Source organism: Arvicola amphibius, chromosome 1 (genome assembly GCF_903992535.2).
Source record: "Arvicola amphibius chromosome 1, mArvAmp1.2, whole genome shotgun sequence".
Lineage (NCBI taxonomy): Eukaryota > Metazoa > Chordata > Mammalia > Rodentia > Cricetidae > Arvicola > Arvicola amphibius.
Window position 1 is genome coordinate 109,061,395 of NC_052047.1, and position 249,364 is coordinate 109,310,758.

At 42.1% G+C, this 249,364-nt stretch overlaps 1 protein-coding gene across 1 annotated transcript; it reads left to right on the forward strand.

The window, feature by feature from the left end:
* Positions 1-67,134: 67,134 nt before the first annotated feature.
* On the forward strand, positions 67,135-241,379 carry Syt9 (synaptotagmin 9). The gene is given in 9 exon segments (XM_038342902.1): positions 67,135-67,212; positions 67,214-67,249; positions 67,251-67,296; positions 116,850-117,201; positions 127,844-128,390; positions 183,818-183,938; positions 185,898-186,069; positions 188,060-188,189; positions 241,286-241,379. Coding segments are annotated over 9 exon segments (1,491 nt in total). The 3' UTR covers positions 241,295-241,379.
* The last annotated feature ends 7,985 nt before the right edge of the window (positions 241,380-249,364 follow it).

Here is a 249,364-nt window from a genome sequence, read left to right on the forward strand (position 1 = left end):
GCTTGGGAGAGTTCTGAACACACAGTGCCTTCAGACTTGAATTGCATGAGGGTTATTTGTGGTCAGCTTGACAGGTGCTAGAATCACCTATGAGGTAAACCTCAGAGCATGTCTATGAGGGAATTTTAGACTAGGTTAACTCCCTGGATATGGATGATATCATCATGTGGGCTGGGGTCCTAGACTGAATAAAATGGAGAAAATGCATCATCTTTGATCTATACATTTTCTGACTACAAATGCAACGTGATCAGCTCCCACACACTCCTGCCGCTATGACTTTGCCACCAAGATGGGCTGCTTCTTTAAACTGTGAGCCGAAACAAATCCTTTCTTTCTTAAATGCTTGTGTCAGGTACTTTGTCACACCAAAAAAGAAAAGTAATTAGTGTAATTAACAACTCCACCCTGTATCTACAGCTTACCATATCACTCAGCAAACTCTGGGCTTGCCAGTCCCCACAGCTGAAACAAGTTTCTCAAAATAAATCTCTCTTATGGTAGCATTTCTGGAAAGTCTCTGCTTAGTAGTCTCATCAGCCAGTATCTGGGAATTACTGTTCCTCCTCCCATCTCTAAACCCTGGATTTGCTGTCTTTCATTTTTGCAGTCTGATGGGTTCAGAGCCACTTATTTGAACACCATCTGGGCCCACATAAGATATGTGGCTTTAAGAAGTTTAGTGCTTTAAGAGCTACATAGTCCCCAGTTTGTGTTCATAGCATCTTTTATTTAACTACATCCTAATAACAGAGATTTGGATCATCTCAGTTTTCCATGACTATAAATAAGAATAATGAAATGGCATGGGAATGTTCTACAATACAGTGTTTCTTCAGGCTATATTCCTGGATCTGAAATTTGGGGTCCTAAACACATATTTAAAATGATGGCCAACATTTCCGAAGTGTCTAAATATGTACCAGTGCATGTTCCCACTGTGCTAAGCAATGATATACACTCTCTACCCCATTGCCAAAAAAAAGGACATATTTTGAAGATCTATCTGATTTTCATTTCATTTGCATCTCTTTATCTGCCCTGTGGAATTGATAACCTTGTACTAGTCACGTATATTTTATTTTCTGTTTGTATCTACTTTTCCTATTGAATTTGTCTCTTTCTGAATCATATGTGGCTGTTCCTTAGGCACTGCAGACATTATATTGAATAATTTATGATGTGACTACCCCTTTAGGCTTCTGTATATTTAGGAGGCGATAGAGTATGCTGCTTAAGCCAGTAGCTTTGGAACCAGAGTTCAGTTGTTTATATATATTTTGTTTTGTCACAAGAATATCACAAGATGAACCTCACTAAGAGGCTCCACCTGACCTTCAGCTCCAGGCTTCCTGTGTAGCTGAGACTACAGGAATGAGCTGTAAGTTTGGGCAACCTTGGTTTCCACAGTGGTAAGTGAAAACAACAGCAATCTTCCTCCCTGACCTGGGGAGCTGGGATGTGGATAGCTGTGAGAACTGTCACTTGTCAAACACCACCCTCTGTCTATCTGGTGGAGCCTGTTCTTACTGTTGCCATTTACCCTATAGCTTTGGTTGCTTAAGCAGTTGACTTAATCTTCTTTATGACCTCCCTGTGTTGTGCCATCCTCTAGGGTGGTAAAATAATGCTCTTTGGTCCCTCCTAGCCTTAGTATAGTTGAAGATTCTTCTTTTGGACTGCCAAGCTATATAAGATTCGTATTTTGTATGCTATAGGGACTCACCTTTATCTTCTTCAAAATAGAGAGACAAATAGGCAGAGCTACTTTGTAAGTCATTTCTTCCTGGGCTTTAAGTGTCACTGTTTTAATAGTAAAAGAATATTTGCACTTGGACCTGTTTCAGAGCGTCCTTTCTGTTCCTATTGATCTGACCTCTTTTCACACCACACATCTTATAGTTCAAAGTTGATGGAGATGTTCGCATCTGCTGGGTAAGTCTCCTATCACTTTCACTCTTTACAACAGGGTCTAATTATTGCAGATTTATGCCTCCAAATGAAATGTGGACTCAGCTGCCATAATCAACCTCCTGGGCATGACCCTTGCTTTCTTCTTGGTTTATCTTAGCTCCTTTTGATCTGTTAATCTTTCCTTGATGTTTTGATTCAAAGAATGTTTGTCCTCTAAATTTCTCTGAGGATACAGGAAGGGTTTGGTTTCAAGTTTTCCTTTTTGTAATTCCCATGCATATGATCCACGCATTCTCATTTCTAGTGCTTACAGCAGAGATGCCACATGCAGCTGCCCAGGTTGTCAACTATACAATTTTAGGGGTCACTTTTTACATAGATACAGTGCACATCTTGCAAAACTGTTATATAGCAGATCTAATCTGTTGTCCAGAATCTTCAATTTGCTGAAGAATGGTGTGCATTGACTCTTCTTGATGGCAATCCAAAGTAAACTAAAAACAGAGTGATTTGTGTCAGTTTGTAACCTATTTCTAATCATTGTGGGGAGCCAGAGGCAAGAGTCAAAGCGATCAGTAAACTGAGGCGAACATCATTCAGAAAGGTTGTGTCAAAGCACTAAGACTAAGTCTTCAAACTGTTCATCATACCTTCTCCATGATGTTCATATCTCAAAGTAGTTAGATATGGCTGTATTACAAGGGAATGTGAGCTTAATCATATGTGTCCTTTCCCAGTTAGGAAGGAAGGAATGAGAGAAGGTTCTACTTTAGAATAATGGCAATATTTGATCTCTGGACTGAGTTATTGCACATAGCTCTGGGGAGCAGTGAGATAACTCTGGGGAGTAGAGGAATTTGCCATCCAGCCTGATATCTTCGAGTTTGATCCTCAGAACTCATATGTCTGAAGGAGAGAGCCTACTGCAGCAACTTATTTCCTAAGCACCACATGCACACTGTGCCCCCACACTAATACATACATTAATATATGCATATACACATGTAAACACCACATGCACACTGTGCCCCCCGCACCAATGCATACATTAATATATGTATATACACGTGTAAACACATGCACACTGTGCCTCCCACACTGATACATACATTAATATATGCACATACACATGTAAACACATTTACACTGTGCCCCCACACTAATACATACATTAATACATTCATATATACATGTAAACACCACATGCACACTGTGCCCCCCACAGTAATACATGCATTAATATATGCATATACACATGTAAACACCACATGCACACTGTGCCCCCCACACTAATAATACATTAATATTTGCATATACACATGTAAACACCACATGCACACTGTGCCCCCCACACTAATAATACATTAATATATGCATATACACATGTAAACACCACATGCACACTGTGCCCCCCACACTAATACACACATTTTATATATATACATATATACATGTAAACACCACATTTACACTTTGCCCCCACACTAATAATACATTAATACATTCATATATACATGTAAACACCACGTGCACACTGTGCCCCCCCCCACTAATGCATGCATGTATGTAAAATCTTGACATTAACTCACTTCAGGTCCTGTCTCCTTTATAGCAATAGGGTAACCTGGATGAGAGGATGTTGCATGGATAGCTCTTGGACAAGGTGCAGTTTGACCAAGCTTAGGGGTCAGAGGTGGATCCTGTCATAGGACCTTAGAGAAGGGACAGGAGATAAGAGATTCTGCTCATCTCCAGTAGCCTATCAGTTCACCACTCATGCCAGAGGCCTCCATCAACATCCCTAAGGACAGTGTTCAGGAACCCTCTACTTGGAGAATGACATGAGAGTCACACCCCTACTCCCCACCCTGCCCTGCCCTGCATCCCTTCCTTTGTCTGTTCCTGAGTCATGAATGAGTGGCAAGCATTGAAGCCCATTGTTCCAATGAATTGGCAAACCTGAAGGAGGCATGGAAATCCCTGACTTATAGCCAGGCAGTCAGAGGTGCAGGTGACAACCCACAACTCTCACAGGGAGTCTGAAGTAGGGTCAGCTATGTTGGTTGTCCTGTGGGCTCATGCTGGGGCCTTGGAAAAGACACCACATCTACCCATTATCCACCTCAGGATGAATGCCAAAGACTATGGCCCAGAAGAAGGTGAAAAAGCACTAAGGGCCTGTGACCCAAATTATTGGTAGATAACAGTTAACTTACCAGGAATGCTTGCCTTAGATTATAATATGAGGAAAAAATGACTTTTTATAGAGTTAAGTCACATTCAGCATGAGGATTTGTGTACTATAGAATATGTTTTGAAATAAAATATAGAATTAATCAAACCAATGTGTGGCATTGATAGGCAGCTAGTAAAACGTTGGCAAGCTTTCAGGCATTGACGATGGGCTACTCATCATAGTAAGCCTTGGGTTCCACCACCTGTATCCTTGAAAACACATTAGTTTTTTAAAACAGAAAATATCACAATTGCCCCTTAGTATTTGAAATGCCACATGAAAGGAGGGATACAGCACCACAACTTGCCTTCTTAAGGTTTAAAATACTATAAGAAGCTACCTCCCCCGGAGCAGGTACTAAGGAGAGACCTCTGAGGGAGCAGGCCTGAACAGTGACCTCTGTGGGACCAGGACCAAGCCAGCAACCTCCACTGGAGCAGGAGCAGGTATGAGGGAGCAACCTCTGAGGAAGTAGGCTTGAACCAGCGACTTCTGTAGAACTGGGCCACAACCAGTGACCTCCAAAGGAACAGGCTCAAGTGAAAGACCTCTGTGGGAACAGGCCAAGCCAGCAACCTCCATAGGCCCAGGCCCAGGCCAGTGACCTCTGTACAAATATGTCTGAGCCAGGGACATCCATGGTACCAAGCCTGAGTCAGCAACCTCCATTGGAGCAGGTACCAGGGAGCAACATCCAGGGGAGCAGGGCTGAGCTAGTAACCTCTGTGAGACAGGGCCTAGGCCAGCAACCTCCCTGGGAGCAGATCCAAGCAAGTAACCTCCTCTGGAGTAGGCCGAGCCAGCGACACTCTCCAGTGCAGGCCCAAGCCAACCACGTCTGTCAGACCAGGCCCAAGTCAATAACCTATGTAGGGGCAGGCCCAAGCACTCAACCTTCATGGGAGCAGGCCCAACTGACCTCTGGGATTTCAGAGCAACCTCTAGGAGTGCCAAGCAACCTCCAGGAATGTCAAGTGACTTTTGGCTCGACTAGAACAGTGGCCACAACTCCACCATGAGGAACAAGCATCTAAGCCATGAATCCACTGGCACCTAGAAGAATGATCATTAGAGACATGACCCCAACTACACCAATTAGAGGAAATGATGGGTAGACAATGTAAAAACATTCTCAACAAACAAAGAGCAACATGACACCAACAAAAACTAGTGGCTCTAAAACAGCAAGACTTGAACACCCCAATACAGATGAAACAGAAGAAAATGACCTAAAAATTAACTTTAGGAGAATGTTTGAGGCTCTTAAAGAGGAGATAAAATGTTCTCTCTCAAAAAATAATGGAGGAAAAGACAAACTAAAAATTGGTAGAAATCAAGAAATCCCTTAAGGAAAACCAATAAAAATTAATCAAGCAGGTGAAAGAAACAAACTTGCCCAGGACAACTAAAATGCAGGAAATAATCAAATTGAGAGATGAAATCGACAAAATAGAAACAAAGAAAATAATACAGAGAATCAATGAGACCAAGAGTAGGTTTTTCAAGAAAATCAATAAAATGAACAAACCTTTATCCAAAGTAACCAAAAGGCAGAGAGAGAATAACCAAATTAACAAAATTAGAAACAAAAAGAGGGACATAACAGCAGACACAGAGGAAATACAGAGAATCATTAGGTCATATTTCAAAAACCTGTACTCCACAAAATTGGAAAACTTAAAGGAAATAGACAATTTTCTGGATAAATATCACTTACAAAAATTAACTCAAGACCAGATAAGCAAATTAAACAGAACTATAACTGTTGAAGAAATAGAAACAGTCATCAAAAGTCTCCTAACTAAAAAAAGCCACAGACCAGATGGTTTCCATGCAGAATTCTACAAGATTTTCAAAGAAGAATTGATACCAATACTCCTAAAATTGTTCCACACAATAGAAACAGAAGGAACATTGCCAAACTCTTTTTACAAGGCTACAATTGCCCTGATACCCAAACCACACAAAGACATTACTAAGAAAGAGAATTATAGACCAGTCTCGCTAGTGAACATTGATGTAAAAGTACTCAATAAAATACTGGCAAACAGAATCCAAGAACACATCAGAAAAATCATCCACTGTGACCAAGTAGGTTTCATCCCAGAGATGCAAGGATTATTTAACATATGAATATCTGTCAATGTAATCCACCATATAAACAAACTGAAAAATAAAAACCACATGATCATCTCATTAGATGCTGAAAAAGCTTTTAACAAAATACAACATCCCTTCATGAAAAAGGTCTTGGAGAGAGTAGGGATACAGGAACATGCCAAAACATAATAAAGGCAATATCAAACTAAATGGAGAAAGTCTCAGAGCAATCCCATTGAAATCAGGAACAAACAAGGTTGTTCACTCTCTCCATATCTATTCAATATAGTTCTTGAAATTCTTGTTAGAGCAATAAGACAATCAAAGGAGATCAAGTCAAACTCTCAGTATTTGTGGATGATATAATAGTTTACATTAGTGACCCCAAAAATTCTACCAAGGAACTTCTACAACTCATAAACACCTTCAATAATGTAGCAGGATACAAGATTAACTTGAAAAAATAGTAGTCCTCCTTTACATAGATGATAAATGCACTGAAAAAGAAATCAGAGAAACATCACCCTTCATAATAGCCACAAGTAACATGAAATATCTTGGAGTAACTCCAACCAAGCAAGTGGAAGACCTGTATGATAAGAACTTTAAGATCCTGAAGAAAGAAATTAAAGAAGACCACAGAAAATGGAAAAAAAAATCTCCCATGCTCATGGGTACATAGAATTAACATAGTAAAAATGGCAATCTTACCCAAAGCAATCTACAGATTCAATGCAATGCCCATCAGAATGGCAGAAAAATTTTTCACAGACCTCGAAAGAACAACACTCAACTTCAACTGGAAAAACAAAAAACCCAGGATAGTCAAAACAATCCTATATAATAAAGGAACTTATGGAGGCAAAACAACCCCTGACTTCAAACTCTACTACAGTACTGAAAACAGCTTGGCATTGGCATAAAAACGGACAGAAGGACCAATGAGGCTGAGTTGAAGACCCAGTTATCAAATCTCACATCTACGAACACCTGGTTTTTGACAAAGAAGCAAAATATATAAAATAAAAAAAGAAAGCATATTCAGCAAATGGTACTGGCATAACTGGATATCAACATGTAGAAGAATGAAAAGAGATTCATATCTATTGCTGCATAAAACTCAAATCCAAATGTATCAAAGACCTTAAAATAAAACCAACCACACTGGACCTCATAGAAGAGAAAGTGGGAAGTACACTTAAACGCAATGGTACAGGAGACCACTTCTTAAATATAACCCCAGTAACACAGGCACTGAGAGCAGCAATTAACAAATGGGACATCCTGAAACTGAGAACCTTCTGTAAAGCAAAGTACATAGTCAACAAAACAAAATGTCAGCCTACAGAATGGGAAAAGATCTTCAACAACCCTACATCAAACAGAGGGTTTATCTCCAAAATATACAAAGTACTCAAGAAACCAGTCATCTAAAGAACAAATAATCCAATAAAAAGAATGAGGTACAGACCTAAACAGAGAACTCTCAACAGACGAATCTAAAATGGCTGAAAGACACTTACGGAAATGCTCAGCATGCTTAGCCATCAGGAAAATGAAAATCAAAACATCTCTGAGATACCATCTTACACCTGTAAGAATAGCCAAGAACAAAAACACTGATGACAGCTTACACTCTAAATGCTGTGGTATAAAAGGGAACATTCCTCCATAGATATGGGAGTGCAAACTGATACAGCCGTTTTGGTAATCAGTATGGCAATATTTCAAAAATTAGGAAACAACCTACCTCAAGATCCAATAATACCACTTTTGGGTATATATACAAAGGATGCTCAATTATACCACAAGTACATGTGCTCATAGCAGCATTATTTGTCATAGTCAGAACATGGAAACAACCTAAATGTCCCTCTACCAAATAATGGATAAAGAAAATGTGGTACATTTACACAATGGAGTACTACATAGCAGAAAAAAATAATGAATCTTAAAATTTGCAGGTAAATGGATGAATCCAGAAAACATCATATTGAGTGAGGTAACCCAGACCCAGAAAGATAAATATAATATGTACTCATTCATAAGTGGCTTTTAGACATAAAGCAAATAAAACCAACCTACAATTCACAATTCAAGAACCTAGACAATAATAAGGACCATAAGAGAGACACACATGGATCTAATCTACATGGGAAGCAGAAAAAGACAAGATCTCCTAAGTAAATTAGGAAAATGGGGATTATGGGAGAGGGCAGAAGGGGAGAGAGGAGGAAAAGAAGGGAGCAGAGAAAAATATAGCTCAATAAAATAATTTTTAAAATCCTAAATAAATAAATTAAATAAATATTATAAGACAGGGAGGAAAGTGGAGGTAACATGATTCCATGAGACCCATTAAATGAAGAACATTTTGTCCTGTTAATACATGACCATTTTATTTTGGCATGGCAATCCACACATGTAGTCCCAGCACTCAGGTGGCAGAGGCAGGAAGATAATTGCAAGTTTTGGATCAGTCTGGTATTGAAAATTTAGAATATACTTAGGCTAGCTTTTCTTTCTTGAATTCTTTTCTATCTGTACTTTATCATAATATTTAGTTAAAAAGAAAATGAGATCTGAGTTGTCCCCAGCCTTGGGAAGAGACAGGACAGTCTAAGCCATTCAGAAACTGAAAGGGCATAAAGACACACTATTGCCACTTCCCTAAGAGTTAATCCAATGGGCCTATCCATCACATGGATGGGGTAGTCTTCTTAAAATGTTAGAACTTCAAGAAACATGATCCACATGAAGACATATCAAGAACATGGGAAGAATAACTAATGCCTTGTTGAGTCATGTACTTGTAGACTCCAGAAGCCCACATCAGTGCAGTGGCCAGCAGAACCCCCCACTGCTATGCCTGCCCTGTTTTTGAATTCTAAATAAGAAAACATACCTTTGTGTTCTCTGTCTCTCTACCTACCCTTTTCAGACAAGGCCCTAATCTTAAGCCTGCTTGCCCTGATACTCTGGACATGCTCTCTCACCCTCTAAAGTGCCCCCTCCTCTCTTGTCACAATATGCAGGGGCTCACAGACACCCATTGCTAAACTACTTAATTTCACTGACCTCTGACTCAGAAAGCATGAATTTCTCTCTCTTCCTCCTCCAGTGATCTCTAACTTTCCAGCCCTGTGCTTTTTTCCACTTCTAAAAAAGTTATCCTAAAGTTTCCATCTGAGCTAATTTCCAATTTTTTTTGTCTGCAAGACTAAGAATCCAGAAAAGGGACTCCAAATTTTCCAGTAGCAGCATGACCATTCCTCCTGTTGTCTCTTGAGAACAACCTTGAAGAATTTCTTCAAGGGTCATCATAATCCCCTGGCAGGGCACTCTCAGAGCCCCACCCAGCAAGCCCCCCTGTTAAAGGTTCCACACAATCTCTCTGCACTGCCACACTGAAGGCCAGCTAAACTCACAACACACAAACCTCACACAGACACATTTAACTCATTTTCAAAGCATACAAGATGGTGTTTGTGCTATCTTAATCAATATCAAAGCTCCTGTTAAATATAACGAACTGGTAACCTGAGCCATGATATTCCTTAGCATTTATGATAAATATGGCATATTTTCCAAGTCTTATCACTCAAGTTTGGTCATGATAAGACACCAGACGCACCAAAGTGGACAGAATACTGCAGAATAACTAGTCTGTCATCTTTGAAATGCTTGAATTCTGAGGCTGGTGGGGCTTTCCCAATACAAAGGAGAAAAAAAGAAGTGTGATCCCTATGTTATATTCTTGTTTTTCTACGGTTTTGTTGTAAGGGACATTACTGGGTGGCACTAGGGTAACTGTCAGGGGATAAACTCAGAAGACAAAGAGGAACTATGTTAAATTTTCTAGAAGAAGGTTAGTTTAAGTATCAGATTCATTGATAGTTTACTGAAGTTGTCTGAGCAGAGCGTTAAAAAATCTACTAAGGAAAGATCTGTGAAAGAACATTCTTTAATTGTGAGACTAAGAGCTATTCATATGGGGCCCTGGAGAATCTCCATGCTTAAAGAGGAATACTGGTATTTGTGGATATGCCATGGCCCATGGGTAGAGGTCAGAGGACAACTTGTGAGAATCGGTTCTCTTATTACACCTTGTAGATTTGGGGGATTGAGTTCAGGTCCTCGGGCTTGGTAGCAAGCACCTTTATCCACTGAGACACCTTGCCAGTTTTATCTTCATTTGAGATATGTATATTCAGATCATGTACTTGATTTTAAATTAAGTTGTTTGTTCTTTCACTTTTAAGATGTTTGAATTCCATTGATATTTTATTATCACCTGCTCCCAGTCTGTGTTTTGTCTCTGCTATGGTGTTTCTTTCCTTGGCTGGACAGAAGCACTTTCATTTGATGTAATCTTGCTTGCCTATTTTGGGGTTTGATGCCCTTGCTTTTTTGGGTCTTATCCAGGAAATCCCATTCCAATGTCCTTAAGCATCTTCAGTATGTCTGTTTGTTTCGTTTCATGGTTTCAGGTCTTACATTTATTTGAGTCTTTGATCCATTTTGGATTGATTTTTGTAACTGAGAGATTGGTGTCCCATTTCCTTGTTCTGTATAAGTATATCTAGCATTCCCAGCTGTGCTTATTTTTAAAACTCAGACTTTAGCCACTGAGATAGAGGTGGGAGAGCAGTAGGCATATCTCAGCACATCTGGTGTTCATGCTGACAGAAGTGTGAAGTCAGGTTGTCAGAGTCCTGGCAGATGTGGTAGAATTTGTATTATCTGTTTCATAGTATTACATTGGAGCTTTGTAAACATTTCTTTCATACAGACCAAAGATATTATATTATTTCATGTTATTCATAAATACTTATCCTGTGCATAGTACATATTTTATGAATTTAATTTGACAATTAAACTATCAAATATTACCAATCATTTAAAAATATTACAAATATATTTAGTCATGAGAGGTGGAAGATAAATATTGCAATGTATGGTTGTAAACACAGTGAACTCTGTGAGTAGGAAACAGAATTATCTGTTAAGGAAACAAATATGTTTCCTGCCATCTGTGTAGATAAATAAAAGAATTATAAAGTGAAATAAGTGAAACAGAAATGAAAACCAAAGATCCTTGTAGATACTGGGGAGAGAAATGTGATTTTTCAGCTGTATAAGTGCTTCCTTTAAAATGGAAAGATTTTTAAGTATGCATCCCACAATTCTGCTAAAAGTAATAGTAGCAATTTCATGTCATTTATAATATAGCTAGGGGCATGCGTTACCAGAACACAAAATAAGAAACATGTTTAGAAACTTGTTAGTTGCCTGCATGCTATAGCCCATAAACATCACAACCTCCATCCAGTTGTGTTAGCATGTTCATGCCACGACAACTTATTTAATACTAAGGTATTGTTTACATGTACCATGGTGGCCACATACATATACACACACGTGCACAAAAACATACATTCATAACAGCTCAAAGTATATCAGTAAATATGTACCACTGTACTGCATTGTCACTGGATTGCCCCATGGATCAATCTACATGCAGTGTGATGTGACCACCATTACACTGATTGCTGTTCAGCACCACGCAGGACCAGAAAGCATCAGCCTCACATACCTGACAGCCTCAGAAGACATCTATAATGACAACCATGTGTGCTAGCCCAGGATCTAGGAGCCCAGATGCTTTCTGACAACCATCTTCATGCACTGTAACTGCTCAGTCTCTGCTAAGACAGCTTTATGTGAACCAAGCAGATAGATTACTATGAACAGAGAGGCATTTCATATTACTTTGCAACCACCCAATATCCAAGTAGAAACTAAGCCTCTTAGAAGACCAGAAGGCAAAGTAAAGGCCCAGAGTATATCAGTTTGCTTGTATTTTAACAGTCTAGAACACTAAGCCATTCTGTGAGCACAATGACAACTTTGAACAGTGACTGCCCAGAATGTGGAAGCTTGCTTGTATCAGAGCAGTCAGTGTGTACATCTTACCTGTATCAAGCCTTTACTTCTAGGGATGCAGTGCAGGTGTGTGTGTGTGTGTGTGTGTGTGTGTGTGTGTGTGTGCACCTTGGTCTCAGAGGCACTTATGTCAGTGCACTGTCCCATGTTTTGGTTGCTTGCTTTCTGTCCCACTTCTTTCAAGCAGTTTTGTCTTATCACCATTCCTCGTCCTCACTGCAGAAGACTGCAACAGCCTGCTGGCCAGCTTAACTTCTCAGACTACAAACAATTGCCAGCACCAGTCATAAACTCCCTAAGATGAAATATGAATAAGTAAATAAGCAGTCACTTTAGGAAGAAACGGATTTTACAGTTTAACATCTCTTCCTCTCTTCTGACTGGGCAGTCATTGAATACACACACACACAGACAGACAGACACACACACACACACACACACACAACACACATGCATGTACACATGTACGCACAAACAAAGAAAGGAAGGAAGGGAGAGAGAGGGATGAAGGGATGGGGGGAGGAGAGAGAGAGGGAGAGAGAGAGAGAGAGAGAGAGAGAGAGAGAAGACAGACAGAGAGACAGACAGAGAGAGAGAAGACGGAGAGAGAGACAGAGAGAGACAGAGAGAGAGAGAGAGAGAGAGAGAGAGAGAGAGAGAGAGAGAGAGAGAGAGAGAAGACGGAGAGAGAGGGGGGAGAAGCCAAACCTCCTAGTAGAGAAACAGCTTAGGCTCACTGTCCTCAGCTCCCATAATGCTCTCAGATTTTCTTCCCAGCTCATTTGCATGTTACACCTTTCTGTTAATCAGTAATAAAGCCCTGAAATCCCTGTTCTCTGTTCTTTAAGAATGAGAGTTCTCATGGTTTCTATTCATTCTCGTCTTCATTGCCTCTTATGTCTGGACATCTGACAGTCAGACAAATGGCATGCTAGGAAAAAAATCTCATGTTAAACACACGGCCACATGTGAGCTGTTTTAAGAGTATGTTAGTGTAACATAATTCTTTATAATTTTGGAGAAGTATTGCAATAAAGTCTCTTGTAGCCTGGACTGGCCTCAAACATGGTAAGTTGCAAAGGCTGGCCTTGAACTACCGGTCCTCCTGCCTGGCCAGCACAGTATCTTCTGAAAGTGAAACATATCTTAACTCCCAGGTTCAAAGGGAAATTTCTTTACCCAAACCAAGCAATAGTCTAAGGATATATATGGTTTTCAGAAATTCTCACTGAACTCAGTCCTCAGCCTCCACTTCCCGAGTGCTAAGATGGCAGATATGTTTATATTATATTATTTCCCATCAGCGCTGGGAACTGAATCAACCACTGTACTTGCCAGCACTGACTGCAGTCAGTACCTCCCTAGCTGCTTTTGTTTTATTTTGTTTTTCAATTTATTTTGAGACCTAGTCTCATTGATTTGTCCAGGTTAGTCTTAAAGTCACTCTATGGCTCAGGCAGGCCTGTAATTTGCTATCTTCCTTCAGCTTCCTAAGAAATTATAATTACAGGCATGGTGCCACCATGTCCAGCTTTTATTAAATTTTAATAAGAGGAAACTGAGTAGTCATGCCTACTCCAAACCTTTCGAATCAGGTTTCTTTCTTTTCCTAACCTTTCTACCCTTTGGAAGACATTATTCACAAACATTTTGTATAGCCATCATTTTCTTAAATGTAATGAAAGAAAAACTAAATACTTTAACCAAAGTTTCATATTTTAATGAGGTTCAGATCCTATGAGGACGTTCAACTTTGTGAATTTGCAATGCATCATGTTAGCCACTTGAATGGGGGTCATAAACTACTATGGAGCCAAACATCATTCGAATTTCTGGTCTACTACCTCCACCACCTGATACTGTTGTAATTACAGGCATGCGACACTAGGTCAAATCTGAGAATTCCTGAATATCAATCAGGCAAGCCCACTGAGCTACAGCCCCAGCCTAGTTCCTAAATTTGTAACAAGAAAATTGATAGTATCCATCTCAGAGCCTTGTAAGAGTGAAGTGAGAAAACTCATTGTGCTGAATGAGTAGGGAGACCAAAGATACAATCTGAGGGTGGCTGAGCCCCAGGTCACCTGGGACTTCATTGGTCATGGAAAAGTCATAACTTTACTTGCAACCAGCTGAAACAGCACAAGCATAGAAGAGCAGAAGAGAGCATGATCTTACTTCAACTTCAGAAGATTTGTTGTCTTGGTTAGAATTACAAACGAGTAGTAGGAAGAGGCAGGTCAGGTAGCAGGGAGATCATTTAGAAAACATACAGGGAGGCAATAACAAGCTTGTCCCAGAGACTATCTCAAGTGATCGATGGCCATGTTTCCCTTCTCATTCAGTCAGATTACACTGTCTCCAGACGCTTCAGTGTTCAGGTTGACAATTACAACATTACCTCTTACAAAGAAGGAAGATAAACTTTTGTGACTGGGCCGTCTTTAGACTCATTAGTTCACTTATTTATCTAGCTAGCAAATAGTTTAATAACATTGTTAAGTACCTATCATGTAAAATAGATCAAATATATATCTAGTAAGAAATTATAATCAAAATATTTTAGTGAGCATTATAAAGGATCAGTGATTAATCCTAGTTATAAAGGACCAACGATTAATTCTAGTGAATGGAGTAGTTTAAGTACCTTTAATTTTAAAATGTTTGGGTATTTATTTGGTTGGGAAGTCTTGCTGTGTAGCCTAAGCTAGACTGAAACTTGTGATTCTTCTGCCTCAGCCCCCCAAGTGTGTAATGATGGCTACTGTCACACTCCTCTGTAAGTCATCATTTTAGACAAATATGTGCTCATTGAGGTAAATACACAAAACAAATCAATAGTCGAAGAATTTTAGAAAAACTAAATCTACAAATATATATATGAGTACACATGATTATGGATTTTAAGCCAAGAATGAGCATCACTTATTAACATGACTCCCCCCCCCCTGCAACAGTTCACTGAAACCCCAGCTCTTTCCAGTTTAAAACTAGGAACTATGTAAGAACTCTAGAAGACAAAATAAAACTTCCTAAAAACTGGTTTTTAATTTTTATCTCATTGACTTGTCTCTAGCCTTAGAAAATACTATGATTCCTTTTGGTTTTGGTGGGTTTGTTTGTTTGTTTGGTTGGTTGGTTGTCATAACTATTTGGTTCTTTTTTTTTTTACTTTCTTTTTTCTTTATTTAAATGACTTTTTTCTTTTATTTTAATTCCCCACTAGCCTCTCTTACAGTCCTCTCCCCTTTCCCATCTACACCCTCCCCATCAACTCCTCTTCCATCTCCATTCAGAAAGGGACAGGCCTCCCATAGGCTTGCACAAAGCAGGGCACATCAGGTTGAGACAGAAGCGAGTTCCTCCCCTTCAAGGTAGTGCCAGGTAATCCAGCATGGGGAACAGGTTACCAAAAGACAGCTAAGTACCAGGGAGAGAGGTCCTGTTCTCACGTTAGAAGCCTTACTAAGAGAGCAAGCTAAATGATTGTCACACGCATGCAGAGGTCCCAGGTCAGTCCCATACAGGTTCCCTGACTGTTGATCCAGCGTCCATGAGCTCCTGTGAGCTCAGGTCAGCTGTCTCTGTGAGTTCCCCCAACATGATCGCCCTTGCTGGTACAATCCCTCCTCCCTTTCATCTGCAAGATGCTCAGAGCTCAGTGATCTTTGGATCTCTGACTCTGTTTCCATCCTGGATAGAGTATCTCTGATGGCAATTAGGGAAATCATCAATCTGCTTAAAGTAGATGATCAGTTCAGGCACCCTCTCCAATCATAGTTGGGGTCACCCTTATGGATTTCTGGGGATTTCCCTGGAATCAGGTTTCTCCCTAACCCTAAAATGCCTCACATCAAGATACACACACACACACACACACACACACACACGCACACACATATTAGCTAGAACAATAAGACAACAAAAGGAGATAAAGGGGAAACAAATTGGAAAGATAGAAGTCAAACTTCTTTTGCTATTTGCAGATGAATTTCTACCTGGGAACTCCTACAGCTGATAAACACCTTCAGTAATGTGGCAGGATATAAGATTAATTTAAAATAATCAGTAGGCTTCCTATATACAAATGATAAATGAACTGAGAAAGAAATCAGAGAAACAACACCCTTTACAATAGTCATGAATAAAATAAAATATCTTGGGTTAACTTTAGTCAAACAATTGAAAGACCTGTATGATAAGAATTTTAAGTCTCTAAAGAAAGAATTTGAAGAAGATACCAGAAAATGGCCTTGTAAGAGGAGGTGTGTCATTAGGGGTGGCCATTCCCATGCTTAGCCCTCTTACTCTCTACCTGGTGCTTGTGGATCAGATGCAAGCTCTTAGCTACTGCTCTGGTGCCATGCCTGCCTGCCTGTTGCCAGGTTCCCTGGTATGATGATCATGGATGGACTTTTTCTCTGAAACTCTAAGCCCCCAATAAACTCTTTTTTTTCTGTAAGTTTTCTTGGTCATGGTGTTTGTTATAGCAATGGAAAAGTAACTAAGATAGTTATTAAGTCTCTGTTCTGAACTTTTAATTCCTTTCTCTTTCCATTGAGATTTGTTTAGATGATTTTCTTTATTGAAATCCAACAACTGTGCTGAGGAGATGACTGTTGGTAAAATGCATGCCACACTCACAACTAAGAGCCCGCACCCACACAGGAAGCTGAGCACAGCAGTGCGCATCTATAACCACAGTTCTGTGGCGGGGAGAAGAGACAACGAGATCCCTGAATTGTGTCAGCCAGCCAGCCTAGCAGATTCACAAGCCCCAGAGTTAATGAGAGCCCCTGCTTCAGTGAAAGGTGAAGAGTCATCAAGGAAGACACAGACTTGACCGCTGGCCTCTTCATGGCACCTGCATGTATACATGTATGTACATGAACACACCACATGAACACATTCGTTCACCACAAGAGAGCAAGAATTCAACAACTGTGTCTTTGCTATTAACATACAACAATGTTGAATAGAAATAAGAGTTCATATACAAAGATGTTACAGAAAACAGTGAAAGTGGAACTGATACATTTTTACTAATGAGGAGGGACATGGTTATATTCATGCAAACATATCCATTCAGTGGAATATGCTAGAGCCCAATAAGAACTTTCCAGGAAATTAGAACAGTCTGTCTTTAAGGACTGCATCTTGGTACTTACACAAATTTATATTCTCGTTTTTTGGCAAGCTGAGCAGACTTTCTCCAATTTAATTACTCCAAGAAAATGATATGCTCATGGATGCCACACACAACTCTAGTAGATTTCAGAAGCTCTGTAAACATTATCTCACTCAATTAAATTGTACATAGTCTCATAAACCTCAACTCCAACCCTTTCTTGACTGTTGCACCCTCATTTTTGTGAGTTTTATCATCTGCAGTTATCTCCAGTTCTCTTCTCACTGGATTTCAGCAACTGTGAGCCATTCCCTCAGAAACCTCTGCAGACCTTGCGTTCTCACCTGTGCTTTGTACCCACCTTCCTTTCATATGGGTGCTCCTTGTTCTACACATCTAAAGATGCCCATGCTTCTGTGCCCAGTCCTACTGTGCAGCAGTACAACATGCTGACATCACAGGCTTCCAGCATGCATTCATGAGAACAGAGGAGTCACTGTGCCCTTCCTGCAGAAGGGGATAATGGGAAATCATGTCAAAATGTGCAGCTTCACCGACAGAATAGTAACATCTCTTCACGAGGTTGACAGCTGGAGTAACGACAGGGACTGCAAGCGAGGAAGAGATGAAAGGCTGCTCTTAAGAACTACTCAGACCCCTTAGATAGGCCAACCAGAGTCTGTAGGGAGCTTCCAGACCCTTCTTGCTATGAGCTTATCTTAGGGGAATGAATGGGAAGTGGGTGGGTGGTATTCCTAGTGAGAGGGAACCCCTTTCACCTGGACAGTTAGGACTCTGGAATATAAATTACAATGAAGTTGGCAGTTCTGTGTCTGGGTAATAGTGAATACTGATAAAAATAAAAGTTTCTCTCTGGCAAAAGAAAGAAAGAAGAAGATGCCTTATATCTCAATGTCCTTTGATTTAATGTCTGGGGAGACTTGTCCCTCTTACAAACTGAGGAGAGATTTCATTCATTGTGGTTACATACATTATGTTGGTGGCTTTCCTAATCTCTGACAGAGCAACTTAAGGGACAGGAGATTTACTATGGCTCACCATTATCATTCGTCATGGCAGGGGAGCTATGGAGTTCATGCCACCAGGAGCATGAAGTGACAGCTACTCTGTGGATCATGAAGCAGAGAACTCCGATCAAAAGCAGGACTGAGATATACCCTTCAAAGACTTGGCCATGGTGACCCACCTACAAAAGTCATGCCTCTAGCCCCAAAGGTTCATCACCTCCCAAAACAGCACCCCCCTGCTCAAGGACCAGCTGTTCTCACAGAGGTCTTCGAGTGGGACACAGCTTAACTGCTAGAGAACTTGTCTAGCATGCACAAAGCACCTGGGTTCTGTCCTCAGCTCTGCATCAGCCAGGCATTGGAGTGCACACCTGAAACCCCAACACTTGGGAGGTGTTGGTAGGAGTATCTAAAGTTCAAGTCCTTCCTGGGCTACATGAGACTTTGTGTCAAAAAGAACAACAAGAAAAAAGTAAAATTATTTAAAAAATTAAACACAGTCCTTAATATTTCATGGGGATAGCATGGATATATTCCATTTATCCATGTACCCCAGAATCTAGCATAGCTTCTGGCACACAGGTGTTTAATATACATTTATTGAATATGCACAATAATGACCATTTCTTTGCCTATGGCCCATATTCTAGTTTCTTAGTGTTATTTTGACTGTAACTGTGTCTACTTCTGCACAGTATGCATCCTTTTCTAAGTAGAACACTATCCAAGCAGGGTGGTCTAATTTAGCCATCTGATTCTCCAAACATCCAGGGTATCAGACTCCTCCTATGTGCTGTGATTAGGCTTGTCTTCACCCACCTCCTCATGGCCACAACAAATCATTTAATCAGAACTCCCAGCCACACATTATCCTACTCTTCCTTCTCAAAATGCTCCCATAAAATTTAATTTCCTAAAATATGTATCTCTAGCCTCGACCTCCCTAAACTGAGTCCCACATATATCAATTTGTCTAAGAAGCACCTCAGGTTCAAAATGCTCGAAACTGAGTTTCTATCCCTCACCCAAACAGGCCTCTTGTGTTCTCCTTGTCATCTTGGTTCATTAGCTGGATTCACTGAGTTATCTTTGTTCTCTTTTTCTTTCATTGATTTCAAAGTTCTATACACTATTTTAAGTTTTCTGCTGGTTTGCTCAACTTAAATGAGTATTTGAACTTTTTTATCCCTTAGCAATAGTAAGAATTAAATATCAATTATGTTTCTGTCCTCTGAATGATATGATGATAATAATAAGAAGAAGAATAGCTTAATGGTGACAATAACCGATGATAGATCCTGCCTATTAAGTTCTTATTGCCCACTAAATACTCTTCTAAATCTTTATATATCCTGATTTATGTATTTCTCAAAACAGTCTTATGAAGCCTGTGCCATTCTTAATCTAATTATTATTGACAGGAAACCAAGGCACACGAGGTTAAATAATTTGTCTTTCATTAGAATAGCTAGGACATGATGTAAACAGCACTTCAGCATGGGAAACTGCACTCCAACTTACTCCCACATTGGACATTAACTTTTTTCTTATGTTATGTCCTTCCAATTTCAAAACTTCTTTCCTAACAATTCCCATAAATTTCCAGACCATAGTAACAACTATTATTTAAATTGAATTTTCACTAATGTCATTGATTGCCACTCTTTCTCGTATATCAAATTTTTTTGCTGTTTTGAGATCTTTATGCTAATACAATTTTTATTCAACTAGGTTGCTTTTAATGGATTTCTATTTTTTAGGAAGAAAATATGCGTGTGATATTTTCTGAGTATTCTTGCATTTAAAAAGTATGAATCTATTGTTGTCATGAGTGAACAAAATTTGGTTGGACATGGCAATATGAAATTACCACTTATTTCCCTCTGTAAACCCACTAATATCACTCCACTGAGAGGGCATTTACATTACCATAAATGAAGACATTGGTGCTAGTCTCATTACTTTTTTAGGTAATACATAAACATTTGGATTTCATCTTTTATTTCTAAAATGTCACCAGGATATGCTTGTGTGTACACATTTTTCAATAATCTTGCCTAATATTTGCTTTTTCAGTTCAGAGAAAATGTCTTCCAATTCAATTTTTATTGCCATTTTTCCTTTATAGCTTTGTTTTTTTTTATTCTGTGAGTCTTCCCCTTTCAAGTGTCAGCCTCCCCACTCCAGCGACCTCAGTATAGACAAGTCTTCTGCAAAAGCTAATGTAATCCTGGCATCTTATAAATCTAGAAAAATAGCAGCTTCTTTTTATTTTCCCCTGAAGTCATAGGTCAGCAGAGACTGTGGATCAGTTCGTTGACTGCTTACCTAATGTGCACAAAACCTTGGATTCGGTCCAGAACATAGCATAAGGGCAGTGGTTCTCAACCTTCCTAATGCTGTGATCCTTTAATACAGTTCCTCAAGTTGTGGTGACCCCAGTTATAAAATTACTTTCATCGCTACTTTATAACTGTAATTTTGTTGTGAATCTTAGCCAGGAGGTGATGGCAAACACTTGGGAGGCAGAGACAGGTGGATCTCTGAGTTTGAGGCTAGCCTGGTCTACAGAGTGAGTTCCAGAGCAGCCAAGGCTACACAGAAAACCCCTGTTTCAAAATAATAATAATAATAATAATAATAATAATAATAATAATAATAATAATAATAATAAGAAGAAGAAGAAGAAGAAGAAGCAGAGTATAAATATTTTTGGAGATAGTGGTTTGCCAAAGAGTCAAAACCTGCACTTTGTGAAGCTATGGCATATAGTGTGTTAGCACACTCCTATAATCCTGGGAAAGTAGAGGTAGGAAGATCAGGCATTCTTCAGGTAGGAAGATCAGCCTTGGCTACGTAGGAAATTTGACACCAGCCTGGGCTACACAAGACTCTGCCTCAAAGTAAATAAAAGATCATAGGTGAGAACGGGGCAGGCCGTCCCATGCATGGCCAGAGCTTCAACACTGGTAATTCTCTAGCCTCACAGAGGATAGAGTTGTCTGCGATGCTGCAGTTCATGGACAAATTAGCCCCTTGCCAGGCCATAAATGAGAGACAGTCCGAGGTGTGCCTGCAGAGTAGGCCCCTTATAGAGGCAAGCAACTGTATACATAGATTTGACTTCCAGCTTTGGCTAGTTCTGGGAAAACAGAGTAACTATAAGCAGGTGGCACAGACCTGAGTTAGAAACCAAGAGATGCCAGCTGACCACCTTCTGCCTGTGAGCAGTAGGTGCTGGCAGACAGGAGGCATGAGGTTCCTTTGGCACCTCTCCCTCTGTGAGCCTATGAAGTTGCAGTTTGACCTCTCTCTGTTTCCCAAAGATAATAATGAGCTTTGATTTTTTTTTCAGTCTTTGTTGGACTGTTGCAGTAGTAAACAGAACTTATGTTCCTCCCTTTTCAGAATTTTACATAATTTAAACTTAATTTTTCCATGCCTTAAATTTGTTGTAATAACATTAATTCATTTTAAGAACAGACTGTGGGGACTGGAAAGATGACTCAGTGTTTAACAGTGCTTAGCGATCTTGCAGATGATCTGAGTTCAGTTTCTCCTATCTACAAGGTGGCTCCTGGTCCAAGTGTTCTTATGACTTTTGGCTTCCTAGTGCACCAGGCACACAGGTAGTTACATACATACATACATTCAAGCAAATACTCATACAAATAAAATAAAAATAAGCAAACCCTTAAAAAATAATTAGTTAAACCCTGTATCGAAAAAGAATGAATAAGTAAATAAATAATTAGTTGTGGTCTTAATTAACCCTACAACTCACATTTCATGGGCCACAGAATGTTCATGAGATCCAAACCAGCTGGCCCTTACCCCTACAGTTCTTTTCCTTAAACAATAAGTCAGGTTAGAAGTGCTATCAAGAAAGAAAAAATAAGCAAAAAGCAACATTCTCCTCTGAGTTGTATAGGAAAGGTGTGCAAACCAGATCAACGGGAGTAAGGCACAGTGGTACAAGACCCATGATAGAATCTGGAATGTTTTGAATTTATGAAGTGTCTTATGTGTCTGCAAGAGCCGGAGCTCTGAGAGCTGGGCAGCAGCCAGACCATGAGGCGTTTTAATGCCATGATAAAGAATTTGAACACTATCCAGAAGGCAATTGGAACTTGCAGGCTTTTAAGGAAGGAGCAATAAGATTTAGACATGTGTTTTAAGCAAATCTTTATAAGCAGCAGTGTGGGAAATGAGGGGGGAGGGGAAAGGGAGTGAGGGAACCCATTAGGAAGCCATTAAAGTGGTTTGGGTGAGAATTTATGAGACAGGACTAGAGTCTGTAGCAACTCAGAGAGGAGTGGAAAGACTTGAAAGCTTCTCATCAAGGAAGATAAAGCTGCTCTTTGATTCTAGGCTGAGGTGAAGCCGGAACATAGAATGACTGGATGATGCTGTGACCTGAGACAGGGAATACAGAGAGCAAGCTGACTAAGAAAGGAAGAAGACACTGGTTCTAATTTGCCTAAGATATGTGAGTACATATGTCCAAGCAAGCATCACATATACATGCCAAAATGACTGAGTAAGGACATATTGAATCATATCATATATAGGGACATCAAAAGCATATGTTTAGGTCACAGGGAAACAACTTTTAAGCCAAATCCATTCTGGTGCTCTTTTTTGAGTTATTTTTGTGTGAGGTTCCCTCAGTTTGTGTGCATCACATGTGTGGATATGCCTGAGGAAACCACAGAGCATCAGATTCCCTGGAACTGGAGTTGCAGACAGTTTTGACCTGCCTGATGTGGACTCTGGAAATCCTGGTCCTCGGCAAGAGCAGTGTAAACTTTTAATCACAGGACCATCTCTCTGATGCCCCAAATTTAGGCTTCTTAATACTATACTGATGTATTAGACACAGACAGAAGACAGAAATCTAGAATCTCATGCCTAAGAGCCAAAATTAAACAAAAGTATAAAGGAAACATGAAGTAAAAATAAAAGGTGGAGAAGGAAGAGAAATGATTTAAAGAATAAAAGAATCATTCTAGTAATGTCAAAGAAGTTGCAGACTACTTGTGTTCATCAGTTGCAGAGGACCTGGATTCCCTTGCTGGCACCACATGGAGGTTCACGACTACCTGGAACTCTATCTAGCCGCAGAGAATCTGATGCTTTCTTGTGTCCTCTGCAGACATGAGACATGAATGTGGTGCATGTGCATGCACACACACACACACATGCACACACACACACACATACACACATAGAGAGAGAGAGACTCATGATCAAAAATAAAAAGAAATAAAAGTTTTATTAAAATGCAAGGTAGCCACAGGATGTGGAGAAGTTCATATTTCTTCCCTTAGAATTGAATTTGGTGTTGGTTAGTTGATCTTTGATCTGGTGTTAGAGGAAGTACTCAAGATTGGAAAGAAGTCCCTGAGAAGAAAAAGTGTGATTGGTTATTAATGGAAGTGAATAGCACCAAATTCCTATAATTTGAGGAAAGGCTGAGGTAATCCTGTCCCCACAGAGTGGGTGGAGGCAAATGAAGGAAAGTACCTCAGTGTTTCAGGGAGCCCTCCTGACCTCTGGAAAAGTATAGTGGAAACCTAGCATGATAACACACTCCTGTGGTCCCAGCACTATGGAGGTAGAGGCAAGGAGATTGGACGTGTAAAGCCAGACTCACTTGCATAGTTTGAGACCAGTGTGGACTACAGGAGACACTGCCTTTAAACAAACACCAAAAACAGATGGAAAACTCTAAGGCAACTGAACAGGCTTGAGAAGGGTGGATACTGGGAGAGGAAGATGCTGTTAGATGCTGGGGTATTCTCTAGTCCACTTGTAGGAATAAGGTCCTCAGTTTTCTAACTCCAGAAAGGTTAAATACAAGTTGTTCATGATTAAGTGCCTCCCCAGAAATGGTGCCCAGAAAAAGTTATGTTTCTTCCCCACAGCAACCTGAAGTTAGTCACCAGTCAGTGTAGAACAACCAGGGTCTAGCCTCCTTGTCTCAGTTTAGGACATGTTCTAAGGCCTTTTCATCTTCAGCTCTCATAAGACTGTCTGGAGTCTCAGCGTGACTTGTGCCTCACTCAACCTTTTTGTGACAGATTCTGATATCCTTCGGGCTTCCTGAGTGTTATTCCCAGGGTAGATCAGAAATTCAAGGCCAGACGTGGAACCATCTTTTAAAAACCTCCTGCATCAGATCTAATGTGCAGAATTTCTGATGCTCTCAGCCTAAGCAGCTGGTTTTTTGTTTTAGTTTAGTTTTTTGTCAACTTGACACAGGTAAGTTCATCTGGGAAGAAGATGCCTCAACTGAGAAAAACAACTCCATCAGATTTGCCTGTAGGCAAGTCTGTAGGAGCATATTTTTTACTTACAATTAATGTGAGAAGGCTCATCCCATTGTGCGTGGTGCTGCCCCTGAGCAGGTAATCCTTGGATGTATTTAAAAAAAGAAAAGCAAGCTGAGTAACTGCCTGTGAATAGCAAGCTAGTCAGCAGTGTTCCTCCGCGGCTTCTGCTTCAGTTCTAGCTCCAGGTTCTTACTTGAGAACCTGCTCTGACTTCCCTGCATGATGTACCGTGATACGAACATATAAGCCAAATAAACCCTTTCCTCTTCTAGTTTATTTTAATTATGATTTTTATCGCAACAATAAAAGGCAAACTAGTAAAGGGTGAACGTGTAGGATTACATTTTACACATTCTCTTAGCCAAAAAGCCTTGAAATCATCGTTATAGCATTAGATTTAGATCTACCTACCAAAACATGATTACATCATTATCAGACTGATCAAAGGCTCCAGAAGTTAATATGAGGCAGATAGAAATGGTTTCTCCATACCTATATTTTAAACTCCATAGGATAGTGAGATTTGATGGGGTTCTGGTACTTTAACCCATTTCCGGATGCTTGATTGCCAGGATCTCAACCCTTGGTGACCATGATGAGAGCAAGTCTCGGCATATTTGGAGTTCTATTTATGACTCTCTGCTTCTCACCTCTAGCTATCTATATGGTCAGGGTAGTTCTTCAGCAGCTACCCTTCTTTTTGAATCAAAATCCAAAGGTTAATAAATGCTTCCATACCTAACAGCTAAGATAAGGCTTCACTGAAATTAGAAATCTCTCCTGGGTGCTGACACCTCTATCTGAGTTTCAGTCAAAGAATAAATTGGATAAGAAGAAAGCATAGAGCCAGCAGGGGAAGGGGGAAAATTCCCAGAGGTCTGACAAATTCTAGTTTAAATGCCCTCTCCAATACTGCTTTGGGAAGTAAATCAAATTGCTCTGGTAGGAAATGATTGCTTGGGGGCTATTAGCAAAATATGACCTGAGATGCAATGTTTCCCACGGTTGTAGGGATGACTATATGTGGGAGCTGATCATTAGAAAAATGATGGCTATTATTAACGCATTACTCAATTACTTATTAATTACTTTAAAATGTGGCTAGAAATGAGGCAATTAGGAGTTCACAGTAGTAATTGGTATTTGGACTCACTGAGGGTGAATTGATGAGCACCAGCTGCTCTGACATTTTGCCTGGTGATCAGCAACTGAGGAAGCAGGCTTCAGAGCAAGCCTGTGATCTCTCTATTCACAGCATGGTTGCACTCAGGGAGGGCAGATGTTTCTCCTGGGAAAATAAAAGAGCATTCATGCTTCCGTTTGACTGAGAGCTGTGAAGTCGGTAGAAAGTAGAAGGGAAGTTGTGTCTCAGACATTCCCATAATGGACAGTGGGTCAAATCTGCACTAGAGAAATGTATTAGGACAACTATTGTTGCAGCTTAGACTGATGGGTTATTAACCATAAAGATTCATCTAGTGTACATGTAAGTCATGCAGCCTCAGAGACCTCGTGCCTCTTAGGACAGGGCCTAAAGCACTGAATATACCTGCATTCAGGTTCTCAGATGACACTTCTGTGTCTTGGGATCGTACACAGCTACTCTGGTAAGAAGTCAAGAGGCCTTAGGAAATAGCCCTCAGACAAGCTTCCCAGGGACTCCATTCTCCAAGGAGATACCTTTCAGTTGTAATTCCTATCTGGAATGTCCCCTAAAGGCTCATGGGTTAAGCACTTTTAGCTGATGACAATGTGTTGGGAGGTTCTGACAACTTTAAAAGATGGGATCTAGTTAGAAAAAGAAGTTTATTGGTAGTGAGTCCTGTTGTAATGAGATGCGGAGGCCGTGTCCCCCGCCCCCCGCCACCCAGCTAGTTTAACCACCAAAATAACCGCACAGAAATTGTATTAATTTAAACACTGCTTGGTCCATTATTTCTAGCCTCATATTGGCTAACTCTCACATCTTAATTAGCCCATCTCCATTAATGTGTATCACCACTTGACTATGGCTTACTGGCATGAGTCTAACCAGCATCCATTTTGGAGAGGAGAGCCATGGCGTCTGCCACACTGCCTTCTTCCTTCCAGAATTCTGTTCTGTCTTCCCCGCCTACCTGAGTTCACCCTATCAACTAGGCCAAGTCAGTCTCTTTATTTAACCAATGAAAATAACACATAGACAGAGGACCCTCCTACACCAGGGTCCTCTCTCTGCTTTCTGTCTGTTATAAAGAGAAGCTTTTCTTTCATAAAGCCCTGCTACTATGATATTCTGCCCAAGAGAAAAAGAGCACTCTGAAACCACTGGCCAAAGCAAATTTTGTTTCTGTCTCTGCAGGTCTTCTGTCATAATGATACAGAGGTAACTAATGGGAGGGGTGAGGATGGCCGAGTGGCTCTGAGAGGATAGATAGGTGAGAGGGATGCGAATATGATCAAAATGCATTGTGTGTGTATGAAATGCTCAAGAACAAATAAAAATAGTATGTTAAAAAAAATAACTAATAGGGCTGGGGCGATGGCTCCGATGTTAAGAACACTAGCTGGTCTTCAGGAGGTCCTGAGTTCAACTCCCAGCACCCACATGGTGGCTCACAACCATCTATAATGAGATCTGGTGCCCTCTTCTGGCTTGCAGAGTACTCATACATAAAATATAAATAAACAATTTTTTAAAAAAGAAGTAACTAATATATTTTATACTTGTACAAACTATCATATTAGATGTTCTCTAATACTGTTATGTTTGTGTTTTTGTTCCCCCCTCTCCCGGGCCTTTACTCATTTTCTTTGAAGCAGAACAGTTTTCATTAACTCTTATCTATGAAGTCTATGAAGTCTTCTCATATTCAGTCATATAAGCGAAATAATGGAATTTTTTCCCCTAAAACTCAGAGTTAGTTATTTTCCAAACATGACTTTTTCTTATAGGAAGCTGGAAAGAGGTATGCCATAAAGTGGGGAAGTGAGCATAGGAGGTAGAAAATAATGAGAAAGGAATAGAGGCAGGGCATAGTAGCATATGACTGAAATCTCAGCATTTGGGAAGTTGAGGTAGGAGCATTCCATGAGTTCAAAATTAGCTAGGGCCACATAGTGAGTACAGAAAGCCAGGGATATACAGCAAAGTCCTGTCTTAGAGAATCAAAGTAAAAAGTTGAGAGGGGAGTAGGTTCCTGACATACCTTGGTGGAATATCCCAACCATATAAAAGTAGTAGCATCTCTGACCACATCCCAAAGCTTTTCACTTTCTGTATATTTTGGGAAAGGAATAGTTGGTATGACATTCATTTCTAGGACAGTTCATGTTTGAAGACATCTCTGTCACTGTCTAGTCCCCACTTATTTTAACATGTGCCTCAGGTGTTTGTGTGCCATTGTCTGAAGCTCTGTAACTACCATCCTCCATCACATCCATCTTCCATGCCAATGTCCATTGTTGACAGAAATTTCTCTCCTGCCAGGTCCCTCAGCCATTCAGTCCCAAAGAAACACACAGAGGTCTATGTTAATTGTAAACTGGCTGGCCTATTAGCTCAGGCTTCTTATTAACTAATTCTTACATCTTAAATTAGTTCATTATTCATGTCTATGTTAACCACATGGCTTAGTACCTTTCATTGCTAAGGCATTTTCATCTTGCTTCCTCTCTGTCTGGGTAATGACTGTAGACTGGCCTTTTCTCTTTCCAGAATTCTCCTGTTCTCATCTCCACACCTCTACTTCCTACCTGGCCACCCTGCCTATACTTCCTGCCTTGCTACTGACAAATCAGCATTTTTAAAAATACAAGTGACAGAATAAAAGACCATTGTCCCACAGCACTCCATGAAAGACAATTCAGAGAATGCTATTATCTTTTAGAGTTTCATGTTAATTTTCCAGAGACCCATGAGTAAGAGAAAATTATATATAACTAAAGTTTAGGGATAACTAGTGAATAATTAAAGTGAATATTCTAGTGTAGAATACTTTTAATGTATCATACAAATGACTTTTTGTTATAAAAAATATTTTCACATTTATTGCCAACATTTTCTCTTCATTATCTGGTAGTAGTGCCCCTCTTCCATATGAGAAACCATTGTTTCCACCCCATTGGCCCAGTTTGCTGCTATCATGGTACCCATTTCTCCTGACAGTCTTAATTTTTCCAACAGATAGACACAAGACTCAAACAAGGAAATCAAAGGCCTTCGTTGGAGCTAAAAGATACTGAGAAAAAAAAGGCCATCCTTTTAGTGTAGTTATGCAGCTCAAAGATTTGAACTGGGAGTTGTTGCCCAGCATGTTCTATAACCATAAAGAAAAAGCTCATCAACACAAATAGAGACTGGGACCAGCACAGCACCACACACTTGTATTTGGTATATACCACTGGAAATTTGGAGGAGTCAGCACATAGCGTGAGCACGAGGAAGTGTTCTGCTGCTTCTGGCCTCCACTGAGAACATCCAATATAAAGTAAAGCAAGGCAAACTTCCTTCCAGACAACTGATCTGAAAGCAGTAAAATAGCACCAGCAAATTAACATCTGCCTCTATAAGGAGGCGTTTCCTTGGCTCTGGATACAACAGTTGGTAGAAAGAGGGCTAGAAAAATAACCCTAGACCTTTTGAAAAACAGAGAAGATTCATCCTTTACCTCTGCAAAGACCAAAAGGTGGTGAAAAGTGGGCAATACAATTAGGACCTGAAATATTGGGAGTTTTGAGGAATGTGTACTTCCTCCAGATAAGAGGAGCCTCTTCTTCCTCTTGCTTTTCTCTAAAAAGAAATTAAAGACATGTAAAAGTAAAGGATAATTCCTTGGAAAGGTGAGAAATTATTCACCTCAAGATCCAGCTATACTACTCTTGGACATATACACAAAGGAAACTTTATCCTGCCACAGAGACAGTGGCTCAACCATGTTCACTGCTGCTCTATCCATAATAGACAGAAATTGGAAATTACCAAGATGTCACCTAACAGAGGGATGGATAAAGAAAATGGGGTATATTTATACAATAGAGTATTAATTTGTTATCAAAAAATGAAGTCATGAAATTTGCACATAAATGGATAGAAATAGAAAAAATCATTCTGATTGAGGTATCCCAGACCCAGAAAGATAAATATGGCATGTATTCACTTTATGTGGATAGTAGCTGTTAAGCATATAATAACCAAGCTACAATTTATAAAACTACAGAGGTTAGGTAGGGAGTGAGGAGCTAAGAATGATAGATCTTGTTAGGGAAGATAAAATAGAATAGATACTTGTGGATCAATAAGGGGCTGGAATGGGAGGATCAAGTGGGGATGAGGAGAGGTGAGGGGGATGAAGAAGGGAATATGGGAGAGACAGCTAAAATTAAGGCCCATTTGAAGAGTAGAATGGAAACCTACCAGAGTAAAAAACTTCCTAAATTATATACATATATGAAGGTGATTTCAATGAAATCGCCAAATAATGGAGACAAAGCCCCAATTTAACATCTCTTGTCACTAAATGAGACTTCCAGACCAGGAATGAGTTACATCTAATTGTGTTGTTGTTCAAAGGGGCCCCATGGGAGTCCCCAAACAACCTGTTGCCAAGACTGTAGGTTGCCCTTCACAAACTGATGGCAAAACCCTATTACCAAAGAGAACATCTACACAACTCATTGAACATGAAGAAATCAAGCTGAAGTCTTCTTAGAGTCTTCAACCTTACATCCCAGTGTCTTTGGTACAGGAAGATACTCTGCATGTTACCAAAAAAGAAACAAAAACACCAACCCAGCCACAACCTTTTGATCAAAGATGGTGTCCTGACTGCAGGATATGCTCGTGAAATGGTGGCACAAAGCCTGTGGAAGTAACTAACTCATATCTAATTTGATGTAAGGCCTAGTCCATGAGATGGGACCCATAGACAACACTGCATGGGGCAACAAAGAACCTGAGACACCCAGGACAAAACCTAGTACTGCTTGTCTTAGTTAGGGTTTCTATTGCTGTGAAGAGACACCAGGACCACAGCAACTGTTATAAAGGAAAACGCCTCAATTAAGTGACTTATAGTTCAGAGATTAAGTCCATTGTCATTATGATGGGACACAGTGGTATGCAGGCAGACATGGTACTGGAGAAGGAGCTAAGAATTCTACACCTTGATACAAAGGCAACAGGAAATGGTGTGAGACATTAGGCATCACTTGAACATATATGAGACCTCAAAACTGACCTCCACAGAGACACACTTCTTCTAATAAGGTCATACCTATTCCAACAAAGCCATACCTCCTAATAGTGTCACTCTCTATGAAATTATGGGGACAATTACATTTAAACTACCACACTACTGTTAAAAAAGCAAGCAAACAAAAATGGCAGTAATAAAATGACTTTTACTGGTATTCTGCTATTCTCACAAATGCATGCTTTGTTCACCATTATCGGAGAAGCTTCTTCCTGCAGCATATGGAGACAAATGCCACAGTCAGAAATCATGCAGAGTGAGAGACCTTGGAACACTCAGCCTTAAACAGATTGTCTCCATCAAATCCCTCCCCTCAGGGATCAGGGAACCCCTCATCAAAGAAGACAGAAAGAGTCTAAGTATCAGAAGGGGTGGGGAGCACCGGAAGAACAAAACCCTCTGAATCACCTGAACAAAGCTCATATGAACTCACAGAGACTGAAGCAGCAAGCAGAGACCTGGTCTGCATTAGGTCCTTTACTTACATCATATGGCTTCTAGCTTAGTGTTTTCAGACATTTTTGAATGTACAAATGAGTGGGTCTCTGGCACATCAATGTGGGCCCCAAATTTCCAAATAGAGCCTGAGCAAGCTGAAAACAAACAAACAGGCAATATATGACTCCTTTAAAAGGCTCTGCTGTACAGTGAAAGCTTTAATAGCCAGCACATTAAGTAGAAACAACAATCAAAGTAAAAATGCTGCCACAGTGAGGGCACCAACTTTCTAGAGGTGGAGCAGTTGAATGCTCCATTCAACTCCCATTTAGAGAGTTAGATGGTTAGAAGCAGTTCCCGGTTGAATGCTGCTCTCAGCCAGGCCTGTGGCAGAAGGCTGGGTCTCACAGACTGAACAAGGAATGGAGGCAGTTACTAGAACATGACAGAGAGTCAAGCTACTGCTAAACAGTTTAAAGTTTGGCTCATGAAGTCAGAAAAGGTTACAAATACACAGTAAAGACTGGGCCAGATTGGGAGAGAGAAAAATACTCTAAACAGGTTGCTGTGTTTTAAAATGTGTTAAGGTACTTGCTCCCAAGGTCCTGATGAGGAGCAGAAGGAGCGAGAACATGAGGGAGAAAGTCAGGAACGTGAGGGGTGCGTTCACTCATGGAGACGGTGGGACAGAACTAATGGGAGATCACCAACTCCAGTTGGAATGGGACTGATGGATCATGCGACCAAACCCGTCTCTCTGAATGTGGCCAACAGCAGGGGCTGACTGAGAAGCAAAGGACAATGGCGCTGGGCTCTGATTCTTCTGCATGGACGGGCTCTGTGGGAGCCTTCTCAGCTTGGTCGATCACCTTCCTGGACCTGGGGGGAGTTGGAAGGACCTTGGACTTAGCATAGAGTGGGGAACCCTAATGGCTCCTTGGCCTTGAGAGGGAGGGAGGGGAGGTATGTGTGGAGGGAAGGGGAGGGAAGGGGGAGAAGGAGGGGAGGGAAGGGGGAGGAGGAGTGGAGGGAGGGGGGAGGAGGAGGGAAGAAGATGGAAATTTTTAAATATAAAAAAAAATAAACCATGAGGAAATAAAAAAAAACAAAATGTCCTCAGAAATAATAAAAAAAAAAGAAAGAAAAGAAAATGGGTGTAGACAGTCATAGGAAAAAGTAGTTTAAAAATGATAAAGTCTTTGATGAGAGAGTAAAGTAATATAAAGGGAAAAGTCACATAAAAGATCAGAAATACACAGGGAGTGTAAATCCTATATTATGTTGTGTTGACACTGAGTTTTTGGATGCCAATGAGAAAAAAAACAGCTGCTGAGAGTTGGAATGTAAATGGGACTGTTGAATAACCCAGCCTAGAAACTTTAGGGTTGTCTTAACTTTAAAATGAAATTCAGAAAAATGTATTTCACTGGGGGAGGGGTTATAGATATATGATAAAGGCTGTGGATTCCTTTAAGTTTAATAGAGATCAGATATGATTGAAGAAGATCTCTTAAAAACCTTGGCCTCAGCATAAAGAAATAAGCCAAGAAAAACTGTAAGACAGGCAATGTATACAGTGATCCCTCTGCATGGGACAGTTCTGAGATTAAAAACAAATGTTACAAATAGTTGTCCTAGGACTCGACCATTGTCTCAATTTTCTCAAGGTCCCTTAAATATGCTCTCACTCCCAAACAACAGGAAGCAGTCTAGAGAACACAATACCCATATTTCCAAGAAATGGGAAAGGTAGGTGGTATAGGAGGTCCTTCTCTCTATGTATTGCTTTTACTGGTTAATGAATAAAGTACTGCTATGAGCCTATGGCAGGGAAGAACAGAACTAGGTGGGGAAAGCTCCGCTGTATGCTGGGAGAAAGAACAACAGAGTCAGAGAGAAGCCCTGGAGCCATTGTAGATAGACTTGAAAACTTTACCCAGTAAGCTACAGCCACGTGGCCATAGACAGATTAATAGAAATGGGTTAAATTAATATGTAAGAGTTAGCCAATAAGAATCTAGAGCTAATGGACCAAGCAGTAATTTAGTTAATATGGTTTCTGTGTGATTATTTCAGTTCTGGGCAGTCAGGAACAAACTAGCAGCCTCCTCCAACTGGTGGGTTTTGTCATTTGGTAAGTTATGGATGTTTGTCATCATTTAGCGGGGAAATAGGATATAGGTTAAAAAGACAACTATTAATCTCAAATATTTTATATTGGTATATACTTTGGTATATTGATACAAATTTAAAATTATTTTTGTTATTCTGTATGTATGTTTCTACTCTTGTTTCAGGTATTATACATATGTAGCTCATTTTAAAATGTAATGCATACTTAAGAAATGCAGGTTAATAGTCATCAATAATAATCAAACTTGAGGTCATATTAGATGTGTTTTCAAGATTAAACACATACACTTTAGATAAATAAATGATCTTCAAATGCTTCAGAGAACTATAGAATGTGGCACTTAAGATGGTTAGTAATCTATAGCTTTTCATGACAGTGAGACATGTCTGCTCCTGACAGTACCAATCTACTTCATAAAAGGATGATGGGCATTGTATAACCTCCATATGGAGTTTGTTTCATTGTGGCAGTCTAGTCATTTGGGCAAGAAACTGTCCTTGCCTCAACTGCTGACATAGCAGGACACAAAGAAAAAAGACTGCCTAACTTTGCCATGGCAAAGCAAGACTTTCAAAATTCCTTCTTCATAGAAATGTCTGCCAGATATTCTATGTCTGTAGACTTAATATGGGTGCCCCAATGTTGCAGAAGAACCTTGGGTGACTGCCCAGGTAGCCAGATGTCTCTATCATTTTTACAGTTTGAAAGTGGTTTGTACTCCATTTGTTGTTTACTCAGGTAGTGTTATATCCTTCTAGTGTCTTTGATGGAGTGGAAGATTAGATAGTTACAGTTACAGTTTTTCATAGTTATTATAGAAGATAAATTAGGTACAAAACTTTGGACTCACCAAGGTAGGATAGATAATGGAGTATTTTTTCTGAATTTGACAAATTCAAATGGACTGGATATTATAAAATAAATGATAATTATTATTGCATATACTTTTACTATGTTAAAGTCAAAACCTTTCCTTTTTATTTAGATAAAAAGGGAGAAATGTTGTGAAATAGAATAATTAATTGTAAAGTATTACATTTGTTTATGCTGCATTTGTTTAACTATGTAAAGATGTGTTACATTTGTTTCACACCTGATTGGTCTTATATAAAGCTGAATGACCAATAGCCAAGCAGTAAAGGGATTGGTGGGGCTGGCAGACAGAGAGAATAAGTAGGAGAAGAAATCTAGGCTCAAGAGAGGAGAACAAGGGAGAAATAGAGGGAGATGCCCAGGACCAGCTAGGCAAACAACTGACAGTCAGTTAGCCAGACATGATCCTTCAGGAAACTAGGACATACAGAATGAAATAAAGAAAAAAGGTACCAAGGTAAAATGTAGATGAAGAGATACAGGTTACTATAAGTTACAAGAGTTAGTGAGACAAGCCTAAACTATGGCCGAGCATTTATAATTAATAATAAGTCTCAGTGTCATGATTTGGGAGTTGGTTGGTGGCCTAGAGAAATCCTACCACAGGTCTCTGAGTCTTTTGCATTTTCTTGGACTTTTTCTGTTTATTTTGTCCAATTCTGATGTGTTTTTGCTTTATCTTATCATTATATTTTATTGTTATACATTATATTATTTCTTAGAAGGCTGTTTGTTTTCTAATGAGACAGGAAGGGAGTGTATCTAGATAGGAGACGAAGTGGGGAGAACCTAGGAGGAGATAAAGGAGAAACAGTAATCAGGATATATTATATAGGGGGCAGTTAGTTTTATTAAAAGGAAAAAAGAACAACATGACAAATATGCATTCACCTAAAACTTGGACTTCATGGTGTTAATTTGTAAATGTTTAAATTAATTCACAGCTCAATTAAGTATCCAGAATTTGACTACACAATTCTACTTAAAGCTTTTTTTACCAACTCACTCTGTAACAGATATTTTTCTGTTTGACTCTCTTATATTGCAAATGGGAGATTAATTGCTTTTGCTAGTCATGTTTTATTGCATATACATGTGAGAATTTCTCCTAATTTCTACACCTAGAAATAGAAGCTAGATTATCAAGTTTGCATAGCTGTAATTTTACCAGTTCCAACAGTTTCTTTCTGAAAATTGTCATTTATAACATATAAGAATTTTGTTTTCCTAAAATCCTTGCAAACGATTGGTACTTGCAGACTTTAAGTGTTTGTTTAGCTGCTAACAAAAATGATACTATGCTGCTGTTGAAGTCTGTGTATCACAGAATTGGAAGGAAGTGAAGTTTACTGCCCTATGATCCTCAGGACACTGTTTTTGCTTTTGTTTCTTGGTGGGAGTTCTTTGTATTCATTCTCATATGAATACTTTGCTTAGGTAGTGCTTATCTTATCTGGACTTTGTCTCACTCTCCTAAGCCAGTCACCTGGAATCTGACTCTATCTTCCTATGGTTGAATGCTGACTTAACCAGAAAGTTACCTTCCCTGTGCTTCATGTAAACTCTAAACTAGAGATGATAATAGTTCATCCCTTGTAGTGTTATCATGAGGATCTTTTGCATTAGGAGTTTTAAAAACGGTTTATAATGTGCTTAATAATTTGAGGAATATAGCAGAAGGGAAAACTCAATGAGAAAAAAATTCACATTCTGATATTATTTGCTGCTGCTTCCTCCTCCACTTCCTCCTCCTCCTCCTCCTCCTCCTCCTCCTCCTCCTCCTCCTCCTCCTCCTCCTCCTCCTCCTCCTCCTCCTCCTCCTTCTCCGCCTCCTCCTCCTATTTTGCAGCAGAAATGAGACAACCAGCACAGGTCATAACAGTTCCTAAACCACACACTTCAGTATCCTTTCAGCAATACTTACTTCGCTTTTCACATGCAGCAGCTTTGCCTGCCTTTATTTTGCATGCCACTCTTTACAAAGTTAGCATAAGTGATACTTCTTAAAAGAAGTCATCTGATGATACTTGGCTTCCAGAAATCTCTTACACCCAGTTCTGATATACTCCACACATCTGCTCACCCTCAGATTTTCGAGGTCATCACTGTCTCTTAGAGATTGATTAAGTGTCAGAGGGCTAGCTGGCAAAAGCTGCTCTGATGCAGGACAAGGATAATGCTTTAAAGTTCTTTTCCATTAAATCAATAAAGAAGAGAGTAGGAGTATACGGAAGATTCATTTTGTAATCACGTATCAAATGTGTTTTTTTATGAATTGTGACATTTTACTTGGGAAGTTCAGTATACATACTATGTGCATAGTGTGTACTGCATATCATGTGTGGACACATGCAAACACTACATTATAAAAATGGTAGCACTACCTGGGGAAGAGAAGAAAGTAGCTGACTCTAGTTCTTCCTGCAGCTTTTAACAGAATAATAAATAGTGCTTTTCTGGGCCTTAGTACAGATTTCTGCTAAACTGAACTCCTGAACAGCAACACATCAGAGAGGAAGGAAGGAAGGTGTCATTTAGCAATTTGGCAGCTGCTGCTGACAATTGTTTCTCATGAAACAAGTTAGCTCCAGAGGAGGGCTGCCTATGAGAATAGGGTCAGAATAGTAAGTTACCAGAATTGGTACTATGTCTCCTTTGAAGGAAAGCAAGCTATTTTTTTCTGATTATGAGAAACATGCAACCTATTTATTCTGACTGTGATAATGGTAGAAAAGGTACAGCTGAAAACCAGAAATAAAAATCCTGAGGGACAGAACTTGAGATGGCTCAGCATAAAGAGCACTTGCTGCTCTTACAGAAGGCCCAGGTTTGGTTTCCAGGACCTACTAGTGGCTCACAACCATCTACACCTCCAGTTTCAGAGAATCTGACACATTCTTCATGTACATAGAGCACAAACATATACTCAGGCACTCACATACACACTTAAGATAAATAAATAAATCCTTAAAAAATAAACACACATACCCCCACACACAATGACTGAAGTAGAACCTAGTGAGACAACTCTCTGACTTTTTTTTTGTACTTCCAAAGGACTAGTAACATAAAACATAGATAATCATATGCAAATATTGGCAAAAGTCCCAGCAGATCCTAAGCAAAGCTATTGTATATTGACCATAGCTTTCGAAGATACTAAAATGTCAAGGGCTACTTCCCTATCACAGCAGCAGAGAAGCCAACATCTGTGAAACGCTAATGTTCAAATCACATATATTAAGTATACTTTCTGTGTTTTTAAGGAATTCAGTTCCAGGACTCGACACAGCAGAATCATAGAGAGATAGACTGAGCCTTGTATCCAAATATCAAATGGTTAGTAGGCACAAAAAGAAAACACAGAAAAACTATACTTTATCATACTTCTGAGCTATGCAACAAATTCAGTGGTTATCATCATATTTCCCTTGTTATAATCCTTACAATCAATTAATATGCAAAAATGTAATTGCCAAAGGTCTGTTCTATTTTAGGCTGTGATTTTCTTGTAATATTGATATTGAAAGTTATTTTGAGAGGGTGCTTGCAGCAGTGGATTGGCCAATTACAAGTGTGTTAACCCGGTTAATAAAGTTGTCTGGGAAGACTGCCTGGGTTAGAACCCCAGCTCTTCTGCTTACTGTTTGTGTCACCTTGGGCAAGTGATCCACTGTCTTCCAGTGTCAGAGTCCTCCCTGCGATGTGAGATAGAGGTAACACAGCAGCCAACGTTAAAAGTTATGTTGAAGAATCAGTAAGTTAATTCTTGCAAAGTGCTTAGAACAGCAACAGCTCCACAAATGGACTCTGCCTGTGTTAAGACTTAGTTCTGCAGTGAGACAGTCAAGGAGAGGGGGGCGGGGATGGACAGTGGACAAGAAAAGAAACCTTAAGCTTCTGGAGTACAGAGAAACTGTTTTTGCCTCAGGAGTCGTCTTGACCCAGAAACAGTGTTAGTGGTATGACACTAGGCTACTCTGTGTTCCATGAAAATCTCATATTAATATTGATGCCCTGGAGGCCTGCACTTGGGCCTGCTTACACTTTAGCCTTGATGAACCTTGACTCATACAGATCTACTCGGACAAGTATGACCTAAACTTGAGGAAAATTCTGCTTATTGGGCCTCTGTTTTTCATTTTATGATTCTGTTTACTTTTGTAAAACAACTGATTGATTCCTTTGTCTCTCTGGGAGCAAAAGAACTTTCCAGACAGCAGTCCTGGTGGTTGGGACATCATCTATTCAGGACAGAAAGCCCAGTGTTGGTATACTGTCTGTCAAGACACTGAAGGGAGCTGCTGAGACCTGTGGCTTTCCCAGTGTCCACTTAAAGCTTTACAGTGAATTGGGATGGGGCACTAGCTCTATTAGCAGAGTGCTTAACTAGCATGCATGAAGCACTGGGTTCCACCCTTAGCCCTGCATAAACTGGATGTGATGGCTCATGATGGAGTTCAAGGTTATTCTTGCATGTCTAAGGAGCTGGAGGAAAGCCCGGGAGACATGAGAATCTATCTCTAACAATGATATCAACAGTAATAGTAAAAGATTTACACTGAATGGAATCCTTACAAGAACAGGAGACAGCAGCCTGGGTACAGACCAACAAGAGGCATGAGGCTTACTCATGCTTGTTCTTTGTGATAAGATCCATGACAGGAAAAGGCTTTGAAATTTCGAGATTAGACTGGGAATTCTTCAGGGCTTAGAGATCTCCTATCCTCCTCACTGTATTAATCAATATATATATAAGCATATATTCAGAGCATTTTTCTGAGTTATCTTGCATGGGTGTGCATACACACAAACACATCTTCAAGTTACATACACACACTCAAGTGTGTGATAGCTATGGGTCCACGAAGATAATGAGAGGCTCATAGAAGAGGGAGTGTTTTGCTCCTGTTTTAGAAGGAAACTTTCTGAGACGTGATCAATCTGCAACTTCGACACACAGTACTTCATGAATCCTTTTGGTGGGATGCATTGACACTAACGTACTAGGCAAGCAATAACTAACTCTCTTTTCACGTCTCAAATTATCTTAGATTATTAAAATTAAAATTAAATTATCTTTAATTTCTTGTGGAATTCTGCCAGCTTAGAGTGTTGAATTCTATACTACCGTGGGATATTAGAACAAGGGGATAAGACAAATTTTAACAAGCCAATCTACAAACATTTAGCTGACGCCTCCCATGGATCTGACAGTGTCCTGAAATGGAGACACTATTCCTATCCATGGGAAGCTATCAGAGGAGATGAGACTCTTGTACACATGGAACTGATGGAATCCCAGATAATTTTAGACTATCAGTACCCCCAAAGGACTTTATCAAACACATTTTCTTTTGCCAGTGAGACACCTATATCAGAGATATTTAGTGATATTCTGTTGATGAATGTCTATGCATGTATGTTCTTATACAATAGAGGAATTCTTCTGGACAGAATTATCATTTGTACTCTTCTGCATTGTTTTGTGACTTTATAAATGCTTTAATTTTTTATTTAGTGTATCTGTAAGGGCATGTATGCCACCGTGTGTATAGAAGAACAGCTAGAGGACAACTCTCGGGAGTTGGTTCTCTCTACTCCCTTGTGGAATCTGGGGATCTGAGACCGGTCACCAAGCACATAAACAAGCACTTCAACCCACCGAGCCATCTTACCAGACCTAAAAGTTTTGTTTTAAACAAAGCACTGTGTTTTGTTTTAAATGGATCTACCCATCTGCCCCACCTCCAGAATCTTGACACCCATAGGCAAGAAGATGACCTTGCACATCTATGGAGCCACTGTGACTGATGGAGCCACTGTCATTCAGGGAGCACTCAAGTCACCAGCCTAACATATGAGGGAAGAGCAGCCTGGGAACGTGGGCCTTGGTCCACAGTATCATTCATTACAGCAGGTAGAATAGTGATGAACATGAATCATGTATACAAAGTCAACCAACAACATTGCAAACTCAGCCCAATGGGCAGAACAGTCTTTAAGCCCTTACACTTTCTTTCCCATATTAACCTCCACTCTTGTGTAGTTTTGCACAGGGCCAAGATTTCATTTGAGATAGCAGAAAAGGTCAGGTTCTCCAGGTACTGTTGATTCTTCATGGACAGAATCATGGATAGCTTTTGATATCCGTCTCATAAGGTGTTTTTTGTTTGTTTCTTCTGGGTTCCTCAGTCATCAAACTTTTTTTTTTAACAAACTTCGTTTAAAGTTTCTACACCTTGCCATATACTGAGAAAGCTGTTGCCTTTAATTTGCCTGGTTGAGCTATTAAATAATTACTTTATGATCAAGAAGAGAAAAGAGTGTAACTGTCATAGTAGATGCCTAGGGCTGCTGTGACAAATTACCACAAACTCTGTGGCTTGAACAACAGAATTAACCCTCTTTATAGTTCTGGAAAGCGCAGGTCAGAAATCCAGGTATCCTCAGGGCCTTTAGAAGGCTCCAGGAAAGAATGCTTCATTGCTGTTTAGCCTGTGGTGGGTCTGAGCAACTCCTTTGCATTCCTGGGCTTGGGACTGCATCACTCTAATTTCTGACTCTGTCCTTTTCATGCATCTCTCATCTCCCTCTAAGGAAGAAGTCACGATGGTGCAGCCTACACTACATCAAGGGCAGTTTCCTCTCATCCTATAGAACTAATCACACATGCGGATCCCTTATTTCTGAATGAAGCTGTCTCTTGAGATTCCAAAAGAACATGCATTTAAAGGGCAGTTGTAAGTCAACCCATGATGACTGTCATTCCTATTTTGGGTCTGTGCTCATCAGATTGAGTAAAGGAGGGCAATGGAAGGAAGCTTAAGTTGATCTGCATGGATGCTTCTCCTGCCTTTGTGCTGGTCTGCAGAGTTCTAGTATCTCTCCTGAGTTTGTCCACATCCAGAATACTCTTGGAATCTGTCACCGGACTCAAATGATTCTCTAACGTTAGACATTGGCTCTTACCAATTCAATGTTCTCTTGGGTACCCTGACCCATCTAGATCTGAGTGTGATCCTTCATTGTCTATTTTTTTTCATTTAACAATTATTCACTAGACATGTCAGGCATGATCTTGGATGCCAGGTCCTCAAAACAGGCATGAGGGGAAAGCTCTTGCCTTAATTTAGCAAAGATGTAGGTTGGCAAAAGGAATGGGATGCATGGACTAAACAAGAAATAAGCAAGTAGGCAAGTGTTGTGGTGCACTTCAGTAATTTCAGCATTTGAGAGGTGAAGTTGGAGGATCAGGAGTTCAAGGCTAAGCTCAGTTACATAGTAAATTCAAGGCCAGCCACATAAGAACTGGCCTCAATAACAACAAAAATTAAACAAAGCAAAACCCTAGAGTAATAAATATTCAATTCACAAAGCAGTTTCTGTCACATAAAGATATTCAATAGATATAAAAATTAGCTTGGAAAGATGTAGAAGGTAGTGTCTGATAGTGACTAAGATTACCAAGGGAAAGAACTGTTGTGAAATGGAGCATGAATGTATGGCCACCATAGAAGACTGTTGGACAGGCATTTTCAGTCTGACATATGAAGAAATCTCAGGGGACAGCTACAGCACATGCCCAAGCAAACAGAAGAGCAAAGGAAACATCAGTGAATTAGTAGCAGGCTGGGAACAGACAAGAACAATGGAACTGAGTCATCCTGAGTGAGGGGAGACTAGTGCAAGCTGGTGTGAGAAAAGGTAGGGGAGACCATCACTATCAAACAGGCTGTTTCCAGGGCAACTGGAAGCCATCTGTTCATTAAGGAGTAAACTGATGTCATTGCTGGGATGGATTTGTATCTCTAACGTATGAAGTCCTGGGTTAAAACCCCTACCCCACAAAAACCAGGCGTGGTGGTACAATTCTATATTCCTAACACTCTGGAAATACAGGCAGAAGGATCAAAAGTTCAGTAGACTACAAATCCTAGTTTGAGACCATTCCCAGCCACATAAGGTTGTGACTCACAAAAAAATGGCTAATTTAAAGAGAAAGCACTGTAGGAGGTAGGATGTGAGGGAGAACAAAGAGGAAAGGGATGTGGAAGTGCCAGTGTAACTAAGAAAAGACTAGGTTGATGAAATTTGCAGAGTTGCTCTGCCTTGGTGAGACTCACTGCTAACCTGACCATGCTAACCTGGCAGTATCCTTCCTGTCCTTTCCTGCTACCAGGTAGGAAAGTACTGTTTGCCTCGATAGTTCTCTTGCATTCTGACCCTCTTTTTTCTAGCAACACATTCCTTCCATATTTGAAGAATTTTCCACTGTGGTTAACTATGGTCCTTGTACTGGTATCCACACACTATGTATTCTTCTCTGTCATTGTATCAGAACTTCTTCTGGGAAGCCAGTAGAACAGAGGTGGTGGTGTAGCCTTGTTTCAGAACCTTTAGAGGGAAAGTCAGGGTTTTGGCAGCCTCAACAGGCTAGGATTAGCCACAAAACCCAATAAATTAATGAAAGGGACACATCATGCTGAAATCCAGAGATGATTTAATCAATGTGACCACATTTAGAAAAACAGATAAAGGAGTCCAGTAACCCTAGTCCATATTCAGGATTTGTGAGATTTATCTTAGGGAAAGGCCTGGGGCAAAGGTGTGAATAATTAAATAGCCCGGTATAGTGCCAGGAATTGAATCAGGGCTCCACACAGGTGAGGCAAGCACCCTTTGAACAGAACTAGATCCCTGAGCTACCTGAAAAAACTTCTTTCAGAAATGGGCAGTAGGCTTTGATATGCAATGTCATTTCCCCAGGTCTGTACTTGGTTAGAAACTGGCTCTATCAGCAATCTCTGCCCTTTGTGTGTTAGGGAAAAGTAATACAGTCGTTCTTGAAATTTTAGTCAGTTGGGTCAGATTGCCAAAGCTCCAGGTCATTTTGCCTTGGCCTAACTTTTAGTGGCTGTTAGTAAAGAAAGGCCCTGGCTTGTGCTTGCAGGACACAAAAGGAAGATGCATATGCTAGCATGACATCAGGGAGCAGCTTAGAACGACGAGCAGGACTGTCCACAATCTCCAGGCCTCTGATCAAGAGCATCTAGTGGGGCTGCAGTCACTTTCCTTTAACTGAGGTTGCTTTCAATGGCTTTTTTTTTCCCTCTGGTTGGCTGTTGGCCCAGCCTCAGTTCCTCAGCAGGCCAGCCTTTCTACAGAGACAGATGAGTGATCTCAAGAAATGGTACCCCAGAATGAGCCATCCAGAGGGAAGACAAGAGCTGAGGATACAGCCTCTGCCTTTTATCATAAAACTCCAACGTCTTATAAGTACTTTAGAAAATGCTTTTGATAAAAAGCTCTGGATCCTGAATTGGTTCTACACAGTCTACACAGTAACTAAAAGCCAGACAAGAGCTTCCATTAGAGAGAGCCTGCCTTGCTCTGGCTACCTGCTTGGCTCTGCTCAGACAAGATGATTTCTGCAGGTGTGCCTATTAAAGTGTAACCTATCCATATTATGGTGTCAGCATTCAGTGGGCACCTCCAGAGAAGCTGCAGGATCTTGTGTCCTAGAGAGAAGGAATTGAACACCACATGGATAGCTGCAGAAGCAGGAAGAGTTCATTCAGAGAGAAAAACAACAAACCAAAAGGCAAATTTTAGACAAAAAAAGACAGGGCTCCTCATTCTGCCCACCAACTCCACTCTGTGGGACTGTTTGAAGGTAATGGCCCTTCTCATTTCAACTTATATCTGATGTCACAGACGGATTTACCTCCAAGTGAGTTTCACTTCCAGTTGAGCCTAATAACCACCAGAGACTGAAGAAAAATAGAAGCATAGTTGAGACAAGGAATGCCTTAGAAAATCCATCTTTGTTCTTTTTTGAATAATATTTGCAAGAAATTTTCCTCATAAATGTAACAGCAAAGGCTAAAAACTGAAAGCCTGTGAAATGAGCCTGGAATCTCCCTTTTCAAACCCCAAACACCTCATTACCAAACCTTGAATGAGACTACCCCTTACTAATGTATTCAGGTGACACAGCCAAACAGCTCAGTTGGAACCACTGCCATAGTAGTGCTCATTCAAAGGCAGATGGCCACCTCCAGGTCAGTGAAGGTCATAATCTGCATAAAACTCTCATCTGAACTTTGCAAACTTTTTTTCCTTTCAACAGACCAAACTCTCAGAGGAAGTCTGAATAAAAGATTCTTCAGGAAATGGAAAATCAGTTGTCTCCTTGGTTCACTGGGGTATTCTCTGGGTCTCAAGGACTCTGACTCTACCTGGAAATCAATGTTCCTTCTTAGGGAATGAAGTGGTACATGCATGTTTGCAGGGACAGTGTCTTCCTTTACAATAGAGAGGAAGAGAGAGAAAGATAGAAACACAGACAAAGACAGAGAGAGAAAATACTCTGGGCCAAGCCCAGAAAAGAGATTTCCCCAACTAGATGACAGAGAGGGAGGGGGGAGGGAGGGAAGGAGGGAGAAAGGGAGGGAGAAAGGGAGGGAGGGAGGAAGAGAGAGAGAGAGAGAGAGAGAGAGAGAGAGAGAGAGAGAGAGAGAGAGAGAGAGAGAGAGAAGAACCTCTTTAAAGTCTTTCAGATAGGAGCAGAGAATACCTGTTTGTGTGATAGTGTGAGCTGACTTTCAGAAGAAAGTCTATGTTAAAGATTTCAAGATTCTACAAGGCTGATTTGGTGAATTAGAACTTCATGGTTAGAAAGTTGGGATGCTTCTTGTCTAGAGCCAAAAGAATCTTGAGTATCTTTTCTGTAGGATAATCTTTCTGAACACAATAAAAATGTATTCCTCTCATTGGTTAATAATAAAAGCTCTTTAACCAATAGCCAGACAGGATAAGATTAGGTGGAACAATCAACCTGAGAACTCAGATGAGGAGGGGGCAGAGTTAAGGGAGATGCAAGCCAGCCACCCAAGAAATAAGATGCCAGCAGACCAGCCTTGTGGCAATACATAGATTAATAGAAATGGGTTAATTTAAATTTAAGAGCTGGTTTGCAATAAGCTTGAACTATAGGCCAAGCAGTTTGTAATTAATATTAAGGCTCTAGTGATTATGTAGAAGCAGCTGCAGGACAGAGAAGCCTCTGTTTACAATCTTTATTCCCCTTCAAAGCCTTTCATGATGCTCTTCTGTAATCAGACCTTTGACTACCAGGTAAAACTGTCACAATGTCTTCTTAGCTGATCACTAGCTTCCACCCAGCCAAAAGCTAAGAAAGGCATCAGAGAGAGAACTTCTAAAACCTATTGCTGAGATTTCCCCCATTTTGCTATAACCCACTTACCTGGTATCTCCATAATGCATTTGTCATATGTGTAGATTTATTGACATTCTTTTGTTCTGTGACTGTAAAAAGTCATGTGATCATGTCCATCCAGGTCAACCTGAATCTGGGTTCCCAGGCCATCCTCACTCATGTTTGACTCACAAAAGATCTCCATCTTACTGCCTCTGGAGTGAGCACTGTGCTTTGTGTTGGCAATAGAGAACAAAACTTACTCCCGCTTATCAAATGGGAAGAAAACATAGGTGCTGATACTGGGGATGTACCACACAAAGCCTGCAATCTGACAGCTGCAGATAGGGAAATTAGCATCTCTCTGTTGGCAGAAGATAACACAACACATATGGGCATGAGGCAGAATTGTAGAAGTGGGAGAGGAAGTACAGCGGGAGACAGCCTGGAGGCAATGCTGCTGCTTAGGAGGTGAGACCGGCTGAGCAGAATATAGGAGCAGTGTGCTGCTTGTAGTCTGTGTAATCTCCCAGGTTCTAAGCAATTCTTTAGGAAGTCACAAAGAACTTATTTTCAAGTTGTGTATTTGATTTTCCTAGGCATCATAAATATTCACTTTAGAAAATGTATTTGACTGCCCAAGGTGATCATAAAAGTCTCCAGAAATTGATATAAAAATGAGAAGGACTCCTGTAGGTTAGTTCTGACAGAAGAGTCATGGGGAGACACATTATAGCTGTTGAATTTATGTGTCTGGAAACCCCTCTCCTGGATTTGAATCTCTGCTCCATAGCATGCTAGTGACCTTGGGCAGGTGACCAGAGCTTTAGAATTTTGATTTTTTTTTTAATAAAATCAGGATGATAATAAGGATTTTAACTAGTAGTACTAATAACTAAAAGCACATTGATTGAAGACTGGATACACAGCTCAGCAGTTAAAAGTACTGACTACCTTTGTAGAGATCCTGAGTTTAATTTCTAGCACCCATACTGAGGCTCCCAACCATCTGTAATTTCAGTACCAGGGAACCTAATGAGCTTTTCTAAGCTTCCTGGAGTTCTGAACACATATGGTCTACAGGCATGCATACAGACAAAAGACCCATACACATAAAATAAAAACAAACCCATTAAGCATAGCATATCCCCATGGGACACCCAACAGTTGCCCGGTGAGTTTCACCCATAAATGGATGCCCAGGACAGTTTGCAAAGCCCACACAGGTCAAAAATGCACGTTGTCAAGCCCTCTCATCTTCACGTGTAGAAAACAAAATCAAAAGTCTACTGCATTCCGCATGACTGGAGAAGGCATCAGATCAAAACTTTTCTTTCTGGCCATCTGGACCACTTTAAAACCAGGGTTCTTGTCTGGGTAACCTACAGTGGAAAGGTGACTAACAGCCAGGCTTTAAGTCACATGGGCCATCTCTGCTACCAGCTAGTTGTGTGAACTTGAATAGGCTACATAAATGTCTTCCTCCTCTTCTTGGTTCTGTTTCATTGTTGTTCTAGACAGTGTCTCATGTAGCCCAGCCTGACTTCAGACTCACTATTTAGCTTAGGCTGGCCCCTAACTCCTGATTCATTTGCCTCCACCTCCAATGCATGCTGGGATTACAGGCATACAAACCACTGCTTGCTTATATTTCCAAACTTAGTTTCCTTAGGGAAGAGTTGGGGGAGGGGGAACTAACATCTTTCCCAGTGAATTGTTATGAAGATTACATGAGATAATTTATAGCATTTTAAAAAGTTTTTTTGGCACATGGCATCAGCTAAAAACGACAGTAAAAATAATTATAATATCAAAAATAAGCCTCTAGGATTCTAAATTCTACTTTGCTTCTTGATATGCTTTGCAGAGTACATTTCTGGAGATAAAATAAGAAAGAACCGAAGAGGGGGTAGCAAGAAAGTTTTTAATAGAGATGAAGAATTGTACCAAGATGATAAAGGTTTTATATATATTCAGAAAAATATTTTTGAGGTAAGATAGAAATAACTTTGCATAATTCATTCATGTGAGATGTAAGAAAGCTTATTAATCGTGTAATTCAAAGTTCAACACAGAAGTTAAATTTTAAAAAAACAAAACAAAACTTTTGTATTTAATAGGCACTCGCTGGACATTGGCTGAATTGACTGAATAGGCTGATTAATTGTAAGAAAGAGGACTCCACTCCCAAAGGTGTAACTCTGGTCATGCAGTTCCTGCACCAGACTTTCCCAAGAAGTATAGCTCTCACCATCATCCAAGAAGTTTCTTTCTACAGCACACAGAAAACCTTACAGAAATCCACCACAGGTCAAAGTGCAAAAAAACAACAGGCTGTGAGGTACCAAACCCCAGTTGATACTTTGCAAACTCTACACCCAAAACTCTACACCCAAAACTTGGGGCACATTGCAGAGAGGGGGATAAAAGATTCTAGAAACCCAGCAGTTCAGGACGTCTGCTGTATGATTAACCTGAACCCATGAAATCTCAACAATGTGGTTGCTTAAAAAGATTTGCATAACAATGTCAGCTGATAGGCCAACTCCAATGGGGGAAACTGCAAGGGGCCCCACCTCTAGATGAAGAGCTACAGTCAATTAAGGACTGCAGAGACAATCCCTCTGATTGGTTAGATCTAATCCCATGTAGTCACTACTAAATAGATAAATACAAGCAACACTAAGTGGACTCAACTGGTTGCATAAATACATTCATATGCTTGCATGTATTGCAAACACACTTTGTTACATATATTTAGGTAACAATAATACTTAAAGAACAAAAGGCCTTGGAGTTGAGAAAGTGGAGCAGGAACATGGGAGAAGTTGGAGGAGAGGACAAGAAGGAGTAAAAATGAGATAAATATAAATTTCTCAAAAATATTTAGTGTTAATTTTGGTCTCAAACATAAAAGAAATAATTATAATTTTAAAATAAACACTGGTGTTGAGAAAAAATAAATAAATGTGATAGGAAAAGCTAGACATGGTAGACATGGTAGACCATGCTTGTAACCCCAGAAACTGGGAGATAGAGGCAGGAGGTCACTCTGGGCTATGGCTACATAGCAAATTTAGGGCCATATTGGGCTACATGAGTACTGTTTTAAAAGGCACACATACATAAGTACACACACACACACACACACACACACACACACACATACACACACACACACACACACACACACACATACACACACACACACACACACACGTTTTTAGAAAAGTATTTTTAAAATAAAAATATTATCTGGGACCTGGAAGTAGGGTGTGATAGAGCTCTTGTTTAGCATGCAGGATGTCCTGTGTTAGTTCACCAGCACAGAATAAATCAGACACTAATTATGAGACCGTAATCCCAGCTGTAGAAGGCAGGCCGATCATAAATTTGAGGTAACTTCTGTTGCATAATGAATTTGAGGTCAACTTGGACTGCATGAAATCCTATATCAAAAACTAACTTTTATCCAATGGTGGAGGGAGATGAGGTCCAGAAATTTGACATCTGCTCTCTCCTCTCGCCTCATTATGAACAAACACAAACCTGTATGACGCAGAGAAGACACAGTGGAGGAGCCCCAGGCCTGTGGCCCATCACTTTGCCTTCAGGCCTTTTGTGGTTGTTTCTACAGTGGTGTGGCTTTTAAATGATAGAGCTGATACAACTCTGCTTTCTTTAACATGAAAGAAATGGTAGTTACGATGTAGCCATCAACCATTGCTAGGCTTCCTGAGCCTCCTTATTCCCCAGAAAAAGGTGAGTGTGCTATCTGCTGATTCCATAGCCCCACGATACAGGACAATCAGATGTGATAGAGAGTTGAGTCAAAGCAGGGACTCAGTTTATTACTGTGAGTGACCACTTATAAAGGGTAAGCGACATCCTGTGATGTGAGGGTACCTCCAGCCAATGAGAGGCTGCCAAGCCCTCCCCCTGACTGGAGGGATGTCAACTCCAGCCAATGAGAGGCTGCCAAGCCCTCCCCCTGACTGGAGGGATGTCAACTCCAGCCAATGAGAGGCTGCCAAACCCTCCCCCTGACTGGAGGATGTCAACCTAGTTTTCACTGTCTCATCCCCACTCAAACTCAAGTCGGGCTTTTCTCTGTCCTACAGGCCTCAAAGTCTAGGCCCTGAACTTGAGCCAGGCTTTTTTCTGTCCTATAGGCCTCAAGGTAAAAAACCCTGAGATAATTTTGGCCCAACAACCATAAAACCGAGAAGAAATTCACACAATCCAGGCAGGAGGAATAAGTATTTTGAACACAGTAGGGCAGTCTGCTCCTTGGAATAATAGCTAAGAGCACACTCAAATGGACAAAGGTTTCTAACAAGTTCCCAAAAGCTTTGATTTAATCTCAAGAAAAATTCACCCAAGCAGGAAAGAATGAAGCTAGCAGCTTACAAAGGAAACTAATGACCAATGAGAACACGAGCTCCAAGTCATTGCAAGTCTCTTGGTCAAGGTGAACTGTATGTCAGGGTCAGAGGCTGCTGTGATAATGAATGAGGAGGTTTGTGAGGACTTCAGGCCAGTGATAATTGTTAGAAGATAGCTCTGGGTCTCATTTCCTTTGTGTAAAGCAACTATCAGGCAAAGAACTGAGTCAGCAGAAATTATGATTGATGAAACTCTGTCATTAGGCACCCACAGCTGCTCCTCCACAATGGGAGTTGGGTCTAGAGAGCTCATCCATGGCATCGCCTCTTTGCCTTTACACTGGGTCTGCACCATGGATAGCAGGGTGTGATTCATGAGCAGCATGAAAGTTGCATGGCACACACAGGGCTTCTACTGCTATATCCTAGGCACTGCCATCCATGAAGCAAAGTAGAAGATTGAGGCCCAAAGGAAGCAGGAGGCAGAGCACCATATGCTGGGTGACACCAGAAAGGTTGCCTGACACTGACTTGCCGGGTTCAGCTTAGGCACCACATTTCAGCAAGAATTTTCAGCAACTAAAGTCATGTAGCAGACAAGGGACAGATTGATAAAAGACTTTCAAAATCTCAGCCAAAGAGTAAAGACACTGGGTACTTTCACCCTAAATGTTTATTTATTTATTTATTTTTGGTTTTTCGAGACAGGGTTTCTCTGTGGCTTTGGAGCCTGTCCTGGAACTAGCTCTTGTAGACCAGGCTGGTCTCGAACTCACAGAGATCCACCTGCCTCTGCCTCCCAAGTGCTGGGATTAAAGGCGTGCGCCACCACCGCCCGGCGTTTCACCCTAAATGTAAAGTACTCCCAGGTACAAAAGGGTTTTTTTGTTTGTTTGTTTGTTTTTGGTTTTTCGAGACAGGGTTTCCCTGTAGTTTCTAGAGCCTGTCCTGGAACTAGTTCTTGTAGACCAGGCTGGCCTCGAACTCAGAGATCCGCTTGCCTCTTGTTTCCCGAGTGCTGGGATTAAAGGCGTGTGCCACCACTGGCCGGCGGTACAAAAGTTTTGTATGCAAAGCTATGGCATATAAAACAGATTCTATCTGGGTGTGGAAGCTCACTCTTGTGATACCCGCATTCAAGAAGGAAGGGAACAGGAATCAAAAGGTTGAGGCTAGCCTCGGCTAGCCTCTTTCACATAAAAACAAAATTAAACAACACCACAGAGATAAAACATAGGCTCTGGGGCCAGACATACCCTGAGTCTTGGCTGTCAGGACTAAGAACTTGGAAATACTACTACATCTTTCTGTGCTTATTTCTTGATATGCAGAGTGAAGGAGTAACATAGGACAAATGCAGTAACGTATGTAAAGTGCACGGTATGGAATAAATGCTTAAGAACTATCAAGTAGAATGACACCAACCAGAGGATGTCATAGCTACCATCTACTGTCTTTTTCCAAAGTTGCTTTTCCTCAGCATACAAACTAATAGTTCTTAAGCTTCATCTTCAGAAGCACTGCAGCGTCAATATCACTGGTCTAACCCATGTGATACTTCTGTGATAATAGAGCAGGGACAGAAAGTCTGTTGTCTTACTTGTTGACTTACTGTGTAATCGCAAGTAGTCCAAGACAGGCTCAGCCTTCCTGAGCAGATTACAGTCATGAGCCTTCACTTCTAAATACCAGCAATGCTCACCATTCTGGAGGCTGGGAGTCCAAGTGGAAGGCAAGAACTTCCATGCTGTCATGACACAGAAAAAGGTGAAAAGACAAAGAAATAAAAGAGGACAACTTGTCCTTTGAAAATGACATCAGTTCCGTCCTCAGCCCTCTAAACCTTATCACTGCTCTGTGGTCCTGTTCTAATAGTGCTACAGTGGAACAATATTCAATGCAAGTTTGGGATACTTGGAAGAAATAATTTTGTAAGCCAGGGTGAAGCTGAGGAACCAGAATTTTTTTCTTTTAAAAAACGCATCTATTTATTCTCCTACAATTTCATACTTATATGTATACTGATTGTGTCGTCCCTGTTGTCTAGCCTTTTATATCTTTCTTTTCCCCTATTGATCCACTTGTTCTTCCCAACAACTTCCTCTCCTACTTTATGACTATCTGCGTGTGTGTGCATGCATGTGTGTACACTTGTGTGTGACAGTGCATTTAATTAGGGTTGCTTGCATGAGTGTGAGCATGTAGGACTGGTAGATATTTACTTGAGGAAGGGCCACTTATCAGTGACTATACCCCTAAGGAATATGACTCCTCACTCCCCCTAGCAACCATATGAACTTTCAAAAGTTCCTTAGGGAAGGATGGGGTCTCATGAGCCCCTTTCCCATATATGATGGAATGTTGATGATTCTAGTCTTGTATAAACATTATTTGTTGGTTACAGTTGCTATGTGTTTATAGGTGCACTACCAGGTCTTGTCCAGAAGCTAACACTTCAAAGCACTCTTTTCCATCTTCTGGATTTTAGATTCTTTCCTCCTGCTCCTCCATGAACTTTGGATGGGGTGATGCAGATGCTCCACTTAGGGTTGAGCACTCATAGTCACTCCTTCTCAGCGCTTTGCCAAGTTATAAGTTTCTGCATTAACCATTGCTCATTGTAAACAGAAGGTTCTCTGACCAAAGCTGAGCAGCACTGATCTATGGCTATAAACACAAATATGTAGAAGGCAGCTTGATACCATGTCTACTCAACAGAGCACAACTTTTATATTCTTTCCTAGGTCCTGTGATTTTTTCCAAGCCATGGTCTTTACAGTACCAGGCAGGAATTCCTCCTGTGGAGTGTGGATCTCAACTCCAATCAGAAAGTGCTTGGTTACTCCCATAATAGTTACGTTACTATTGCTCCAGTGGGCACATCTTGCCTGCCAGGTTGATAGTCAAGGTTGACATGTAGGTAAGAGCACTGATGGCTTTTCTTCCCCAGAAAAAATATTATATAATTTTAGTGAATTTTCATTTGGAGTCAGGCTGGCATGGAACTGACTATGAAGCTCAAAGACATACACAACTAGATTTTAGCCCAAACACTAACAAGATCATGGTCATCAGTATCATGCCTTCTAGCTTAGCATGTCATTCCATTATAAGATATTTAGAAGAGTAAAGGATATGGAATTTTCATTTTATCCTAACAATACTTTCTTCTGAAATATCTCCTGAAAGACCTGACTCGAGATTATGTGACAGATAACTTTTTTTGAGGGGGGATTCAAGACAGGGTTTCTCTGTAGCTTTGGAGCCTATCCTGGAACAGAACTAGCTCTGGTAGACCAGGCTGGTTTCAAACTCACAGAGATCCATGGGCTTCTGCTTCCTGAGTGCTGTGATTAAAGGTGTTTGTTACCACCACCTCGCTCCAGATAACTGTTTTAATAAGTAGAAATATTTAAACCCTAAATGATATAAAATATAGTATACACATAAATTAGAAACAGCCATTTTTAAACATAGTGTTATGTACTATACATAATTGTGCACCCTCTACTTTTATGTAACTAGCAATATATGTAGGTTTGTTTATGCCAACATTGCCAAAATGAGCAATGCAGTGGGCTGCAACATTTTTATAGCTAAGACATCACTTGAGTGATAAGAATTTTTCTGTTGTGATATAGTCTATTCTTGAATGAAAATGTTATGTAGCTCATGACATCTCCCAGTTTGGGATGCTATGAATAACAGATTAAGAAATGTGTTTTGTACCAAGTACATTACAGTAGACATAAAACAGCAAAAAGAAAAATGCATAAGACTGGGCCTGGTGGAACACATCAGCAAGCTCAGTACTCTAGAGGTAGATGCAGGAAGATCATAAGTTCAAGGTCATTGACTACATAGAGAGTTCAAGGTTGTCCTGAGCTGTCTGAGACTACCTATCAGATAGATTCTACCTATTTCTATCTGTCTATCTGTGTATCTATCTATTTATAAATATATACACAAACACAGATACACACACTTCATCATAGTCAATAGCACAGTTCAAAATGCATTACTTGTACATTAATAGATTTAAATGTATTGCTTTAGGTAATATCAATAACAATTCAATTGTGCACATATTAGTATTATCTGGTAAACTCATGTACAAACATTTTAACTTGCAAGATGCTGGTTGCTTAGTAACTATTTTAATTCTTGAATGTCATAGAATCTGTTGTATCCTAAGGGTACTTGTTTTTATTCTTTTTTAAATTGTGTTTTGTTTTGTTTGGGGGAGGGTTTGCATCAAAATGTGAGTGTTATGCAAAACCACTGCCATCTTGAAACCAAAATGAGAAAGATGAGACATTACCATTGCTGTTAACGCACATAGATTCGTCCAGGTCCACCACTACTGGCCACCTACTCTACAAATGTGGTGGGCTTAATAGGAAGCACTGATAATCTTGAAAAAGGGGATGCTGAGATGGGAAAAGGCTCTTTCAAGGAAGTCCAGGTCTTGAACAAACAGAAAGCTGTGCATGAGGTTGGTATCACTATCGACATCTCCCTGCCGATATCTGAGAGCAGCAAACATTATGTGACTATCATTGGGCTCCCAAGCACAGTGACTTTATTAAAAAAGCAAAGCAAAATATATATCCCAATAAAAATAATAAAAAAATAAATAAATAAATTTTAAAAACATAATTACAGATTGTTGTGCTGGCGTTAGTGAATTTTGATGCTGGTTTTTCCAAGAATGGGCAAGCCTGTGAGTATGCCACCCTTCTGGCTTACACGCTGTGAAACAGCTAACTGTTCATGTCAACAAAGTAGTTCCCTTGAAGCCACACTAAAACCAGAAGTCAGCACATACATTAAGAAAACTGGCCACAATTCCGACCTGGTAGCATTGGTGCCAATTTCTAGTTGGAATGGTGAAAACACACAGGAGTCAAATGCCAATAGACTTCAGTTCAAAGGATGGAGAGTCACCCATCAAGACGGTGGTGTAGATAGAACAATAGTGCAGGGAGCTTTGGATTATATCATGCACCAACTCATCACCTAACATGTCTGTAACCTTTCCAGGGTTACTATACCTGGGGGCTTAGTAGAAACTGGTGTTCTCAGACATGGCAACCACTATTGAAACAAACCACAAGGCCTTGAATGAAGCTCTTCCTGGAGACAATGTGGGACGATGTAAAGAACATGCCTGTCAGGGATGTTAGTCGTGACAGCATTGCTGCTAATGGCAATAATGACAGAACAATTGAAGCACGTGGCTTCATTGCTCAGCCAGATTTGCACTGCCATGCCCTGTATGGGATTGTCACACAGATCACATAGCATGCAAGTCTTCTGAGATTAGGGAGAAGATTGGTGACCATTCTGGTAGAGAGCTGGACAATGGTCTTCCATTCTTGGTATTTGGTCAATGCAGCCATTCAACAATGGTCTCAGGCAAGCCCACGTGTGCCTAGAGTTTCTCTGACTATCCTCCCTTCACTCATTTTGATGTTTTTGACATGAGGCAGACAGTTTGTATGGAAGACAAAGTACCAGGAGCTGGCAAAGTCACCAAATCTCCCAGAAAGTTCAGAAGGCTAAAATGAATGGCATCCCCAACTATTGACAGAGGTTTCTGTCCTGCCCGATCCTGCAGCCATTTATTCCCAAAGAAACACACAGAGGTCTACATTCATCATAAACTGATAGGCCTATTAACTCAGGCTTCCTATTAACTCTTATAACTTATATTAGCCCATAATTCTTGTCTGTGTTAGCCATGTGGCTTAGTACCTTTTTCGGCGAGGCAGTCACATCTTGCTTCTTCTGTGTGTCTGGATGATGACTACAGACTGAGCTTACCTCTTCCCAGAATTCTCCTGTCCTCATTGGCCAACCTTGACTTCCTGCCTAGTCTTCCCACCTATACTTCTGTCTGGATATTGGCCAACCAGCATTTTATTAAACAAGTACAAAAAACAAATCTTTACAGGGTAAAACCATTGTTCCCCAGCACCTAACACTGGCTGTTCCATTATTCATCAAATGTGGAGGAATGGTCTCAGAAAGGTTTGCCTAAATCAGTCATTAAAGTAATAGTCAAAGGCCAAGTTAATGGTTATTGTACATTGTAAAACCTTCAGAAGGAAAGGAGAATATTTTGTTGACCATTTGTTCATTTGTGTGGCAGTTTTATGTTATTAGTTTTTAAAATCAGTATTTTTGTTCGTTTTTGAGTTGATAATTTCACTACATTTTCCCCTTCCTTTCCCTTCCTCCAAGTACTTACATATACCCCTTCCAGTCTCCTTCAACTTCATGACCTCTTCTCACTAATTGTTATTGTGTGCATATATGTATTTGTATACACAATCATACATGATCATAACCTGTTGAGTCCATATAATATTACTTGTATGTTTGTTTTTGGTGGTGACTGTTTGACAATGGATAACTAGTGGTTCTTTTTCCTGGAGAAGACCACCTCTCCTGCTCTCAGCTTTACTCATTTGCTTGCAGTTCTTTGTGTAGGGCTGAGAGCTAGTGGGTTTTTCTCTATCCAGTTTGGCATGTTCATTGGTACCATCCTGGTTCAGTTCACATTGGGGAGGTCATATTAGTGAGACTTTGTCATCGTAGCTTCTGATGTTACTAGGAGACACAATCTCACAACAAACTCCCTGATCCTTTGGCTCTTACAATCTTTGTGACCCTCTTCTGCAGTGTTCCCTGAGCCAGAGATGTGGGAGTGTTTTGAAAATGTATAAGCTGGGAGTGAGCTCCACAATTCTGCATTTTGATTGGCTATGGTATTCTGTAGTGTGTTTTGTCTGTTGCAAAGAGAAGTTTCCTTAATGAGAGAGATGAAGACTATACTTACCTGTGGCTTTAAGGCCAAATGTTTATAGGTTGTTGTTAACGTTTATGCTGGTTTAGTAAATTAGTTGTTGTAGATTCTCCTCCACTAAGCATGATTTTACTAGCACTGAGCAGTTAGCTAGGTTTCCAGCAACTAGGCATGGTACCACTCTTGTTGAGTGGGTGTTATGTCCAAGTAGAGAGCTGTTCCTTACTGTCAAGGTAAACAACCTAATCGAAAATCTGTCAGAGAATTCTGAGATTCATTAAAACAAGTTCAATGAGAAAACATTGTTTTGTGGTATTTTGTTTCATGTTTTTCAGACAGTAGCCCAGGCTGGTCTCAAACTCCTGATCTTCCTACTACTGCCTCCCATGGGTAGTGATTATGCCTATGCACCAGGATGCCTAGTTTTAAGAACACATCTGAGCTTTCCCTCCACTATCAAACTCTAAAACTGACAGTTGTCAATTAATTCTATCAAATATACTTTCTTGTACTTTTGTAAATTTTCTAATTGCTCCTTTTCAGTTGTGCTCCTTCACATTTTAAAAGCCAGAGTTATGTCCTGTCCAGCTTTTGTTGGGAGTAACCTTCAATGTGGCAAGTCTCTATTTATTCCCATTAATGATTGACAGACTTTTGTCGTTCAACTCTAGGCTCCCAATCTTGGTGCCATTCGAGACTCATATGTTCCAGGTATGCTCTTCAACCTGTGGGAGACTGGCAGGATAATGTTTTGGTTTGGTTTCTTGTTTTAGAGTGTAAATTGTTTTATTTTGTTTGTTTTGTGTTTGAGTCTTATGGTATAGTTCTGGCTAGCCTGAACCTTGCTATATAGATTTGGCTGGCTTTGAACTTGAACGAATCTTTCCGCTTCCACCTTTCTGAGGGCTGGGACTACAAATTTGGGCTACAGAACCCAGCTCTACTCTTAAAATTTCTATGTCCTTGTATTTTTCAGCTTCTACTGGTTACAGTCTTGTTGGTATTTGAAACGTCTTTCAAATTTGAATGTTTCTGGCATCAGCCTTTGCCTCCTGTTTGGTCAAGGCTGTAACCAGATCTTGATCTCAAGTCATTACCTAACTGAATTTAAAGCTTTCAGATATTTTCTGACATCATGGTATAAGTTATATTCCTGGGGTGTGTGGGTTCCCAGATGGTAGGCCCAACTCTCTAGACCCTAGCCCTCAGAGGCACATCTCATGCTGCTCCCCGGCAAAGCCCCAGAGATCTAGTAGCAACCTTCCCAAACTTGCAACTATCCTCCACGGCAGTTGGACATCTGTGGCCACCAGAGCCTTGACCATGACTACCCCTGGAGAGGTGAGTGTCTGGGTTCCCAGATAAAATTCCCTGCTCTCAAGGCCCTAGGCCACAGAGGAACATTCCATGCCCCACCTCCAACTACCAAACCCCAAAAACCCTGGAGCAGCCTCCTCACACCTGCAACCATCCCCTACTGCACCTATGACAATCTGAGCCTTGTCCCTGACTGCACCTGGAGAGGAGCCCCCAGAACCATATCAGTGACTACCCTGCTTGCACCAGGAGGAATGGTGACCACCTAAGCCAAAGGCTCCACCTGTACCAACTGGAGAAAGAGATGGGTAGGCACCAATGCAAGAATACATTCAACAACCTTAAGAGCAACATGGCAACACCTGAACCTAATGGTCCTACAACAGGAAGACCTGAATATCCTAACCCGGAAGAAACAGAAGAAAAAAACCTTAAGTATAACCTTATGAAGATAATAGAGACCCTTAAAGAGGAAATGAAAAATTCCCTTAAACAAATGGAGGAAAAGACAAACAAAACATTGGAAGAAATCAATACATTTCTTAAAGAAAGCAAGAAAACTAAGAAAAAACAATCAAACAGGTGAAGAAAAGAGTTCAAACAGTTTAAGACTTGAAAATTGAAATGGAGACAATAAAGAAAACACAAACCAAGGGAATTCTGGAAATGGAAAATCTAGGTAAATTAACAGGAACTACAAACATAACCAACAGATTACAAGAGATGGAAGAGAGAATCTCAGGAGTTGAAGATACGATAGAGAAATGAGATTCATCAGTCAAATAAAATAAAATTGGTTAAATCCAACAAATCTTTAATACAAATATCCATGAAATCTGGAACACCATGAACAGACTAAATATGTAAAAGGGATAGAAGAAAAAGAACTCCAGATCAAAGGCACAGAAAATATATTCAACAAAATCATAAATGAAAATTTTCTCAACCTAAAGGATATGTCTATAAGGGTACAAGAAGCTTACAGAACAACAAATAAATTGTACCAAAAAAGTATTTTTGCCATATAATAATCAAAACACTAAACATACAGAATAAAGACTATTAAGAGCCACAAGGGAAAAAACCCATGTAACACATAAAGGCAGACCTATCAGAATTACATCAACTTCTCAATGGAAATTCTGAAAGCCAGGCAGTCCTGGGCAGATGTACCAGACATGAAGAGACCACAGGTGCAAGTACAGACTACTATACCCAACAAAGCTTTCAATCACCATAGACAGAGAAAACAAGATATTCCATGACAAAACCAGATTTAAGCAATACCTATCCACAAATTCAGAGTCACAGAAAGGAATAGAAAGAAAACTCCAACCCAAGGAAGTTAACTGCACCCACAAAAACACAGACAACAGATAACCTCACACCTCACACCAGCAAGACCCATAGGAGAGAAACACACAAACACTACCCCTGAAAAATAACAGGAAGTAACAATCATTGGTTATTAATATCTCTTAATATCAATGGATTCAATTAACCTATAAAAAGACACAGGTTAACAGAATGAATATTGAAAACAGGATCCATCCATCTACTGCATTCAAGAAACATGCCTCAACCTCAAAGACAGACATTATCTCAGAATAAAGGACTAGGAAAAGATTTTCCAATCAAATGGACCTAAGAAATAAGCAAGTGTACCTATCCTAATATTTAACAAAATAGACTTCAAACCACAATCAAAAGAGATGGAGGACACTTTATTCTCATCACAGAAACAAACCATCAAGATGAAGTCTTAATTCTGAACATCTATGCTCCAAATACAAGAGCACCCACATATATAAAAGAAAACATTACTAAAACTTAAATAGCACATTAAACTTCACACCTAACCATGGGAAATTTCAGCTCTTCACTCTCACCAATAGACAGGTCTGCTAGATAGAAACTTCACAGACAAAGATGAGAAATAATAATGTCATGACTCAAAGGGACTTTACAGACCTCATTAGAAAACTTCACCCAAACACAGACAAATATACCTTCTTCTCAGAACCACATGGAGCATTCTCTAAAATCAACCACATCCTGGTAAGAAAGCAAACCTCAACAGACACACAAATAAAAATGGAGAGTAACTGTTGAGGACCGGCCTAGATGAAATCACCTCTTACCAGGGTAGGGGCATAGGAATTTTAGAAATCTAAATAAAGAATATGAAGACACATAAAAAATAACAGGACAGATACATATCAGATAAAGTATCAGGAGGGCATTCCAGTGACTGAAAACCTGAAATTAAATCACCTGCAGTTATTTTTCACAGCTTTTATACCCAACATAAAGGGGGTGGGGGATGAAGGTAAACAAAGACTTTATTAACGTGATACAAAGGATAACCCACACAGTCAGTTGCTTCAGTTGCTTTATCACTCTGAGACACCAAATCATTAGCATTTTGTTGTCTAGGTAGCCAAGGTGCACTAGATCCTGAAGACCTCCCCTCCCCAGGTGGCCTTATGGTTACAAAAGAAAAAAGCGAGAAGTATGTTAGCATATCCTGACCACCTGTCAGGATCTGACTGGATTTACCTAGAATAAGTTATTTTAATGGTTTTGTTTTTTTTTTTTAAAAAAAAAAAAACCAAGCATTCATGTTCTCAGTTGGGATGTGCAACTATGCTTGTTGGTTTTTTTTTTTTTTTTTTTTTTTTTTTTTAGCAACCTCCAAACTCTCTGCCCTTCAGACAAGGTGAAAATGGGCCCATATATCTGGGTAAGTACCCCCTGTATCTTATCAGATCACCATGGCTTAAAGCTAGAATTCAACAATAATACTAATTGCAGAAAGTTTACAAACTGATGGAAAATGAACAATGCTCAACTAAATCAAGGAAGAATAAAGAAAGTCCTTCCTAGTATCAACAAAAATGAATACATAAAATATCCAAACCAATGGGACACTATGAAGCAGTGCTAAGAGAAAGCTCAAGAACGAAGTGCTTACATAAAGAAAATGGAGAAATCTCCTACTAGTGACTTACAGCACACTTGAAAACTCAAGAAAAAAGCAGACTCACTCGGGAGGCGTAGACAACAGGAAATAATCAAATTGAGGGCTGAATCAATAAAATAGAAACAAAGGAAACAATACAAAGAATCATTGAAATGAAAAACTGGTTCTTCAGAAAATCAACAGTTAGCAAACCCTTACACAAACTAATAAAATGCAGAGATGAGAATATACAAATTAAACAAATCAGAAATGAAAAAGGGAACATAACAACAGACACTGAGGAAAACCAAACAACCATTAGGTCATATTCCAAAACCTGGTACTCCACAACATTGGGAAAACCTAAAAGAAATGGAACAATTTTATGAACAGGTATCACATACCAAAAACTAATCAATAACGGATAAACAATTTAAATAGACCTATAACCCCTAAGGAAATAGAAATCATCAAAAGTTACCCCCCAAAAAAGCCTGAGTCGGATTGTTTCAGCATAGAATTCTACCAGAACTTCAAAGAAGAGCTAATACCTATTACTCCTCAAATGTTCCACACAATAGAAACAGAAGGCACATTGTCAAACTCTTTTTATGAGGCTATAGCCACCATGATATCCAAACCACACAAAGACTCATCTAAGAAAGAAAATTACAGACCAATCTCCCTCATGAACATTGAAGCAAAAATCAATAATATATTGGCAAACTGAGTCCAAGAACACATCAAAAAAATCACCTACCATGATCAAGTTGGCTTCATCCTTGAGTTGTAGGGATGGTGCAACATATGAAAATCTGTCAATGTAATCTATCTATCTATCTATCTATCTATCTCTATCTATCTACTATCTTCTAGAAGCTGGAAAGTCTTTGACAAAATCCAGCACCCCTTTATGATAAGCTGTTGGAGAGCTCAGGATACAAGGAACACATCTAAACAAATAAAAGCAATAAACAGCAAGTCGAGAGCCATCATCAAATTAAATGGAAGAAACTCAAGGAAATTCCACCTAAATTCAGGAACAAGACAAGGCTATCCATTCTCTATAAAAGTTCCTAACTAGCCGGGCGGGGTGGTGGCGCATGCCTTTAATCCCAGCACTCGGGAGGCAGAGGCAGGCGGATCTCTGAGTTCAAGGCCAGCCTGGTCTACAAGAGCTAGTTCCAGGACAGGCTCGAGAAACTACAGGGAAACCCTGTCTCGAATAACCAAAAAAAAAAAAAAAATTTCTAACTAGAACAAAATTGACAGCAAAAGAAGATCAAGGGGATACAAATCAGAAGGCAGAAATTCAAACTTTCACTATTTGCAGATGATATGAGGAGTGTATATATATAAGTGACCCAAAAAATTCTTGCTAGGGAACTCCTACAGCTGAAAACACCTTAATAATGTGGCAGGATACAAGATAAAACTCAAGAAAATCATTAGCCCCTGCTATATACAAATCATAAAAGGGCTTGAAAATGAAATGAAGAAGAACACTCAACCTGTACAATAGCCTCAAATAACATAAAATATGTGGGTGTAATGCTAATCAAAGAAGTGAAAGACCTATATGATAAGAACTTTAAGCCTTTGAAGAAAAAAATTGATGAAGATATCAGAAAATGGAACAATCCCCCATGCTTGGGATAGGTAGAATCACCATAATAAAAACGACAATCTTATCAAAAGCAATGTACAGGATTCAATGCAATGCCCATCAAAATCCCAGCATAGTTTTCACAGACCTCAAAAGAGCAACACTCAACTTCATATGGAAAAACAAAAAACCCAGGATAGTCAAAACATCTTGTACAATAAAGGAACATCTGGAGGAATCACCATCCCTGACATCAAGCTCTATTATAGAGCTACAGTAATGAAAACAGCTTGGTAATTGGCATAAAAACAGACAGGTTGACTAATGGGATCAAACTGAAGACCCTGTTATTAATTCACATCACTTATGAACACCTGATTTTGACAAAGAAAGCTAAAATTATACAATGGAAAAAAGAAAACATCTTCAACAAATGGTCCTGGCATAACTTGATGTCAAACATGCAGAAGAAGGCAAATAGATCAATATCTATCCCCATGCACAAAAACTCAGCCCAAATGTATTAAAGACCTCATATCAATCTGACCACACTGAACCTTATAGAAAGAAAGTGGGAAGTAGCCTTCAATGAACCACTTTTTAAATATAACCCCACAGTAGCACAGACACTGAGAGCAACAATTAATAAAGGGGACCTTCTGAAACTGAGAGTTTCTTTAAGGCAAAGGACACACTTCAGTTAAGACATAATGGCAGCCTACAGATTGAGAAAAGCTCTTCACCAACCCCACATTGGGACAGAGGACTGATCTCCAAAATACATTAAGAAACTCAAGCAACTAGACATAAAATACCAAATAATCCAATTAAAAAATGGAGTAGAGATCTAAATGAGGATTCTCAATAGAAAAATCTCAAGTGGCTAAAGGCACTCAAGGAATTGCTCAAACATCCTTAGCCATCAGGGAAAGCAAATCAAAACGACTCTGAGATATCATCTTAAACCAGTAAGAATGGCTAAGATAAAAAACTACCAATGAAAGCCTATTGCTGGAAAAGAATGTAGAATCAGGGTGGCACTCCTCCATTGCTGTGGGAGTGCAAATTTGTACAGCCACTTTGGAAATCAGGTGTGGCAGTTTCTTTAGAAAATTGGGAATCAAGCCACCTCAAGACCCAGCCAATACCACTTCTGGTCCTATACCCAAAGGATGTACACTCATACCACAAGATATTTGCTCAACCCGTGTTCATTAGAAGCATCATTCTAATAGCCAGAACTTAAAACAGCTTAGATGCCCCCCAACCAGATAAAGAAATGGATAAAGAAAATCCTGGTATATTTACACAGTGGAATACTACTCAACAGTACTGCTCAATGTAAAAAAAAAAGACATATTGAAATTTGCATGAAAATGGACCAAAACTAGAAAACATAACCATCCTAGGTAAGGTATCCAAATCCAGAAAGATAAACACCAGTATGTACTTACTCATAAGTAGATATGAGATGTTTAAAGCAAAGAATAACCAGCCTGTAGTCCACAGCCCCAGAGAAGCTAGGTAACAAGGAAGAACCCTAAGAGAGACATACATGGATCTCCCTGGGACGGGGAAAGACAAGATCTTCTGAAAAATTGGGAGCATGTCAGGGCGACGGGGTGGGTAGAAGGAGAAAGAGGAAGGGGAAGGGGAAGGAAGAGAAGATCATGAGTAAACTGAATGGTCAAGATGTGGGAAGGGCAGAGAAGGAGAGCAATGAAAAAAGATATCTTGATTGTGGGAGCCAATATGGGGACTACCTTAAATCCTGGCACCACAGAAATTCCCAGCAATTCACCAAGAATGACCCCAGCTAAGACCCTAAGCAATAATGGAGAAGGTGCCTGAACTGGCCTTCCCTGTAATCACATTGATGACTACCTTAATTGTCATCATAAAACCTTCATCCAGAAACTGATGAAGCTAAGCATGGGACAAGCTCCCAGAGGCCAGTGTGAAGAGAGGAAGGAGTGGTACATATGAGCAAAGGGATCATGACTACGATGGAGGTACCCACCCAAACTAATGGGAACAGCAGAAAAGGAGCATAGGACCAAAGTAGTCCCTCTGAATGTGGGTGACAGTTAGGTGGGTTGAGCAATCTGTGGAGGACACTGGCTAGTGGGACCAGGATTTATCCTAAAGCTTTTTGGAGCCCATTCTTTTGGATGAGTTACCTTGCTCAGTCTAAATATAGAGAAGAGAGTCTTGGTCCTGCCTCAAAGTGATGCATTAGACTTTGTTGACTCCCCGTGGGAAAGAGTGGATGGGAGGGGAGGGTGCTGAAAGTGGATGGGAGCAGGAGGAGGGGAAGGAGTGGGAACTGGGATAGGTATGTAAACTGAGAAAGATCGTTTAAAAAATAAATTAAAATAAAAAGAGTTTGCATTGCTACTCGTCTTTAACACACACAGCCCTTGTTTATACACAGTCCTCCAGTCTGTCACCTCCACTGTCTCAATCTCCCCCCACCCTCTGCCCCCAGTCCCAAGTGTTCCCCTTCTTTGGAAGAGGAGTACCTGCTCAGTCTTCCCAGGGCTTCTTCTCAGTTGGTTTTCTTTCTCCACGATGTGGATTTGTCCTAGGTGTTGTTTGTTTGAGACATGTGTAGCCCAGGCTACTTCAAAATCATTTTGCAGTCAAGGAAGACCTTGAATTCTGATCCTCCTTCCTCTTCTGTCTGAGTGCTGGGATCACAGACATGTGCCACTATGCTGGTGTGTGTTGGTACGGGGGATGAAATCTAGGCCTTGAGCATGGTAGGCAAGTACTCTCTACCAATTGGTCTGCATCCCAGCCCCTATCCCTTATTTTTAACCAAAAAGTTTTAAAAGTGGAAAAAATAAAATACAAAATAAGAAAAATAGAAGAGTCTACCTGCCTCTTCACAAGCCCTTTGGAGTTACCTCTATATCCACAACTGTCCGTTCTCTATTACTCCAATATAAACTCCACAAAGCCTAGTAACATTCACCACAGAACTTCAGATTTTGTGTACTGAGTAAATAATCTTAGGGACCCTATATTAACCTCTGGGGCAAAAGATTTCTATGAGACAGTCTAGAGACAGCACAACCTTATGGATAAGAGTGCTAGTTGACTGTTTCTAGAATGAGTTTGACATTAGGGTTATTTAACTATGAAGGAGGGTGTGTGGGGGGAGAAAGAGGGAAAAGAGACCGGGAGAGGGGAGGGCAGTCAAGGAGAGAGGGAGAGAGTCTAGTTCCTTATTAGGAACTTACGCAATTAGTACCTTTCTGAGTCTGCTTTTTCAGTGGCAAACGTGGGTAATACACCACACACACACACACACACACACACACAAACACACACACACACGTTCAGGCTATCTAGAGAATTAAATAAAATTATACAAAAGCTGTGGCACAGTGCCTTGGTGCACACAAACAAGCTCAATAATTTGTGGTTATTTCTGGGCTTGGTGCCTAAAAAACTGAAGGGATGGGTAGTTGAAAGGTGATTGAGGTCTTCGCAAACATCCACAATTCTGGATCCACCCTGTCTCCTGTGCTAGGGAAACGCTGGCAACCTTTTCCTTTCCAATCAGCTGCTTAGAAAACCAATCAGGACCTGTGAAGCTCCAGGTAAGCCTCAGCGTCTTTCCCTGGAATAAAGCATCTGCTGCTCTCAGTTCTGATGAGCGCCTCCGCCGTCTCCAAATTACCACCGTACATCCATTCTTTGTTGGCAAATCTTGGCTCCAAAACCTCGCACTTGGGCACGTGATGTCCTTAGGCCCGCGGTTCATGCTTAGACCGCGCTTTCAAGTTCGAAGAAGGTACTGATATACTGGCGGGTGTGGTCCACACTCCCAGCCTAGCTTTATCATTCACCAGTAAATGTGCCTCGGTCCCACGCGGGGCGCCAGAGGTGCTGGGGTAGGTAGGGGGTGGGATCGCGGGAATTTAGGTTTGCAATCTGGGTGGAGGAATTGGGGCGCCAAGAGGTTCTGGTACGCGTACCAGCTTGCCATCCCTGAATCTGGGCACCGCCATTCGGAACCTGCGGGTCCCAAGAGAGTAAGGCGCTCCTCCGGCAACAAACGAGCGCCTATGTCTCGTCCACAGTCCCTCCCACTTCCCCCGCCCCTCACGCCCCCGGCGCATCTGCTTGGAGCCCGCAGCGAGCCCGCCCGCGGCTTGCACCCCTGACCGGCCCCGCCCCCGGCGGCTGCGAGTAGCGGGCGGAGCTCGGAGAGGCGCGCTGGGCTCTCGATGCGCCGCTCCACTTCGGCTCCGGGGGAGGGGAGGGGGCCGCGCGGGAGACGGAGAAAGCCCGAGCGAGCGACTAGCGGGACCTCTTGCATGCAACCGGTGGGAGGCCGGCCGGGCTGGCGCTGCGGCTCGGCTGGAAGCGCGGACCGGCCGGCGGCGGCGGCGGAGGCTCTGAGCTGGCAGGCGGAGGGCTTTCTCCCGCGCACAGCCTGCCCGGCGCGGTCCGAGGATGCGGGGGGGGCGATGCCCGGGGCCAGGGACGCGCCTCTGTCACCAGGCGCTGCAGCTGCTGGCCGAGCTCTGTGCCCCGAGGGGCCCTGGAGCACGACAGCTGCCAAGATTTCAATCTACCACCTGCGGGACCGTGCTAGACCCCGGCTCCGAGACCCAGGTAAGCGCCGCCGCCCGGCGCGACCCGAGGTGCATGGGATGGGACGTGGGGCCTGCGCCAGGGCCTGAGCCAGGAGAGGAACACAGACTGGAGGCGAGCAGGGGGTGACCATTGAGCCCAGGGATCTCTCCAAAAGCAGCGCACGGTGGCCTGATGCTGGAACTGGACGGAGGCTGCTGAGCGGAGGCCGAGCCGGGGTGGGCTGGGGCCGGCTTGGAGGAACCACGCCCGCCACCTGCACTTAGCTTCTGGGGGCAGCTCCTTAGCTTAGAGCTGTGCCTACCACATTACCAGCTGGCTCCAGGAGCTAAGGGAGGCCGCGGAGGCCTCGGAGCTGGGAAAGGAATCTAAGAGCCCAGGTAACTCTTGGAAGTTGGGAGCCAGGCTGCAACTGATTCCCACCCGGAGCTGCTTATCCTGAGTGCCCAGTTTTTCTCCTGCTCTGGGATGAGAAGGGAAAGATAAAACTGTGCTGTACATGGGGCAGGGCCCTGAAGCCACACGTCTAAGGTAGCTGGGCCTGAACCCTATTGCTGCATGTCGCAAGGTGTGCAGGTACAGAGAGGCCTTAGTTTCCAATTTGTCCTGCTGCTGCAACCTGGCATACTAGACTGGTGGGCTTGCTGGTGGTGTCCTATGCAGTTGGCAGTTGTCCTAGTTAGAGTTGGCAGGATCCTAACTTTGAAAAGTTCATTTACTTTGGCATTTGACCAATTACGATTAGAAGAAGGCGTTTATTTGAGCAGTTTGCTTTTCCCCCCACTGCCTTGGGTCCCACTCTCTTCTCATTCATCCACCGGTCACCAAGAAGATGCGTTCCTTTACAATGGTGCCTGAGCGCCTTCTCAGCTGGAGGACTCAAATTCTCAGACGTTTTCCCCAGTGTAAGTGCTTTAATTTTACAAGGCATATTGAGGTTGGGTTTGTTTTAACACGGGATGAGAGTGACCTGCGCCTGGAGGGTCACGTGTGGAGAACACTGCGATTCGCTACTGCTGTGCAAACTGTTTCTCAGTTTACACCAGTTCGTTATATAAAATGCATTTACCCCAAAGATACAGAAGTGCTTGACTCTCAGAGCAGTTGACTTAAACAGCCTACCTTTAATAAGATATTCTAAATGTGTGTGCTGAAGTCAGGTGTTAAAAGGTTGTCACATTTATCTATAGTCAAAGGCTTTATTTTTCCTGCCCGTGGTTACATTAATAAGTTTCTCAAATGATCGCTAAGGTTTTACTCCAAAGGGAGAATGAAGTGGAGAGATACCCGATATCCAGTGACTTCCTAGGAGGCTTGGTTGTCCAGTCTGTGTGTGCTCCTCAGTGGATGAGACTGTGCGTCTCAGACCACAGCTATGAATGGAAAGTGCCTCACCTCACCAACAGGAGTGGGGGATGTTGTGTGTGCGCGAATCATGACAAAGCACATGGTGAGTGCTGAAATCTCTGTGTTCCTGCCCCTGTGTAGTAGGTTTTCTTGTTATCCCAGACAGCTTTCATCTTTGGCTGTACAAGATTGGGGGAATGAAGCCAGTCTCTGAATTGGGGTGTAAAATGCCTCATCTTTTTGGCCAATTCTCTGCCTCTTTCCTTTAATGCAGGAGCTGTTTCCATATACTCAGGTTCCTCCAGTTCCCACACTGGGTGGGCCTGGAGGAAGAGTTTCAAGGAATACTCCTCACACGAGGAATTCTGGCTCCAATGGTTGGGAAATCGCTTTTCTGAAAGGACTGCCTTGCTGCTCCCTGACTTCCTGAAAGCAGTGTTCTGCTTAAACTAGGGCACATGGCTTAGAGGCAGCTCCTGCCCCTCTGGTTTCTTCCATCGGGAACGGAAGTAGCCTGAGCATGGGACAGGAGAGGAGCCCTGCAATTGAAAGATTGGAGGAAATAAAGCTGAATGGCATTCAACATGCCACCCTCTCCTTAAAGGCACCTTGCTTAGTCCAGATCTCTGTCTCCCCTCCCCCTTCCTTATCTTGCGCACAGTAATTCCTACATACATCACATGGATTTATATCCATTCCTCTGAAGCTGTTGTCCAAGCAAGAGTGCCCTTAATCTCTGAGCCGTATAAGCTGAGTGACTGGAGAGGCCACACTGCACAGTGCTAAATGAACAATCCCCTGCTGTTGGATAATGTGACCCAGAATATCCATGTACAGCTGCCTGATGGTCCCCAGAGGAGTCCTTTGTGTAACTGGGTGACTTCCTGTTCTGTAAAGGAATCCACCTGAATGCTATGTTCCAGCCTTCTCTGCCTATACCCTATCCCATGCTACCCCATGGAAGCTGTTTCCTTAAGCGCCATCCAAGATTTCAGCTATAAAAGGATGAAAACAAGTAATTTTGTATCTCGGATATTTTTTTTCCTTTTCCCGAGAAAAAGTAGGCTGGGTCCCAAACCAGTAAACTTGAGTTAACAGGAGAGGCTGTGGAAAGGTTCTGAGGCAGGAGCATTGTGGCTATGATTCAGAGAACACTGACTTCAAGGGTGGCTGGAGGTGGAGCGTGTTCAAGGATTGGATGGGTCAGATCATGTAGGGTCTTGTAAGCTCTTAGAAGGACCTGCTTTTTACTCTGAATGAGATATGAACATTAGAAGCCAGACTGCCCATGTAGGGTGAAGATGCATGGATGTGTCAGTGGTGCTGTTTCAGAAATCCAGGAAGAGGTGCAAGCTCAGCATGGTCTAATGGAGGTCACTTAGATGTAATGGTTGTGGACCACTGTGAAGGATCACCACTAATATTTGTTGGCAGGGGAATCAGGAGGATGAAAAGATCTGAGGAGGAGTTGCAAGCCTCTGACAGAGCAGCAGGTTCAGGAAGAGGGCTTGGAGTAGGGAGGGAAAGCAGGAGGTTCTCTTGGTGTCTAGCTTTTTTTGTACATAACATGGGACTATGCCATGGTGTCTCAGTTAAGCAAGCTGTCCTGCAGCTGATGGTTTTCCTTTGTAGGGAACTGAAAACTCTTTGAGCTTCTCCTCATTCAGCTGTTGTCACACTGGGGAATCGAACCCAGGGCATCTTCTGCACCGCTGGAGGCTACACCCCCAGCCTTCACTGATCTTGAATGTCTCATTCTTATTCTCCATTCTCCATCTCTGACTGTGGAGGAGGGAAGCATCAGAATTCTGTGCCCATTGTTTCTACAGCAGAAAGACAGGGTGCTTGGATGCACTTCCTAGTTTCAAACATTATGATTTTCCTGTCTCTGTTCTGTAGGACCCTGATGGGGCTGCAAGGATGTCTCGTGTAGGTCAGTTCCCTAGGTCCTCCTAACAGTCTTCTGAGATACTGCTGCTCAGAGCAGCCGTCTTGTGCCAGGAGCTTCCGGGTCCTTGCAAGACACCCCAGATCCCAGGCCTTCTCCACACTTGCTCAATATGCACCTTTGCTTTTGCAGGATCCCCAATTCGAGTTCAAGAAGCATAGTCAAGATGATTGGCATGTATAGGGAAAGTGAAATCAGAAACTTACACTAGCCCATGGCCATGCTCTCCACCTACAGGAAGAGTTGGGCTTAAGTCAGAGTAGCATGTTAATCAGTCATGTCATGTTGTCCCTCAGTATCTGAAGGACATTGGCTCAGAGTTCCCACGGTGCTAAAATCTGAGGATGTTCAGCCGTTCATACAAAATGATGTAATGTTTGCAGGTGGCCTATGCTCACTCTCCCACGAACTCTGAATAACCTGTTGGTTTTGATACCTAAGAATGTAAATGGCATGTCAGTTGTTACAGACTATACGGGTACACCCCTCTCCTGGACATTTTTGATATACAGTCGTTTATATCCATGGATGTGGAGACCTTTAACACAGAGACCTGACTGAACTCAGAACTCAGAAGTAATTGTCAGTGGCGATTTCTTAACTACTTTTCTGACAGCCATTCTTAGACCTGCTCTCTCTATTCTGAAAGTGTATAGTGGATTAAATCCCCCAAGTGTAGGTTAAATTGTATGGATTAGAGACACTTTACTATTTTGGTTATGGATTCTTTATCCAATATCAGTTTTTCATTCCTGTTCCACTGTCATGTTCTGGAGGATTTCCTGCATATTTTCATTATCTGTACCAAAGAAAGGCCTAGAAAATGTTTTTGTACTAGCTCAGGTATAGAGCAGTGCTTCTATGTCATGTTATCAGTGATCCTTCCTTCCAGCCAAATACTACTGTATTATGGGAAGCCCCACCTCCATGTTCTCTACTTTGGCTATGGATTAAAAATATTTAAGGGCTCTAACAGAAAGAAAAATAACAACAAAAACATAACAATGACTGAGCTGTATGCTAGACCAGTTAAACCAGAGTCCCAGGCGTGGTGGTACCTGGGATGAGTGGGATGAGTATAATATATTCCTTACATTTCTTGGTTGATTCTGACTTATGGTCAGGTAGAGGACAACTCTTGTGACATAGCTGAAGGTAAAGTCCACCTAATGCTCCTCAGCTCACGTTTCCTTTCTGCAAATTATGAAAAATGATTTTAAACCCAGGAGAATTGACTGTTGCCTTTGTATAGCTAGTACCCATATCAGCTGATCTATAACTTGCTTTTGATAATATTTTGCCAAGTTTTTTCTTGAGAACTTTTAATAAATGTCATAAGACGTTATCATGCCCATCCACTTTTAAGGGAAAAATCACATTAAAAATTGAATGTAGTGACACACATCATGTATTTGCAATCCCAGTAGTTGGTAGCTAGAGACGTGAGATCAAGAGTTCAAGGCCAGCCTCAGCTATGTTAATCAATTTGAAGCCAGCCTGGACTACTTGAGATCCTGTCTCTGGGCCAGAGAATGTAGCACTTTCACTGATAAAATCTTGTATTGAATTATAGTGAAATCTTTTATCAGGAGGTATGTGTGGAAAATAATAATTAAATATAGTTTTAAGGGAAAATCCTTGTAACTATTGTGAGTAATAATTACCCTTAATTCAAACCTTCCAAACTAGTAAAAACAATCATTCTTAAAATACTGACTTTTTTTTGGGGGGGGGAGATAGTTTTTGGTGTGATTATGCGTAGTGGAATTAGTTTTTAAAGGTTAACGTTAATTGTAATGGGGAAATAACCTTCTAAGGAGTGAGTGGCATTGGATATACAGATGTGAAGGTCTCATTTGCATTTACTTCAGTGACATTTTAGGGTTTCGTCATAAATATTTTATTTAAACAAGTGTGTTTTCATCTCTGTGGGATTCCTCTACATGGACCAGTGAGTGGTTTAGTCATGAGGTAATTATCAAGAGAGAAAAACAAAAGCAGAGCCTGCTGCAGGCACCACAGGCAGGCCCCTGACCAGGTGCCCCTTTCAGAATAAACAAAGGCACAGACTTTTTGATGTGGCCAGGGTGTGGCAGAAGAATGAAAGAATAAAGCTGAGCATGGAGAAACATCCCCTAATTTCCCTCCTCCCTAACCCCTTCTCTCTCTCTCTCTGTCTCTCTGTCTCTCTGTCTCTGTCTCTGTCTCTCTCTCTCTCTCTCTGTGTGTGTGTATGTGTGTGTGTGTGTGTGTGTGTATGTGTCTGTGTAACAGAAGTGATATCACTGGAAGGCATGCTGGCACTTCTGTATGGGTGTAGTGGGTTCCCATGTGGTTGGCTTAGAAGAAATATACTCACATTTTTTTCATCAAGTGACCAAGTTCAGAACTCAGGGTGCATTAAAAGGGACTAAGTCAGGAGGGCAATTGCACTGTGAGAGGTTAAGTGTGGAGTGTGTATTTCTGCGTTCTAAATGAAGTCACAAATTGTGCAGAAGTTTTCCCTATGGGAATTAATCTTCCTGGGATCACTCACTTTGTATTATGATATTTTTCTTATATTTCATTTATTTATTTGTTTTGAGGGGGATCTTAACGTGTAACTGATCAGGACGGACTTTGAACTGATGCTTCTGCACCGCCTCCTAGGTGATAAGATTATAAGCAAGCACCATTGCGAATGTTTCTATATTCGTTTTTGTGTACTTCCTTAGTTGACTCTAGGAATATGGCTTCACAACCATGCAAACACAGAGAACCAGACTTTGAAGGTGTCTTTAAAAGCCTTCATGCAACCCAGTTCATAGATTTTATCACAATTGTGCATGGTATTGGAGATGGAATCAGGACTTTTATGCCTTGCAGACAAACTATTGGCAAACTGGGCTGTATCTCTATAGAAAAGGATATTTATTTATGTGTTTGTTTATGTGTATATATTCCAAGACTGTTGTGGGTATCTTGATTAGTGTTTCTTGTTCATGGATGTCTGTGTGAGGATGCCAGATTCCCTGGAACTGCAGTTACAGAGAGTTGTGAGATGCCATGTAGGTGTTAGGAATTGAACCCTATTCAGATCACCCAGTACTCTAAGCACTGAGGTGTCTCTACATCTCTCCTTCCCCTTTTGAGAGAGGGTCTCACTGTTGTAGTTTTGGTCAGGTAGCTCTGAGGCTGACCTCAGACCTAGGATGATCCTCCTGCCTTAGCTTCCAAAGTGCTGACCATTAAATAAGTATGTGTCACTATGCTTGCCCTTACATCAAATGTTGTGTATCAACATTAATAGGACTGTACCTAAGGAACAACTTTAAGAAAACATTTCTATGATTATTATTAATTTCTGTCTCGTCCTCTGTCTCCTCTCTCTCTCCTCTCTGCTCTCTCTCTCTCTCTCTCTGTGTGTGTGTGTGTGTGTGTGTGTGTGTGTATGAGTTTATGTGCAGTGCATGCATGCAAGGACCCTTGGATGCCAGAAGAGAGTGTTGGACCCCCTGGAACTGGGGATACAGAGAGTGATGAGTCACCATGTAGGTGCTCGGGTCTTTTGCAAAAGCAATAAGCATTAAATGCCAAGCCAAAATAAAGAAGAAACAAAAGGACTACACCCCATGGAAATGGCGTGGTAAAATGGACTGAACAAGAGCTTTAGAGTCAGAATCTTATCCTATACTTGATAGTTTAGTGACCTTGAACAAAATATTTCAGCTTATTATTCATTGCTAAAATGGGAATGATCTGTTAAGAGAACTCCATGCTCAGAATAATGTTCAGGCTGTAGTTTCCTGCCTGGTTCCCTTTCAGTGGTGGTCCACGGACACGACTGGTTTGTTGTTTTCTGTTTGAACTCTCTTGCAGGCCATGTTTCTGTTCTACTCTTTTGTAAGCATAGCGTCTTCTTTCTTTCTCATCTTCTCTCTTTCTCATCTTCTCTCTCATCTTCTCACTTTCTTTCTTTCTTTTTTGCTATAGGCCTCTGAGAAAGTTTCTTCACCTCTATATTCTTGTTTTCTCATTGATAAAATGGACTGCTAATGTTTTGGTTCTCATTAAAGGACCCAAGTAAAGTTCTGAATGCCATTTCAATTTAAATTTGAGATAAATATGTGATATTGTATGGGTCATTCTTAGACAAAGTAGTTAGCTGTTGCTTTTCCGAAATTCAATTTGAATTTGTTGTCCTATATTTTCATTTGATTAGGTTGGCAAGCAAACTCAGTATATCGTAATTCATATCAAATACTTATATAAGTTCAGAGTAACCCTGAACCATTGATTCTGTGATTATTGTCCAGTTATAATTATCATTGTTGTTGTGATTGCTATATATACATTCCAAAAAAATGAATGTAATTCTTTTGGACGTCTTAGCTTCTAATTTTGCTGTCCCTCTTTTCCTTCTTCCTTTCTGTCTTCTTGTTGTATTGTTATTCTTTGTCTTTTGAGAGAAGTCTCACTGTGTAACCCAGGCTAACCTCAAATTCACTCTATCTCAGGCTAGCCTTTAACTCCTGGTATCCATCCTGTCTCCCCTCCAGAATGCTGGGATTAGAGATATGTGTCAGCATGCCCAGTGGTGCTTCTTTATTCTTTTTTAGTACGATAATAACTTCTATCTATACTCCTTTGCTTTCTTTTGAGGAGTTCTTGAAATAATAATGAGCTTAAATTGATTTCTAGTGGAACTATGTCATTTAGTCCTGTTACATATCAGCCGTAAATTCATCCCGAATGGGAGACACACATGAGCAGAAGCCTGCTGATTCAGTAGGCTTGAAGTGGCTACCTGGTGATTTTAATCTGTAGTTTGTTCTTGGTAGAACTGAGTGTTTTGACTATGTTAGACCTGGCTAGGCAGATTCTCCCAGATGAATTTTCTGTTTATTCTTGACAATGTGCATTTAAGCGTTGTTGGCTTTTGTTTTGTTAGAGAATCTTAATGCTTTTCTTACAAATTTTCATTTATTAAAATGTAAAGTTCAATCAAATTAGCTCATAGAGGGAGCACTGTATATTGACTTAATTAACTCAGATTGTCTGACTATAATCAATCCATTGTACTGTGCATCCCATTTTTTATCTTTGTATGTATGTTATATATGTGTGCATGTTTATGTATGTGAGTGCAGGCACACACGTGAAAGTCAGGATAACCTTGGTGTCTGTTCTTGCCTTCTACCTTGCTTGAGACAGGGTCTCTTTTTGTTCACTTCTTTACATTTTACAGACACATACTACCACAGGAGGCTTTACACAGACTCTGGGGATTCGAACTCAGATACTCATATGGCAAGTATTTTATCCACTGAACTATCTCCTTAGCCACTTTTTAATTTCTTTTGGGACAGGATATCCTGCAGGCCCAGCTGGCCTTGTGCTTACTCTATTACTGAGAATGACCTTATGCTCCCTGCCCTCTTGCCACCATTGTAACGCTCTTCCAGGGCTAAGTAGTGCTTTCTCTTATATGAATATGAAAGGATTATGTAATTATCTGTGACTTTACCCCACTTCACCCTTATGTCATGTGACCTCTATGTTAGCCACAGTGATATGATCACTCTTTTCCTAATGAAAATTAAGTTCAGAAACATTCATTGAGTGCCTCCTAAGTGCCGGTGTACCAGGTTAGCCATGAGTAATTGAAAGGCACATTAGACAAGTTTACTGCCCCTATGGAACTGAGATAGAATAATAACTGCAATTAATAAAATCAAGGCAGGGAGCCATGCACTGAATACAGTGCAGGAAAAGGGAAGTCATCAGCCGGCGTGAGTGGGTCTTTAAAGACTTCCTAGAGAATAGAGAAGTCTATTTGTGGGGGGGGGGATTCTAGGAAATTTCAAACTCATAACACAGGAGAGAATGGATCCTCTGTAATAGTAAGTGCAGTGCATGTTGGGAAGGCTGAGAGGTGAGACTGTTGTCCTTAGTACTGGTCCATCACAGAAGTCCTTGTGGACCATTGTCAGAATCCAGGGAGGTCAGAGCTAGGTGGGCTTGGGCACTGAGAGGCAACCTGAAAATACTTGGACCTGCTGTGAGTCCAAAGGATCCATTCTCAGCAGAGTGAGGCAGGAAGGTTTCAAGCTGGGGGAATTCTACAGTGTAGCTTTTCAAGTCTTGTCTGTCCTCTTGGGAGACATGTTCTGGTTGTCAGTTTCTTCTTCTCCAAGGTAAGGTCCTGACAGATAGGAAATCTTCTGCTAAATGATTCCAATTTTAGATTCCCAGTCATGTCCCTCTGAAATGCAAGTATAATTACCTCATATAGTTGTAAAACCTGCCTTTAGCAGGCTTTGACATCTGGTTCCAACATCTGGATTCCAGATATAATTTCCAGCGATGCCAACAGTGACATCTTGCTACCTTGCCTAGTTATTCAACAACGAAAAGGCTGCAAGTTCAGTTGCACTACAGTCACCTGGTCCATGGATGAGCACAGTCTGTTTTCTCTGTGTCAGAGCACCCAGGAGGGAGTGAGAATAGATCCACAAATCCGTGCTGTGGAGATGATTATTCTCCCCTATATGGGAACTACCTAGGAAGAGGCACTTTTTAAACAGTTGAATCGAATACCTACAGGTAAACAGGCTATCTCCTTTCCTCTCTGCGCTCTACCTCTACACAAACTTTGCTTTCGACACTTAAAGGACATGCCTAGTTGCAGAATACATTTCAGGTTGCATACATCATAGCAGTCAGACCCACTGAGGGTCTGACTAAAGACTGTCACCTAAAGACTGGCATAAAAGATTTACTTCTGCTTTGTTGTTTTCAGGATCCCCTTGAGATAGGCTCTTGCAGTGTAGCCCATCCAGGCCTGGAACAGTGTTATACCATGTTTGGCCTTGAACTCATTCCTATCTTCTTGCCTCATCCACCTGAATGCAGGGATCACAGGTATGTGCTGCCATGCCCAGTTCAGATTCACCACTTAATTAGATTATACTGGAATCAGGATGAAGGTTGAGTATAGAGGTTATTAAGGGTTTTGTTCATTTGTTCACCACTTCTATTGAGTTTCTTCTGTGTGTCAGGTGCTGTTGTAGGTGCAGTCACCTGTCAGTGATGGGGAAATGGTTGAAAAGTGCAGAGTTAGGCAGTTTCATTGTTTTGTAAACACAGAATAGATTCCTGTAAGTCTGATGGTCTGTTACCATGATCTCAGTGCAGTCAAGAGACAAGAGTTTTTCTCTCCATTATAACAATATGATACTATCATATATGTATTCTCTTATTGACCAAAATGTCACGCAACCTTATGACCACACGCAATGGAGAGATGTTTAGGTATTGCACACAGATGCATGCAGTTATATATACAGTAAAAGCATGCAAACACAAAACAGCTTTCCCTCATGGGACATGCATTATTTGTGGGAATTATTACATATAAATCAATTACAGGTATGTTAGGCATTCCTCCTGTGCTAAGGAGAAATAAAAAAATGGAAAGAGTGTAATTTGTTTATGAGTCAGGATCATAGAGAGACGTGGGATAAGGCACTCATCAAGGGAAAGAGCATCCAGGCAGGGGAATGACAGGTACAAAGATTCTGCTGCAGGAGCATGCCTGGCATGTCCAGGTGTCAGCCAGGGGTCAGTGGGGTTATAGTGACATAGGCAAGGAGGAGGGCAGCAGTGAATGAGGACAGAAAGATCATGACAGTTAGAGTATAGGCTCTAGGAACCGTTAGGGCTGAGTATGTAGCTCGGTTAAGAGATGACAGCTCACAGAGTTCTGGGGATTCATAAACTACATTAAAGTAGTGCATGCCTATGATCCTAGCACTGAGGTGGTAGAAGCAGAAGGATCTGAAGTTCAAGGTCATCCTCAGCTATATAGCAGATTCAAGGCCTGCATGGGCTACATGAGACCCTTTCTGAAAGAAGGAACAGACATTGGAGAACTAGCTGCCGGAGAGAGAGACCTGAGAGACAGTTTGTATGTGTGTTAGACTGGGAGAGCTCACAGCTCTTAGGTGATAGGGATAATCTGGTGTAGGAAGTAACAGTTCCTTATGGCAGACAAAGACGGAGGGCTGCTGGGGTGACATCTTATGTTGCCACATGGATGCACTTCCTAGGAGTCCACAGAAGAGGGTCTAGATAGCAGAAAACATATTAGGTGCCTAGCAACATGGGCAAATTTATAGCCGAGTGATTAGATGGGAGTACTGTGTTATTCTGTTAATCCCTTCGTAACAAAATTGCTCTGGATGAGGAGGAAGACTGCAAACACCAAGCATCTATGTTTTGTAGTTTTGGAGATCCAATTAGATCTTAGGTGTCAGTACCACCTGAGGTCCTGTTCCTCATAGATAGTTCCTCCCTGTGTACTCACACGGTAGAGGGACCATACATTCTCTCAGGCCTTGATCGGTAGATTGATTGCCTGAGACAGAATCTTATGTGTCTTAGCTAGCCTCAGCCTTGCTATATAGGTAAATAGGACTTGGACTCTCAATCATCCTGCCTCTTTTTCCTGAGTGTGGAAATTATAGGCATGTGTCAACCATGCCCGGTTTGACATGGCATTCTTCGAAAGTGGCTCTAATCCTATCTGTGTGTGCTCTACCTTGGTTTTTATATTCGGCAGTAGTGGGAATTAAACCGGGGACTTGTAATACTAGGCAAGTACTCATCCACTGAACTACAACCCCCAGCCTTCCATCCTTGTTTTTCTGATCATCTCTAAAGGTCTCCACTTATTATTTTCTTATTATTCATTCATTTATTAATTTTTTGAGACAGGTTTTTTTTTCTATGTAACCAGCCATGGCGTCCTGGAACTCACTTTGTAGACCAGGCTGGCTTGAATTCACAGAGAATCACCTGCCTCTGCCTCCTGCTTGCTGGGGATTAAAGGCATGCGCCATCACCACCTGCCAAGTCCTCTTTGCTTAATTTTGTCACTTGGTGATTCGGTTCAAGGTGCATATTTTGGGGCAGGATATGAATGAACATTCAGACCACAGCACTGAGAAAGAGCAAATGAATATAGGCCTCACACAACTTGTCAGAGATGAGGACCTGCCAACAAGGAACTGGGAAGGACCAGCAAGTGGGAGAGGAAGCAAGAAATGTGAGTGTGTGCCTAAACATAAAGAGAGACTTCTTGAGGCATGGATATGATGCTCTGCATGAAATACAGCTAGTAGGCCAAGCAAGGTAGTAGCCAAGCAAGGCTGACCATCACACTGAGTGATGGAGAGGCTCATTGGTAACCTGGAACTAAGTTATTTTGGGGAAAAAAAAGCTGGAGAATGTCTAAGTAGCATCTTGAAAAAAAAAGAGAAAAATTAAACAAGAAACAAATTTGTAACAGGAAAAAAGCAAAGATTGAAAAGATGACTTTTAATAGAAAGAGAACCATTTGTATGATGGAGGGAAGGAAGAACAGGCAGAAAGAAGTGACATGCTGGATGCGGGGTGTGCTCCTCAGCAGTTCACCCTTTGTCAGCGAGCTAAGGCAGATCCCTGGGCACAGTGGGTAGATTTGGGGAAGGGATGCTGTCGTCATTGGTCCTGTGATTATTCTTACCATCTTAGTGAATGAGGAGCAAAGCTTCTGAGACAGATGGACAGTCAGAAGTGGCGGGGGACTGGAAGCAGGAGTGTGATAAGAATTTACCTAGAAGGATGGGAGACTGGATGGATGCAATGACTGCTGACCAGTACTGAGGTCCTGCCTCAGGCTGATGATCATGAGTTTCAGGAAATGCGTCTGCATGTGTATGTGTTACTCTCCTACCACATTCAACTCTGTTTGTATAGACAAGGAAAATATTTGTGTTCATTTTTCTTGCATCTTTATAGTGTTGAACATTACACGTATGCCACAATATTTATGTGAGGTCAGAGGACAACTTTAATGAGTTGGTTCTCACCCTCTACCATTATGGGTCCTGGGGCTCTAACTTATAGGTCAGCAGACTTGGCAGTAGGCTCCCTTACCCTAAGCCATCTGCTACCCTGATATTGTGTTTAAACAGGAATATGAGTATTGCATCAAAATGAAAGGGTAGCAAAAATGTTGAGAATGCATAGCATGCAGTGATTTGACTGAAATTTATTGTAATAAGGAGAGAAAGATGCACATAGAAAAGGAATAATGGTGGGCTTGTGTAGAAGGAGCGGCAGGCCGCTTCCCGCCGCCTGTCTCCTGGCCACCTGTCTAGCTTATACCCCAAAATAACAACACACAAATTATATTCATTTAAACACTGCCTGGCCCATTAGTTCTACCCTCTTATTGGCTAACTCTCACATCTTGATTCAACCCATTTCTAATAATCTGTATGTCACCACGAGGTCATGGCTTACCGGGAAAGATTTAGCAGGTCTGACCTGGTAGCTTCATGGCAGGAGTGGGGGGGTGGGGGGGTGCTCTGTCTCTGCCTCCTTTCTCCCAGCATTCTGTTCTGTCTACTCTGCCTATCTAAGTTTTGCCCTATCAAAAGGCCAAGGCAGTTTCCTTTATTCAACCAATGAAAGCAACACCTTCCTACACCAGGCTGGGAATGTAGCTCAATCAGTAGAATCCTTGCTTAGCATGTGTGAAGCCTTGGGTTTGATCCTAAGCACTGTATAAGACCAGGCCTAGGGTACAAAGCCCATAATCTCAGTATCTCAGCAGAGACACGAGAATCAATTAAACGTTATTCCCAGCTGTATAGTGAGACGCCGGGAAATGCTATGTTAAAACAATTAAAAGAGGGGAATTAAGGATGAGAAAGATTAAACAGTCCAAGGCTCTGTCAGGGGATGGCTTTCGGGAATTCATTGAAGAGGGGGAGAGGGTGCAGTTTTTCAGGGTGATGGAAATGCTGGTCTGTTGGGGAGACCAGGATCCAAGGCATTTTCACCACATAAGGTTCTGAGAAAGGGCGGAGGACAAGATATTGAAAGAGAAAAGCTCAAAGACTTGCATCTAGGGTTTTGGAAGTGTTATGACTACACAGATAGAGAATTAACCAGGAGGTGTGATGACAGTGGTTTTAGGGAGAGTGACAGTAAGTCAGCAAGTGAATTGTGCCAGGAATGGGGGGAGCAGCCTAAACAACGGTGAGCCATGGGGAAAAGAATGGGCAGTTGAGGAGCAGTGGTGTGGTTAGTCATGCAGTGGGAAAGCTAAAGCTGGGAGATTTTAGAGGAAACACCAGCAAGTTATTTATCAGGCAGAAATGTTGACAGGATATTTGAAGGCAGTAGACAGATAACTTAGAAAGTATTTAAGAGGCAGAATAGCCCATGCATGACATAAAATAGAGGGTTTCTGATTTCCAAGTGTCTGGTGGCTGTACCTAGGAAGGTGATCACATGATATATAGGGCTTACTATAGGAAGTTGGGACTATTTTGTGTGAAAGAAAAATGAGAATAATTTTAAATACATCAAGTTCAAGCATGCATATGGCCCCTGCTGCAGGTGCCCAGGCCTATGGGGAGAAGTTAGAAGAGCATCAAAGTCTAAAGTCCTTTATCGTACAGAAATTCTATGGAGTAGGTCTCTGTTGGGCTTGGGCATCAGAATCAACCCAGGAATCTTCAAAGATACAAATTCCCTGCCCTGGTTGACTGAGTCGCAGTCCTCAGGTGGACCCCAAATTGTCTGTGCTCCTGAGACTGATGAACTGTCAGGGCTGCAAAGGTTAGTGGCCTTCACGGGTTGAAATGACTTTTGCAACCCAATTATAAAAGAAAAATATGCTCAAATCTCCTGTGTAAAACTTTTATAAAAATTAGGCAAAGAAATACAGACATCCCAATGCATTTATTATATAAAATTGGTAATTTGTAAAACTACGCTGGGAATTAATACACTTAGATTATGCATTACAGCCCCACTGGCAACATAAATGGTAAATTTTGAAGGAAATTTGGCTTTAGGATGTAGGTATAATATCCCAGCAATAAGGAAAATGTTGGCCTTCTTTATTACTAAGCATATAACATGAATAACATCTGTGCATAACTTAGTATAACCATACAGTAGACATGGTTGCAAAAACTCTGGGCTAGAGGAGTCTCGTCAGCTAGAAATCATCTTGGAATATTGTAGCTACAAATATTCTGAGTCCTGCTGGTTCCCCTGGACTGGGTTTTCTCTACCTAACTGTCCCCAAAGCCACTTATAAAATAACCACTCTGAGGCTTAATATTAATTGCATACTCTTTGGCCTATTAGCGAAGGCTTTTTTTTTTAACTAATTCTTAACATCTTAAGTTAACCTGTTTCTATTATTTTATATTCTCCCCACAAGGCTTATGGTTTGTTACCTCACTTCTTGCTTCTTGGATGGCTACATAGCATCTGTCTGACTCCGCCTCCTTTCTCCCCTGCATCATTTTAGTTTTCCCACCTAGCTATATTCTGCCCTACCATAGGCCAACACAGCTTCTTTATTAACCAATGGTAATAAAACAAATTCACAGCATAGAGAGGTGAATCCCATATTAGAATACCTTTTCTCCTTGCCAGAAATATTCCTGGAACAGAAAACAGATTTGACTGGATTGAGAAAGCCACTTTTAATATTTTATTCAGGAGATAAAGTGTTTCAGGGAATCCCAGGCTAAACATATTTTCAATTTTATTTTTTCAAATACTACGGATGTCAGATGCCAGCATAGCTGAAGTCACTCTGCAGGCTCCCCTGATATTTCCCGGGGAGTGAGGAAAACAGGCTGCCAGCTCTTCTTCAGTTTCCTCCTCTTGAATCATTGCTTTGGATCTCATGTTACTGCAATATCTGGGATTTATATGTCATTTTTAGTCTAGGGATTTAAGTCTCTTTTTTTGTGTATTGATTTAATTTTGAGGTAGCTAAGATTCATCACACCCTATTATCTGTTTCAGAGAGAGTCTACAAAGAGAACCAGAATATCCCTCAAAGTGTTTCTTTTCATGTGTTCTTGGTAAAAACACCCATTGACTCTAACTGGCACTACTTTGCAGAGATTTGTATGTGGATTATTAGAGCCTTCTCTTGGGGGGAATCCAATTCCCATGGGTTCAGTTTGAGAGGATCCACTCTGCAAACTGATGACGATTAAAGTTACAATTCTCTTCCATTGTTTTAAAATATCTTTTAATTTTTATAGATTTGTGCTTTGGTAACCCAATCATAGCTGTCTGCCCAGTGGTTCAGTATATGGGAAATTAAATTGGGGACACCGTTGTGCATAGACAGTGATGTTCAGCAGATTGGATCCAAAGAGGTTCCAGGAAGGGAGTGGCAAGTGCTGACCATCATAATGCCAGTGAAAGCATGGGGAGTTGTCACTGAGAACTTGAGTCTGACTCTTTCACTGTTCAGAAGTTTCATTAAATATATTGAATTAGCCGGGCAGTGGTGGCGCACGCCTTTAATCCCAGCAATCGGGAGGCAGAGGTAGGCGGGTCTCTGTGAGTCCGAGGCCAGCCTGGTCTACAAGAGCTAGTTCCAGGACAGGCTCTAAAGCCACAGAGAAATCATGTCTCAGAATATATATATATATATATATATATATATATATATATATATATATATATAATTAATAAGTAAAAAATACTTATCCATGGATTTTTCTATTGTCTGTTCTTTTGACAAAGCTTCATGCTAATTGAATTATCACTCCTATAAAAAACTGTATGCAAAGTAAATCATCACATAGAACCTATTTATATTCATAATATGAAAAACAAGGGGAATTTAGGAACCATAAACTTTTAATTAGTGGAGAAACAATTAAATGTGTAAAACTGAGTTTACTAAGACTTTACAACCTAAGAAAATCAGAATTGAGGACCTTCTGCAGTAACATGTCAAATAGACAAATAATTAGAGAGTAGAATTAACAAACAGTTAAAACTCTGATGCACTTTTGGAAGTGTCTACCCACTAAGAGAAAAGTAATGTTCAGGAATCATTTTAGAAACTGATAAGTACATGGCCAGATCTTATAAAGGAAACACAACCTTCAGCGGTGTGAATGTGTATGCACAGCTGGGCATGCTGCCCCATACCTGGAATCCCAGTAGTTGGAAGGCTAAGACAAGAGGACCGTAATGAGTTCAAAGCCAGCCTGGGCTACACAGTAAAACCGTGCCTCACCAAAAATATTCACTAGGGCATGTGTTCCACACCACGCCCTTCATCTCTTCTAAGTACGCAGTTTAGGTCTTTTCCAGAAATCACAGCTGTTCTGTTGGAGCATCACCATAAATCAGTTCTAGAAAGTCCCCATCACCCCAGAAAGGTTCCTCATGTATGTGTTCTGCTAATTCCCACCTCAGGAGGTCACTAGGCAACCTTTCATCTCTAAACTTATTTCTTCTGGATGTTGTAGATAAATGCTGTCTTATTACACAAGAGCTTGCTGCGGCAGGGTTCTTTGAGCATAATTTTGAAGTCCAACTATGTTCTCTGTATCATAGTTCTTTTTACTGCTGGTAGTTCATTATATAACTGGACTATGTTTTATTTATCTGTTTACCACTTTGGGGCATTTTTCCATTTTGGTGGTATTATTGATAATGGTATTTAGAAAATTCAAGTGCAAGGGAATTTTACTAAATTAATTTATGCTTTAAAAGTTTTCCAAACAATGTGTGTATGTGTATTTGTGTGTGTGTGTGTGTGTGTGTGCGTGTGTGTGTGTGTGTGTGTATGTAAGCATGCATTGGGGTATGTGCCCACACGTGTGTGTGTGTGTGTGTGTGTGTAAGCATGCATTGGGGTATGTGCCCACATGTGTGTGTGTGTGTGTGTGTGTGTGTGTGTGTGTGTGTAAGCATGCATTGGGGTATGTGCCCACATGCACAGGCCAGAGACCAATATTAGATATATTCATCTATTGCTCTCCACTCCGTTTTTTAAGACAAGGTCTCTCACTAAATCTATAGCTTGTGATTCAACTAGACTGACTAGCCAGCTAGTCCAAGTATCCTCCTTGTCTTAGTTACTTTCTATTGCCATGACCAAGGAAACCTATAAAAGAAAAAATGTAATGGGGCCTTACAGTTACAAAGAGTGAGTCTTTGACCATCAAGACAGAGAGTGTGAGGCAGGCAGGCATGGTGCTAGAGCAGCGGCTGGGAGCTTATATCTGGTCCACAAACATGAGGCTAGAGAGCTAACTGGAAATGGTGTTGGATTTTGAAACCTTAAAGCCCAGTAACATACCTCCTCCAACAAGTCCACACCTCCTATTCCCTCCCAAGCTATTCTAACCCCTGGGGACCAAATATTCAAGCATGAGTCTATGAAGGCAATTCTCATTCAAACTACCACACCCTTTTCCCACTTTCCTCATATTGTTAATAAGTGTGTGCCATTATTTGTGCCTGGCTGTTCCCATGGCATAAGGGGTATACTTGGTTCATTATGTTTGCGTGGACAGCAACTTAACGACTGAAACTTTTTCTTACTTCCCTAGGTACAAGTTTTTATATAGATATAGTTTTTTCCCATTTCTCTTAGCTGTGTGCCTAGAAATAGGATTTCTGGGTTGTACTGTAAATCTGCATTTGACATCTTGATGAACTGCCAAACTGTTCTTCACGATGACGGCAGTATTTTATATTTCAACCAATAGTGTACAAGGATTCTCATTTCAAAAAAGCCTTGTCAACATTTGTCATTATCTGTCTTTTTTATTACAGTCATTGCAGTGGGTGTGAAAAGCTATTTTACGATAGCTAAGATTTGGAGAAACAAATACTGTCTTCTCAGGAGGTAAGAAGAAAGCAATGCTACTCCTGATAAAACCTCCAGAAGCAGAGGCAGTGTCTGCATGTGAGAGGGATGCTGCTGAGAGCATGACAATAGCAATGATGCGTTCTAGGACGGTGTTAACCCTTCTACATAATCACTAATGCAGCAGCCTTGAGGTGGGGTCTACTGATAAGCATAGTTATGAACTACCATGTGCATGCTAGGAACTGAACTGGGGTCCTCTACGGAGCAGCAAACACTCTTAACTGCTGAGCCATCTCTACAACTCATAGCCTGCTCTTTTGGAAAAAATACTTCTGAATGTCCCACTCCGCCCCTTGCTTTCATGCCATTGATCAGATTCAGTCATGTGGTCCTACCAACCTATGGAAAAAATGAAGAAATGAAGTCTTTTGGCTTGAGAGATATCATTTCACATATAATGTTTGTTCTAGAAAACTGGAAAAACAGATTAGGTGGCAACTACCGGTTTCTGTCATATTTAAGGTATATAATACCTTTGCATGACCTCAGCACTAACAACTGCAAAATACAAAGTTGAAAGATTCAGACAGCTATAGCAATAGAAACATTTTTACAGAAGATGCTACAAACAAAATGAAGTATACCAAGTAGGGCATGTTACTAGAAATAAATGATAGTGAATTCACATCCTTAAAAGTGTACAGAAATACACTTACTAATAAGAAACGTGACTGTGTCTTTTGGAAAGAAAACACTGCAATTTTGATTCCTCTTTACAGGACACTGATTGGACAGACAACTCTTAGTCTTCTGTGTGCTTTTTTGGTTCTTATGAGTGTTTTAATTATAATTCTCTGCCCTCAAGGGCACATTCTAGCCTCATCTGTTAAATGCTTGCCTGTGTTACTAAACACACATATAGGGGCTGTTTGATTTAGGACTCAGCAAGATTACTGGAATGATCTATTAACTGCCATGGTGAGAATCGTCTGCTTTGAGATAGATAAGAAGATCAAATCATTGGCCATTCTCAGTCCAATGCTTTATCAGGAGTGAATGAAAGGGAAGCCATTAGTGCTTATTTCCCACATACTAATTACTCAACTTCAAATCCTAGAAAAATATTTGCACATTCTTGGTAGTTATTATAGATTGGAATTTTTTAATAGAGTTCGAGAGTTGGGAACATTGGGAGGGCACTATTTCTGGCCAGGTTATTTAGACAATAATAATTCTTCACAGTTTTCTGATAACATCTTTTGATTTAACAAGCAATATGGAGCCAAGTGATTCTGGCTATTTGGTATCCTTGGCAACCACTGTTAGATGGTAAATTGAATCAGTTAAAATTAATTTCTTATGAAAAATCTGCCTTCGTCAAAAGGGTACTAACTTTGATGCTTACATGCAAAAGAAGTACATATGTATACACACGTATGTGCAGTGCCATTGGATATGATATCATAGATGAACTTTTCAAAGCCTCATAACAAAGACCTAGCACAGAGTGGGGAGATTGAGGGAAGGTTACAAGGGGCTCTGCCTCTAAGTATTTTTGCTTCTGTTTGGAGTGGGAAGACTTACATAAATGCAGGAACCTGAGGCATGATAGCTGATGTGTGAGTGTTAACCATCATGACAAAGCTATTTTATTGTTACAAAAGTTTGCAAAGGACCAGAGAACACATTTCCCCAAATGTATAATGAAACAAAAAAAGAGGAAGAAACAAAGTAGCCTTTAAGTGTTAGGAAGTATCTGGCAAACTATTTGAAGGAGCCTGAGTAAGTTTAAGGTCAGCAGAGACAGACTGAGAAGTTAGACTATGTCAGCTTTGTTCTGATAGACAAAACTCAGAAAACTATGTAAGGGTCTTGGGGACCATGTTAGAATTACTTACTTTAAGGTAGTAATAGTCTATTTTCTAATAAAATCCATAGGGCATGGGCTGGAATAGAAGAAAGGTATAAAGACAGTCTGGGGCTTATTACTTAGCCAGGCTACTGGGTTGTTCACAATGCAGGGCCAGGACTGGGCTGAGGGAGTCACAGAGATTGTATTGAGTTTCTGAAATACAGATCGGAAGGGTGTAGGACTTACAGAGTTGAGTCTAAAATGAAAGAACTCTTTCAAGTATTATTTTGAAATTATAATAATAATTGCATTCCTTTGTTCCAGGCAGCATTTTCCTTTAAACACACGGTTCTGTTGCTTCTACACTCCCTCATGTTTCTATGTGTGCAGCGGTCATGGCTCAATTACATCCTCCAGGAGAGGTCACAGTGCAAGAATAGAGGCGAGGTGGGAGAGGGAGCCCACTGTGCACGTTCTGTGAAGGGGTTAGAGCAAGACAGGGTGTGTTTAGCCTACAGTGTCCAGGAGTGGCTTACAGGAACTCAGAGGTTGGCGTCTTTCCAAGAAACAGAAGTGCCATTCTGAGTGAATCTCAGAGCTGATGGCGGTGCAGGGAGTGTGAGAATGGGGTTCTGGAGGGAATAGTCAAGCCTTATCCTGAGTAGACTCAATTGCTGAGATTGCAGGGCCTTCCACATCACCTAATTTCAGAAATAGCCATGATTTTTCTCTCTTGTTCGATCTATCTAAAATCTCTTGGAGTCTATTTTTATTGCTGCCCTTTTAGATAAAGTCCTCTGATATGTTTATTGCCTGCTGTGCCATGTAAAACTGCTTTGATTCGCCCAAGCTTTATTTCTCCTTTGCTTGCAGTGAAGTGCTTCATTCCTGTATTTCAGGATGTGTTATTCAGACTGTATGGATAAGAAACAGCTTTTTCCTCAAAGGAGATAAGAGGTGGTTTATTCTGGAGCCAAATATGAGTGACCGCAGCCCAAGAACACAGAATCAGGTTATCCCAGATTCCATTTTCTGACATGAAGAAAGTTTCATGAAGTTTTATAGTAACAGGACAAAAGAGTCATAGGTCAAGGCACTTTTACATTGGTGGGAACATCAGGTAAATGCTTATATCAAAGTTGGGGAGTCTCTGCTATAGGCCTCAGATGCCTTCTTTGCCTTTGGGCTTGTGATACCTGGGGATCTGTTCCTGCATTTTAAGATCAACCCAGTATTCACAAAGGTGTTAGTTCACATGAACACAAGTAGGCAGCACCTGACAATTAAGGTGTTGAAGATGACACAGGATAATTTGTCTCTGAACTTACAACATCCAAACATGTCTACATCATTGATGTTCTAATCTGTCAATTAACTTTTGTGACCATAGAGTCTCTCTAGAAATTTTCATTCACAAGCCGGGCGGTGGTGGTGCACACCTTTAATCCCAGCACTCGGGAGGCAGAGGCAGGCGGATCTCTGAGTTCGAGGCCAGCCTCGTCTACAAGAGTTAGTTCCAGGACAGGCTCTAGAAACTACAGGGAAACCCTGTCTCGAAAAACCAAAAAAAAAAAAAAAAAAAAAAAAAGAAAAGAAATTTTCATTCACAAAACTCTGTTTCAGTTGTTCACCCCTGCCATGATTGCTTAGTTTTTACTTAGATCTCTGTTAGTTATCTTTTTATATTATTAGTGTGCTAGGTTATTTTCTCTCTATTTACTGTGCCCGTTCTCTCTATTATTGTTATGTTTTCTCTTACTTTATCCCGCTTGATGCATGAAACTAAACATGACCTTGAATTTCTGGGGCCCATGCTTTCTGAATGGATGGTGGAATGAGTTTTCCCTTGCAGGATGCAGCACCACAGGAAAGCCACCTGCACAAGAGACTTAGCAATAGGTTCCCAGCCCCCTTTCTATGGAAAAGCTCATCGCAATCATCCTATATCGTGACTACAGCACCTCCTATTACACGGGATCCCACATACACATCCGGACATAGTTTGCTGAAATTCTTACAAATCTGTCTGAGGAAAAGTGATAGGTGTCCCAGCTTTGCCATTCTGGCTTGCTCTGGTGGCGTCATTGGTTGGAACGGGTTTCCAGGAGCCAGTGCTGTTCATGATTAGCAGGCACAGTCAGCATGCCCCCTGCCCCAGTAATACGCACTTTGTTGGAAAGTGGGGCTTATGTTCACCCTCCCTGACTAGCCAGCTCTGATCTTCATGTGTATATTCTCCCTGCTTTCACAGTGATCATAAGGCACCTTTCTCTGACTGAGCATGCCCCCCCTACCATGATGTCACACCACTATAGTACAGTTCCCACCCCCACAGCTCCTGAGGCTACACCAGCTACAGTTACCAGTGACCTGCTAATTGCTCACCCTGGAAGGCACATTTCAGTTATCAGGACTCTGCTGTATTTAAGATAGTGAACACTGCCTTCTGGCCTCAAAAACTATGTAACGGTGAATCCCGTGCTTTCTTTCTTCTCTCATTGGTGTCTTGTCTTCCACTTGTTCTGTAAATGTTGGCATTTTGCCCCTTGTAAGCTTGACTCATTGTCTCCTCATGTTGATATATCTACCAAGTTGTCATCTCCCATCTCAAGACTTGGGAGAGTCTCATATAATGGTAATTCCAAATCATATTCCAGCCTGGGCTCTACTGAGCTTCAAATCTCCACTAGGACAGAGTGACTTGCGATTCAACATGATCTCATCCTCACAGGTCCCATGTCTTTCATTAGCCTCATTGTTCAGTGAGTACCTTCCTAGAAAGGTCTTATGGGCCTTTTCTTTTCCAGGCTTTCTTTTTTTCAAAGAACATTATCAGCATTTTACCTAACAGTCTTTGCTTGTTTAGTGTGTGGATTCCCCCACCAGTATATAAACTGCCTTTGTCCTTCAATGTCCTCAGAACACCTAGACCAACTTGTGATACTCGAATACTAGGAAAATGGCTAAGGCATTCCTCCAATTCTGCCTTTTTCTCATCTCAGTGGGTGACCCCCAGTCACTCACATGATAAAGAGGGAGTCATTTCAGAGACATTGTTGCCACTGCCACCACAACTATCCATCCATCACCCCCTATGTCCAGTGGCTTAACCTTGTAATTCTTCCTTGTATTTGTCTTCCATCTCCACTGTTATAACTGTCACCCAATTTCACACCACCAGACCATTCCCCTAGCTATGGGACCTCCTACCTGCTTCCTGCATCTGTTTTTTACTGTCAAAATCTACCTCCATGGAGGCAAGAGTAGACTGTCTGAACAGCAGATATGACTCACTGCTTTCCTTTAGAAAACTCTTCAGCGGCTCCGGTCAACAACTGGACCAAGACCAAGGTGCTCTGTGTGATGCACGTTAGACTGGCCGGGTTGTGTTTTGTGTCACCTGTCATTTTATGCTGCTTTGGCTGCTGTTTCTTATCTCTTAAACTGCCCTAAGCCCAGGCTGATTCTCCTGGCCCACCTTCTTTCCTTTCTCATTCATTTTTCTCCATCACTCCTTAGTCCTCAGGTTCAGAGTCCCCTGAATTCTCTGTTTGCCTGTTCTTTCCTTATCCTCGCATTAGCTCTTCTCTCTGGGCGTGTATCTGCTTCCTTCTTTAGCCTGGGGATTTGCTGAAGGAATGTGATGCATATTTTCATCTTTTTACTCCCTCGTTTATTCAGCGCTCAAAGCATCATAGATGCTTGATAAATATTAAAATAGATGGATGAGGATTGGATGGTCTGAGTACATATTTGGTTTTGGCTGAATTCTGGTCATTGTCGCCATGTTATATCACAAATTACATTTTCTAAACCCGAAAGGTGAGAGAGACTTGCAAAATGAGACTTTCTTACATGTTGTATGGTAAACAGTATTGTGTTTACATTTGTCAGAACGTGTCCCTGCCTTACCTTCCTCATCAGAAGTCAATGATAACTACAGAAATAATGAGTGAGGGCAGGATAAGGCGAGACCGTTGAAAGGTTGCTCCTGTCATTATAAATCTGAAGGCTTTTCTCAAAGGGAATTTTTGGTGCTAAAGTAGCTTTGCTGCTATAAGTCTATGTACTGTATTGGACTCTGGGGAATACAGTTTATCAGACAGCTCCTTAAGCATCCTATGTGTTTAGCTGAAAGTTGATGCCTCTTCTCCCAGACTGCATGCTAGATTTGAGTTTTCAATGTTGAAAACCATGTGTTTGTTGCAAAACTTTATTATAGACTCACTGGAAATCATGGTTAGAGTATTTTCAGTTGAACAATTCTGTCACGGTGGTGTGTAAGTTCACTATGTAAGGCAGTGTGCCAAGGACTCTGTAGGTGTGTTTAAATCCAGGAATGTGACACAATACTTAGAATGTGGCAAAGGAGAACAGGTTCTAAACTGAAGTAAGTGCTGAGCTTTTGCATCTGCACAGTGGTTTTAAAACTCTTGTTTCACTCAGTCCTGGGTTTCTGCAAGATTGTCTTGGGGACACCTAAGTGCCTAAGGAGCCGAAGCTGAGCTTTCCCCTGCTGCCCCCACAACACCAGTATGCGTGCGACTCATAGATGGTGGTGGTTTTGTTTTTGTTTTGGCTTTCCCTTTTGGAGACAGGGTTTGTGAGCCCCTCTGCATCCTATAAAGGAACTTGGTATATAGCTGACAGTGACTACCCATCTTCTGAGTGCTGAGATCACAAGCATATGCCACGATGCCTGGTTTATGAAGTGCTGGGGATTGAACCTGGGGCTTTGTGTATGGTAAGCAACCACTGTACCAACTGAACTATATACCTCCAACCCCTAGAAAGGGACTCTACCATATTTCAATATTCGTTTTCCTGATTTGGCTGGATGGATGTAGCTCAGTGTATGTCCTGGAATATAGATGATTTAAACGAGGGTATAGTTTTCTTATTTAAAATTTTTTGACAGTTACCAAGTAAATAAAAGCTACTTTTTGTGCAATTAGATTCCAAATAACTTAAGAATGAAAATAATTTTTAAGATTTTAATATTCTTGGCCGGGCGGTGGTGGCGCACGCCTTTAATCCCAGCACTCGGGAGGCAGAGGCAGGCGGATCTCTGAGTTCGAGGCCAGCCTGGTCTACAAGAGCTAGCTCCAGGACAGGCTCTAGAAACTACAAGGAAACCCTGTCTCGAAAAACAAAAACAAAAACAAAACAAAACAAAAAAACCGATTTTAATATTCTTGAATTCTTTTCTTTTAAGGGGATTTGGAGCAATCCCACTTCTCTACCTGTAAGCACAGATTAAAATGCTTTAAGGTACACAAATGAAAGGGCCTCATTAACATACATCTAGAAACTTTCAGAAAGCATATGGTGTGGAGATACCTTCAGGAATTCTGATAGCTAGAATGAAATGGATTTTGGAAACATCCAAAGAATATTCAGGAAATGTTGATATTTTACTTTATGTTTAAACTGAAGAAGAAGATATCTCTTTCCCTAGGGAGAGAGAATAATGGTGACAGATGCTAGAAGACGTCCAATAGAGGCGGCTCCCCCAGCAGATAGCGTTGGGCACAGAGCCCAGTCCTCACAGTGGAGGAAACATGGAATCTAGAAATGGAAGGCTGTCAGCTCAGTGTCCATCCCTGGAAAAGTCTTCAGCCAGCTTAGCAGATGGTTTGTGAGCATTTGGAAAAGGTGTTGGAGATCCAAACCGAGTCATAGGGAACCTCCCATGCTTCTTTTCTGGTTCTGCCACCTTTGCTAGGTAGATTTTTCATAAGGCTATTAGTGATAGCCAACATATGTTTTGTTTTGTTTTTTAAGTTGGGAACAAAGAAACTTGGTTAGGGAATGGATGGGTGAGGGGAGATTCATGCCAGCTAAGGAGAAAAGCTAGAGAGACAGGAAGATATCTCCTATGGCCAGACTGATGGAACCAGAGTTTGCTTAGGAGGCGGGGGGGTGGGGAACTTTGGTACCGATCATGTTTATGTTGGGTGTGCCATAACACTGCCTTTCTCACTGTGAATATCAGGCCACCCACTGCCTTCAGGATACTGGGGGCTGTTTATTTAAGATGTAGATTCCTGAGCCTCATTAAGTATCCGTTCTCTGGAGGCTTAGCTCAGGAATCTACTTTGAGCAAACTTTTGAGGCAAGCATCAAACACACATAGATTTTGTAACTTTTCCTTCAATGATGACATTATTTGCCCTGAAGAAAGTTACCCAGAAAGAGAAGTGTGGGGATTCTTTAGTCATCTCATGAACAAATCAGGGTGTCTTTATTTATTTTTTTGCATATGATTGTGACTCCGAGATTTTTGATCCTCCTCTACATCTTACTGCTCAGGGTCATACCCAGTCCTGCTGCCATCTGGTAACAGCCACTGATGCTGTACAAGCCAGGCTACTGAGGCAAGTCTTGTGAGTTCTGAAATGGACTTTTCATTAGACTTAAAGAGCAGCAGATACATGAGAAGAAGCATGGTTTCATATGATTCTGCAGGAAAGTCAGACTCTTCACTTCTTGGATTGGGAAGGGGGATATACTAGTACTATGTAGCAACTAGCTCTCCAGAATAAAATATGTACATTTAAACACACCCCTAAGTTCATAGTAAGTATCTCCCATATAAAGAATCTGCAAGACAGCTTATAATAAAACACATTCCATTTTATCAATTATATTATAACTGATTCACACAGAAGGCTTTCTTCTTTCTTTTTTTCTTTTTCTTTTCTTCCCCCTCTCTCTTTTTCTTTCTTTCTTTCTTTTGGTTTTTCAAGACAAGATTTTTTCTGTGTAACAGCCCTAACTATTCTGAAACTAGCTTTGTAGACAAGGCTGACCCTGAACTCACAAAGATCAACCTGCCTCTGCCTCCTGAGTGCTGGGGTTAAAGGTGTGCACCTCCACCTTCTAGCTGCTTTCTTTTATTTTTAATCATACTCCTGTTTCCATAGCAACGTTTGATAGCAACTGACAAAGGAGTGTAGGTCTACCATATATACTGGTTGATAGCTTCATTTATGTTAAGACCAAAGTGAAACACCAGCACCACATGTGAAAACCTCTCTTGTTGGCTGTAGAAGGAACGGCAGGCTGTGTCCCACCACCCGGCTAGCTTTACCCAAAATAATTACATGGAAACTGTATTCTTTTAAACACAGCCTGGCCCATTAGTTTCAGCCTCTTATTGGCTAATTCTCACATCTTGCTTTAACCCATATTTAGTAATCTGTGTAGCACCACGAGGGGTGGCTTACCAGGAAGATTCTTAACCTGCATCCATCTTGGAGAAGAGAGCTATGGCCTGAAGCATCTGCCTGACTCTGCTTTCTCTCTCCCACAATTCTTTTCTCTCTACTCCGCCTACCTAATTTTCTGTCCTATTAAAGGGCCAAGGCAGTTTCTTTATTAACCAATAAAAGTAACACATAGACAGATGACCATCCTCCATCAGTTGGCGATTAATGTAAGCAACTTGTTTGTTGAAACAGAATTTTTTTTATCATAGAAGACAATATCCTCAATTTTCTGTGCAATTCCCAGTGTAATGTCTACAAGTGTGGCACAGTTTTTATCTGTGACACTATAATCCCTGTCAGTTTCATGGGTTATCAACAGAGCCATAAATCAAACCTTGCTTTTTGTTGTTGGCAATTTCATTGGTATCAATGCTTCTGTCATGGCCCATGTCAAGCTACTAGAACGATATCACTGGAGGTGGAACTGGGAAGGCATGCCTGCTTACATGTCAGCATCTAGAATTTCTACCACACAGACAGCACTGGTACTCTGAGTAGACAATAGAAACATTTAGTAAGGGTTAGTAGGAAATGATCATTCTAGGGTATTTATTGTCTTTATTTTCAATATCATTTATTTAATTAGAAGCTTATGTAATTTCATCTTTACCAATACCTGTGTTTAATAACCAGCTTTTAAAATTACTGAATATTTGATAATTGACTCTTAAGAGTTTCCATGAGCTGGCTATAGCACATCAGCTCAATAGAAGTGCATTTTCTGAGCACACACGTATGTGGCAGAGGTGTGTCCTTGCTATTGTGCAGGAAGAGAAATAAGTACTCTGGTACATTTTCATAGTTGCACAAGAAGGCAGCTATTCAATAACTAACACATGTGCCCCTCTGCCAGGCACCAGAGTCAGGAGGGATTCCTAAACAGGTTAAGTCAGATTCAATAGAGAATCCTCTGCTTTGTCTGGGAAACTAGGATTTAAACAATTGCTCAGCTCTGTTTTGTGTCAGTGGATATGCTGACTTGGACAGGTGCCGCCCTGGTGGGGCTTCCTACAGACTTCAGCCAGCTGGTTTCTGATGCCTTTCCACTCTCCACAGCTTTCTGAATACAACAATGCTGTGATATTGTTGGTTTTTAATTCCCCTTCTATACTCTGTCCTGTGAAAGGACATTCAGCTTCCAGTTAAAATTTGATGGCATCGTGGGTGCAGTGACCACAAATTCAGCCTTCTGGAACTCTTTGTGAAATCTCTATACAGAACTAACGTAATTTTCAGGAGTTAAAATTTGAAGCTCTCTGACACATGAAAAAAATAATAGGATATAAGCCGCAGTCTTTCTGAAAACTCTTGTTTCATACAGTGCTGCGTAAACTTTATTTGGAAAGGAAGTTTGAATAGCCACAGAGTTAGCAGTACACCGCTAATGCACTAGACTCATCATGTTTTCTTACTGCTATGCTTGCATGCAAACTGTTAAATAACTTCATTATGTTCCCTGGAACATTTCCTGAAGTATGTTTGAAAATCCCACTCTAGGTATCTGGCCTCTGTCAATACTTTCTGAAATGATCCCTGTAATTATGGCGTGGGGGCCTATTTACACAGAACTTTGCTTGCTGAATGACTGTAAACACAAAATTGCTTCAAGTTGCTAATTGTTTTTTCCTGCTGTGGACATTGGCTATGACCCAGCAACTTGGCTCTAGTTCAACTATATAAGCTCTCCTGTTGCAGGCCCTTCAATATTACCTCAAGGGAAAAAAATGCTCTGAGGTCCACTGGTTCTTAATTGCAGTAAAAGAGGTTCTCTTTTTAATATTTTCATAAACATTTGCACTGAAAAGTGAGCAAAGGAACTTTTAATATCTTAGAAAGCAAAACCAACCTTGGGGCTAGAGAAGATGAGGAAGCCATTTGTGAGCATTTCTGATGCCATTTTCCTTCTTTTTCTCCAAACCACACTGGCCCCACATGGACAATGTATCTTTGGTGGAGCTGATTCCATGTTTCTGCATCAATCAAGGGAAAATTGGGACCAAAACTGAGGACTTCCATTCAACATCCCATGGCCAGGTAGAAAAGAAGTGTGCATTCTCAGGTGCACACAGGCACCCAGATGGCAGGCTGTGCACATAGGCTCTGGGATGCCCCTTGGTAAGGCTTGCTTTATCACAGTTCCTCAGTGGAGCACACCTCCCAGGACACTCTGCACTTTCTTGGACTCAGGGACCCTTCCCAGGCCATCTGGGTGCTCCACCCTGTAGTAGCCTGTGACTCTGCTGGGCAGAAACTTCCAAGAGCTTTCCTGTACTTTAAGGCTGCAGTTTCCCAAGGTGGAGCCCTCCTGAGCCCTTTGCCGTCCTTATTGGTCAGAAATTGTAATGGTTCAGCTTCCCGTTTTAAAGCGTGTTGTCTGTATAGTAATTTAACCTCTGTCCATTTTTTTACAAGTTTAAGTATAATAATACAAGTAATATATATGCACAGTGTTTGTGAAAAATGGAGAGGGACAGACTTCAGTTCACTCTTGTGAGTCTACTCACAAAACAACCATATTTATTTACCCGTGCCTAATTTCAGCTTTATGCTAATTCACTCCTTACTGTAAACAATACTTCAGATTGTGTTTACTGGCACTAGACTCTCTACATATACACACACACGATGAGAAATCTTCCCAATTCTAGAGTGTGTGTGTGTGTGTTTGTGTGTGTGTGTGTGTACACGTACAAGTGGTGGGGCAGCACAGGACAGCCTCCAGTACCATCTTTAGGAATACCATTATTTGCAATCTGAGCTAATGTAGCTGTCATAATATTGCACTTTTGTATAAAGGTACTCATTACCAAACTATGAAATATGTTGTGACCCTCGAAATGGAAACAGTTTATGCCCTTACTCTTGAACCTGTTGAAGAATTCAGTCACTTATATCCCAAGTCTTCAGTTATATGCTTTCGAGAGATGAACGTAACATTACATCGTCTCTGTCTTTGGCCGTTGCTTTCTTTTATGGCGTCGTGTGTCTCTTAAATTGATGTATAATATGTTATATCCCTATACTTTGCAAACAAGCAAGCAGGTCTTCCCTTATTTCCAATGTAGCCCACTCCCAGTGGATACATCTATAAAACACTCCCATACTTACATTAAGGAAAGATTATAAGAGCCAGAAGATCAGGAAATTTGCTGTAAGACTGTCTCCTAGAAATGTGAGACTCTACACCCATAAAGTCTCACCAGTGTGACTGCCCATATGTGAGCTGAACAAGGGTGACACCGAAGGACCTGCTGAACTGCACAGGGAAAAACCCATGAGGCCTCAGCCCTACAAAGAGAACTATGGGCAACTAAGGAAAGCTGGGAGCAGTAGTAAGGAAGAGCACACCAAGTGGTTGTTGAGTGCCAAGTGGTCAGCCCTGAAAACATACAAATAAGTAACTTTATATGGAACCAGAAGATTATATTTAAGGTATATATGCATGAAATAAATGGTTAAAAAAGAGGCCATGAATTTGAAAAAGATTGTAGAGGGTTATATGGGAGGACTTAAAGGAAGGGAAGAAAAGGGAGAAATGTTATAATTATATACTCTTAAGAATAATTTTACAAGTAAATAGTAAATAAAATTATATAAATTAAAGGTTGAAGGGCACTGGGTTTTATGGCAAGAGTTAGAGGGAAGTATTCTTTATAGTTAATTTTTCAGCATTGGCTAAGGGGCTTTTGACAGGTTCTTTGAGTCACAGCAGTATAATTATTGTGTAATTATTGTGGGCCTAGGACACAAATGGATCTCCTGGATGAGTAACTAGTCTTTAGCTGACCAGAATAGGAAGGACCCCTGGCTTGTCATGCATTGTACTTTTCTGATTCTGCAATTGGGCCTGTGGGGGAGAATAATATATTACATAAAAGAAATATTTCTGTGGCTTTGTTGTGTTATGACTAAGACTATAGCTTTTCTAATACGCCCTTATCTTTCTTCTCACTGATGTTTCTGCTTTTCTTGAGTTGGCTTCTTGCTTAGACCTGTTCTTTCTGAAGTCTACCTTCTAGCCTAATGCCAGCAATATGGCCTTCGTTTCTTCAAGTCCTTGCTCTCTTCTCATGCTGTAGGGAGTCCTCATTACTCCTGTCTATAGTGCTCACATTCCTGGTATGTAGAGAGCACCTCAAACAGTCTTTAGATGGCATCTCATGGCCATAAATGTTTGGGTCTCTCTTGATATAGGACACTCATGACTGCCCACAAGGGTGTGAGCTCTGTGTAACCCCACAAGAGAGCATGTTTACATTCAGGGTGAGAGGATTGGGAGACTACTAGTCATCTGTGTATATGTCATATACCCGTGTCATTTGGGTTGTGCCCCCAGAGTCCTTCTTTACTTGGTATTTGTGCAGTTTCTGCCATCCAAGTGGTGCCTCCTTCCTAGGCATCCTACTGTCCTGCCTGTGCCCCCTATCTATAGGGTACTCTCTCATCTTTCCTATACTCTATGGCTCCAGTCCTTTTCTGTGACCCTTTTCAAAGTTAAGCTCTTGTCTTGTGACTAGCTGTCATTCAAATGATTCAAAACACTTGGTTCACCATAGACATAAAGTATGCAGTGCTTACAGGAGCTTAGGGTTGTGGGAAATGCGGACTGAAGAGGTAATGAGTACTGAGATCCAGTGTGGGACAATGAAATAGTTCTGCAAATAGGAGCAGAGAGTGTTTGTAATGCCAGTGAGCTATGTATTTTAATGTGCGTCAGTGCTACATTGTATGCTATGTATATTTTACCATAATTTTTTAAAATGTAGAAAATACTACCAGATATGAAAAAAGACGAGATTGTGGAAATGTCACAAGTGAAACTGTCATTGCCTGCTTACAGCTAAAGTTCTGCCCACTGCCTGTTTCTGAAGTGACTACAACTCATGGAGGACAGGCCTCATGAGAGCATTGTGAGAACAGCTGGTATCCTTGTACCTTCCTGTGCATGTCAAGAATAGCACTGGAATCTTAACCATTTCTTCTTTTCCTGGTTGGTGCTCCTTAGAACAATTCCTATATTTCTGCGTCTTCTTTTGGCCATTCACTTAATTATACTGTTAGTAGAAATGAGTGATTGAAAAGATTCTGCCTTTATTTTAATACCATTAAATATTATTAAAAGAAAATTGATTTTAAATCATATAATTTGTGGAGGAAAGGTGATAAATACATAGCTTTTAACTAGTTACCAGTAGTCTAAAACTGAATTTGGCATAGGCACATCAATAGTTTAGGAGTACATTTGGAGGCCGGGGAAGGCCACATTGGTGAAGGTTATAGATTAGACTGTATCTCACTGTTAACCATGCATTAGGTGATGGAGGAGAGTTATCTGTCTATGTTTCTTTCATTGGTTAATTAATAAAGAAAACTGCCTTGGCCCTTTAAGAACAGAAAATTAGGTAGGTGGAGTAGACAGAACAGAATTGTGGGAACAAGGAAGTAGAGTTGGGGAGACGCTTCAGGCAGTCGCGTGGTGAGTCTCCATGCTGCTCCTCTCCGAGATGGACGCAGGTTAAGATCTCTCCTGGTAAGCCACACCTCGTGATGCTACCCAGATTACTAAATATGGGTTAAAGGAAGATGTGAGAATTAGCCTATAAGAGGCTACAGATAATGGGCCAGGCAGTGTTTTAAAAGAATACAGTTTCCGTGTAATTATTTCGGGTGTAAAGCTAGCCGGCGGCGGGTGGCGGGACGCAGCCCCGCCGCTTCACACTACACATTAGGGTTAAAAACCAAATGGGGAATGTGGACAGAGTGTGAAAGGAATCTCCTATGCTTACACTCTGGGAAATCTTCGAGAGTAAGTTCTTCGAAGGTTAGTCTTGACCATAGAAGCAAGGTTATTTGATGACATCTACAGTCCCCAACAGCCTATTTTGAAGATGTCATTCCTCTAGCATCTTCTGAAGAGGTCACAGTACCTCTGGTAACGTAGTATCTTCCTGAGAGGTACTTCAGTATAGTGTGTTGTGAAGTTAGTTTAAGAAATTATGTCTTTCCCCATGGCCCATGCTCTTCCTGTTATATGCTATTTGAAGTATTAAATGTTCAGAAAAGAGTGAAATATTGTCTCATTTTAAATAATGAGAATGAATAATTTTTTTATTGCTTTAGAGTGTCTCATATAGCCCAGGCTTGCCATGAACTTGCTGCAAAGTCTTGTCTGCCCTCAGACTCTGGATCTTATTCTCTCTGCCTCCTGACCCATTTCACCATGTCCAACATCAATAAGTGATCTTATTGATGATTCTGTCTTAAATACTCAATCTTGTACTGAGTTCTTAGAAGTTTCTTTTCCTTAAACACATTTTTAGTGGAGTAAGAATAGATATAAAGTAGAAATGATATATAGCTTATGATTTTATCACTTATCAAACAAGAGTGTGTCTTGTGAATTGATGCAAGCTGGGTCACGGAGATTTAGAAATGGAAATTTTCACTTTATTTGAGAAGATGAGATCTGGAAGGCTCTTTCATCTCAGTGTATTTTTGTTTTACATATTAGGAGTCTCCAGATAAGTTTTCTTGATGTTATCCAGGCAGCCAGAGCTAGGGCCAGGCCGGGGATAGAAAATAACCAGTTCTACAGTGAATTAGTCTGGGTCCTAGTGGAAGCAGGCAACATGATCAAACTGGGTAATTAAACACAAGGATTCTCTTCAGTATTAAGGTCAACATTCAAGGAAACCATTGAGAGACAATGCATCCTCTAGGGCCAGTAACAGAAGGGAGCTGTCATCAACCTGTGGATTAAGAAGGACCTAGAGGAAGAGCTATGGCTTGAGCACCAGGACACACATGACATGCTGGCAACAAGAAGACAGCCGAGGGATCAAATGCCTTAGCGTGCAGTCCCCCGCCATCTGGTTTTCCATTGGAACTTCCTATTAGCTAAAATCAGCTGGAGCAAAAGGCATGGGGGGATCAAGCTAGAGTGATCGAAAGCAGTGAAGAGAATGGAGGCCAGTGCATTCAGGAAGGCGGAATTTCCAGTGTCTCCCATTGAAAGAGGTGAGGAAAGGGTTTCATAAGCAGGTGTTAAGAGAGGGCCTTTGACTATAAAGAACTCTGAGGTGGCTAGAGCCTAAATAACCATCAGATAGTTACACATAAAATCCATGGCTCATTGTCTCCAAAGTTTCCTGGAACTCACCAGGAACTGTGCTCTCGAAAGGATTAGGAGCAGCATGTGCTTAAGTCAAGTCTGCAGACGACAAGTCTGCACACAGTCTCTAGGTTGTTTCCTCATAACTTCCCTCCCCACAGCACTCCATTCATATGAATGAAGCATCTGAGTCCTCCAGCCACACCAGAATAAGCCCAGGCAGCAGAAGGCCAAGGCATAGTCTGCTTTCAGCCAGGCCAGATGCCTCAAGGGCAAGTCTCTGTTTTGATGGGGGTTCAGCCATGTCTGATGAAGGACTTTAAGAGAAAGTCTGCTTAGTGCTGGCATCTAAAGCCCAAACCAACTTCCCAGTGTTGCACCTTATCCTGTGCATGTGGGCAGATGCCAGATAGGAGTGGGAGACAGGATGAGTCTGGGGTTCGTGGTCAGGCAGTCCACTTAGTTCTGAATGGTGATGAGCTGGGAGAAGTAATCATGTTCACCCAGGGGAGCCCTGCTTCTCCTGCAGAGCCTAGTGGGAAGAAGCATTCCCAGACGTTGGTCTATGATTTATGTTTAGTATTTATGTCCAAATACTAGTTCAGAACGGTGCTTGTCAGCAACCTTTTTGATCTTGTTTCCCAGTGTAGATGAGAAATTTGAACAGAAATTGGAGCAAAGTGAGAGCAGATCTGGCCTAGCAAAGGATTCTGACTGAAAAAGCTTTGAAAAGGGTCCATGGGCGGTGTGGATCATTGGGAAACAGAATGGAAGCACTATGTAAGCTGTTGTGCAGATGCAGGTGTGCAGCCAGGAGAAGAGGAATGTCTCCCCATGGCAGAGGTGACACTGTAGGCTGCCAGCAGTCTCTGAGTCTCTAGGTAACTCCCACAGGGTTCTGGTGTGTGTGTGGGGCGGGGGGGCTGTACCGTCTGTCTTGTGAACATACCAAGGAGGGTTGTTAACTCCTTCAGTCTAACTTTGTCACTGCCTGTTATATTTCAAGAAGTTCCCTGCCAGCCCTAGGCAGATATTTCTGCTCTGTCCCAGATCATCTGCATATCAATCTTCTGTGACCTTTTTCAATAATTCTAGCACATCTGAATGTTTCTGTTTATTTTACATGTGCCAGAATCCCAATATACACAAAACATGGGAACTGGACATGGCGGTACAAATCTGTAATCCCAGCAGAGGTAGGAGAATGGATTGCAAATTCAAAAATAGCCTGGATGCCCCTCCTCCCCTACCATACCCATCAATGCCTGAAGCAGATGGGAGAATTGTCCCTGCCCACCCCCCCCAACCCTCACCAACTGCAACACTCAGGAGAGCAGGCCCTACACCTCACCTAGGGAGCAAAATAGAGCCAACCATGTTGGTGTAGGTGTGGGTTAGCCAGCTCCAAGGTTGTGAGCATGGGAGAGAGAGCTGTCCCCATTACTAATCTGCCACATGGCAGTATGCCTGGGGAAACACCCCCCCCCCCCCCCCCCCCCCCTGTCAATGCTTGAGGCAGATGGGAGTGTTATGATGTAGCGAGAGGGGACTTTGTATCGGGTGACAGAATATGCCATACAGACAGAGCTTAAGTGTAGCTTTCATTGAAGGGGGGAGGGGGAGAGGGAGAGAGAATAACAGAAGATAGAAGAGAGTGGGCGGGGCTTGTCTCTTAAAGGGACAGGGCACCGTCTACTATGCAGGCAGGTATGAGCGGGCACAGGACATGATTTACTGAGCCAGGCTGTGCCTGAATACTGTCAGGGAGATCTGTCCCTGAGGTCATAAGAGAAGGAAAGCTGCCCCTGCCCCTGCCCCTTATCAGCTGCAGGCCCCTACACCTCAGCTGGGCAGCAGCACAGTAGAGCTGGCCCTGAAGGTATAGGTGTGGGAGGACTGCTCCTGCCCCCTGCTCATCACTGCAAAGGGTGAATCAGCAAGGTCAGTCCTTGAGAGCTCACCCTGACGGAGAAGACAGGGGAGAACTGGTGGACTGAAAAACCCTGCAACTACCCAAGCCCAGAACCAACATCCATGTCATCTGAGATCTGTTGGGGTGGGGAGTGTCAGCCCTGTGGACCCAGAGCTGCAGGATCTCCATGACAGGGCAGCAAAGGGTTTGTCTAGGAAGGGTCCCAGTGAGGGCCCAGCATTGATGGTGCAGCAGAGACCAGGGGCCTTGAACCAGAACAAAGATTCTTTTCAATAAATGCCTGCACTTAGAATATGCAAATAAAGGGGTTTACTTTGTAGCTCACTGTCATGCTGCCATTCCATTCCATGTTGTTCCCCTTTGTTTTTTCTTTTCTTCCTTTCTTCCTTTCTTTTTTCCCTTCTTTTTCTCTTAAATTTTATTTTGGTGTGGGGAGTGGGATGAGTGGGATTGGGAAGCATGATGTGAAAGACCCAAAGAGTAATAATAATGAAAAAAATCTGGATTACGTAGTTCCATGCCAGCCAGAGCTACACATCTTGTGTATGTGTCAGAAACTCAAAAGCAAAAGCAAAAGAAAGTTCAGATTCTACATGCAATTTTTTCCAACTAGGTAAGTGGTAAGATATAAGTAGATTTTCCCCACAATCAAATAATTTCTAGAGAGAAAGTACAAAGAGAATGGAAACACAATAGCCAAACATACCATGGTGACTGAGCCTTCCTGTCATGCAGACAGTGAAGGCTTGGGTACAGCAAGCTTTGAACGGGAGCATCATAAACACAGGTGCTGCAGCCCAGCTGTGAGTGCTTGCACCTGCAGTCCCTGTGTAGCCTCATTTGGCTGAGGCAGACGTGACAATGGTAGTGTGAAGAAGAGCTGGTCACACCCATGAAACAGCACTTTGCAAATTAAGGTGCAAAAGAATATGTCTCCCCGTGCTAATTTTAGGCCAGCTGCTTAGTTACACAGGCAGAATCATCCGGGCAGCCTGCTAAGGAAGGCATCTGTGGACACGGTCTGGTTACAGACAGACCACGCTCTGCATCAGTGACAGGAAAACAGAACTGCAGTTGACGCCATTGGCTAGGCTCCGTGTTCTAACTCATTTCACTCAAGGTCTTCTTAGAGTTAAGACAGCTGCGTGTTCTGTTTACCTGGCTCAGCACCTTAATAATGGGCCTCTGTGGGCCTGAGTTAATGCTCCTTAATCCTTGCAATTTTCACCATGAGCTAGAGCTAAGAGAATCTCATGTCTGCTGCAGGAATAAAAAGCAGGAATGGCCATAAATTGTAGCCTCCAGTTGGATAGCACTCTGATGGTTATAATGGGAGCTATTAGGATGACTTTAGTCAGAGTTTAGACAGAGGCAGTCTTGTGAGCCCAAAGACAGTTGTCAGGCTTCACAAGCGCCACAGAATATGTAAGTGTCGTGTCTAGGTCAGAAGACTGTAGTAAGGCAAAGACTTAGCCATGGTCACAGTGGATAAATGGTGCAACGTCAGGTCCCTTAGAATGTGAAAGCTCCTTCCTAATCACTGTACACGTGTATGTATGATGGTTTGAGTGAGAATGGCCCCTATAGGATCATGTATTTGAATGTTCGGTTCCCAGTTAGTGATGTTTAGGAAGGATTATGAGGTGTGTCACTAGGGTGAGCTTTAAGGTTTCAGAAGTCCTCCAGGCCCGGTTTCAAGCTTGCTGCCTCCTGCTTGAGGTTTAGATATTAAACTGTCAGCCACTGCTCCAGCACCATGCCTGCCTGCTTCCACAGTCCCTATCATGATGGTCGTGAATTCATCCTCTGAAACTGTAAGCAAGCACCAATTAAATGCTTTTTTCTTTACGCGGCCTTGTTTGTACTTTCTCTTCACAACAACAGAACAGTAAATAAGACATGCAACCTATAGTAGAAATCCCTGGCCATTATTTTCTCCTGATATTCTACTGAAAACATAATCAGATGCTGTGAATTTGGTCTTATATGTGAAGTGTGTACATGTAGAACTAGGCTTATTGGTCTTAGTCCGGGAACATTATGGTCTTATCTCATTAAGTGTAACTCTGATAACTTTCCATTATTCCTTCCCATGTATTCCTTCTGTGTTAGGTTGTCACCTATTCAGCTGAAGTCACTGCTCAAGTCCGGCTCACACCTGTATTAATTCCTTGCTCATGGACTCGCTTAGCCACAGCCATTGTGTTCTCAACATGCTTTTTCATTTTCTGACATTTGAAAGACTAAGAATTTTTCAAATTTAAGCTTCATTCCTGTTGGCTGTCATTCACAGTGCTGGAAGGTGCTTTGCACGCCACCAGAGAAGTTATTGCCCATTTCACCAGCTGTGAAACCTATGGTCTACAATAGCTACCTGTGTGCTAGTCTCTGTGTGCAGTGGTGCCACGGATGCTAAGGGAACAACCAATCATTGTTTGATTTGATTTAAGATCCTCCCTCTCCACAAGATGGATCTGAGCCTGACACTGTGAATGAGGCTGCGGAACTGTGGCTAAATAGGTCATTGATCTTAGAAGAAAAACCTGCCACTATTATTCACTAAATGGACATAAAATGACCCCCTAATGACTTACAGTTTTCAATTCTCATCAAACAAATTTCTTCCCACAGTAAGTGGCAATTAACACAGATGCCTACAACTAATCAGTATTCAGAGAATAGGAGAAATTGTAATGATCATTTTGAAATAAGATGTCTGTATTACTATTCTCAAGTCTTAGGGATCTATGCAAAAAAGGGGTGAAAAGGTTATTAAGAGTCATCGGCCATAGATGACTGAAAGAAACATTGTTTCCTAGACATAACAGGGTGGAACAATGCACATGTGAACTCACGGTGATGGGGAGAGCAGTCATAAGGCCCGGGAAAGCTCAAGACAGATAAAATCCCAGCATGGAAGATGGTAAGTAGGCGTGAAGTCCAACCCATAACTGGGGAGCTAGTAATAGTTGATTGGCGATAGTAGAAAGAAAGATGGCTTTCTTCAATGGAGTGACACACAGTACAGCAACCACACTACAAAGCAGACTCTACTCCTAAGGGGAGTTGGTCAGCAGAAACTGGACTTGATAGGTTTGCAAAAACAAAGTTATAAGAGAATGAAAAAGATGGAGTTGGGTAAGCAAGGAGGTGAAAAAGGAGTTGGGGGCAAGCTATGAATATAATCAAAATACATTGCATGAAATTCTCAAAGAATAAATAAAAGCATTATTTTAAACAAGACTTTTCCAAATATTTAAGTTTTATCTTTTTTTTGCTTAATAAATTTGTCTTCAATTGATTTCTATCATCTTTGAACTATTGACAGGTTTCTGTCTTGCCCAGTCCCACAGCCGTTAATTCCAAAGAATCACACAGAAGTCTACATTAATTGCAAACTGATTGGCCTATTAGCTCAGGCTTCCTATTAACTCTTATAACTTATATTAGCCCATAATTCTTGTCTGTGTTAGCCACGTGGCTTGGTACCTTTTTCAATGAGGCAGTCACATCTTGCTTGCTCTGTGTCTGGTTTCCTCTGTGTCTGGGAGAAAACTTCAGACTCTTTCTCTTCCCAGAATTCTCCTGTTCTCATTGTTCCGCTTTTACTTCCTGCCTGGTCGCCCCACCTATACTTCCTGGCTGGCTACTGGCCAATCAGCGTTTATTTAAAATACAAGTGACAGGGTACAGACCATTTTCCCACAGCACTGAAGTTTCTCTTAGCCTTTACCCGGGAGGAGCCAACTTTCAATACATTACTTAGAAATAACTGGAACTAAATTTTGTTGTTTGCACATTCTGTCTTCCACAAAAATATTGTATATGAGCACAGCTTACCCAGTTCTTCACACCATGCAGCAAGGACCATCTAAGTTCTAAAATCTTAGTTCTCGTTACCATCAGAGACACCAAGAAAAGAGTCTTTACCTCCATGTGCCTGTCAACAATCCATCCATGGCCACGTGGGGATTCAGTAAGAGGGACTTTGACCAGCTCTCTTTTCATTCTCAGGTATCGTCAGAATAACCTCAACAGTCCATTCCTAGATCTCTCCAAGCACCCATGTCAAAACTCATGTCAAAATTCAGCCTGTTGCGCAGCTCGAGAGCTGCTCCATAGCATTCCTGCTTCTAGATCCCATCTTCAGCCTTAGGCTTCGGGGAGTCGTCTGAATCCCAGATTTGGTTCCATGCCCCAATTTCCAGCATCCAGGAGTACCCTGAATTGGGGATAGTAGTACAAGAATCCTCCTGGCTAGTACTTTCTTAAGGACATGGACTAATCTTATTTTAAGCTTCCAGTTTAGTGTTTAGTATATTTCAGTTGTGAGGGAAGTCCCTTCTCTTGTCCTCAGAAATTAAATGCACTAGGCACTGATCAGGCTCTTGGTGTGTGTTGGTAGCTGGACCACCTCATAGAGTCCGACTGTTTAACTGCAGGGGTCACTTCATTGTGGCAATAATAGATCTGACCATGGAGCACCCTGATCCTAGATACATCATTTAAAAAAACAAAATAATTTATACTTATTTAGCACCCATAAGTTTAATTTTTAAAAAGAGAGTTTTGGTGTGTATTGTGTGCTGTGTTTTCTATATGATGTATTCATGTGAGTGTGTGTGTGTGTGTACACATAGAATCCAGAGCAGGGTGTCTATATCTTTTATCATCCTCTGCTTTATGCCTTTAAGACAGGGTCTCTCACTGAACCTGAAGTTCACTGTTTTGGCTTAGCTGGCTAGCCACTGAGTTCCCAGGATCCACCTTTCTTTGTTTCATGATACTGGGGTTCTTCCCATGTGTAGCCATACCCTGCATTTTTTTTTTTACTTGGATATTGGGGATTTCAACTCAGGTCCCACTGCTTACACAGCAAGTGCTCTTACCTACTGATCTATTGTCCCATCCTGAGCACCAGGAACTTTCATTACAGACAACTCCAAGATGTGCAATATTACTATGACAAAGATATAGAGAAATTAACCTAAGATTACTCAATCAGTGTTGAGAGAAAAGTCATTTTTGTTGTTGTTGCTTTGAGTCGGGGTCTTGTGTATCCCAGACTGACTAAGTAGTGGAGGGTGGCCTTGAACTTCTAATTCCCCTGTTTCTGTTTTCCAAGTGCTGAGATTCCAGGGTGTGTCTCCACACCCACTGCAGAGACACAGAGCATCACTCACTCCTCACTGCCTGCTGGGTGCCTACAATTTAATCACACAGCAATATCTTTGCATGATTGCGTTTTCCAGTCAAGTTCAAACATTTTAACATCAAAGCGTTTAATTTTAACCTGTTATCTATGACATGTGTCATTTTTAACATGCTATTCAGAAGATGCCCTGGAGCCTCCTGCAGTATGGAGCTGAGTTCCTCTGCACTGGGATTTCCAGAGGGCTGGGATGTTTGAATGCACATTTGCCCTCCTTCTCCCCTTGTCCTTTTCCTCTTCTTTACTTGTGTTTGAGAAGGGTTTTAGATTCACAGTAATATTATCTCTTTAAACTGTAACAGTTAGAAAAGAGTCCATTGTATTAACTTACATATATAATGAAATGTTAAATGTAGCAACATGAAAGAGATGTTGATAAAGGAATTCTCACATAAAATTTTCTGCGTGATGCTAGAGATTCATTTTCATACAGAATATCCTCGTTGGTTCTGTTCTCTGAAACTCTTTTTTTTAATTTCTTTTATTAAAAATTTCCATCTCCTCCCCTCCTCCTCCTCCTTCCCTCCCCTCCCTTCCGCCCATACCCCCACTCCCTCCCTCTCCAGGCCAAAGAGCCATCAGGGTTCCCTTCACTATGTTAAGTCCAAGGTCCTCCCAACTCCTCCCAGGTCCAGGAAGGTGAGCAACCAGACTGACAAGGCTCACAGTGAGCCCGTCCATGCCAAAGAGTCCAAGCCCATCGCCATTGTCCTTGGTTTCTCAGTCATCCTCCACCGTCAGCCACATTCAGAGAGTCCGGTTTGGTTGCATGTTCCATCAGTCCCATTCCAGCTGGGCTTGGTGATCTCCCGTTAGTTCTGTCCCATCGTCCTCAGTGGGTGAACGCACCCCTCACAGTCCTGGCTTTCTTTCTCATGTTCTCCCTCCTTCTGTTCCTCATCAGGACCTTGGGATCTCAGTCTGGTGCTCCAATGTGGGGCTCTGTCTCTATCTTCATCCATCACCAGGTGAAGGTTCTATGGTGATATGCAAGATATTCATGAGTATGGCTATAGGATCTGGCCTTTTTCGGCTCCCTCTCCTCAGCTGCCCAAGGAACTACCTGGGGGCATCTCCCTGGATACCTGGGAACCCCTCTAGAGTCAAGTCTCTTGACAACCCTAAGATGGCTCCCTTAATTAACATATATGCTAATGTTTGAGTCTCTTCTAACCCCAAGCTCACAGATTCCACTACCCTCCCAGGCCAGTGAGCCCTGGGGATTTGTCCTCACATGGTCTCCATCTCCTCAGTGCTAGGGATACGGATATGCATGCTCACACCCAGCTTTTACATGTATGCTGGGGACCTGAACTCAGGTCCTTGTGTTTGCAGAGCAGCAGGGAGTTTACTCACAGACATCATTATTTCAGCCCCTGTGTCTTTATTATTTTTATCTCAACCTTATGGCTTTCTCTAATCTTTACTTATTACATTTAATAATAAAAATATCTAAGATTATAGTGTCATATTCTAGATGCTTGGTGAATCTCTACCCATTTGTCTTTCAGTTTTAGGGAACTTAAGCGCCTTCCATCTTTGATTTTTGCCTTCATTTTCTGTGTCTTAGTCTTTCAGTAATTTTTAATATTAGATCTTTGAGGGGTAACACCCTCTGTCATTGCTTGCATTTTTGAGAAGGGAGTTTTGTTCTTGCTGGTTTAAGTTTATTTCTAATCAAGTTCCTTGGCTGTAGTGTTGCTGCGTTGCTCTTCTGTCTGAGGAATTGCCTTATGTTATTTCCAGGGATCTCCAGGATCCTCTTTGTTGGTTAATGCGCATCCATGCTTTTTAATCTGCACTGCTATTTCATAAATCTCAGTACAGAAATAATTTGTCTCCGGCTCTAATTCAGTTCATATGATGGGCCATTTGTTCTAAGGACTCAGCTTGGCTGGTGTCTTTTGAGTTGCTGACCTTCCTGTTTGGTTTCATTCATTGTTCTTTCTGGCCTGTAGTGGTTGGAATGAGAATAGCCCCATAGGCTCATATGTTTGAATACTTGCTTCCCCATAGGTGGAACTGTTTGGGAAGGATAAGGCATGACTTTATTGGAGGAGGTGTGTAATGAGGCACAGGCTTTTGGTTTCAAATGACTTATGTCATTTCCAGTGTCTCTCCTACTCCTTCTTGGAGATCAAGATGTAAGCTCTCAGCTGTTCCTTAGAATCATGGACTAAATTCTAAATCCTATAAAAATCATAAGTCAAATTAAATGTTTTCTTTTACAAATTGTCTTATCCCAGAAACAGAAAAGTAACTAAGACAATGGCTGATAATCTTTAGTCCATATATAACCAGTGGATAAAGAAGTTCTTTTTTTCATTGGTCAGTAGTACTTGCCACTTATTAAATTTTGCAGCTATCCTTTAGGATTATAATTGTCTAGCTGGGATGCTGTGCTGCAATATTTTGCCTGGTGTGCAGCCACCACCGTTCTAGTACATCAAGGGCCATGGTGAAGAACTAGTTGCAGGGCATTGTTCTTTCTATCTCTACCCTTGAGAAAGTGCCACATAGCTCATGCTACACTTTAATAAACAGCCCCCTGCCTGTATCACTGCCAGCCTTCAGGGAACTGTAGCATTTGCCCAAGCCCCAAATCACCATCTAATTACTTTTTGTCCCATGGACAAAAGAAATGATTACACTGTTCTTATTCTTTAGGAAATATATGTCAGTATATTTTATCATTATTCTTTTCCATTTCTAAAATATGTCATAAATGCTACTGAGGATGCGTAATGAATATATATGTAATTTAAAGGTTATAAAGCAAATGACCACATACCTACCACCTACCTTTAAGAAATAAATTATCTCTTTAAAAATATTCAGGTATTCTAGACTGACTTCCCAACCCTACACCCCTTTGCTCAAGTCAAGTTATTAAGAAATGGGAGTGGAGTTAGTGATTTGTCCTTCTTTTTGGCAGGAGAGAACAGTACAAACACAGCGTCTTGAGCACACATGAGCTGCAGGTAACAGATACTCAAATGCTGCACTGGAGGCTGGTGAAGTCGCATAGGCTACCAGTGCTTTCTGGGAGTCTGGCAGGTATTCTGAAGCACTGCTCACTCACCTGGTGTTTCTGTATAAACATGAAATTTTTACTCCTGTTGGTTGCAATAACTATGTGTACACACACACACACACACACACACAAAACCATGTGTGAATCCATAAGATTCTAGCCACCTCAAGAAAACACAGATAAGCAGGGATCCAGTTTCCCCTTCTAACTGTACCTGAAGGAAGGCAGGGTATTCTGAATCCATTAGAGCCTTTCTTATTTAAAAATCTAATCAGATGGTTTTGCATTTCTTTAGGGGAAGTGATTTCTTTTATTGAGCCTTTTGTTTACTCTGCCATTCACATTTACTTTTTATGTTTCCTGTTCCAAATACAGTCTGTATTAAAGAATTTTAAAATGCCAAAACAAAGCAACAAAAGATTCTAACCACCTGAGTTTACAGACCTACCCTTCCATAATTCAAGGTTGACATGGAGGATGCAGAGCTCCTAAGAGGGGCTTCATCATTACCTCCATACTCACGCCAGGAATTCTTCGAAATGCTTGGCATCCAGTGTTGAGTTGGAAAAGCTCTCTCCTTTCATGTTCCTTGCTCCATGACTGGAATTAAGAGCAAGTTTGTTTTTGGCAAAGCAAAGCCTAGATGTCATTTAGCAAACTGGGACTGTTATGAACTGGGTCAGAGGCCTGATGACTACTAGTAACAGTGGGTTAGGCTCCATGCTGTTCCACATGTCGTGGATCATGTTCCACATGTTAGAAAGTGTACTAAGGCAAATGAGCTCATGTGGGATTTATTATTTATTTTTTGTTTTAAGATAATATCTCACTATGTAGCCCTGGCTGCCATGTAGACCAGGGTGATGTGTAAGTATGATGTTTCTCTTGATTCTGCTTCCTGAGTGCAGAAAGTAGACGTATTAGTCACTATTCCTGGCCTGTCATATTGAGTTCAGTCTTTAACCTTTATCTGTGTGTGTATGATTGTATGCATGTATATGCATACCTGTTCATGTGTACAGAGACCATAAGATGTCATGTCTTCTCTCCCCTTTTACCCTCTGTATATTCCTTTGTGGCAGTGTCTCCTCAAACCTGGGCATCATGTTTCCTCAGCAAGCCAGGAAGCCCCAAGGATTCTCCCATTTCTCCCCACTCAGAGCTGGATCAGAGCTGTGCGTGGAATGCCTGGATTTTACATTTGTGATGAGATCCAGAATCTTGTCCTCACAATTGCAGAGCAAGCATTCTTAATTGTTGAGCCATTTCTCCAGCACCACATTAAATTCCTAAGTTCAGATAACCATATTCTTGGCTTACACTGAACAATCCGGGGTTAACGATCTTAACCCCATTTAGTTATTATGATATAACACTTTGTTTTTCTTTAAAGCATCCCAGCTCCTGCTGGTAATTTATATGGTCATATACATTAGCCAGCTCTTTTGTCCTGGCACCAAACCCTTTTAAAATCCCAGAGACTCTAAACGCCATAGATCTGTGCCTCACTTGTAACTGTGTCACAGGCTGTGAGTCTGAGTTAAATTTATTCCTCGTTCTAGACTTAGTGCTTGTTCCATAAATCATTTTTTTAGGGTGCAAAGGCTTGAAGATCAGCCTTGACATGAGGGCTCGCTCTTACTGTCAAAAGAACCTCCAGTCTGAGGTTGATAGTTGTATTTGTCTCATCTTCCATTGGCAAAACAAGTCAGTGTCCCAGACCAACAAAGAGAATTGTGATTTAAACCGGCTCCATGGAGGAGAGTGTTATGACATGGGAGAGTGATCAGTAAATAATACACAGTGACCACCTCACAGTCCTAACCCCACTGTCTCCTACCATCCCCCTCCTCCAGCCTTTGCAGCTGCTCTCCTTGTGGTGTTTGTCAAAGCAAAGCTGCAGTTGTTAATGAAGGAGTTCTGGCTGCAAATGGAGTACAGACTGTGTCAAGAGATCTCACTATATGTGTAGGTTGGTTTGTGCTCAGATTCTGCTATGGGGGGGGCTGGGGTTTGATGTTTGCTGTGCCTGTAAGTGTGACCCCAGCCAGCTGTTGTAGAAGTCAATGGAAACTTCATGCCACAGCCAAGTGGAGCCTGAGGTCACACCTTTTCTTCAGTGCCCCAACTATGTTGGGGATCTATGAAGCAAGGTGACTTTATTTTGCCTCTATCAACTGTGCAGCCTACTCTCCCCACTTCTTTATCTGGGAACTTTTGTGTGTGAGAGAGAGAAGGTTTACGGCAACCTAAACCATCCTTGAAGTCACAATTATACCAGGGATGACATTGAAATCCTGGTACTGCTGACTCTACCTCTCCAATTGTGGGATTACAGGCATGTGCCACTATGCTTCATCTATGTAGGACTGGGAATCTAGTGCTGGACCACCTGCATGCTGGGTAAGCATTCTGCCATCTAAGCCACTTCCCCAGCCCTGTGCCTGCGATTTTTCATTTTTGGTTTGATTAGTGTCCCCTCACTGGTTGATGTTAAGTGGCACCTACTGGTTAGCTTTTCTACAACTCAAGAAATTCCTTCATGTTACTCAGTGGTGATGCTGTTCCTCATAGAAAATTGCATATCTTGTTTCAGTGAGATTTTGAGCCCAGTTGATGAACGGAAACAGGAATCCCAGTGTTATAAGCAGAAATGTAATATTGTTTTACCACAACAAAGATTGATGGGAGACATAGGGGTATCCATTTGATCCATCAGCAGCCTGGCAGCTTGTTCCTTTCAAGAGCAATTTTCATGACAAAATGATTATTATTTCAGAAGAACAATCAAAGTCATGGTGAAAATCATGGCTGGTTGTTGATCGGCTTTATTCAGTGGGTAAGTAATGTAGGTCCTACATGATTTAGCAAATCAAAGAACACTTATGGCTATTAATTTTTTAAAATTTCTCCAGAATATGAACCTATGAAGGTATGAAGACTATTATCTTACTGTGTCTCCAAAACGTAGCATACTGTCTGTGACATAATAGGCGTTCAGAATACTGTAAGGGAGCAGTGCAGTTTTAAAAAACGCCCGGTAGAGACAAAACCTGGGGAGAGTCTTGCGGGGCGGGGCAACACAATGAACATGTGGGAGCATCCTTTAAAGTGTGGTGTCAGGGATGAGAAGAGGCTCCTGATGCAGTCTCTCTGACCTGACCTTGAGACAGGAGACTACGTTTTGCCTTGAAAAGTGTGAGCATAGCTGTAGAATACTGTGAGGCCATGGGACCTGTGGCCCACATACAGTCACCATCATTCTCGGCTGTGTCCCCTTGCCCTTGTGGCACACCTGCAGACCTCTACTGTGGCTTCAGCATTGGGTTCAATGTGGGATTTTCTTCTGGCCATTGAAGCTCCTTTTTCCTCCTAGGCTGTATGCTGAAGTGCTGGTATGGGATGTTCTTTAGAACTTCCCTCGAGTTAGTGACTAACAGGGGTGGGTGGAGGAGCCCAGGATCTTCACTTCTTGGGTGGGATAGCCCTGAGGTGCACAGAACTCCTTCAGCAGCTTAGCCTGCAACGACCACTCTGATAACTGGATTGAGTTGCACAACATACTAGGTCCCCAACTTTGTCTGTCTGTTTTTTTTTTTTTTTTTTTTTTTTTGCCTTCTAAGAAACCCTCCTGCTCTTGAATAGATGTCCCAGGCTTCACTTCTGGGGTAACTCAAAACTGTGACATTCTAAGTTCTGAAGACCTAAGTGGTAGGTATTTTTGATGCTGCAAAGCACACTAACCATGTGAGCTTAGGCCCTTAAAAACTTAATAGAAAGATAAGTGTAGTTGAATTCCTAAATTGAATGGATCTTTGAGATGACAGGGTAAATCTAAAAGACAGTTAAAAGTTCCACACTCAGAAAACCTTAATGATGGTTGTTTCCTGTAAGATAGTCTTATGCACACTGCAGGGCCACTCAGTCTCCTTAAATATGTGTTGTATGTAAACTCAATTTGCATGCAGTGTTATCTTCTTGCTCCTTTTGCTCCTGGAACCTCTGGTTTGTATCTGCATCCTCATTGTCAGGTAACACTGCAGCATCTCCCAGCCTGGCCTTCAAAGTTGGGTCCTTTAGAATGAGTGGACGAGATGGTCCTTCTGCCTGGACTGCACAGTGGGCAGCCCTGAGAACCATCATTCCACTGACTGACTTTTTCCATTTCTTCTTTGCAGATATCTCTGTGAGCCTGCTAACCCTTGTGGTTACCGCCTGTGGTCTTGCCCTCTTTGGTGTCTCTCTCTTCGTGTCTTGGAAACTGTGCTGGGTTCCATGGCGAGAGCGAGGCCTGTTCTCTGGTGGCAAAGACAACAACCAAGAGCCTCTTAACTACACAGACACAGAGACCAATGAGCAGGAGAACAGCGAGGACTTCCTAGACCCACCCACACCCTGTCCTGACTCCTCCATGAAGATCAGCCACACTTCCCCCGACATTCCCCTTTCCACCCAGCCAGGTGACCAGGAGAACTGTGCCCATGCCATCCGTGTTCAGCGACAAGTCACAGAGCCAACGCCATCAGCTCGGTCAGTAATGCCCCTTCCTTTATGAATGCAAGGCAAGGAACACCCCACCTCCCCGTGTTTTGCCTGACTAGCTGAGGGTCCAGTAATCATCGAGATGTTCACTCAGTCTCAGAAACATGAAAATAGTGCAACTCTGTGGCTCTTTGCTGGACTGAGTTCCAGAGCTCTACTTCGTTTCCATGTAATCCATAAAAGTAATGATTGACATTACTCCCTTGTCATATACTTATTATTTTTATAAACAGTTCTAACATGTATACTGTTACTTTAATTTTTCAGTAAGGGAAATTTAGAATTAAGGAGAATGTATATTAGCATGTACCCAGATCATGATTTGGGCACTAGAATCTGAGCTGTTAGGTATTTTTCTTATGGTGTCCTCCTAAAGCCATAAAACTGACTCACTGTGCTTCTGACCTGTGCTAGCATTCACAACAGGCAGACTTTAGACGCCACAGTAGACCCGGAGTCTTGTCCACCCCCAGGCTTTCTAACTGTTGCAGACTGCTGGGAATGGGGATCCTATCGTCTGCATGCTGTGCATTCCTCAGCAGTGGATAGCAAGAGTATACTGATTAAAACCCTGTGGGCTCTGGGATGTAAAGAGCTGCTTTGTTTACCTTTGTCGTGGTGTTGAACAAATTGCGTGACCTCCGTGTGTGTCCATTTCGGCTTCTGTAATAGAGGGGTAGTAGAGATACCAACGTAGGCGTGGTTTTTGAGTACAGAAGGGTAGCCCACTCTTGCACAGATTTGCACTGGTAGCACTGCCACGTTGCCTTCTATGCCACTGTTTTCACACAACTCTCACTGAATCACAACTCTCCCGAGATGCTGAGGTTGTACAAAGGTAACCAGGTTAGTGACTGCATAGAAAACCCAATTTTAAAAAGGGATTTTAGGAAAGAAGACATGGAATCAGCCTTTTTTTTAAAAAAAAAAAAAAGCTAAAATATTTGCTCGAGTGATAGCCAGGGGAATAACATGTGCAATTATTTTTTTGAAAATATGAATATAGTTTGGAATATTTTTAAAAAGTTCTTTCTGTTCTCTAGAAATATGAATGATAATGAAGTTTATCCTAGAGACTGTACTCACTCACATTAAGTGTGGTAGAATATGACAGTTTATAGTCTGATTTTTTTCCCCCAGAAACTTATTTTAGCATTATTTCCAGTTTTGTATAAAAAACCAAAACTTAAAATAGTCTTCTTTAAGGAAGCTGCTGTGTTTTCCTCTTGACTTCAGGAAAACCTCAGACTTCCTCACAAGGATTTCTCTTCGGACAGCTAGAGTTGATATCACTATGGAGTTCACACAGTGGGACAGACTTATAATAAGATCTTTTTAGTGTCCCCAAGACCTGGAGCGGGTCATGTGGGTCACTACTCATGCAATTGCTCCGCCTGGGTTCCCTGGGATACAGAGTGATAAAAAATGTTCCTAATGGATTCGATCTGTACATAGTGCCCGATAACTAAGAAGCTGTCATCAGTGATATCCCTGGAATTATCACAGTGTTTATCCTAAAAATATTTAGATGGACTGGATAAAGAGATGTGTTTGAAAGAGAAAACCCATTGTTTGCATCACCATAGATCTGTGGAAACTCAGCAGAAGAAATTTAAAAAGAACAAAAGATTAATCCCTATAAAATACATTTTATGTGATTTGAAGAAAGCAATTAAATTATCTTTCAAACAGTGAAAACTGGGTTCAGTAACAGCTTAGCTGCCATCAGCTAAACACTTTTTGGCTACATTTGACCCAGTATTAAGAATTTGCATTGTTATGCATTTAAAACATTCATACCTAAATTACGACTGACCTAGTTCCTTGCGTTCTTCCTGGAAATGTGTCTTTGTCTAGCGCTGATCCTCAAATTCATTCGCAACTGTTTTTAAGAATGTGGTGCACACCTGAGCTCCTGGAAGCACAAGGACTCTGAATCAACAGCTAGGGGAGCCTGTGTGGGACCAACTTAGGCCCCCTGCAGTTTGTGACAGTCCTGTAGCTTGGTCTGTTTGTGAGGCTCCTAGCAGTGAGATCAGGACCTGTCCCTGGCACTTTGCTGGCTTATGAGAACTTTCCTTGTGGAGAACCAAGGTCTCATTCTGTCAGTGTCTAACTTGAGGAATCAATGAGTTTACTTACAGGAGCATGAGTGACCCCAAAGCAGCCACACCAGCAGAAAATCTCACTTTAGCATGGACGGTAACTTCCCATACCTACATAGAGGGGTTATAGTTCCCATTGCTCCAGTTAACCTGCCATAGGCTAAATTCTAGGACCTTGAGGCCATGTGGAATTAGGTTAGAATTGCATACAAATGGCCAGAAGATGCAGAGGGAGGGGCAGGAACCTCTTAGGGTTCAAAGACCCTCTGTGTCTTCTCCTATGAGGAAGCCCCAGTATTTAACAAGCTGGATTTTAGGGGCCTTTATCTACTAGTCATATCTACTCTGCTGAAGATGATGTCTGTGTGTGCTTAAAGGAAGTACTCTACAATACACACACACACACACATACACACATATACACACACACACACTTTTTACTGACAAAATGGAAAAATGAATGAAATTTCCTTCATTCATTCAAAAGATTGGTATTTCTTTCGGCTCTGAGGACCACAGGAGCTTGACAATGCTAGGCGTTGTCTTATCACTGAGCTACATATGTAGCCTTCTAAACCATTTGTAACATTCTGTTTAAGTACCATGGTTGTGGGGATAGGGGTAGGTTCTACTAAGATGGCTCAGAATCATCTTCTTTTCCTGTTTTGACCCCCTCTACTTTATCCCATGGTTTCCAGGACAGCTCCAAGGCCCAGTACACACAGTGTTCATGGTATCCTCCACGTTGCCATGGTTATCATAGCTTCTGCTATAGCATTGACATAGGAAATCACCATTTTACCTGCCCTCTTCTCCCTGGGAATGCTGGGCTCACCTCATTGTGTAAAGATGAGCTATGCCTTTATCTTCTAAGAATGTCAGCCAGGCAGTAGTGGCATACCCCTTTAATCCCAGCACTTGAGAGGCAGAGGCAGGTGGTTCTCTATGAGTTCCAGGCTAGCCTGGTCTACAGTGAGATCCAGGACAGCCAAGGCCAAACTTGTTAAAATGCTGTGTCTGGTTAATTCAGTTACTGCTGCAACAACCCAAAATTCCTGTTAATTTTTTTTTCATCTGGGTGATGCCCTCCTTGAAGTATTGACCTAATAATATCTTGGGAATGTGGACATCTTACTTTTCTCAGGATTGTTCAATATCAAAGCTTTATAGGAAAGCTGGAATATATGAAACTTCCTGGATCCCCAAAGTAGAGGAAACACAAATGCGATCTGCTCAGTTTCCTGAATCATGCCGCATGATGAAAGTCCAGGGTATTTTTATAACTTAAAATTCTCGACTAACACTTTGCCTTTATAACAACAGAACTGGTTACTCCACAACCTCTCATCAGGTCTGTGAAGGTCCTGCTTCCTCCTGCCAGGGCCACCATGACGCACAATGCTGGAAGTTACTGTTCACTAGGGCCCAGTAGAAAGCTCAGTGCTCTCAGCTACACATGCCTTCCCGGCTCCCTGTGGTATCTAAGCTTGTTCTTGCCTAGAGTCCCTGGCACACGCTGTTCCCTCAGCCACTGGTGCTTTTCCTCTTATCCTTACCATCCTTGCCTTTGCAGTGTTCGTGCCCAGCTTAAATGGGCACCCACCTGAAGGATATGTTCTCTCTGCTGCCTCCCATGTTTTGTTTTTTCTCCTTCATGACATTCAACTCTATTTCCAAGTTGTCATTTGTTTCTTTATCACCCATCTTTCCTCTGAGAGCACAAACCACATCTGTTTTGTTTCTTTTTCTATGTCTAGTCCCTGGAACAACTCTGGGAATAGCAGACCCTCTTCTGTGAATGGCTGACAGAATACGTTGGCCAGTAACAGCCCACATTTTTTTGACAAGGATGGCAAAGATCAGAAGTATAGATTACGTAGGACCTTTCGTAGTGTGAGCTGGTCATTCACCTCAGGCTTATGCTTATTAGAAGCCTTCCATGTCGACCTTTGAACTTATCTATGAAGTAAGCAATCCATAGAGCCTTAGAAATGCTCTGCGGGGATTAAAGATGAAGATAACCCTGAGCTTTCACAGTTGGATCCCTTTATTGGCGACAACCCCAGTAAAGAGTACTGAGGCTGACGTTGTCATAACTCTATGTGACATTCTTATTTTCATGGCTGGGATCGAGCCCAGAGTCTCACGCCTACTAGGCAAAGGCTCTATCATGGCATTGTATCCCCAGCTCTAAGTGGCATGCTTCTAGTAAGTCCTGTTTTGGTATTGAGAACAAAAAGATTTTGCATCACTCTTAAAGTTATTTCTATGAATTTTAATAAATCGATGATTTTGAAAATGGAAGTTGCCTAGACCTCACTGAATTCCCACGAAACCCCAAAACTATATTTAAATGTATATTTCCCTGCTAGTAATTATGAGAAACTGTTTTATTCATGGCAATAATGCATTTACTGTACATAAATATGCACATTAAGCATCTGTTATAAGGAAAATTCTATAGTGGGTACCAATATCTTTTCTAACAGGGAAAGAAAACTCTCTCCTCGTAGGCCCCAAAGAAGGCCAGAAATCCCACAGGTTGGAATGCTCAAATTCTTAGAGGTTAATCTGGTAGGAATGCCAGATCTGTGGGATCTGTGGAGCCTAGGCACCAGGACTGATACAGGCCTGCGGTGGTGAAGCCATGTCTAATCTGGGTACACTTGGGAAGGGAAAGAGATAGTTGATAAGAGCTATGTAAGAAAGAAAATGTATCTAAAAGTGAGATCAAGGTTTCAAGCCTGGGTCACTTGGGAATGGGTGGGAGGGGAAAAGCCACACTTCTAAGTATCTACTGGCTCAAAGCAGATCCCTTCATCTTTACAATCTCATTCTTGAGAGAAGCCTGACAACCTCAGATTGCCACACCTCCTTCCCTTGCAGTGTGTTGATGTATCTCCCCCGTCTAGGGTATCTCTTGTCTGTACGGTTAAGAACAAGCAACTCTTCTCTCCATTAAACAGTTTCAGGGGAGACTGAGGCCTTGTCTCACTATTTCTTTACTTTGTTGCCCACAAAGGTAGTTCTGAAGTTCAATTTGCCTCCCCTTTTCTCCCTTTGGTCCCTGAAGCTTGTGGGGAAGGTCGATCAGGTTTCATCTCTGAGATGAGGTCACCAAGATGAAGGAACAATGAAGAGTGTGTCCAGGTTGCTCAGGAAATACGAAATGGGTCCTAAGCACTGGATGCTATGCACGGTAGGCTTAGCAAGGGGCTTTGGAGAAAGCTATTGGGACCACAGAGCTGAACATCCTTCCGAGAGAGCTGGGACCATGTTGAAAATGCAGTTGTTTTCTTTTGAAGTCTCCAGTATCATTGAGAATACAGCTGGGGCAAAGCCAACTCAACTCTTCTCTCTTCCTAGTTTCCTGAGCCAGAGCCTCCTTATCCTCTTTCTGTTCCTGGACTCTAACCTGTAGTCCGTACTTATCCCCACCTGTTGTACTTCAGCACTCTTGCAGAACTGTGTCTTTGCCTCTCAGGCCAGATGTCACCTTCAGGACCTGGACTGGACTGTATTGTTTTTCTGCACCTTTTCATCCATTGTCTGTCTGTCCACATTCTTCTCTGTTAAATTACAGTAAAGTCCTCTCTCCTTTCTAATGAAAATGGTTGGCACTGGGGATGATACTTCAGGGACTGATCTTAGAGCTGGAACTGGTTAGTTTACGTTAAAGGAAAGGGGAGGAAGAAAAGCCCCTTTGCCCTGAGAGTTCTTTCCCCTCCTGCCTTATGGCTTGGGCTCAGTCCAAGGCTCAAAGTCCTTCAGACATGGAAATATGTTTGCTAGTATATTACAGAAAAACTGTTCTACAAACTGTTCTAAATATCTTTGAATGCAGACATCTTCGACACTCAGCTAAGGTCTGGGATAGCCAAGGGCAGTTTTTAAGTTACTTTCCTTGCCTCCTCTATGAAGAGAAACAGCATCTTCTGGCCCTGAAAGAATCAGACCTGGAGAAAGCTGAGAGCTGCAACCCTGGCAGCCAGCTTCTCAGAGTCAGCAAAGCTTGTTTACAAAGGAGGCTGTCTCTCAATTCCTGGACCCATCATTCTTGGAACTTACCTTTTCCTCCCCATGTTTGTGTGTGAGTGCATGCATGCGCATGTGTGTGTGTGTGTGTGTGTGTTTCATTGTTTAAGATTATTTTATGTGTTTGAGTGTTTGCCTTCCTGTATGTATGTTCACTACACATGTCTTTGGTACCCACAGTCACCAGAAGAGGATGCTTGACCCCCTAGAACTGGAGTTATAGATGGTTGTGAGTCACAGCAGGGGATCAAGGAACTGTACTCTTCAAATGCAAGTGCTTTTAACCTTTGAGCCATCTCTTCATTAACTATGTGCATTAAACCCTGAGTACAGTACTCCTCAGATCCACTCAGAAGACTGTATTTTAGACAAATTCTTCCTTACCACAGCCACTAAATGTTACAGTGTCATGCAGAGACTCTTCCTGGGGAACCTCTCATTTAGTGTACTGGACATTACTCGGAACCAGGGCACTCGGTGTGGGTCATGTGGGTCAGAACACTGTCCTCTGTCTTTCCTATTTGTTTTAGACTTGCCTCTTCTCTTGCTTCCATCTGAGTACCCCATGAGAGCTATGGGATATTGATTTTCCATTTCCTTTACCTCATCTTCTCCTCTGTGTCCCCAGGGCAGTCTTCCTGCTCTGATTTCTCAGCCCACAGAGTGCCATCAGTTATGCAGAGAAGCTGTGAATTACACCGCTTCTCTGGCTCCTTGGTCCTCTCTATTCTGTGTGTATACCACACAGACACAGAGACACACACATCCAGAGACACATACATACACACAGATGTACACACAAACAGGTATGCATACACAGAGACACATAAAGATAGGCACACATGAACTCATAGAAACAGAGACATATATGATATATTTGTAATATACACAAAGAGAGAGATTTAATCTACTACTTTGCAGTGAGATTCAACTCTTTTTCCACTAGTAATCTGGGAGAGAAATTTTAGCAGGCATGAATTAACATGTATTTGTTGTGCAATAATATTCATATTTATGACTGACTTTTTAGAAGAATATTTAGAGAGAGTGTATGTGTAATTTTTTAGGATATTTAGAGAGAGTGTATGTGCATGTGTGCATGCTTCTGTGTGTGTGTTTGTATGTGTGTATGTATATACCATGTACATGTGTGGTACCTGAAGAGGTCAGAAAAGGTTATTAGAACCCCTGAAACTGGAGTTACAGAAGATTATTGGCTGCAACATGGGTGCTGGGAATCAAACCCAGGTCCTCTGCCAAAACAGCCAGTGCTCTTAACCACTGAGCCACAGCTCCATCCCCTCAACTCAGATTTTTGTATGTTCAAAGCAAGCCCTTTACTGATGCAATTTGTTTTGGAATTTGGAATAAGGAGCTTCCTGCACATTCTCAGGGAATGAGATTTTGCTTCTGCCTCTGAAGCACAAATGTCTCCATAATGCCCTCTCCAGCCCATTCCCTTTGCCATCTGGCAATCCCTTGTGGCTAGGAAGAGCCAAACATGTAATACTAATCTCTCCAGATTTCATGTCTAAGAGAACAGGTATGTTGAGCAGAATGTGCTTCACTGCTAGTTGCTAGAAGGCAACTCCGTTTATCTTAAATTTAAATTAAAATGTGCTCCGTATGTTAGTTCTACAGACATGGGTGCAGACAAAAATTTTTTCTGTGATGACTCTCCATCCAGAACCATAAAAGCATGAAGGTAACCTGCTATGCACAGAGTCTTCTTAGCAGAAACCCAGCAAGAGTGTAGCACAGTGCTGCTCAATCAGACTCAAGTCCTGAATAGAAGCCCTCAGTGGCTGTCTCTGAGAAGGAGTCTCATGTATCCTACACTGGCCTCCAACTTGCCATGTGGTCAAGCATGATCTTGAATTTGTGAGCTTCCTAACCTCTACCTCCTGAGTGTTAGGATGATAGGCATGCCCCACCGTACCCAACTTTAAGTTGTGCTTAAGATTGAACCCAGTGCTTGGCATGTGATAGGCAAGCACTCTATTCACTGAACCATATCCCAAGGCCATATCCACTGTCTCCTAAGAGAGCAGTTTTATTTCATAAACAGTACCACTAACTATTATCACCTATTAGTCCCATGAACTAGTCCTTGGCCAGAATGGAGTAAAGTAGCTTTCACTGCAGTATGGACTTCTGAATCTAACTTGGAAAGAAAGATTAAGAGCAGATAGACATGGGACTGATACCCTCATCTCTTCTGGTTTCCGTTTAGGGCAGGATGATTGTTACTCTGTGCCTGTCCCTCTTGCACACAAAGGCCAGCAGGGCAAGCTTAAAGCTCTGTTCTTGCTCCACGGTGGCTCCACTTCTGGATAAAGGAGTGACCTGGCTACACTAATGGACAGCCAGGTTGGCCACTTAAAAGCATCTCCTGTCTTTCTGACCTCCTCTAAATCACCTTTAGCACTGTGGATGTCTCTAGAAGAAATCATAATCTGCAGCAGTGCCTTCAGACTGTACAGTCTTGTATGCTTGGGAAATGTTGTGCCTGGGATATGTCTGCTCGCTGTGCACTGCGCTGAGTGACAGGTACAAGCTGGCAGTTCTGTGACAGCAATCTTGGGCTGCTATGTGGGTGATTAGTGATCAGGGCGCTTTGTTAGGATGCAGCAGGATGTCTGCGTAACAACATCTGAGCTATAAAAAGGAGAATGATTTAAAACATGTTTTGGATCTATAGATCCCATTTTCACATGGTTATTTCATGAGGGAGTCTCAGGGAAGGGAAGGGAAGGGAAGGAAAGGGAAGAGAAGGGACGGAAGGGGAGGGGAAGGGAGGAGGGAAGGGGAGGGAAGAAGGGGAGGGAGGAGGGGAGGGGGAAGGGGAGGAAAGGAAATATGGATGTTTGCTCCCCTCCAACTAGTCACCAGTCCCTTAGGGACAGCTCAGCTGTCCCTGTAGCTTTCCACTAGGGACACTATTTTAATTCAGGTTAAGACTGACTATTTAGCATATAGAATGCACTCTGAGTTAAAAACAACAAAAAGTAACCTTTAGTATAGCCTTGTTCTAGTCCTGTTGATGTAGACCTATAATGCCAGCTAGTGGGGCCGACCAGAGGCTGAAGCAGAAGGATCACACTTCAAGGCCTACGTGGCCTATAGAGTGAGTGTAAGAATATCCAGAGAAACTTGAGAGCTTGTCTCAAAAGAAAAAGGAAACTGGGATCTTAGAAGTCAGTTTGTGGAGCATTTATGGAGCAGGTAGGAGGCCCTGTATTCACTCCCGAGCACCACATAGTTCAACAAATAACCAGCCATATGTGTAATGATTGCTTCTTTCTCTGTGTGAGGACCAATTCAGATGAGACAGGATTTAAAGGAAACATTAGGGAAACTTCTGTCTCACAGTTTAGAGATGAAGACTGACTCCATTAGCAAAGTCTAATTTGCTAATATCAGTATCTAACCTCCCTTAATTTATCTCTAATTTGTGGTAGCTCATCTTTAAGTTATTTTCTCAATGGTGTTTATTTCAGAAGTGAAGCCTCTGGGGCATAGAGAAATGTGTCAGCAGTTAGAGTACTTGCTGCTCTTTCAGAGGACTGGAATTTGGGACCAGCAGCCATACTGGGTAGATGTCAACAACCGACAATTCCAGCTCAGAGGATGTGACACCCTCTTCTTCTGGCTTTTCTGGAGACCCTTAGACATGTGTACACACATACAAATAATACATTTTTGGAAAGAAACCTCTCATTTGTTGATAACCCACGTGGAATAACAGACAGTGTCTTCTCTGTCCTGACAGAGGCCCCAGTCACAACAAGCACAATCCCTCGCAAGCATCCATACTCCTGTGCTGTTAATCTTTACAATAGTAAAAACCTCTGTTTTCACAATGAAATAATTTTTCTGAACCAGTAAGAATTTGTGTCCTTATAAAGCTATAAACCGGTAGTAGACAATTTCATGTAATATAGAGAAAGATATCTTTGGTTTGGTTTGGTTTTTGCAGCCTAGGCTGGTTATGAACTCAATGGTAACATTGCATCTCTGCCTCCCAAGTGCTAGAATTACAGGCATCAGCCACCACTACACCTAGCTTGAGAAATATCCATTCTTTCTAACATGACACATAGCCAGTTGTTTTGGTGATATTATCTAAAGGTGAGTGATTTTCTTCTTCAAGAAGCTTGTTCATGCAAATCTTCACATCCTACCAGCCAGATAGGCTCTAATGCGCCTTAGACCATTTAGAAAGTACATGAAAACCTTTAACACTCTTGGGTCATGTGTTCTTAAGTTTGTTTCCTGATACCAAGCCTCAAATTTTAGCTGTAGGAAGCAGCTTTGCTCACGTCAGTCCCATGATGAGCATTTTGAGTTTAGGACAAAAAGACAAAGAAAGACCAATAGAGATAAGACACTTCTCAAATGTAACAGCACACTGACATTCCAGGCACACGTGTCTGAAAGACAGACAGCAAATGAGGTTATAACTCTGCTGTGTCTGCTCTTCATTTAAGGCACAACTCAATCCGAAGACAACTCAACCTGTCGAACCCGGACTTTAATATCCAGCAGCTTCAGAGGCAAGAGCAGTTGACTGGGATTGGTAGAATTAAACCAGAATTGTATAAGCAGAGGTCACTGGACAATGACGACGGGAGGAGGAGTAACAGCAAAGCTTGTGGGAAACTGAACTTCATTTTAAAATATGACTGTGACTTGGAACAGCTTATCGTGAAGATACACAAAGCCGTCAATCTGCCTGCCAAGGACTTCTCTGGGACTTCAGATCCTTATGTCAAGATCTACTTGCTTCCTGATCGGAAAACAAAACACCAGACTAAAGTTCACAGGAAGACCCTGAACCCTGTATTTGATGAGGTGTTTTTATTTCCTGTTCCTTACAATGACCTTGAAGCACGGAAACTTCACTTCTCTGTGTATGACTTTGATAGGTTCTCTCGCCATGACTTGATTGGTCAAGTGGTGGTGGACCACTTCTTCGACTTGGCTGATTTCCCCAGGGAGTGCATCCTTTGGAAGGATATCGAGTATGTCACTAACGTGAGTCTAGCATTCCTTCGTTTGGGGTGGAGGGATTGCTTCTTAGTTTTCAGGGAAACAGACTGCTTACATATTTCTCTAGACGCTCTTTGTGTGTCTGGAGCCATAGGTTTTTGAACAACATTGATTTTGATATATACAAGAATAATTCGCAAAGACCTGTGAAGGAATCACTTTTCCTGTTCTCTGTCAGTCCTCACAACATGTTCTTGAGAGCTCTCTCAGGTTCTACTAACTGGGTCCTGGCATCCTGTTCACTGTATTGTACAGCTGACAGTCCATCGCCTGATTGGCAGCAACAAGTCCATGCCTGGGTTCTCCTACTGGTTCAGCAGTGCTTCCAAGATCAGATCCTCATTTTTAATCCTGAGCCTGGGAGTGCTTGAGAAGACTGAGCATTGTACTTTCAAACGTAAAACTCATTAATTAGAATGATAAGAAAGCCAGTCTGAAAAGATGGCTAAACTATTGCACAGATGGTCAGGTTTCGTGTCAGACTTAGAAGAGGAGGCAGAGAGTCTATGTAGCCATGTTTACATTTCGATGGTGCATCACTATCTGGCTCAGGCACTGATCCAACTTGGGTTGAGCCTTGAGGGAATGAAAGACTCACTCTGCTAAAGAAGAGCATCCCCAGATCTTTACCCCAGGACCAAATACCTGCGCTGTACTCTTCAGGCCTCAAATATATTTATGATCTGGGGCCTTCCTCACACCTTAAAAGTCCCCTCCACATGCCCTAAAGTACCTGTGCCAAGTTTGCCATGCTGTCTATGTAAGGAAAGTGTGGCCAAGGTCATGGTGACTCCATCTTCCTGTCTGGAAGGAGGAGAAGGTGTAGAGAATATTGAGATATTGTGAAAGGAACAGACCTCTTCACCTTGAGAATGTATACCATTTGTAAACTCAAAATTGCATGCTGGGGAGAGCAAGGATTATCTTCAAATCCCAGCTGACAATATCAGAAGGCAACTGAGGAAGCTTAAACAAATGAAATAGAAAGGGTATTCATCATAGGGAAGATTTATTGTCTCCAGAATAGCACCTCTTGGGCCATTTAACAAATCTCTATGGGTAGAGAAGCCAACCATGATGATGAGCCCTGATGAAGTCTTGATCTCAGGTTTGAATAGGGAGGCATTGTTCACGCCATCCACACAGACTCTTTGTAAGGTTATGGCATGAAGAGTCATTACCTAGCCAGAGAAGTTCTGGGAAGCACAGTGGGATCTGGATGTTCCCATCTAGGTGTTTTGCAAAGAGAGCATCAGCCTGTACACAGAGGCTGATCACAGTCCAGGTGAGGCAGGTCCCTGGTGGAAACATCTCCTCACTCCTGTGGGACAGGAGTAGGGTATCAGGCTGCGGAGATCTTCTAGCTATGAGGTTAATACCATTGTAGCCTTCTTTCAGAGCTAAAAGTTTCTAGATCATTGTTGGAAAATTCTGGATGGCAAAAGAGTTAAGAAGAATGCGTGGCTCATCACTGAAATATTTACCCAGGCTTTAGGATGTCCATGGGAGAAGGGACGTGCTGTGAGTGGAATTACAGACTCCTTCATAATCTGCCTCATATTGTTTAATGTAACTGTGTCCAGAAACTGAGAACAGAGATTCTTTTTTTATTTTTTTATTATTTTTTATTGAGCTATTTATTTTTCTCTGCTTCCTCCCTTTCCTTTTCCCTCCTCTCCCTTTAGCCCCCTCCCATTGTCCCCATGCTCCCAATTTACTCAGGAGATCTTGCCTTTTTCTACTTCCCATGTAGATTAGATCCATGTATGTCTCTTTTAGGGTCCTCATTATTGTCTAGATTCTCTGGGATTGTGAGTTTGTAGGCTGGTTTTCTTTGCTTTATGTCTAAAAACCACTTATGAGTGAGTACATATGGTATTTGTCTTTCTGGGTGTGGGTTACCCCACTCATTATGATGTTTTCTAGATCCATCCATTTGCCTGCAAATTTCAAGATGTCATTATTTTTTTTCTGCTGTGTAGTACTCCATTGTGTAAATGTACCACATTTTGCTTATTCATTCTTTGGTCGAGGAACATTTAGGTTATTTCCATGTTCTGGCTATGACAAACAATGCTGCTATGAACACACTTGAACACATGTCCTTGTGGCATGAATGAGCATCTTTTGGGTATATACTGGTATATAAACTGGTGTATAATGGTATTGCTGGGTCTTCAGGAAGGTTAGTTTCCTAATTTTCTGAGAAATCACCATACTGATATCCAAAGGGGCTGTACCCATTTTCACTCCCACCAGCAATACAGGTTCACTAAGACTTTGCTTAAGTAATGCAGAAGCATGAAATGCCATATGTATAATATATGCCGCGGAACAATGAGAAAATAGTTAAATAAGCATGCATGAAACCACCAGTGTGAAGAAGAGCCCATACCATACTTTTACCCTTGGTGTTCTGTTCCCATAGTGCCTTCCACTACCCTGAATTTTACTTACATTGTGACAAGTGTGTGTGTGTGTGTGTGTGTGTGTGTGTGTTGAAATTTTGTTCCTACTTTTCATAGATATTCTTTGACTTAACATTATTTACGCTCAACATTAATTATAACATTTAACAATAGAGAAGTATGCAGTGGATGTAGTTTCATAGTATACAACATTTCATTATTCTAACTTATGACAAATAAATATTCTTTTTGTAAGGATTTTTATCGATTGATTTTTATTTTATGGGTAACTATTTTGGTTGCACGTATGTCTGTGCCTGGTACCTATGAAGGCCAGAAGAAGGTGTCAAAACTGGAGGTACAGGCAGTTGAGAGTCACTATGTGGGTCCTGGAAACAGAACCTGGGGGCCTCTGAAAGAACAATAAGTGTTCCTAACTATGGAGACATGGTTCCAGCCCTTAGCATTCTTACATTGATGACATTCAGGTTATTATGCCTGTGATTCAGAATAGAATATCAGAATGGTTTTATGTTTGTCTAATGGTTCACATGTACCACAGTTTATTTTAGAGTGTATTCCCTGTTGAAGTTAAGATACAGGTGTTCAACATTTCCAAGTACTTACAAGGCCATTTCCATGGTGGCTCCTCAAATGGATGCTCCTGCTGGTGAGATGTCACCATTTCCAGTGCTCTACTTTCTCACCAACTCTTGCTGTCCTCCTGCTGGTTTGGGTGTATGTGTGTCCATGTGAAGTGGCATATGACTGCTTTCTTCTTGGCTGCAAGGTTGACCATATTTTTATGTGTTTGTCTTCCTTGTGAGATGCTTATTTTGCACACTCTTCTGCTGTTTTCTCTTCCATGACAGTCTAAGTTCTTTGTATAGCCTGGATGCAAGCCTGTGTTAGCTATATGCACTGTAGTCCCTGTCAGTTATGGCAGTGTGTACACTTACTCTGTGGTGACTTATTGTGATTTTTATTTGTGTGTGGAGGCTTGAATAAGTATTTCCATTTGCCAACTGCAGAGGTCAAAGAACAACTTTGAGGAGCTGGTTCTTGCTTTATATCTATTAGGTAGAGCAAGATCTCTTTGGTTTTGTGTCTGAGCTTCATACTCTAGGCCTGTATGTTAGTCTGCCTTTGAGAGCCTGTCTCCCATCTCACTGGAGAAGTGTTGAGACTGCATACACCTTCAAATTGCATGTGTTGCCAATTATTCTTATTCCATAATGCACCTTCTTTTAGTTCAGTTTCCACTGATACTTGATTTTTTGCATAATTTTTAGAGCTGTACTGTCAAACAAAAAAATCTTTCTTTTCGTATCTTAAACCATCAGTATAAGAACCAGATCAAAGGAAAATATAGTTTTGTTTTTAAATTTAGATTTTCTCCCTTTCATTTTCCGTTTATTTTAGCCATATGCTGATACAGTTCTGTAGTCTTCGCAGGCACTCTGGATCCTCAATTCAGCTGAAAGTATTTCTGAAAAACATTTGTTCAGCCCTGTCATGGCATTGCCTGTTTTGTTCTGGAGACACTGGGTAAAGCATTTGCCTAGTATGAGTAAAGGTTCGTTCTCATCTAATTTCGAAGTATGTGAAATCCATGGGGCAGTTTACTGATGTGGATGTCCTTTTGTATATGTGTTGCTTTTATTGGTTGATGAATAAAGCTGTTTTAGCCAATGGCTTAGCAGAGTAAAGCCAGGCAGGAATTAGAGAGAGAAAGAGTAGGTGGAATCAGGGAGACACCATGTAGCTGTTGAAGGAGAAAGAAGCTGAATCCTTACCCATAAGCCACAGCCTCATACTGCTACATAGATTAATTAAAATGGATTAATTCAAGATTTAAGAGCTAGCTAAAAATATGCCTGAGTAATTGGCCAACCAGTATTGTAATTAATATAGTCTCTGAACAATTGGGAAACCAAAGAGCAATGTCCTCCTACAAAATGGCACCCAAATGACTGGGGCTAACACACATGGCCTGCCACCCACTTTGGGTCCGGTTCCTTGTATACCCACTCAGGGTTAGTAGGAAAGAAGCTAAGCACTCTCTGCATGGGCACCCATCCAGATCAGGTCTGCTAAGCATGCACAGGCAGGATAGCATGGCAGATTCCCACCACCATACACAGAGATTTTTCAAGGCTGTTCAGTGCACTGCATGGCAGATTCAACTTTTACTCAGATAAAAAGGGTTTATGTGCTGCACAGTCCTTCCCAGAGTTGAGTTGGTGAGCATGGCTCCTACCTGGCGGTCCCAGAGTTAAAAATATGCCTGAATCATTGGCCGAACAATGTTGTAATTAATATAGTTTCTGTGTGATTATTTGGGTCTGAGCAGTTGGGAAACAAAAGAACAGTCTGCCTACAGCTTACAGAAGTACACATCACTGTATTGACAGCTTTCTTTCCATTTATGTAGTCTTTATTTGAAGCCTGTCCTCAGACTTTGTGGTTTTCATACCACATAAAGTTCTTGCTAGACTTCTGTTGGATTTGTTGTTAGCTATGCCTTTTTGTTTCCTTAAGTGGTAACATCTAAAATAGCATTTAATGACTACTATAGATATATAAGTGAAATTTTGTATGTTTCTTTTGTAAAATTCTTATTTCTTATAGGTGCTGCTGAATTTTATCCATAAAAATTACTTATATATGAATTATGATGGCTTTCCTGCTTCCTGGTTTATACTATTTATATCTTATACTACTATTTTGGTTTTGCTGTCATTTGTTAATGAACAAACTAGGTTATCCAGTAGAGTATGAACTAGTAAATATGGGAGCATACATCTTTGACTTGTTGCATATTTCAGACAGAATGTCTTTACATTCCTAGAGAGTATGGTTTTGCCTAGAGGAATTCTGTGGGTACCTTCATCGTATTTAGAATGCATTCCTCTGCCAAGGATGATATCTCACACCTTCAATTCCAGCATGCAAGAAACTAACGCAAGAGAATTACAAATCTGAAGCCACCTTGTGCTGCATAGGGAAACCCTGTCTCAAATGAAAAGTCTCTCATTGTTCCTAGTAGACTGAGTTACATCAGAAAGCATGTCCCTCTCTCAAATGCTGAAATTTTAAGAGACCCTTTAATCTACCATTATGGTCAATTATAGTGACCAGTTTTCTAATATTCACTAATTGCTAATCCTACAGTAATCTGAACTTGCTCTGACGTGTTGTCTTTTTTGGTATGCTGCTGAGTTCAGTTTGCTGATGTGTTCTACATTGTTGCATGTGAATGGTTCGTGGAGTTTTCCTCATGTGCTATTCTTGTTTGCTCTGAAAGCAAGCTAGTTTTTACTTCATCACCTTAATTGGAGGATTGTTTTGGACCTTCCATTTATTCCTGCTTCGTGCTTCTGGAGGCCTTGAGGATTTTTCTCTCTCTCCACACTGGAGAGACTCCCTTGCTGTCTGGCATCTCCTGAGGATCAGACCACAAGGAAACGAGGAGAGTTAAACTGGGAGGTCCGTTTCTTGGAATGACCTTAGACTAGCCATAACCTTTTTTTCAAACCTGTTTCCCCCAAATGTGTCTTCTTTTACATATTATTTTTTGAAGGTTACTTTTCAGGAAATAAAAATTTAGGAGAATAAAACTCTCTGTTACTTTGATTTGAGCAACATGAAGCTGTCATTTCATGGTTTCCTAACTTCCTTTTTAAATTCAATATTTAGTGTGCCATTTTACTTTGTATGTCAATTTTCCTTTTTTTATTGATCTCCAGATCTTCCTTTCCTCCTTAGTGTTCTATACTTTATTTACAACATTGTTAATTGGTTATTTCTTTTTGTTTATTCTGGTCAGGATATAATCCTGAATCTGAGCATGTTTTCTCAAATCAGTTTTGAAAAATTTTTAGCCATTTATTTTTTTCATTATTTAAACATTTTATATTTGTCTAATTTATTTGATCACTATCCTTTTCTTTTATATATTTATATACAGACCCATATATAGGTACTATACATGTATAAATGTATACATGAATGTATTTCACTGTTTCATGTGTATTTCCTTTTGTATTTTGTTCCTCATGGCTCCAATTGAGATCTAGGCAGCCCTGGTTCTTTTCCTTGGTATTTCTATTGACTAACAACTCATCAGGTCTTACTGCCTATTTTATTTGTAACTATAAGTTTGTCTGGCTTAATACTTTACAGAAATTTCAATGTGTGCATTTAAAATACATTCCTTCAACCATGATTTAAGATTGTGCCTGTAAGATGTCAAAATGACCACTTTAAGCTAAATGCTGAGCTTTACAGTTTTGAGTGGTAGGCAGTTTGTATTATCACTTGGAAACTGTTTATAGCAATGGTTTTCCTCCTTTTCTAGGTGAAATCCAAGACAGGATATATCCTCACTATCTACTCTCTCAGTCATCTTAAACAATGTGACTCTCGGGCTTTAGGAACCAAGCCTTAGGCAGGACTGTCTCACATTCCTTTGAATCCCCGGAGCTAAACACTCGAGCACATTCCACTCCTTCCAACCTCTAGGGCTTACTTATGTCGATGGATTCAAAGTTATTGTTTCTGGTGACTAAAAAAATTCTATTTTTTCCTCATTAGCTCTGCTGCACACTGAGAAGGATTTTATAAGCTAGTGTTATTACTTACCTGGAGGAGTTTCTGTGAATATTTGCCTTAATACTGGGAACTGCCATACTGCTTGAAGATTGTTTTAAAAATGCTTCTTAGCCGGGCGGTGGTGGCGCACGCCTTTAATCCCAGCACTCGGGAGGCAGAGGCAGGCGGATCTCTGTGAGTTCGAGACCTGCCTGGTCTACAAGAGCTAGCTCCAGGACAGGCTCTAAAGCTGCAGAGAAACCCTGTCTACGAAAAAACAAAAAAAATAAAATAAAAAATAGAATATCCTTTTGGGGCTGGAGAGATGGCTCAGAGGTTAAGAGCATTACCTGCTCTTCCAAAGGTCCTGAGTTCAATTCCCAAGAACCACATGGTGGCTCATAACCATCTGTAGTGGGGTCTGGTGCCCTCTTCTGGCCTGCAGGCATACACACAGACAGAATACTGTATACATAATAAATAAAAAATATTTAAAGAAGTTTTTTAAAAAAAATAAAAATGCTTCTTTTTTGCTTATACTAATTGAATATCTATTTATTATGTTCGTTTTGCCATCTAATAAAACTATACAAATCCTACAACCTAAACTGTTAATTTGGCAGGTGAATCTTAGAAAAATGCCCCAGCGAGAGATTTAACCAGGGATTTATAACTGGACAGCAGCTGAGTAGGAACTGGGATTCCTTCACAGCGGTCATTCTGTTTAGTTCACATGATTGGGATATGTTGGTTTGCCTCTCTGTCCTCTTTGCCTGCTAGCTCCACCAAGCTCTTGTGTCCCTCCCATCTTAAAGACGAACGTTCTAAATCCTGGATTAGGAAAAGTCTTTCTGTATTTCCTTTCCTGGTCACGCTGTACTTCAACCATTACATACACTGTTTTCTTCTGTGCATTTGTTCAGTTGTATTTCTTCCTGGTCAACCATGACATTAAATGCAAAAGCCAGCTTATTTTTGACTGCCTCCATGATAGTGTCTAAAAATAAGGTCTATAAGTTTGCTTTCATGAACTAGGATCTCACTATGTAGACCAGGCTAGCCCAGCACTGGTAATCCCCTGCCTCAGCCTCCTGAGTCTTGTGATTACAGGTGTGTACCACATGATAATTCAAGTCCATCTTTTATCTCACTGGAATAGTGAATAAAATGAAGTTCCCGTGCAAGCTTCATTTGGTCAGGCTCTAGGGATACTGGACTTGAAGGTGTTATGTAAAGGTAAACCCATGAACCAATTAATCTCTGTTAAGTTTTTATTCCTTTGGAGAGAGTGTGAGCTTTATAAATATTCACATTAAAATAAGACTTAATCTTCATGCTTTCCTAGATGGAATAAAATTGAAATTATTGAATATAAAAATGATAGGTTTTGATCTCAGCTATGGAAATCAGATCAGTAATAATATAATGGACCATGATGGAGATTTTTCTTAGTTAAGAGAGAGAGGGCAGATCCTGGCAGGAGGTCAGAATTCAGGGAGCCTGAGTTTGGTGCTCAGTGACTGTCAGGCCCATGCCCTTGACACTTGACTCAAAGGCAAATAGGCCTGAGACACATCAGAAATCCTTGGTGCTCTGCTTCTTAGCTGGTGACTCAGAGGTTTTCTGTGGTCTGCTCAGACTCTTCCTAAGAGAGGGTGTCATAGATTTTTACCTGGTGACAGAGAAGTTAGGAGAACCCCATTCTGCCAACATGGATAGATGGCATTCAGAAAGGGGCATATTACAACATAGGTCATTAACTCATTAATTCTTTAAAGCCTATGTTTTCATTAATTTTTACTTACTAAGCCATTTTCATTGGGAATTTCCCTATATTTCCCATGAGCATCAGACCATTTCCAGATCTGGGAGCGATGGGTATGTAATTCTGCTGAGGCAGGAAAGGATGTCAGGGATGTCTAGCTGTGTGTGTTCTGTGTGGCTGAATGCAGGTGAGGCGGGCACTCTCCAATCAGAGCTTACTAGTGGGAATGTACATCATCCCATTTTTCTGCAATACACAGGCAATGATCATATGATTTTACAACCATGTGATATCTAACGGTATGCTGGTAGATGGTGTCACCAGGCTGGAGGATGGGGCCCAGGGGAGAAAGGATACCTGACATGTAGCACTTGCTGATTTTTGTGTTGTAGTTACTCCCACCGAGCCTGATTTCAGGTTGCCAGTGTGCCATCACCAAAGGCAAGGTTGCCAGGAAGATTGGCTTTTCTAGCTAGTTCCAGATGATGACACCAGCTCAGGATATCACCACACATGGGACTAAACACCCTAAGCACTGCTCGGTTCACTGATGTTAAGGACTGAAAAGCCCTATAGAAAGCCCTGGTTTGCACTAGCTGCCTGGGAAGCCACGTTCCATCTAAGTGGCTCTCGGGAATCTGGCCATTGCTGGGGTCTCCTGAGCTGTGTCTCCGAGAATCCACTGACTCTCACTCTGCATTGTTTTTCTACTCATTACCCATCTCATGCATAATCACCCTGCTGTTTGGACTGCTTAAGAGAGAGACATGGCAGGAAGAGCTGTGGGAGGGAGCGAGCGTGAAGCTCCAGGCCTCTTACAGACAGACCTCAGGAGCTTTCATGATAGCACGATTGTTGGAACATAGCAAAGCATCTGACCTTTCAGATCACTAGGACTTGACCTGTGGCCCATGACCCCCAAATCCTTTCAGAGGGGTTGCACATCAGATATCCTTCATATCAGACATTTACATAATGGTCATAACAGTGGCAAAATTGCAGTTAAGAAGTAGCAACAAAATAATTTTGTGGTTGGGTGGGTCACCACAACATGAGGAACTGTATTAAAGGGTCTCAGCATTAGCAAAGTTGAGAACCTCTGTTTTAGATGGAGTTGTAATGCAGACAGCAGAGTGTATAATGCATGCATTTGCTTTTTAAATAACAACAAACGAACACTGGTTAGTGCAGAACTTCTCTCAATAAGGAGAATATTATCAGTCTTTTTGCAGCATTGTGTGTGTCCCTTGACTGTCCCCCAAACTTTCTTAGAAGTAATCAATATACAGAAATTTAGTTCCTTTGTTTTTTTAATAATTTACCATATAACAATAGGGTGCCCAGTTCTTCCTACTTTTGAAATTTATTTGAAAGAAATAACATTCACTATATTATTCTGTAAACTATGTTAACTATGATATTGTATGAATAATTGATGTTTAGGTATATATCATTAGTCTTTTGAACTTAATTGTATTTATTTGTTGTTTTGGGTTTTTGTTTGTTTTTCTGAGACAGAGTATCTTGGAACATATATTGTCTTTAGTCTGACTGTGGAACTGAGATGACATTGAACACCAGATTCCCTTGTCTCCAACACTCCTATGTTAGGAATGTAGACAAGAGCTCTGCCTAGCTTTATTTTCTGTAGTGATGTTTTCACAACTGTTGTATGGCATACCATAATTTATGCAGTTGATACGAAGTTTGTTTACTTTTTTTTCAAGACAGTGTTTCTCTGCAGCTTTGGAGACTGTCCTGGCACTAGCTCTTGTAGACCAGGCTGGCCTAGAACTCAGAGATCTGCCTGCCTCTGCCTCTCGAGTGCTGGGATTAAAGGCATGGGCCACCGCCGCCTGGCTACTTTGTTTCTACTTTAGGAACTATTGCCATTATGCTTTCTTATGCATACTCCTACTCAATAGGAGCAAGAATTTGTCCAGAGTTTATATCTGAGAATTGTCAAAGAAAATTCTAAAGTGCTGTACTGTACCACCTGCAGGACTTCTCCTTCCATACTGTATTCTCGCCAACACTTAATATTACTACATATTGTGTCTGATACTTTAATCATAGATGGCTTACATTTTATGCATTGACTGTTGTAGCATATATGGATAAGGACCATTTTGTTATTCATGTGTGTGTGTGTGTGTGTGTGTGTGTGTACATGTATATGATATGTGTGTACATGATGTGTGTGTAAGTCATAGCACATATGTGTAATGGGGGACAGAGGTCCATGTCAAGAGTCTTCTATCCCCTACATCCTTGTTTTTTCTGAGATGGGGTCTCAGGGTCTCTCTGTGAACCTAGCACTCACTGACTGACTAGCCTTTTTGGACAGTGAGCTCCAGGGACCTACCTGTCTCTGCCCCTCCCCCATTGTTAGGATCACAGACATGTGTGAACACACACAGCTTTTACACGGGTGCTAGAGATCCAAACTCAGGTCCTGGTGCTTATGTAGCAAACACTTTCCCCATGGAACTACTTCTCCAGTCCCCATTTTGTTAGTCCTTTCCTTTCTCTTGCTGTCTCCTGTCACTCCATCTTTATTACTTGTTTGAGCATCCTGCAAGATCAGCATCTGAGAGATGTGCATACCAACCTTGTCAAGATCCAAACAGAGCATGGTGGCCTGACAGAAAGATGGGAAAGGGACAAGAAAATGAGGATACAGGAGGGACTGTGTCCCACATCACCTCTGTAGTGGAGGGACATGATGGGAATGTTGAGAAGAGACCTGATCACCTCTTCCCCCATCCCGCCTCCTACCCTATGCTCTTCTAGGCTAGTCAACTTGCCTTGGGGTGAGCCGGCTAGTCCTGAGAAGGAGGCTGCCGAAGACACAGGATGAGTGGAGAAACTTCTTTAGATCCTGCAACAACTCAAGGAAAGCTTAATAGACTTGTCAAAGACAGCAATTTCATCTCTGAAGAAAGGTGACACCAGTTGGGTAGAACTTCCCCCTGGGACAAGCTTTAATGATCTGCCTTTGGAACCGTTACTGTCCAGAACAGCAAGACAGCTTCCTGACAGAAAGCCTCCTCCCCAGGATCGGCGTATGCTTGCTTGGAAAATGAGTTTTGAGCTTTTGGAGAATCCAAGCAGTCTGTGGTATTTACAGTACTGCCTTACTGTCCAGTAGCTAAGGGTGGTCTAATTCTGACAGATGGCTCTCCAGGGAAATGTTCCTTCAGATTGGATTATGCCTGCATGCTGCAATGCTCTAATTAAGGGGAGTCTAAATAAACATGGCGGGGGCGTGAGGGGGTGAGCTGTTTCTTAGGAAGCTGCTTTGGAAAGCAGCCATGTTTGCAGTCTTTACATCCCCAGCCCCACTCTCTGGCTACAATGGGAAATCTAGGCCATTGCTCTAAAGACAGGGAGCACTGGGTCGTTGGCCAGTCAGGCTTCGTTTCTTGCAGAGCCCATCCTCTCCAGCAGGTCCCCATATGGTTTCCTCTTGGTTAACCTCCACAGGGAAAAACATCCAGAACACATTAGTATTAGGATGAGCTTGGGTGGCTTTTTAAACATTCCAACTGACCTACACATTCAGCTACTCACACATCATGAACATTTCTCTAGGTCTCTAGGAACTGCAGTACTTGCTTTTAAAGGTATGCTTCTTTTTAAAAAAAAAAAAAACATTTCTCCCCCTACTCCCCTACCCCCCCCCCACACCTCCTTCTCTTACTGTTTTCTTCTTCCTTTCCTTCCCATGGCCTCCCTTCATCTTTTCCCTTGTTCTAGGAATAAAACCCAGGGCCTTGTCACATGTCAAGCTGTACCCCAAGCCTTCTATTGTGGTTCTTTAAAGTGTGTGTGTGTGTGTGTGTGTGTGTGTGCGCGCGCGCGTCTGTGTGTGCGTCTGTGTGTACTGTGGCACACATGTGGAGGGCAGAGAAAATCTTATGAGAGTATTTTCTCCATCCACTGTGTAGGTTCTATGGATTGAACTCAAGGTCTTCTGGCTTGGCAGCAAGCACTCTTGCCTGCTGAGCCACACCACCAGCCCTTCATTATGTTTTGCAGTATTAACCAAGTTGAAAGCTAAATGTACAGGGGAAGTACATCCTGAGGTTGAATACCTGTAATGGATTTTTACATAGGTGGCTTGTGAAAAAAGTCTACTTTGGAAGTCAAGAGTTGACTGTTGAGTCAGAAAGGAAACCCTCATACTGGGCGGTGGTGGCGCACGCCTTTAATCCCAGCTCTTGGGAAGCAGAGGCAGGTGGATCTCAGTGAGTTCGAGGCTACCCTGATCTACAAAGCCAGTTCCAGAGCATCCAAGAAACACAGAGAAACCCTGCCTCAAAAAAACAAAAACAAACAAACAAACCCTGGTCTTATCTCTTACCCTTCACTCATTGTTTCTCAGATGGGAGGCAGCGTTCTAGGCATTGAGGGCACAGTGGTCCCTACTGTCTTGAAGCTTAGATGGGATGGATCATAAGTAAATTACACAGGTTTCTTACATGTGTGGCTGGCACTGTGATGCCAGTGAATGCTCCAGGGTTCTCAGAGGAAATAGCATTAAAGACTAAAGGATGGATTAGGAGTTTGCCTAGATACGGGCAATGTCCCCAACAAGGAAACGGTCAAATAAAAGCCCTGCAACAGGAGCAATGTTGTCAAGTCCAGGAGCAGATCATACAGGGTGATTAAAAGGAGAGAAGCAGAAGGGAAGGGAGACTACAACTGGAACAGAAACGATAGGGTGGGTTGTAGGCAAGAGTAAACATTTAGATCTTGGAGAGTCATTTTTGAAGGATTTTGAGCTACATAGTAACATGAATAGAAACATTTTCTTAAAGCATTAATCTCTAATTACAGTGCAGAATTGGCTCCTGGTCTGAGAAGGAAAGGTCAGCCTATTGTCAAAGCCTAGAAGACGGTAATTCTCACCAGTGTGGTGGTCCTAGACATGCAGAAAGGTGACAGATCCTAAAAGCATTTCAAAGTAGTTTTATTGAGCGATAATTGACATACAATAAAGTGTATGTTTGAAGTGTGCAATTTGACAGTATATGACATGTGTGTACATTTGTGAACTCATCATCCATAATCAAAATAATGAACATGCTCATTACTCCAAAACTCAATTGTGCTCCTTTGTAACCTTCCTCCCTCTGCTGCCTGACTCGTATCTCAGAGCCCTCGGGCAACAGAATCTGTTTTCTGTCGCTCTGTGTTAGTATGTGCTTCCTGGAATTGTATGTAAGTTAGAACCATACAGTGTGTGCTTTAGCATGTCCAGCCAGCATAATTATTGCGAGTTTGATCTGTTCTGATATGAGCATCTGTCGTCCTATCCTTTTCTGCCCAGTGCAGTTCTCCTGCAGAGATGTGCTGCTGCTGGAGGGCCTTGCCTGTGGGTGAGCGCTGGTTCATTTTCAGTTTGGGATGCTACAGATAAAGTTGCCATGAGCATCTTGTGTTTGATGGACATATCTTTCACTCCTCTCACATACTCTCCTAGAACAGGATGAATGGGTTGTGTCATAGGCATGTGGGGTTTTTTGTTTTGTTTTGTTTTTTTTGAAAGAGCTGAACTGTTTACCAGTGCCTGTGCTGGTTTGGGCTCACTCACAGTATCCGTGTTTGCAGATCCTAGCTCTGTGTCCCCACCTGTTATTGGTGAACTGGGCCTTAAGTTTTAAGGCATCCTAACAGGTATGAAAGAGAAGCACATTGTGGATCTGCTGTCCCTGGTAATGTATGCTGCCGAGCATGATTTCATGTGCATAACCACTGTTTCTTCATCTTGCATGAAATGTCAGCACAACTGTTTTGTCTGCTAGATATGAGTGGGTTCTGAGACTTCTTTATCTATTCTGGGTACCAGTCTTTATCAACGATCTAATGGGCAAACATTGTCTCCACAGCTATGGCTTGTATTTTTATTCTCTCAGCATTGGGTTTTAGAAGAGGGAATTATGTATTTAAGTCTATTTTATTAATCTTATCTTTATTTTGGGGGTACTGATTTAGTAGTGTATCAAAGATATTTACATAATCTAAATTCATATAGTATGACTTTATTGTCTTATTGAAGATATCTATTCTTATCTCCTACATTTATGATTTTGATCTATTTGAACTAATTTTGATATGTGGATATAGTATGAGGTGTGAAATATTTTTTGTATGTGTATCCAATTGTTCTAGCAACATTTCTCAAAAAGATTATTCAAACAATTTATCCAGGTAATTTCCTTTTATGTTTTTGAAGGAAGTCAGTTGAGCAAATATTTTCTTCTGGACTCTTTTTTTTTTCATTGTTCTATTTATCTAACTTTATTCCACAATAATTGAATTGTACATTTGTTGAGTCCTAACGTCTGCATGCTCTAACTTTGCCCTACTTTTCCAGAATGGTTTTGGTTTTCCTACAATCTTTGCATTTCTGTATGTACTTTTATAATCGGCTTATATACACATAATCTTTTGGAGTTTTCATCAAGGTCGCATCAAATATAAAATCAACTAGAAAAATTGAAATTTTAAAAAAACTGAGCCTTTCCAGTAGCATTGAGGTATATCTTCTTCAATTCTCAAGCATAGCCCTCTGGTAGGTCACATTTCTTCTTTCTGGTGCTCTGACCTCCAAACTCTGACTGGAGTTGTCTCTGTAGATGCTCAAGACCATTTCTTCAGCTGGATGGGCTCTCTGGGCTTTGCCTGGATTCCCTTCTACCTATGTTGTGTCTTGGATACTCTGGGTATGAACTCCACCAAACTATTTCATCTCCCATCTCTCATAGACCAACTCTTCACTGTGTGATTCTGTGTTTTGGAAACCATTGTATCACCAATTCAGATTTAGAAAAAATGTGATTTTCTGGTTTCCACCATGAGCAATGTAAAGAAAGATGTTGTGTATAGTGAGGGTCAGTCCTCAGGAAAAGCATAGGTTGGGTGTTCACCACCTGCCATTTAAGCCTGACAATCTGAGTTCAATCCCCAGAGCACACATATTGGAAGGAAAGAACCAACTCCTAAATGATGCCCTTTGAGTTCCACATGTGTGCACCCACACATAATACACACATCCACTGTTAATGCTATTTGGATACTAGACGTTCATGAAATGACTTAATATTAGAATGTAGAGTGATAAAGAAAACATGTGTAGGATGAATTCCTGAATAGTACTAATGTATAGAATTTAAGTGAAGACCTTAAAGTAACCAGAAGTGGGACAGTGCAAGACGTGAAGTGGTCAACTATATTATGGAAGTCACTAGAGGGATGTTTCAAGGAAACATGAGAAGGTTGATGGTTTAAAAGCTGATCTGATCTTGGTTTAAAAAGGCTCAAAAAGAACCCTCTGGATCCTGTGCCAGGAAAGTGTTCAGTCACTTTAGTAAGATCCCCAAAGACAAGGCATAAGCTAAGAGAAAGAGGGGAGTAGAAACCAGAGAAGATTTTTTTTTCATAAGATGGTAGGGACTGGATTGTCTAAATATTGAGAGGATTCTGAAGATGAAGGAGGAGAGGGTGTGAAACAGCAGATGAAGGCCCATGGATGGGAACCTGTTGGAAAGTAAGAACAGGTGAAGTCCACGGTGGAGCTGGGGAGTTCACTTTTGATAAGATGTTCTGCCTATGCCCTAAGCAAAAAGGAAAGGACAGCTGTGTTAGCAGAGGCTGCTTGTTCATTTCCTGTCTGCCCAGACCCAAAATAATCACACAGAAACTATATTAATTCCAATATTGTTTGGATAATAGTTTAAGTATATTTCTGGCTAGCTCTTAAATCTTAAATTAACCCATTTCTATTATTTTATAGTTTACCACAAGGCTCATGATTTATGATACCGGCACTTAGGCATCTTTCTCCTCTGGTGGCTACATGGTGTCTCTTTGACTCTGCCTACTCTCTCCTCCTCTATCTGCCTAGCCCTATTCTGCACTACAATAGGCCCAAAGCAGCTTATTTATTAACCAATGGTATTCACATCCCACATCACAGCTTTATTTATGAATTCAAGCAAGAAGGATAATGAAGCCCAGGTGCCATCTTTTCTCCGAAGCATGACAGGGCTGTGGACTGAGTCTGTGATGCCCCCACCTGCAGAGACCCTACCTTCAGGGAGCTTGTGGTCCTATGGATACTTGTATCTCTGAGTTTCTTTTATTTAACTACTATATACCTTTCTTTCTTTCTTTCTTTCTTTCTTTCTTTCTTTCCTTACCCCCCCCCTCTCTCTCTCTCCTTCTATCTCTGTCTCTCATCTGTCTGTCTATCTCTTTCATAGAGTCTCCCACTGTAGTTTATCTGTCCTGGAACTTCCTATGTAGACCTCATTGGGCCTCAAACCTACTTTAATTCTTCTCCCTCTGTCATCAAAGTCCAAGGATTTTAGGCATGCATCATCATGCATAGCTTCAAAATATGACATTTAAACTCAATCTCACTTTAATTTTGGTCTTTTAAAACTTTGTAATATATTTTGCTTTTCAAAATAATATGTTATCCTTTCCTTTATTAAATAATCTGCTTGTTTAAAAAAATAAAATGGAAGAGTAGATCATCCTGAATGTCTTCCATAATCACTCTGTACAAAATATCCATCTCTAAAGTTTTGCCTTTCCCTAATTTAGCCTCTGTCCATGGTACTCCATTTGCTTTTATTTTGTTGTTGTGTTTTAAGACAGGGTTTCTCTGTGTAACAGCCCTGGCTGCCCTGGAACTAGCTTTTGTAGACCAGGCTGGCCTCAAACTCACAGAGATCTGCCTCTCTGTCTCCAAAGTGCTGGGATTAAAGGTGTGCGCCACCACTGTCCAGCAGCACTTTATTTGCAAAAACTGTCAGTGGTTCTCAAACTTCCTAATGCTTCAACTCTTTAATACAGTTCCCTTTAATACAGTTGTGTGGGGTCCCTCCATCATAACATTATTTTTGCTGCTACTTTTTATAACTGTAATTATGATTACATTAGGAATCATAATGTAAATATTTGATATGCAGGATATCTGATATGTGGCACCTGTGAAATGGTCATTGACCCAAACAGAATTATGACCCACAGGTTGAGAACAGCTTTGCCATGTGAAGCAGAACAGTTGTGTGTCTTTGAGGATGCTCTGTCAGCGGATGAGAGAGACCCCTGTCCTTGAACAGCTGGGCAGACCTTGTTTCCCCTCCCAGTCGAGTATTCCCATGCTACCAAGTGCACACAACCTTCAAAGAAGTTTCTCTCAGTTCTCTTTGGAGGCTGATCTTCCTGTCTGGAGCAGTAGCTGGCCACTGATCAGTTGCCCAATATGGCGTTCAAATAGCCTTCATTGATCCTTTCCAGTGAGAGCAGGGCAGCAGTCATAAGGCTGAGGAAGCTCGTTTACAATGTTAGCGACACTGGTTGCAGCACCTCTGCAGTAAGGCACACTGCAGGTCCTGAGAAGTGGAGGACAGGGCAGACGAGGCTCCCACTGGCCTGGAAGGGAAGGCACCGACCTTCTCTGTTGGCACGTGGGTAGCAGCTTGTCAAGAGGATGGAAAGCATAAGGAAGAGAAGTCTGTTGTCTTGTCACGGTAAATGGAAATGAGAAACTCAGTTAAGGTAGAGCTTTGGCGAGTAAGCCAAAGGCCAGCAGTGCATTTGTTCTTTAAAAGCTCCCCCCACACACACACATTGGAGAAGGGAATTGCAGGCTGCCAGGACAGTGATTCTGGATCATTGGAGCAGGATGATTTCGTGAAGAAGCAAACTGGCTCTAGCTGCATTTATTTTCGTCGTACCCTGAAGCACTGAGGCAGGATATTTATAGTTTCCTAACAGGGATCTTGCGCTAATACCCAGACTTTATGTTAATTGATACTTCAGAATTAAAAGAAACTCCATATTCCCTGATGGAGACCTCCCTACAGTCACTGAATAGTTAATATTTAGTGTATGACCACATTCTCATAGAAAAAAAAAACAAACAAACAAACCAGGACCTTCAGAGATGTGCTCCGCTCCATGGAGCCACCTGAGAATCTTATATTGGCCCCTGCACCAACTCTAACACCCTCTCCAGTCTCTATTAATCTGTTCCCAAAAAGAAATGTCACCAGATGGTCATGCAAATGTCACCTGGCCATCAGCATGGCTTTGCTCAAAAACAGGGCAGTGCTAGAAAAATCTATCTACGCCATAGTTCATTTACCTACATTGCAGATCCGTTTGACACCCTTCAAAGACTTCTTAACAAACTGGGTTAGGGAGGAAGACCTATAATTCTGCTGCTATTGAAGAATATTACTTTAGGTTAAGTGCAGGAAGGTCCCACTGAATTTCTGAAGAATTCCTCTCTCATTAGCATTTCATGCCAGGTTTTGCTGCCCCCTCTTTCATGAGCTGCTCACTCCCTGCATGTTCTTAATGCCTTGAGCTATTTTTGGCATAATCCTTTCCAGGTATCAGGGCCATCAGACCTCCTGTTTGGTTTAAATTCACACACACAAAGAAAATCCCCTGTATTTCCAGAGTGTGGCTGTATGTTGCTTAGGATTAAATTGGTCCATTTTAGCAGTGAGTCTCTCCCCCACTGTCTTTTAGATGTCATGTCTGCCCACTTGTGTACTTAGTCTCCATCCTAATGTGTTTTTTAAAATGCTTTTATTAATCCATATAATTTTATATAATACATTTTGGTCATATTCAGTCTCTTTCCCTACCTTCTCCCAAATCTAGCCTCCCCATCCCACACCCAACTTTGAGTTTTCTTCCTGAGTCCAATCAAATTCAGTTTATGTTGCCTTACTACTCTTGTACATGGAGCCTGCCCTAGAGTGTGGTCACCCTACCAAGGTCACAGCATTAAAGAACATCTACTCTCTCTCTCCGCCAGCAACTATCAAATGCCAATGACTACACAGCTAGTGGTAGGGTTTACTGCTCTGTGCCGGGGTTTGAGCTTGTACAAATTTTGTACTTTCTGTCCCAATCTTTGTGAGTTCACATATGCTTTGTCCAGAACAAGATTTCCTTGATGTCATCCACCATCTCTGTCTTTTACAGTCTTTCCTCCCCCTATTCTAGAATTGTATTTTGGAAGTAGCTGAAGTTTGTTTGACTGACCCTGAAGAAAGAAAAAGAGGCTGATGTCCATCAACAGAAGAAATTATAGGGCCACAGCTGGGCAGCAGAACCACTGGGCTGTCAGGCAGAACGGACAAACACTGTTGTGACTGTGAGCTGCCTATACCTTATAGGGAGTGACTTCCATGGCTGTCAGAAATTCACAGTGGGTTGCCAGGGAGAGGATGGGAAAGTTGTTTAATGGCTCCAGCGTCTGTTCAGCATGATGGGGTTAATGGAGAGGGAGAGTGCCGGTAACCGCAAGTCCTGAGTGTGCTAATAGCCGCTGAAATGTACACTTAGAAATGGTTGGAGTGGTGAGCAGTGTGTCATGCCTCCTCTACCACAATGAAAAACACAAAACAAAACTTCCCTCGATTCCCAGAATCCAGTCCCATTATTCTGTCGTCACCTGACTTTGCAGAGTCCACCTACTTCTTTCTCTACCCCCTGGTTCTCCCATCTCACCACCCATTTGCAGAGTTACTTCCTGAATACACTTGCTTGAAAAAAAATGAACAGAAGTCAGGATTAAACGTTTCTCCAAGCTGAGAGACTCCATCGTTTCCAGTGGAACTACTACCTGGGAAGGATTCTCAAGCCTACAGGAAGGAGAAGTGAGAGTCATCCACATGTTCTCTATTCCAGACCCCAGTTTCACAGTTAATTTACACACCTGTGAAATGGAAAGAGAACTAAAGTAGACAGAAAGGGACCCATGACCTCAGCAAGTTTGTACCAGTATTAAAATGTGAACCCAGGTTTGAATACTGGTCTATTTAAAGTCTGTGTTCCAAAACCCAAGCCTCTCATTTTCTGTTCTATCACTCTGCATGCTATGTGTCTTGGCATGGTGCTTTTCTCCTTGTTGCTGTTTTGAGATGGGGTTTCTGTATCCCAGGCTGGTTTTAAACTCACTATGCAGTGGGGGATGACCTCAAACTCCCCATCGTAATGCCTTTACCTCCCAAGTGCTTGGATTACAGGCATGAGCTACTATGCCCTGCTTTTTACGGTCCCTTCATCATTCTGAATTGAGACCTGTGACTGGATTCTGTCATACTTGTGAGAACCACTCAGCCGTTCCCATTACACTCTACCCACTGAGTCACTCATACCAGTAGGACCCACCTCAGTATCTTGTGCCCATAGTCTGTTTTTTGCTAAAATGGATGTTACATCAGAATGAGAATAAGGAACAGGCTGGCCAGACAGCTTTCGAGAGACCTAATCAATAATGGTACTATAACATTGAAGTGGAAAGAACTATTAATCAGTGTTCTTTCTGGGAAAACATTACCTGTGGTTGGAAACAATACTTTAATAAGCCAATTAGGAAGAGTGATGACACTCTGCTTAGCTCAAGTTGCAGAGAGCTCAGCCAATAAATCTTTTGACAGTGTAGCTTCAGGTTTGGGCCACCTGAGTGGACAGAAGAAAATAACACTACTTCCCCAAACCCCTCCCTCTACCAATCAGAGGAATTGACCCCTGTTCTAATAAGTACTGAAATAGTATGTAAATAATACCAGTTTGAAAGAGGGCCAAGGTTATCGCTGGTTTGAGTTGCCTGTGTGCTCCTCTAGTCTATCCCATAGACCATAAATCTCCATCCCTTCTTCTCTGTGTCTCCTGTGTCTCAACTCAGCCTGCCACGTGGAGTTTCATGGAGTGCAATCTGTGGCCTGGCCAATTTTACCCTTTTCTCCCTTCTCCGCCTTTCCTCCCTCCCCACCCTTCTTTCTCTCTCTCCCACTTGCTCAACCTTCCTTAATTTTCTCTTTCCTCTCCTCTTCTCTTCTTCCTCTTTCCACTCCTCCCTCCCTAGCTCCATCTCCCTCTTGTATTCCTGGCTGGGCTCTCAGCTTCTGTATATCTGAAAATGGCTTCGAGCTTCTACCTCTCATACCTTCAGCTCCTTCAGAGTGGATTATCAGTGTGTACTAGACTCAAACCCAAGGCTTAACCCATGCTAGGCAAGTACTGTATCCCTAGCTCCAATGCCTACTTTTTATTGACTGAGCAACATGAAATTTGGTGGGGAAAAAACTAAAAGCTCAATTATTCCCAAAGTCTTTATAAGAAAACTACTATCAGTGTGTCCTTTGGGGCAATGGTTACGTTTTTGAGAGTCTGCCTTCTGTGCTAATTGATCAGAGATGTGGCTAGCCAGGGTCATGCTCCCACAGTCAGTGCAAAATGGCCTTGAGGCTCTGGGCAGCCTGCCTCACGGCAGCTACCTAGTGCCCAATGCAGTGCCGAGCCTGGCCTACTTTAGAGAGCAGGTTCTGAGTGGCACTGCCCATGTGGGAGCTGTGTGCCCGACTGGGAGTCCAGACTGTCCATTCCAGTCCAGAGTCTTACCCTGTCATTATTGATTTTACGAGGCAAGCATTTCCTTTTGTAAACACCAGCCATCATCTTCAATAAAAATGATGTAATGGGATTAACGATGCACTTTCCAGAATCCTTATTGATTGTGAAGATGGAAGTAGAAACTTGAGATGGAACTGAGCTCTGTTTTGTCAACATTTTGCTGCTCTAGTAAGCAGAATATTCTCAAACACTGGGCTAACCTGAAACACAGGCTAGTGTTTGAGTACTCTGGGATGGGAGGGTTCTGTCTGTAAATATCATCTCGGGTGTCACTGTCAGGCATAAGAGGATGGAGACTGGAAGGAAAAAATAGTAAGTGGCCAACTCTTGTGGAATATTATTTTAACTAGGCAAAGATGTGTTGCATTGTTTATGCTGCAGACTATTACTTTAACTGTCTAAAAATGTGTTACGTTTGTTCATGCTGTATGCGTTTAATTTTGTAAATGTATGTTGCATCTGTTCCATCTGGCCTACCTAAGGCCTCTGATTGGTCTAATAAAGGCTGAATGGCCAATAGTTAGGCAGAAAGAGGATAGGCGGAATTATCAGGGAGAGAGAATAAATAGGAGGAGAAATCTAAGATAAAGAGAGAAAGAAGAATGAGAGAAGGAAGAAGAGAGAACTAGGGACAAGCCCAGGGCAGGAAGCCAGGCAGATACCAGCCAGTCAAACATAGAGAAGCAGTGGAAGTGAGATGTGCAGAAAGAAGAAAGGTAACAAGCCTTCAGGCAAAAGGAAGATAAAGAGAAACAGGTTAGTTTAAGTTAAAGAAAGCTAGCCATAAATGTGCCTAAGCTAGGCTGAACATTCAGTGATAATAATAAGACTGTGTCATGATTTGGGAGTTGGTTGGTGGCCCAAAGAAAAAGTCTGGTACAAGACACAACTGTGGCAGGATTTCTTAGACCATCAGTCCTCAAATCATGACACCGACTTATTATTACTTATGAATGCTTTGCCTTAGCTTAGAATGTTTCTAGGTATTTTTTATTGTAACCCATTTCTATTAATCTATGTGCTTCCCCAAGGCTCATTTACCCCATCTATGTACTGTCCATCCTGTTGTCTTGCTTCTTCTATGGCTGGCTACCCTATCCCCATCAGCTGGCTGCCATCCCCCTTCTCTCTCCCTACCAGCCCTGCCTTTCCTTCCTTTGCCTAGGATGGCCATTGGCCAGTCAGCTTTTTATTAGACCAGTCAGATGCCTTAGGCAGGCAAGGTGAAACAGCAAAACATTTTACATAGTTTAACAAATGCAGAAATAAACGAAAGCAATACATCTTTACATAGCTAAGCAATTATTCTGCAACACAAACAAATGCAGCACATCTCTACATAATTGAACAAATATTCTGTTCCACAACAAACAACTCCATTCCAGAACCTGTGAGTGGGTGATCTGGCAGAGATTGGTTTGAGACTGTGTTTTCTGGGAAATAAACTTTCCTATATGAATCAGGGAAGGCAGGTGGGGATGGGGAATGCTTCTAATACAGCAGAAGGTGCACATCTGCTCTCAGCCTAAGGGGGGCCCAGATGTTGGGCATGCGTACTGTTTTGCCAAATTTCAATTAGTTTAATAGACCATTGTTCACCCTCCAAGGGCTGGAAAATAGATGTTTTATGAGGTGATGGGATATCTTATGCAGAGTAGAGCCCTTTCTGCCTCAGGAGACTTCTGGGTCACATGATTTCAAAGAAAATAGTTTTTTTTCTTCTAGGAGCAGTGTAGACACGGGAGCTTCTATGCAACTGTTGTCTATGTAAATCAGAGACAGAGGAGAGATCAGTCTCTCCTCAGAAAGGTAGCTGGGCTACACAGCACCGAACATTTGTGCTGTGCTGACACACACAATAGGAAGATGTGACAGTTGTCGTGTAGAAAGAAGTTTGTTGCTGGTCTTCAGGGGCCTTGGTTTGGGTGGGAGAATGACAGACTTTAGAATAAAACATTAACTGTTCCATGTATATTTTAATCAACTTTATTTCTCTTGTATTTGCCTATATAAACGCAAATTGATACACGTGTTCACTTTTATAAATCAAGATGCATTCATGAAATGGTGAATTACAGGCAGTTATAAGCCACCTGTTATGGGTGCTGGGAACCACACTCCAATCTTCTGGAAAAGCAGTAAGCACTCTAACTGTTCAGTCATCTCTCCATCCCTTGCTTTGGTTTTTTGAAGCAAAGACTCATGTAGCCCAGGCTGGATTTGAACTGTCTGTGTAGCTAAGGCTTACTTTTAATCCTTCCGTTTCCACATCCCTAGTGTTGGGATTTTCAGCTTATGTAATCAGACCAGTCAGGATTTAATTCGTCATGTGAAAATAACCAGGCTTTTCCACTTCATTAGTATGCAAATTTGCTTTTCCTTGGTTTATGTGAACCAAATGATTGTTTTAAAATAAATTTTGTTATGATTTAGTCTCAGTTAATGTTTTTTTTTCATATATTTATTTTAGATGCCTCTACTCAAAGTATAAAAAATTTCTTGGTATAAAAGTGTCACAAGTGGAAAAGTTTAGAAGCTATGATTAAAGTCACTTCCTGGTCTTATTGGTAGTCTGTTCTCTATTCCGCAGCCACAGTGATTGCCAGAAAAACCATTCACCTTCTTCCTTGAGGACTTTGTTCACTCCTTGTTGCTCTTAGATAAAATAAACAGCTCCCTGTAGACCATTTTGAGCTGGCTGCCTGCATACAGTCAGCCAAGTCCTTTGGCTACAGAGGATCAGATGTATAAACCCCAATGGGATCAACCTGTGTCTTCTTCAACAGTCTTTTTGCCTACTCTCCCTCCTCCCCACAAACATGTGGAATTAGGGGGATATATTCTGAGGACTCGTATACCAGTGTGCTTCCTGTTGGAACCCAGATCTAGGGTTTAGGCTTCAACCTTCTCAGCTCTTCAGTAAGTTAAGTGTCTTTTGGTTCTGCTTCCCATTTCTCTTAACAGATGGGTATTCTCTGTTATTTCTTCAGCGGGATGCTTTGGTGCTTTCTGTCAAGAAGATGCTCACAGACCAGGCCACTGTTGTGCTTTCCAGTGTGTTCTTGGAGGTGGGGATGCCATACAGAATACACCCATCGCCTTACTTGATACTGTCACTCAACACCCACCAACAGAGACACAGCTGCCAAGTGACGCCTCCATAAATGCTCTGGTGCTGTTTCTTTTTGAGCATCACTAATCTTGTAAAGCTATTAATAGGTGTATTTACCTACGGAGTTGTAGAAAATCAGTCAATGTTTGGGCTAGTACCTGTGGTGGACCAGGGATTTCAAGAAAAATGGCTCTCCTGTGTGGTCCACAGGAGCATCAGTACACTCATATGTCTTCTCCCTGTTTCTCATCTCACACATGTGTACACTTCACTGTACTTGAAAATTGCTATGGGACTCTTGACTTTGAGCTTCCCAGCTGACATAAGAGTTCCAGGCATAGAACATATCTGTGGCACACATGACCTCCAAATATGCTAAAATACTGATTGTTCCTCATGCTTTTGGGACTCAGTGAGCTCCCTTCATTCCAGCCCCACTTCTTCACTCCACAGTGTACTGTAATTGTGATTTTCTGTGTTTTCCTAAAATCAAAAGTAGGAGGAACATTCATACACAGTTCACTTTTTCTTCTCTTTCTCTTCTCTTGATCTTTTTGGACTCCAATCAGATCCTACCTTCCTCTTGAATTCTTCCCTGCCTTCCTCATCTAGAAGGAATACAGACACCCATCTGATCCTGGTCAGTCTGCCTTCCTCCATAGGTTCTCTTGCAGTTATTATCTGATGTAGTGAGTCTACAGTTAAACAGAGACTTAGCTCTGGCCCGTGGTTATCTCTTATATGTTATTACTCTGTTAAAGAGTGGGAGGAGTCACTGAGATTGAAGAACGTAATCATAAAGCCCAGAACTCAATTTCTCCAGTGCTCTATAGACAGGGGAAAGGATCCTTGTCTAGGTTAATTTACCCAGTGTCACTTGGAGTTGAAATCAGTGTTCCTGGATTCGTGTAACTAGTCCACAGACAGGCTACAGGTCTTCTCTCCCATCCATACCAGGAGCCCTTTGAGGCTCCATTTCTCCTGAATGACTTTTGTTTTACCCTGACCCAGGGTCCTGTACAGAGAAGGAGGTCATGAAATCTTTCTTCTTTGAACCTAATTGGTCACATCTAGCCCTTGACTTTCACTTGGGAATAACCTAAGTCATCTAGAGGTAGTAATTTCTTCTCTGCTTATCAGCTATCTCAAAGCCTAGGCTGGGAACCAGCTAGGCTGGGAACCACCAGTGAGTTTTAGCCTACCTGGAAATTGATATTGGCTACCATAGTTAAAGTCAAAAAGTGGAAAAGAACCCCTCACAGATGGAGGAAGCACCCCCAAGAGGCTGTCTTTCTGGATCCTCCTTACAGCCTATTGCATCCTATAGTGAAACCTGGAAGATTCTAAGGAGCTTCTAATTCTTACAATAGTCATTCTTGTGTCACTCTTTAGAAATGCATTTTAAATTTCCAAGTCTGATTTTTTGGTTTTTGTAGATGTAAAACACACTTAAGGTAAGCATCCTTGTAAACCGCGAAAGTGAAGCAACTGTGGGTCCCTCTGTAAGGAGAGGGAGGCTGGGTTCTGATCCTCCTGCTTCCACATCCCAAGGGCTAGCAATATAGGTTTGTACCACCACATCTGGACTTAGGCCATGGTCTAATAATAACAACAACAATAATAATATTGCCTAAGGTTTTAGAGATTACTTAGGGGATAAAAACACTTGTTGCTATTATAGAGGACCAAGTTTAGTTCCCAGTACCCACATGGCAGCTCACTGTCTATAACTTCAGTACCAGGGAATCCTATACTATATTCTGACCACCTCAGGCATCAGGCACACAAATGATACACAGACATACATGTAGGCAAATTATACACATACATAAATCTAAACAATACAAAGAATGCTCTCCTCCTATCATCAAATTCACAGTTATATATGTGTCACCTTGATCAAACTTGATAATTATGTTATTTACATTTTGATATTATATTATTTACATAATCTATATTCTCATGTATGTTGTCTGCTTAGGTTATCCTTTACTGAAAGAGAGAGTAACTTCTATCACCGTGGAACTGTTGACTTCTCCCTCTACTAAACATCTGCTGGATCAGGGTCACTTCCTACTGTCATTATGTCTGCTGAAAATGAGATCACTTGTATGGTCTAATAAGTTAACAAGTGACTGACTGATTGAAAATATTTTCATTTATCTCAAGAAATAAGAAGTCTAGTAATAGACAGCTTAGGACAGGTCATACCAGATAAGTAAATGTTCAGTGTCAAACATTCTTCTCATTACCTATTCCTCCGCCTTACAATCTTATTTTAAAGTCATAGCCACTAAATTGCCTGCTCCCTTCCAGTAGCAATGTGGTATAACAGATAGATATTACTAGAAGGTGGAAGGAAAAGCAGCCATATGCCTACTGCTTCTTTTATTCAGGAAGATAGTGGATGTCCCCAAACTTGTCACTTGTTGGATTTCCACCTACACCTCGCTGGCCAGAAATGCTCACTGCCTATCCCTTAGAGAAAGTGGACCTAGAAAACTGAATGAACTGGTGTTCTCCTGGCTGGGAAGAAAGAGATTAATACTGGGTAGACAGAAGTGTCTACCATATTTTCCTGATCTTTAATAATCCTTTTTTACCACAAATCCGTGTTGCCCAATATAACATCTTTTAGTTTATATTGGTCACATATTTTACATTACTTTCAATGTTAATATGCTATTATACTTTAAAACCTGCATCATATAGGTCTACATTTACCCCTGTTCAGTTTTCATCTTTCAAGTGGCAGTAGAAGTGGTTTATATACATTGGTAAGCATATATGACTTTATGTTCGCCATGTTATCATTTTGCCTTCTAGTTAGCACGCTGGGGTTTATTATTATTATTTTGAAGGGGTGGGGTAGTTTTTGCCTGTTATTTTTTCCTTGTTATTTATTGAACTGATCATTTTATTGGCTGACCAGCTGTGATCTTGTTAACTGTCAACTTACAACAATTAAACTCTCCTGGGAAATGGGCCTCTTGGGTATGTCTGTGAGGGATTATACTGCCTGCTTCAACTAGGGTCATTTCCTAGGCAGGGGATCTTGGACTGGAGAGAGCGAGCTGAGCATGAGCATTTGTCATGTACTGCTGTCCAGCTAGGATGAACGTGATGTGACGAGCTCCCTCAAGCTGCTGCCGCTGAGACCCTCCCACTGTCGTGGACTGTAAACTGCAGCTGTGAGCCAGAAGAAACCCTTTCCCCTGTACATTGTTCTTTTCATGGGATTTCATCACAGCAACCGGAGTAGAACCTCAGATACCGCTGTACCCTCTTTCATTAATTTCCATTGCTACTACCTTAGTCCAAACTATCATTGTACTGAGTAGGTTTGTTTTTGTGTAACTATCTTATGAGCCTTCTGGCGTCCTTTCTGCTTTTTTAATGACTTTTCTGGGTGAGATAGTTTTATTAGGAAGACTTGGTCCAATCAAATTGAGAGTTCTTGTTATTCTATCAACATCAGTAACCCATATGAGGAAAACAGTGATAGTAATATTTACCACATTAGCATCCAGGTGAATGGTGACTCATTGACAGAATCCAGACTACTAGAAGTAAAATACTTTTAAAATTTCAAGGTTGCAAATTCGTCCTTGTACACAGGGAAGGTGAGGCTTCTGTGAGTCACTGAAGTAGTGGGCAAAGCTGAATAGACCAATAGACACATGGTTCAGAAACTTAAAGACAGGGCCAGTCCAGACACACTGGAGAGACCGTGCTAGATGATGTGAGGGAAGCTGCACCTGCCACCGAGCCATGGAAACATCTTGCACTGAACGAACGTGGAAGAATTTTCCTTAAAGGAAAGGGGAAATGGAGAGGAAGGAAGCAAGAGAAACAGGTATGGGATCCAGAAGTGAGTATATTCATGAAGAAGAAGTCACCTCCTCCTACAAATGCCTCTGAGAAGTCCAGATGGAGGGGATCTTTCCAGCAAAATGGCAAAAACTTTGTCAAGACAGAGCCCAGGTGCATAAACCAGGTAGAGGTAGCTGAGAGTGGGCAGGGGATAAGAAATTGAATGAAGTTTCTTTGTTCACATAATCCTTGAGGGAAATTTGACCAGATATGAGGAAAGTGACAGGCTGGAGGAGAAAAAAAAACACCTTTTTAGTGAAGAGGCTTATTTTTAAGATACAGAAATTAGGGTAAAATTACTAATACAGAGACTCCATTGAAGAAGGAAATACTGAAGACTGAGGAGGGCGGAAATAATCCATTGGGTTTCTGAGAGATCTTAGTGGGATTGGGTGTTCAACCTGCTAGATAAGTTGAGGGATACATCTTCTCAAGCTGGAAGGAGGATGCCAGCGTCAGCCTCTTCCTAAAGATGCTGGCTCTCTCTGTGTGTTCCTACTTAATTACACTGACTTTCTGTGTGAAGTATGAAGCAAAGCCATTTTCTCATAGACAAAAATAAACACAGATCTGGGAAGGAATAGGAGGCCTGTTCAATGGGGAGATAATAGCTAAATTTTGTTGAGTATCTAGTGTCAAAAATATGACTTTTCATATACCACAAAAAATGCTGCTTTTAATCACTGTATACACAGAAATAGCTGTTAAATAAATTACTCAAACTCGCAAAGTTGAGATGTGTGCCACAAGTAGCAGAACTGAGTTTGAACTCTAAATGTACTTGATTTTAAAATTAATACTGATTTGAAAAAGTTAACAGTGTGACAAAGGAATATTTTTCCAGTTTTTCACTGAATTATTGAAAAATTCTTCATTTTCCCTTCATAATCATTCTGTAGTTTGTACATACACTTGTGTGTGTGTGTGTGTGTGTGTGTGTGTGTGTGTGTGTGTGTGTGTGTGTGTGTGTTGTGAGACAGGATCAGGCTGGTTGAGAACTGGCTATAGAGCTGAGAACTTCATGTGGATATTTAAGGTCTCTTTATGACCCAGGTGAAAAGTCTAAGCTGCCTGAGCAGAGATCGTTGTCTCCAGTAGTTGCTTATGTCTCTGATAAATGCCAAGCATCACCAGGACTAAAATAGAATTTGGGGTCAGATCCCTTCATGGCTGGGGAACTCTGCAGCTGTCACAGATGAGAGAGCCAGTGCTAGAGGAAGAGAAGAAAGAGAAAAGATCTGTCCTAAACTGAACCTTCTGTCCAGACAGGGAAGACTTGCCCCCTGACAGGCTTGAGGGTTCCATTGCCAGGGCTTCTTTGCGTTGCTGGTGTGCTTGGGTGAACTTGCTCCTGGGGCATCTCAGGTTTAAACAGCATTCCTCCTAGACTCACTCAGCCCTCATCCCCACCTCACCCTTCCCTCCTCCTCTGCAGCCCTTCAGCAACCACAAGGCCTATGAGGAGCTGTGATAATGCTATCCTCAGCTTTTTTTTTCTTTCAGCACTGAAGGAAAACAAAGTAAGGATATTCCTTAAAAATCCTCATGATGGGTGGGAAATGGGCACAGATGACTCTGTGGGAAAATAAACACCCTAGCCTTATAGAGTCTTTTATTCTCTTCCCACTTCCAGAGAACAGTTGATTGTATCTTCTCCACAAAAGGTGGAAAACTCTCTTTTCTGTCTGTTATGTGTCATATTCTGACCGTGTGTGCTGTGTTTGACTGCTTTGCGCTTATGTGCACTTCTAAGCAAGCTGAACAGGGACTCTCCTGAGGCAGGAGATGGTTAAACTCACCGTTGCTCGTCACAAACTGTGGGACCTGATGCCCAGGATGGCCTTGTTTGCATAAATGAACAAGCTGGCTGAGCAGTCTGCCCAGCGTCTTTTTACCGACTACCCCCACAGCTTTCTGTTTTCTACAATTTCCAGGGAGCTGTGTACCTCTTTTAGGTTTTTCTTTTTCTAGTTTCTGGGGTTGTTACTTTGGTTACCAAAACCACTTAAGAGTCTGAAAATATGTGAACAGAGTTAAAAGTCACCAAACATCACACGTGCAGTTGGTGCACTGTTCTTATCCAACTCCAGCCCACAGTTGGTTTGGTCAAAGAGCACACTGGTAACCCTGTGTCTCTAACTTGGGGTGCTGGCCCTAATCTTCAACTCCTGCTCTGTTGTGTCCTGTGATCTGGCAATCTCCCCTGAAGGAGGCACTGCTGGCTTTGGTGTGTTACCAACCCTTCAAGCGTTGTCTCTAACTGGATCATCTTCTGAACACATGACTTTTGAGAGACCATCTCACATAACTCATTGCTCTTTCTGATCATGAGAACATGCTCTTACCTCCTCTTGTTTCCTCTATGTCTAGCAGGTTCTCTGAAATCTGATTATCTCTGAGTCTTGGTGCTTCATCTGTAAATGCATCTTTCCCTGACCAGGCTCCCCTTCTACCCTGCTAGATCTTAGGTGCTGGCCTCTTACTACCTACAAAGTGATTATATATATATATATATATATATATATATATATATATATATATATATAATCATTACTCTGAGAGTTATGGCATATATATATATATTCTGAAACATATATATATATATGTTTCAGAATTTTTTCAATGCTTAAACTTAAACAAATTCTTTGAATTTTTCCATATCAATTCACAAAGGTGCACATCTTCAATTTAGGTTCTACCTTTTCTGACTATTGCTGTCCCATTGCAAATGCAGATGTACGATAGTCTATTTTAATCAATCTCCGATTGAGTGATAGTTAACTATTAATTTTTGGCTTTATGCCAAGATTTCAGTTCTCATATATGTACTTTTTACATTATTCAGTTATTCCCTCAGGATTACTTCTGATAGAGGCATTTTAATTTTTTTTTTTTTTGTTTTGTTTGTTTTTTCGAGACAGGGTTTCTCTGTAGCTTTGGAGCCTGTCCTGGAACTAGCTCTTGTAGACCAGGCTGGTCTCGAACTCACAGAGATCCGCCTGCCTCTGCCTCCCGAGTGCTGGGATTAAAGGCGTGCGCCACCACCGCCCGGCTTAATTTTTTTTATATGCCTTGTCAATTTGCTCTCTAGATTTACTATTTTGTTTTTACAAATCATGTCTAAATGCCAGTTTTGTCATTCTCTTATAATTTTATTATTAAATTAGCTGTACTGTGGGTATGAATGTTTGTATTATAAATGTACATGTGCTGGTTTTATGACTTATGGAAATTGTCCCTGGCATATAGACATTACAGTCTCTGCTCTAATCCACACCATAAAGAAGACAGTGCCCTTCAGTCCTCACTTCTCTCTTGGGACAAGATTATCCATGGTCTCATCAGTCTTTTTGCTAGCTGTAGGTACTATTTAAGCTAGTGTGGCCCTCTCAGAACATTTTCTAAAAATATCATAATAGGCTAATATGGGATAATAATGCTTGCTTATTTAAAAGCAAAGATCTTTTGTTGGTAGGATGATTTTGATGTGATTTCTGTTTATTTTAAATGTTGATGAAGTTAAACATTGTTTTATAAGTGTAATGACCATTTTGTTGTGACTTGCTCTTTAGCTTTTATTCATTCTTATATCATCATGTATTGCTTTTTTATTAGTCATTTTTAGATTTCTTTGAAGTTAAAACTGTCAGCATTTATTGTGTTATTGTTTCTGAATTCACATGTGTAATGTTCTCCTCTGGGAAGTTCTACCTTGGCAGTCATCTTTGGAAAGTCCTTCCCACTCACGCCTTCATTTCCAGGATAATAAAAACCACCTAAGAACTAATATCTACTTAGTGAGTTTAACCATTTGCTAAGTGCAGCTCTAAGAAATTTGTATGCTTTGTCTTCTACATTCCTCATAAAATCCTCTGAGGGTCAAGTGATTTCATATAGTGAGTACAGATCTTAGAATCTGGATAGTCTGACTCCGAGAGTGGCAACCTAAAATCAGTCTCTACTTTACAATGTGAAACCATTAGAAGCTAATTGGTGTGTGTATAAACTAATGATCTTAAATAAATTACCAGAAAATAACCAGTTATCTCATTTCTATCTGAATAAACCATTTGCTGAACAACCAATATTATCATTTAACAGATTCAGATATTTTTAACTTTTGGCACAGTCATAAAGTAGAAGCCTGAAAATTGCAGTAAAATTAAGATAAATATGGAAATAGTTAGAATATAAAAGCTGTTCATTGTTGTCCTCAGACAGACGTTCTCTTACTCTAAGCCCATTGGTCGTGGGACGTACTAGAATGGAAGACTATGTACGAAAGCTATTATTTAAAATTGTGCAACTGTGTTGGAGAGATGATACTTGGGTACAATAATGAGGCCTGGAGTTTGTATCTCCTAAACCCATGTGAAAGATGAGCAAGTGTGGAAGATGCTTTAATTCCAGGACTTGGGAGGCAGAACCAGGAGACTCAGTGCCAACTTAAATCGGTTAGCTCTAGGTACAGTGAAAAACTCTGCCTCAGTAAATAAAGTAGGCCATGACCTCAGAAGATTCCTGACTTCAACTTCAGGCCTTCACATGTCCATGCACACACATGTATACCTATATAAAAGCAAACACACATCATACATGCACACCACACACACATACACATGTAAATGGAAACATATTGTGCTACTAGTATGTAGTTGGGGGTAAATAGATTTAGATTTGGAGAATAAACAAACCCCTGAGTATGTTTTATGCATTTTCCCATATGTTGTTACTATGAGACAATCATGTACCAAAGTAGTCAGTATTTGCATACTTTGGCCACATTTTGCATTTTAAGTTTTTTCCTATTAATCTTTACATTTCTAATAGCAATAATAGCATTTTATAATAATAAACTTTACCACCTAACTAGACAGTTTCCCAATCTTTGAAATAATATGTTACTAATTCTTTGAGAATTTCATACTTGTGTGCAGGGTATTCTGTTCATACTCACACCATACTCTTCCCCTTAACTTCACCCCTACTCCTCTAAGATGAACCTTCACCTCCTCTAAACTTTCTGTCCTGTTTCTAAAAAATTAAAACCCACCAGGTCAAATTCCGACTGCCTGTACCCTCATTGCATGGTTGACCTCTCAGGGGCCACACTGCCAAAGAAAAGTGGCGTCCATCCCTTTTCTAGAATCAGTCTCACCAGCACCCTTCACCTGGGGATAGAAACTCACGAGTCTCTCTCCAGTCCATGATAGAGCGATGACGGCTTGTTCTGGTGCAGGCCGTGTGCACACAACCACACCTGCTGTGAGGTAATGAGTGTAGCTGTCTTCCCGTGATCAGATTCTACACAGTCTGTACAGAAAAAGATTTCATGTGATGATATCTGGGATCTATATTAACCTATGGGTATAGGTTATAATTACAATAGGTATAGATTATGGGTATAGAAAGTATATCCATTTAGCACAATAGTAATATGTTCACCCCTGGTGCCTATGAGCTTTCCAACTCTGTGTTTCTGACCTTATTTTCAATCCTCCTGTTGAATGGGTCTTAAATTTAATCACAAAGCAGTTGGTTTCCCCCATAACATTTATGCCACTATTATAACAATGGGAATTTTGCCATGTCCATCATTATTTTAGCTTATAAGGTTAACAGATGAGTAAGACTGTTGATGACTTATCCCCCCAAACCCTAAGTACCTCCTTCAGGTGCTATGAAAGTTAGTCAACAGGGAGAAAGCCAACTTGATCTCTTCATGTCTTGTATCTAAAGTAGTGTTTTCAGCAATAGAGTCTTTTCCTGTTTCTCCTCCTCCTCCCTTCCTGGAGGAAGAGTGTTTTTGAGACACAAGCTCACAGTGTAGATTAGTCTGACCCGGAACTCACTGTAGGTAGGTTGAACTTAGTCTCATGGTCTCCTATTTAGCCTCCTGAGTGCTAGGATTAGCCATGTGCCTTCCCTGCCTAGCTTATAAACCTTTTTTATCTAAGGTTCTTATATTGTTTTTAAAGATATTTTTCCTTCATACTTTTTCTTTTGGCTGGCATTAAGAAGTGGAAATTTTGTTTTTAAAATATTCCACCTTTCTGTTGAACATAGAGCCTTCTATTGAATTGAAGTATAAATTATATTTAATAAATAGCATAGATCTTCAGTGCTTAGTTCAATTTGAAGAGTTTGACATTCATGGCAATCATGTAAGACCAGGTATAGTATATTTCTGTCTCTGCTGAAGATTCCCTAGTCCTTTGCTCCCTTCAAATCCTCCAAGAACAGGTACATTCTTGATCAACTGCTCTTTGCCATGATTAACTTCTCTTGACATTTGTCCCCAAGATTTCCTGCTCTTTATTTCGTGTTAGTGTGTGTGTGTGTGTGTGTGTGTGTGCGCGCGCGCTCGCGCACGTTGCACACAGGGAGAGTTTCTTTGCTTGCTGTGGTGTTCTTGATACTTATTTGTGCTATGGAGTGTGGCAGTAGCTTTGTTGGTTTTTTTTCCTTTTCATCAAAGCAATGTTATACTCTGTATCTTTATTCTGCTCTTAGACACTTGGATTGCTGATTACTGGTTAGATGAAGTGAATAAATGGATAGTCTTGTTTAAGTCTTTGAGTTTATACTTCTATTTTGACTAAATGCCCAGAAGTAGAGTTTCTTGATCTTGAAATAGATTTGTGTTTATAAAAAATAAAAACCAGGGGGATGGAGAAATGGCTCAGTGTTAAAGTACTTGTTGCTCCTGCAGAGTACCAGAGTTCAGTTCCCATCACGCACATCAGGCAGCTCCTAATTCCAGCTCTGGGAGATTTCTTCTTGCCTCTATGAGAACCAGAACACAGGTGCGCATTCTGTGTCTCTCTGTCTCTCTTTCTCCCTCTCCCCACCCTCCCTCTCTCTCACACACACCACACACACACACACACACACACACACACACACCATTTGTTATGGCATGGTGACACATACCTGTTATAGAGGCTGAGGCAGGGTTGTGAGTTTAAGTTCAACCTCGGTTATTTGTAGTATATTTTAGAACATCCAAGGCTACTTTGCAAGACTCTCAAAACAATCTGAAAAACAATCAAACAGAAAGGAAAATGAAGGCAGTTTTTCAAAGCACTGCTTTATATTCATGCCAGCTGTGCATGTATGCTCCAGCTGCTTCACATTCTTGCCAGTGTTGGCTGTTGCCATTGTTGCTTTGGCGTTTTTAGTGATGCCATCTTATTGTGATTTTCTTTATAACTAATGATTCTGAGAACATTCCTATATATATTCTTTTATTAAATTTACAGTTTAGTTTTTGCTGTTGAGTTTTAATTGGGTTGTTTTTAATCTTCTTATTTGTAGGAGCTCTTTATTTTTGCCCACTTGTAATTAGCCACCTGCCTCATTAGCTTCAACAGTTTTTTTTTTTCTTGGTTATCTTGGATTGTCAACTAAGTTCTCATTGCCTCTTTGAATAATTACAAAGAAACTACTTTTTAAAATCATGTGTGTTTTATTTGTTTTACATTTTCCAGTGTTTCATAGAACATCCCAAACTATTTAAAAGGTGATTGGGTAGCATCTTTGTTTACCTTCCACTTTCTTGTGCCCTGCCCTCCCCGCCCCATGTGTGTGTCTGTGCACGCACACGTGCATGTGTCTGTGTGTGTCTGTGCAGAAGTGCTCACCTATATGTGTGGGTGTGGAGGCCAGAGGTCAGTTCCTAATATCTTCCTCTGTGCTCTTCACATCACCACCATCACAGCCATCATCATCATCATCATCATCACTGTTTTGGTAGTAGTGGGAATTGAACCTTGGGCCTCACATATGTGAGGCAATCACTCTGCCACTGAGCCACATGGTCAGCCCTTCCACTTGGGGCTCCAAAGTCAGGTCCTCCTGTTTGCACAGCAGATACTTTATTCACTCAGCTCAGCCATCTCACTAGCCATGTTATCTTTTCTATTCAGATGTTTAATTGTATTCTTCCTCTAGCTAGTCATGTGATTCATTACACTCTTCATTTACTAATTTGAGTCACCATATGCCTGGAATTAAACCTACTAGTTCCAAGTATATTAATACTGGTAGATTTCATTTGTTAATATATGGGACTTTCAACCATTTTTATTTAAGAGTCAGTCTCTTGATTTGCTTGCTTAGTATTGATTTGGTGAAACTGTTAGCTTTGTGAATTTTTGTCTCATCCTGGTTTCAGGGCTAGACGAAACTCAGTGGAAGAGGTGAAGTGGAAGGATATAGTGTCTTGTTCTTTGCCACAATTATAACTAAAGTGACTACACTCTGTCATTGCCATTCCTGTCTGCTTTGCCCTGGAGTCCTTTTTGGCTACTTCAAATTATATGCTTCCTTATTGTGCTAAGCTCCAGTCCCTCGTGGCAACATCCTTACCTGCATGGGCCCTGATTCTGCAAGTTTAGCTGTCAGAAACATTGGCTGCCTGGGTTTTTCAGGGTCAATTCTCTTTGGGGATAAGCTCCCATCAGCTAAGCTGGGGGCATTTGATGGCAGCATCGAGGGCTGCAGTCATCACAGCCCTCACCTTGAGCTGTGCCATCAGTTGGACAACACAAAATTTACAGGACGCTATTTTCAACCTACAAAAAAGGCAGCTTCACAGAATTCAGGCCATTTCCTCTGAGATATCTGGAGGCTCCTGGAAGCTGGGAAAGTCTTTGCTTCCTGATTGCTGATGATCTGAAGGGGCGGCCTGCAGTGGGTACAGGTGGACACACAAAATAAAGGAACGGCTTCCAGGTGAATACTTCAAGCTCTTTCTGTCTCACGCTTTTGTTTTGTTTTATTGGTTTAACTTATTTTTAGCGTGTGTGTGTGTGTGTGTGTGTGTGTGTGTGTGTGTGTGTGTGTGTGTGTGTGTAGAGGTATGTGCATGTGGTTGGAGATGCCTGAAGAGGCTAGAAAGTGGCATCAGATCTCCTGGAGCTTGAATTAAAACTGTTTGTGGGCTGCCCAACATGAGTGTGGAGAACCAAACTTGGGTCCTCTGGAAGAGCAGGAAATGTTCTTGACCCCTGAGCCACCACTCCAGCCCCTTAGTATTTTAGGGTAGAATCTTACCCCGGAAGCTTGAGAAATTGCTCAGTGGTTAAGAGTGTTTATTGCTCTCGCAGAGGTCCTTAATTCAGTTTTTAGCACCCAAATCAGATAGCTCACAACTTCCCCTAACTTCATCTCCTGGGGATCTGATGGCTGTGGCTTCTGCAGGTACCAGCACTAATATGTACATAACTCATTACATAGACCCATACACATCATTTAAAATAATAAAATAAACGTTGTTATAGAGGTCCTTTGTGGACCAGCGTCAAGGTCTTCTTCAGGGTTCAGATCTGATTTGACCAGAAGCATAAGAAACATTTTTCTTAGGGCATCTAAGGGTGAGTGAACTCTCTCACACACATGCTATTCTGAACAAGTCTCTTTATTCTTCTGCTTCTATTCTAGTTCTGTCCTCATTTTAATTCCTTCTAGCTTCTCCCCTAGTCTAAAAACTCTCTTTCTTACAGGCGCCTTGGAGCAATAAAAAAAATTGCAAGAGTTCCCTCTCATTGGTCAAAAGCACATTCCTAGGATAAGCAATAAGTTGCTGAGTCATTTACTATTGCAGCACAAGGTTCCAAGGTTTAAGGAGTAAGACCGTAGTCAGCGTCAGGTAGCACAGGGTCCATAGGTCTTTTATCAGATAGACTTGGCAAGCGAAGAATTGGCGTGCTTTCCTTAGGGTGATTTGTGTAGCAACCTTGTTAGACACCTGTGACTATGACCTTGTGCATAGCTGTAAGGTTTTAAACTTATCATCTATTTACACAAAGTCTTTAGTCTAGTTTGAACTTGCTTTGAGGTAAAAGTGAACTAATTATGTGCAGTTAGTGTAGACAAAAGGAACAAAGCAGGATTTGTAAGTGTCTACAGTCCTTGTGGGACAAATAGATCTAGTTATGAAGCATGTCTTAGTGCGTGTATATATGTATGTATATATATATATATATATACATACATATATATGTCAAAATTATACAGTTTAATGAACAGTCATTTTCCCAACCACTCACATAAATGTGCCCATAAGATTGAGTTGTAATCATGAGATTACTTATACACATTACATGGGATTACACATGCAGTATTAAGTGTAATACTACACTACAGTGCAGGTATTAAGGAGAGACCAAGCTGCTTTAATGAGCAGTGGTTGATGGTCCTACAGATCTTGCCAGGACAAGATTAACCTCCACCAGAGAGTCACTCCTCTGGTGGGTTGACATCTGATTATCAATCTGATTAAAATGCTGTGTATTTCCATGGCTTCTGACACCTTGTACTTTAAACTGACTTGGAATTTAATATGTAGCCTAGGCTAGCCTTAAACACAGTCCTCCAAGTGATAGAATAATACACATCTTCTACCATATCTGGTTTCTCTTACACTTTTCTATATTGTCCTAGACTCAGAAGGTCAATTGCTTTGCTATCCCTGAGTTCCGGGGGAGAATGTTTTCTTAGTCCCCATTTACAACTCTTTCTACACAAAAGTAGCCCCCTTCCATATGCCACATTATCTAATACAGCAATACTTTCTAACAACTAGAGACCTTATAAAGTTAAAATAATCTCAATAATTTAGCTGAAAAGAACAGTACTTGAATGTCATAAACACGGTTCTAATTTTCTCTTCTAGCCCTTAATCTGTTACCTCTATAGAAGCTGAGGTGATTATTTTCAATTCTTGGTTGAATCTTATTCTAATTTGACCATAGTCCTCAAGTGGATCCTTCATTCAATAGAGTAAAACCAGAATTCAAGCAGGTAGAAGCTCCTGGGTTCATCCCCAGCACAACATAAAGTGGGTATTGTGATGCTCATTTGTAATCCCAGCATGAGAATCAAGTCCAAGGTGATCCTCAGTAATGCATTCAAGGACAGTAGGGTGCATGACACCCTTCCTTAAAGGACAGCCCAAAGCCAGAGTCCTTCATGACCTCCAGGACAGAGACCTGCCACTCCCCACATTTCTCACCTTTCTGCCACCATCCTGCACACTTGACCTCCAGCTGTGCCAGCCTCCCGCCAGTGTTCAAGCCTGCTCTTGCCCAGGACCAACCACTTTCTCTAACAGCTGCTTCCCTTGTCTGAAGCTTCACCCTTAAACTTTGGCTTCTTTCAGGGCTTCTCTCATACAGCGCCTTTTCTGAGGGCTCCCTGGCTGTGCTATATAGATTTGCATTTCCCCTCACCAGCTCTGATCACCCTTTAGCTTATGAGTTACCTCAGTCAATCTGGTAGTGTTACTTAGTTATCTGGGTGCTACCATGGCAGTATGAATGGCTATTTCAATACAGCCAGAAAGCTTTCTCTTCTTTGTATTCCCAGCACCTATTGTAATGCCTAGAACATAGAACATATCCAGCAAGGAATTGTAAATACATTTAAATGAAGGGGTGTGAAGCTCCATGTTAGAGTACTAGCCAAGCATGCACAAGCTCTGGGTGATGCACGTGCGCGTGCATGTGCGCGCGCGCGCGCGCACACACACACACACACACACACACACACACACACACTCACACAATCAACAAAGTCCCATGTGTATCAGAGTTCTAAATGGAGAAAGTTCTGGTCCTCTTATCCCACCCAAGTGTGTCATACTGGAAAGGTGAACTAAGAAAATTTTTTTCGAAATTCTACTAGTATTATTTGACACATTTTTAAAAATCATCTTTTAATGAAGACATGGATCTCATGGAGATGGATCAGAAATATGGTATAGACCCCTTCTTGACATGATCAACTTCGTGGCTGTGGCCTACCTACTGTGGGCTGATGTTTAACAATGGCGGATTGTCGTATGTCCTGAGAAGTTCTGTCTGTTGCCAGGGGAATTTTTCTGGCACACTCATGTCTCCCTTATACACACTGAAGATCAGACTGTAGAGTGTCTTTGACGAAGAGTTGAGCTGGAGGAGAAGAGTCCCTGCCTGAGCTGTCTTCTGGTCAGTCTGTCTGTCCTCATGAAAAGACTGGTACCACTCATCCACTGGTGTGCTCCCTTTCTGTGGGCCCACTCTGTGCCAGGCCTTGCTCAAGGAGGAGCACTGTAGAAGACAGTGAGTTGGCATATGTATACCTGCTGCAAGGTAATTGCCTGGCACATCTTAGCTCAGAGAGTGGGTTCAGGCACAATCTATGATTGCCCCTATTTGAAGTGTCCCTAAGAAGGTCCCTTACTACACCTTCCTAAAACTGCCCTTTATTGGACCAAATCTCCTCTTTCCTCAGTGGTGTTAGAAAATCGGACACAGAGGAGAGTGGTTTGATGTTCGCGCTTGGATGAAATGTAGATCCTCTTTGGCTAAACCACCATTTGCCCCAGTTCTCAAAGTGGATTTAGTCAAGGTAGTGCTTTTCTCTGTTTCTCACCACTAGTTGAAAAGGCAAAAACAGTTCCTTATGGTAACAGATGGGACACAAGGTCATTCCTGAGTGTGGGGATATGATGTGGCAAAAGGAAGAATCGAGATCCTTTTCTTGTTAATATTTTTCCCTCCTGGTCCATCTTTTCCATGTTCCCCCAAATCTTCACTATTCAAGAAAGAATGTCCCCACCTTCCCTATGACCACCTTCCCTATGAGCTCCAAAGAGAATGTTGGCTGTTACAGGGCCCCCTTCATGGGAGAACTACAGGATCTGCAGTCAGTCTGCCTGGTTGGCAGTGTGGCTCCCACAATAAGTAGCCTAATGACCTTGAGAAAATTAATCTCTCTTACTTAACTTCCCTGGATAAATGTGACCAAAAGAATGCCTTGCTCTTGCCTCTGCATCTCAGACTCACAACTATCCTTTCTTTATTCTCTCATACATTACATCCCAATTGCAGGTTCCCCACCACCACCTCTCCTCCCAGTTCCTCCCATCTCTTCTCTCCACCCCACCCCAGATCCACTCCTCCTCTATTTCCCTTAAAAAGAAAATGGAAGAGTAGGTGTCCCAGGAATCTATTAGTTGATTCTGTGAGCCCTCTTCTCATGATTTCCTCAAACCCTCTGGCTCCGATATTCCTTCCTCCCCCTCTTTCATGCAATTCCCTGACTTTGGATCAACCATCGGTTGCCCACATCACCATAACCCCAGCATATCTTGCAAGCAGGGCAGATTGTTTTTGTGTGTGTGTGTGTGTGTGTGTGTGTGTGTGTGTGTGTGTGTGTGTATTTGTTTATTTATTTATTAAAAATTTCCACCTCCTCCCATTTCCCTCCCACTCCCCGCACTGCCCCCCTCCCTCTCCAGTCCTAAGAGAAGTCAGGGTGCCTTGCCCTGTGGGAAGTCCAAGACCCTCCCCCCTCCATCCAGGTCTAGGAAGGTGTGCATCCAAACAGACTAGGCTCCCAATAACCCAGTACATGCAGTAGAATCAAAATCCGGTGTCATTATTATTAGCTTCTCAGTCAGCCCCCATTGTCAGCCATGTTCAGAGAGTCCGGTTTGATCACATGCTCATTCAGTCCCAGTCCAGCTGGCCTTGGTGAGCTCCCATTATATCAGTCACACTGTCTCCATGGGTGCATGCAACCCTCGTGGTTCTCCCTCTTTCTGCTCTTCATCTGGGCCTTGGGAGCTCAGTCCTGTGCTCCAATGTGGGCCTGTGTCTCTTATCTTCATCCATTGCCAGATGAAGAGTAAGGCTCACAGTGAGCCCGTCCATGCTGAAGCGTCCAAGCCCATTGCCGTTGTCCTTGGTTTCTCAGTCATCCTCCACCGTCAGCCACATTCAGAGAGTCCGGGTTGGTCGCCTGTTCCATCAGTCCCATTCCAACTGGACTTGGTGGTCTCCCGTTAGTTCTGTCCCACTGTCTCAATGGGTGAACGCACCCCTCACGGTCCTGACTTCCTTGCTCATGATCTCCCTCCTTTTGCTCCTCATCAGGACCTTGGGAGCTCAGTCCAGTGCTCCAATGTGGGGCTCTGTCATTTTCTCCATCCAACGCCAGGTGAAGGTTCTATGGTGATATGCAAGATATTCATGAGTATGGCAATAGGATCTGGACATTTCTGTCTCCCTCTCCTCAGCTGCCCAAGGAACTAGCTGGGGGCATCTTCCTGGACACCTGGGAACCCCTCTAGAGTCAAGTCTCTGCCAACCCTAGAATGGCTCCCTTAGTTAAGATATAGATGCCCTTCAGTGGAAGAATGGATGAAGAAAGTGTGGAATATATACATATTAGAGTACTACTCGGCGGTAAAAAACAATGACATCTTGAATTTTGCATGCAAATGGATGGAAATAGAAAACACCATCCTGAGTGAGGTAACCCAGGCCCAAAAAGATGAACATGGGATGTACTCACTCATAATTGGTTTCTAGCAATAAATAAAGGACATCGAGCCTATAATTCGTGATCCTAGGGAAGCTAAATAAGAAGGTGAATCCAAAGAAAACCATATAGTTATCCTCCTGGATATTGGAAGTAGACAAGATTGCTGGACAAAAAATGGGAACTTGGGGGTGGGGGGGATGGGGGGAAGGGAGGATGGGGAGAGAAAAGTGTTAAGTGGAGGATGGAGAGAGCTTCGGGGAATAGGATGGTTGGGATATAGGAAGGGTGGATATGGGAGCAGGGCAGATTGTAGGCAAAGATTGTTGTGACTGGGTTGATTTCCAGTCCCACTGCTGTGAGTCTTGCCTGGTGATAGAAGACGGCCAGTTCGGGTTCTATATCCCCATTACTAGGAGACTTCACTAGGTTCTGTTTTGTAGATTCCAGGGAGCTCCCTCCATACTAGGTTTCTGCATTGCCCCCCAATACACTTACTCATAGTGTTCATAGAAGCCAGAAACTGGAAACAATATAGATGTTCCTCAACAGAAGAATGTATTTTTTTAAATGAGGTATATTTGCAAGAGTATTACTCAGCTTTTAGAAACAATGAATCGTAAAATTTTCAAGCAAAAGAATGGAACTAGACAAAATCATCCTTAGTGAGGTAACACAGACCCAGAAAGACAAGCATGGTATATACTCACTTGTAAGTGGACATTAGTTTTTAACTAAGGATAATCATCCACAGATCTAGAGAGGTTAAGTAATAGGGAGGGATCAGGCAGGGATGTGTGGATCTCCCTGAGAAGCAAAAGTAGAATAGATTTTATGGGTGGACTGGGAGCAGGTGGGGATGGGAACAGGAAGGCTCAGGTGAGGGGTGTAGTGTTAATATGGAGAGATGACTAAATTGGGGGACATATAGAATTGTTTTAAAAGACAGAATCCCAGCCGGGCATGGTAGCACACACCTTTAATCCCAGCACTTGGGAGACAGAATCAGGCAGATCTCTGAGTTTGACTCCAGCCTGGTGTACAGAGTGAGTTCTAGGACAGTCAGAATTGCATTGAAAAACACTGTCTCAAAAACAAACAAACAAACAAAAACCAGACAGGATCTCATGTAGTCCATGCTAATCATGAAATTGCTATGTAGCTGAGGATGATCCTTCTATCTCTGTTTCCCACTATGTGGTACTGGGGAGCAAACACAGGGCTTCATGTATTCTGTGCAAGTACTCTACCAACTGAGTCATATTGCCAGCCCTATTCATTTCATATGATAATAGAAGTATGGACAAAGAGTTGCCAGAGCAGACAGCACAGGCTTGGAGAGATTCTGAGTACTGAGATAAGGAACACAAGTATTAGGCTGTCAGGGTCATGTCATTGGGACGCAAAGCAGTGGAAGATGCATAATGCTCATCTCCAACCACAGATAACACCAAAAACAAACATGTCCTATGATTGTCATTGGGCCAAATCTCACCCAAGGTAGAATAAAATGGGCTTTTCTGTGTGACTGTTCACTCAACAGTCATGTTGGTTTGACTCATTTTCCAGCATGCTTCTCTCCACGGGCCATCCTTACTGGAGTCCCATCTTCAGTTTCAATAAGCAGCATGACTTCTCAGATGGAAAGTTTCAGAATGACAAAGTGCTGGGGATGCAGGGTGAATTCAAAACCACTTTCAGCTCGTCTTAACGTTTTCTTCAAAAGCCAGTGAAACATGCTGTACCCAACCAAGCCAGCACACAATGCTCAATTCTGAGTTTGCTCTAAGATTCTCACAGCCTTTAAACAAGAACAAATTTTCATCAAAATTTCTTTTGTGACTTTTTTTTATTGAGGATGGAGAATCTGTTTAAAAAAAACTCCTCTGAATAGTTATTGAACATTCATATTAAATACTAGAGACTTTGGGGGGCCCTTAAATTTTGAAAAACAGCTACTTTTGTTTTATCCAATGACCTTCTTTAGCTAGACATGGCCCCTGGAAAAACAGAATGAAAAAAATGGAATCTCAAAGCATCAATATTCAGAAGAGAAAGGGAAGGGGAGAGAAAAAAGGAAGATCTCATACCTCAGATTCTGTTGCCAAGGGCACAGAGGGTGGGGACTCAGCTGCATATTACCATCTCCCTTTATGCTCCTAGGATGTGGATTAGCATCGTTAAGCAATAGACTTCATCTCCATCATCCCTGCAAGACAGTCACACATTCTACCTAACCATACCTCCTTAGTTCTGATAACACAACAACAGTGTTGGCCCAGAAATCTATCATGTCTCTTACTGTCTGGGCCAAGTGTTTCCAGGTTCTCGGTCTTTTATTTAAAGAATTGTCCCAAAGGTGCTCACAGACTGCAGAGTAGCAAGTAAACTTTATTTAAAAGCAAAACAGTAACGCAGATGAAAAAGAGATGCCCTGCCAGTTATGACACCAGGCTGTGTGATTGAGAGTACACAAGGGCCTCTGGTTGTTGTCTGTGTCTTCCTTGACAGCGTTCAAGAAAAGGAGTTAGATTGTGAAAGCACTTCATGTCCATGTTTCTCTGTTTTGATTGACTGGCATGGATTACATAAAACTGCTCACTGCAAATGCCTCTTGCTGGGATACATCTGAATTTAATAATATGCATATCAAATTATGCATAGGCATAATATGGCAAACTGGATGTTCCCTATAAGTTTATTCAAAGGACACAGTTTGTCTTATTGAACATGCAGCCAAAACTAATTCAGGCCAGATGGACCCATCTCCCTTCATTTCAGGATATGCTGTAGGACATTTTTTAATCAAACAGGACATTATCAAAGAGTTGTTAAGGGGAATAGCATATTTACATTGTTTAAAGCAGATATACATGCAGGTGGGGCATTCCAGAAGGTTTCCTAGGTTCATCATTAGAAGAGGAGTGTGCATAGCCAAGCCAAATAAACTCAGGTTGCTAAGCTTGCCCCTATGTTTGCCTGCCTCATTACCTGTCCCCTTATGCCTGTGACTGATCCAGGGATTAGAGGGGATCAGAACAGCAAGAGAGAAGAGCCTTTCCGTTTGTTTAACTGCCTTATTGATACTTGATTCTTCTCTTACACATTAGAACTTACCAAACAGATGGGGACGCACATCACTTTCAAAGACAGCCCATGGTTTGGGATAGCAATAGAAGAGAATATTGCAGATCTCCTGTGGTTCTCACTTATGGATCCCAATTCTTCTTGTTGGAACCATTTAAAGAAAATCAAAACCCTCTTCTGTGTGACAGCAATTCTTATTCATGCCAACAAGAATCTGTGCTTCCTGGTTATTCTTTTTTCCTTAAGGCTTACTGGTTACTCCCTCTCCTGCTATGATTTCCCCATAGTGGCTAGTCTTATCTCTGTTCACATTCCAGCTACTTCCAAATCTCAGAAATCTAGATGTCAAGAACAGAATGTGTATTTGAAGAGGAAGGATGCCACACCCTTCCTCTTCAAACTATACCTCTGTTGGCATAGCCTAATGCTAAATTAGTTTCTGATAATTATACCACATTTTGGCTAAAATAATAATAAAACCTGTGATTCTTACATGCATTAGGTTACATCTACTTTAGAAATTGTACCATTGACTTTTTAGGTCCTCAAACAGTTTATCTTAATAAATTTATTTTTTAATTGAAAATAGATTCTTCTCTCACACAATACATCCCAATCAAAGTTTCTTCTCTCTCAACTCCTCCTATCTCCCTCCCACCTCCCCTCACCCCCAGACCCACTCCCTCTTTATTTCCTCTTCAGAAAAGAGACGGTCTTCAAGAGAGGACAGCCAGATAAAACAAAACAAAGTACAGTAAGACAAGGTGAAAGCCCTCATATCTAGGCTAGACAAGGCAACCCCATAGAAGAAAAAATTTCAAGAGCAGGCGAAAGAGTCAGAGATGCACCCATTCCCACTGTTTTAGGTCCCACAAAACACCAAGCTAACAGCTATAACATATTCGCTGAGGACGTGGTGCAGACTCATGCAGGTCCCATTTGCTGCTTCCATCTCTGTGAACCCTACATAGTCGATTCAGTGAGCCATGTTCTTTCAGTGTCCACCCCCTCTGACTCCTACAATATTTCTTCCCTTTCTTCTGCACTGTTCCCTTCTCCCTCCCCTCAGAGAGATAAAGGCCGATAGAGACCCGATAGAGGCCTCCAATTTAGACTCTGTCTCCCTGACCCTCTTCCATCTGCTGCTAGAGGAAGCCTTTCTGCTGATGACTGCTGGACAAGACATCAATCTATAAATATAGCAGAATATCACTAGGAATCATTTCATTGTTTTGTTTTGTTTTGCCAGTGTGTTTGGTTCTACCATAGGTCTCTGGACTATCTAGTCTCCAGTTCCCTACCATCCAGGCAGTATAGGGCAGGGCTCTCTCACGAGGGGTGAGTCTCAAGTTAAACCAAACATTGGTTAGCCATTCCCATGTGTTCTGCACCACCATTGCCCTAGCACATCTTATAGGCAGGACAGATGGTAGATGAGGGGTTTGTGGCTCGGTTGGTGTCTGGGTTTGTTTCTCTTTCTGTGGCCTGCAGAGCACCTTCCCACACCAAAGAAAGTAGAACATAGGGGTGAAAGCTCCAAGCCTGTACCAGATCGCCCTCGCTATGTTCAATGAGCTAAGTGGTTCTTTTCCTCAGCAATGGGGCCCCCACTGTTAGTTTTCAGAGGGTGACCTTCTGTCCTAGCATCAACCTGGGTGTTTCAGAGATCTCCATGGAACCTCCTCAGCCAACAACCAAATGTAACCCAATCCCACCACTGGAAGCCTTGCCTGACTACAAAAGCTGGCCAGTTCAGACTCTGTATCCGCCATTACAAAGAGTCCTCACAAGGTCACCCACAGATTCCAGGAAGTTTCCACTGCACTGGGTTTCTACACCACTCTCGCAATGCTCCATTTCTACTTCAGGAATTGTGACTTTTTAGGTCCTCTAATAATTTATCTTAATAAATTTATATTATTGGCTTTATATATCTCACCTAACAAGATTTTTATGGATCATGAGTCTGGATTCCCCCATATTCATGAAGTCTGCTGTGTTATATCAAATTCTGACTCTTCTTGACTATTAAAGAAAATTGGAACTGGATAAGACCCGGGTTATTGAATCATTCACTAACACCATTTATATATAGTGGTCCCTTCAGATATGAATTCACCTTTAGGCTAAATCTTCTAGATCATTTGCAAGAATTTCAGGAGAGGACTCATGTCATGCTGAGGTCACACTGTGCCCACGCAAACTTTCTGTTCTGAGTCTGGTAGCTTGGTTATAAAAGGAAGATATATTTGTTTGATAGCAACTGTTTTGAATGAGCCCATTAACTAAATGAGTTCTGGTATCGGGGTGGTGAATACATATTCAGGAGTACATGCAGGTGTGCGTGTATGTGGTTCTCGTGCTTGTATAGCAATTATACTCAATAATTTTTTTGAAAGATTTGGAAAGCACCCATCAATAACGGCTCCTGATAGCATACCTGAGATGAGAACCATGTTTGATTTTCCAGGAAAGTGGCTTAGATTTTTATATTTGAGAAGATGGCTTCCCTTTGCCAGCTGGGACCCAGGACTACTGCCCTGTGGAGAAGCTCCACTCTGTGTTCCCAGTTGGTTGGTTTCAGTATGACAGAAGATATTTGCCTTTGGTACTGAGAAAAGCTGTCTACCAAGTAGGCCCTCTCATGGTGAGATACTGCCACCTAATATGTCACAGTGAGTGCCTGCCAGATTCCAAACCAAGCGCAGCCATTGTTTTCTTATAGGGAGGGGATGCGGCTCCATCAAGTTCCTCTTAGTGTTATCATCATCATTGGTCCCATCTGCCACTGTAGCACTAGGATGCAGCTGGCTTTAAGTGTCCATAAGTGAGATGAGAGCTCTCCAGCTACCTCACAGAACCTTTGAAGGGAAAGCCCTAGTCACATGGAAGGGTCGGGCACCCTGGTGCCTCCTCACGTATCCACATATACAGTCCTTTTCTGATTCAAACCCATCTGACTCCTTGCTGATGATCAGAGTGGACGGAACCTGAGGCTCAGAGCCATGCAAAACGGTGTTGCCTTGCAGTGGGGTAGCACCATAACAAAGGGAATTGGGAAGAGCTTGCGGTAGGGTAACACCATAGATGAGGGAATTGGGAAGATTCTAGATACTTTTGAAGAGAGAAATGTCATGACTTGCAAATGTGGGAGGGTGAGGGGAGGAATATAGATAGATGCAGTGGCAACTAGATTTTAACTTCAGCCTTTGGGAGGTTTTGCCACACTAAATTGGAAAAGTGCTGGATAAGAAGGCTGGGGGCAGGTGAGGGAAATGAGTTCCATTTGTAAAGGATGATTAAGAGTAAGATGCCTGTTAGACAACTTGCCAGGGATCAGAAGATGACATTGGATGTATGAATCTATACTGCAAGGAGGAAACTAGACTAGATATCTAAACATTGGAGCTATTAAGTGCCATAGTAAGACCAGATAAGACAGTGCTGAGAAATTTGTTATTGACCACAAGGAGCATTGCACAAGTGTTGTGTTAATTCCCTTGTCCATTCCTAGGGACAAAGAAAATTCTTCCTTAAAAGGAACTATACCTAGAGTCCTTTGAGAACATGTTATATGGGGGCAAGCGTGGGCTGATCCCATCCTCCCCCATTACCCAGTGAGGGCTGCTGGTTCACTTGAATGCCAGCAGCAGCTCAGAAAGTGTCATCTCCAGGCACATTTCCAATGCAGTTAATCATGTCAATACCTATAAATAAAGTGCAACCAACAGTCACTTTAACAGCGCATGCTAATTATCAGTAGGATTGTCGCTGAAAAAGGGCCTCTTTCTCTTCTCCCCCCTTCCCCCCTCTATCTCTCTTTCTCTCATGCTTTTTATTTTTTGCCCATTTTGCCATGTCTTGGGGGTAGTATCAAGAATGCTATCAGAGTGTCTGAGAAGATGGGGTGAGCAGATCATTAACAGAAGCCATGTTAGAAAAGGATTACATTGGGTTTGGACCCTCAATGTAATTGTTATGGGTGACAATAAAGGACATCCAGGAGAAATCTTACAACTAGGGTTGCACTTGGTGCTGTTTCTTACAAGGTTTTATTTTTGAAAGGGGTGCTTTAAAAACAGGGTTTCTCAGAGAGCCAGACACAGTCAAGAATATGGTGCTGGGAAGAAGAATAGACAAGAGATGAGAAGTTCCACAGCCCTGTGGCTCATTGGCCTGGAGCTCCACTACCTGGACAGCAAGCCCCAGGCCCCTGCCTTGTCTCTCTTTCCACAGTGCTGGGGTTACACGCTAGTGCCAGCACACCAGGCTTTTCGCGTGGGCTATGATGATCTGGACTACACTGCCTGAGCAATCACCACAGCCCCTATGTATGATTTAACTTTCATTATCATCAGCCCTGAAGAGAGAGAGAGAGAGAGAGAGAGAGAGAGAGAGAGAGAGAGAGAGAGAGAGAGAGAGAGAGAGAGAGAGAGTTTAGGTTTTTTAAGACAGGGTTTCTCTGTATAGCCCTGTAGACCATGCTGTCCTTGAACTTGGCGATCTACCTGCCTCTGCCTCCAGAATGCTGAAATTAAAGGCTGCACCACCACCACCCGGCCCATGTTCAGATATTAATCTCCCAAAGGAGAAATCTGAGAAATGACATTGTTCATCTAATGTTAAGTGGGCAGTCAAGGCTTTAGTCAGTCACATTGTATGTCCAAGCTTCAGGGATTTTTAATACAAAGATTTAGACCATTTATTTTTAATGCCACTATTGAGATAGTTTTGTTTAAATTTGTCATCTTATAATTTGCTTTTTATTTCTACTAGATTTTTCTCTTTGACCCTGTCCTCTTCCCATGGTTACCTGTCTTTTTTTAATTACTGAGTATTTCCACACGCCTATATTATTTCATATTTTTACTTTTTAGCCACAAACTTCTTGTATTATTTTAGTTCTTTCTTTAGGGTATGTATTACACATCCTTAACATATATAAGTCAACTTAAAGTGATGTTATTGTACTTTTACTATACATCATGAAAAAAGCACATGATTTTAGTCTTATCTTCTAGTGAATAACATCAGTAAAATGAGAATTTTTTAATATTTAGTTATCAATCCTAGGGATGACTCCAACAACCCCCTTGGGTTATGTACCCATTTTGTCCCAACAAAGCCCAATGTAGCGAATATAATATTGTGCTTAGCAATTTCCGGCAGCATTCTTTAGGATATCACAGAGTGGAAAAGGAATTCACTAGGAGAATGCAGGAAGAATATGAAGTGCACTAGCCAGCCGGAAAATACAGCTAATATTGACTACTACAGGCACAGTCAGAGAAAAAAGATTAAGGTTTGGCAGACAGAGAACTTAGACACACTTCTGGGCGTTTCCCAATGTACCCTGCTGACGGTGCTGCACTTGACCACACCAAGCAGGAGCAAATGAGGTGTTTCCCTACATGGCATTTCCTTTCCCCACTATCCTCCAGGGCACTCAGTACTGGTGATACTTCTGCATTCTGATTCTCTCTGGCTGAAATAGAAGGCAGGTATTCCACCATTTCTTTGTATTTGGCTCTTCTCAGCATTCCGGAAAGATGTACTAAGAAACTCCACACTCGGATACATGTCTTTCTCGACTCTGGCACCACTCACATTGGACTGGATAACCATGGCTTACCTGTGTACTGTTCTTGCAGTGAACCTGGACTATATCTATCTGTCTGTTAGATGTCAGTAACACATTCCAGTCCTCAAAGGTGACAACCAGAAGCTCTGGATTGCGTCAGATATCCTCTGAGGAGCAAATTCACTTCTGATTGGGAAGTACTGATTCGAATGTTTGTGAATATAGAGATTCTACAGGTTCTTGACCCCAAACCTGCATCAGCTTATGGTGAGAAAGGAACATTACCAGCAAATGCCAGTGGTCACCTGGCCCACTGCCTGGGAAGCTTATGGCTCCTCAAGGGATGGCGACTCTGGGTTACTATTGCAGATTCAACCCCAAGACAGTTCTTCTAGCCAAATAAGACATTGTAAGAATAAGGAAATGAGGGCATGGAAAGATGGCCCAACGGATACAAGCTCTTGCTGCTCTTGCAGAGGACCCAAGTTCAGTTCTCAGCAGCCACGTGATGGTCCACAACCACATACATTTCCAGTTCCAGGAGATCTGCTGCTTCACTTCTGATTTCTGTGGACACCAGACAACACGTGGTGCACATACATATTCACAGACAGAACACATGCATAAGATAAAATAGATAAATCTTATAAAAAGTAAGCAAATGAATAGATAAGTGAATGAATGGATGGATGGGATCCCTAACGATTGTTCAGTGTTACTCTGAGGAAGAGTGGCATTAGGTTGTGTATATAGGAAGGGGGATATTTTATTGCTTTACTTAAGTCTTTCAATATTCAAATTTGACTGTCATTTTACCTATTAATACTTAATTTTCTGTATTGTCCAAGAGTGTCAATATGTACACATGAATGCAGGTGCCAGTAGCATCAGTTCCTCTGGGGCAGAAGTCACAGGTGGTTGAGCCTCCTGATGTGGCTGCTGGGAAGTGAACTCAGGCCCTCTAAAGAGGGGTCTGCACTCTTACCCAATGAACCATCACTTCAGCATCATTTTATTTCTATTTAATTATTTTATAAATAAATTACTTCTATATGTAAAATTTTAAAAATTGTTTGCAGGATTTCTTTTTATTTTATTTTTGAGACATGATCTCATGTAGCCCACTCTGCCTTTGAACTTTGATGCTGCCAAGGAAAACCTTGACCTCCTGATCCTCCTGCCTCTACTTCCCAAGTGCTGTGAATGTCCACTATCCCTGGTTTATTTGTTGCATGCTAGACAAGAACTGTACCAACTGAGTAATCCCCGCCCCCCCCCAACACACAAAATTTCTTTTTGAATCACTTGAGGGTCAAAAACATTCATATTGATGGTTATTTGTTTAACTTTTGTGTTTAAAGGATACACTTAGGGATTTTAGTCTTAGAATTCTGTTGTTGTTTTTTCTTTAAACTCATGAGTATACAGTCTTAAAGTAGAAATATTTATGAATGGAACTCATAGTGGGGAAGAAAACACCACCACATACTTAGTACATAGGACAGAAGGAATCTGACACTTCATATTTAACTATGTTCTTCAAGAAGTAGAATAAGCACATTTCACATCTTTCAGAGTGGGGTACACAAGAAATAGATGCTGAAAGAATTGACTATGGTACCTTCATGGGCATGATTTTTGCCAATTTCAAATTGGGATTCTCTGGGCAAAATGAGGTAGGACAAGAGAGCAAGTGCTGTGGAAAGGAAGTCTAGAAATCAAGGACACAGGAGTGGACTTGAGTATAAAAAGCAAAGAGAGGGTTAGGCCTCCTGCAGAAGGGAGCACAGCATCACACAGCAACATGAACCTGCCAGGTGTGAAGCCTCTCTCCTGTGCAATGCCCCCTAGTAAGACTGGCCACCAGGGCTCCTGAGGTCAAGGTTCCAGAAACCAGGACTGCTTGGCCTGCAAGGTAAGGTGATTTTGTTTGCATGAGCCCGGCAATGCTTCTAGACACAGACCAATTCATCTGCCTTAGCTACCAAACAGATCCTTTACCTCCTCCTCTCTGTGGAAGCAGTCAAGCCAGGTTGTTGGCAAGGTGACCTTCCAAAGCTGATCTGAGCTTCCAAAAATAGAAGCATCCTCCAAGAATCCAGAAGGGGAGGGGAGGGGAGGCTGTGGATGTTGAGGCCAGAACCCAAGTCCCTGGAGCACTGTCAGTATGAAACCGTATTAATTAGACACAGGCACCCAGATCCATAACCTCAGGTGTCTCACAGAAATTGCAACTAAATGAGCTGGCTTTTTCCCTCTTCCTAGTTACACTCTCCCGGGCTTTAGAAGAGGGCAGAGGGCAGGAGAAAGATTCCTATATTCTGACCTATTTGGATCGGCTGTACAGTGCCCAAGGAGATGTCTTCCATGGGATCCCAGTAGAGGGAATGGACCTCATTCAGATACACTCAAAATAGGATATGGCTAAGTGAGACCTTGAGAAGCAGACATCAGGGCTCCCTAAAGTCTGGGTTTTGAACTTTTCTCCCTGCATGGACATTGTGCAGGACGAGGTTTGTGTCCCAGTGTGTCTGATTATGTGGGAACTGAGGTCAGAGGTTGTCACTACCATACTCATGCAATATTCTTGTCCAGAGTTAATTAGGAGCTAGAAGATTCCATGATCTGATGGAACCACGTGTTACTGATCTGCAGAGGTTGTTTGCAATACTAAGGGTACAAATGGCAGTGAAGAGTGTGGAAGAGACTGACTGGGTTATCTGGAGTGTAGGGGGATAGTGTGGCTCATTTGACCACTCTGTGTAAATGGGCAAGCATATAGGTCAGAGTGAAGCCCTGCTGGAAAGGTCACAGGAAGTTGAGTGGGGTTGCAACTAAGTGTCTGAGCTCTGCTAGGGTGAAGCCCTGTTAGGCTTCTCTTTGCATGGCTTTGTCCTGAGAGCTCCCTCTGGATTGCAGCAGCCATGTAAATAGAGCAACGTGGAGGGGCACTCTGAGAATGCTGTGTTCTGGACTATGGGAACCTGTGTGAGGCTGGACATGTGGGCTGGGTGTGTGGCAGCTTCCTGCGGACAGCCTCTTCAGCTCTGCCATCCTAAATATGAGTTGTGCCATCCCAGCAGAGGGGTGGTGTTTGGGTGTGACATTAGGACCTCATGAGCTGACCAAGAGGAGCAGAGAGTAGCCTTTCAGACCTGCCTGCTGCTGAGCCTCCTGCACACGGGCTGAGGACGGTTTCTAATGCATCGCTCTGTGCTTTCTGAACAGGACAATGTGGATCTGGGGGAGCTTATGTTCTCACTCTGCTATCTTCCAACGGCTGGCAGGCTGACCATCACCGTGATCAAAGCAAGGAACTTAAAGGCAATGGACATAACGGGAGCATCAGGTGGGACATTCATCAGTTCCTCACCTAGTTCTCATTCAGTACACTGTCAAGTTGCTATTGTGGTACCTTGGGTCTGGAACCAAGTTGCCAGGTTTAACCACATTCCTGACACCTCTAAGTGCTGTGTGACCTTGGACCAGTCACTTAACCACTCTAGGCTTCAGATTCCCATCTGTAAAGTGAGAGTAAGATTTGCCCCTGTTGAGTTGTTGTATAATGAACCATGTTAATATGTTTAAGATGTGGCATATTAACATGCTACATGATGTGGGCTGAATCTTGAGTCTTTTACTACCCGCATCTGGGACTCAACCCACAGTTTGCATATTCTGAGGTGGTCTACCAAGTTAGGCCTTTTCTCAGACTTCCCTATCTTGGGCTCATTGAAAACTGGAGACAATTCTGACTACTTATAAAAGTGAACTATGGCTTGGAATTTGTTTTCAGTGAACCAGGCATGTGCCTTTAAATTGTAAACCCTGACTCAAGATGTCTCAATATGCAACTCACACTGCACATTCATACCAGTCTTGGCCAAGTAGTCACTAATGCACAGACCACTGGTACACAGACTGACTGAATTCAAAGAGCCTGAAATGTAGTGTATTCATTTGTTGTTGCTGGTGTGTGTGTGTGTGTGTGTGTGTGTGTGTGTGTGTGTGTACATATATAATATAAGCATGTACATATAAAGACCAGGGATCAATCTCATATGCCACTCCCCAGGAGTCATTTACCCCCTAGTCCATCACTACTGTCCAGCTCAAAAGGGATTCCTCTATCTCTCTGCCTAACCACATGCCACCGAGAACTCACCCCTTCCAGAAGGTACTTTAAGCCAGAGAAGCTATATCATTTTTCCTTTCTTAGAAACAGCCTAGAGTATAGAACATAAACTATAATAACACCTTAGAGTAAATGTCATCCTTGACTTTGGTTTTTAAGAAAGGTTCTCCCATTGAGACCTGGGCTCACTGGTTAGATCATAACTGGGCAGCAAACACCAAGGATCCTCTTGTCTCCACTTCCCTTGCACTAGAATTACAAGTGCATGCCACCCACCATGCCCAGATGTGTAAATGGAAGACAGTATGTAACTCAAGTCTTATACTTGCATGGCAAGGTTGTTACTGACTGATTTTACTCCAAGCCATTGATACATTCTATGTTCTACCCTCCAAGCTGTTTGTAAGCAATAAAAGAGATATACAGCTCCTCTTACCTTCTGTACAGCTTAACATGCCTTCTGGAAGGGGTGAGGAGTGAGGGCAGATGTGCTGAGGAAGAGAGATACAGGATTGCCTTTTGAGCTGTATAGTAGTGAGGGTCTAGTGGGACCAGAAGTGCCGCCTCCAGAGCACAGCCAGCCTGGTCACCTGTCACTCTGCCATGGTCACCTGTCACTCTGTTCATGCTATGAACAGTCCCCTGTCTTCTCTCTTACTGATTAGTGAGCAGCTTCTCCCTTTGCAAACAGACTTACAGGAGCTCCCAGTACATAAGGCCATCCACCCCTACAGACTGTCCCATTCTCTAGAAATTTAGAACTCATAAGGCTAGAAGCATTCTCCTTCTTAGAGGCCCATTCTTTAAGCAAAGAGCTCCATGGGTATCCCAGAGTTGGGGTGCTGAGTCCTGTCTCCCACTCCTGGGAAATGTCTGTTTCTCTTCATTTCACAGGCAGGCGGGTCCTGAATTCTGGTTGGAATATTTTATAATTTGGCAACAGATGTGTTCACCCTATTTTTAAATTTCATGAATTTTGAGGAGACAGTGTCCTGTGTTTTTTCTTGAAGGAATAACTTAATTATTCTAAGTAATTGCTGCCCACATCACATATCACATGAATTAAAATCCCCCAATCTAGTCTCCAGACAGAGGAAGAAAGTTTCCCTTCTGGTCATGCACGCCCAGCGTCTGCATCTGTCCTCACAGTGCCCTGTTCTCATGCCTGTGCAGATCCATACGTGAAAGTCTCACTGATGTGTGACGGCCGGCGACTGAAGAAAAGGAAAACGTCGACCAAGAGGAACACGCTTAATCCCGTTTACAATGAAGCCATAGTCTTTGATGTCCCTCCTGAAAGCATCGACCAGATTCACTTGTCCATAGCTGTCATGGACTATGACCGGTGAGATGCCAGGAGCTCTCTCTCCCTCCCTCTCTCCCTCCCTCCCTCCCCCAGCCCTGTGTGGGTGTGTGCCCATGCATGCACACACAATCTCTGGGCAGGAAGAGTGGATTAGGGAGCAGCCATTATGCAAGGTGGGGTTCCAGGACACAGGAGGTCACACTGTCCACACCATGCTGTCCTCTCACTACAGAACTTCTAACATCTTCGCCCCTCGCTCCCTGTTTCTTATCTTTCTTCTTCTCCGCCCTGCCATGTCCCACTTCTTTCCATTCCCCTTTCTGTTTACATCTTGGTATCTCTGTGTGTCAAACTATGGTCCCACAAGTCTTGTTTTCCATTGAGCAGCCTGACTCCTTTAGTGGAAAGCTTCTATCCCCAACACAAAATGATTACTTTAGCCACGCCACCAATGTTTCTAAATATATAACTTCAGTCTTTTTTTTTCTCCTTGCACTGTGTTTAATAAAGATCATTTCCATCCACTTAAGTCTGAAAGCAAACACAGAAATGTTCTCTTGAAAATGCTAGGATCAGTATAGATGACAGGGTACATTAAAATGTATAAGATGCTAGACTTTTTAATTAATACAGCACAGAGAAGATATTTATAGCCTGCATTGTAGCCAATTGTGTATTTAAAGGATAGATTTGAAAAACAGACATTTTAATATGCAAAGGAAGTACCAACAGGGAATTATACATGTTAAACCAGTCATTAGACTGAAATGCAAAGTCTCTTTTTAATTAGAAACCTCCCACGTGGTCTGAGCACAATTATAAAAGAAAAAAATCAGTCTGGCTTCTAATATAATCTCACAAATATTGCTTGTAGCTAGAAATTTTTCCATCTACCTCTGAAATGTTAGCACAGCGACATAGTGACCTCAATGCTTTCCCAGTAGATCCTTACAAGAAACATGCCTTGTCTTCAGACACATTTGTACATGAGTACGACAGCCCATGCGGGCCATAGGCCTTGTCCTGTCTTCTCTGGACACACACAACACCACAGTGCCAGGTCCCAGGAGGGGATGCTGCCCACCAGCTTGGAAGCGAGGCTGGTATTTCCCAAGCTATTGCCAAGGTTCCTGCATCAACAAATCTGATTATGTGATTTCTGATTTAATTTAATTATCAGTAAACTCATAAATCTGGCCTGGAAAAATCCACGGCAGTATCCACAGGGTCTCTGCATGCATTTGATTTTAATGAGCATAGACTTAAATATCCCAAACAATCCTTATCTCTTCTCCTTCTCCCCACACGAACTGAACAGAAGCCACTCCTCTTTGTTGGGAGGACAAAGAGATTATCCCAAGAGTCGAAAAGTGGGCCACATACTTTCAATTATTTCAAGGGACTAATTTTTATTTTTTTACTAAGGGAAAAGTAAAATGACAAAAAGCAAGACCTGCTCACAAAAAGTTTCAAACTGTTAGCCCTAAGTTAAAGGATCTGGGTGCCTTCCACAGTTGAGAACCCAAGTTGGCTCAAAGAACCAAAGCCGAGAGTAGAAAGAAAGATGTGGAAAAGATGACAGTGGTGGTCCCTAATGAAGTAAGGAACAAGAAGATCCAGTAACCCTCCCCGCTGGGCTCCTCGTTGGCATCTTTGGTTGCCTCTTATGGAAATTGGAGTGGGAGTTACATCAGTCACTCCTTCCTAAGGGCTTCCTTTCCATTCGGTATCTCTGGAAGCCGGCTTAGCCTCCAGCCCCAGAAGTGATATCATTACCACACATCAGGGAGTTCTTTGGACAAAGGTTCTCAGAACCAAATGAACCCATGTCAGTGTGAGGAAAGTTGGATACAGTCTTGCACCCTAGATCTATCTGCTGTTTAGCCTAGACTGTAGTTTAAAATTAGATAATTATTTTTTTAAAAAAAATAGGCCACTACTTTTGAATTTCTTCCACTCATTTGAGTTGTTGATTTTACTTCTGCATGCCAAAATTTTAAGAAAAAACTATTGTGGCCCATTTTCACAGTGTAGGTCATAATGAGGTCATTGGCGTGTGTCAAGTAGGCAACGAAGCTGAGCGGCTGGGCAGAGAGCACTGGAGTGAGATGCTGTCATATCCTCGGAAGCCCATTGCACACTGGCACTCTCTGATGGAGGTAAGATCTACCCAAACATGCTCCACTCTGTGGATTGCATGGTTTGCTGCGAAAGTGTAAAGCTGTTGACAGCATAAATGTGCCAGGCTCTTTTGTCACTAGCACTGTCCCTGGTGACATTTCCCAGGACTGATGGAACTTGCATGAAATCTGAAACACAATTAATAAAAACTCAGTGAGAGAAATCAGGGTTCAACCTAAAGACCCAAAAAGCAAAGCAGCCAACCACTGGTTCTTACCTTGGCCTCAGTCCGAAATGATGATTCTGCCTCCAGGAATTGCAGAATGAGATTGTGTCTGAGAGCTATCTCCTCCCGTTTTATAATCCTCTCTAGGACTGAGATTAAAGTCATGCACCACTAGGATTAAAAATATACCCCACTGGTTTTTATGGCAAACTAGCATGGCTGCTGGGATTAAAAGTGTATATTATTGCTTTTTGGTCTGTAAGGCTGACCAGTGTGGCTGTTTAACTATCCCGATCACGAGGCAAGCTTTATTTATTAAAATACATTTGAAATACAACTATATTTCCCCTTTTGTCTAAAATGAAAAAGAAGGCTATAACTAATATAAGTACAATAACTATGTACAATGTATACAGGCAATAAATATATCAACAATATAGTCCATTTTCATTTGACAAATTCAGAGAAAATATTCCATATCTATCCTATCTTGGTGAGTCCAAAGTCTTGTACCTAATTTACTTTGTATCATAACTTACTTTTTGCATCAGGTAAACAAGGAAAATTATAACTATCTAGTCATCAAATCCCTCAAAGACCCAAGAAGGAAATAATATTAACTGAGTAAGCAGGATGTGCAAGCAAATGACTTCCAAAAAAAGTCAATGACAGAAACAGCTGGCTGCCTGGACAGTCACCTAAAGTTCCTCTGCAACAATGGGGCATGCATCTTCGCCCTATAGGCCTAGCATATCCAACAAACCTTATTTACTCTCAGATCTTCAGGCAAGCTTTATTTATTAAAATACAATTGAAATGCAAATACAGAAATCTGAGGTTCAGTATATTCTTCCCACCAGCCTAGGGTGTTTGGGTCAAGGATCATCCCTCATTTTTATTGTCTTTTTAAAATTGATTTTTAGTGAACTCTACATTTTTCTCTGCTCCCCTTCCTTCCTCTCCCCTCCCCTTCAACCCTCTCCCAAGGTCACCATGCTCCAAATTTACTCAGGAGATCTTGTCTTTTTCTTCTTCCCATGTAGACTAGATCCATGTATGCCTCTCTTAGGGTCTTCATTGTTGTCTAGGTTCTCTGGGATTGTGATTTGTGGGCTGGCTTTCTTTGTTTATGTTTAAAAACCACTTATGAGTGAGTACATGTGATAATTGTCTTTCTGGGTCTAGGTTACCTCACTCAAAATGTTTTCTAGCTCCACCCATTTGCCTGCAAAATTCAAAATGTTATTTTTTTCTGCTGTGTAGTACTCCATTGTGTAAATATACAATTTCCTTATCCATTCTTTAGTTGAGGGGCATTTAAGTTGTTTCCAGGTTTTGGCTATGACAAACAAAGCTGCTATGAACATAGTTGAGCACATGTCCTTGTGGCACGATTGAGCATCCTTTGGGTATATACCCAAAAGTGGTATTGCTGGGTCTTGAGGAAGGTTGTTTCCTAATTTTCTGAGAAATCACCACACTGACATCCAAAGGTGCTGTACCAGCTTGCATTCCCACCAGCAATGCAGAAATGTTCCCTTTATCCCACAACTTCTCCAGCATAAGTTGTCATCAGTGTTTTTGATCTTGGCCATTCTTACAGGTGTAAGATGGAATCTCAGAGTTGTTTTGATTTGCATTTCTCTGATGACTAAGGATGTTGAACATTTCCTTAAGTGTCTTTCAGCCGTTTTAGATTCCTCTGTTGAGAGTTCTCTGTTTAGGTCTGTACTCCATTTTTTTTTTTTTGGATTTTTATTGTCTTTTAAAAGGAACAGGATTTTCTGACTCCATGCTACTTCTCTGGGCTGACTTTTGGAGGGCATCTGCATGAGGCAGAAAGGGAATCCTCTGTTCTAGGACTATCTCTGTGAGTCTTCTATTGGCTGACATCAGGCTCAGGTTTATTTAATAAAAATAACAAAGCACAAAACAACAATGTGTGGAAAGGATATGCCTCTCTTCCTTACATATACCAAGTCCAAAGGAAGACAGTGTAGGGGGCGGCACCATGGTCAACAGAAGCCTAGACTTCTCAGATCTTTCTTGTTAACTGTCCCAGAAATTACTCATTATGCAATGTAGCTGCTAAACTCAAAAACATTTTGTCTTTTATGTCACAAAAATATGGAACAAGGCAAGGGTCGAAAGAACACACAGTGCTTCTTACTGAGTTCTCTTTGAGATCTCACAAGACATTGCTTCTCAGAGCTTTGGACATGTCCAGTTTCAGAGGAGCATAATAAATGTATTTTTTAATTATGTGCCTATCTAAGAAGTAGGGCTTTATTTTCCATGAAAGGGAGAATGCATACTGGCCACCATCCTGCCACTTTTCCCTCCCCCACCTTCTTCCCTGTCCCTTCTCCTTTCCTCTTCTGTGTGTCCTTCCTTATTGACAAAGATATTTGGGCATTCTCCTAAAACAAATTGTGATTGAGGAGCATTTCTGAGGATTACATGCCATGTAGACACGTGAAGCACACACATGAGCGAGAGGCCACTTTCTTCTTAGCTCCTATAGACACTGCAAAACAGAAGTGTCTTTTGAAAACTAAACTTATTTATTCATTTACTGATTGGTGGTGCCCATGAAAAGGCATATGCGTGAAAACCAGAGCACAGCTACGGGGAGTTGGCTTGTTTCTTACACCAAGTATGTCCTACAGATAGAACATCAAACTTGGAACCAAGAACCTTAGCCCACTTGCCATCTCATTGGTCCAGGAGAGGAAATGGAATGTGAGTCATTAAAGTGCATAACCATAAGCTTTGTCCTTCACAGAAAGAGCAGAACACGTAAGAGAGGTGCCCCTTGAGCTTGCGGGAGGCCAGAGCTGCTGGGAATGGGAGCACCAGGAAACAGGCAGAGGCCCCTGACCAAGGGTGTGTGGGTTTCAGGCAGAGAACTTTCTTCTGTTCTCCCAGTGTAGGCAGCTTCTCCCCACATACACACCCGAGAGGTCTCTCTGCCCTTGACAGTCACATGAATGTGACGGGGTAAACATGCAGGCCACCTGCGAGAAAGAGGAGCTCTAGCCCAGGCCTACAAACAAGGGCCACCGCCTCTGCGGGAATGCTGCATGAAAGAGACTCCAAGCATGACGGGGACTAGTTATATGCCATGATAGACTAGGATCCCCTGATTTTCAGGTTCCTGAGTATATCTCTGCCCCTGGGCCACAGAAGCTAAACCTTTCTTTTCTGGCATCAAAATTAATCCCTAAGGGAGACCTCAAGACCTGTGAGCTGCTTGAGAAAGAGCCAGGGGACCTATGCCTCATTTCCTCAGCTCCTGGTGGAATTCTCAGAGGAACCCATACACGGACTTAGTAAATTGCCCAGTGATAACTGGTGAGTGGCAGTGAGAACCGCTGTAGTCTACTTCTTGTACCCTTGGAAGTCACTTCTGACTTAAATTCTCCTTTGCAATCAGAAATGTCAAAGCTCTGTGACAAAGATTGGGAGAGGAATAAGGTCTACAGGGGATGAGAGATGAGTCCTGATCCAAGCAGGACTTTCTCGGTGGCCTTGGCAGACAGTAACCCTTGGTGGGGTGTGGCATGTCAGCTGTGGGATAGGAGGCACCATAGAGCTGTCCTCCACTTCAGAGGGAAGAAGGCTGTGCAACTTACATCCCTGGGAGGAGCTCCTTAAACCCTTAGCTCTCAGCATTTTGCAAGCCTGTATTCAACAGTTATGTAACTGAGAAATAAGCATCATGAGGGTTAAAGTAATGAAACCTGGGAGTCATTTCTACAGTGGCTGGAATTACTTCAGCAAACACAATGGCCATTTTTCAATGGTTGCAGCGGAACTAAGGAAATGAAATGCCTATGTCCCCGATATGAAAGGCAAGTAAGGCTGCTCATTCCCTGTGGTCTCTTGCCTGTCTTTGAAGTCATGTCTTGAACTCTGTGATCCATCTCTAGAGGGGCAATGCTGCCTTCCCTTTTAAAAATAAACATGTAGCTGGCAAAATTAGGGCAATGGTACCAGATGAGATTAAAGAAAGTGGAAGATGAACTGTTCTCTGTCAGCCACCGTATGGATGGAGGCGGTCACAGGGCAGGTCTGGGAAGTATGTGTGCTGGAGTTGGATGGACCTAGATTCACACTGCTGTGCAGCCATGTGCTGGTTAATTGTTCTTCACTTTTTCTTATCTGTAAAGTTGCCATAACTGCCTATCTGTAAGAATCACTGTAAAGCCGGGCGGTGGTGGCGCATGCCTTTAATCCCAGCACTCGGGAGGCAGAGGCAGGCGGATCTCTGTGAGTTCGAGACCAGCCTGGTCTACAAGAGCTAGTTCCAGGACAGGCTCCAAAGCCACAGAGAAACCCTGTCTCGAAAAAAAAAAAAAAAAAGAATCACTGTAAATATTCAAGTTTTGAAGGGGTGGGAGAGTTGAGGTGGGGCTCACATAGCCAAGGCCTCCTTTGAGCTTGGTATACAGTCAAGGATGACCTTGAGCTTCTAATCTCCTTGTACATCATAGGTGCTAAGAATATAGGCACACACCACCAAAACCATTTTACACAGTGTTGGGGATCGAACCTAGGTATTTTTATTTCTGAGCAGGCACTCTAGACACTGAGCTATACCCCCAGCACAGGTCAAGTTAATCTATGAGAAATGCACCTCCATGGCTGGCATTTAGCCAGTGCTTGGTAAAGTTCTCATTATTGTGCGTCATATTCTGGTGAGATACTGTGTGCCCTCATGGGACTCTATAACATAAGGAAATGTGTTTTTCTTGGTGACAGCTAGGAGTACCAGTAAGCATCATCCCAGGTTGGAAGAGTGGCTCACTCAATACTTGACTGGACATGGATTACAGATTTTTTTGTTTTGCTTTTATTTTAAGACATGGTTTTTCTGTGTAGCCCTGGCAGACCTGGAACCCACTCTGTAGACCAGGCTAGCCTCAAACTCAGAGATCCCACCTGCCTGTGCCTCCCAGATGCTGGGACTGAAGACATGTACCACTACCACCTGGTTCAGGTGTACAGATTTAAGGTCTACTTCCTTTCTCCTTTAACTCTGCTCTAAAGATAGCCTGCTATTATGCTCTCCTAAACCAAGACCTGCTTAATCCTAGGCTTCTTGGTGTGTGTGTGTGTGTGTGTGTGTGTGTGTGTGTGTGTACATACATGTATGTATGGATCACAGGGTGGAGTGAATAAGAGTGAGCATGTGTTGGGATTTCGTGTGTAAGAGGTTGGCCTGACAGAAACTCCATGCTGCTAGGGACCAAGGGACTAGGTTAGAAATGAATCCCGATAACTGCAGATACCTGGCTGTCTTCTCACCGCTGTATCCAACATACCCTGACATTGCCAGGGCAGGTAGCAGATGGAGTCTTCAGAACCAGTGAGTTCAAAAATCTGTTACTCTCCCTGGGCCTCGGTATGGCTTCACTGGACACCCAAAGGTCAGCCAGTACCTTTCTCTCTCCTCTTCATAATGTCATCAGCTTAGAAAGCTGTGTAAGCTCCCCAGAGCAGTTTTCCCGGTACTTAGAGGTAAGAATGTCCCTTCCGTGGGACTGCAGGAGATGACAGAATGCTAAGGGCTCCCTTATCATAGCATCTTCCTCTGTGTATCCATGATAAGACGGTGTTGATCAGGTTATGTCTTCACCCCTTCTCACTCTCCTGACAGTCAGGTTCACCTGCATCCAGAGCTTTAGGAGATTAACATGGGAAAGTTCCTTGTTTGCATGGCTTCCCTGTGAAGTGCTACATAATGTCTGGATTAAGACTTGGAATTATGGGAAACCAGATACCATTTGGTTAAATTATGTTTTACTTTTCTGAAATGATAAAGAGAATCAGAATATATTGTGAAGGTTTTATATTGATTCATAGGATGCAATAATAATGTAGAAAGGAGCGGCGGGCTGCGTCCCGCCACCCGGCTAGCGTTGGGTGCGATCTGTAGATGGAGCGGCGGGGCCATGTCCCGCCACCCGGCTAGCTTTACCCAAAATAATTACATGGAAACTGTATTCTTTTAAACACTGCCTGGCCCATTATCTGTAGCCTCTTATTGGTTAATTCTCACATCTTGCTTTAACCCATATTTAGTAATTTATATAGCACCACGAGGTGGATCGCTTACCAGGAGAGATCTTAACCTGCGTCCATCTTGGAGAGGAGAAGCATGGCGACCGCATATGGCGACTGCCTGAATTGTCTGTCCCACTGCCTTCTACCCAGCATTCTGTTCTGTTTACTCCACCTACCTAATTTTCTGTTTCTTAAAGGGCCAAGGCAGTTTCTTTATTAATTAACCAATGAAAGTAATATAGACAGATAACTCTCCTCCATCATAATAACACCATTTATATTATTGTAATACATGTATTTATATAATTATAATATATGTTAATAATTCTATACTAGGGTGCTCATTGTGGATCCGTCTTTCTCTTCCAATTCTTTGTCTTTGTACAGACAAGTTCATCAGGCCAGAAAGGTTATATTCCAGTATGGCTGACTGCTGAGATCACCTGATTAAGCCTGCTACACCTTTTCCTCAGGACAATGGGATAGTGTAGGGCATCTTGAAATGACCAGAGTCCTCTTTGTCTTCCTTAGATTCAGTGAGGCTATATAGAGCTTTGAAGGACCCAAAGCAAGCATCAGTAACCAAGTGAGGCCTTAAGTTCCATGTCCCCCTTTAAAGCATATCTAGAAGTTTTCTATCTAGTGTTCAACAAAGCCCACATGGAGTCTTCAGTCTACATATTCTCATGGAAAACATCTCATTTCTCAGATATAACCCACTCCATCAACAGTGTAGGGAGTGTAGTTCTTGAGAAAGGTATTGACAAGACAGGGACACTCATTAGAGTAACCATGCTGCTTCCCAAAGATGCATGAGACTTAAATACCCTGGGAAAGTTGCTATTCACGACAGAGCCAGACAGTAGGATCAGTTTTCAAGAAAGGATGTGAATGGAAAAGACACGTGGAGCTGTGGAGTCGGGTGCCATCACGGGCCGATACAGACCATCTTCCCTCTTGTTCCTGTAGTTCATGGTAATCCAGGAGCCACGTTTGCACTTAGTTCCTCCTTCAGTCCATCTGAACATAGGGTTTCAAACTTAATTAAACTAGAATCGCTTCTCCCTGCTCCCAGGCTTTCTCGTCTGGAATTGGCATGTCTTCACTGCATACCCTCAACTAATCTAGGAGAAATGAAGCTCCATAGCTGGTGTCTGACCAGCACTCAGTGAAATTCTTATGATTAATGTGCGACCTACGTCCTGATGGGTCCCTCTGTGTCCTCATGGAGCTCTGCTAAAGATCCTCAAGAAACTCCCCTTCTGACATAGCATGATTCTTCCCTACCTAAGAATTATATCCCAGATGCCACAGTGTCACCTGAACATGTAGAGGAGATATCTGGAGATTAGTAGGGTTTTTTCCCTCAAGGAGGCCCATCTTTAAGATTGTTTACTATTATTTGCCTTCGTTTTGTATTAATTCAGTGCAGGGGACATGATTCATAGACAAGGAAAAGCTAAGATAGTGAGTTATGTCTGATGAGTGAGGAAAATAAATGAGGTGTGTAGTAGTTGCCTGCGTGCTGAAACTGCAGAATCTCCGTTCAGTGGAATCCAGAGTAGAAACAGCCAAGGTGTCAACGTTCCTGAGAGTGAATCTGTAGAAGGCGTTTAAAGGAGCTGGATCTGAAGTGCTCACCACAAGCTTTGATTACTTCTCCGTTTAGACGTACATGAACAAAGATCATTTCCTCCATCCTTCCCATTTATCAGCCGGTCACCATGGCTTTGCATTTTGACAACAATGAAGATAATATTCAGTACAACTGAGAGTCCTTAGTAAAGCATGAGGCTCCCCTTGAATTGATATGACTGTCTGGGTCCTAGAGTATTTGGTACTTGCTTCTTAAGAGAGAGGTTGTGCCCGGCAGTGGTGGCACATGCCTATAATCCCAGCACTCAGGAGGCAGGGGAGGGTGGGTCTCTGTGAGTTTGAGGCCAGCCTGGTCTACAAGAGCTAGTTCCAGGACAGGCCCCAGAGCAACAGAGAAACTCTGTCTCGAAAAATTAAAAAAAAAAGAAAGAAAAAAAAAAAAGGAGAACGTTAACACACAGACACTCTAGAGGCCAGCAGTAGTACCCTGGGTGAGAATTACTGGAAAATGACAAGGACATTATCCCTTGAGTTGGTTTTTCTCACAAGGAAAACATTTAACTTCCAGTTTTGTACAAAGGCGTGACTTGATGCAACATCTATGGAGATGCAGAAGAGGAAAAGAAAGGGGCGTTTTTAGACAGTAGGAAAGACCTTCTTTTGAAAATTTTTGAACTAAAAATTAAACTTTTTTAATGGTAGGATATAGTGTAGCAGTGAACAGGAGCACTTTGGGAGCTCTTGTACCTACACCGACTGCAGTGACTACAAAATGGCACTTCATGGTTGGGATCTCAGAGCGGTAACTCACATGTTAGAACCTGTGCCAGTGGGTGTTACACGGTCAGAAAACAGTTTGGATGAGTGGGCACAGCTAATGTTAGGGAAGCACTGTGTTTCCAGCCAGTGGAAGAGTGTGGTCAACCAAGCCAAGACAACTGAGACTTTCACAAGCAGCTCTGACTTCTTCTATGGAACTATTTGGAAGGAGAAGGATGTTGAGTATTTTCTCATTTTTCAGAGAAGACACAAAATCAGAAGCATTCTCAAAGGTCTGTAGAGACATGGTTCACACAAAACACAGGAGCCCTCAAAATAAACAGTACAGCTGTAAAAGGTGATAGCCGTTTGATGGAAGCTGACACTGCTGCTGAGGAGAAAGCTAACTGTGCCTCGGCAGCCCTCTTTTTCACAAGTGGCCTTGCTGTGGCCCCTTCTGTCCACTGCGCTATGATCTAAGTTACTCTACAGAAGGTAGATGACAAGACGTTTACGCTTCCGCAATGCCCACTCCAGAACAGCATTCAGAAGGCACTCGCTGACACATAGGGTGAATGGCTTCTTTCTTCCCAGACGAAGTTAATCAGTGATTCATGACACTCCTGAAAGAGCCGCTTGCAGATGCTAACCTGGTAGTCATTTGGGGGAGGACTGTCCCTTGCCTGGGACAGGAACCAAGGGCAAAAGTGGAGCACCTGACACAGGTCATTCCAAGAGGCTACTGTTCCTAAAAAGGAGGCTTCCAGGAGATAACCCTGTCAAATGCTTCTTCCCACAGGCCACCAATATCACTGGCTGATAGGATAAAGCTAAACTTGTTTCCACCAGTAATGGAAGAGCCTGATTTCTTGTTGTCCTAGTTTGGGGTTTTATTGCTGTGAATAGAAACAATGATCATGGCAACTCTTATAAGGAAAACATTTAATTGAGGTGGCTTTCCTGCAATACAGAAATCCAGTCCATTATCATCATGGCGGGGAGCATGTTGTTGTACAGGCAGGTGTGGTGCTGGAGCTGAAAGTCCTACATCTTGCAGGAAATAAGGAGTGAACTGACAGTCACACCGAGGGAAGCTTGACCTCAAAGCCCACCCTCACAGTGACACACTGCCTCCACTAGGGCCACACCTCCCAATAGTGCCACTCCTTTTGGGGGCCATTTTCTTTCAAACAACCACAATTGTTATTCCAAAATCTGACAAAATGTGTGAGAGAAATGGCGCAGGTGGTGTTGGTCGCCCTGAGATCCATTTTCTGTCACTGGTGTTTGCCTAGTCCTAACAAATCTATTGGCACATGGTAAACCCTCTGCAAGCTTTCCTAATGAAATAATCATTGATATGCAAGTAACAGCTTGCATTTGACACCAACATGGCTAAAAGCAAGACATCCCACTCTCAGGAAACATGAATGTTGTTTACAGTTAAGGAAAAACCAGTTCTCCTTTTGTTTCTGTGTGATACTTTTCAGGGGGAATTCAAATCATACATGGTTCTGAAGGGCGTACAGAAGTTCTCCATTTAGGATTGCTCCCTGTGTTGAGAAACGCAGTTTCTCAGATCAGTCGTGTGCCCACTTTTCTCCATCCCCTTCCCCATATTTAGAATGAAAGTGAAAGATGAGCAAGCAAGATAGCTTAGCTGGGAAAGACACTTGCTTCCAAGCTTGATAACCTATGTTTAACTCCCAGGACACAACCCTCAGAAGGAGAGAATGAAACTCTTGTAAATTGTCTTCTCACATCCACAAGCATGCTGTGGTACGTGTATACTCCCTATTCACTTAACACATACATGCACACACGCACATTCACACACATACACACAATAAATGTAATTAAAAGTTGAAAATTATTCAGCATTAGTACCTTTAGTAACTTTCTATTTTACTCCTGTCGCTTGATTTTGAAATAAATCCCTGCTGTGTTGAAAGCTGGCCATCGGGAATGGTAGAAGAACACCTTCCACGCATTTTAGGTACAATTTGGGACATGATGTCTGATAACATTTACAATTTAAAATCTTAAAGGAGAGTTTCCTCAAAGCCAAGTAAAACTTCACAGATTGTGGCCAATTACATAAAGCGATCTGCAGTTTCAGGTGCCTGCTGTGCAATGGTGCATCACACGCTGACTGCCCAAAACAAGCATTCTGTATGACACAGGAAACATCAAAATAGCTTTGCTCCATGTGGCTGAGGATCTGAATGTCACCTGCTTACATACTTTAATATTGACAAATAAATGTTCAGATTGATAGTTGACTAGAGAAAGGTCATAAAACCAATCAAGCTAGTAAATGCCATCCAAAAATATTAAGACTGACTACAAACTGTACTATGTAAACATTCAGGATTTTCCTGAATGTTATTAATGCTTAATGAAGTCTCTGCAGGGGACATGGAAATTTGGATCCAAAGAAACCAACATCTGTTTGTATTTTTCTCTGGGCCTTATCTACATTTTATCTCTGTCAGGGACTAAATGTTTGTTTTTTCAAAAAAAAAAAAGAAGAAGAAGAAGAAAGAAATCTTGTTAAAATCGGATCTCCAATTCAGTATTGCTAAAAAGGTAGGGGTGATAAGTGAGGGGTCTCTGCCCCCGTGGGTAGAACTAGAGCCTTACAATAGAAGTCTATCACATAAGGACACAGCGAGAAGGTCGTGGCCTTTGAAGGCTTAGAGCTAACCCTCACAAGACACCAAAGCACTGGATCCTTGATCTTGAACTTTGTAGACTCCAGACTATGGGTGGTAAATTTCTGCATCTTAGACATGGTACTTTGAAGCCGAGAAGACCAAAGAACCCTCCTTATTATTTGTGTCCACAGTCACATTAAGAAACAAGGATGACTTGGCTAGGAAATAACTCCTTGCTAAGAGAAAGTTGAATTGCTCTAGATAGACATCCAGAGTTCATCAACACAATACCGAACATGATCCTTTTGTAGCCTATTTCTAGACCTTTCTTTGCAGGGGGATGAGTAAGCCTCCTTCTAGAAGAAATGACCTCCTAGAAGGAGACAGATGACCTTTTTGCTGCACACTCTAAGGACCTTGCATAGAGGACCCTGGCCTATCAGGCTGGGTCACCCTGGATGTAGAACTGGACTGTATTGGAGTGCTTCTCAGTTTACTACACAAGGTCCAGGAATGAGTTGACCATCAAGGCCCCTGGGCTATGGAAGATTATATCACATGACCCCAAAGCATGAAGTGTAGCATAGGAGAGCAGCCCTCTCTTTCTACCTTGAGCCTGCAGGGCAACATGTACCTGGGTTTCTAGTAGAGGTCATAGAATTTAATCTCTCGACTGTATTTTAAATTTTGTGTTCAAAGGAGTTGCAGAATAGTCACTTCTTGGATTAGAGCCAATGGTTCTTACGTTGTTACTATTTACAAATAGCGTGGCACTTGTTACTTTTCAAGTATTAGACCAACATATGTGACTACAGGCATACCTAGATAGAAATCTCATACCAGATAGAATTTCTCATAGGAATGAGAAAGAAATCATAACTGAGTGAAACCCTATACTCTCAGTGTAACAAAGGAAAATCAGACCCATAGACATCACTTCTTCAAGTATGGCAAAATCTAAGTCCTTACCCATGGCGTACCGCCACATCAGCTTTTTGCTTCTAACACAGCAGTGAGCATAAAAGAGTTAATAGCAAAGACCTTGGGAAAGCCTCTCCTTGTTATAGGAGAATCACTTTTAGCTCCAGTTGCTGCTGTCAGAGGAGCTGCTTGAAATGTAAGAAAGGGAATAATAGGGAAGAAAGGACTTTTGAATCACAGGGGAGTATTTCAGGACTACTCAGTTCAGAAGATGGTCCTCTTACTGCTTTCAGCCAATAATTCTCTCAAGCCCCAAAGCACAGACATAGAGCCTCCCCATCATCACAGATTGTGTCTTAATTCATGGGTGCCCAGGGCACTGCCCTGTTAAGTATAAAGCTTCATCAATAGCTGAAATTGAGCAAATAAATATAAAATAAATAAAAATAAATGGTGCTGAGCTCTATAAACAGCGCTAAAGGAGGAAAGTCATCAACAGCTGTGAACCCAGAATACAGCATTGGCCTTCCAGGCAAGTAATGCTCAGTGGTGCAGTAGTGGCAACTCTGTGATATGGGTAACCAACTGCTTTCTGATTAGAACTAAGGCAGCTCCATCAGTTAAGATTCTGTGCTAAGGACATCACAGGCCCTAGTGATGAAGCTACAGACATTGTTCTGTTACATGATTATGATGTGCTTTAGTGGAAGTAGAACACTAAGAAAATACAGAGTGGAAGAACCATAAGTTCCACAAATGAGCCCTCTGTTAGATAAGGTAATGTGGAAGCAAAGCATTGAACAGTAGATCTGGACCAGAGTCCAGGCTGCACTCAGTCCCATCCTAGAAGAAATGAGAAGCTGAGCGCTGATCTCCCTGTAACTCTAGCCCTTCCGTGCTCAGAGAACAATATATGCCCTCTTTTGGGGGTGGGGGAAGGTTATGTGACTAATGGGATTCGTTTGCTGGGTAGCTATTGTGGTGAACTTGGGGTTGCTACATGAGACTACTTCATGTGACTGAAGAAACTGAAGAAAGAGTAGAGTAGATGTGGAAGACAGACAAGGACTAGAACAGCCACCAGCCTCAAGGCATGGAATTATTTAAATTTGTATTAACATATATTAATTATGTAACAATGTGTTTCATTATATTTATAATATAATATATAAAAATAATATATATAAAACACATTTTGATCATATTTATCCTTTCCCCAGTTACCTCTCATGTACCCCTTTTGTTCCCACTAATCCTTTCTCTCTCCAATGCCTTCCTATTTTCAGTATCTATTTAAGTGACTCAGTGAGTTTGATTAGGACTGCTTACCAGATCATGGCCATCTTGACAGTGGGTATGCCACTGAAGAACATACCCCTCCCATTACCTAACCATAACTGTTTAGGTTCTCTTTGAATTCATTCCTAAAGTCTGATTTGAAATAGAAATGTGTAAGACAGATCCATGCAATCACTACTGTGATTGAAGCAACTAGAAACTGAGAACATAAACTCATTTAATCAGAGAGAAATCCGTGGCCCAAAAAAACATCCCGGTGGGCTACTCCGTATGCTGTTGTCACTGGTGTCTAACAGGGAGAGTCTTGTGCCAGCTCTGCCACTTAGAGCTGCTGAGCTTGAGCAAGTTACCTGATTTCTCTGAGGATCAGCTCCGTCCTGTCAACAGGAGCATTAGTGCCAAGCTGGAAGCACCCGTTGTAATTAGATGGTGCACATAGGAAAGGGATTGACAAAGGATGTGGAAATAAATTATGCTCAGCGAGTGTCTTTCCTTTTTCAGCCCAGGAAATATAATTTTTCTTCTCCTTCCACCCACTGGTTTTTCAAGACAGTGTCTCTCAGGTTGACCTTGAGCCCATGATTCCCCAGGCTCTGCTTCCTGAGTGCTGAGATTGACTACAGGGGTGTGCCACCACGCAATGCTTACGATTTTTATGTTTTTATTTTATTTTTCTTCGGTGATAAAGATCAAGCGTTGAGCCCTGCACATGCCAGCTGGGTGGGAGCTTCGCCAGCTCAGCTGCATCCCTCACCCCAGCAGCTAATCTTCTGCCCACGGTGTTACTGCAGAGCACTCAGACAAGGGCGACTTCCTGGACTTACTCCAGGGGTCTCTTTCACTCCCCTCTTCCTCCCCAGCTCCTCCGCTCCTTACATCCTTCCCCCTTCCTCTACCCCCTCTCTTTTCCTGCTCCCTTTTGGAGTTTTCAGTGGTTCGCAGAGAACTTAGTCTCTGAAATGTAGGCTGTAGCACAATGTTGGAGCAAGTTTCCATCGCACCTGGAATAGAGTGAGATATATCTGTTCCTCAGTTCGGCTTGCCTCTGATCCACAGTGAGAGACACATTTAAGCAGGGCATGGTACTATGCGCCTATAGTCTTATCTGTGAGGAGGCTGAGACAGCCTGTGCTAATAACGAGCTCCCCCCAAGAAAAGTAAAAGAAAAAATGAGGAAGAAAAGGAAAAAAAGAAATATTTGACATTATTATAGATACATAACTATCAAACATTTTTAAAGGTTCAGTGAAAAATGTTCATGTATGTAGTGTGTTTGGGTTCTTTGCATTTTTATTTCAGTTTTAAAAGGAATGCTTGTTAGAATCATTAAATGAATTTCACATATCCAGCAATGGGTAAATATTTTCAGTGCAAAAATTGCATACATTCGGAGAAGCAGATTCAGTTTTGTTCCTAAATGGGCCTGTAATGGGGGAGATGAGGAATTGAATCATGATCAAGTGTATATATACACCTGGAATGGGAACATTGCACGGTCCTTGGTTAGATCCCCAACAACAAAAGATAGAATGCACACATTTTTGATGCTGTGTTTTCTAACCTTTCCTAAGAAATTCCAAAATTCCAGGCTTTGCATCACAGGCATTCACCAAGAATCAACATCATCTAAATAGGATGCTGCATGCCTGTATTTGTATTACCAACTTTTCATGAACTCAAGTAAGTTGTTTTACCACAAATATGAAACCTTTGCTGTGGGGCTGGACTTACTACATCAGTGGTTCTCAGCCTTTCTAATGCTACAACTCTTTAATACATTTTCTCATGTGGTGGTGACCCCCAGCCACAAAATTACTTTCATGACTACTTCATAACTAATTTTGCTACTGTTGTGAATCATAAAGTAAACATCTGATATACAAGATATCTGATATGTGGCCCTTGTGAGGGTCATGACCCATGGTTTGTGAACGTTGGCTTAGATGTCAAACAGCATAGAGATACCAACTGTGTGTTTGTCATTGAAGAAACACGTTTTAGAGCCAGAGAAGGAAGAAGTGTCGATTTCTGTTGACGTTACTCCCTACCTGCTATGAAAGAGCTCTTTCCACAGGTCTCCTTCACCCTGCTAGGGTCAGACAAAACACTGAGTGCTGAAGCTGCAGGGGTGAGGACTAAGTACTGGCGCTCCAGGAGGCTGGGCAGGTAGATGGGCAGTAAACTGTTCCAGTGTAATATGACCAATTACATAATGGGTGTGTTCGTGGTGTGTAAGGGAGGATGGGGAGAGCTGTGAGCAGACATGTGCTGACACTGTTTGAGCAGGCTTTTGGAAATGTGTAAGAACTCTGTTCAGCAAAGAGGAGGGAAAAGAGGGATCTTTCCATTCAGAGGCAGAGTTTTGAAAGGAGAGGAGCAGAACCTAGGACGGCAGATGAAATGACTGAACACCCGGGTTGTCGAGGGGACACAAACAGTACCAGGAAGGCATGGTGGAGTATGTACTTTCTGTTGGAACTTTGGAATGATTTTTAAGGTGAATGATGACATGCTTTCTTAATGGGACCGTAGCGAGCATGGGGAGGAGATGGACAGGAGGCTGGAGACAGATGCCAGCAGCATCGAGAGGGGTGTGCTGAAGCCGAAGAAAGGCAGAAGTAGACTGCCCTTGATGGCGATGAGCTGACATCAGATGGAAAGTCAGAGAGAGGGGGAGTGTGGGATAGTAGCCAGATCTCAGTGTTGGCCAGATGGATGCTCCTGCTGTTTCCCAGACTACAATGGCAGGGATGGGGGCCGAGAGTAAAGGTTGAAAAGGGTGGAAGTGACTGACAGGAGAAAGGGAAGATTAAGGAGGATTGGTGTGTTGTCCTTCAAAAAGATGCCCCTCTCCAGATTGAGAAACCAATAATGGCACTGGAATTTGTCTCTACTGCATGTACTGGCTTTTTGGGATCCTAGTCTATTTGGATGCATACCTTCCTAAGCCTGGATGGAGGGGGGAGGGCCTTGGACTTCCCACAGGGCAGGGTACCCTGACCTCCCTTAGGACTGGAGGGGAAGAGTGGAGGGTGAGTGAGGGAGCAGGAGGGAAATGGGAGGAGGGGAGGAGTGGAATTTTTGAATGGTTTATTTATAAAGCAATAAAAATAAATAAATAAAAAGATGCCCCTCTCAAAGACACATCAAGTACATACAAGTTACCTAGATTTTAACCATCACCTTCTTACAAAGACACAGGAATATGCACACACACACACACACACACACACACACACACACACACACACACATACAAAGTGCTCCATACAGTGAGTGGCAGGCTGGTTCACTAATTATTTTGTTTCAATGAAAATGTGCCAGTAATCAGCTAACCAAAGACCAATTAGGCTCTAAATAAGATCCCTTGGCAAAGAGCATGTCAGAAAGCTGAGTACTTGGCTGGAAAGCTTTTCCTGAACTAAGAGAGACTGTGGTTTGTTTGAACAGCCTGTGTATCAGTGCTAGATGGCTTCCGACTCAGCTGTGGCCTTAATGTGAAGAGAAAGGACCTCAATTCAGACTGGTATGGGCCAGATCTTGCCACCTCTCCCAGATGAGTACAAGAATGTAGACTAGAAAAAATTCTGGAAGAGCATCAACAATTCTCAAGATCTTAGGCAGACAAGACTGTCATAGTTGGTAAAAGAGCAGAGGCTAGGGAAAGATACACAGATTACATTAATAGTACTATACACAAAAGACGATGCAAATTAATAGCCTGAAATCTGCTCAAGTAAACTTCTATTTCAGTTTGATATTTTAAAATCATCCATGGGCTAATGAAATACCTTAGTCAAATGTTTGCCCTGAGAGCATGAGGACTGTGTTTGGTCCCCAGAACCCATTTAAATGGCTAGACATGGTAATATGTGCTTAGGATGCCAATGCTGGGGAAACTGAGACAGGTGGATTCCTGTCTCTGGCCAGCTAAATCTAGCCTACTTGGAAAGCTCCAGGCCAAATGAGAGACTATCTCAAAAGAAGAATGGGGGAAGGTGGCCAACAAAAAACAAAAACACCTGAGGTTGTCTTCTTGCCTCCGTATGCACGATGCATATGTGCTGGTGTAAACATGACTGTGCATGTACACACATAGTACCCTCACATACACATAAAATTATTCCTCAACATCAGGTCCTATCCTCAAGCCTCTTGTCATCCTGAGCACAGGCTGGACTGACTACAGAAGTTCGGTGGTCTGGCATTGGATGGAGAAAATGACAGAGCCCCACATAGGAGCGCCGGACTGAGCTCCCAAGGTCCCGATGAGGAGCAAAAGGAGGGAGATCATGAGCAAGGAAGTCAGGACCGTGAGGAGTGCGTTTACCCATTGAGACGGTGGGACAGATCTAACGGGAGACCACCAAGTCCAGTTGGAATGGAACTGATGGAACAGGGGACCAAACCGGGCTCTCTGAATGTGGCTGACGGTGGAGGAGGACTGAGAAACCAAGGACAACGGCAATGAATGTGAACTCTACAGCATGGACGGGCTCACTGTGAGCCTTAACCTTCACCTGGCGATGGATGGAGATAGAGACAGAGCCCCACATTGGAGCACCAGACTGAGCTCCCAAAGTTCTGATGAGGAGCGGATGGAGAGAGATCATGAGAAAGAAAGTCAGAACCATGAGGGATGCGTTCACCCACTGAGACGGCAGGACAGAACTAATGGGAGACCACCAAGTCCACTTGGAATGGGACTGATGGAACATGCGACCAAATCGGACTCTCTGAGGGTGGCTGATGGTGGAGGCTGACCGAGGAGCCAAGGACAATGGCGATGGGCTTGGTCTCTACGACATGGACGGGCTCTGTGTGAGCCTTGTCAGTTTGGTTGCTCACCTTCCTGGACCTGGGGGGAGTTGGGAGGACCTTGGACTCAACATAGTGTAGAGAACCCTGATGGCTGTTTGGCCTCAAGAGGGAGGGAGTGGGGGTGTGGGTGGAGGGGAGGGGAGGGAAGGAGGAGGAGGAGGGGAGGAGATGGCAATTTTTAATAAAAAAAAATATGAAAAGAAAAAAAAGAACTTCGGTGGTGGCCTCTCCTTGAAGAGTGATGGTATCTGCAGGCTTCATAATTGGAGAGTGAGAGACAAGGATGTGGAATTGGAAAGTGAGGAGGTGGAGTCCATGGCTATCCGTAATTCCTTCAGGTGTCTTGATGGGAAGAGGACATGCAGGAGATGGGTTAGGAAAAAGGGTAGTGGGAGAGAGATGAGTTTTCCCTCACGAAAGTAAGAAATGTTAAGATTACATTGAATAAGAAAAGACCAATAGGAGAGACTGGGTTGATACAAAAGAAAGAGGGGATGCTTCTGTGTGGTTCTACCCAGAGACTGCTCATTTCTCTTTACAGTGTGTACGATGCCCTGCCCCTCCCCTAACAGGCCCATCGTGATACCATCTTGCTTCCGTGGCATATGTAACTGTTATTCTATGAGAAGTTTTAGGATGTACCCACTCTGCCTCATCTGACCCAGGAGCAAGGAACTCAGCATTATGTAGTACCTACCTAGGACTTCCCCAAGTGCTGGACTAGGATGCCACCTGCCTCCTGTCCCCCAGGCTTCCTAGTTACCTGGGTTATCTCCATACAATTACTACACAGTCTAGTGTCATGGAAGCGGCTCTGTCCTCTTCCATCTAGCACTGAAAGGGCTGTTCTGCCTTGGTCCTACTGGGCCTTTTGCCAGCTTCTAGACCAGTGGTTCTCAACTTGTAGGTCATGACCCCTTTGAGGGTCACATAGCTGATACCGTGCATATCAAATATTTATATTACGATTCATGGTAGTAGCAAAGTTAAAGTTATGAGGTAGCAGTGAGACTAATTTTGTGGCTGGGGTCACCACAGCATGAGGAACTGCACTAAGGTATCTCGGTATTAGAAAGGCTGAGAACCACTGCTCTAGACCTGCCTGCACTTGTTTTCTCATGTGCCTTTTCATACTGTCTAGAATGACCCATCTCTCCCATGCTGCACTCCTCAGTCAAACCTCATGTGCACTGTGGTCCCATGGACCTCCCACACCCCACCCCTCACTCTTGGATGTCACATTTTTGTTCAGACTTCATCTCTGATTTCAGCATCAGCTCTTGACACAGAAATGTTTTTCCTGCTAAGTCATCTCCTCCCAGGTCTGCTTCCCAGCCCACACTTGCATTCATGTTCAACAAGTCCAGCTGTGCGCAGGCTTTGAGCATTTGTTCTAAAATCCTAAAAGCCTGGTGCTGATGCAAGAGACAACCTTCACCAGTTATAAAGCAGCCATTGGGCCTCTTGATTTCAACTGGATAACTCCAAAGACATTCAGAAGAGGAATCAGTCTGAAAAAAAAATGTTTATGAAACTCCAGTTCAGTAGGGAGCACAAGATACCAGCGGAGAATGGAAGAAAGCATATAGATTGGATTTATACTGACCAGTAAGAGCCTGCAGGCAAATATATTTTATAGAAGAAAGGAAAAAAATCACTCAGTTCACTATTCTCTGATGATATGAGACCTATATATAGTTTAAAATGTGAATATCAACATCCTGAGAAACCAGAAAAGTGGCTAAGGAGAATCCTTATGGGGGCCAGGTAGAATTAAAGCAACCTTCTCATCTCAAGGTTCCTATACCACTCAGGAAGCAGCCTCAGAAACACTGCTCTGGAACACTGGACCATACAGGCTGAGGCTACTCTAGAAGCATTTTAGGAAGCATTTTAGACATCACACTCCACTGCAGGAACTGCAAACAACATCAAGTCAAAGACAGGCTTAACACTGAGATGAGAAACTATGAGCTACAGAATGATGAAGATGAGCAGGGGAATGAGGATTAGTGCACAGAGAATATGAGAGACGAGTCCATCCTGGACCATGTGACCCACAGTACCTGCTCAGCCTCTCCTGTACATGGCAAGACCTCACTCTCCTGGATGAAGAGGCATCTCTAAACCTATCTCTAAACCTATCTCAAGTATTGTGCCTGACCACAGATGAAGGGTCACATTTCTAGCAGCCACTTTGTGAGCTTCCCTGTGACTTATGATACAGTTTGATACCCCATGGCTCATTGAGACAATTGTGTTATATCAGCAAGCTTTGGAAACATCATGAACATGACCAATGAGGCATCAGCAGAACCAGAAATTGAAATCATTAGCTTTACAGAGAGAATTGAAAAGGCTTAAAGGTCATGATGGAAGATAAATTGCAGACATCACAGAACTATAATGAGAAGAAATGTATAAAAACTAGTGGATGAAGAACATAAGAGGTAGAAGGAGGACAGAGAAGAAATAAACTAGGAAAACTTAGTCTTCTTAAGAGCAGAGGCTACTTCAGAGCACTACAGGTTCTGATGCTAAGGTCCTGGAGATGATCTTGGATGGCAAAGAGAACTCCTGCAGCCATTTCCATCGTGAGTCCTTCTGTGAGGCTTCTGTAAGAATCACTGCTATTATTATTAATGAGTATTTAAGTCATCTTAACCAAGCCATCCAAATGTATATTAAGCACTCATGAATGAACATGTAGTCCTTGCAACCCAAGCACTCACCAGAACTAGTGTGGGTTTGGGCATGTCCAGAAGCCAAAGAGACACAAGTGTTTTCTCTAGACACTTGTTTATACATAGTATTCTGTAGTCTAACTATGCTGAAGATGAAACCTTCAATGATGGTGATCTCATGAGTAGGAAAAAAACTAGAAAAAGCAGAATAACACAAGCAGAGATGAGATTCATCATATTGTCTGCAATAGCAGCAGCTGAGAGATCTCCACCACAGTGGGAATAAAGCTGCATGGAGACAAGCTAAAAAGATCTCTACTAATAATGTTTTGTTGTGATACATGAAGAAACTCTTGGGAACTGGGTATATGGCTCAGTTGTTAGAGTGCTTAGCTTACCTCCTGTACAAAGCCCTGGGCTCCTCTCCAGAATCTTATACAGAAGCAGGGTATGGTGACAAATGCCTATAATCCCAGCACTCAGGAGGTAGAGGCAGAATCAGGAGTTCCAGGATCAACCTGGGCTACAAAAAAGGAAGGAAGGAAGGGAATAAAAAGGGACACAGAGACAGAGATGCAAACTAACTGTGTCCCAAAGCAAGAAGCCTTCCTGCTGATGAATAAGTACAGTGGAGTTTGCTAAAACTGGTCATGCTCACTGCGTATTATAGACACAGAAAAACCCATAGGAGAGAGCATGAATGTGTCTTCAGAGGTGGGGTTGGATTGGGTTTGGCTTGCTTAGTTTCTGTTGAACAATGATGGATTCACAATACAGTTGAAAACATGACAAACTCACGATGCAGGTGGTATTCTCATTCTTCCCGCATATCGCCCTTTGCAACTCTGGAGCACTGAGCAGTAATCAGAGATGATGATTTGTGGCTGTAGGGTTTCTTTTGAGAAATGTCCTTTTCATTGGGCCACGTGTAGCTTGGCAGATGTTATTGATATTCTGTTGCTGAATTTTTGCCGTTCTCTATAAATTTTGGATATTAGCTCACTTTCCAGGTATACATTATGCATTGATAAAAACTTTCTTCCATTCTGTGGGCTATGTGCTCTGCTGATTGTTATAGTTCTGTACATGAACGTTTTAATTTCATCAAGTCCCGTCTATCGAATCTTGGGATTACTTCCTGTGCTGCTGGAGTTCTGTTCACAAAGCTTCCTCCAGTATCTTGACTCTCAGACAACAAAATGAATCATTGGTATCCAAGAACACAGATCATATTACAAAGACATAGGACTCTGCTTCTCAGAGATTGGTCAGCTCACTTCATCAATATTAAAACCTGATATTAGGAGATAGGGAACCTACAGAATCAAATAACCCATGATACCATTTCATATGAATGTCATTTGTAACACAAATGGGGCCTGCTTGTTGGGGTTTATGTCCTTCCCAGTTCCCCACAGCCGGCAAGCCCCAAAGAAAATCACACAGAGATCTCCATAAGATTATAAACTGATTGGCCCATTAGTTCAGGCTTCTTGTTAATTCTTGTAGCTTATATTAACCCATTGTTCTTATCTACGTTAGCCACATGGCTCAATACCTTTCTCAGCCGGCAGGTTCCATCTTGCTTCTCGGTGGTCTGGGCAGGAGTGGTGGAGGAATGGGCTTCCTTCTTCCTAGAATTCTCCTGTTTTCATTGCATCATTTCTACTTCCTGTCTGGTTTTCCCAACTATACTTCCTGCCTGGCCAATCAGAGTTTATTTAAAACATGATTGACAGAATACAGACAATTCTCCCGCACCACTCATTAAGGTGGATATGGGGGAGAACCTTAAACAAGAAGTGTCCAGTAAATGACAGGAGATAAGACGGAAAGCTCATCTATTTGAAATATGTATGAATGTGTTCTTCAGAGAGAATAGGCAGAATATCCCAGGGCAGTGTTTCATCCTTGTAGGCATTACTAGTGTTCAAGCAAACAGGCCAGCAGACCATTTAGAAATACACATGTATGAATGGGAAGTACTTCCTAGAAAGATATGCATCTGATGTTGAAAACTCCTTGAAAAGCTGAAGTGTGGGGCTGAGCAGAAATTATCCATACGAGAATATTCAGGAAAAATTTAAATTCCCAAAGCAAGCCATCAGTCTAGTGCAGAGAACCATCTAGTGAGTCATGACGAAAAACAAAGTTCCTGGAAGTTTTCTTTTGTTAAGAATATGGTATCTGACAAGTCATCTATTTGGTTTTACTGTGAGATATAGTCATTGGGTTACTTCTGATATAAACAACAGAAATTCTACAAAAAAAAAAAACCCATAGATTAAGCAAGGAGAAAATGTATTATCTTGCCAGAGAGATAATAAGAGCTGAGGGGTGGAGGATTCAATAGCTGAGGATGATGGCAAGATGATGGACATCTTTTCTTTGTTTCATCTTCAAACGAGTGCTATTAACAGTAGACATCAAGTCCAGAGTAAATGGTGATACTATACTTCCTGGAGCTCTCACTTAGGAACCAGGGAAAACCTCCTCAGGCCCCTGTCAGACTTTGTTTTTACATTTCATGGCCATGAACTTGCTGGTTATTGAAACAATGTGAACAAAAAAGACCCAAACATGAAGATGAATTGCCTTCTTAGACACCATTAAAAGCACCTTCCCTGGCAAGACCTGTTGAACCTTCCAGCTGATTCTCCCTGTCAATTCAAAGTTTACCCTCAACTTGAGAGTCCATCATGGCATCCCAAGAGACTCAAGCCAGCATGGGTGCCATGTAGCAGCAAGTAAAGGAAAGATGCAAGCCCCTCCCATACCGGTAGGCAGGTTCCATGGAATCTTTTCAGACAAGAGATGGCTGTTGCCCACTGCCTGTCACCTCTCTGCATATGGCTGTCAACACTCTTTCCTCTGGTGAATATGGAAGACAGAAAGCTTTTTCTCTAAATCCCTGTACTCTGTCTATGGAAGAGAACCAAGCCTATAATGCTAGCCTACCTCCTGTGGAATTCTGGATTTCAACTCCCTGCATATCTCGGCACTGGACACTGGCTTCTCCAGCTTTCACTCAAGTGGTTTCCCTCCTTTATAACACTAAGATTCAATGGACGCTTGTGAGCAGTTTTTCTCCAGTCCTAGCACCCTCAATGCTGCAAGTAGTCAATGTTAGTTATGGGACCCTTGCATCAATGCTAAGCATCTATCTAAAAAAGAGCACAAAGCTGGCAGGAAGAAGCAGAGGTTGGGGAGCCCTGTTATGTTCACAAACTCTACTACCCTTTGCTGCCCTCCCCTGGCCATTGATACCAGTGCAAGTACCTTGGGATTATGAATGCATTCTTCCAGTAAATATTAAGGGCCAATCACTACCATTCAAGGTTCACACACTGAGGAATAAAATATGTGACCCAGTAAGAAGAAAGAATAAAAGTGGCTGCATAAGAGTAGACAAGCTGGATGGATGGCATGAATGGATTCTGCTGGAGTACCTACCTACCCCTGAAAGCTGAGATTTGTTCAGTGTTTTGTCTCTTCTCACCATTCTACTGCCCAAAATCCTGACTTAAAAGAGAGAACATGAAGTTGGCCTCCCTTTCCCCTTTGAGGGAGGGTTTGAAGTCCGTGGCGTTCCGCTATTCCATGTTTATGCTCATCATAGCGGCTTCTTCCTTCACAGCATTTTCAGACTCATTTCTTGAATAAAGCAAATATCTCTGAACAGGTGTCTGACACTCTGCCAGACTAAGGCACATGCTGATTTCATCCCGATAGCTGAGTAGACAGTTTGTTTAATAACAGTTCTGATGTTACCTTATGCTGTGTTCTATCCAATTCATACCTAGCAAGAGGTCTGTGTGGCAAGGAAAGAACTCAGAACCCATATTTGGGGGTATGCTATGAATAAATCACAGAGAAGCACAACCTGTAACCATGGAAAGTACCCCAGGAATGCTGAATGCCTGCGGGGCTGTAGGGCTGACGGGGGCAAGCGTCTCTGTCCAGCTCAGCTATTGTTAGTGGTTCATGTGCACTCTCTCCCACTGTAGCATGTTCACTTAACCCAGATTATTCACCTCCAGATGAAGCTCCTGATTTCTCAGACTGGATTGCTGTTTAATTAAAAGTCAAGTGCAGGATAACCCAGAAGCCACAGGCCAGTCTGATTACAGGCACCATGTCTGCTCTGTATATTATAGAATTACCTGGTCTTTCATATAGGACCTTGAACATTGTTTTATACATAAAAACAATTCTTAAACTGCTAAAGAGGAAAAGGGCAGTTGTGAGGAGCTTAACCACTGACTGGAGGAAAGTCAACGATGTCCAATTATGCAAAGTAGAAAGAATAACCAGTTTCAAGGACTGGGTTTTTCTTTTAAGTTATTAGGTGTTAGACATAAAGATGTTAGGCGTAAAATGGTGAGAATCATTAAAATGATGAATCAATACCAGATTTCATAGACAAACCAAAAGAATTCATTCATTTCTATTCATTTCCAGATTTCTGTGGTTGGGGTTGAATGAACACATAATGGTTTGCATAACTATCCAAACAAGAACTAAGTTTTTGAAAAGAATGTGGTCATGATTGGACTCACTGGATCTTTGGAGGCAGTCATTCCTGTCTTTTCTGACCAAATATAGACAGAGAATCTAATTTGACTTATGGATCACCAGCAAGGAGCAGACTTGGAATTGTCATGCTGCCACTGATCTTCCTCAATGTAAGGGGTCCAGCACCATCACTGTGTTGACTTACGCGTGACCCACCTTGTTGATTCTACTGTCCAGCCTCTAGAGCATAGTGTCTGTAATATCTACTAACTGATCGGAGAACTCTTCCTGGAAAAAGAAAGAGGAGAGGAAAGGTTTCCTGTGGCAAGGAAGAGAGAGCAGAGCAGTGCACAGTAACAGTGATGAGCAGGGATTCAGAAAGTCTATGACAGTATGACAGTACATCCCCTTTCCAAGGCTCTACACCTCCATCGACTGGCCCTATGGGGATGCCTGTACTGATGGTGACCAACTTTTCCTTAAAGATTCAGCAGAGGCTGCAACGTATTTTGCTTAAAACTACAGCTGGTTTGTAATTTTGGCCTCAGACAGTAATTACAGCTGCCAGGGCTCCTCAGAGAGATAATTATGGGAAGGATTCAGCACACTCATTTTATCTACACACTTAACCATCAATTAAATCATTACCATCTAATCCTATCCTAGAGTCTAGAAATGTTCTGTGAATATATAATTTTGAAGACATCAAAGTTTGTTTTCAGATGATTTTAAGTGAAAAATTGCTCAATTTGCATAACCCACATAGGCCCATGTGTTTGCTATCCCTGTGAAGGCAGAGCCAGTATCCCTTAGCTTGTGGTCACTGCCTCTGGAGGCCGATGCCACATAGAGGACTGAGCCTAAATGACCTGGCAGGCAATAGTCCTGACTTTGCCTTTGATATGTACTGGAGTTCATGCTCTCCAAAGCAAGGTTGCTATTGGTACTTAAAAGTCAGTAGTTAGGCAGGCGGCAGGCAAGAGGTCTGTTCTTCAAAGAAGTTTCCAGAAGGGCCTCCTCCTTTTTGGGTTTCTGAAGGATCCCTAGGCGACTCCCCACTGACTCAAACTCAGAAGTGGGTCTTTTCACATTGGAAGCTCAGGACTCCAGAGCCTAGTCACTGAATTCATGTTTTGCCCGATTCTTTCCGAGCTCTGTATCCTTGAACAAGTTACTAAATTTATTTAAGTCATATTAGTCAACACTTTAGACACACAGTGATAGATCCTACCAAATAAGAATATCAGTCTTACAAGAGACCATAAATGTAATGTTAGTTTAGCACAGGATTTACTAGATACTAGGTAAATTTTAATGCTCAGTGTTATTCAGTATATACAGGGAGAAGCAGATGGAGAACAGGAGGGTCCAAAAAATATGACTCAAGACTCTGCGAGCACTCGGACTGATGGGCTGACTAGTGCTGACACTGGGGTGGTGCTTTGGGCCTCTCTGTCTAGCCTTGGACTTCACAGCCTCTGACCTGTTGGTTCTTACCTTCTTCAAGGTGGCCCAGCTGAAATCCCTGACTGCTGTCTTTCCCTGTACTTCTGTTCTGGGTAACTGTATGTCAATTTAACAGAGCCTAGAGTCATCTGCAAGGAGGGAACACCAATTGAGAAAAGTTTTCCAATCAATCAATCAAATTTGGCAAGCCTCTAAGGCATTTTCTGAATTAGTGACTGGTGTGGGAGGGCGCGGCTCATTGTAGGTGGTCCCAACCCTGACCTGGTAGCCCCGGGTTCTGTAGGACAGCAGGCTGAGCAAGCCATGTACATGATGAGTAAGCAGGACTCCTCTATGGCCTCTGCATCAACTCCTGTCTCCCTCCAGTCTCCTGCCCTAACTGCTCTAGGTGATGAAGTGTTGTATGGGAATGAAAATGAGATCAGTACAGTCCTCCACAAATTACTTTTGATCATGGTGTTTCATCACAGAAATACTATCCATACTAAGACATCCCATCTCCCCTGACCCAGCTGCCCATCAACTCCTACCCTGATACCTTCCCATGAGCCTGGAGCTCTGCTGCCTCCCACAGCAGTCTGCTTTCTTACATAGCTCTCTCGCCAGCTTTCAGGGTCAACAGTCAAACATGGCCTTGCCCCATAGTTTATTCTTTTTGCTCTGTTTTCTCTACATGACTATGTTTTCAAGCAAGGGGACTGATGATCCATGAATATACAACTGTTTCCCACCCTCCTTACCCCAGAGAGACGAGCTTTAAAATACATATTTCAGTTGACATGCAGTAATTGCATGTATTCATGAGTTATATAACATTTTAATGCATGTATTCAGTGTGTAATGATCATATGAGGGTAATTGGTATATGTGTCATTGATTTGTGTTAAGACATATCAATTTGTTATTAGCTGTTGTCTTCTAGTTGTGCTGTGTAATACAAGAAGTTATCCCAGAGCTAATTCTTCCAGTAAACTGGATGTTTGAGAAAACCAGCCCCTTAAAGTCAGTACCTAGCTCTGGGATCTCAGAGATGCTCTGTACAGTGAGGCCATAGGAGAGTCCTATATTTTTCAGCCAACTCTTCAAGACTGCCACACCAGGCCTCAGCTAGTGTGTGGGCTCCGTCCAGCTTGCTGAAGTCTAGCTTTTGTAGTTAGTTTGGAACTAGCCACCAGACTGGGTTTTCTACTAGAATGAGCAATAACACTGTGGGAGTCTCAATCAGGGAACAAAGTCCAGGCACAGCATGGATGTCAACTAGATACCAGGCTAGCCTGAAAATCAGACATTAGATGTTACAGCCGAGCTTAACTGAACTGGGTGCTGCAAAGTAAATGAGGAGCCTCCAACCCCTGAAATCATGATCTCAGGAATGTCCAGTGACTGTGCTCATAAATATCACGATTGTCATGGAAGGAATATAAAAAGGATATTGGATTTTAGCTGCTTTCAAGAATTATAAGAATTGAATAAGTTAATATTGCAGAAGACCTACAAAGGTGCATAGTACTTAGTATATGCTGCATGTATAATAGTTACAGTTAGTGTAGTCATCATGATTAAAGGAGGCTGAGGAATCCTAGTCACAAACTCTGATTCTCTTCCTTTGGGAGTTCCCAGGGGGTTCCCTTTTAGGCTAGCCCTTTGATATCACAACTTCCTGATTTCTTAATGAAGCCTGGGGTAGTCCCTTAAGAATCAGATCCTGGCTCTGTCCAGAGCAAGGAAAGGCAAAGCCTTCCCTGACATCTCCACTGATTCATGGTGATTCATTGAAGGGAAAGCAATTGGGGCAAGAGCTGTAAGACCAGCTGGTGTACTGGTACATTTCAGCATCTCCTCCCTCCCACCCCTGAAAAGTGTGGGTTGGCAGTTCTTGCCCCTCCCTTCTGTGAATGAGCTCACATTGGCCCAGGTGCTCCCAAGAATGTTCAGAATGAAATGGTGTCTGGCAGCGGACTTTAAGGACTCAGTCCTTTAGAGAAGTACTGAAGGAAACATGAGGCACCTCTGCACTGCCTAGCATTATCCACTCTGGGGATCAGGAACATCCATTTCAATGCCCTCTTGTGCTGATGTGGAGTTTGGCAATACAGAAACTTGTGGGTCTGCAGAGAGTGGGTTATGCTCTGTGGCTAAAGAGCCTCCGATGCAGAACAGCACTCTGGGACAGTGTGAGTTCAGGTCTGACCAGTCTTGACCTTGATCTAATCCCTCTCAACAGCACATGGCTGCTGCTGGTTCCCTCTTTCCACAGGGGACGACAGTCCATGACTAACTCCAGCACCTTACCCCAATTCTGTTGTTCTTTCTGCCTCTCCTCAGCGTTTTTTTTTTTTTCCCAGCTTTGAATGCAAGTTCCTTACAATGTACACAGAACCCTCCACAGCCTGGTTAACTCCTGTGTGGAGTTCATACCCTGTCACTGCGTCTTGGCATAATACTTACATATGAGCTACTTTCAGGACCTTTGAGTTCTTTTTCTTCCCGGTGGTCCTTTGGCCACAGGGCCATGAGGGAAAAGGAGCAGAAGCAGCAAGCAGCCTTTATCTGTTCTGTGAGCACCTTCTGGGAGACAGACAGCTTCCGTGTTACAGCTCAACTTTAATCCAGAGTGAGGGAGATATATAGGACAGGGGTAGCAGCTGGGACATCTCCTAATTTGCATGAGGCAGCAAGCTCCTATCACAAAGCTCCTGGTTCACTGTCTAGTTACCATATCTGACAGCGCAGTGGCTCCTAGCACAATGTCTGATTACCATATGTGCAGCAGGGGAAATCTTTTGCGGAAACTGTGTCAAAGCCACCTTTGAGTTAAATCTAGCATCCAGGCCTAGAGACAGTCTCCAAATAAGGCTAGGAAGAGAGCAGGAAGCCCTCACTGGGTGGGGCAGGGAGACCTCCATACTGCACCTATCTCTGAGAAAGTTCTCCGGACATGGTAGAATGCCACCTCTGACCAGCAGGTGTTGACAGAAGTTTCTGTCCCACCCAGTCCCGCAGCCATTCATCCCAAAGAAGCACACAGAGGTTTACATTAATTATAAACTGGTTAGCCTGTTAGCTCAGGCTTCTTCTTAACTAATTCTTATATCTTAAATTAGCCCAATCTTCTTATCTATATTAGCCATGTGACTTGGTACCTTTATGAGTGAGGCGTTCTCATCTTGCTTGCTCTGTGTCTGGGTGACAACTGCAGACTGACTCCTTCCTCTTCCCAGAATTCTTCTGTTCTAGTCACAGCACCTCTGCTTCCTACCTGGTTGCTCTGCCTGTACTTCCTTCTGGCTACTGGCCAATCAACGTTTTATTAAATACAAGTGACAAGGTACAGACCATTGTTGCACAGCAATCAGGGACTCCCAAGAGTCCCTGAGAATGTGGCAGTCTGTGGAATCCCTTTGCTGTTACACGTGTGTTTTGCTTTTCCTGGGCTACGTCCAATGCGTTCTAAATTCACTTCTTTTTTTTTTTTTTTTTTTTTGAAATCAAGAAACCTTTATTTAGATTTTTGGTTCTCGGCATAATTAATACTTTTTTTTTCTTTCTAATGGTTTATTTTTTTTTATATTTAAAAATTTCCATCTCCTTCCCTCCTCCTCCCCCTCCCTCCGCTCCTCCTCCCCCTTCCCGCCCCTCCTTCTCCCCCTTCCCTCCCCTCCCCTCCACCCATACCTCCCCTCCCTCCCTCTCAAGGCCAAGGAGCCATCAGGGTTCCCCACTCTATGCTAAGTCCAAGGTCCTCCCAACTCCCCCCAGGTCCAGGAAGGTGATCGACCAAGCTGAGAAGGCTCCCACAGAGCCCGTCCATGCAGAAGAATCAGAGCCCAGCGCCAATGTCCTTTGCTTCTCAGTCAGCCCCCTCTGTTGGCCACATTCAGAGAGACGGGTTTGGTCGCATGATCCATCAGTCCCATTCCAACTGGAGTTGGTGATCTCCCTTTAATTCTGTCCCACCGTCTCCATGAGTGAACGCACCCCTCACGTTCCTGACTTTCTCCCTCATGTTCTCGCTCCTTCTGCTCCTCATCAGGACCTTGGGAGCTCAGTCCAGTGCTCCAATGTGGGGCTCAGTCACCTTCCCCATCTGTCGCCAGCTGGAGGTTCCCTCACGGTCCTGACTTTCTTTCTCATGTTCTCCCTCCTTCTGCTCCTCATCAGGACCTTGGGAGCTCAGTCCGGTGCTCCAATGTGGGGCTCTGTCATTTTCTTCATCTATCGTCAGGTGGAGGTTCTATGGTGATATGCAAGAAATTCATCAGTATGGCTATAGGAACTGGCCTTTTCAGGCTCCCTCTCCTCAGCTGCCCAAGGAACTAACTGGGGGCGTCTCCCTGGAAACCTGGGAACCCCTCTAGGGTCGAGTCTCTTGACACCCCTCAGGTAGCTCCTTAAATTAAGATATATGCTTCCCTGCTCCCATATCCACCCTTCCTATATCCCAAGCACCCCATTCCTCCGAGCTCCCCCCATTCTCCCCTTCACACTTTTCTCTCCCCATCTTCCCTTGGCCCAGTCTCGCCCAACCCTCAAGTTCCCACTTTTGCCTGGCGATCGTGTCTACTTCCAATATCCAGGAGGATTACTATATCTTTTTTTGGGAGTTCACCTTCTTATTATCTTGTCAAGGATCCCAAATTTATAGGCTCGATGTCCTTTAATTATGGCTAGAAACCGATTATGAGTGAGTACATCCCATGTTCATCTTTTTGGGTCTGGGTTACCTCACTCAGAATAGTCTTTTCTATTTCCATCCATTTGCCTGCAAAATTCAAGATGTCATTGTTTTTTACCGCTGAGTAGTATTCTAGCATGTATATATTCCACAGTTTCTTCATCCATTCTTCCACTGAAGGGCATCTAGGTTGTTTCCAGGATCTGGCTATTACAAATAATGCTGCTAGGAACATAGATGAGCATATGCTTTTGTTGTATGATTGGGCATCTCTTGGGTAGATTCCCAATAGTGGAATTGCTGGGTCCTGGGGTAGGTTGATCCCGAATTTCCTGAGAAACCGCCACACTGCTTTCCAAAGTGGTTGCACAAGTGTGCATTCCCACCAGCAATGGATGAGTGTACCCCTTACCCCACAACCTCTCCAGCAAAGGTTATTATTGGTGTTTTGGATTTTAGCCAATCTGACAGGTGTAAGATGATATCTCAAAGTTGTTTTGATTTGCATTTCCCTGATAGCTAGGGAGGTTGAGCATGACCTTAAGTGTCTTTTGGCCATTCGAACTTCTGTTGAGAATTCTCTGTTCAGTTCAGCACCCCAATTTTTAATTGGGTTAATTGGCATTTTACCGTCTAGTCTCTTGAGTTCCTTATATATTTTAGAGATCAGACCTTTGTCAGTTGCAGGGTTGGTGAAGATCTTTTCCCAGTCAGTAGTCTGCCTTTGTGTCTTAGTGACAATGTCCTTTGCTTTACAGAAGCTGCTCAACTTCAGGAGGTCCCATTTATTCAATGTTGCCCTTAATGTCTGTGCAGCTGTGGTTATGCGCAGGAAATGGTTCCCTGTGCCCATTTGTTGTAGAGTACTTCCCACTTTCTCCTCTATCAAGCTCAATGTGTTCAGATTAATATTGAGGTCTTTAATCCATTTGGACTTGAGTTTTGTGCATGGTGATAGACACGGATCTACTTTCATTCTTCTACAGGTTGACATCCAGTTATGCCAGCACCATTTGTTGAAGATGCTTTCTTTCTTCCATTGTGTGCTTTTAGCTCCTTTATCAAAAATCAGGTGTTCGTAGGTTTGTGGTTTAAGATCCGGGTCTTCTATACGATTCCATTGGTCAACTTCTCTGTTTTTATGCCAATACCAAGCTGTTTTCAATACTGTAGCTTTGTAATAGAGTTTGAAGTCAGGGATGGTAATGCCTCCAGAAGTACCTTTATTGTATAAGATTTTTTTGGCTATCCTGGGTTTCTTGTTTTTCCATATAAAGTTGATTATTGTCCTCTCAATCTCTGTGAAGAATTTTAATGGGACCTTGATTGGGATTGCATTGAATCTATAGATTGCTTTTGGTAGAATTGCCATTTTTACTATGTTGATCCTCCCAATCCACGAGCAGGGGAGATCCTTCCATTTTCTGGTATCCTCTTCAATTTCTTTCTTCAAAGACTTAAAGTTCTTGTCAAATAAATCCTTCACTTCCTTGGTTAGAGATACTCCCAGATATCTTATGCTATTTGTGGCTATTGTGAAAGGTGATACTTCTCTGATTTCCCTCTCTGCTTCCTTATCCTTTGTGTATAAGAGGGCGACTGATTTTTTTGGAGTTGATCTTGTAACCTGCCACGTTACTGAAGGAGTTTATCAGCTGTAGGAGTTCTTTGGTGGAGTTTTTGGGGTCGCTTATGTATACTATCATATCATCTGCAAATAATGAAAGTTTAACTTCTTCCTTTCCAAATTGAATCCCCTTGATTCCCTTATATTGTCTTATTGCTATTGCTAGAACTTCAAGCACTATATTGAAGAGATAGGGAGAGAGTGGACAGCCTTGTCGTGTTCCTGAATTTAGTGGGATAGCCTTGAGTTTCTCTCCGTTTAATTTGATGTTAGCTGTCGGCTTGCTGTAAATAGCTTTTATTATATTTAGGAATGACCCTTGTATCCCTAATCTCTCCAAGACCTTTATCATAAAAGGGTGCTGAATTTTGTCAAATGCTTTTTCAGCATCTAATGAGATGACCATATGGTTTTTTTCCTTCAGTTTATTTATATGATGGATTACATTGATAGATTTTCGTATGTTGAACCAGCCCTGCATCTCTGGGATGAAGCCTACTTGATCGTAATGGATAATTTTTCTAATATGTTCTTGGATTCGGTTTGCCAGTATTTTATTGAGAATTTTTGCGTCAATGTTCATGAGTGAGATTGGCCTGTAATTCTCTTTCTTGGTTGAGTCTTTGTGTGGTTTAGGTATCAGGGTAACTGTAACTTCATAGAAGGAATTTGGCAGTGACTCTTTTTTTGTGTTTCTATATTATGAAATACCTTAAGGAGTATAGGTATTAGGTCTTCTTGGAAGTTCTGGTAGAATTCCGCATTGAAACCATCTGGTCCTGGGCTCTTTTTGGTAGGGAGGTTTCTGATAACAGTTTCTAATTCTTCGCGACTAACAGGACGATTTAGAGCATTTACCTGGTCCTGGTTTAACTTTGGTATATGGTATTTATCTAAAAAACTGTCCATTTCTTTTACATTTTCCAATTTTGTGGCATACAGGCTTTTGTAGTAAGATCTAATGATTCTCTGAATTTCCTCTGTGTCTGTGGTTATGTCCCCCTTTTCATTTCTGATCTTAATAATTTGTGTGTTCTCCCTCTGCCGTTTGATTAGTTTGGCTAAGGGTTTGTCAATCTTGTTGATTTTCTCCAAGAACCAGCTTCTTGTTTCATTGATTCTTTGGGTTGTTTTCTGTGTTTCTATTTTGTTGATTTCTGCCCTCAGTTTGATTATTTCCAGTCTTCTACTTCTCCTAGGTGAGTCTGCTTCTTTTTTTTCCAGAGCTTTCAGGTGTGCTGTTAAGTCACCAATGAGTGCTTTCTCCGTTTTCTTTAAGTGGGCACTTAGTGCTATGAACTTTCCTCTTAGCACTGCTTTCATTGTGTCCCATAGGTTTGAGTATGTTGTGTCTTTGTTTTCATTAAATTCAAGAAAGACTTTAATTTCTTTCTTTATTTCTTCCTTGACCCAGGTGTGGGTCAGTAGTTGACTGTTCAGTTTCCATGAGTTTGTGGGCTTTCTGGGGGTAGCATTGTTGTTGAATTCTAATTTTAATCCATGGTGATCCGATAAGACACAGGTGGTTACTAATATTTTTTTGTAACTGTGGAAGTTTGCTTTGTTACCAAGTATATGGTCAATTTTCGAAAAGGTTCCATGAGCCGCAGAGAAGAAGGTATATTCTTTCCTATTTGGGTGGAATGTTCTATAGATGTCTGTTAAGTCCATTTGGTTCATTACCTCCATTAAGTCTTTCAATTCTCTGTTAGGATTCTGTCTGATTGACCTGTCCATTGGTGAGAGAGGAGTGTTGAAGTCTCCAACTATTAGTGTGTGTGGTTTGATGGCTGCCTTGAGTTCTAGAAGTGTTTCTTTTACATAAGTGGGAGCTTTTATATTAGGGGCATAGATATTCAGGATTGAGACTTCATTCTGATGGATTTTTCCTGTTATGAGTATAAAGTGTCCCTTTCTTCTGATTGATTTTAGTTTGAAGTCAACTTTGTTGGAAATTAGTATGGCCACACCCGCTTGTTTCTTAGGGCCATTTTCTTGATAAACCTTTTCCCAACCCTTTACTCTGAGTAGGTGTCTGTCTTTGTGGTTGAGGTGTGTTTCTTGTAAACAGCAAAATGTTGGATTCTGTTTTCGTATCCAGTCTCTTAGCCTGTGCCTTTTTATAGGTGAATTGAGTCCATTGATATTAAGTGATATTAATGACCAGTGGTTGTTAACTTCAGTCATTTTTAGTAGTAGAGTTTGTGTGTTTCCCTTCTTCTAGTTGTGCTGGTGAAGGGTCGCTAGATGCCTGAGTTATTGTGGGCGTTGTTGGACTCCTTGGTTTGTGATTTTCCTTCTATTACTTTCTGCAAGGCTGGATTTGTGGCTGCGTATTGTTTAAATCTGTTTTTGTCCTGGAATATCTTGTTTTCTCCATCAATGGTGAATGCAAGCTTTGCTGGGTATAATAGTCTAGGCTTGCATCCATGTTCCCTTAGTGTCTGTAGCACATCTATCCACGCTCTTCTGGCTTTCATGGTTTCCATTGAGAAATCAGGTGTAATTCTGATAGGTTTCCCTTTATATGTTATTTGACCTTTTTCCTTTGCAGCTCTTAATATCTGTTCTTTATTCTGTATGTTTTGTGTTTTGATTATTATATGGCGTGGGGATGCTTTCTTTTGATCCAGTCTATTTGGTGTTCTGTAGGCTTCTTGTACCTTCATAGGAACATCCTTCTTTAGGTTGGGGAAGTTTTCTTCTATAATTTTGTTGAATATGTTTTCTGGGCCTTTGAGTTGTAATTCTTCACCTTCTTCTACCCCAATTATTCTTAGGTTTGGTCTTTTCATGGTGTCCCAGATTTCCTGAATGTTTTGTGTTAAGAATTTGTTAGATTTGTTTAGTTCTTTAATCTGTGAGTTTATTTCCTCTATAGTATCTTCAGAGTCCGAGATTCTTTCTTCCATCTCTTGTATTCGCTTGGAAATACTTGTCTCTGAAGTTTCTGTTCGTTTACTCAGAGTTTCCATTTCCAGTCGTCCCTCAGATTGTGTTTTCTTCAATACCTCCATTTCATTTATCAGGTCTTGTACTGTTTCCCTTACCTGTTTGATTGCTTTTTCTTGTTTTTCTTGTTTTTCTTGGGTATCTTTGAGAGATTTATTTATTTCGTCTACCTTTTTGTTTGTCAACTCCATTTCTTTATGGCAGTTTTTTACCTCCTGTTTAAGGTCCTCTATTATTTTCATAAAGTACTGTTTAAGGTCGGTTTCTTCTATATCTTCTGGGTTAGGGTGTTCAATTCTTGTTGTTTCGGGATGTCTGGCTTGTGGTGATGTCATGTTGCCTTTCATGTTGTTGGAGGAGCTCCTGCATTGGCGCCTGCCCATCTCTTCCTGGAGGCCAGAGTCTGATTCCTCTGGGTGGATGGCCCCAAAGAATGATGGATCCTCTAGCAGACTGTCAGGTCCCCTTGCAGGCCAAGCAGCTCTCAGACAAAGGCCTACCTTGCCCCGGGCAGTCAAATGAAGGAGGGGACCTCCCACCGGCCTGGGTGCACTCAATTCCAGGTCCCCAGAGCCCAAACAGGCTGAGCTGTGGGATTTTGTGGCCCCAAAGACGGGAGGATGAGGCAGGGGGAGGGGGGGAGGATTCTGGGTGCAAGCTGGGAAGCGACAGGAAGAGAGAGGCAGTATCCGGGGAGAATAACCCCTGCAGGAAGAGCAGGAAGTGTGCCGGTGGCAGGGGGAGTTGTGGAGTGTTGGTGGTCCCTCTCTGGGCAGCTGCCGCGATTCCGGCACTCACTCCTCACTCACCCCAAAGAATGATGGATCCTCTGGCAGACTGTCAGGTCCCCTTGCAGGCCAAGCAGCTCTCAGACAAAGGCCTACCTTGCCCCGGGCAGTCAAATGAAGGAGGGGACCTCCCACCGGCCTGGGTGCACTCCCTAAATCCACTTCTTTAGGAGTCTACCTACGATAGGTTGGACATGGTTTAAATGTGTCTTCTGAAGGTCCTTGGGTCATTGGGTCAAGAAGGGACTTGGAGATTGTCAACCTCTTTGGCTTCTCACATGGAGAGATGACTTTCCCTTGCAATTGAACTCTATCCTCCAGGCATGCCATGGTCATTGACATCTTGAAATTAGAACAGCTGTGATCATAGCACTTCACACTAGCAGGACAACTTACCATTCCATCATGAAAATGGGTATGTGAGGCTAACAAGACAGAAGAGATCCCTACCCTCCCTACGAATGTAAGTGTTTAACTATTACTGGCAGAAATGAGACTCTGCTACAATGGTGTGGCTTGGCCAACACTTGGAGTAAGTTGTTCACATTCCCATCTGTCACCCTAATTAAAATCATTGGTCAACCAAATTACACTTGGTTGATTTCTTTGATTTTCCTCTCTATCTAGGGTTAATAAGCATTTATCCATGTCTCCTGAGGAAAGTCACACAACATTCATAAACCTGCTCTTGCCATATGTCTTACATCCAAGAAACCCTTAAACAGAGCTTTTTTGATATCAGTCAACACCATGCCCATGAGTCTCTAAATCTGTGAACTAAATAAAACCTCTTTATAAAAACCATCCTGACCCAGGTATTTCATTATAGTAACAAGAAATAAGCTAACACAACATTTAGCTACAAGCTTTCCCGAGAAAATAAACCTTTTCAATAATTGCTGTAATGTGATCTTCAATTTCTCTTTGTTTTCCTGAATAAGATGTGAGCTCTCTGAAAACAGGATTCTATCTCATCCATGTATGAATAATGAAACCGTTAGGGTAGATCCAACACATAGGCAGGTCGTCAGTGCTGGCTGATTGAGGAAGAGCCTGGAGCCCCTTTGGTCTTACATACTTGTGCTTGGCATAAGGTGTACAGATCACATTTGTAACTCACAGATTTACAAAACTGGTGACAAATCTCTTAGAATTTTAGAAGATTGTATGTTAAGCTGCATGCGGAAAGATGATAGGAAAAGCCCTGCTGACAATATCCTACACTTTTTCTCATAGGCTGAGATCTGTTCTCCTTGGGAGGAGCTTTAAGAAAAGCTCTTATGAGACTCTGGAGTCCAACCAGGTTCAGTATCCAATGGGCTTGGCACTGTGAGAGTTTGTGAGTATGAAGCTGAGAAGTGAGAGGTTCAGAGACAGCAGGGAAGGAAGGAAGGTGGAGCTGTCCAGATCCTGGCCTCTGGTAGTCTTTCCAGTCTGTCCCTATTCTGAGAGCAAATTTTACAATGCAGGGGGCCTTACTTAGAGGAGGGGGCTGGTTTAGGCTCCGTTACTTTTTTGGCCCCTTGCATCAAGATCTCCTCAGACAAGGATACTCATCCCTGCTGTGTTAGGGATGGGGAAGAACAGGGCAACAGCATAGCCTCCTGCTCGGAAGAAGGAAGTATCCTCCATGAGGGAACAGACTTCAGAGAGACACCATGCTGTACTTCCCATCTTATGCTGTAATTATTCTGCTTCAACTCCTCTGAAAATGGCAGCCATACCCATTGTGCCACCAACAAGCATCACACAAAGTTCTCTTTTCAGAATTACTTAAGGAGTTTGATAAACTAACATCGCCTGCTCTGTGGCAGAACACAGAGAATTCTTTCAAAGCTACTCACCTTTCATGAGCCCTCAGACAGAATTCTTCATGTGTGCCCAGGTCTCTAGAACCTCCCCAGACCACTGGCCAGGATGCTCAAGGATAAAATACCAACCAGGCCTCATTTATTGGAGCGGCACAGAGACAGGGCTTGACTGGAAAGGAAACCCAAGAGCAAGAAAGGTTTTGGTCCTCAATGAATGGTACCAGGAAGGAGAGGTTAAAGGTGAACTGGGAGGGAGCACTGTACATTAAGATGGGACAGAAAGGCTGTGAGGAAGACAGACAGCCCCCCCCCCCCGGCCCAGAAATTGCAGGGGTGGTCAGATGTGCTGAGACCATGAGAAGACTGGAGATGGTGGGAAGAGGGTGCAGGCTCTGCAAAGGGGTGCAGAGCAGCATGAAGGAGGCAGTAGCCAGAGGAGAACCAATGGGCAGAACTTACAGGGAGTGAAGCTTGGCAGGTGTGGTCTTCAGGGGTTTCCAGTCTGCCTGGCCTGCAGGATGCTGGGTGACCAGCTGAGTGTGATAAATCCTCAGCCTTCCTCAGGCCGTGGCAAGCCTGCTGGAGAAGGGCCTGAATCATTGTTCACCATGAACTCCTTTGTTTCTCCATTGTACAGCATTTATGAACATTGGGTGTGACCTGCCCTTATCTTCTCACCACCGTAAACTCTATTCCCTGACTGTTTGGCTGCCACCTTCTCTGCTATGTTCACCAAACCTAAGTCTCCCTATCCTGCTTTCTTGTCTTTGTTTTTCTCTCAAGCTTTATCTTTAATACAATATCTCAGATTAACACTAATACAATGTGAACTTTCTTTTGCCAAACACCTACTCATTCCAAGACACTCTAACATGCTTTGTATATGCATCATCTGATTGCGCCCTCACTCTGTGTATTAGCCAGTCTCCATGGTCAAGGGGTCTAGATTTGGAATCACCTAGGATATACACCTCTCAGTGTATCTCTAGAGTTTCCAGAAAGATTTATCTGAGGAAAGTAGACCCAATACCAACACCATCCCATGGGCTGGGGATCTGGCCTAAATAAAAAGTGGGAAGAAAAAGTGAGCTGAGCACCAGTTTTCATCTATCTCTGACTCCTGACTGTGGACACGATGTGACCCGGTACCTCATGTTCTTGCTACCATCACTCCCCTACCACAAAGACTGTATCCTCTCATACTGAGAGCCAAAACTAGCTCACCCTTCCCTAAGATGCTTTTGTTGAGTATTGTGTCACATAACAACAAAAGTAAGGAATATAACCTATAAACAGGAAACAATATTGTCTCCCCGTGAAATAAACTGAGTGTTAAATAATGTATTCACTGCCACCAACAAGTGAGCTTCAGAGCAATAAGATACAGTTTGTCCATAGTATTCATTCTGAATGATGTGACTCTCCACCATCTTGTTTGGGTCTTGGATCAGTAACTTTGACCTTATTGCTCGCTGTGGTAGTTTAAATGTAATTGGTCCCCATAAATTCATAGGGAATGACACTATTAGACTTTGTTAGAATAGTTATGGCTTTGTTGGAGGAAGTGTGTCACTATAAGGGTGGGATTTGGGGTCACACATATAATCAAGTCACCCACAGTGCCTCAGACCACCTCTTGCTGCCTATGGGTCAAGATGTAAGACTCTCATCTCCTTCTCCAGGACCATGTCTGCCTGCAAACCACCATGTTACACCATGATGGTAATGGACTAATGCTCTGAAAATGTAAGCCGCACCAATTAAGTATTTTTCCTATATAAGAGTTGCCGTAGTAATGGTGACTCTTCACAGCAATAGAAATCTTAACTAAGACACTTGCCTTAGCTTGTAGAATACAGACTTTATAATGAGTTAGTCCATGTGATGACTTTGGGCTGCATCATGTGATACCACTTGTTACCTTTAGCCTTAGGGCTCTGTCTTGGGCACAGCACCCAAGCAGCTCTTTCTGCTGTCCTGGAGTGAGAAGACAGCAGCAGCAGCCTTGTTTGGCAGAGCAGCAGCCAACCCACAAACTGAGCCATAAAGTGATGCTTGCCGTGTAAGGAGCTGAGACTCGGGGATGTCTACTATCTTCACAAAAGCTGACTCGTGCAGATTTAAGCAGGTCTTTTGTTCCCAGACAATGCTTTTAGGCACAGTGTTCTTCCACACCATGATGTTGGAATGTAGCCCCCACTCCCATCCACAGTGAATCTAGCCTTGCACTGTTAACTCCACTGGTGGAGATTAAGACCATTACTACAGTCCAAAGTCAAATTTGAAGCAAGACTTAATTAAATGCAAGCCAGGTTGCTGAACTCTCTGACCAGGTTCATCCCTGGTTTCCCACAAAATGGCAAGCATGGTTTGCAGAGGCAAACAGACATCCTGCTGTATTCCCTGCCTTGAACCTCCTGCCCACATGTGACCAAGCACATCCTGTATAGATGAGTCAAACAAACTTGTTTAGGGGAGTAAAAGCATGTGGTTTGTTATCTCCCTTAAACCATTTCAGGAACTTTCCTTGGGCAAAGGGCTTGCAGATCAGAAGCATTTTTTTTCATGGATCTTTTAGGGACAGTAATTAAGACTATGTGTCATTGGCTCCTACGGGACCCCTTGGAAAAGGTTCTCTCTCAAACTTTGTCACCATAATAGTTGTGCTTCTCGTTACTATGACAAAGTGCCTGACATAGCAAGAAGGGAAGGATGTGTGTGGTGGTTTGATGGAAATGGCCCCTATAGGCTCATAGGGTGTGACATTATTTGAAAGAATTAGCACATGTGGCCTTGTTGAAGTAGGAGTGGCATTGTGGGAGGAAGTGTATTACAGAGGTGGGCTTTGAGATTTCTAATGCTCAAGCAAGGCCCAGTATCTCTCTCTTTGTGCTGCCTGCCTATCTAAATGTAGAACTTTGGGCTCCTTCTTCAGCACTGTGTCTGCCTGTGCCACCATGCTTCCTGCCATGACAATGGACTAAATCTCTGAAACTCTAAGTGAGCCACCCCAATTAAATATTTCCCTTTATAAGAGTTGGTATGGTCATGGTGCCTATTCATAGCAATAGAAATCCTAACTAAGGCAAAGGGGGGTTTTTTTTGGCTCCCTAACCCTGATTCCTAACAGTGCAGGTGGGAGAGGTGTGGCCCGGGATTTGAAGTATCTTGTGTCGTTTCCACAGTCAGGATGCAGAAAGAGAGAAATGGTCTTGGCCAGCTGCTTTCTCATTTTTATACAGTCTGGGATCCCAACCCAGGGAGTGGTGCTGTGCTCTGATAGAGTGGCTCTTCCTGCCTCAATTTACCTAAACTAGAAAATCCCTCAGACATGCCTGGAGTCTTGTCTGCTAGGTAATTCTAGATCCTGTCATGTTTACTCTCATTATTAACCACCACTATCCCTGTGATGAACCTCACCCTGTAGATATTGCCTGTAGAACTTTACCTTGCCTGTGTCCCTGGACAAAGCATACAGATGCCTACACATCTCCTTACAACCTGCAGCCCTACATCTCAGCTGTTAGACATGAGTATACCACTCAGAGCTCAACCAGGGGCTTCCACGGTTTAGGGATCACAAACTTAACTGACTCTAAAAGTTGTTTTTCCCTCTGTGTTATTATTCAGCTCACTTAGCAATGCTAGAGGAAAACAAAGCCTAAGAATTCTCAGGAAGATGCTTTTGTTTCTATCCTGCTGGCACCAATTCACAGCCCCTGATGACCTCACATTCCCGGATGGTTTGTGACATAAGAGCTTATTGCTAATTTACTTTCAGTTGTTTTGATCCTGCTGTTTCTTCCCCCCACCTAATCCTCTGCTTCAACATCACCGTAATTTCCAAACCCAGTAGGATGCACGCCGAACAATAATGCAGTAAAACTGGAGAACCAAACTCCCTTTGTTTCAGAAACCTTTAATGCTTATGGATTTTTTTTTTAATTTAGTGCTATTCTGTGTTCTGTAGTCCCCCGCCCAACCACTAGTTTCTTTTAAAATGGGTTCTGATCACTCCTGGCTTCGTAGACGCAAAGGCTTGGTTCTTCTAAAGCAGAGCCTGATTTTCCCTAGTTATCTTAGCCTGCAATACCCTGACAGGAAAAGTTGGAATTTGCTAATTCAGCACTCCTGTTCTGATAAAAGGATCTCCTTTCCCTTCTGGGCTCAGCCCCCCTCCCCTCTGTACAAGTAGTTTGGAAGAAGATAACCAAACCTAAGGGTCTTTGTCCCTTCTCTTAGCACATCCCAGGATTGCTTTAGGGGAAGGTCATGACCCTGTAAGTCCAGGAGTCTTAGTGGAACTTTATTAAAAATAAAGAAAGAAAATGTAAGAAAAACCACACTGCTCCACTGTAATTGAGGCTATGAGGTGCTAATGTAGGGTTTCTAGCTGATGCCTTGACTTCTAAACATTAGAACCCAATACCGGAAAGGAGCCAGACAAGAGAGAGGCCACTTGAGAGCTGGAGAAAGTGATGAGGCCTGATGACATTGTCTAGACCTATGGCTCTGGATGCTCCTGAATGTGTCTCTTATCTCTCATGTGTGAACATGGACCTATGAAGAACAGGACTACACCTTTGCATCTGACACAGATTCTGGTCAAAATTCCCACCCTCTACAAACAGAGAGAAAACACACACATACCCAGTTCTTCATCTTAAACTGAATGTACGTGAATGGTCACTAAATAGAAAAGAGCCAACAGTCAAGCAGACTTAAAACATACACACAATTCCAACAACCTTTTAAGAGACTTTACCATCAAATGAAGAAGAAATCAACCGTGTAATGGCTTTAAGCATTAGCATCTAGGAAATCTGTCCCCTAATACTATTGCTTGGCACCACCTTGCCCTCAAAGTATCAGAAAGGATTGTCATAACAGGCCTCACAGGCAATGGGACTGCCAGGAGCGCTGTGGACTGTCTACCTTCAGGACTAAAGGCCTTTCACTCCAATTCTGTAGCCTAGAATTCTACCCATATGGAACGCTTCCCTCAGACTCTCCCATGGGCTCTCTCCTGCTGGGCTGTACATGCTCAGGTTGGGCCCACCTCAAAGGTCAAGGGGCTGCATCTGCAGAGGCCTGTCGCTGGTTTGTGGAAACTCTGCTATATAGTCCTGAGTCTGTGCAAGACAGCATATGAGCAAGACAGTGCTGGTGACCAAGAGAGACTTCATTCTTCCAGCACAGCCTCCACAGCAGCCCATCAGTCTACTGACCTGCTAATCTGCCATGAACACCTTCTTTCATGAGACCCGAACCTTCCCCACCAATCATATCCCAAAGAGCCCACCTCTCAAATTGCATTAACTATGATGTTTGAGGGGTAACATTCCTATGGGACTTGGAGAAGACATTTAAACCCTGATACCTACCTTACCCAGAAGGCTTTCATACAGAGCTGGCCCATAGCATAGTGAGAATCCCACACAGTCTAGCCAGAGAACCCCATACTGAAGAACTTTGTCCTTAGCTGCTACAGAAGCCTTGGAATGGGACAGTTCTCATACCCCTGAGACATATAATACTTTGGACTTCTGGGAACAGAAACCTCAGTTCAAACTGCCTTAAAGAGTGAAGTGGATTTATTGATTCATGCTAACTAAAGATGAGAAGTCTGTTTTTATGTAGAAGTTTACAGTGCCTAGGGCCTCTAATGTGGGGCTCTTGTAGCCTCTTGAATCTATATGCTCCTGTGCAAAACTCCTGCATCACCCAAGCAGCTGTCGGGCCCAGCCCCAGTTAGGAAAATAGGGGAATGCTGATGAGAACATGATGTGATGAGGGGTGGGTTAGACGGGTACAACATCTGAACCCAGTGATCCATCTTAAAATGGCTAAAAATAGGACAGCTGGACAGAATGTGCTTTTTCCTTCAGCACAGCACCACCTGCGTTAGTCCGTGTTTTCTAGAGGAACAGAACCGAGAGAATGAATACAGATCACAAAGAGGATGTATTAGCTTAGTTTACAAGCACAGGCCAGATAGTCTAGCAAGGGTTGTTTGCATGCTGGAGAGGTTGAGAGTGTGGTACCTACTCCGTCCATGAGGCTGGATGCTTCAGCAATCCCAGCTGGCACTGAAGAAGGCCTGGAGGGTTTCTGGACGGCTGCTGATCTTCAGTCCATCTTGGAAGGTCAAGGAAGCTGGATTCCCATGTTAGAGGAGAGCAGCAGAAGTGGAGTTCATGTGCCCACCAGCAGGGAGTGAAAGTGAGCAGGCCTAGCCGCCCTGCATTCTCCTCAGACTGCTTTATCCCTGGGCAGCCAGCAGAAGGCGCTGTCCACTCTGAGAAGTAGTCCTTCCAGGAAACATCCCCACAGACCCACCCAGATCCCTGCCCTGCCAACACTGCTTCAAATCCTCTACCCTGAAGATCAGAGTTCCTTTGTGTCCTGCCTCTCTGTGACCCTTGTCTTTCTCCCTGTTACACTTTACACTGGAGCCACAGCTAATTGCTTTCTATTGACCCCACATCCTGCTTTACTTTTCTGTGCTCTTTTCTGCCCCTGTTAACTGGGTAGATCCAGCTCATCATTTCAACATCTGATTGGCTGCCATTCTCAGGAAACATTCTGAAGACCCTCTAGTATGAGCCAAATGGTTTCTGTCTGTGCTTCTTTTCTTAGCTCGCTGTGTCTAGCCCTGATATAGTAGTTGGTGTCATTAATATCATCTGTATATGTGTCACCCCCAGCACTTCCAGTTGCTGCTTGAGGCTGGAGCATGCTATTTATCCTTGTATGACCTCTATCCAGTAAAAGGCCTGGCAGAGTTCACACTGAGCACATTCCTGTTGGGTAGAATTTCTCCCATCTATGATATATAAAATGATCGCTGATTTCTTACAGATTCTGCATGCCAACTTTCAAATTAGCAAAGTGTAGTAGTTCCCTTATTATTATGTGAAAATAAGTGAGCACTGCTGTACAAACGGGCATTCTCTTTTCTCGGGCACTCATTGAGCCCTGCTTTCTCTGTGGCACTTACTTCTCCGAGCCTTGGACAACACTTTAAAGACAAGGGCAGTCAAGGTTCTGTTTGTCATCTCAGAGGAGATTTTTACAGCCTCCATCATAATGCCTCAGAAGGTCCTCATCAGCTTATCGCTGTTTAAGAGGTGGACTGGGGCGGGGCAGGTACTTCCTCTAGAACACTCAGAAGTCCTGATGCTTGGGATCACAGCTGTCTGCCTTGCTGTCAGCTTATCTCCGTGATCTTTCAAGACTCATGTTTGGGTGCCATCCTTTGCTGTGTTGTGACATTCTGTTCAAGCAAGGATCAGCCAGACTTCCTTTGAAATAATCACTTTGAGGATGTAAATGCTGACTTCAAATATTTGTTCAACAGATATCAACTGAACACTTTTAGTGGGTGCTGATGCCCTAATGGAACTTACATTCTTATGGGAGAAATAGAAAATAAACATTCTAAAGGAACATATTGTGTGGTATTTCAGGGAGCTTTATAAAAATAAAAGTCAGGATGATTGAAGGTGTGGTGAGCTTGCTTGTACAATAGGGAGACTGAGCACACATGCCTCAGTGTCCTGCTGGGGAGGAAATCCTTGTGGTGGTCCCAGGGCAGTCCTTAGCACTGCTATACAGTGTGAACCAGTGAGCTAATCGTTTTAATCTTTAAAATAAAATATTCACTTTACTTTTTAGGTTTCTCAATTTAACAGATTAATATCCATAAACGTCTAATCAATTTCACACTTAACCAAATTCTCATAAACATTTTTATATGAAGAAACAGTATTTTACAGATCTAACAAGCAAAATTCTCATAAATATTCAGGTACTGTTTAAGCAATTGTAGGCTGAAGCCCCTTGAACTATAATTGCTGAATTAAAATGTAATTTTATCACATGCCTCAAACAGCAAACATAGTATGTATTAAACAAAGTGGTTTTCAAACATCTAATGCTTATAACACTTAAACCGTAAGACCTTGCACCTTTGGGCTAAATTAGCATCAGCATCTTGAAAGTAACTTAGAAGATGCTCTCCTGGTAATTTAGACTTTGTCTACAGGTTTGACTAGTTAAACCAGGCATGGTGGCACATGCCCAGGACTCCAGAGGCTAAGGCAGAAGAATTACCAAGAGTTTGTGGCTATCCTGAGCTGCATAGACACTGTCTAAAATAACACACCGAAAAAATAGAAAAATAAGTTATAGTAAATAAACACATTAAAATGATGAATTAAGCAATTTTCTAGTATAGAGAATTGTTAGGGATGTGGCTTTCAAAACAAATAAGCTGTGCATCATGGTACAAGTGTGGGCTTATACTTCCAGTACTCAGGAGGTGGAAGCCCGAAGACCAGGAATTTAAGGCTTGCCTCGGCTTTGTGTCAGGTTAGAAGATGCCCTAGTCTATGTGAGATCATGTCTCAAAAACCTTAAATAAATATATTTAAAGTCAAGCATAAGACAGAATTAGTATCATGAGAAAGGCATTGCTACTGAGTAAATACATCTATACAAAAGCTTTATTATTTCACCATTCACAAGTTGCAAGCATTGCACCTGTCTGGTGTTACAAAGTTAATTTTTTAATTAATAAGAATAGAATTACCCATTTAGCTCTTCATTAGTAATGTGCTACAGCCAGCACAGCCTGGATAGCCAAGACTGGCAGGGGGTGCCGGGATTGAGATATGGAAGCTTCTTTTCAGGTGGAAGAACAGCAACCTTTATTTTGTCCAGCAACATTTTATACCTCTAATCCTTCTGTGGAAACCCACCGGCCAGAAAGAACACAAACATCCTTGTCAATTACAGACCACCAGGAAGTTCCGCTGTCAGTCAGGGGGAGTGAGGGCAGCTGGATCACAACAGTAATGGGAAATACATATGGCCATCTAGACACTCATCTCAAACTAAAGAGATAAGAGGCAAGGCACAGACACAGGGTGGCATGAGTCGCCTCCTGGGGAGATTTTACCAATTCTAGGCATTAATAAGCCAAGTCCCTCAATTCAGACTTTTGATTTTATCTCATAATCTTGTGCATTACGTATATCCTTGAACGTCCATCCTGACCCAGTTTTTATGATAATCTTCTCCCTTGTGATTCTGTGATCTGGATAGATGGTGTCGTGTGCCCCCCACACATGCAGAGCACACAGAGCCTTCTGCTGAGAGTTGTTCCTTAGCCTCGCCATCTCGTGGTTGCCCTGAGTTCTTTGATAGACATGGTTCATCTTTGTGTTCCGGTGTTCAGTAAGTGTGTGCTGAATTTGTTAATGAGTAAACGTAATGCCACAAATGAGAGCGACAGCTCCATGTATCTTCCACTTGATCTCAGTAGTCATTTCTGCCTTTCGGTAATTTTCTACTGTGCTACTTCATTTGAGAACAATGTAAAATTTATCTTTTGAATGGCATTGCTGCTGGAGCCTTGTCTCTATGTGTAGTTAATGAGTTCCCCTCTGTGAACAACATATACGTGTCATACACACGCACGTAACTTTTTACATCCTTGACAGTGGACTTGACTCACTTTCTTGTGATATCTGAACTATCCCAATTCTCTTCCAAATGAGACTCCTTTAAGGATTTATTTATTTATTTTTCTTATTATGTGCATATGAGAGAAGGTGCCCATGGGAACCAGAAAAGGGTATTGGATTCCGCTGAACTTACAGTTGTGAGTCACCTGACATGGATGCTCAGGACCAGACTCTACACACTCTTAACCGCTGAGCCATCCCTCCAGCCCCCGAGACCATTTTTATAGAAAGGATATGTAGTGTCATATCAAGCCTAGTGTGTTTCCCCAGAGTTGTGTGTAGATCCATGAGGGTGTGACGGCAGAGTCTGACTCTGCTCTTTCCTACCTTTGTCAAATCCCTTAACGCCACCAGAGGAAAAACGCAATTGTCCATCTGACAAAAAGGATTAAGTCAGACAAGGTTTACAAAGACCTTAAGATGGAGCCTAGGTTCTTAACAGAGTATTCTTTACCTAAATGGACATTTCCATTTTCTAAGTTGTTACCCCAAGCTCCTGATGGGAAAATAGTCCACTTATATTTGTTTTACTTTTATTCCTTTACAGTTCATACACTTACATAATGAATTATAGTTTTTCTTTACTCCCTATTATCCCATTTCATCTTCTCTCCTCCTCTAAAGACCCTTCTTCCCAACGCACCCCCTCCTACTTTCTTGACTGTCATGTGTGCGACCCACTAAGTTTAATTAGGTTGCCTGGGCATGGGCAGGAGGTCATTTACTGAAGCATGGGCAGCTTATCACTGGCTACACCACAGAAGGAAGTGGCTCCTCTTCCCTGGCCACCAATACCTCATGAATCCCTCATGGAGGAGTGAGGCCTCATCAGCCCTCCCTCTTCCATGATGGCGTGTTGCCAGCTGTGCAGTTCTTATGCAGGTAGTGCAGCTGCAGAAAGTTCGCAAGTTCCTCAGCCATACCGTGTCCCGGAGACAATGTTTCACAGCACTCCTCTCCAACCTCTGCCTTGCGTTCTTTCCAGTTTTCTCCTATCGTGTTCCCGAATGAAGGGGGTGATGGAGAGATCACATTTAGTACTGAGTCCCAAGGTCACCTCTTCTCTGTACTTTGACTAGTTGTAGCCTGTGTATAAGCCAAAGTCAACTATAAAAGAAGCTCATCTGATGAGGGCTCAGAGGTGCACCACGGTATGCAGTAAGTATTTAGGAGTCACTTGGATGCTGTTTCCACCTAGCTAGCACAATAGCAGTAGGATCCTACTTTAGGGCCTGTGACCTCCCCATCCATGAGTTACCACACACTGTCTGATTTCTTTAACACGCTAGCTCCACTAGGGGAAAACAAGAGTAAAAAAATTAAAAAAAGAATGTCATCTTTGAAGAAGGAGGTGCTCACCTGATTCTAGATGAGAAGGGTATGTAGTGTTTTTTATATGTAAATATTTGTAAAGCTGTACTAAACAGTAACAAACAAAATGGAGAGGATTTTGTACTTTTTAGATTAAAAAAATTTTAAATACAAGAGTAACAATATTAAGTACATGTAACAGACAATGAGAATCACTTCCATTTTCGACAGACTTCCTTAGTTCAAAATCCTTATATAGAAACTTCCTGTAATCAGAACCCATTTTCAAATTCACAGGAAGATATCATCGAATGCTCCACTCTGTTTCTCTGTGTTCTTAATTTGGGGTCAGTTTGAATGCCCTGTCTCACATCAGCTGTCATTTTTGGGACTGAAGTGTCATTGCACATTATGGTTTTCATTGGGACAGTTCTCATCTTTGATTTCAATTCAATTTAATTCCAATCAAGTTCTTATGTCTCAGGACAATTGAATTCATTTAGAAACCTTTCTGGTCAGATAGGATTGTAACCACCACTTCCTGTCATGCTGCTGGATTTTCTGAAGCCTTCCAAACCCATGACATAGCCTGGAAGGCCCTTGGGTTTGCTAGCAGGGAGAGAGATGCTGTGCTCAAGGTGGTAGCGCTGGAACCAGCAAGGGAAAGATTGGACACATGGTGCTTCAACCACCATTTCTGTCTCTATTCTCTTATCCCTACCACACCCCACTAGGTCCGTGCTAGTCTGGGCTAGAGAAAACTCTCCCCTAAGATCTTTTTATGAAAAGATTAGATGAGAAGCAACTCATTGGATGATATAAGTTAAAAAGATGTGGCAATATATTTACTTTTTTTTTTTATTTGATGGAACTATATATATATTCTTTCTTTCTTAAAATTATTTATTTACTTATTTTTATTTTATGTGCATGGTGTTTTACCTGCATATATGTCTATGTGAGGGTGTTAAGTACCCTGGAACTGGAGTTACAGAGAGTTGCCAGCTGCCATGTGGTTGTCAGGAAGTCAGCCCAGGTCCTCTGCAAGAGCAATCAGTGCTCTTGACCGCTGAGCCATCTCTCCAGCCCCTTCTTTTTCCCCTCAATGAGAGACAAAAGGGAGTTGTGTGGTTGCATAAGCCATCCATGTCAAACTCAAAATTCTCCTGAGACAACCAAACTACATATTTTCAGACATAACCTGGACATCTGACTTTCCTGGAATGGGTGAAGTTTTCCCTTATAAGACTGTTGTTAGAGATGACCACCAATTCCTTCAGATATATCCGAATTCTTCTCTCTCCTGTCAGCTTTTGGGCTTTGTCCCTTGCCACATATGTTTTGGGACCTAGTGGCAGTATCCAAGGGAGGAAAAACAAAGGACATTAGACCTTGACAGGCTTGGTTGTTGAGCAGGAGGTTTCATCTGAAGCAGGAGAAATAAGCAGGCCACTCCATAGCACTCCCTGAGGCTATGCCAGAGACTGCTAGTCACACACACACAAACACACACACAAAGAAAGACACCAAATGAGCACACTGCAGCTGCAACATCCAGTTGGAGTTTTGCCATTCCTGGGTCACTGGCAGACTGGCCTCTGCTATTTGTTTCCCTGGGTATGGGGAATAGTTTTAAAAGTCTAGGCCTAATGGAATCTGTGAGAGTAACCCTAGAAAAGACTTCTAATAATGGGGATGCAGAGTCTGAACTGGCCATCTTCTGTAACCAGGCAAGGCTTCAAGTGGAGGGATTGGGACACCAGCCTAGCCACATAAACCTTTGACCTATAGTTTGTTCTACCTACCTGCAGATGGCTCTGGGACCAGAGCCTAGCAGAATCCTCATCAAAGAGACCAGAGATCCTTCATTCAGCAGCTGATGAGAACAGATACATAGTCCCGCCCCAAATATTCCTAGGAGCCCAGGGAGTCCTACAGAAGAGGGGAAGGAAAGATTGGAGGAACCAGAGGGTTTGGGACACCACAAGAACATAGCCCACAGAGTCAATTAACCAAGACACATAGGGGCTCACAGAGATCAGGGAGCCTGTAGGTGTCTGACCTAGGTCCTCTGCATATATGTGTGGCTGAATGGCTCAGTGTTCTTGTGGGATTCCTGGCAGTAGGAGATGTGGGGGGATCTGACTCTTGACTCTTTTGCTTTCTTGTGGGACTCTTTTCCTCTTCCTGGGTTGTCTTGCCCAGCCTTGATGTGGTGGTATGTGGTCTATGGTAGCACATTTGGTTGATGTCCCTGGGAGACCTTGTTCTTTTTCGGGGCCGGGAGAGAAGAGGGGATGCAGATCTGGGGGAGAGGGGAGGTGGCAGGGACGGACTGGGGAAAAATGTCTAGCCCTCTGAACACACTCTAGACAGGGTATAACCAGCCCAGTGTAGAGGTGACTCACGAATCTGAACACCACTGTACAGGCTTGTTTATGCGCCCAAGGCAATCTGTTAAGATTTGTTCAAATGACAAATGTCTATTTGCACTTCCCTGCTACCTCCAGAAATGAATACAGCTTTCCTGAAGGATGTGTGTATACAAGCATGTACGTACTTCAAAGCCAGGTGTGGCTTTCGTCTCCAGTGCCTGGCTTTAGTTACTTTACTTACATTGTAGCTTTATTGCAGAACTTTGATTTCTGAAATGCAGTCTATACGTTCCAGTTTGAGAACATTTGCTGTTCTCTCAGGCTGTGTGTAAAATTTTGTTAGTGTATTCACGGAAGTCACTTTGCTTTCTCTCCTCATTATATGTCTGCCATATTAATACCCTTAATCTATATTCAGTGGTGACGCCATGAGTTGAATTTCAGTTGAATACCACGTTGAGTGAGCAACACAAGAGAAACTGCTTATCTAAGTCTGAGGTTCTACTAAGAAAGTTCACTTTGCAGGGCTGGCGATATATCTTAATGATAAAACACTTGTTCAGCACAAGGACCTGGGCTCTCTCCCCAGCAAAACATACATGCACGCACACTCATACGTGTACCTTTTACAGATGGGAAACAAGGGTTGAGTGTTAATGATATTTCATCACTCAAATCCTTTTCGTCCAGCTCAGTAATACTTGCTGCTGCTCTGCCCCTCACAATACAGTCCCTTCACCTCAGTTCTGATAATCCTTCCACGGCTCCAATTCCTTCTCCTGCCTCTGCATGAGGCTCTCTCTTCTGGCCAAATGATCCAAACTCATCTTCAGCCTAAGTGATACTTGAACTTCAAAATCCCCTCAGTCACCTCAAAGGCTTCTTTAGAAGTCTGTGTACACCTCTGTGGTTCACTTATCCCTTTATGCGTCCTTTGAAATCTGGTCTTTGTGTTCCCGGCATCTGTCACAGTGCCTTGCCTTTGTTTGGGTACACACATTAGAAATGTACAAGTGAAAAACCAATCGCTCTTTGTTTCTTCTTCCTACAGAAACGATGACTGGATAAGAAGACTGCTTGTGCCAAGGACACAGTTGGACAACTATGTAACAAAGATCTTAAGTAACTTTTCCCACCTAGTGACACCCAGATGAGTCCAGTGATGAAATACTCAGCTGTAACCACAGCAATAACTGGCCCTCTTTCCAAATGGGATCTGGTGACTCTGAATGGTCCATCCACCTGCTTTAGGTGACCCAAGCTGATGTGCTCTAGGGAAGCTCATCCCTCACTGTCAAAAACCAAACTGGACTCTAGAAGAAAGCAAGTGGTGCAGTGAAAGTCCTGAGTGCCAAGGCTCTGAGTGACTGCTGTGAGGCCTTTGGGTGTGTGGGCACGATGCTGGTCCTGGTAGTGGTCAGTCTAACCAGAAGTCACTTGACTGAATGCCCTGGAAGGACAGGATATTTAAAAAAAATATATCCAGGTGCTAAATAGGCAGCAGATTTCAATTCAAACTCTACTAACTGTGAGCTAATGACTGTCTTCAGAGAACAAGTCTACCCCCAAAAGTGCTCCCATTTTCCAAGGAACGGCCCAAGAGAGTACTAGCCAGACAAGCCTGGATGAGGTCCCCTGCAAGGCACATGATTCATAGCAAACTCACTGTACCCTCCCATGCACATGGCAGAGTCCCACTTGGCTATGGCCATTCTTCACTGGTAAACCCAGGTCTGGGATTCTAGAACATTACTTCTAGTAGCCAGCAGCCACTTTGTTCCCAGCAGTGTGGCATTACTAGAATGAAACGTGTCATCTGTATTAGAGAATCATGCCTGTCAATGGCATATGCATTCTGGAATATTCTTTTCTGAGCATGGGAGGTAAGATTGCTGAGAGATGACACGGGATCCACTAAGAAAAAACATAGCTTTGGGGCTTTCTTGACATGACTGCCTTCTGGGTATTTCTGTATGCAGCAGCCCAGCGTCTAAACTTGGGCAGACACAGACAGACGCTCTTTCCAGTTTCAGACACATATCACTTTTGCAGCACTTGGGGAATGGGAATACCTACAAGAATCAAGGCCAAGGGCTCTCCCCAAGGTAGCTCCTCCATCGCTCAGCATCTGTCTCGAGCAGTCTACTGCCGGTTCTGCACCTCATCCCCCTTGCTTCTCCCTCCATGAAATGAAACCAAAGGCCTCAGTATACTCTGGATGGACCAGGAGCCGTCACCTAGAGGTCCCCTCTCGTTGTGGGTACAGAGCACCTTCCCCACACACCTACATCACTGCTCCATGATTGTACCCCCTTTACCGTCTCCAGGCAGAATCCAGAGTTGGGCTGCAGTTAGCTGTCCTGGACGAAGCCTTCTCATCATTTCAACTCATATTTCAGCGTAGGTTGTATTGGATAGATGCAGCATCACATGTTGTTGGAAGGTTCTGGTTGCCATACACACCTCATAGAAGAAATCCTACTGCCGGTGTCAGATCTTGAAAGGCCTTTGGTTGTGGAAGGCGGTGTTAATTCACTCAAGCTTCGTGCATTCCCCAGCCTGCCTGATCCACTCTCATCTCTTTCCATCTTCCACTTACAGGGGTTCTAAGGGAACCCCAATCCTGCCTATATCTGATAAAATGAGAAAAACACATTTTTCTCTCCCCATGGGTCCTCTCTACCCAATCCCTTCCCATTCAGACATCCTCCATCATACAAACGTTTAGAACCAAAGCATGAAGGGCGAGTGCCAACAGGATAGTGAACAGAAATAGTGTCACTAGATCCAGGCAGATGCGCCTAGAAGAGTGGTCCCAAAGAAACTAGAACAACTCCAGCGAAGGATTATCAGGCAGCCATCTTGTGAAGCTTTGACATGTCCTTGGCAATGGGAGCTCAGGTTGGAGATCCTGAGGTATCCAGTTGTTCCCAGCTCAGGTTCTCCTTGCCTTGAGCTAGCAGCCCTCAGTACAGTGAATAAGCTACTGGCTCAAAGATAGCTTTGCAGGGGCATTCAGGCAAAGAAGACTGCCCACGTGGTGGACAGATGGCTTTGTGTGTGGATAGCTTTACCTAGTTGCCAGTCCAGCTGTGGCCAGAAGCTGGCTATCAATCTGAATTCCCTCGGCTCATTTGCAACTCTGCCTCTGTTCTCTTGTGTTTTGTTTGGTTGCCTTTAGTTTCCTAGTAAATATTCCTTTTGAAAAAAACCATAATTGTTGTCTCATTAAATTGGAGGGGGGCGTGAGTTTCTGGATTTTTTTGAAGGATAGAAAGACACTACCATATCTTGAAAAAAATGGAAATGATGGTGGAACGAGAAACGCCTTAATCAGATCTTAGGAAAATCCTGTGGTGAGATCCGGTGCTGAGTGAGAGAAAGAGACCAGATGTCCTGCCAACAGTCCCCAGCTATTCTCATTACTGCCCTTGCTTCCTGAAAATCTGTCATGGGTGTGTTACACTAGTGTCTCTTGGGCCAGTGAACTGTGTGCACTCGGCAGGGATGTACCAGCACATGGACTAGCACTGACAAGAGTCAGGGAGGTGGGCGTTTCTCTAATGCACGTGTTTCTAAAACTCTCTAGGGATCTTAACTCTTCATGACCACTAGTAACCACTTTTTCATATGCAAAGAAGAAAGTCACTTATACTCAGAACTCACAGACAGATATGGAGAATGGCTTCCTATTGTTATGGTTAAACTGTCCTGCAATGGTGGGTGTTAAATATATCTATTACTATATAAGAAATCATGACAAAATAAAGTGATTTTCTGGAAGTGTGTGTGTGTGTGTGTGTGTGTGTGTGTGTGTGTGTGTGTGTGTGTTAGATATAGTTTCTCTTTGTGGCTCAGGCTAGCCTTAAACTCACAGGCTCATGCCTCAGCTTTGTGAGTGCTGGGAGTAGACACGTCCACTATTTGCAGACTACAGCAGCTTAAATGGCCATATATTCTGATTCTGTGGGTTGCCTGGGCTTGGGCGATTGCGCTCTCTCTCTCTCTCTCTCTCTCTCTCTCTCTCTCTCTCTCTCTCTCTCTCTCTCTCTCTCTCTCTCTCTCTCTCCCCCCCCCCTCCTTCTCTCTCTCTCCACACACACACACACACATATACGCACACCACACCGCACACACACCTGTCAGGTGGCAACCAGGGCTGTTGTCTCATCTGAAAGCTTGTTTGGGCTGTATGCCATCTTTAGCTCCTCTACTATCTTAGTCATCCCAGCTGGAGAACGGACTTTTCTTTCCACATGTTAAGTTTGGGCTTCCTCAGCATGTGGAGCTCTCACAATCGTCAGACTTCTAAAGCAGCCAGAAGTAACATTTTAGGAGGGTCAGGTTCTTCTCAATAACATCTGAAGTCACAGTCACTTCTGCACTATGCAGTGGGTCAGGAACAAGTCATAGGACCAGGAGTTATATGGTAGTAGAATGGTATGACTCAGTGGTGTCATCTTGAGAGATGGTAGGGATAGGAGTGGGGATAGGAAAATTAGAGTCAAAGACCTCCCTAGGTAGCTGACACTGGAGGTAAAACCCAGAGCCTTGACTATGGGAGTCTAATGCTCTGCTGCCAGGCTACATCCCCAGCCTAGGTGGCTGCCTTTTGTTAAACACATACAATACTTAGCATGCATAGGCAATGGGTGAGAAAGAGAAGAGAAGGGAAAGGGGCTATCCATGGAGAGCTCAATAACATAAGATAAAGAAAAGCAACTGGTTATAAGTCATTGAATATGACAGATGTGAGAAACATGGATGGCAGCTATGATTACTATCACTATTCTAACAGTACAGAAATTAGTCTGGATACCCAATTTTTCCTTCATCTCTGCACCAAACCGAAGGTGAAAACAAGGACCTCACCATGCGTGGGATTGTCCCTAGAGATAAAAGTGATGATAGAAATTGTCTGTCCCTCTTTTAAAGACTTCACAAAGAATCAATGTGACTAACTAAGAGAAGGATTTTACCAAATCTGTTTTGAACTTACAAGTCTTTGCTGCCCCCTGCACAAGGCCCTCATATCAACAGTGTTGCCATGGCACCTTCTGCCTGACTCCTGCAATTGTCCTGCCCAGTGGAATGGCCTAGTTCCCTGCTCATCTCTATTCCTTGGCTTATTCCTAATTCATCTCCCTTGCTAAAACTTTCGCTTGAAACTTTCATGAAAGAACTGAAGGGAAGCATGAGAAAGAAAGAAAATAATCACAGAGAAAAAAGTTAACCCACTAGTAGGAAACCTGCCCTACCAGAGAAAACCTGAAGCAGAAACCCAGTAATTGCAGACAAAGTGATGGCATCCTGATATTCTGGGATTTGCAGAAGGTAAGCCCGGGTCTTCTAAGTCAAGGATACATTAAAGGTGAACAGTTGCAAAGCAGCTCTGGGCAATGCCATGGGCCAGCCTGGGATTCCTTGATGGCAGATGAAAAGTCACTTATTTTCCCATGTGACTGGACAAGCCATTTATTCCTAGGATGGTGGCAGGAACTGCTGCTTCCTTCTCCCACCTAAAAGGCCTACTTGTTGCTGCCTGTATCCCCTGGACACAGAAGTATAACATTCACCTAGCTGTAGGATCCTCTCTGTCCCGTCTTTCCCATTTGAATCCAGGGTTTCTGAGCCTGGGAAGAATTGGACAGTGGTAGCACATGCCTTTAATCCTAGAACTCGGGAGGCAGAGGCAGGTGAATCTCTGTGAGTTCAAGGCCAGCCTGGTCTACAGAGCAAGTTCCAGGACAGCCAGAGCTGTTACACAGAGAAACCCTGTCTCAAAAAAAAAAAAAAAAAGAAAAAGGAAGGAAGGAAGGAAGGAAAAGAAAGAGAGAGAGAGAGAGAGAGAGAGAAAGAAAGAAAGAAAGAAAGAAAGAAAGAAAGAAAGAAAGAAAGAAAGAAAGAAAGAAAACCCAAGTTAAAAGAGAGCCCCCAGGGATCTAGCCCTGCATTACAGTCATCGCAACTAAGTTGCAGTGCCATTAAGGTCTCCAGTTCTTCCTCACTGGCCAGTGTCAAACTTTCATATTAGACAGCGACTCCAGGCACCTCCTTTCTGCTGGGAAAGATGAACAGGCCGAAGAGGGCTGGCCCATTTCTGCCCTCCTGTTTCATAGTTAAAACCTCCAAAAACCACTGTATAAGACTGATTACCCTGACAGCTGGATGAACTTTGCAGACAATGCAGGGAATACATTTATCAATATGAAATGTATTGATGGTACATCTTAGAGTCTGCAAGGATATTGCTTTTATACATTTTCTTTATTAGTTGAGAATTCAACTTGTGATTCCCCACAAAGTCACTTCTTTTTGCATCATTGCTAAGCTTATTGTAGTCCTTATTCCAATGATTATCCATTGATTTCAACCTACTTCCAAGTCGGCATTTGAAATGAAGAATATTGGCATTTTTCTATTAAACAACCACTATTTTTAAGACTTATTTTTATTTGTGTGTGTGTGTGTGTGTGTGTGTGTGTGTAAATATACATATATATGCAGCATGTATACAGATGCCTGTGGAGACAAGAAAAGGACATAAGATCCTCCTGGAGCTGGAGTTACAGGCAGCTATTAGTCAATGTGGGTGCTGGGAACTGAACCCAAATCCTCTAGAACAGCAAATGCTCTTACCCTTAACTGCTGAGCCATCTCTCCATCCAGGAAAACATCATCTTTAAGACCTTGACTCCCTTACAATTTAGATAAAATGTTTTTTCATGAGGAAAACATCTGAGCATTTTTCTAGATTTAAATTAATCAAAAACAAACAAAAACAATTCATTTGCCAAGCATAAAGTTTTGGGGTTTTTTTTGTTGTTGTTGTCGTTGTTGTTTGTTTGTTTGTGTTTTTTGGTTTTTCGAGTCAGGGTTTCTCTGGGTAACCACCCTGGCTGTCTTGGAACTAGCTCTTATAGACCAGGCTGGCCTCAAACTCACAAAAATCCACCTGTCTCTGCCTCCCAATTGTTGGGATTAAAGGCATGTGCCACCACTGCCCAGATCAAACATAAAGTTTTAATGCAAAGAATATAATAAAACAATTACTTCAAATACCTGGAGATACTTATGAGGGTTTCAGAGATGAGCTTCTAAATTATATGAATAAATAAATATTCCAAAAGGTAATGATTTTAAAAATACCTATCTTCTCCTCAAAGGAATTTATATTTAAAATAAACTTTTTAGACAATCCTTTTCTTAAAAACAAACTAGAAAGTACAACCAACATAAGAACTTTATAAAAAGAAGCATTACTATATGTGTGTGTGTGTGTGTGTGAGAGAGAGAGAGAGAGAGAGAGAGAGAGAGAGAGAGAGAGAGAGAGAGAGAAAGCTGCACATGCACTTAGCTATGGAAGCCAGAGGTTGCCATCAATATCTTCCACCACAATTCTTCTCTAACCTGTTTATTGAAGGAGAATCTCACACACCCAGGGCTTGCTGATTCAACTAGTCTAGCAAGCCATTATTGCTCAGGTTATCCTGCTTCTGCCTTCTGTGCCCTGGGACTACCCTGACTGTAGGTTATGTTCACAACTCAGGCTGGGTCTCTGCAAGTTCATGGGCATTTTTAGCCAAGCAACAATACCTGAAGAGTGGCCCAATATTGTAGTCCATGCCTACAAGATGAAAAGAAAAGTGAATACAAAATGTTCCACTGAAAAGGAGAACAGGCACCCTGTGCCAAGCCTGATGAAGAAGAGGTGGTTTGGCCAGCCCTTAACAAGGAAGAAAAGGGGCTGGAGAAATGGCTCAGTCTGTAAAGCTCAAAACTGGGTAAACCTGAGTACATAAGTTCAAATCTCCAGCACCCATGTGAAAAGCTGGGCACCAGGACACATACCTCAAATCCTAGCACTTGGACGGTTGAAACAGGAGGATCCCTCAGATTTGCTTGACAGCCAGTCTAGCTGAATCTAGCTGAGCTGGCAACCCCCAATCTCAACAAAAGACCCCATCTCAAAAAATAAGGTGGAACTGGCAAGATGGTTCAGTAAAATACAACTGAAATACAACAGTAAAAATACAACTGTGTAAGCCTATGTCTGGAGTTCAACCCCCAGAGCCCACAAACAGCCAGATGTGCACATCTCTAATCCCAGAATTCCAATGAGGAGATGGAAGTGAGAAACACCTGGAAACTTTTGAGCAAACTACCCTGGATTATGAGGCACAGTGGCAGAAATGAGAGACACTGCTTTGAAACAAGGGGGGAGAGGGAGAACCAACTCCTAAAAGTTATCCTTTGATCTCTGCACTCATTTGTGGATATTCACATACATACATGAGAACATATACACACATACCCCACAGATAAAAAGAGAGAAAAGAAAAGAAAAGTTGCAATATGCTATCTTCTGAATTATAACTCCAGAGGTTAAAAGTATTTCAAATAAAAGTAAATGCATAAAAGATACAAGTTTTATCATGTTCTCTGCAAAGTTGAGTGTCGTATTATCTTAAATAACACTACTAACTTTAAAAGAATTTTATTTGCTGTCATGAAATTAGCATAAAGTCTTCTGGTTTTCAACACTGGAAATTTATGCTGAGGAGTCGGTGACTTGCATTGTGGTACACCTGGTCCTGGGGAACTGACAAGAAGAGGCTACATACCTGATGTGCTGTGATGGACCTCTGGGTCTTCATTATTAGTGCCCACTGCCCTTCACTATGACCGCCTGGATGGGTGAGAATGCCCTTGCTGTAGGATTCTACTGAGAAGCTTATACAAACCTGCTGGGGTTCCTGCACTGAGGTAACACCATCTTGGCAGCAATGGCAAGGGCATTATTTCCTGAAACTACTAAAAGGTTTTTCCTACTCCTACCCTGACTGTGGGAGCAGGGGAGAAAAAAAATCAAAGGAAAATTGTCACTAAGTAAGATGAAAACAAGAATAACTCCTGTGAGGGGTGCATTTGTGTGTGTGTGTGTGTGTGTGTGTGTGTGTGTGTGTGTGTGTGTTGCTCACTCATACATGAACACATTCAGAACAGTCAGGAACATTACCTAAAACTCAAATGCAGTGTCCCTATTTTTTTTGCTATGTTTAAAGTTTGCTGTCTTGAAGAGTGTGTGCATTTGTGTTTGTGATAAAGGGGGGGGGGGGTATGTCTGTGT